The sequence below is a fragment of the Bombus pyrosoma genome, linkage group LG12, assembly GCF_014825855.1.
Source record: "Bombus pyrosoma isolate SC7728 linkage group LG12, ASM1482585v1, whole genome shotgun sequence".
NCBI lineage: Eukaryota > Metazoa > Arthropoda > Insecta > Hymenoptera > Apidae > Bombus > Bombus pyrosoma.
The window spans coordinates 7538516-7826873 of record NC_057781.1 but is presented as its reverse complement, the minus strand read 5'-3'; the positions used below and the strand labels follow the sequence as shown (position 1 = coordinate 7826873).

Genomic DNA, 288358 nt, shown 5'->3' with positions numbered 1-288358 from the left:
AGAAAATCGAACGAGTCCAGTGGCGAATAGAATTAATCGAGTTTCAATTTCTAAAAATAGCCGTACATCCATAATAATTCATACGGTTTGTCGTTTGTGTATTTTTCCCCTGCGATTTCCCCCGGGTAAACGGTTCGCGTAAGAGAAAACTAGGAGGAAGGGAGAGAAAAAACAACAACGAGGATCGTGATCGAAGCACGACGAAACAATTCGTGGGAATCCCGGCATGGGTTTCAATTGCAACACCTGTAACGCGTCACGGTGTTCTCGATGAAATAATATTTACAGCATTATCGCGAGCTTTATTCGATTAATTGTAAACAGATGCGAAGGATCGATCGCAGGTTGAAAAGTGTTAGCCGTTTGATTGGATTAAAAACGTCGCCTCGTTCGATTCTCTGTTGCAGCGAAATCCTATGGCGAGCCGATCGTTTCATCTTTTTCGTCGCCATAAATAATCACCGGGGAGACGCGCAGATTCACATCGATGTTATCCTTTCAATGGAAAATTATAGCGCGGTCGTTGGAAATGTTTACGCGGTAATTCCGGCGGAAAACGAATGGGTCGGTATGTGAGTGAAATAAGACGATTACGGTCAGACATCGAAACCAATAATCGCGTACGTATGTATGGTGACTAGTACGCAAAGGTGTTTACGAACGACATACACGTCGAATCTGTCAATTTTACGCGAATCGCTCGCTCCGCTATTCCTAGTTAATAAGTAGACGATAAGCCGCGATATCTGTCGTCAGATTTCATGGAACGCACGAACGTACGTTTACGTTGATAATTAAACGCGCAGATATTCCGCTTTTCCTTCGTGAAATTTTATCTTCCGTCGAGATGATGTTGCCCGCAATAATATAACGTTAACGAGCCAACGTAATCGCGCGTGAAAAAGGTTGTTCACGAATAAATTAAAAGCAATTAAATGCAAGTGCAATTAAAATGTAGAGAAGCACGATGCAATCGCAAAAATCGTTTTAAAATCTAAATACTCGGCATCTGATCCTCAATGTCCAACTGACTATAATCTTGATCCTTTGATTTCATACGCATCGTAATGTTACTCGCGTTGCGACAATATCCTGCGAGTACTCCGAGTTTGGAAAATAGGAAAATGACGACGGTAATCAACGAGAAGGTAGGTTATCGGAGCAAGACGTTCTCGCGACAATTGGTCCTCCTTTCGAGCTTCTTTTGGCGACGTGACGCGTCAACCATACTAAGCAGACAGACGTCGAGTCTCGGCAAGCGAAAAGGGAACACGGACGAGGCGTCCGTCAGCTTTGCCAGCCGAGAAAAATAGATAGAATCAAGCAAACTGCGTTTGCTCCGACCAATGGCGCGACTTGTCCCGACAACGTTCCCGACAGAATTTCGGATTTGCATGCTAACGAAGAAAAAGGACTGCCGCCTCTCGTCCAGCTCTTCATTTCCTGTAGTTCTCCACAGCTGTAGAATTTATAGAATTCAGCTGTGCTACTAAATGTTTTTCATAGACGGGAACGAGAGGAAATATTTGTAACGAAAACTCGCTCCGGTAAAACGGAATAACGTTTGCAATTGTTCGATGCTGTAAAAAAGGAAAATTCCAATAATTACGAGGTACGATCGTACGCGGGAATCTTGCTACGCTAATACATTAAAGTTTCAAGGGGAAAGAGGGGAAATTTGAAAAGTAATTCTAGCAATAACGAATGCAATAACGAGAAATCACATCGGTTTTTCCAATTTCCAGATACAAAAATACGAAACGCTAGAGAGACTTCCGATAATTATAAAATACGATCGACGCGCGCGATAACTTTTTAACGCTCGCAGGGAAAAAGAAGAAAGTCAAATAGCTCGAACGACCTCGAATGCCGATAATCTTTCGTTGTTCGATTTTCCTTTACCTATTTGCCGAAGGCCGAGGTACCAAACACAGCGTTAATGGTAACCTTGATATTTGGAAGAAAAGAGAAGAGCAGAAGTCGAGCAAATATCTTCGATTATCGCCAATCCCGCTACTCTCTGTTTTCCGTTTAACAATTTTCCCACGGCAAAGAATGGAAAACGATCAAAAGAATTCCAACAATTACGTCATTATCCGCAACACGCGCGAGGAAATCTCGTTCGTCTAATTCCTCGATCCTGCGAAGCAGAAAAAAGAGGACGGGAAAAACGAGAGGAAGGAAGGAAGGAAAATTCTATTTCCAAATAAAATCAACCGCGGAACGGCTGTGAAAGACGTCGTTGACGCGTCACGGGAACCGGAAGCTGGGTCGACAGCGGTCCGTGCGCAAAGCCATAAGAAAGCATAGCCAGGTCAGAGTCCATTAAGTGGGCGACTTGTGGCGAGCTGACTCGACTCTGCAACCCTCTATCCGGGCCAGGTAATTTTATATTCTCCCCTTGGCCTCGTAGCGGCGGCTCTTCCGCGATCTAACTTCACCTGTTGGTTGGCCCTCTGCGTCGTTCCTCGGGGCGTGATATTGATCGGCGTGTACGGCCGACGTGCGGCGCGGCAAAACCTTCGCAACCGTATAACGTGACATGGCCGCGTAATCCCGATCGCGATCACTCGAATTCATCTCGGGATTACGAGCCGGGGGATCTGTCGCATCCGGCACTTTGTTTATCTTTTGCCTTGAATTTTCCGACCAGATCGTCGCTCCTTTTTTTCGGACGTCATCCTATCTCTGTCTGTGGCATTTTTATTCTCGCGATCGAACCTCTCGATTTCACTGACTATCGTAGAATCGGAAGGTCGTAAGACGAAGACGGTAAGACGAATCGACGGTTCGATTTAAAGGTGGACGTTGAAAAGTTGCTATCTTTGGACCTGCTTGCGAACGAAAACTTTATGCGTTTCAGAGAATCTCTGTGAAGGAAGGAGAAAGGTAATTAGCATTTATGCGCAGATGCGATGGGAAAGTTGAAAAGAACTCGAAAGAAAGAAAGAAAGAAAGACAAACTTGTCCGTGCGTTGGGCTTACGAAAATAAAAAAAGATAGATTTTTAAGCAACGTGGATCGACAAGATCGAAGATATTTAGGACTCGATGCGTATGGATAATATTGTACGTATCTTTGCACGACGATGATGTTGTTTCGGTGAGATGATTGGATTGTTAGTTGTTGGTAATACGTGCGGTAGGTAAATTCTCCTCTATGGTGATAGTAAATACAGGAAGAGTTGTTTTTAATCGAAGTTGATTCAGTGCACGCTAATGGACATGTTTGTTTAACAACGAAATTGTTTCTGGGTTGTAATTATGATTGATCATCGACGTTACTGCGACTAAACGAACGTATATAAATGTAACAGAGTAATAACAACGCGATATATAAATACATCGACGTACATAAATATACAAATACATAAATAGATAAATATATAAATATATTAATATATGACAATATGATATAGATTGTAAGATATAGCGGAAATTGTTTTCAATTAATATTAATATACGAGGGGTTGTTGGATGAATTTATCCAACGATGAAGTTTATTTGCTCTTGCGAGTTAAATGGAATTGATGATGCACGATATCAAGTATATCGAGCACGAGCGTTACTTTTTCGACGAACTTACTTTTCAATTTGTCAACGGGATGACAGAGCTGTTTTTATCAGAATCGCTTCGGCCACGTATATTACCAAGACACACGATAATGGTTCTCGTCTCGTTTTACGATTAAATCGAATCATCGATCGACGTCGAGCGCATGACGAATACAGATAATTTAGATTCCCTTTCGAGGATAAATAATCTTTTGATTTGTTAACCGTGCGAACGATCTGCATTTTTCACACGGTCCTCGTTTGCAATGTGATTGAATCGTCGATCGACGTCGTGCATTTGATGTATGCACGCGTTGTCGATTACGGTGAATTATAACACACCTGTTCATTTTTATCTCTCTCCCTCTCTCTCTCTCTCTCCCCCTTTCTCGTGAAATAATTACGTTTCGAATTACACGCGCAGCGTGTATTATTTGCACCGAAAACAGCTTTCGTGAACGATCGATGTAACAAACCTTTTACTCTGTTTTTAACGTCGGCTTAATTAAAAATCACGGTTGATAAAGTTATTTACTTCTACGATCTAAGCCCATCGCGTAAAAAAAATTTATCGAATCAAGTTTCTCGCACAGATAAAACGTAGCACCAACGCGTAACAGTTTAATTAATACGAAATCCAATCCACGCTTTACCATTAATTCTATAATTACGGAACAAATGTATAATAATTCCTGCCTGAGGCTTCGAAAATTACAATTTTTCTCTCTCGCGAGGGCAAGCATTTTCAAGTCCTACAGAAAGAGTAATTCCTTTCGAAAGAGCTGCATCTTAAGAGAGTTAACTGCAATATTAATTTCTTATTTCAGTTTCTCATGCAGAGTTTCTCGTTCTCTTTTATCAGACTCGCGCAAATATCTCTCAAACTATACGTTGTTCGAAAGAGGAGACTTCTTACGACGACCAACCAGATTCCTCTAGGTTTCCGAGCGTTTCCCAGATCTCTGGGCGATTTTTTTTCCATTCAATGGTATTTATTTTTTTACACGTCATTCCATACAGTTTTCAATTCGCTAAATTATAAGTACTAAGGCATTTGTAAGACAATGTCGTTAATTTCGTCAAATTGAGTATAAGAAAGGCGAGGGAAACATATGTAGATAGAGCAGCACATCTTCCCTGTCATTTTTCCTTGTCTTTTATACGACGAGTTCTACAAGATTAAATTTAAAATATCCTTCGAACTAATCATTTTTCCACCCAAGCATCTTGATACGTTTTTCCAGAGAATCGAAAGATACATCGAATGGCGTATAAAAAATGTTCAGTTGCGTTAAGAAAAGCAAAGATAATCGTGAAATAAAAAAGGCGCGTCCATCCAGTTTCGTTCAAAACGATTTTTCCAACAACACAATATATAGTTTGCAAGATATATCGATTAAAACGAGACACCCCGTATATATAGAAGATTTTCAGATTTAAAAATGTATTCGAAAAATGTCTTACGTGGAGATGTTTTTATTTAAACTGGTTCCACAACTGTGAACAATATAACGTGGTAAACTGGACCGTTGTCTTTTCGGGTTGCGATGTTTGCCGATAGCGGACCATGTTCAACGACTGATCGATGATCAATCGCGATATGGGAACATAGCGAGTTCATTAACAGAAGCGCAGGTGTTCCTCGATACGCTCTCGTAAACGACCAACACCATTACAAATCACGTGTATCGCACAGCTTTCGAGGTGTCACGGAGGTTTAATTAGCACCACCACAGATACGATCATTCTCCGTGTAACCAGATTTTGAGGAACCGTGCTATCTGTAACCGGTCATCCGCATTGTTCCATCGCGGATCATCTCGATTATCGAAACGTTAAATCGAAACGCTAAAATCACGAGATACTAAGCGAACAAATGGTAATTTTACTTTCATTAATTCGTCGTTCGTTAGAGGCACAGACTGCGAACGTTTATGCATTTACAAGCGGATGATGGAAAGGTGGAAAGTTGTAGATTCATCTTCTTTTCTCCTTTTTGCTTGGTACATCGTTCAGGTAGCGTTAACAAGACTCGCTAGATTTCATGTTTCTCGAAAAGTTGGTGACAAAGTTCGATTTCGGTTTAAACGGGTAACGCGCCAGAGTTAAACAAATTTCTGTTTAGGTCTTAACTTTTATTCATTATCGCAGCATTCTTTAAAACGTATACGCGTGACATTCGCAATAAACGTAACTCGCATCGCGATACCAGCTTCTCTTTCGTTTCTAAAATTTATTATACACCTGTTTAGAAATGGCAAGATGTTTGCCCAGCCAGTTAACAGCGATATGTGCGTGACTGAAGGATCGCTTACTTTGTCCACGATGTTAAAACACGATGTTAAAAGAGGAGTGTTTGGAGTGCTCGACATTAGCCGGCGAGCGAAATGGTTGTGCAAATGGATGCAAACACGTGTAAAGATAAATGGTCGTGGAAGATACATGCGCGAGTACTTGAGAGGAAGAAATCGAGACAGAACAATGGAAGAGTTCAGAGTTCGAGACGAGAATTTGCCAATGGGTTTAATCGCGTAGAACCGGAGTCAGTGCAATTAGACTGTTATCTTCGTCGTATACTTAATAAATATAGTCGTTACTGTCTCGGCTAATATTTTACGACTCGAGGGCCAACAATTCGCGATCGAAGGTCTAACGATACTCGTGAAACGTCTGTTTTCCATTTATTCGTTTATTTATAGACAACTCAATTTCGCAGCAGCAAAGGTGTATCGGATGAAACGAAGATACGTAACACTAAACTATCCGCTGTGAAACGAGAGAAAAACAGAATGGATAGCGTTGGTTAACGCGAGTTCAATGGGTCCCCTTTGATCGACTGCTCTTTTTTTCCCTTCCATGCTTTCATTCCGTCAGGTGTGAAAACAGCTGAAAACTTGCCAGTACCTCTCGCGCGACGTGTTTTAACGTCATTCCACGACCATGTATCGACGCGTATTTTAACGCCGCGTATTACCTTCTACGTAAGTAGAACTGCAAAGAGAATCGTATAACGGTATAATCGTATAACAAGAACAAACTGGGTACTTTGCTCACGAAGCAACGCAACCAGGCTATTCTACGCGAAGCACAACTGCAAAGAAAATTACGTAACGGGACAAGTACAGGAACGAAACAAGTCTTTTGCTCGTGAAGCAACGTAATTACATTATAATTACTTGTTCCGATAAACTATGGTCCTGACGAATACGCTGAAACAACGAAATACTCGCAGACTCTTATCTTCGATTATTCTCCCAGTTCTTCGAACGTTTTATCCGCCAGGACACGAATTCACTGTAACTGCAGCCTTGGTAGATTCGGACGATGATCTCGGACAATGATAAGCTACAACGAAAAGAGTGTACGAGGTCGAAGCGGATCTAATTCATTAGAATCGATCGGATCCATATTCCTTCTACTAGTCTTCTCTCCATTTCTGTGTAGTATCTCTGCTATTTTATTCTGGCTGCTGGCAACAGAGAGGACTGGCGCAGCAACGAGGCAGCTCCACTTTCCGTTAATTCGAGCGAATCGACAAAGATGAAGTTGAACGTGCTAGAAATTCACAGCCGACCGATATCCGTACAAGCTTGTAATAATAAACGATCATCGTCAAATAATAGATACAATCGAGATATCGAAGTTGGCCGCTTATTGCTGCAAACGTCGACCGTTTTACTCTGCCCTCGTCGTTTCTTCGCCCGGTGCAATTTATGGAAAATCGGAAATAACAAGTAGATGGCTCACTCCTCAGCGATCGCTTTCCCAAAAACTTCGCTTTCCTTGCGCGGTTCCAACGTGTCGTTGAATTTTCATTGGCTGTACAACTTTGGCCACGGTTGCAACGTTCGCCCGTAATTATTTACACGGGGCGGGTCGGTTGCATAAAACGCGACGCAGGTTCCGCCGTGGCAGGGGATGGGAGGCAGAGAGATACGGTATAAGCGTTCGCGGGATTTATTCCAGTCATTATCTTACCTAATTCATTCAGCAATATGCATTTGCAGGCGCCCGTGGAAGTAAATTATAGCGAGGCTCGCGAGCGAAAATGAACGAGCCTTGTATTGTCCGACGCGACTCTCTCCGCTGCACCAGACCCTCGATTCAACTTAGACACGAATCCACTCGGTTTACAATAAACTGCAGCTAGGAGCTGCTGCTGTTGCTGCTGCGAGATAGAACGATACATGGAGTTCGCGTGGAAATTATGCGCGCCGCGTTGCCTCGTCTCGCGTGTGCAGCGGACTATGGCAAGAGTTTGGAAGAAAGCTCTAACTTTCTACATTTTGAGCTTCCACGATGATGCGATCACGTGTTTGCGAGTTGTCGGATTCGAACACGCCGGAATACCCGCGAGCTGTTGGAACAGATTTACGCGATGTATCGACGTAGGCTGAGCTTTTCGTTTTGTACACGTCACCTGTACGATAAAACCGCTGCGTATTTGTTTTGAGGTGGATAGGTCGTGGTATATATGAGTTTTGTCTTCATTCGGGTTGCCTTCTTCTCAGTTAGCAATCGCGGAGAAAAAATCGGACTGCGAGTGCCGGGTTTTGAACCTGGTCTGGAACGTTCGTAACCAACGGCGCTAACCACTGCTTTGCAGTCGCCCGGTCGGGGATAGGGTCTTTGTGTAGCAAGCCACGGGACAAACCGTTGGAAAGTTTTGCTGTGGAGTGCCGCTACAGTTTAAAAGGACCCACCCATTGGTCACGAAGCGACGCTTCATAGACGCGTGTCAGACACGTTGATGCTAACCACAGGGACACATAAAGCGCGAGCGAGTTGAAAAAACGACGTAGCAATGAAAAAAGATCGTTGCATGGAGACTCCTCGTGTCCTTATTTAGAAAACGCATGCACAATCGTACAGTGAATACAGGGTGTGCCCGAAATCATGGAACAAGCGGTCGAATGGTGGTTTTACACGCAAAGCGAACCGCGAAAGAAGAAGAACATTTTTCTCGTTTAAGACCTGATTTTCGAGAAAAGTCAGTTTGTAGATCGGTCAGGTACGCGTGTACTAACTGCAAGTGTCGACGCGGGTTTCACTTCCAGGAGAACTCTACATCTTCTCTAGTGTTTAGTTTTTGGCACAACGATTCCCTTTGCAGTGGCTTCTTTGGTCTCTATTAAAGTACCGCGGAAAGATCGCCGATATACAGACAATGTCGACGATAAAGCGCAAATGCCGACAAGCCGAAAGGGTCGGGAAACTTCAATAGACTTAACGGCCATCAATATATTTCGGCACCGCAGCCGTTGACGTTCAGTTAGCCACTACCGCATTAAGTTCGCGTTAAATAATCATCGTTTTCTGTTTAATCCACTGTAATAAATCCATCTATCAATGCAATATCGTGCAGACTAAAAACTTTTGAAAATCTCAATTTCTATTCCGAGATATATAAGATCTCAACAGTAAGATTTGCTATCATTATCGTTGTCTTATTTCCGCCAGTGTGCGCATTTGGAGTGGTTTCACAAATAACGGTAGCGGTACTACTTGGAAAAAAGATGATTTCATTAACGTAACAACGTGTTCCACATGTGGTCCACGTTGCTGCGTACATAGCTCTGCTCTAATTAAACGAAGTTATTTAAAATGTTTAATTAAATTATTATCAACGCGAGTGGAAAGAGAAGTCCGGATGCTCTGTCTATCTCGCTCACTCTATCTTTATATCTGTATGGTGCAAGCTTTCATTGCAAAGTAACGTGCGGCTGTCTACGAAACAGCAACGGCGAACCGTTTACGCGTTTTCGTCGTGACGTTTTTGACGTTAACCGGCAACCAAGGCGTACGTGGCTGATACAGACAAAGCGTTTTCCTCATCGCTCGACATTTTGATAATGAGACAAAATATACCTTACTGAACGCTTCGTACACCGAAAACCGGCGCAGACGTATCGTCACGTCTAATAGACGACGCTTACGCTTCCGCGAATTAAGTCGCTTCGCGGACAATGGGCTTTAGTAGTCTGTAGTCTATCGAGCGCGTGGGAACTGCGAAAGCAAGCGTAAATGTTGCATTGCATGGGAGATCCTCCTGTCCGAAAACCGTAGCTCAGAGGAACAAAACGCAACGTACCAATAATACGATTAAAACTCGAGGAGAAATTACAAGCGCGTTAATTCCGGCTTGATCGTGCACAGTTACGTATAAACGTGTGAACGTATGCGCGTGTGCGAGTGCGTACCCTCGAAACCGTTACCTAGAGATCGCGATCGTTGGTCCAAAATTAATACGAAATAATCGACGATTTGAGTCGCGGCTCCGTCACGCTGTGATAATTCACGCGTTCGCAAGGGAAGCAGATGACCGCGATACGACGTATCTTTCTTCTCTTTCTCGCGCGACTATAAAAGAAGCGAAGCCGAACGAGTGACAGAATCTTTCATGCTGAGTATACATTTTCAAATACGTGTTCCTCTCACGGTGCGGAAGGTGCGAAAAGTTGGAGTGTCCATTAAAACGAAATAGATCGTAATAGCAAAATCGAGCGACAATCGAGGGTCGAATTTCGACGAATATTCGCAGTATGGAACGTTAAAGCGGCGTAGACGATTTGCGAGACGTCATTTCCGAGGTCGATTCGCTTTTCGATCTTCGCCGTGATTCGGCGTTCAAGGAGAAAAACCAATGGAATTGTCCGCTTAATTTAATCTGCTCGCTGCACGGGAAGAGAGAACAGGGCTATCAGTAGCACGCTATCGAAGGAGAGGATGGATATCGCGGTCAAAATAGCTTCACGCTGACGAGTCTGGGTCGCGTACGATCAACCACTTTCGTGAAATATCGCTGCGAGGTTTGATATCGTTTACCACATCTCTCGCTATGCAAAATCCACCATTTTCTCTCATTGCCGAAATAAATTTGCGGGAATACGCGTTCTTGCTTGACATCTGAATTACTAATTACGAAAAAGCAACAAATCACGAATCTTGTTTCGATATCAAACATGGAAATTTATTCCGAATAAAATAATCGCACGCTCAAACAACCAAACGCCACGATTTGCTTCGAGCAAGAACATTTTCACAGAGGAAATCGCAGAGTTTGCTGTCGATAGATAGAAATTTTATTAAAGCCCTTCGAATTAGTTTCGAGAATTCTTTATTTCCTGCCAGTTCTTCGAGATTTCGCTCTCGGTGCCATTTTCATAAACCTCGAGAGATACGAAACACGGAAAAACGTGTTTCTTCCACGACGAAGGATTCTATTTTAAAACCTGTTCTCGCCGAGTGCTGGCAAAATGAAATTGTACGGCCTTGTTTTCGAGAATATGGCCATGTTCTCGGGTCGTTTCGACTCCTTTGCGACGAGATCATCGCGATCGTATCTTCCCTGTTGCTATCTTTCCGTCCGTATCGCGCCTTTACCATCGTCGTTCCGATCTTTTGTTCGAGCCAACTTTCGCGAAAATCCTCAACCGTGAAAAATGTTTCACCGATATCTTCTCGCGATACCTTTAAACAGGTTCTTCGTTTCTCGGAAGATGGTCTGCAGTCTGCGAAGAATATATCGTCACGTCGTTTCGAATCTTTGCCAGTTAAAAACTGGGAAAAGCTTAAACGCGTATTGGCGAACTTTTGAAAGCAGCGAACGCAAAGAACGAAACATAATCGTTCGTTAGATAGGAGCGACGAGTTAATCGATTTCCTGTCACCAAGTGTAATATCGGTGAAATATCGAGCCTCGTTCAATAGCATTTCAAGTTTCAAGTACAATTTCCACCCTTTGTACGAATACCAATTCAATCGTGGCGCTTTTCGTTCGCGCTTTTCTCCCTTTCAACGCGTTTCGATTGTCGAAACAAATTTCTATAAACGTGGCCCAAGTACCCTCTCTTTATAGGGAGAGAAAGAGAGAGAGAGAGTTTGCAAGAGAACCGTGGCTCGACGAACAGATATTAATTACTACATTTTCCTACGATCTACATACCGTTGCTACAAATCGGTCCGCGTATCGGAATATTTAACCCACATTTTGTATTCTTTAGTTGACGTTTGAATCTTGGAACGTGTTAAGAAATTAGCTCTTACGCGTCCTTTCCTTATCCGCTGAAACGCGACTGTTGCAATTAAAACGGGCATTTGGTTTATGCAAATGACACGGGAAAGAACGAAGGGAATTTTCAGATTACCAGCCGCGATATTTAACGATGGAGCTAAATTTCGCAGCGAATTCTTTCGCGTATTTTCTTTCCATTGTGCGAGTCCCCATAAAACCGTGTGAAAAAAGATTAATAATGGATAACAATGACAAAGGAACGAGAATGGAAGCACGGCGAAGAATAACTATGTCCTACAATACCATTCATCAACCTTGTTCCCTGGAATTCGCACATCGTTTTGTCAATCCGGTACTTTTTCCCAAATTCCATTCTGCATCCTCGACGAATCGTTGCGATCAAGCTAAAAAGCTTTTTATTCGATTATTCTCATAGAGCTGCGCAAAAGACGGGTTTCATTTCAAAAAATACCGCCGCGGTATCGAGAATCGGCGACTTACAGTCGGTCGAGATTCCATAATCGTATAGACAAGATTAATTCTCCGTTCGTCTGCCATTTAGGGTTGTCGACCTCAAAGGATCAACGTACGTAGGATGCCTGTTCCAGCGCGACCCTTGCAGCCTTCCCTCCTTAGAGGTTTGCGAATTACCATCAAGCTGTCTGATATCCCTGAACAGACCAAAAGATCGGCGTTTGTATAGCCCCGGAGTGAGAAGATCCTCTGAAAGGACTGACGTTTGAAAGCAGCGTACGGTGTCAAACGAGGCGCCAACGTGCACTCGATCCCGTCGTTAAGCGACAGAAACGCGATCGTTATGGATTCCGCAAACGACATCGGGCTAATGTTCTACGTTCCGGCTGTCTGCGTTCTTTTTTATTCGCTCGACGAGTCTTTTCACCTTATTCCGTTTTCTTCGTTCCAATTATTTTTCATTTTATTGCCATACGGGAGGAATCCACGCCGTGCTTTCGGTTCGAAAGGGATTAATTAACTCTCGATCGACGCTAGAGAATGCGGCGAGAAGATTCTAACAGTGATTCGGTAGAATTATTCCGGAATTTATTTCGAAATTTGATATGCACCAGAGCGCAAATATTTTTGGTAGCCAGCGTACATCGCACGCCGATCGATTCACTATGAAAATTGTACGAAGGTAACAAGGTACGTCGCTCGTCTCTCTCGAAGTGTAGCTTCTCTTTAAAAGAAAGGGGTAAAAGCGAAAGAGTGCGAGATAAGTCTGCGGCAGTTCCAGAACACTGTTCCAAAGGTTACGTAATGGCTGGCGAAGTGGAGCGTGTAGTTCACGATGTACATTCGCAGAGCCGGGAAACTTTTCGGACGGCGCAAGGTATACGCGGCAATTCGCGTGACAGATATTATCCACGTGGGTGAAGGAGAATTGAAATTGGTGGTGGATGCCGGTGCTGGAAGCCCATAAAATTTCTCTTACTCGCCGGGGTGGCTGAGAATTTCGCGTAATTTTCCGTGGCGTAATGAGAAAATTACCCAAGCGGGATAACTCGATGAATCCGGAACACCTTTTCGAGCTCGCCATCTTGCCACGGCTGTTCGACGAGTATTAGCATCGCACAGCCAGGAAATCGAACTTTCGATAAGCTATAACCGAACTCTACTCACTCGACCGCTCACGAAATCGAACCGTTACGCGAATCCTGGGATCGATTGATTGAAATCGATCGACCTGCTACACAAAACGACGCGGGCTAAAATTTTCATGCGAATCGAGTTACGCTAACTTTTGTTCTCGCCGGTAAACGATCTTTGATCGATTATTTAACGATATCATTTACGTTTCTTACTATTTCAAATTTTCATCGACTTAAGGCACTGTGCTTTTATACGTAAGACAAAAAAAAAAAAAAGAAAATTGCGAGTGTTTTCACGCGATGTCTTCTTTTTTCTAGTTTAGCTAGTAATATGGCGAATAAATGAAAAATTGAAATGGAATGTAGAGAAACGTAGGAAAACGGTAAGAATGACTTTTTTGAACGTTTTGCGCAAAAATTGACGGGAAAGTAACAACGAATTACGAAATCGTGAGCTTAACTAATACAATTTTGCTTCGCTTTGTTTGAATTTGGTATTCGGTAGTTTCGTTCGCAAGTTACGATAATGAAAAATATTCCTGGTGTTTTTCCTCTTTATATTTCTCGTTTCGTATCAAAATTACATGGAATTTAAAGCGTCAACGGGTTAGCTGTCGCGACCTCTTTGAAAACTTTGAACAGCGTGCACCTAAAATGTGCCGCAAAAAGTAAACGACGACGAGCAGACTCGTCAAACACAGAGTATGGCTGTTATAATATAGAATTAAGTCCCAACGAAATGACTGTTTTACTTTTTAATTTCATTACCGACAGGGCTCGTCGTAACGCGAAATATTGTCATTTCTTCGTGACGACTATACTCGTCAAAAACAGCTGACTGGTTAACGGACTAACGGTACGTCTATCGTTCAGAGAACCGTAGCGATTCGCGAAATCATCTACGTACATCTATCGTAGAAAATTTTTATGATAATATTATATGCGCTGTACGAGATCTTCTGAAATACTATTAGCGTTATAAGGAGGTACCATTATTCTGGCCGCTGATAAAGCTTCGAATAAATTTGACGACATACGTAATATCGAAATTTGCCAGACATTTATCGCGAACGTAGGTTTACTGGAGGTCGCAAAAATTTTTTTTATTAAACTATAAAAATTATCTGAAATCGCACGACGACTGATTCGTGCCGTACCTTGCATGCTCGTAAAAGGGTTTTATAGCAAATGGTCAACGTTAGGATCACCGACGAATAACAAGGAAGGAAAGTTATTCGAATTTTTAAAATTGCACCCTTGCACAACGTAAAATTATAAATTGGCTGTTTAATCTGTTCGGTGGTTTGAACGTTAAGCGTCTTCGTAAATTACTGCGCGCTATTCGTAAGAAATAACGATAGTCCGGGCAGCTGGTACAAGTAAACGATCGCGTCAGACAAAAGGTTTTTCGTTTGCGTTGTTGGCGACGATTTCAACCCTCTTTGCGGGCTTTCGTCGCTTTAATCCTTCCGTTCGAGACTCGACGACGAGGTCGCGTCGGATGGTTTAACAACGTCAAATTACAGAGACGTGGAAGGGCGTTCGAACGACAATTACAGGCCTCTGTGGCGCGAGGTGAAGCACGTCGACAATTTCGTGCTCTTTCGACGTAGCCGCGACATAAAACTCGTCGAATTGCGTGAAATTACAAGCGCGCTGCTCTATAGCCGGACGGGTCGAAGTTTGCCGTGTGTTTGCACCGTCGGCGCTCGTATATTCCGGCTTTTTGTTTATCCGCCATGTGAAATCCGTTTGCGATAAACTACGCAGCAAATACGTGGCACGGCCGAGTAGAAATAAAGGCTGGATAACAACGTTCGTACCAGGGCTATCGCGTGTTTGTTCCTTCGAGAAGTTTCGCAATTGAAAATAAGCGAACCGTCTACGCACACGCGTTTCGGAAATGTTCCGCGCAACTGAAGCAAGTTTGTCGATGTTGAGAATGTTGGATCTTAATCGCCGAAATAATAGTACAGGAACGCTGAATTTACACTTAGAGTTTATATTAGAATAGTTATATATTTATTTGATAAACGATTTCAAAGATATTCATCGATCCACACTTGCACGCGTCTCACCATGTTCTTCCATACCAGACTGTTAACCGAACAGTTTACATTCCTTTGTTTTCGAGACGCTGCGCACACACATACTTCCACATACTGATATTCACGTACAAGTATCACTACTATGCAGCTAACATAGTCAAGCACATAAAATTGTACATATGTCAATAGTCGAAAAAAGCGAAGAATTATTTACGGAACTGTTGTTTTTGTAATATTCGTATCTGTTATCTCTTCTCGAATTCTCTCTATACGTAATTTATCTTTCCCAAGACTCGTGGGATTAAGTTATTTTGGATTCTAACGGATGTATAGTGTTTCCACGCGAAGTACGCGTAGTGCTTCCATGTAACATCCGAGTACGGGATTGTTGTGACCAGAATTCTACAGTTAGCTTGCGACCTAGTTTGGTCAGAGCCACTCAATGATACCTTAGTATCGTGATAGTAGCCATCCAGACACGTAGCAATCTAGAACGTATAAAATACGTAATAGATAAGTCCGAGTCTGATGAAAAATTCATTTTTATTTAGAACGAAACACGGTTTGTGGCTTATAATTGGCGCAACAATTATTTTGCAGAAGCTACGAATTAAGCGAAATATCAAGGCACTGTTTCTGATGATTTATATCATAGATCGTCGAAAACGTAAGAACGAATAAATATACAAGATATATTGAAGAATATAGAAGAGTAAAAAAGAAAAAAAAAAAAAAGAAAAAATAGTACAAACGTATGAAATGAAAATCAACGTTTATGTTTAAAAAAGTTTTTCCTCGTTGAAATTTCTCATCGAAATCACGGGATGTTATTCCTATTCTTCACCGTCATGCGACCAATAATACATAGCTGGAAGATAATAGAACAGATCCGCCTGTAGGCAGACATGTAGAATAAGACGTAACCAGTGGAGCAAGTAGAATAGGTTCTCGCTTGGTCAGACAAGAGACGCGTCGGTTGTGGTTCGTCGAACAAGTAGAATAGCAATTCTAACTAGTCAGACGAGTGGAACAGTCGTCGTTTCCATCGAAGCAAGGAAAGTGGGCACATTTGAGAACAGGATAAGGATAAATTGCAACGTTCTTCGTGGTTAACAGAGTGAAAGTCTCTTGGAACATTTTTAACGCTCGTTTCTTAATAGCGAGGTATCGTGTTACAAGGAAAGTCTATCGATCGTTATAAAATTTTGCGACTATCGCAAGGAATTTTTATATTTGCAAATCATTTTTTACTTTACAAATCAGATTTCGGATATGTACACGTATGAACATCGAATATGTACAGTATCGTATATTTTTACGATGAATCGATGGAACGGCTTTTGTTTAATTTTGGCGATATGTCGGTTGTTTCAAAACACTGTACCGTTTGAAACGGAGCATCGAGCGCAACGATGCCTTTTAGTATATAACGCGATATGTTAATGGAATTTTATTTCCATTACGTTTCCCGTGACAACGTTCGTATGTTATTAAACGGGCAGTAGCGAAGGTTTTCGACAAAATCAAGAGGCCGTGAAAACTGTTATAAAACATTATGACACGGTATAGGAATTACGACACTGAAAGATATAAAGTTCTCATATATTTTCAAGTTGAGAAATAGAAAGAACGATAAATAGAAAGAAACGAACGAACAGAAGAACGAAATAGAAAGAACAGAAAGAAGGTTGTAAAAGTGCTATCTCAGGCAGGCATTGGTTCATTCTTATTTAAACCCTGGGACGAGCAGGCAGGTCTAATGGTTTTCCTTCCCTTCTCTCATTCCTCCCTTTCTCCATTCCTCCGTGCATCTTTCTCTGTCCTCTGTCCTCTTTTTCTCTTCTGCTTGCTTTCTTCCTTTCGCGCTGTATCTCTTAATCCCCCATCAGATCCAGCTTCATGTTGTGGCAGATAGCATTAACAGAAGTAACAAAAATAACGCAACTAATATAATTATCATGTTCTGTCGATTCTGTAAATCGCACAACGCTCGTCCCGCGTTATTGTACCAGCCACGCATCCACGAATCGACGCAAAGCAAACGTTATCAAAGCCATTATCGAAGAACTTGTTACGTTCATTTTATCGCACTCTTATTCCCTTTCCTTTGGTACTTGTTTGCTGCACAGGATCGTTCAAAGGCTGCGACAAAGCGGCTCTCGCGGATTATATTCACCAGAGATTGTATTCTGCAACGTCGTTCGACGTTTCTCGAATATAGCCACTTTTTCGATGCTGAATTTACTCGCAACATACTTCCGGGGGACATCCAGAGATCGTTTTGCATACGGAAACGACGAGTCTCTTTCGTCTGGTCGCGTCTTGACCCGCGTCCAACCGATGGAACGGTTTGAAGAATCGCGTGCAAAACGGTGGTCGACGGCCGCTAATTCCACTTCATTCAGTCCTTTCAACGTTTAATCGCAAATTCCCGAGTTCCGGCCGGCCAGCCGTCACATAACCAACTAAACTAGTTTTAATAGTTCGCAATTAAGAAATTGTTTTCCGGTGGCCGTGGTATTTCAGGTCACGTTCGTATAATCGCGACGACATTCATTGGTCCGCGAATTAACCAAAGCGCGGTGTTACGACGGCGATCGCGCGAGGAAAACCGGCAAGCTGGGTATGTCGGTACAATGCAGTTTCAAACAGACAGAGAACACGTAATATTTCGTAAGCGGTCGCATCGCATCTCTCGCATTCCAATTATTCAACTTGCGCGAGTTAACGTCGTTGGAGAAGACGTCGCCGAATTATCGCACGGAATAACGCTGGTCGTGTGACTCGAATCTCTGTACTCCGAGAGTCTCGTGCTTCTGCACTTGTTCTATCTCGACGTTCTTTTTTATATTTTTTTTTCTATTCACCAGGATTTCGCGATGAGAGACACGTTACTATCTTTTCATCGCTTTAACCGTTTAGCTATAGATAGATTTTCATAAACGGCTCTCTTCGAACTTAAAAACACGACAAAGCTAGATACGATATGACGTTATTGATGTAACACGTGTCGTTCGTTAACCACAGTCGCGTTTCCCGAAATCTACGAACTTTCGTATTTAAAGTTTTGGGAGTTTTATTGGAAATAAATAAAAACGAAACGATGTCGGTACCAGCATTGTAGGTTTGAACAATAAATAACGAAAGGAGTTTGTTTTATAGTTAAAGTTCGTTTTACGAGGCTCTGGAAAATTTCATTCGCCTCCTACACAGTTTAGGTAATGCGCGTAGCAAATTGCACCTGTAGGTTCTTGAGTATCGAGGAGCGTAGGCAGTGGCGCTTTTGAAACGGATGGTCCAAGGGGATGTGTAATTAAATTCAATGGTTTCGGTTTTGTAACTTTCGCTACTCCCACGTAACAGTTACGGTTCATTGCCGATCGAATTTCCGAGGCTAAAAGTAGTTTCTTGCGAGCGCGAAGCCCACATCTTCGGGCAGAGTTCATTGACGTTAACCGAAAGATCGAACGCGATTTATTAAATTCATAAGAGTTTATTCTCAAGCTATCGGGAACCAACATCGCGTTAATCCTTTGCATTGTTATGTCGAGTGTGACTCGACATCAGTTTTTATCTCAGGCACTCCTTTGTCGAGTCCCACTCGACGTTCTTTCAGTGACATCTTTTTTTGTGAAACGTGCGAAAGAAAACCAGGATTGCATCCTGGAAATTGTTTCAAGATATATCATACACTTAAAAACTACGAAATACAAGAGTAGTATGAATAAAAGTGGAATTTAAGTGAATTTGGTTCTTCCTTTATTTATTTCAATCGTCTTATTTTTTAGTTAAAGTAAAACTAAAACACTTAAAAACACTTTTTTAGTAAAGTAAAACACTTAAGAGCGTTGGCAGCTGCTGGTAACGAGATTGAAATGAAATTCCGAGTGCAAAGGGTTAACTTGACGTTTTTTTTACGTTAAATTAACGTTATCTTCTTTTGTTTTTCGATATCTCGATTCTGCTTAATTTTGTAAAGTTTGAAGAAGCTCGGGTACCTGTATCGCGATGACAAATATCACTTCTTCCGATCGTATCGTAACGCGAGCTTCTGTGAAATATTTGCCAATCTGCAAATGGAATGGATTTTCCGTACTTCGACAAAGGAACGTGTCAATTATTTTATTTACACGTTCGCGTAACTTCTACGCATTATCTGGCTGCATTGTTTCTCTGTCCGAGTTGCACAAATGGCGGAGATGCAGTTTAGTACTTTTGATATTCACAATGGGACGTACCAGCTGGCTCATAGAAAAAAGACTAAAAGGAAAACACCCCAATGACCTCACGAAAGAAATAAAATAGTCAAACTCGAAGATGGTAGCCATCCACACGTTATTTAGCAATTAAATTAGACAAACTTACCAAATGTCCAGCTGTACAAATTACAAAGTGCAAATTAAATAATAATAAAAAAAAACGATGTGGCGTGTGGATAAAATACGCGTTATTTACGATCGGAGAAAATTTAATAAACGCGTTGCTCTTGAACGACGATGTTTGTTTGAATATTTTCGTCATTTCTTTGGATTCGTCTTGAATATTAGGAAAGAGAGATGGCCAAGTTCAGAATGGAAATGTCAGACAACGAATCAAGGTAGATAGCGCGTGTGAAAATTGAAGTCTGTTAACGAGTTTCCTATTCGAGTACACAGCAGCGTGGCCTGTAGCTTTGGGTACTCCGATATTCCTGATTGTAATTCAAGCTAAGTTGAGGCTATCTCGATTTCCAGCCAGGCGTTAGAATTTAGTCCCTTATAATTAATTACAGAGATTTCGAGAGATCAAACAGTTCTCAAGATTGCGAATCAGAGTTCCACACTCTGGATCGACGTTAGGGATTTAGACGCTGTTACGATACGATCACGATTCTAACGCAAATTCACGGAGATTCCGTAACTTGAAGCTAGAAAAAGGACGAAGAAGAGCGCCTTCCTGTAACTTGATCGAATTTCCGATAAAAAGACAGAAAAGTAAGATTTATGTTTAATCGCGCAACTTGTATCCTCGTCCGTGTAAACTTAACTCGTTGTGGGAATCACATTCGCGATAAATCGATTCAAGCATTGACACACTCGTGGATGGAAAATATTTTCGCGAATAATATCCGGAGCGTAAATTCGAAATTTCTAAAAATTGATTTATTTTCTAGCGCGTACATCGAAAACAACGATATTTGATTAAATTTCGGGCGAATAAATTTTATTGGAAAATAATTCCCTGATACCATTGACCTCAATTACGAGATTGCAACGGTCAAAGTTTGTGAACGTAACAACGACACCTGTATCCCGTGAAATTTACGGTCAGATTATTCAAAATTCCGTATCTACGATTAATTACCGTTCACACAGTGTCGTAGTTTAAATACTGTCGCTTAAACACTGACACCGGGTACTCGCTCCAAAATTAATCCCACGTCAAACACGTTTTAAACGAGATATCCTAATTGCATTTTAAATAATTCCAACCTCTTGCCTAACTCGTCCGGTTTCGTGTCTCTATTAATTTCTCTCTCTCTCTCAAGATTGCCTGAGATTTCGTTTTCCACGAAACAGCTACGATTTAACAATTTCCATCTTCCCTCTAATCATCTGATTCGCATCTAATTCAACACGCCCGTTTCGACTTATGGTCGTTTGATCGTGGAGAAGCTAAGGGTAATATCGAACGAGTTGAATGATCCAAGAGTTCGCGAATCGAAGGGACCGATCATCGAAAACGTTGAAAAAATTTCCCAGAAAGTAGCTTTACGCGAGGCTACGTACAGCGAAATGTCTGATTCCAGCTGAATTCTTGTTGGTAAAGCTTTCCGACAAGCCGATAGGAAAATGCAATTAACCCGTTGAATTTAGGAATAAATGGAGAAACGCCGGTTGAATTATTAATCCTGTTTCCTTTTTATTTGCAAAAGCACTATCGTTAAAAGCGTACAGCAAATAGCAACGAAGTTGGGCGATCGAATTGACTTCGAGATGTAATCGTGATCGATGACCAAAGTATTTACGACTTTGTGTCTGTTTCCATTGTCGAGTATCCGTGGGGATAGCAGAGCCACGGACGTGTAGTATTCGATGAAAGTAGTAGGTCAGATCTCGGTAGAACGAGCGAAATATCGTGTCTCGTATCAAGATTCGATTAACATCGGGAAACAGAGAAATAACGAAATAGCATTTTAAGTATTTTGTAGATTAGAGACGGGATGGTCGACGACTAAACTAAATTATTCGATAAGTTCAATGTACGTTTTCTAGCTGTTCGATAATTTTGGATAATCGTAGAAGGTGTGCGTGGTAACGCGCAGAGATCTTCGTTGCTTCGTGGCTGCATCGAACGCGCCAAATGGAATGGACAAAATTCACGCAAATACGTAATTTTATTCGATTTTGTTGTCGACTTATCCGTATCTGGCCAAGTCTGTGCTGTAGCAACGCGCGGTTGCTTATCTCGTTGTAGAAACTATTCGAAACGACTATCGTTGTTCTAGACGCAAACTTATATTACGGTATAATTGGCAATCTCTTAAAAATTCCAGTCACATTACGCCGGTTTATCATTCTGAATTACTACGAGCGTAAAACTGACCAACATGGGAGCAACTTTGCTAAATATAAACCGTTTAAATTACCTGTGTTACGTATACTGGGCGCATGAATCGCGTGCCACGTGTTATAAAGTAGCTTGGCTTGATAAACTACCTCACCGATTAATGCAAACTGACGATACAAATTAATAGCAACTAATGCGATATCTATTTACCATCAGCTCGAATATTTCAAATGCTGCCACGCAGCTGGAAACGTTCGTAGGATGCATGCTCGATGCCAGATGTGGACGTTTAGACTAATTAATCTGTCGTTTCTCGTTCGAAATACCTGACGCGTTCGATGATCGGTGAAATCTCACGCAGATCGTCGACGATTCCAAAGTTTCTATCGACGTGAAAACTTTTGTACGCGGCTATACACACGGTGATACATAGACGCCGCGGTGATCCCGAATGAAAACGCTGAAAACGTTCGTTACTCGGTGGGATTCGCATGGAAGCTAGTTTACCCATCGGAAACGAATTCTAAGGGCAAACAGAAATTACTCCGTTTGTGGCTGATTGTATCGCAGCCCCCGGGGAGCGCCAGTAACCCCCCCCCCCTCCCCGGTCAATACCGCTGGTATTTTCATTTCCGTCGGATGTTCTTACAGGCTGGTTCGTTCGGTACCGATGAAAACAAGGGAACGCGAGAGCGGAAAACCAAGAAAGCGACGTATTCACCGGATTAAACGTCGGATTCGATAAACAGCCGATTCTTTTGCATTCGTTGAGTCGCGGCCGGGAGTCGATCGACTGGAAACGCGACGCATTTACGCTGCGTAATTTTTCGCGGTAACGCGAGTGGAAGATAGATTAGGCGTGATTAAAAAACGAAAGAAGCAAAAGTCCCGCTTAAACGAAGTTCCCTGTTATCCGAGGTTTATCGAATTTTATCCTAACTTTGTTCTTTTTCGAAATTTTAACGTAAATAGTCGGGTATTATTAAGACGATTGATCGAACTGACGATCAATTAAATAGACAATGAAACTCGAATACGCGTGCGATATCGCGTTATCAAAAATGTTTTTTAAGATTCTAGTGCACGACTTATCAACGTGCTATGGACATTTCCGTGTTATTCGACTTTCCCATTGTTCGTGGTAAGTTCTACGTTCCACGTCACGAGATCGCATAATCGACATTCTACTGTACCTGGAATATATGGATCATAGAAAGAGACGTGCCGGTAATTATGAAAGTGGTCTACGTTGTTCGAATAGTCGTAACCGAATTCCGTTTAACGACGCAAGTGCAAATTCCATCTAACTGTTCGATTTTCTACCACTTTGCAAAAAATGATTTCACAGTTCTTTTTTTTTTGTTTAATTTAAGCTACCAAATTTTGTATAGATTTATGCGTTGTATATGGTAAATACAAATAGAGTTCCAGAAGTTGTAAAACTAGTTTCGTTGCTCGAGTATCGAACAGAGGATATTGCCATACGGTGTGGTCGATGTTTCGACAGCTGTATGTGCGTGCGTGAACATTTCGGGTCGTTAATTATGCGAACTCGAACTCGAACTCGTCGAATTCACATTATCGTAGCGTGTGTGTGTGTGTGCGCGCGCGCGCCCGTGTGTGTGTGTGTAGACACGATACGAAAAAGCTAATAGATTCATTTCCCTTTTAGATCTTTTACTCGGTTAGAATCGTAGCAGTTAACGTTGTTAGTTGTCGATTTGAAGATAAAAATTTAGAACGTTTAGCAAAATAATAGGAACATAAAATATACGATATGGATGTATCAAGTATATGAAGAAAATCGGAAAGAACATGACCGTGTAATGGAAAGGAAATTAATTATTGACACGTTTATGTACATTACCTTGATAATTAACATTGCTATTAGAATTCAGCCATCAATTTTATTACAGAAAAATGGAAAATATTGAAAGTTTTGTGCGGCCCTAACCCGATAGACAGCAACTGCGGAGAGAACGGCGTTTACTTGAAACCGTCTCATAAATATTAATATCAAACAGGAACAACATACATATTTTGAATAAAAATTTCATAATTTTTTCCCTGTTCTTATTCGCTCTCTCTTCTAATATTTTTCATAAAAACCGAGAATCAAGATTCTCAGCACGTAACTAGTAACGAGAATAAACGAGAATGTAAACAGCCTGTTCTATAGATCGTTCGTAACTATTAAATGCGATTGGGTTACTAGACGTTAGCATAAGTTGGAAGAGACACGGTCGAACGAGATAAAAGGCACGTCTAAATGGGTGATATCGCGTTTAAAACGAATGTCGGACAGTCGGTCGGCGACTCTGCCTATATAGATAACTAGCGACGTAGGAAAAAATTAATGCGATCATTTGTATTCATTCGCTGTGTACGTGTTTGTCGTCCGAGCGGTGCATTTAATAAGAATGCAAATGTGGCTAAGATAATGTAAGACAAACATCGTTTCTATTTGAGCTAAATGAGTACATAAGCGTTTATCCAATTCAATTTGACGTGTATTCTGATGCTGATCTACGTTACAACCACGTTGTTATATCGTCCATATCGAGTTATTATATCGTCTAATATCGAATTATTATACTGATCTCACTGTTTCTTTTTTTTTCAAATTTTCAATTTCGTTAACGATTAATCCTATTACCATATCGACGAAAATTCGATTTTTGCTGTTTATCTATTCATATTGTATTTCGCTCGCGTGTCCATTTTACACAAGGACCACGCGAGAGAAACGAGACAAATCTATTTTTGTCGATATGCTAATTTCGGTATACTCGTCGTGCGAAATAAAAGAATTACCATTTACTATAAAAACTCAGGATTTTAGTAAAAGGTAATATAAATGACATTTGGCGATACGTTTCCTTTATACTTCCGGAGAACCTATTCTGTATTTTATAAAAAAAGTTTATTTGTTATTCTCTTTGCTGCGTATATCGGCTATTCCCCGAATTGTTCCGCGTTTTATACCAGCTACACCATCAAAAGCAAGTTCACTTGGAAGATCATGCTCAAAAAATGGAATTCGCAAGGAGTCAGGTTACCGGTGCTCGACATGCGAAGTACCACTTTGCGTGGTACTGTGCTTTGAAAAATACCACGCTGAAATCGACCGAATTTCTTAAATTTTGTTTCTTCAATTTCTCTTTTTTCTGAATTTTATTAGTTTCTTGGCAATTTTTAAGTCTTTGATAACGATTTTCCAACGACAAATTGTTAATTTTTTATCGAATAAGAATTGTAGTCCCTCCTCGTTCTATTTTACCATTTTCGTAAAATTTTTAATGGCAGCATTTGCTCTGCGTTCGATGTGTACATTCGTCACTGCTTGATTTTACTTGCGCATCCTGTAAGGAATCTTTGAGATTAAATTCCGCAGTTAACACGGTAGATCAAAAGAATAAACTTTTTAGAAACGGATAAATCTACGAATTTTCGTAACGAATCAACGCCATAGTGCTGTGACGATCAATATCTTTGAAGCAAAGTTAGCGAAAAAGTGGCAAAGATAGGTTTAACTATACTTGACAGGAAAATCAAATAATAACGAGAGAGATTGGTAATAATGAAACAAACAACGTTTAATTGAAAAATTCCGATCAAATCAAGCTAAAACGTTCGGTCTGTGCCTTTCGCTTGTCAAATATCTCTCGAGCCTGCGAGCTTATCAACAGGTTAGAAATTGATTCTCGTGTCGAACACGATCGACATCGGGTATTTTCTTTTATTATCCTTCTTACAGGGTAAGTCTGGAGAATCGGCAGAGCCAGCCAGGCGAGTGAATTTTCCGGCTCAGCCAGTCCGACCCGCTCTTTTCATTCGATATAATAAAATGATGGATGTTTTCAATTCTCTACGCAGGGATATCGGTTGATCGGAGTGAAACGTGGTTAAACGAGAACGAAGACAGAGTTTGAGGAGAAACTGGGCGTAGGAAACAGAGAAAGAGGTGAAATACGAACTAGACGGATGTCGGATAAGGATAAAGCGAACAAGACGCGATATCCACAGAAAATCTCGAACTAAATAAGAAAGAATGGAATGGAAAATGCGCCGGACTAAATCAATCGTTCCAACTGGTGTCGCCATTAACCGTCTCCAAAGACAAAGTAATCGGTTGTTCATTCGACAAGTTTCTCGATTTTACTACGCAGATACAGCATCTATGTGGAATTTTTAAGAACTTCGTCGTAAGAAGGTGATACGAGTAAACAGTTAATTGAAAAATAAATTTCAAACGACAACGTTTACGACGCGGTCGTGTTTTTCTGATTTTCTGAGCGGCTTCTCGAGTTTGACGATGCAGAGGTCATAGCGTTGAAGTTGGAATCGTAAAACTCGATATGAATCAGCCTGAATTCGTGAAACTTCAGAATCGTAATATTGCACGCGGTTGAATCGCATCAAAGTCGTAGGATGCCGGCAATCGTTGGATTCACTTCAAAGTTCTATGATTCCGAAAATTTGGAATTCCAGTTACATATGTAACGTCGAAATTGTGGATTCTGGGATGCCACGATTCGCGAGGTCGCAGATGAAATTCCAGTGCAATCGTCTCGAGATCCTGCCGCCTTTGTACGTGTGCGAGATCGCGCGAATCAGCGGTAGCTTCGTATCACGAAGCCGTACAATTAAAAAGATATTAAAGCGTCGACGAGGATACCGATCACGTCGAAAAAGCAATTAAGAGCGAAACAAAGATGCCGGAAGACAAAAGTGAAGAATACGTGGAGCGAAGGAAATGCTCGCGAATAGAGCGAAAGGGAAACGCAATAGAAACGGAAATAATCGGATAGTAGCGAGTGGAAAAAGGGAGGCCGGATGGAGCGTAGTAGAAGAAAGACGAGCCGATAGAGAAGACCGCGGCAAAGTCTGAATCATATCGTAACTCGCGTTAACTAGAAATCGATAACCTTCTCCCGTCCTGTTTTTTTCTCTCCACCCTTTTTACGGGGTTACGGTTGAGTCAGGGATAAAGAACACGTAGCCATAGTCGTTTGACGATATACGTGCCGCAGCTTTCTTACTCCGCCCCTCGACCGTCGTCGGCTAAAACCTAACGCTTTAACGGCGTTCGCTTTGAAAACGAATCACCCATTACGACGATTTTAAGGCTGCTACAGCCGTATACCTGGCGAAACACCTGTTTGTCCTGCACGATTAAAAGAACACGCGAGTTACGCTACAGATTTTTAGCAACTTACCCTGACGATTTCTTTTTTCTACTTCAGACAGACGACTAGAATAAATGGCGCTCGTCGCGCGTCATATAAACGCGTCACGGGTATAACCAGCGTGTAAAATAGAACACACGGAGACCAGTGAACGATGTTGTTATCTAAGATGATATAAAGAGCAGAGAAACTTTGTCTTCTTCCATTTTTCTGAATAATTAGCCGCTTAAGGGAGAAAAAAGCTGTGGCAACTAATAACGCGAACAGGCTGTATATCACAATTTTACAGAGCAAGCACGGTAATAGGTAAAAGGGTGAAATGGTGGAAATTTGCATCAGCGCGATCTAGATAAAATATCGTATTTAAGTGGACGCTGTAATCGCGATTTCTAGTTACCGTATGCGCCGCTGGTTCTCCCTATTTTTCTCCCTGTCGTGTACCGTCGATTCGTAGTCCGCTGTACAATTTGAACAACTTCTGTTTTCGCGCGGACAAAAAAAGAAAACAAAAAAAGTAACGCGTCGCAACGCGCACGAGATGGAAAATACGGTTTTCCAGGACAGTCGAACTGCATGCTACGAATAGTTTCCATTTTCTGACGGATCGACGCGGGAAAGTGATTAATAACGTGACGCGTACAAGCTTCTCGGCCACGTCCCATGCCGATGAATTTTTCCTTCCAATGATACTGTTTATATTGACTTGACAATTAAGTGATTGCGGATTTAGTCATTAGGATTTTGTCATTGACAAAATCTGCAATCACTTAGTTGTCAATCCAATATCAACAGGATGTCATTCGAAGGAAAAATTAGAAATAGAACTGCAACGAGTCTTTGAATATCAAGTGTTTTATCGTTGAGCGAGCGAGATGATTCTATTTTGGCGAATACGATTATATATTTTACGATAGAACGTGACAGGCGGCTTCGTAAAATGGTAGAAAATAGACGGGTAATTTTCGCTAAAATGAAGTTAAACAGTACAAAAGTTTAATTCGCTAACTACATTACTAATTAACTGGTCAAATTAAAAATTGAACGTAAGTTATAACATTAAATATATTACAGGAGAATTTCCCCTAGCGAGTTCAACGTATTAAATTTTTCAACGCGCTCCAACGTTGTTATATGACATTGTTATGAATTATTAATCTTTAGAGTTATCACAGAACCGTTTTATGAACGTTTAACCATTTAAGGATCTGTCACACCAGAGATCTAACGAATCTCATTGTTATTTTTTGACGAATCTTCGTGATATCACCCTGATGGTTTAAGTACACGGCTTGGTAGTGTTTCAAGTTCGTAAGTGTTACAATTAGCTTGGTTCTGCTCAAGTTACGGCGTTGTCTTGGCTCGGTGAAATCGTTACCAACACGTTGTCGTCACGGATGTACTTGTTGCGGTTCACTTTCCCGGGAAGCCACGTTCGAAGACACAAGACCGTGTAATCAGGTGAATTTACCTGTTTGATTCGGTAATACTGTCAGATGCACAACGTTGAACACGCATCAAAGCAAACTCTGCAAGCTGCTGCATGTTCTGTATGTTGCGTACGGCGAGAGTAGGTCGTTTAACAACTTGGAAAAACGGAATTTTTTATGCCGAGAGAGAGAGAGAGAGAGAGAGAGAGATGATCTATTATATTTTTGAAAAGCAACGAGATTTCTCTTTTCTTTCGAGTATTTTTTTCATAGAATATTTTTATGGTTTAAACAGTTACAACCACCGACACGAAATTACGACTCTCCTCAAGCTATAGTCGACCGTTGCCGACGTAAAATTAAGTCACGGCGTAATTTTATTGCTTGTCAGGATCCCGTGACAACGAAACTTTTAATTTGAGGAATTTTAATTCAGCGGGTACATAGGAAATAGTTAAAAAAATATAGCTGGTAAAACGATCGTTCTGATCGATGCGAAGTCGAAAGAATTTTTTAATTCTTTTACGCGACTCGTACCGTCCTTTTGAGATGGATTTGATCAAATTAAGAGACGACTGGGTCGTAAGATTTTCCGATAAGAAAAGTTTCACCATAAAAGAGACGAAACGAGGCATTCGGATAGATATAATTCAAGTAGAATCACGCGTTTGTAGTCAGACGCTGTGTATCCAATTACCCGTTTCACGGTAAATAGAGTTTTTCCAGATTAATTTACGTTTGTCTGGAATAAAGCACGAGTAAAAGAAGATGTTCGTTTTTTTTCATAAGCAGAAAACAACCGAGGGATTTTTTAAGCGGCGGGAAAATTAAACTACGCGCAGGCATAAATAAAATTCACGAAAAGATAAAAAAGAATTCACGAAGTAATCCGTATTCTGATACCTACGAGATTTACCGCAGTGTACACGGTTTAAAATATGCAACACTTCCGTCCTCAAGTTTCCGCGCCGCAAAGGCGAAAACGCGTTACACGTATACAGCTCGTGTACACCGCAATTAATAAATTCGTTTCTTGGGGAAGGAAATGTTGCGAATCTTGCGAATGGAACGCGTGGAGGATGAAAGGTGCGAGAGAAGCTAATTATAATATAAAATAATATTAATTAGCAGCGTAAAAGAATAAAGAACGTTACGCTCCTCTGTAAAAATATATGAAAAGTTCACGAATTTCAGCGAAAGCGAGAAATCGCCAGAACAGTCAGATCGTTTTACGTCGCTCGTATACCGCGGTTCTCGAGTTTATGCTCCATCGAACTCCCATCAAATTAAACTCCTATCGTCATTTCCGTTCCGGTAGATCGTCTACAATATCCGTATCGCTTTCGGTTCAAGGGCAATGCCCGACAAATAGAATTTCGCAGGATTTTAACTAACTAAATAATTTCACTTGCGCGTGAAAAGCTGCTTCAATGAATTTTTCCACAGGCCGGAGTATATGGAGAAACGAAGGATCGAAAATAGATAGGAAAACGTTCCTGGTCAACGTACAGCCGCACTTCCGGCCACGAACGACGTAACAAAACGAGACGCGATTACCCTATTCCGATATTTATGTTCGGTTACATTGACTTGTAGTAGTCACGTAGCTAAACCGCCCCGGACGAATTAAATTAACTGGCCGATTATATTCTCGGAGATAATTAATCCACTTATATCGCTGATACGTGACTGAAGCGTGGAACGTGGCTGCGACGTATATAAACGGGAACAGGCGCGTGTTCGTTAAGTTAGCATATAGCCATTGAAAACAGCGGAGGCCCATCTCGATAATTTATGACAATTTTTAATTGGCGATCTAACGAACGATCATATCGCGTCGTAATTCGATTATCATTGTCTTTATTTTATTTGTTTTTGCAATTTACTTTTAGTTCCGGGACTGAGAGTTTCAGAGATGCGCGCGGAGTATAGAAATTATCGGATGTGGAAGCAATATTTTTCTAGGGAAATTTGCAAACAGATACTAATTCCAATGTTTTCGAAAATAATTCTCTTCTGCCGACCTATGAGATTTTCCGAGTTTCAGAGCGGCGATAGGTAGCGTTCGAAGGTAACTGGTAGCTATCCACGTCAGAATTTTTCCAGGTGAGACTCGCGTTGAATTACGACGTCGCATCGACTTGAAAATTATTTCACAACAACGACGATGCACGTGAGTGAACTTCGTACAAAGGTCCGATCATCTTTCTTCTTCTCCTCCTCCTCGATTTCGCAATTTCGTGAATTTGACGGTTTACGTCGTACGACTCGAATACCAACGTTTAAACGTACCATTCGCCGCGAAGCGAAAGAAAAAGAAGAAAGAAAAAATATCTGTCATCGTTGTGACGTTAGATTTTTCCCGATTTTCGATCGTTCAGCCTTTGAACATCATCCGCTAAATCTGCTGCAAGCGATAGAAGGCTATCGTCGATCTATTTTTAAAATCGTCTAAAAAATTTTCGTTAACAACGATCAAACAACCAAACGATCGGGCGAAGAAACCCGTCAGATGATACAAAGATGACTGCTACGTGTAATTGATTCTGCTAGTTCTGCTCTTCTGTCCTTCCTACTGGTGATATCGTCGCCCTAGTTGTCAACTGTTTTATCTCCACTGGTTTGCAAATTGAGGAAACCGAGTTTCCAGGTTGCGAACTTTAACATTATTGTTATTAGAACTTAGAATCTAAAAGTACAGAATATTTGTTGCATCCTTATTAGAAGATTCTTCGTATTATTACGAATTTGTATTCTTTATATCAATGAGACACACACGTATGGATCGGTCAATTACATTCTTCTGAAAAATGGAGCTAGAACGACTAAGAACAAGGCCGACGATATTGTAAAATCTCTTACATACATCCACTAATTAATCGCTAATTAATCGCATACGAGGCTCGAAATAAATATTCTTCGACGTGCCTCAAATAAATATGCAATCGGAATAAACAATAGAGAAACACGTAAAACATCAATTTCCTATCATCTACGTATAAACCCTCCTTCTGTCTAGACGAATCAATTTACAAAATTCAGCTTCATCGCAGAACACGCCAGAGAAACGATATCAAAATCGAGTGATCGATATTCGAATCGTGGAAATTGCAATTTCTCTTCAATCTCAATTTCCTTTCGAGTTTCTAATTTAGCAGACGAGCAGACGACCGACCTTAGCAAGTAAACGAGTATTTGCCCGTTAAAATCAGACGGACAGTCGCGAGCAGGAACGTTATCGCGGTGAAAAACAAGGCTGCAGGCTTCTTGCGATCGTCCCGGTGTCTCGTACGCTTAGGCGTGCACCAAGAAACACCCGGAGCAATCTCGGGGCGAATCGGTTCCGTTACGAGGCCGACTAATGAAACCGCTAATTGCATCTACGCGACGGCTGGTTCCTTCCTAAGATAATAATAAGCTGAGAGAAGACGATAGTTGACTCGGCTAAACGTATATCCTCGAGACGAGGAGCCATCTTCGCGGCGCTCTCCAATCTTGCGGCAAGACGATACCCCCGGGGGCTCAATTTGCGTTGCCAGGCGAAAGCATCGCTACTTCTCTAGCGGCAGCGTCTGCTGAAATATTTAACAGCACCGTGGAATACGCCCAGTGCGTACACACCGGGCCGCCGGTGTTAAAAACACGACGGTGCAGTCGCTCGCTTCATCCTCGCGCGCACCCATTTGCCGCAAATTTTTCCTGTACTTTCCTTCCCTTTGTTTTTATTGGACTGTTCCTTCGTTCCGAAGACGATGCACAATTTTAACGACGATGTAAATTGGTATTCCAAGAAACAAAGTTTGAGTTCGTTTAGTACTTTGCGTTAAATCATTTCCTTTTACCTTTACAGGTTTTTACAGACGGTGATTTCGAGAGATTTGGGTATTTTTCTCGTTAAGTGTGCGGTTTCAGCATGGAAAGATCTTTGATAATAAGCGCAGGATATTTTGCAATAATTTAAAGCAGCTGTGAAATTGAATGGAAGAAGGAACGAAGGTTTAAACTGTACTTAAGATAGTTCAGGTCTGACTTCTTTCCCTTTAACTCCGTTGCCAGTATATTTGTCTGTGACAGTAATCTCGAACCAGGATACGCTGCAGGTTTATCTCGTCCGAGGAGGTAATAGTATTTGAAGTCTCGTGTCGTTTGATGGCCCGACGAATTTACGATCTCGTGTTTCTTTTGCCAACGTTGTATATCCTACTCCCAATTCGATATGTTTCTTTTGCCAATGGTATATCCAACTCCCAATTCAATATATACCTTTTCACGTTTTCTCTTTGACAAAGATGAAAGATAATTAAAATGGAGCAAGATCTGACGTTTTCTTATTCGTGCGATTTTCTTTTATCTTTTGGTATCGTCGCTGAAACCTAGCATATGAAAATGCAAATTTCATGAAAATTCACAGAGGAGTCGATGCGATCGATGTATCTGTCTCGCAGATGATAACCATTTCGTTATTTAGAAAGCTTCAAAAATAAGAAATATCGTTAAAATTCTCGTAGAACGTTTACGATCGATGAACTTCCGCGGATCATAGCCAACTCGCTATCGTTGCCTCCTAAAACGCTGAAAATATATTAAAAATACAAATGTTATTAAAATCCTCAGAGAACCAACCCTCGTAAACCTCTTCTTTAACAATCAGCTTTTATCATAATTTTTACTAGAAACCTTGGCATAAACTTCACCGTAATTAAAACATTTATTTTTCCGGTCTGCCAGCGGGAAAGACAGGAAAATCCGGTATCCGGTGCTTGGAAGCGCCAAGAAAAGCGTGGAAAATACCGAGAGGAGCGTTATACACGGGCGTCTCGGCGATCTTATCGGATTTCAGCGACGTGTGCAGGTTTCATCGGCGTCGATATCTGACCGTCGCTTTTTTACCGTCCCGCGAATATGACGCTTCAGATGAACGAGCTTTACGAGCTCGCTAAAGCGAAGATTATATCTGGCGTCGCGTCGATGTCCATTTTCGTTTCACATAACGCTTTGGAACTTTATGTTCCTGATACTCTCCACGTCGAGATCCTCCGACAGCCGTTAACATCGCCATATCCAGGTCGGAACGTCGCTTTAGGCTTTTGAGAATTTCAACAATTTTCGTAAGCTTTTCCCTCTTAGCCAGCAGGCGTACACACATTGCCAATGGATATTAATAGAACTTTTATATATTTGTACAGTGATATTGAAAATGTGTATCGCGTGAAACGAAGTTCAATAATCTGAAATTTATCGTAGCGAATTTTATTATCTTCTTGTAATTCGCAATTGGACTGGTTTAAAAGTATCTTGGTAACCATCGCGTAGTACGATGAAATCGGGCGAGTATCTCTTTCAAAGAAATAACGACGACATGGGAAGATCGTAAAAGTTTGTTTGCAGGGAGAAAAAAGCCGTGGAAATAACCGTACAATAAATACAGCTGAAACATGTTTCTCCATTGAAATGTAGATTGCATCGTTTAAACAAACAGAGCTATCTGTCATTAGAAACAAAGGACGTGTTTAGGTATTTGGCTTTTGGCGAGACAGCGTGTACGTTTCAAAATACCGAATTGTAAACTTCTGGGCACACAAAGCCGTGAAAGATATATGTATGTAGGTGTGTACGGGCGAGTACGCGTGGAAAATCCAGCCTGCGCGTTCGAAAAGCATCGTAATTCGGCGAACTGAAAAAGTTAGCCAACGATGACAATAGCTGTTGTTTAAATACACAGATGTTCATCCGGAATGCCGTGTTCGCTGTTACCGTGAAACAACACCGATCCGCGTAAACTCGTAAATTGAAAATCGTCGCACAAGCTTGAAAGTTAATAAATTCTCACAAAATCATCGAATGATCCGAGAAACAGTGACAAGTATCGTCCGTTGAACGCGAATGCGATCGACCAAACAGCTAATTACATAAACCGATAAAACATGCAACGATCGAATAACATTGATTTTTGACAAACTTTGATGTTTTATAATTTGGAAGTAATCGTTAACGAGCGTTCGACACTCGTTTAATTCCTCGCCAAGTTCGCACAGTCTCATTTTCTTTCCCATCTTCTGCAACGTCCGCATTTTGCCAACGGTTCACGTTTTTACCGCGCAAGCTGCATATTTGATATCCGTGAAAGCATGTTACGTCGAAGCATCTTGTAAACCGTATAGTCGATTTGAAACGCGGCTGCAAAAGGGCGGCGGACGAATAATCTTTAAAATATTCAGAGAGCCGAGAAACCAGAGCAGTAATAAACATACTCTGCGCCGCTGCTACGCCAGAAACTGGATATATTAAAAAACGAGACAACGGATACGCGAGTTTCCTAGCGAACATCTCCTTCCACTTTGTCCGACATTGTTTAATAAAAAACGCACTCGCGTAACAAACTGTCTGCTCTTAGGGTATCGAGAAACTCGACCATAAAACGTATTACCGCTATTAATAAATTTTCTAACTTTGTTCTTCGCTCCTCTGTCATCCAAACTTTCACAGAATCTACCTCTAAGGAGGTTGTATTCCGTACTATCGTTTCGTTAAAATACAGCAAACGCATGAGCAATAATAAAGAGAGAAAAAAAGAAAATAACAAAAAAAGAAAAAGTTGCGTCGGATTGCCAATCCAAAGGACGAAAATTCTTTCTCTTTTTATCATCGGTTTATATACATATATACCCGGTACAGCTTATAATTCGCTCGATAAATTAACGTGAAACGTAACGTCCGGGTACGTTTGAGCGACGCGTTTTAAGGATACTGACGGGTCGTTGAATATTCATCGGGTTTCGAAGAGCTTCGTTGAATGTGTACGTTTCAATCAAATATGTGCATAGTTGTCGGTTGAAATTAGATTTGACCTCGTGAAATTCCATCGCAATGCTTCCTCGTATTCCCTCCGCGTCACCGTGAAAGCTTAATTACGATATTAGTTATACACTAATCACGGTGAGATGTGTCGTGCTTTCGTAGCATGTTCCACGTTAAAATGCATTCTTCAGGCCATCGCACAGACAGCCCGATAATGTCTCCGTGGATCAGGCCGAGTCAGAATGCCGTTTACTTAATGTATCAGGTCGTCCGACAACTTTCTTTCGTTCTATAAGGAAATAACGGATGCACAACACATTCCGTTTTATATTACTTTATCGAATTACGTATGATCCATTTTGTTCTATCAAACTAAAGATCGCAACGTTCGACAGATTAGACCGACCCATAGCCGATTAATCGGTTTTTATCGCCGACGATCTTTCTCATTATTCGAGCAGTAATTTGTTATTTAGTACCAAGGTACCTTGCTCAGTTGCGTCAGTTGCGTTGCTTTGTAAACTCACACAGTTTTATCCCAATTCGAAAAACTTACGGTTCGCGATGAACGAAAAGGATGGCATTGAAGAGTTTAAAACGAAACAGAGCCGGCGCCAGGGGGAATTCGCCCCTGAGGTGCCGGTCGGACGTGCGTATGCTGTTGAACCGCTAACGATCGGTAAAGTGTTAAGGGTATTTTATTAAAAGCAATTAATAAGCGATTTCACTGAAATAATTCTGAATATCTTACGATTGCGTTACAAACTTTCGATAATCATTTCGATACGTTTAAAAGGTGTCAGGTTATTGCACGTCGGTTGAATTTTATATATTTTTGGAATATACGAAAAAGCGTGTACGATATCCGATCCAAAGGATTCTATTCGAGTGTTATGACAATTTATTGGAAATTCCAAAGTAGAACTTTTACCGTCACGCTATTTGTCGATTTTCTTAATAGTTTAGAACGATATCTTTTACGAATAACGGAAAAGAAGAAACGAAGGAAATAAATTCTGGCTCTGAAAGGAATACACACTCTCCATAGAGAATACTTTTCGTTGGTAAAAGTCACAGAACGTTATATATAACGTATCGATTTTAAACTATTAACTTGGAGTCTCCAGATACCTCCTCCAAGTTGATGAAATGAAAAATCGTTTAGATTAAAGCCCGTTGAACATTCTGTGCTTCTTTCATCGGTCGGCACAACGAAAGAAGCCGTACGGAGATTGTTTAATCAAAAGTTTCAGAGCGAATCTCGATTCGTAGGAAAAAGGCGGCGGTAACTTCCGATATCTACGCCGCGGCGCAAGTTGAAAACTCGACCTCGTGGAACGACGCCAACTTGGAAATAATCGTCGCGAGCAACTTTCCCGCGAAGTTGGCATAATTGCACGCAATCGAGCCCTTAACTTTTTCATTATCGCGGTGTTAACTCGTTTCTAATAATCGCCGCTTAACCAATTAACAACGCTAGCGACTTTATCTAGTCGTGAAATTAACACGCCGTGGCAAATGAAAATTTTAGTCTATCGTTTATGCTCGTTTATCGTGTGCTTGGTAAGGAGATCGAGTTTCAACTTCTCAACAACCAGAGGAAAACTCTTATTTCGAACGAATTAGAAAATCGAAAGAGTTCGAGGAATAGAACTTTATATCGTTGAATTTGAAACATCGCTTGATAGATCAGAGTTTTTAAACGTCGTGTTTATGAACGAATTGAGCGTGAATATCAATCGGTTTACGATCGATCGTGTTCCGCACGTTCGATGGAATTTTCATTTTCGCGATAATTCAATCTTCGTATCAAATCGCTCGGAGGAATTGCGTTAGTTCCGCGTTTTTCTCTCTTAGTTTCTATCGGCTATTTCGTTGCAAGCGAGATCCAACGATCGTTCGAACGTTCGTAAGACAATAGAAAAGGTCTTACGTCACGGTACTAGACGTTTAGATTTCCAGCAATAATATACGAACCGCACTGAAACGTGCTTTGCTCAATGACTAAAATTAATGACTACGGCCAGCAACAAGTGATCGCTATTACAGTCGACGTATCGTATCGTGAATCTGCATCATGTATTAAACAATTCGTGCGATGGATTCAACCATGTACCGATGGGCATGTAACAACGTATCATCGTTTGACATCGTTACGCTTCCTCTCCAGCTGAAAAGTGTTTGTTCCATTAAATCGCAATCAAGATTAATCCCTACATAGTTAAGAAATTAGATGATCGATAGGCTTATCGATTAAAAAGAATCGATCCATACGGCTGAAAAGATAGCTACGATAGAAAACTACCCAAGCAGAGAATTTGAAATTCCCTTTGCGTAACCGCAACGTCAGAACTCTCCTAACTTGATTATCATCCTTGGCAAATAAATAAATGAAATTAAGGAAGAACACAGAGAAGAAGAGAAGGGAAGAAAATCGTTCTAAGAACCTTGCTCCGCTTGTCTGCTTCTTAGCGAATAATCCGCTCCAATTACGCGATTATCTCCTACATCATAACCCTCTGCATTCCGATATCAAAACGCTTTAAATTGCCAAGTTCCAGCAAGTTCGCAACTATTCCAGGCTTCTAGCTGCTTTTCGAGAAACTCGAACGCGACTATTCGCGGCAACCTTCCGCAGAAGTCGGCACGTACGCTGCTCTGAGAACACAATGGGGTCACGTGACTCGGCCCGACCAGCCACTTTCCTCATAAACATTCACGAAGGTTTCTGCACTTTAAATATTTACAAAGGCCTTGGTGCTTGTGCGAGTACGTATGGACCGTGCAACGGCGACGTGGCGTATCTCCTCGTCGTTGTTCCATCCACGTTAGCGCGGCGTTACCTTCTATACGGCGCGAATCTTTTATGGTGGCCATAACGCGACCGACAACGGGTCGCAGTAAAACGGATACGCGTGGCTGATACGTTCCATCAGGACACGGCTTCTGGCCCGCATTGCGTTATAAAGTGGTTAGCCATCGACCCGCGAGACATTGTCACCTCGCCAAACGCTCGCTATTTGTCACTGTCAAACCGGATCGCTTCACCGTCGATAATTTCCTTCTTCCTCTGCCCTGTCGTTTCTACGTTATTTTCTATGGCGCCTGGAAACGCTGCTTTCGAAGATACGTGGTCGTCTTCGCGACATTTCGTTTCTGCTTCGGTGGTTTAAGAAAGGTTTCACGAGGTTTTGCCTACTTTTCCATCGCGTTCGTTTATGTTGGAAGAAAGGGAGCGAGCCGACGATGCTTCTAGAGTGTACGTATAATAGCTTTGTATAGGGGAGTTTCACTCCTGAATAATTCGCCTTATCAAGGATTTTCGTGCTTCGTTAAGACGCGCAAGTGGAGTTTGCGAAATATTAGGTCGAAAAGTTTCTTTCGTTTTATGAGGAAATAATAGACGCAATACATTTTCCGATTTATATTACTTCATCGAATTACGTATGATCCATTTTGTTTCGTGGCAGCACTCGAAGACGGCTTCGCGACACAAAGCGCTATACCATGAAAGCGTAAGGCCGACTTGCCTGATGCACCATCGATATCCCTACGATCTTTTCGCCGAATATTCGGAAGAATGCAAACGCGGCAACGGTCGCGGACGTCTAACAAACTCGTGCGCAGTGAGGATATCGAGGGATAACGAAGAAAAGAATCCGCTTGGTTTTGAACAAAATATTCATTCCGTTTCGAACAGCAAAGTGCGAAGGTTCTAGCGTAACAGCGAAGCAAACATATCCGAGAAGCGTGATTGTTGACTGTTAATTGTTAAATAAACTTTATTGTCGAACATCGATATTTCTTGGGCGCCTATCATCGCCTCAGTTCTATCGAGATAAAGATCGCAACGTCCAACGGATTAAGTCTCATGTTTGTATAAAAATGCGTCGTTGTAAAAGACGTGTCTGTAAAAGAAAGACACCTTCCGGACAACCCAATACCTGCGCCACGGTCCCCGTTTGCGTACTCGTTGGTATCCTTGTCGTTTCTATTTTAAACGCATCGACGGACGAAAACAACGATGTTGTCTCTGCGCGGGAAAGAAGAGCAGGTACTTGGAAACAGATTTTTGCAAGGAGTTAAAAAGTAAATTGGTCAGTGTATGAAAGATACAGATGGTCCTGCAAAAATTCTACTATGGCGAGAGGAAAAAGAGAAGACAGAGTAGCTAAGCTTAAAATGTTTAAAACGTTTCTACCTGCTGGAAAAAAATAGGACAAAACGCGTGATTTATCGTTTGGAATTTTCTCCGTCACGCGATCCTTTGCGGAAAACAACGAGACGAAATGTCTGCAATTTTTCGTCCATTTTTTTTAAACGTCCTTCAAAGGAAAATTAGCGCACCGCGATAATAGTTCCGCACGTAGTAAAAGAGAAATATGGAGCAGAAATTCATACGTACTAATACATGTACATACGTATAGCAAGAGTCGTTTGCGTCGTGTAAGCTTCGCATGACTGGCAGACATTCGAGCGTGAATCATAATTAAATTTCAATGGTCGCACCGCGCCACGGAACGTTCGAACTTCGCCTCGATAGCGTTACGCCTGCGAATTATCGTTCCATGCTCGAACTGACACGACGCGACGGTAAGCTTTAATAAGTATTGTTTTTCGTCATAATTACGCATTCCAATGCATTCCGATTGTACAAGGAAAATACGCACAACGTTGTTTCAAGAATAAATAAAAAGAGAATAAAAACATATCGCTCGCTCGCGCGGTCCGCTAATTATGAAATTTGTCGATTCGAAGGATTAAAGCGAAAGAACATTTCTACGGATGGTAATGAAGCAATTTTTTGGAAGAATATTTGTAAATTGATAACGAGTAACGTTTGATTAAATTGGAAAGAAAATATCGAATAAAGATAAAATTAAATTCATTTGCTTTTAATTACAGCTTTGTCTCGATTTTCATTACAGTTTTTTACAATAAATACCTTTTTGTCATAACCGTAATCATATCGTGATATATTGTAAATGTACGATTGCAACGGACTGTTCCGGTATAACAAAGTTACTGCGTTTAAGGATCCTCGTTAATATTGGCAGGTTCTCGTTGCTACGTAGAATTCTATAATTCTTAGACGAAACGTCGAAATGATCTCGCAACGAAACGTGCCACTCGAAAGAAATGTAAGTTGCATTTGATCAGAAGATGAACATATTTCGGGAAGGATGGCATTCCAGTTCTCCAACGAGCGCGGTGAACTTCTTTGTACAAGGAACACGGTTAAAGGTTAAAGATGTTACATGCGACCTCATCGTAATCTTTTTACGAGAGTTTGCCGCTAAGTATACAATTTTTGATAGAATTTTTAGTTTAATCAGTTAAGAATTCAATTGAATTGAAAATTCAGTCAAAATCAACGAATTAGTTTGTAAAAGATTAAAAATTCTGTTGCTTGAAATGTATGAAATTTTGAAATTCGGGACGCTAAATTTGTAATTTGAAATGGGCGTTTTAATTATGGACGGTGAATCGTAGATTAAAGTAATTAAAAATTAAAGCTTCGCTCGTCGTGCAATAGATTCATTCGTAAGTTATGTAAAATAGAAAGCGTTGTTCATTGATTTAACCGGCAATAAAGATACAAATTGACACGGATAATAAGAAAAAGTTGGACACTCGATTGCGTGCAATTATGCCAACTTCTCGGGAAAGAAGTTTCGCGTGGCAATTATTTCCAAGCTAGCGTCGTTTCACGAGGTCGAGTTTCCGAACAAGAAACTTCCAGAAGCACAGATATCGAAAGTTTCCGTCACCTTCTCGATGCGCGTCGAGTTTTGTTTTCAAAACTTTTAATTAAATAAACCACGTGCCATTTTCCACCACATATATCGTACAATTCATTTTTAACAGAAACGAAACGACATTTTAGAAGAGACAGGAAAATAGAAAAATGTCTACGTACAGAAACTACCAAGTCGAAAAATGTCTGTCACCCTTTTGACGAAAGCTTGTTACGTTTCTTACAACTTTCTCCGCTTCTAGTTATATATATATATATATATATATATATATATATATATATATAAAAAGAAGACACGACTTAAAATTAATATTCCACTTAAAAGATTTGCAGTTCGACTGACCAGTTAACTTTCGTCTTTCTTCGTCAACGAGTTAGATTTACGTCTCATCGTAGAATCGAAGTATAGCACGAACTTCGCCCCTCTTTGTACCTACATTTATCTTTCATTTTGTACATCGCCTTGAATTAACCAACCTCCCACATTGAAGAGGAACAACAGGCAAGAAATCGATAGAAGCTTTTCCCCGTGCTTGATACGATGCGCACCCTTTCCCTTTCTTTATCTTTTCTCTCAAAGGATCATGCCAATGGAGAGAGACACGAGTGCTTCGAGTTTTGTTCGAACTCGAATGGCTCTCGAGATGAGTCGAGGTCTTTGGGGAATTTCGCCTCTTCGGCAACGAAGCGGCAAACACAGTTTGCCATCGTTTTGTTTGCCGCGTTACATATCCTTACTGTTACAACGACGGGAAACATTTTTCTAGCAATTAAAGCGTAATATTTTTATCGCCATGGTGTTTTACACGTAAACGTTATAATCGCGACATGTATTGATGATGAAATAAAAATCAAATTTTCTGGCCATACACGAGTCGAGCGAGATCGCGTCGGTTCTATCAACTATGCACGGACGCGAGAAAAATAATTAAACTTTGGACAGCGTTATCGATGAAACTTTGTCGTATCTTTTCGAAACTTTGTCCATCGTGAAGGTGAAATTAAAGGAAACATATTGCACGACTTTAATTGAACTTTCCAGCATGTGATACGTTGATATATTAACGCGAGTCAATTACAAAACCAGCCTGTAAACGCTCGTGCCAAATTATTCGGAAATTACCTTGGGAAATTGTTTCGTAACGTAGTAGGAAATTGAATAAGGAATAAAATTGTACTTCACCGACGTTCGTTTAGATATTTCTTCCTTTTAGCATATTCTATGTTACTCTACCAGTAAAAATACCCTGTTTTGGCCAACACCTTATATTAGGTTGTCCGGAAAGTGTCTTTCTTTCGCAAACGTGCCTTTTACAACCATGCACCTTTGTACAAACGTGAAACCAAGTCTGTGAAATGTCGCGGTGTTCATCTCGACAGAACAAAATCGATCGTACGTAATTTGACAAAATAATTGTGTGTCTATTATTTCCTCATAAAACGAAAGAAACTTTTCGGACAACCTAATACGATAACTTCATTTAACCACATAGCTGACGATCTTGTGAATTCCCGCAGGCTCGGTAAACGTTGCGTTGTCCGTGAAACAACATCGAGCGTCGAACAGGGAATTCGTCAAGTTCCTGACATATCGCAGACCGAAAAGAGAAATATCGTGGCAGAAATTCTAAACGAAATACGATCTCAGCGAAGAAGATGCTATTGCGTTGCGAATATAAGCAAACTGTCTGCGCTTCGTATTTTCGACTCCTGCTCCACTTTCGTTATAGGTCAATGTTTCGCGCATCCAAACCATATTCGCGAAATGCTCCTTAAAATGGCGAAACTCGTCTAAAAATATGTAGCCAAATTTTATTTTATGCTATGTACAGACGATATAATTTCTAGAGAAGAGATATTCATTTGTTAAAAAGTCAAACTATTTTAAAACGCCAAAACTAGCTGGAAACTGGACGGTTTAATTCCACGATCGAGTACAATTATCGATGCTAGAAAATTTATCCAGTAAGAAATATCGCGAGATATAAATTTCTTCTAAGCGAAGAGTGGGTAATTGCATCGAGAAAAATTGTTCGTCGACTCGGAGAACGAGGCAATAAACGCCGAAAATAATCGGCGAAAAAATTGCATTTCGTTTCCTTAACTTCCTTATTTCTGCTAAAAATAACATGCCGGATAAGTATATTTCTAGAATAGAATTTCAGGGATCTAAGAGAATGAATTTAAGGAAAGCTAAGAATCCACTGCTTTTTTATTCAATTATTTTCGCGAACGTTGGAACATAAATTGAACTAGACTCGGCTAGAGCAACGTATTACCCGGTTCCCCTAACCTGTTTTCTTAGCCGGACGCTAATGTGGTTGGTTAATGGTCCAGTCCAAATCCATTATGCTCAAACATTATCCCAAGTTCTCCGGTCGCACATCATGACGTCGCTATTAATCAGAAATTCATCAACAGTTACGGCGGTTTCGAGCTAATAGAACGTCAATTAATTTTCCAAGCTGACCTCCGTGATCACGATCGCGTTTGGTCGTTTCAACTTCAGAGAACGCGTTCCTTTTTACTCATTTAGGCGACTAATTGCGTGACGAACCAGCGGTTTTCTTCCCACATGGACGGAGAAGAAATTTTGGGAACGTTCATTCGATCTAATTAATTCCCAATCAATTTCGTCTTTTACACCGAACTGATTAAACGAATGGAAAGAAGTTAACCCTTTGCAGCTTCAGCACCTTTCAACATTTCGTTGCGACTGGTTCTCATATTCGATAGATTCAATTCGAAGGCTGTGTTACGCTGCAAAGGTTTAATTAAAACACTTTTCGATAAGAAGTCTTGGATCGAAATATGTATTTTTTTCGCGAAACAAGTTTATCGTTTGTTGTTTATTCTCTGCTTTTATTACTTCGCATCATTGCGATAAATATGGAAATGAATTATATGATTACGGTCCTTAGCAGTTCCGCGGGACCATCTTTCGATGGAATAGACGTGCAAAGCACAGGAGAATAGAATTTCACAGCAACGTTACGAGTACGGTGTAACCTACAAACCGACTGATCTCGAAATACGCTAAACACGCTTCAGGCCTTTATTCCCGGTTGGTATTCAATTCACGTAACTAAGAAACTCTATCATTCTGTAATTCTACATTTAGAAACGTATCAAGTGTCTATCGTTATTTTCCCCTGATAAATCAGGTAATTCTTCTCAGCGCTGTATCAAGTTTTAAATTACACACACGGGAAAGAAGAAGAGGAAAAAAGAAAGGAACGATAAATTGCTGATAAAAAGGTATCGTAATGTCGAATGCAGCTCGACTTGGCACTGCGACGGGTTGATAAAACAGCGAAAGATGAAACGCAGATATTTCGGCTTTTACGAGACGCGAAAAACTATTACGGAGAACCGGGGAACGTTCCCTCAGTTTGTATTTTATTTATTCGAAATATACAGAGGCACTGTTTCGCAGTATCGCTCGAGATTGTGCTTTGGAATTATAATAACCTCTGCTCGGGGTAGGTTGCCGGGTTTATACACCCCTATTTTGAATAATACGCTGTAGAGCGAGAGAGAAAGAGAGGATATCACGTAGGTTTCTGAATATTGAGAAATTTCGAGCTGTTGCGGCCAATGAGATAACGCTTTGCCTTGGAACGCTTAGGAATGGTCTTAAGAGATTTGAGATTTTGGGTAACCGTAGGCGATAAGGTAGCCTCACAATACCAGAGATTCTAGATCGATCCTGAGGGCCTTGAAGTTTCGAGTTGTCGTAGGTGATAGTGATAGCGATATGCCGTAACAGACTTGAATAGTCCTGCAATATATCTATAGAAATCCACTGTCACACCGCGAAGGACTGCGAACATTTTCCTCCATATTTTACGTCAGTTTGATAGGCTGTAACGATCGCTGATTACGATACACGGATCGTGGATCGTTCATTAATATTTTCTAGATTTCGCAATTTTATGAAATTTCACGAATTTTGTGTGTACGCAATCGCGATACATCAATGTCCTTAATGGGTTAAAGAGCAAAAGCGAGTAAATTATTTTTACACGTATTTCAGTTTAAGAATCTGGCTGTTCAGAGGTTCTTTCCTATGCAAGAGGCGATTATCCTTCCCCTTTCTTGCTCAGATCCTTCACGAACTACGTTTCCGTTCCCCAAGGAAGCAACATCGATTCTCTTGCAATTCAAAAGATTCTCGCGCATCTTCAGCGAGCGATCAATCTTACAGTCACATACAGCTCCTATCTCGAATACTGTAAATCTACGATTGCCTTCGACTATTCTTAAAAGTACGTTGTATTAGCGTTACTCGGTCCAAGAGGCTAAAAAGTTGCAGGCAATGGAATGCAGGATAGTAAGAGCCGAATGCATTCGAAATGAGATTCCACGAGCTGTAAGATTCCTTGGAAGAGTATCTCACGGTGATGAATTGCCAGAAAGAGAATATGATAACGATGATACGACGGCCGTTTAATATTTATATCAAAGAGATTGATAATTCAGGAAATTGAATCGAGGATTTCGAGATAATTGATAGCTCCGTTTGCTGGCTTGCTGATCCCAGGAGTGGCAGGTCTTCGAAAATACTTGCTACCAACGTTTCATGTTATGCAATTATTTGAAAGATATTATTATTAAAAATTCAATGAAAATCAACGTCCCTTACTACGAGATATAAAGCGTAGCAGTGGACGGAAGTTATCATAAATACTACTACTATCGTATGCAGTTTAAAATCACGATTGCTCGTAATTAGCCTGTCCTGTGCCGTATTATTATCACTTGCTCCACATTTGTAATTCAAACGTTACAGCACTATGAGACGTAAAAATGCATAATTGAAATTCGAATTAAAATTGAAGTTGAAACGTACGTGCACGCTGTTCAACGTTTGTACTTTGTCGCGTAATGAACGATACCATGAAAGAACAATGCGGAAACTGGGATGGTCATCTACGCGGTAACAACGACGTGGCGAGCTCGTTGTAGCGAAGATTTTTATATTTCCTGCCGTGTCTGCCGAACCAGGGATAGTTTTATGGAATAGCGTCCGCTGTTCCGCGCGCTATTTAACGAACAGCAAAGTTTAGTTGGTCCGGCCGGCGAAGGAACGCGAGCTTTTTGTCCGTAACAAAACGGCATGTTAAAGTTAATTAAACTTTCGTCTGATAGCATCGTTACGGGAAATGGACTGCGAAAAACCTACTTGCTACTTCGTGCGCGATACGAATCTCTGATTTAACGCGGGTGCAAAGAGGATACCGAAGACAAGAGTAATAGCCACCAACAGCTCGTGGGATTAAACGCGCGAAAGTTTTCGATGAACGAGGAGAATTTCGCCGCCCTGCTTCCAGCCAAACAACGTGACAGTCATGCGACTTGGAAGATGAAGGAGGGTGAAAGTGTGACGCGTTGGCTGGAATGAAAAGCGAGGATCGTTAGAAGCGCGTAAGTGCGGGCCTTCGCGAAACGCTGAATGGCCGCTGAGGATACGCGCGTGTATGGCACGAGGCGTTTTAAGGGGGCCGAAGCCTCCAGCGGGTAAAGCTTTAAAGGGGAAATCTAGGAGAGTTTTAAGAGAACACCGCGAATGCAACGTCTATTTATGTAACGTTACCTGTTTCTGTGATTCATATAGTTGGCGAAAGTATTCGAACACTCGTAGAAATCCTTTACGAGCATTAGGTTGTCCGAAAAGTGTCTTTCTTTCGCAAACGTGCTTTTCACAATAGCGCACCTTCGTACAAACGTGAAACCAAGTCTGTGAAATGCCGCGGTGTCTATCTCAATAGAACAAAATCGATCGTATGTAATTCGACAAAATAATATAAAACAATAAACGTTGTGGGTCTATTGTTTCGTCATAAAACGAAAGAAACTTTTCGGACAACCTAATAGATTGCGCGTGCTAGACTTGTGTCGATAAAAAGTTCGTAGACAACGCGCGAAGAGCGATTTTAACAGCGGATTAACGATAGAAATGCTGTCCGCCATGAGATTTCACTTTCACGCTGGAGTTTGGGAACGTCGGTAAGACCGCGTAAGAATCGTCGATGTATTCGAACAAATATTAAACATGCCAATTTAAACAGCCGCGGAAAGGTAGCCGAAAACGTGACAATTAGATTTGTTGCCGGTCGAGTCGCGAAAAATTGCCTCCTCGTATTTTCTGTGCGCGTTAAATTGAAAATGTTTCCTTCGTTTCGCTTTTTTTTCTCCTGCACCTCCTGCAATTCGCTTCGCGATTCTATATTCGCGTTCCATACTGTTATAATTTTCACGAGACGCGTACCGTTGCCTGCAATTGGATAAACGTACCTGTGTATGTCGCCAGGAAAAGAGAGATAGAAAGGAAGAGAGCGTGCATCGACACATGGTAAAAGGTGGTAGATTTTCGCCAGGAAATGAAGGCCAGAATTCTACAGCATCCTCGGCAGCAAATTCCATTATTCTTCGTTAGAGAGAAGCAAACGGAAAATTGCGGTACAGTGTACACAGAGAACGCGCGCCGGATGAAACGCGAGCAACATTTGCCCTGGTCCCATCAACCACAGCCTCAGCGATGGTTAAATCCTGTTTACCAGTTTTAGAAATTCTAATCTTCTCTGGCAATCGTTTTCTCGTTCTCTTTGCCTGTTATTCTTTTTTATTGTTTCGTGGGACACCGCGTCAGCGTTTGTTTACATTGTATTTTAATGTTAGTGTTTTAATCTTCCTTTTGTCTAGAGGACTAATTGTCCAAGTTAATACAAAAGAATCTGGTTCATCTTATAGATCTTCCATATCTTTTATCCATTTACGCGATAATATAAAATAAAGTTCCCGGTAAGCGTCTGTATGTTGCGGCTCATTCGCCATGCGACAGTCGGTGTCGTCTCACCGACTACGGAACCTTCACCGAGCCTATAGAAATTCACGAGATCGTCAGCTATTTTGTCAAATAAAGTTGCCGTGTAACGTCAGTTAGTTTCTTGTAAGGTTCTACGATGAGCGCTTACGATCAACGTATATCCTTACTTAGGATACGATGAAATATAGTCATTTCTGTGACAAGTGCGAGATTGAAGCACCAAGCAGCGGATTGGCGCGGTGAAGCACGTTCTTCTTTTCCGTCTTTTAAATATAACAAACTAAGACCAAGTAAATCTCGTACTTGAGGTTTCAGTCAATTCGTTTGATCGATTCTCTGTTTATTCTTTCGTCCAAATGTCCTAAACGCGCAAGCGACTTCTCTATAAGGCGGGGGTCGTATGGAAGAGCATTAGACTTTTCCCATAGAAAAATATTTGAGGTTGCAGCGTCAACAGAGGGTGTGTAACACGCGTGCGAGTATCTTGCGGATTAGTTTCAATTACCGGGAAAGTTTGTCGAATAACAGGATAAAGGTCAAAGGAAACACATAACGTGGTTCAGCGAGCTTAAAATTTCATGCGAAATCCTCGTAAGAATTCTAAGATATCGCCAAGATCCAATTACATTAGTACGCAGCCTATAATGCATCGTTACGTACAATTGCAACTTGTATCGTTCTTCGTTCTTCCTCGTCAAAACGAGAAGCGTCTCCTCCAAATGACAAATTACGACCAAGTATAACGTCCTCCGGTTCTCTGTACGTCGTCCCAATACGGTCGGCCGTCGAAGTAACGAGTCCCCGTAGAATATAATTCTCGTTCCCTTCGCGTCCGATTTACTTCCTGTATCCCGCATTCTTTTAACACGGTTTTGCGTACACGCCAGCATGATTTATTAAGCCTGCATCGAGCTGTTTCGTGGATCAAGCCGGTCGTATCATTTTTCAAGGGTCGCGTTATTCTTCGCACAGACGTGTTATTCCCTTCCGCGTCTTTCTCGCTTGTTGTTTCTCTACCCATTGCGCAGCGCGTATTCATACTTGTCTCTGGGCGAAAAGCGAGAAACGAAATGGTTGCTGCTACCGGTGCAACTATGCCTGGATGTTGCCGGTGTAAATAATGGATTACGCCGAATGTAGGGAAATGGAAACTGAAACAACGCTTCGTGTTTTTCGGCTTCCGTTGTTACAGATTATCGCGGACACAGAATGGCTACGATAGTCGCATCGTTTCCAAGTTTTTCGTACTACGTTCGCACGTAGATGACTGTGAACGTACGCGTGCGTATGTACGTTAGGATGGATGAGCCGGCCGATGCAGTTGCGAATGGTACGCGATCGAAGATGAAGCGAATGTATGCGAGCGAGGCTATCGATTTACGTCTCGTAGAAATTGTGCTGCGAGGTAACGATCTGCGATCGAAGTATCAATCGACGTTGCTATACCGTAACGTTCCAATCAAGCTTTTACGAACCGCGATATGGCGCTGCTCATATACATACGTACATCGTATTCACATATACGATGTTTGCAGCGAAACTTACCGAGGTCCGAGAAAGGCATCGTACGATAGTCGTAAATCTCATCTGTGTCTGGTCGTGCCTCCGAGATTTTAAGGTAACCTTCTCTTAAATGGCGATATTTGTTTCCATTTAGACAGACGCGTGGCCCACACTCTCCGAGTAATTCGTTCGCTTGTAACTTTCAACGTTATTCCGTGCCATTTATTGCCGTTGAAATTGTAACTTCGTGGGACGTTCTCGAGATTCCTTTACCGTCTATGTACGCGCCCAGAACGTCTAAAAATGAGAATAAGGCTTTTCCGCTTTACGACTAAGGAAGAATATCACGTTTCTTGGTCTTAACGGTCATTCCATCATGCTATCTCTCTTCTAACCACGACAATCCCCATTACTCGTCACATAAAGCAGCAAAGTACGACGTACCTTACCACAGCTACGAACATTTCCTCTTCCAATAAGCCTCTTCTTCGCTCCAGAAATACCCCAAGCGATAAACTTCGGCTATAAATCATTTGGCAGAAACCAAACCACGGTATCCTCATGATGAAACTGCCCCAATCGTCCGATCGAATTATCTTACGATATTAGAATTCTCCCTATAGTCCACCTTTAATCCCATTAAGCGGGAAATCGAGAAAGCAGAATTCACCGAATGTGTTTACGGTAAATCGGGACGGAAGGCAGTGACGGAGAAACGGCGAATCCTATAGCAGGCAATTCTGTTGGAACTGTTCGAGGCAGAAACGGAAAAGGGAGCGTTCGATCCTGTTTCCGGAATGCGCGATGGCTCGCGTGTGCGAGTGCATGCGTACCGTGTAAGTAGTACTTACGTATTTCGTTCTCGTGCATTGTCCGGCTGGAAAATACGATTCGGCCGTCCCGTGGGGTATGGCGGAACTGCGACAGGAATTGCCGAAGGAGCCACGAAAGGGAAGGTAAAATAGAATCGCCACGAAAGGGAAGACAAAATAGAATCGCCACGAAAGAGAAGGCAAAATAGGATCGCTGCGAAAGGGAAGGCAAAATAGAATCGCCACGAAATTGTTTCGGACGTCATTCCGGGCATTTATTTCCTCGATTCCGTTCCTTATTTATGACGAAAGAAGCTCCTCGAATGGATACGAGCTCTTTTTTCTTTCCCTCTTTCCTCTCCTTTCCCGCCCTTATTTCTTATTTTTCGACGGTGAAGAAGCGGAAGTGCTTACGAGGTTCTCTCCTCCTGGTCCGTATATATCGGACGGTTCGATGGAAGGAACTCCCGACACGAACGTCGCTGAAAATGAAGAATCGCTTTTTTTTCCCCCCGGGGAGAAAGAGAAATATGGGAGACAAGAAACGCCGATGGGAGGAATTCGAGACTCCCCGCTAGCTTTTGCTCTCCCCATTGCCATTGGGAGTTGGTTGAGTTCGCTTTTTTTCTTCCCCTTTCTAGCTTGTTTGTTTTACATGCTCGTCGCGTTATATTCCTTCGTTAAAGCTTTGTTAGGTCGGTAAAGCCTGGATTACATGACAGATAGACGTAAGGAGATTTTTCTAAAACTTGAAAGGTGAAATGTTAGTGAAATTAGCAAGTCATCAATGTCGAATTTCATAAGGTAAGTTGCTTAACGGCGCCCACACGAGAGACATCGTTGCTACGAGGCATTACGAGCCGGTGTCGTTAGCATCGATTTTACAGTTTGGAAATCGTGTTTGCTGCATTCGAGAACGTAAAGTCGAAAAGATGCATGTTCGTGACTTGCAAACTCGGCCAATTGCATTGATTCGCGAAACATTTCGAAATTTCCTCCTTCTATCTCGCAGCACGATTCCTCTTACGGGCTTTAAATCGAGTAATTTTCGGCAGAGGAAGATATCAAGCGCTGCTTCTGCTAAATTCATAAACTTCCGACTGGTACATCCGCACGAGTTTATCCGCAGTACGAAAAAACATCTAAACGAGGATAGTTTGAAGCACGTTGACGCATAGCGACCGAGTTTTAATAAAAAATATTAAAAGGCGTGATTTTTTGATTTCAATGCCAATTTATGACTAAAGAACAGTATTTTATCACCACGTTGTAGAAAATTAAAGCAACGTGTTAGAATCGAATTATTAACGCAAATGGTATTTTAGTTTTATGACAAACGATATTTTTAACACCGCGAAGAGGAAGGAGGAATAATAAATAGCTTTTCGAAAGCAAGCAAAAAGACAATTTCATATACGTCGTTATCGTTATGCTATTTAACGTTCTTCCAATGAAAATCTATCTTCGGCCCAACATTTCTACGGCAATGTAAACTCGACGATTCAATTGAGATGTATAGTAATACGAATTTCACGATGAAACGTAGTTATTGCTGCAGCCAGGGTAGAATCGTAACTACGTAGATTGAAGATGTTAGCAGTTGTAGAGTGTTGAGAGAATGTAAGGATTATGGTCAATATCAGCTTGCTTCTATATGGTCATTAGCCATGGACTTAGAGTTTTAGGAGAACCGCACGCCATCGACGTTAATAACACTCAGAGTTTCTATCTAGTCTGAGCACTGTCCAGAAGTTGGCCAGTGCTACGGTTAGCACCAAGCACTAACCGTATTCAATGTAACTTAACTCCGGCGATCAAACGAGAGCCGGACGTTTCTGTGCTACAAAGCCCTCGACGATATTACGTTTGATTAATGCAAACTATTTTACTTGAACGCACGGAAACTAACTTTTCAACTTTCAGCAAATCTAACCTTCGGAGTAACCAAAGTTATTCTTAGTAATAAAATTTCAACGAATGTTCGACGGTAATTTAATCGTAATAAAATCGCAACGATAATTTAAATAATTTCAACTACTTTCTCGCATTTTCCCACACGATTAGTTTGCCATTTAAACGTATAAGAAGTTCGGCTTGGACACATAATGACAGTTGCGTGAAATACCAAAGGAAGTGTACACTGATCGAACGAGCAACTGCGACCCGTTGCTCGCACATTCCCAGCAGTTGCGTTCTTCTAAATTTGACGTACAGAAGTACGCGATCACGCGCCGATTACCGACGATCGACTCTGAATCTGATAGACGAAGGTTAATTTCGAAAAACCACTCCATCATCCAATTTTCTAACTCTTATCTACGAACAAATATCCAGCGAAATCTCTTGACTGAACGTTGCTTGTGTAATATCCGATACCCTGAAAATGTTATCGTTCCTCCTCTAAGGAAATGTTACGTTACATTCGGTTACACGATATCGTCGTTACCGAACGTGCATATTCGTTAACAAACGCGTTCACGAACGGTGCTTGCAGTTTCTACCTACGTCTTCAGATTTGTTTTAAATTTCACCGATATAACGTACAATAGAGTCTAGTCTCGCGATAATGCTAACGAAATTTCAAAACGTTTCGTACACAGTATACGCGTAATACACTCGGAAAAGAAACATGTTTGCGAGCAGATGACGAGCAAATGGAGAACCGATGGTAGCCTGTTCTCGAACACCAGTAAGAATGTACCGCTCTTCAACCGTAAAAATAAAATTCTCTCTCAGAAAGTCATACCACAAAAAAAAAAGAAAAAAGAAAGAAAAAATGATCAAAGGCAAACTCGACTAGGTGTGAATTTACCCGAAATCATATTTTGTGGTCGCCGACACGTTGACGATCGCGCTATAACCGCGACACGCACCAGGCAAACTTAATTTGGCTAAAGTCAAACGATATTGTTGCACGACTGTCGGCGGATAAGCAGTTACACAGCTTCATAAAGCTTCAAATTTACGGGGTGGTTACCTTTTGAAGTGGCTGGCCGTATATTTAAATCACAACCCCATACACGTCACTTAGGAAGGGGTACGCGCGTGCCCTGGATTCGTGTCGGACACCGGTTCGACGATATCACGGATCGCATGCTGGCTCTGACTGCATGAAAACGCATTCGCTGGCGAAATGCGCTCATAATGAGATTATAGTCGCGTGCGCATTATGCTGCGCGTTAATGATAATTAACTATCGTTAGGTGACACGTCCGCATACTGGCCGAGCGCTAGACAAAGCGCAGCACCCTGCACGGATCCGCTGGCGAAAATAGATTCGCCTGTTGCGGTACGACACGAAACCAACCCTGTCGACGACGCCAGGGTGCAAGGATTAAGGACCGACTAAACTAATAGAGAATCCACGTCGTCGCGTTCGTTTATTTATTTTTTCTTTGGTCCAGTTTATTCGATAAATCGACCGGTCGAACGGACCGCGAAATAATTCTAGTGTTCTGCATACGCACAGCGTTGGTCAAATTTCTTTAATCGATGTTTCGAACAACGGCACGATTTGAAAGCAAGAATTGCCCGTGAAGCTTGGAATTGTTGTTTCTGTAGTTGAACTCGGTTTATACGAAACTTTCGCGGGACTTGGAGTTGATATTCTTCAATTTTTTAAAATATAGTATTTTAACATGGCGATTGAACCGAGGCAGATTCCTTGAGTTTAGAGATATAAGATTTCTAAAATGAAGTTTTAAAAAACGTGTGTACGTTTGCGAAAGAGAAGCTCGGAAAGAGTATATCTGATGTTATGATGATCGATATATTCGACGTTATTCGATTGAATGTACTTTAAACGATCCCAGTATGATTATGACGATAATTGATATTGAATTAAAAGAACCGGCAAGAATATATATTTAGTCTGAAAATCATATTAAAAGACAGATCTGATGAAATGGGATTGATCGACGTTGTATCGAATGATAAAGTATTTTTCCCCCGTGGTATTTATACGAGATAATCAATTTTCCCGAATTATTCAACCAGTAGGAGTTCATTTGTTCGGGAAATAATTAAAATATCGTCCAAATAGACTTTATATAAATAGAGTTCTACGATATAACGTTGTACATATTTTAATGCGAGTGACGAATTAAAAATTCATTACACTCTTATCCTGATTTTATTACGGCTGTATTATACCAATTTCGTGAGCGGCTGTTTAACAATACACCCAGTATCAAACAAAACGGATTCGAAATAAACTAGTTTTAACAGCATAAACATTCAGCCATAGACGCTACAGTGAAACAGAGCTTATCTCTGATCGACTTTTTCGTCCTATCTTAGGTCGTGCTTTTCTTTTTCGCCAGTAACCTGTTAATCCCGCTTCGACTCTAGTTTTGCCTATCTATGTTGTTCCTTTGCCACGACTATTTGCGTCTACCTTACCGACTAACCAATCGCCAATGTTTACGTCTGGTTACGTTCTATCCATTGTATTGTGAATTCTCGATTTCCACCGATTCTACGGTGATCGTTACACATATGTAGACGTGGAGCAGGAAGTAACACGTGTCAGTACCTGTAGTACCGTATGCCAATACTATCGTTCAAGAAGAAAATACAATTCCTTCCGTTCCGTTGCACAAATCGAAGAGAAATCATTTAACCCATTAATCTGGGATCCTGAGTTCAACACGCTTGATCGATTTCAGATGCTACGTCGAAAGTCACGAGTAAAGAGCTTTCCCGTGTACGCTATCGTATTTCCGATGGTTTGGAAGTCGTGCGATTTCGAATACGCGGCAGTCGCGCCAAATAAGCTCCGTTAATTAGAATATTAAAACAAAATAATACTCGATACTGCTCCTCGTCCGGCAGACTTTTGTCCGAGCGAAATGAAATTCCCGGTGAAATTCACCGTGCATTCGCCAGGATACTCGAGGATAATTTGCTTCTGATAATTAATCGTCTTTTGTTACTCCACATTTTCGTGTTCTCTTCCTCTTCGATTATCGTACAATTTTTCGAATGTTGTTTCAATTTGTTTATAATCGATTGTTTGATCACCGGTAATTGTTTTCTGTAGAGGAAATGCCCATTCCGCAAGAAATTTTTCTATAAATAATCCGCGTTTGTCCGATCTTCGCTTCTCTCTTTATCTTCATTTTAGCTGTCTATCAGCGATAATAAACAACTATTGTACAAACAATTATTATCGTTGATAAAAGACACTCGAGCCTGTATAATCTCAACCTTATTTCTTCAAATTTGTCACGCTTATGACTAACTGTAAATGATCGCAGCGAGCATTTAATCTCGCTTGGTATCATTTAATAAAAGCGGCGATGTCAGAGCGAACGGAGAATCTCTGTTCCATCGCCCGTACGCATCCGCTAAACCCGAAAACAGACGAAATTCCGAGCAGAGGACAATGCGTCGAGATACAAGCAGTTTTGACTCTGGCCAATCTTTCGATTAAGACGGGAAGAGAGTTTTACCTTGTAGCAGTTCAAGAAAATTAATTCTTGAAATCGCTCAGTTACCGGCTACCTACGACATTACTTTATCTTTGCCTGGCAAATTTTCTACCAAGCATCTTCTTCCTTCTACGTCTATCCGCTATCCGAACTAAGCTCCGAGACTTTCAGAACTTTCCTCCTTATCGTGATACAGGAATGGCCGGTTAATACTGTAAAATTGGCGTTATACGCGCGAAAAGTACCGGCGAATATTCTACTTTGAAATTTTGTCGAGAAAGACAAAGCGGAATTAATTAGCTAGGTATCGACTTGTAAACAATGTCAGATACTTCCCTTTTTCTGGTTTTCTTCCTCATCTTTAATGGTACGATACTTCGACTTTGACGAAAGACGGGAGATTTTTAAAGAAATATTGGGCTGGCAACTAAGTTGTCAACCGAATATATCATTAAATTCAACGTATTTGCAGTAAGCTATTTGCAGTATAATTCCATTTTCAAAGAGCCTAGTGGTACAGAAATGCAGCCATTTATCTTCAACGTTGAAAGTTTGCCCGTATACGTAATGCTTATAGTAAACCGTTGGAAAAATGAGTTTTTGATTAATTAGGGAAAAACCGTTCTTGCAAAGTTGTTAGAAAGCCAATATGTCGTGTAAAATGGCTGGTAGAATGTCTTCTTTTTTTAAATTCAACTCCTACATCTCACCGTGCTCGAGCAAAGCTAATGTGAAATATTTAATATCGGTAATTTTGGTATGCAAAATGCCATAGAGATATTAATATAGCGTGAAGTTGTCGTTCTATCCATTCCTGAATTCTTTGTCAGCGTGAGCGTGTAGAGAGTGTGGAAACAGCGAAGGAATTTCTATCTGGAGAGGGAATAGACGTGCGCGAAGGACGTGGCTTTCGAGGCTCATCGTATTTTACTTTCGAGGGATATTGTCGCGCCACAAATACCTTGAAAGATTGGCAGGTTACTAACACGTTGGCTGCTACGCGAATTTTACATATTTTGTCTTGGGAGTCGCGACAGATCGAAATATACTACACCGTAATATTCAATTTTTCTAAAATATTTTCACACGTTTCTCCGACAACGTTATCCAAATCATTCGCATCCTTGGAAATATCTCGTTTGGCGAAATTTATCTTATCCCAATCGCTCTAAAAATTGTACAAACGTCAGGATAAATATAATAAATTTATAAATGGAACTCGGATAACCGATGACCACCGTGACAGTCAAAGTATTAATAACGCGACCTTTATTAATTTTGAAGTAAACCATAGACGCGATTAAAATTATTTTCTCGGTTTATATGAAATTCTGACAGTGAATAAATTCGAAGGAAATTGAATTGCGTTTTATGCCGAATGCGTAGGAAGTAACAGACATGTACTTTCAGATTGTGCGTGGGCTTTTTCTCTTTGCATGACAAACATAAATATATTTGCGTCGTAATTTTCTCGCGAATTCCTCACGATATTACACGGATATTAGATCGTTCGCACGCAAATAACTTCCTTTATGTGGGATCACGATTTCGTTGGAAGATACGTTGACTGTTACCACTGAACTGACCGTAAACTTCCACGTAAGCAAGTAAGCAAGTGGAGCACACGAGACGGAACGAAGAATTGCACTACGACTTTCTCCGTAAATACCGGGGCACGAAATGAAAGCAAAAACTTAAAGAAGAAGTTATTTCGCAAATTGCTCTTAGACAAGGAATTATGAAGTTGAGGGAACCTTGAGTCTAAATGTTTGCACGAATCTGCTCGAACCAACGTCTAATTACATCGTACATCTATCTAAATAGATTTTTATTGACTCTTTGTTTATTGTTAGAAGTGGGTCACGCATAAGTCGAATCGACAAATTAATCCTCGTTTTTCTCTTACGGAGTAAACAAAGCGAATCTTGACTTTACAAAGTTTAGAAACAAAATCTTCTTTTGAACCGCGATAAGTCACAGGTTCCGAATATTTTTCGTATTATACGCGTATCGATGAAAGAGAAACACGAAATTTACTTTTCACAGACGTACATTCTACTTTGCAGCGACGATCCATGCGTTTAGAAGCAACAAAGGATGTACAAACTCAAGCAGCCTGAAATCTCGAAGGGTTTCGTTTTAATTTGCGATTTATATCGCACGAGTAGGATCGTTAATAACGTTTACGACGTAACATACGTGGGTGTAGTTATCTATGATCCAACGATGCTACTCGGAGATTAAAAATTAACAAGAGGTAGAAAATATTCAAACGATATTTTCACGACCAACGATACATATGATACGCGCAGCGCGAATAACGTAACCATTTGATCGCTAAAAGAAACAGAGAGCGTATCGATTGCAATAATTCGCAGTGTAACGCGAGTTTGTTGAAAAATATTTATCTTGTAATCTACATCGCGCGGATGAAGAGTTATCGTCGTTCGACGTAAATAATCGCGAATCTGCTCCGACAGTACCATTTTCGAAATCACAGCGTTGTTTCGCTTTTGTTTTACGGGATGCAACGACACTTTCTCGAGTCGTTCAGGATATAAATGGTTATTTCATGTAGTCAGATCAACGCAACGAGGGCATGACTGCGTCGGATGATTTACGAGGCTCTTCGTTAATAGTAATTAATCGTTATTCGTTAACGCTCGACAGTGCAAAGCAACTACGTCAAATGCGATTATAACTGGATAATAAATCGTGTAGGGGGAAAAAGGTGGAAAGAGAGGAAAGAATGGAGTAATTATTACGTCGTGCAACATCGTTTCTGTCACGATACGTTTCTTCTCTAATCCCTGGGTCTTATAAATACAGAATGACGAACAACCGGGACGTTCGATCGTTCACATCCGATAAACTAGAGAATCTGTCGCCGGTTTCTTGCAACGCTTTCGAGCAGACGGAACGAAAAATTTGTGATCTGTTAGATGAAAGGAAATTTGTTGGTACATCAGATATCTAAAATCTTGAATATTCCAAAATCAACTGTTTATCGATATTGAAAGAAAAGGTAAAGAATGAAGGAATACTTTTAAGGTATTTATTTCTCTTTGCTTCTTTGTGTTTCTGTTTGTCGAACGATTTAATAATTCGCATGGCAAGTGTAGAAAAGTTGTAAGCCATGTTAATTGCCAGTTACGAGCACGGCAGCAATGTCGTGATGAAATAACCGAACGAAAGCACGTGAATATGAGAAGGAATGGCGAAAATCGAAAATTGGTAAACGCGGTGCACGAAGCAGAGTAGAACGCGACGGTAACATTTTATTACATTTGCGAAAGTTATTCGAACTATCGTGTCGAGCCTCTAATTGTCACGAAATAAGATTTACGACCAGACCGGAAGCTCCACCCACTGTCACGCCACATTTACCGATTTTTTTTTCTTTCTTTTTTTTTTTATTAGCTGGAATGCAACAGCCACCCGGAACTCGCATTAAATGGTTCGACCACCGTCGGTCGTCGTACTCTTCGACCTTGCTATAATATAAATACCCAAGTACATACTTTTTCTTGCTCTCCCGTATTGTTATCAAAGGACGGCCTTGAATATCGTGGTATCGAGCCATTTTTCATCCTGCTAGCGAGTGTTGTCCAGATAAAATGACACTGATAGGTAATACGCGCGATTCTAAAGAACGATTTGGAAGGATTAATCTATCCGAGATTATATTCTTACGATGTCGAGCTCTCATAAAAATTTACATAATTGGCTGCCGAGGAAGGAATATAGCGATTTTGCTTATAGCGAGAACGTTTCAATATGCTTCGTGTTAGGATATTCGAAAGAGGTAACAGCTGGGATCTATTAATTTCCTTAATCGGCCAGTTGTCTAAAACGTCATTTCCAAAGGGAACGAGATTCCTGAAAAATAAATAAATAAACCAGAACGACGATGACGTAAAGATTTCCCCAGGGGCAAACGATAGCTCACATGAATAAGAAGCTCGCCGAGAGATATCAAAGTTTTACGTTCGCAAGACGTCATACAACAAACGAAATATCTGACTACCGGCATAATCTGGACGTTTTTACCTATTTTCTACGTTGAGACAATTCGAATTTAATTCTATTTATTCGTTCAAGTATCAGCTTCGTTAATGTTCCGATCGTTGAAAAACCGAAGAACAGAGTTCTTCTCGATACATTCGATGTATCTGAAGAACGAACAATATCGATTTTACACGTGTAACAGAATTTCAATGACACTCGTTGGGAAACGATACGAGGCAGCATCGTTTCTTGCGTTCGTGGGACCAGCGAATTTTTGCCATCTTTCGAAATAATGTTTACTTACCGAACCGTGATCGGTTGTAGCCAATTAGCGGAATACCCTCGCGAACAGTTCAGTGACGCGCACGGTACGTACCTGAAAAAGAGAAACGAACACCGTGTGAGTGTATGGAATACTGTGCTGAATTTGATTTATGTCATCGACGATGAAAAGGAACGCCCATGAAAAAGCTCCTTCGTCGAGTGCCTGCTCGACGCGATGTATAATCCATACACAAACCGATACCAACGCCAACTCTATGATACTCGAATACTGCGCTGTTCTTCGATGCAATTCTACCTCCCTCCACCTCTATTTATCTATTTTCTCTCTTATCGTTGTGGAAACCAGCGATGATTAACGATCGGTCGAATCAATGGTACGTTATTAATTGTCGTAGATTTATCTACTTTTTGTTTCTTTCCGTTTCTTGAGTCTCACTTCGATGAGAATTACTTGCAGTTTGCGAATAGAAGGTACGTTTCGATGAAATTATTTGACGAAATGGAGCAGCTTTTTATGCTCGAAGAGGAAATAGATGTTCGATTAATTAAAAAAGAAAGGAACAAACGAGATTTTCGTACGTTAATAATTCAAAGATCAATCCGGAGAGTGAATGAAATATCGTGAATAAAGTATTGCTTGCTTAATGAAGAAATATTTCCATCGTTTACTTAATTTGTACAGACACACGATTCTTTTATCTAAACTTAAACAATTGTGTCTACGTTGTTCTATATTTGAGTCTAATTAAACGAATCGTGTATCCGTGCAAATTACATTATCGATAGAAATATTTCTCCATCACGCCGGTATTATACCATATTTATTTCTTGAAACAGTTAGGTGGCCATTTCAGAGAATGAATTAAATATCGCGAATAAAACTGGCGACTGGTCGATTTGCAGACATTTCATTAATTAGATTACCACGTAATTATTTTACAGCGAAATCTGTATATACGTGGATAAGTGGAATCTTGAAAGATTAAATCCATTGGTAAATAATTTTAAACAAATTCGAAAAAGCAAACTCCAACCATTCGGTAATAACGTTAACGTAAATCATAAATAAATTACTACGTACCACTCGATAAATGCATATTTTAGCAGTAATAACTAACGTGTCAATTTTACCTAAATCCAACTGGACAACTTCAATCATCCACTATAATAACATTGACATAGATTGCAAAATACGTATTATACATTAATGGAATTATATTTTAATGCAGCTAAATTTAATTGCAACTTATATAATAACTGGTTGGTGAAAAATAAATTCGACCTAATCTCTATATTCGTTAGTAGCCAGGCAATAGCTCGATCGTATTTTTGAAACGGGTTCGTCGTATTATCAAAACGGTCAACTTCGATTTTCTTAGCGACAAACGCGAAGAACAGCCGCGCGTTAATTGCAATCCCGTACCGGCTGGGTACATCCCTGGCATGTTAACGTTCGTGCCTTCCAACTGCTAGCAATTAATCCACCAGGATTTTCGTGAATCGGATTAACAATAGGATCGAAGCAATTAAGCCCGCGTTAATCGCGTTGAAAACGCAGTCACGCGGTCCTTCAACGATATACCGCCGGTTCGACTGTGAAACGCCATCCATATTTTCTTTCTTTCACCGTTCTGATCACTACATCGTTGAAAACAATCGTCTAGATTCAAAAGTGCAAAAATGTTCATACCTTGTGCAAGATATATGTACAGAAACACGTACGTATTCGGTAAAAGCGAAGAAAAGAGGAGATCGAGAAAAATGGATCAACAGCATACGCAACTATGTTGTGCCATCGAAGTTTAGTAAATTTTTGAATAAATTGCAGAATATTTCGCTGTTGTCTGCGACCAAAAGTTTGTAATTTACACGTTCGCTTCGATCCTTTCGTCTTTTTCCTCGTTTTTAGAATGCAAGCAAACCGATAGAATCTGGTAACTAGAATTTCGAGAAATTTCAATTTAACTGATCGTTATAGACGGCGACTATCATTTTCGGTTAGGTTAACCTTGATGGCAGTTCGCGTAACTGTGCCGTTATATTTACCTCGTCGGACAATGAAATTGCGGGGAATTACGAGCACGTATCGGAAGTAATACGATCGTAATTGCGACGTTACGTATGAAATGAACGTCATTAAAACAGGACTGTTATCGCTATTGAAGCGTATATCATCTTATCGAATGAATTCGTACAAAAATTATCGACATAATGTAACGTGAAACGGTCATAAGCTGGACTTTGGCACATGTGCGTAACGATAATTGCCAAATGAAAAATCGATCCGATATAATTCTATAATCGGACAAAAGCGTAATCCTTGACTCGTTTAATCGAACGCAACTCGTATAATTGTTCCAGCGAGAAAATTCAACGCCCACTAACGCATTAATTTATGCGTAATGCACGGAGACTACGAAAACAGGGAACGATTGTTCGCCAGCAAGCCTCCTCGAAATGCTCAGACCGCAGTTTAAATTTCATCGAATGGATTTAATTGCTTCATAAGCGATTCCATACATATGATTCGACCGATTTATCACAAACACTCCACTTACTACTCTCGTATTGCCGCTATCCAGTCTCACGAGCCAGAATCATCAACGCGATATTAAATATAGACGTAATTTCCACTTTTGATATGATCTATAAATATTAATAATCTAATAATTTTAATAATATGAAATAATCTCTCAATAATCTATCGAGTCTCTCCTTTCGGATATCGGAAATCCTTGAATCGCTTTCGAGTAGAATTACATAAAACTCTACGAAATCGATATACTTGTCGTTGGATTCGATATTTTTATTTAAGCGGTGACTCTTGATTTATCGAGTGTTTCGATCGTCCTCGAAAGGATTTACGTTTCTACTTTTAAACACGATTCGATCGTTTTCCGTATTTTCGTGAAATCGATAATATTCTTATTCAAACGATAGACGGTTCTGTATCTTCTAAATATTCTACCGGCATCGATGTAAACGCGTGTTTTTTTTTTTTTTTTAAATATGTAGACATTTGTAATTTAAATCGAATCAAAATGTTTGTTGGAAATACTACCTTAAAATAAAAGCTCCATACGATAAGCTCATATACGATAATCAACATTTCGATTTGAAATACAAGCGTATCGAGTATTTTCATTACAAAAATAGATTCTGTCATAGAAAACCGCACAGTCCCGAAGTACGTACGGTAAACGCTCCGTAGATCAGCGTATTTTAAATAACCGGTGACATCTTCTGGAACACCGGAGATGCAAATGCATTTTCCATAGAGTTGGCCTGTAAATGAAACGGTCTCGGATTTTGTCGTTTCTTTGAGCGACAATGGAGAAAAACGACCGCCTGATACACAGCAGGGGAAAATAACGCCGGAAAGCTTGGTGGCAGATGCGGTTTAACGTAAAAACAATCAGACAATACGTGTTATTTATAGAGCGTCGAAGAATTCACGGGTCTTTTCGCCGTCGAATTGGAAGACAACGATGGGAACATCGCCAAAGGGAGACGTCCAGAAGAGGAGAGATTCTCGTCGAGCGTCCGAACGTTCGTCGAAGGTCCGTGTAACATTATTTGAAAGAGCGTGATCGCGTTTCACGTACGAATGTGAGTTGATTTTTTTTTTCTCGTTAAATCTGCCCCTTCGCGGTTCACGGGGATTTTTTCAAAGGGTAGAAAATAATTTCACCCCCGTCGTCGGCAAGTTCTCGATATTTTTACGTACGTGACTAAATCGAGGTGCGCGCTTTTCCGATACTTCCTAAGCGGATTAAAGCTGTTCAATTTACAGCGGTCAGTCTCATTTATATTCCGCGCGGACAAAACGTTGCGTGAAGTTCGGTCGGAATTTTTACAGAACGCTCCTGGTATCTCTGATGGGATGCTTCTATTATATGTATGTTACACGGGTTTAACCTCGTCGTGTTAATTATGACAAATGTTGAACGCGCAACTCGCACTCGCGAATTTTTCAACTCTTTGTCATTATTATTATTCGTACGCATCCCGACCGGGTTTTAATAACTTAATAAAACGAATCGTGGCGCAAACGTTGCGGCAGAAAATTTCCAGGATATTCGTGAATCACGTCGTTCACACAGCATCGCGAAAGCTATTCGAATACTTGGCGCGGAATATTTTTACGAATATATTATCTACGTTGTAGGAAATTTGCTGAAATTGTATCGACACCGTGACGAGACTCTGTCGTAATCGTATCGTGCCAATTTGAAACCAATCCGACTGTAAGATCCACCACGAGCAAAGAAAGCAGAAAAGAAGAGAAATAATAAATGAAACAGAGATAACGGAAGGATTAGTAGAATCGAGTCCATGGCTGTAAATCACCAAGGACACAGGAAGTCGAGCAACTCCGTGCAAGAATCTCAGGATTCTCAAATACATCGTACAGCTATAGACTCGTGTCGTTTCTCGGGGCGATAAATAACCAATGACAAAGTCTTCCTAGCGTCAGCTCGACGCGCGTACTAAACGGCGAGAGACCAATATTTTCTTCGATCGCGACTTCGTCTTACGTCGATCGCCGTCGCGAATCGTTCGTCCAATTCGACGGCAACTTGCGCAAGCTGGTTGCCGTGTCGTTCGTGTACAACGACTCGTTCGCCGACGCATCATGCGGTAATTATGCCCGTTATCCAATTAGCCGTGACCTAGAAACAAAGAACTACCTTTGAAACCAAGTGTCCAAAGTAGTTCGGCTCGTTTCAGGGTAGCTTGAAGCCGAAATAGAAAGGAAGCGAATTCTTGCACATCTGACTCGATTATTCGCGACTTTTGAAACTAGCAAAGTCGATTGGCTTGAAATTCCTTTTTCGATTAGGTGACTTTTATCTGTAACAATACGACAGAGTTCGAAAATGCTAGCTTTAAGCCAGAGGGAAAGTTATTTTTAAATTTACGCGTGTATTACGGATAATAATTGGATTTAATCGGGGCGATTTTTGCGTACAGCGTTCGCTCTCTGAACTCATAATTAAAATTTATAAAAGTTATTCACTTCGTCGACTATTTTTCTCCTCGCAATTACATTTGTAAGTGTGCACTCCCCTGGTCCATTCGTTCCATAGTTTCATGCCATATTTGTTCATCGTTAATAATCGTTAACGTATGTTTCACTTCTACGCGAAGTTTATGTATATTGTACGGTTTACATGGACGTCATATAGACTTTGCTAATATACCAACCTCTCTCCTCTTATTTGATCGTATCTGTCCGACAACGATATGTTCCTTAATAACATTAATGAAACCTAGTTCGATACTAGCGCTAATTTGACTTTGTTAATCAAGCTGCCGGCGATGCACATAAAAGTCAACATGTATGTTCCAGTAAACTGTATTCTCATATGTATAAACTTTCGTATTAATTTTTAGAAATCACTAGATTTCCGCGCTTTGAAACTGGTATTTTTCGATTCTACTCGTCAATGAGTAGAGAAGCCTGAAATTAGGTGTGATGAAATCAACCGACGCAGATCAAAGATCCATCGAAACACGGAGATCAACCATCGACCGTACGATTACGACATTAAATATACAGGGTGTTGCCGAATAGCAAGTACAAGCACGAAGAAACAAATTTGTTGCATATTTTGTTTGTATTTTTTCATAAAGAATCGCCTCGTGCCCGCTTGCACGTGTTGTTCGGTCGCACCCAGTATATGCGATTACAACGAACCACCGTCTCGTAAAGCCAGCTGGAAATGAACTATAGCGAACATCTTAGCAGGCAGAAAAGCCAAAACGAGTGGGTCGTTTGGATGGAACGTGGCCTTCCTTCGATGAAATTCGAGCAAGTGTTCGAAGCTTGCCATGCTCCACGAGTTAATTCGTAACAATTGGATTACAGGGTTGCGAAGGAGGTCGAACAATTTGGAGGAGCGAAGGACGCCGTAAAGGAACCACCAAGGCTAGGAGCACACCTGTAGCACTATAACCCTCGCTGCGAACCGACCACGTTCGTTTCCGGATTTCCTTGGTCGCGTGCGCCACACCGAAAAACGTGCCACAGCTGAACCAGCAATCGGATACGAACGAGTCAGCGTTTAGACAAGGAGCATCCGTCCTCGAACGTGTTACGGTTTCGCGGGTAGCTTAACGTAGACGTACGACCTTCTGTCCAAATTAGCTCTTCGCTTACAATCACGTCAGGGCCTCGTGCAAACCAAGGAGATGTTCGATCAAGGAAGGTTTCGAGTATCGAGAGAGGATCTCTGTGGTTGCTTTAGCGTCCTTGAGCGGGAATGGAGCCTAACGGTACCCGTGGCAGTTCGATTCCACGTAGCGGTCAGGGTAGTCTGAATTATTCTTCGAGGCTGACGATGCTCGTACACCGGGACACCGAAGTGTCTTGCTGTTACATCCAATGGCGCGATTGATGAATATCTAAGTCTGTGAGAATGATATCTAACTCTGTCTGTGTCATGCTCACAGGATGCAAATTAAAATCAAAATTTCCACTTATCGTGACTCGCTTCAGGGAACTTCGGGAAACCTAAATCAACCAATCTCGGTCTACTCTCGCTTCCAAATTTCCACTTACGAAGTTCCTCGTTCAAACGACGAGAAACTTGATCGAAACCAATCGTTTCGCTCTATCCTTGCTTCCAAATTTCCATTTCCAAGTCCCTTATTCAAACAACGAGAACTCACCGTCACCAGACTGGAAAACAAACTTCCCCCGTCACTTTGTTTTTTCTTTCGAGGCAGCATAGTGTCGGAGATATTACTCGAGAACTTTCTGGCCCTGCGTTTCCTTCACGTGATCGCGAGTTCACGCAACGACCGTGCTGAATTACAGCTGAGATAAGGTCGGCGTGTTTCCATGGAGCGTGCCATCAAGGAAATGCCCTGTTTCGCTCCCAAAGGGAGCCATGCTCGTTAAACTAGCGGGATAGAGCTAGAAGAGTTAACGTTACGGTCGCATTGTACGCGACAATCGGTAGAGCGTTCCGAAGGAAAAGAACGTGTAAAAGTAACGCGATACCAAGGTATTCTTTGGTTTTCTTTGCTCCACGGCTTTTGCCCGTCACCAGAGTTACGCCTCTACATTAGGAAGTCTAGGTTATTAAACGAGATTCACGCGCTGCGAGCAATCGATTCGTTCGCGTTTCACGTTAATCTTGCGAACAGTTTATCTCCGAGGAAATTCGGTTTAATACTGCACGGGCTTTACGTAACCTCGTTACATCGGCGATCGTTTCGTTAAGCTACAAATAGCCGTGGCATTTTCGATCGAAAGTTTTACCGTACAGGATAGATACGTTCACCCGTTTACGCTCTTTAATGTTATATACGGCCCGGTATACGCTGTTTAACGTCGCTGAAGTCGCGATACGCATCGTATGCACGAAGCCTTCGACAGGGCGGTCGTGGAAAATTGACTTTTCTCTTATCGATTTACGATACACGCCGCTACCTGCATGGAAAAGCGTCCTTTTTCGGGGTTTATGACGAGTTTTATCCGACACGGAATTTTATGACTTGGGAGAGAGAATTCGTATTACCACGATTACCAAAAGTACTTGCATACTACCATTTGACTCGTATTTTGACAAAATTGTAGCTTTTTATTCGTGTTGCTAATAATGAAATACTTCGATGTGCTTCAGTAGCAGCGACCGGTGATTGGAATATCGGGTCGGGAAGAATAAATTCCGAGAGATACAGTCGCAGGTAGAAGTGTTTGGACAATGTGCTCGATTTCGGAATTTTAAAGTTCATCGACAAAATTACGATAATCCTGTTACAGCGCTAATGAAGTTTCAGAGAGCTTCGCGTTATAATATCTACAATACCTACGATGTATTTATAAATATTCGCCGTAAGTATCAAAATATTTTTGCCACTTGGTATCGTGGTGTTTGCGCATAGATTGATTATGAGGTTGTCCGAAAAGTCTCTTTCCTTTTATAAGGAAATAATAGGCGCACAATGTTTTTTGTTTTATATTAGTTCGTTAAATCATGTATGAACATAATAATAGAAATATAACGAAACGGATCATACCTAATTCGATAGAACAATATGAAACAGGAATTCTTGTTCATCTATTATCACCTTAAAAAACGAAGGAATCTTTTCGGACGACCTAATAGAAGAGCAAGGGGGCCGAAAATGCTATCGTTTCGCGAGCAACTTATGTTGTAAAATCTGATCTTAACGGTTAATGTAATATTAGAGGAAAGCCTAGAATTCCACGATCTTCTTGAAGGATTAGACAGAAGCGCAGGTGTGGGACTCATCAATGAGGTTTAGGTTTTCCTGAATATTACATGCGCTTTGCACAAATCTGCTCTGTGTGTGGTACGTGACTATGCAAATTGGGAATTTCGTATGCACCGTTGAATTGGGAATCGGCTCCTTCCAAAATCTGCAGCTCTCGTTGATTATTGATTCGTTGTTGAATAAAAAAACAGCTGAATTTTTCGAATCTCCATTGTGGCTTTGAAATATTCTCTGTTCTCTGTAACTACATGTTAAAACGAAATACACGAATCTCCAAGTGTTAGCGTGCAAGTAAATTTATATTTCAGAATAACGGTGGCTAATTACCCTTGCTAATTTCGTATTATAAATAAATCTAGCGATAAGAATTACGTCAAAATATAATACTCGTTACAACGTTTACTTTCGGTCACCAAAGTTTCTTCTTTACCTGGCCACATAGATGTTAGATACCAAAAAATAAGGCCAAGTCATCGTACGCTCGAGTCTTTAGTCGATACAAAAAAATCCAAATACCATGTAGCAAGTCTTAGAGACGTAATTTCCGTCTACGTTAAAAACATAGAGGATGGTGTAATTATTATACCTAAATAATTATATAATTAGCATACAACCAAAACAGCCAAATTTTTCCATATAATTCACGAGTAAATATCGCTAGGACATTCAACAACGAGATACTATCTCTGTAACACGATCGACAAGAAAATGAATTATGTTACTTCCATGATGTAAGCTTGAAAGATACGCTTTCATTGATAATCCGATATTCAGTAGCAAAACACACAAAGCAGGTAAAAACGCCAGGGGCAAAAAACGTAGAAATCTCTGGATCAGATTTAAAAATTCGCTCGTCAAGAAAAATCTGCACGTATCCATAAGTATCGCGAACAAGGTACTTTGAGGGTTACTTTAAAGAGAAATTCAAAGAGGAATAACAGTGTAACAATAGCGCACGAAAGACACGCGTGAACTAACGTTTATTTCGCGTCAATAAGGATCGCATAGAAGATGTAGAGTGAAACTCGTACACGAAGATCGTTCGTATTGCACACAGAGGCGGGGCGTATATAAACCAAACGGATGTTTCGTGTCAAGTTTGTCATACAGAATATTCCCTTTTACAAATGATGTCATTTCTGGGTTGGTTATCGCTGTCTATCTTTTACCTACGACGTACACTGTGCACGGTTAGCCGTACTTCCGTGTCTCGTCCGTATTTTGTAAATGATTTCAGTCAAGACACGTAACGTTATCGTAACGATGCAGTTTAAACGTATATAACAGGCCTTGACAAGAAGAATGCTGACGCTTTTCAAGACCATACATCACGCGATTCTACACGGAGGAAGGGAATTTTATGTTTTAATAATCTCCAGCAATTTTAGGCATGTCATTAACATATAATTAATATATACACACATACATACATATATATAAATATATATAAAATTCTACGTTAAGTTTACCAAAGGCACCCGCATTTTAAATGATTATATTTCAAGCAATTATAAAAGTTACAAATATATAATCCATTATTTTTTATAAATTTGGTAATTCTAGCGTTTAGTTAGTCAACAAACTATTTGAGTCAGGAGGTAGGAGGTATTAATAAATTTGTTCGTATCTTATTTTCTATAAAAATATTTGCCGACTAAAGAAATGCTGAAAAGAAATACTATTGAAATACATGTATCATGCGGTCATGGATTGTTACAGCTATTGTGGTTTTCAAGTGATTACGATCGTGGCGCATATGCAGTTCGACATATTCAATGACAAGCTCCTTATAAATCAGCCCTAACTAATGTTATCATGCCCATTGTGAAGTTAGCGAATGCGTAGGCATCGATGAATAATGTATCGCGAATTAAGCATGTATCCAGTCAACGGGATAACGAGACCAGTGTTCCATAGACGAACGCATTCGATCGAGTTTCAACTATCCCACGTTACAGGGAATAACCCTGTGCTACGTGCGTAAAATTTAATACATCGGTTGTATATAATTGACTCGGCATCATGCTTGGACAATCGTATTTCATGCGTCTAAAATTTCTCGTGAAATAACTCGTTGCATGGCTGTCTTTGAAAATTCATTTTTCAATAGAATGTCGGAAAATAAAATATCCCTTTATTTTCTATGTTCTATATGTTCGTGCTTATTTTCTTTCGTTTCTTTCGATAGGAGTAAGCGAAACTGGATTAAGCGATAGAGATGAACGGGACGCTTCAGTAGAAGAAGACACGGCGAGTCAGACATCTGCCGCGTGTATAATAAGATACAGTACGGAACTCCACGATTGAACGCTTCGTTCTCGTAATTTTCTTTCCGAGACTTTTTCACAGCGACGAAAAAGAAATACCCGAATTTGGAGATGTGGGACGAGAGATATCGAAACGTGAGTCCTATCGCACGGAGAACAACAACGACGACAAATTTCTACACGTTGTTCTTAAACGTTTTACGTCCGAGTGGTAGTGAAAAAATCCGTACAGCAGCAGGGCACAGCTAGCAATTTCGACGAAATCGAGATCGCGACCGCGTACGTGCACAGAAAGCTACCCGCGCAACCCACTGATTAGTCATTGATTAGTCGTAAAAAAAAAAAAGAAGAAGGAACGAGACGAAAAGAACGGCGGCAAGGTAATGTATGGTATTTATTTAATTTTTATTGAAGAATTGCGTGACCGTAGATTTTCGTGAGCACGTGACGTTACAGATGGAAAAGGGCTCCTAGATATATTTAACTGCGAATGATCGATGACAAGTCTAATGTAAATATAATAGTGGTCCCAGATAACAAACATTTAATTCCCTTTCTCTCTGTCGAGAAAAATGTTCCTTTCACTTCGAAATCTTTTTCGTTTTTCAACTTCTTCCTTGTTGCGCCTCGGCATTCATAAAGAAGCGCGTGAGTGTTGGTCGTCGACGAAGTTTATAATTCTGAAAGGAAGTTTTTGAATGGCATCAGAGACAGCCGACAAAAGTTTTCTTCGTGCTGAATAATCAAAAACGTATTATAAACTCGGCATTTCCGAGGGCTAATTAAAAGACAGCTTTTAACGGCATCTCGCTCGCGAGATTTTCCCCGGGAAAGGGAACACGTGACGGTACATCTGGCACACTTTTCGCACGGTGGATGCGTACCGTGTAAAAAAAAAAGCGGGGAAAAAATAGAAAAGGTCGCGAAACAATTGGTTCCCAACAAAGTATAAAACTTGTGCTAAACTAAAGCTAACAGTGGAAAAAGCAATTTAAAATATAGAATTGTATTCGATAACGACATTTTATACAATAAACACACGAACGGAAAGGTGACGTGTCAAGGAAAAGCAAAAAAAAATATTTTTTTTTTTCAGAAATCGACATTTTATTCGCTGTCGCTCTCTATTACGTTACAACGAATGCGTTTTCTTATTACTGGGAAAAATATCACCTTTGTCGCTCGATCGTTTTGTATCGATTGTGACGACATTTGACGATATTTTGTCTCTTCTTTCGACGATTCTTCAAAAGAAAACAAAAATTTGAAATCGCGTAAAACGTTCGAGATCGGTGTAAAACGATGTTCCACTTTGTCAGTTAGTTGTATTTCTTCTACGAGTAGTTTCCTTTTCTCGTTGTTATTCGTTCCTGCGAGGATCAGAGATACCTGAGGCTACTTCAACGCGTGTTAAAACGCAAGTAAAAAAAGTACCGTGTAAAAAGAATCTCAGGTGCTCTCACCGTTTCTTCTTCGCCAAAAAAGCGCGTCCAGGGTGCACGAAGGATCATGACTCTTGCAATTTCGTTCATCGGAAAATTACCATTTTCGTGCATCGTCCGATCGACGTGCAACCTGAACAAACCAAGCTCAGTCTGTCTCGAACGAGCTCGATCTACTTCAGATGCAACCGAGCACTGCAACACGGCAGAATCGTTGGAACGTAGACGATAAGACGCGCAGCGCTCGTAAAACGCGTTCCTCGAGTTCAGTAGTGTACGGTATAACAGATTAAGGCGAATCGTTGCACCGAAATTGACTGCGATCATCGTCGAACTAGCATTCGCCGAGACTCGAAAACAAACGAAAAATATTTAGTCAGAAGCTCGTGTCGAAATCAACGAACCTAGAGACGCGTCAGACGGTGCTCGTTTGAAAAAAAGCAGTCCAGACTATCCTCGTTTGAAAGGAGAATTACTCGAAGGTGAAGATTTCATTCGGTCGATCCACCTTTAATCTTTGATTAGTCTCGGAGGAAAAACCGGCAGATCAAAGCGTGGAATCACCTAAGATACCTCGGATCTTTTTCTGCGTCTCTTTTCGTCTTTCTATCGCGAAAGAATCGGACGAGCGCGTTAGATGAAATATTACCAACGTCTCCACGAGACGCTTCAAACCTTCTTCACCGAGATTCGTATTGATTCGACCGAGCCACTAGACGTCGAGCTAATTATAATTGCACCGAGTGAGAGGTACTAAGAGGCTTTTAACCGAAGTAATTGTAGCGTGAATTTTGTAGGAATGCCGGCTACTCGTTCAGCCTTCGGGCGAACGTTGCGCCACGTGACTCCGCTTCGACCACATTTCGAGGTGAACGCGTTTCCGTTTCCAGTTTCCGCTTCTAGCTGCCGGCTAAGGGGCATTTGATCGTGAAATATTTTGACAGCGCTGCCTTCGTAGACGTCAGAAGACACGAAAACATCGTTCTGTTCTCGAGTGAAGATATTCCCTGAAACTTCGTTTATCGTTTAAACAGAGGCTGAATCGATCGAAATCTTCGATCATCTTGGTTACTTGCAGAGAAACGGAAAAGTTTTCTTTTCAAAGATTATGCGATATCAGAAGCAGGCTATACCGCGTCGAGAGTAATTTTTTCGAGTCGCGTGCAGGATTTCGAGAGATCTTAGAATCGCATCTACTTTCGAAATGAAATATTATACTTTTCCCATTGTTTGTAGAACAGAAAATTCATACGTCGCAACATGTCGTATATTACCTACATATTCTACGTGAAATAAGACAATAAGACAATACTAAATAAACAACGATGTTCGCGTTATAAGAGAAGCGACGTTTATTCACGTCGACGTCATACTGCAGTACATCGTCGTTGAAATAGCCCATGAATTTTTTATCCATTATCGAGCTGTTAGTTTATACCGTGGGTAGATGCTCGATCTTTGTATACCGGTGATTCGATAATATTGTACGTGGAAGAGCAAGGAATGATAGAGTCTCGCTATGTCTGTTACATCGTTAATCGCAGTCCTATTTCGGTGGATGATCAAATCGACGATTCCGTCCGTTTTACGATTGTATCAGTACGCATGTAAGGATTTACAAACAGATAGCGAATAGTCGTTTATCAGATATATTTTCTTCGATAATATTGCCAGTCGCTATCACGGACATCGTCGACGAAAGGACATCGATACTTAAATCCGGTATCTTCACGGATATGTTTAGGATTGAAAGACGTAACGTCCGCTGCAACGTTAGCTTTTTTACGCGCGCTTTGGTTATACGATTACGATGATGTAAACTGAAACACATGTGCGTCTTACGTGCGCTGTTTTCCTTCGATTCTTCGATAATCGAAAGTATTTTCGAAATGCTAATTCTTGGGACACGATTGATCAAAAAATGTTGCCTCCAAGAACAAGATGAAATGTTCACCGATCTCGAATCTATCTCTTCTTTCGGCTGTTTAACTTTCATCGGTCTATATCTTAATGTCTTAATGTCTTAGTTTGCGGCGACGTGTTACAATTTATCTCGCGAGATCGAACTAGGTACTAGCCGTAACGCGCGTACGACATTTTCCTCTTTAGAAATTCTTTAAGCGAGATACGTCTGGATAATGTACGTTAAAATCTGATTCGTTGATAAATTAAAGTAACGTACGTGGCGTCACATACGTTAAGCAACATGGCACAGAAACCCGCGTCGTACCTGACAGACTGTATATCAGATTGAAGAGAAAAATAAAGCACGAGTCGGCACTATAGAGCGATTAAAGGCGATCGTTTTCAAAGATTCGAGAAAGGACTGCTTTCTCCATCAAGAAACCAATCGTAGAAACATTCTTTTAACGCGACGTACATAAGTAGTTTCTGCCGATTGAAATCGACCAGCGTAATTTCCTGACAAAGGTTCGACGATTTCCCAGCTTATTATCCATGGAGGCAGCCTTATCTAAGGAAGTCTAGTTATTATGCTCGAAGGAACCTCTCGGTATAACCATTTCCATTTCTTCGCGCGGTATTCCTCTCGAGTATTTCACGGAGAAATAGAATCATCGAAGCAATTTTCGAGGGTATTGCGCTCGACTAAAATCACAGCCCGACTCGAACTTGTTTAACTTCCGGTCCGCCATCGCTACCGCCTCCTGACTAACGTGGATTCGAACTTCTCGTCGACAGTCTGAGAATACGCAGGCGAAAATTTTCTAACGGCTGATAAAGTACGTGAGACGAAACTACGATGCCCGAATCTTTCGCTTAGACTTTAGATGGCCATGCGAATTAACTTTCGGAAACTTTGCCTCGTGTTCTTTCGTGATTTCAAGGGAATGGCACACGATACTTGAGAAAATGACAAGTTGATCTTTCTACTGCAACTTGCTGCGTGTTTAAATTTATGGCGCTATGGCGTGCCTTGTGTACACAGGAATACATTAAAAAACATTGCTATTCTACATATATTATGTTCTCTTTCATATTCTATCGCAGATTAAGTTGTACCTTACTCGAGCCATAATTATGCCGCGTTTGATCGAGAGTCAAACACTTTTTTAAAGAATTTCTCTAATATATTAACTTTATCATGTTTTTCGTTCAATTATACTTAAGCGAGCATGTCAATGTACACGATGCATTCTGTTATTCGTCACGCGACCAATAACGAGCTAAACGGTTTATTCTCGGACGTAAACCGTTTAAAAATCCTTCGTGAAAACCGACCTCGTGACTCGCCAAATTCGCTTATCCTATGATCAAGGATAACCGGAATTACACGTTTATATTTTTGCCGACTCTTTTAACACGATCTTTCTCGTTTTTCGCAGAATACTCGGGCGAATGTTCCTGCAAAGATGAGAAAGAAAATCGAAGATCGCTGCGTGGTCCCTTAACGCGCCTCTGAATTGAAAGACGGTCGGCGGAATTACAGACAAACGATCGTGCTTACGACTAAGCGTGGAGAAAGATTATTAGCATAGTTACCCCCGTCACGGAAATTGCTGGAGCAAAAACTGGTGTAGCACCCTTGAGCCGGCAAACGAGTAATTTCCGCGATAGCACATTCAAGTTGCGCGTTTGCCTTCCTTTAACGCCGGTGGCTGCGTTTCGGATTAACAAAGACGCCCCCGCCCCCTTTATAATCGCGTTTACGCTATTTAATACGGACGATTTACCTTGGCAACTCTTCCAAAACCGGAGTTACCGCCGCGTTAGAACGGCGCAAATTAAAACCATCGTTAGCGTTTCACCGTAAAAATCGTTGCGGCGTAAAGTACGCGAACGCATTGTAATTCAATTGCGATTAGGCGGTTCGCGCGGTTTCCACGGAAGCAACGGCAATCTACGCGACGAAGGAACTATCATTATAAACTCTAGTCGCGATAGTTAATGACGTTATTCGTCTGGATTACAGTGTGCTTGAAACAAGTATTATTCGGCTGCCGACGTGCTAGAATTCAATTGGAAGTTGCGTTATCCGAACGAGAGCGCAGTGTCGTTTCTGTTGTGCCTGGGAACAAGAAACTTTTCCAACGTTTAACTCCCGTCAAATGAGGAAAATGTTTGGGAAGAAACAGCGTAGCAAGAACGGTACGACCGCATTGCGAATGTTCGGGCAAACTTGTGTTCTTCAACGCGCGACTGAAGAAATCGCAGCCAAATAGAGCCTCGATTCGCGCAACGCTATTTTACCGATATTATACCTGGGATATTTTATACGCGTCTTTGTATTTTCGGGCTGAGAATTCGTATGGATCAATTAAGAGATAAAATCCAGCGAATATTTCTATTAAAATGTATCGGCGATTGACGAGAGAATGCACGTTGATATCTGCCACGCGCGTGGCAAGAAAACGCGCGTTGCTCGGATGAAATATTTAAAAGTAGCAGTAGAATTGAAGTAAATTAATAAAGAGTCGACGATGCCGCGCGAGAGTTGTTCTAGAGTCGATGAGAGAATTAAAAATTACTCGGTTGTTACGTTATCGTCGATTCTATCTTTTATCGTTGAACGTAGCTTCGAATATTTCTTCCTATATTTATTTGGTTTCGTTTTGTACATTTTGTGTTGGGTATCAGAGACTTCAAATTTCCCACAAATACGTAAACATCAGCGATCTAGTTAAAGCGTTGAGCGATATTAAATAAACGATATTAAAGAAAAATTCAGTACAAAAATCTGAAAGGAGATTCAACAGAACAGGTTTATATATTTTCCCTAGTACATGTGGGTTATTTGCTCTGTGTTCATTCTTCGCGAAATCAAACGGTTGACTTCGTTTAACCAGCGAAGTTTGCTTTGAGACGAACGATCTTCACAAGTGCTACAAGCAGCTTCGTCTTGTTACCTTCGTCTCAACTTGAACATTCTATCCCTTCCAGGCTTATACAGCATACAGACGTTCGATCTACAAAACAATTCTGCAAGTTTCCGGCTCTATCTTGTAGCAAGAAACTTGCTCTGGTTGTAGAACCTCATTGTCGGAGCGACTTGTAAGCCGCGGCGAATCTGCCAAACGCTAATTACAGAAGAAACCGGAAGTTTAGATCGTTCGAAGTGCAACGATCTCGTTCGTTTCCGCGGAACAGTGCGAACGAGAAAAGAAGTGATTTTAAATATTTGTATGAACAAATTGACTTAACAATAGCGAACGTCGATCGAAAGCAAAATCTTTCGTCTCTGTCGTGTAAATTTAGAAAATAAACGCGACAAATTTCGACCGATAGATTCAAATCCAAAATTATAGGGTTGTAGAATTTCAAAATAATGTTCAACGGAAGAGAAAAAGGATAGAGCGACAGGAAGATTTAGTACATGGAAACGGAAGATGGAATTCATACAGCCATTGATGATTGATGTCGTTTTATTCGTGCGAGTGCCCATTTGAATATTATTCAAATCGAGTCGCATCCCTTGCAAAACAATTTGTTCGGTCCAAGCAGGCATCTCCACAAATGATTCTGTTATTATATTGGGTCGTTTGGGAGGTTCATACCGTTTCTGAAAATCAATATTACACGCGGCCAGATATTTGCCGAAATCGAAAAGGAATAATTTACTTTTATCATCCGATCAAAAACGGATTGCTAAAACAAGCATATTCTGTTTTTTGTTAAATATTGAAATTTCGATAATTAAAATCGACTGATGTTAACTTTCGACGATGGGTTCTCGTTGAGGAGGCAAAAATATCCAATCCTCGTTTATCAGATATAACAGACGTTAAATATGATTCAACGGATTATTATATTTTATAAGTGGAACTCGTAAGAGCTGGTGGAAAAGGCTCGATATCGGGAAAGATGAAGAGTTTTTCGAAGTAGACGAAGAAATAGATAGGAAAAGTTAGCGTCAGAAAGCAATGATACATTATTCAACAAAATGCTATCTCTATGAAAATACATTGCCATCAAATTCTCCTTAAATTTCGCTACGTGTTTCTGAAACAATCGGATACGACATAAGATTCGCTGATATTAAAAATGCCATTAAAAAATTAACCCATTACTATGTTACTTTTTAACATTGTCTCCACGAGATGGAATTCCATAAAATAGCATTCGTACAGCATTTTTCTATCGCTATTTCTTCCACCAAAATTTTACAATTTTATGAAATTCGACGAGCTACTTATGATATTACGAGAAGCTATATCGCTCGATCCTCGATGAATTAAAGCGATACGGTGAAAATAAATATGTACGTTCTCGATTTTACGTCAATCGGTCAAACGTATTCGTATATTTTTAGCAATGACGTTTACTTCGATATTTGGTTTGGTAATTCCAATGTCGACTTCTAACGATATTACAAAAAATAACCTACCATCTAGCCTTAATATCCCTAATCGCCGTGGAGATGCAAAATTCTGCATTGGAAATCGATTGACGTCACGGTGGCCAGAGCATGATAGGTAGGACGACCCTTTGCAATCGAATCTAGATCGAACCACGATGAAAATGCTGTTGGCAGCGGAGGCGTAGCTTATCCCGCCTTTAACGGTCAATTCATTCGCACCAGGTACAAAGGAATCGCGAAACGATGCCGTCTTTCGCCTGATTTATTTGATCTGTGGCTTTCATGGAACGACGTGATGGAATCGCGCCGTAACGCAACCCATTTCGTATATCAAATACGCGGCGATGCATCCGGAATTCCGTACGCTTCTGTGGACGTCTTTGAACGGCGATATATTCGTATGTCAATGAGAAACGCGAGGCACGTCGTTAATGAAGCCAGTGGGGCACCATCGATTCATCCACGAATGCGTTCATCCCGATAATATCTAACGATAAACGCGACCCTGATACCTGCAGGAGACATATCACCGCAAACAGCACGAAACAAGTGTCAGCGGATAGGCGAAACCGAATAATTATAGCGTCGTGTCGATGTATTCGTTTTGGGAGTAAATCAACGGCGCGTGATATTTACCGCGAGAAGCTAGCAAAATCGCATAATAGTTGCGTATATGTACACCGTACTTGTTTCTTGTCTTTTGTAGGCGAAGAGTGGAGCGCTCTGGTAAATGTTCGTAAATAACGGTAAAGCAAATGCAATGCAGTGGTATCGTGCGTATGAGTTTCGAATTTATGATCGGTGAAACGTTCAGAAAATAGCGCGGTTCAGCGGAATAATGCTTCTTGCAATCAAAGGTAGACGGTGGGTTGCATTAACGTTTATGACTGCTTATGCGCTTTACTGCTTTGTGCATTCGGAGCCGCTTTTTATGATAACGGATAAAAGTATGGTTTTTTGGAAGATGGAAGATTAGAAAATGGTATTTATGAAACACAAATGGTTTCGCTCGGATGAACGCGATAAAAGTGTAACTATTTCGGATGCTAAATATTATTAATGTTAAGAAAATAATCGTTAAATATTGCTTTGATCGAACTGGCTGTGCGCTTGTTTTATATTAATAGAGGCAGCTTTCTTTTATTGAGATTTATATTGGAAGCTGGATATCGTAGTAAAGATTACAAGCTTTCGGATAATTTAGATGGATCGAAGTGGTTCTTATATTCTCGCCGCTGTATTTAGAGTTCTCCGCGCCTCTGTAACGTGTTACTACGCTAGCTGTGTAGTTGTTAAGCTCTGTAGCTCGCAACACGCTGGCTTAGTGTTCTTCGCTGGATATCTTCGAGTGTCCAGTTACGAGTCCTGTTATAATCGTCTTTTCCTTTTTGCACTTATACTAGGAGAACTTTATTCGACGAAAGTATATCGTTATGGTTTCAGTATATCGTGGATTTTCGTACTTTTGCTTGTAATTTCTATGACCTGTTCCATTCTATCTTCTGCAACTGTACATGCGACTTCAGCCAACGTTATAAACAATGAAAATAAAAGAGACAAACACCGAGTCGCAAAAGTTATAACAAAGAAAGTTACACGATTGTTGTGGGTGGCGTGACAAACGCGATCTTCGCCTCGGCTCTTTCGTATGAATGCGTAACACGTAGCAAGCAGTCTGCGTCGCGTCACCCTAAAGGCAATATCTCTTTCATCAAATATTACAATTTTATTAGACGTCTTTCGTATTATCGCAATGCGGGGATACGTTTGCTAGTACGTTCGCGAAATATTTTTAATTGAACGCGTACGCCTGTTACGTTCTTCCCTCTTTCCGTTACGTTAAAACGTAGGATCTAGAAAAACGCGCGACATCGGCGAGGCGAGCGGAGAACTTTACCCGATACGGTCGAACGAAATATATTTCCCTGGACAATATCGTGCCGTATCGCGCAAATAGAATATCACGGTTGTTCACGAACACTAGAATCGTTTGGTTCATAAATTTTTGTTTTATGTAATTCATAGGGCCATTTAGAGCTACGTTATTTTTCATTAGTCATAAAAATTCAATGCGCTGTTATTCTTTATTTCGAATGCAAGAAAAATATCACAACGATTTAGAATCGATGATTTGGCTTCAAGAGACACAAGCAAGCGATTAAATACTTCAGAATTTCGTAAAAATAATTCGAAGCGATTCATCGTTAAAGGGGACGAGAAATTTTTCAACAAAATTCGTTTCTTCTTTCTAACTTCATTTGCGAAGTTATAAATGACAAAAGATCTGAAACTGTTTCAATCTTCCTTAACTTTCGTTACGAATTTCCCATACAATCTAATATATATTTTTCCATTTTTATTCTACTTTCCCTCTTATTCCCTTCCATTCGCCTCTGTTGCTTTCTCCAGTTGCGAGAGGTGAACGCATAAAGATTTAACGTATCGTATAACAGATGCTCTCCATTTACCTTATTTACGACGTGTCTGCTTAAAAATATTTATTAGATTTCGGATATATCCGTCAGGTCAACCGAGAATGCTAAGAGGCACGTAAAAGAGTCGATCATAAAAGTAAAGAAAGAAGGATATTATCGTTGTCCAACTTAAGAAAGGATGCTTGGTATAGTCATAAGTTTTTATTAGCGCGGTAACCGTGAGTTAAATGAAAAATATTTATCAAACAACGAGGTAAAGCCGGAGAATCGGAGCATCTAACCGAAGCGTTCTACGGAAGCCAGCGTGCGAAATTCACTAGAGACCAGAGTCGAGGGATGTGTTATATCCACGAGGCGTCGCCCATATATCAACCGCTAAATGGAAGGGAAGCGTGTTGTCTTATTTTCCCTGGCTGCCTGATAATTCGAAATTTTCTTGGCATATATACTACTTCCTCGATCTATCTTCAGACGGGTAAAACTGTCGATATGGTGAAACAGAGACGTTGTACGATATCCGTATAAAATGATGAGAAAATTAAAGTAGACCGCCAATGGGCTACAAATATTATTTTCAAAGATGAATTTAATCATCGATCTGCAAACGAACAATCGCTTAGTCGAGTAAATACAGTCTATTTATTTTCGTATATTTTGCTGCGCGTTTTATGCACGTTTATTGCATCGATTAATCTTTACTACCAAACGACCAGATACGTGGCAAGATACGCGGGGTTTAAGCGGAATCCCTTTCGTAAACGCAAGAAACTTCGCCGCAAAGGCGGAATACCAGATCACCTCGAAACAATCCCATCTCGCCTGCCCACGTTCTTGTCTCATCGCACCCTCCAAACGGGATTAAGCGAGAATCTTAGCTTCGCTTTTATAACTCGAATCGCATACGACGCGACGATTTCCAACTTGGATCGGCTAGATATTCCATGGATCTGATATCGACGCGGGAACAAGAATCGCGGAAATTCAGAGAACTCGAACGACTTGAAACAGAGGAAATAATAAATGACGGGAAAATATTCTTCTTAAAAAATTAGAAAGTTGTCCGCACGGTTAATTAGAAAATGCATTGGAAGATATAAAAGTGGCAGAATCCTAACGTCCCTTGACGGATCGCGGTATCGGCATCGAATCGAGAGATAACAGCGTGAAAGGTATCAGCTTGCAACTACTTGATCTGGAAGCAGGTTCCGAACAATCATAAAGGCAACGCGACGTCGGGAACAAGATATAGTTGGGGAATTCATCCCCAAAGTCAGGGAGTCGAGAAGTTGATCGTAGAAGATGGAAAGGAAAAAGAAGTAGAAGTAGAAGCAGAGCAAGATCCTCGGATGGAGATGTCCCTTATAGTTTGGGGAGACTTTATAACGACGGCATCGCCACGGAAAAGTTGCTGGCCTCGTAACAGGATCAAGTGGCTGATCTTATCGTCGTTTTTACAGTCTGGAGTCGGCTCAAGCGCATTTTCTGATTTCGCCGGTGGATAAGCCTGTTCTGTAGGTTGGTAACAACGGTCGAAGACTGAACGTGGCCAGCGACGACCGCTACGAGCTGTCTGAACCTGATACAGGCGTGATTTTATAGCCAAAACTTTTGCGCCTTCATTTTCCAACGGCGCGTACGCGACCCTCGTTCTATCGATTTTCCCAGCCGTGTTCTTCGTCTCTCTAGCTAGTTGGTTCGCCCCTTTTCCCACTCGTCCTGCTCACCTCTCTCGCTCCGCCTGTTCTCTACGCTTCGATGCAACCTCCCTCTCTTACCCACTCTCTCTCTCTCTCTCTCTTTCTCATCGCTGCACCATCTCTGTCGCTCTCGTTCTGCCCTGTATCGGCTGAGGTCGGCTACTTGCGATCACTAACCCCGATAGTAACGTCGAGTCGGTATGAAAATGACGAGATCTTCTTGCTCGCGACAAATCATTCCTCTTCCCTTCTTTCTTGTTCCTTCTAGTCTTTTGTTCCTATTTTCGGCTCTGCGTAAACTCGGAGATGCGATCTACTCGGTTAATAGATCGATCGGTTTGCTTGAAAAAGATATTGTAGCGGTTGATGCGGTTAATGGTGAGATCTGGCAAACAGCGCAGAGATTTATAGATATTCTTTTTAACGGTAGAACCATCTACGACCAAAGCGTGAAACCTCTATCAAATCAAAATAGGGGGAAATACACGAGACAAACGTAGGTTAAACTTTATCCAGCTTGATGATTTACTTTCTAAGGAGTTGAACATTGGTCGTACGTTTCGATATTAAAATCAGACGATTTTTATTTCATACCTATTTGCTCTTTCTCTATTTTTAGCCACTCGTCAAAGTTATCTTAAAAATGCATCTAAAATATTGGATAGCCATGCATCCTTCGTTCATAGTATATTCTCAAGCACTGGCCAAACACTCTTCCTTCGTGCATCTAACATCCTAGACCAAGAACCATAATCTATCGTTCTATTTACAAACACTCTTGACTCGCTCGATAAAATCCTATCATCTTCACACTACCGACAAGCATCCTTTCAAAAGCAAGTATTCTTTTCTTGTGTCACTGGATCTCGTTACCGAAGGCTCGGCGCGACCCTTATTGACACCAGTTCCAACATTTTCTTTTCCATTTCCTTTTTCTCGATGCCAGTTCCCACGACTGGTCGAACCAGAAAAAAACCCACCGCTGAAACAATTTATCAAGACTCTCGTCGAGCATTTATTTGCATCCCGTTGACCCCGCGACTGGCAATTTTTGTCGCGGCAGGTAAGTTGCACGCTCGTTCCTCGATCGCGATAAGGGAGAGTATCACGCTGCGAATACGCTTTTTCCGGCGACCACTTTGTCAAACTGACGTCGGTGACGACGCGGTTAACCAACATCGATCGACACTGCAAACAGTACCCGCGATACCGATCCTCTCTGCTAACGAGCAATAGAAGAAATGTCGTTCTTTATCGGCCGGTAAGAGCTCGCTCCTACGTCCTATTAACCGTATTACTGGCAAACATCTTGATGCCTCTTGTTTTTCTTCTACAGCGTATGTACATTGCTGTTCGAAAGTCTTGCCACGGTACTTAGGTATGTTTATTTTAAATTTAGAAAAAGTTAGGTAATCGTTAGGTAAAGCGTTATATACTAACACGTTAGATTTTTAAATAGACGTAATTACTTTAAGTACATAACTTTATAATTTGTAATTTTTTTTTTAATTCTTTCGAAACTCTCGTTATCGCTGTATCTCTCGCTTTTAGCTAAAAAAGGAAAGAAGGAAAAAAAATTATGATTTAACCATCGTTATAATCTTCCTACCGCATCAAATATTTAAATTAGTCTTATCGTACTCCAGCATCTCCACATCCTTAAAACGCAAGAGATTTATTTTAAAATAATCCCTACTCTTTTATTTGTACTATCGAGAGAGATCTCGTGGTCTAGTTAGAGAAAATCGGAAGAATTTGTGTCTAAGTCGTGAGAAATGGTCGAACGGGACTCCTCGACGAGCTTGTTGGACGACGATTGAGGATCGATGCGAGTGAATGACCCAATTCGAACGTTGCAAGCCGAAAGGGAGCCGTGTATTTCCAGCCAGCAAAATGTCACGAAACGCGTACGGGATCCAGCCGTTTCGCTTCAACGACTTCGTTATTACGTGACATTTCTTCAAGAGGTGTTACGCTTGGTGCTCGGGTCAACTGGCTGGCCTAGAGTATTTCAGGAGTGCGATTTCGGGATCGCCACGTTATCGCCAGTTTTACCTTAACGATTCAACCTTCTAATGGGTTAGCGTAGGCGTGCTATGCTTACGCTAATACGAACCTGCATATATTACGAAATTTCTTATCTCGAGCCTATAACCTCTAATTACATTAAATTTTTGTAAACTAACAAAAATTATCGAATGTACACGGTGGCAGATCTTATCTTTTCACTGCGCGAACTTACTCTGTTGTTTTCAACAACTACACGAAGATAACTTTAAATGCGATCGTTTAATATCGAAGGCAGTCACGTCGTGATTGATACATCTTTTTTCTTTTTTTTGATATTATTAACATACACACACACACACATATATATATATGAGTTTGATGACGTAAATTTGTATGAGCTAAGGGTGACCTTGGATAAAATAAAAATAGGTAACTGTACGTATACTTTTTAACTATTTTAGGCTAACAATTTAATCTCTGGTTCTACTACGCGTATAATCAAGCGTATACTCGGTTTAATGCAACCTGATTTATTATTGAACGTTAGTACAATCGTGGATAATTGATGAGTGGTAATTATTGCAGGACGGGCGCGAAACGATTAAAATATAATAGGAAGAACTGATAGAATTTTTAAGTAGATATTCGTGGAACGCGTACGGTATTTTCATCAAATTTCCTGCAACTCTGTGCCCGAATTTAAAAGTGTCCTTTCTTGACAAACAAATAGGACCACGCGAGGGACGAAAAATATAAAAGGGCGAGGGAACTATAATACGTTTATGGGTGTAAAGGAGCAAAGTAAACGTGGAAAGAGGAGGGGTGATGGGGAGGGGACAGGGAAAAGGAAGAAAAATTTGCCGAGAAATCGCGGCGGCCACGAAACAGAATGCAAAATGAGACTTTTTAGAACTGGTCCGTTGAAAGAGCGAAAAGAAGGATAATAACTTTGGGTAAATTTCACCGCCACTCCAACCCCCGTGCTTCTTGTTACATCACGCTATAAAAAGTTCAAGCATAGTTACCCTCTTTAGCATGCGTCTCGCTCTGACCTTTGTTACCTTCGTTTCCCTACGATTATGTCCGTTCTGAAAATCGATGCGGTGCCAACTGAGAGCGATGGTTCACCAAAACACTCTATGCTTTTAGAAATCTTTTACGAATATATGGTATGTGTTCTACGAAACATTTTGTTGGTACAATTTCTTTGGTACTTGCCGAGTATTTTATTGATAAAACTTGAAACGAATTTGTTAATATATACATATATTTTCTTTTGCAAATATAACATACATAATATATTCATCAAAATTTTCTATGGCGAGTGTTCGAACACTTTTACGGGCCACTATGAGGCAAGTCGCAATAGGAAACCACGTTTCACGACTTTGGAATTTGTAGGACGTTTAGTCGACGATAGCAGGCGTGTTGTTTTATGAAAGAAAATGGCAAAAAACTCCATTGCAATTAAGCTTCCATTGTGGTTCCTCTGTGCCTTTTTTTGCATTTTTTTCCAGCGTTGTACTCAGCGATTAACCTCAAATATACATCGACCGATTCAACGAGCAGAGTAAAATTTAAATCCCACAGAGTGATATAAAAAGTGTTGTAGAATGGGAAAGTTCGGACACGTGTAGAGAATGTAGGTTATAGCAGGAAATTTTAGGGTGCATGATCCAGGTAGCAGGATCCTTTTAGCTTGGCTAGACGTCACACTTAGTTGTTGGACGTGTCACGGCATCTCTCAAAGGACAGATCCTTCGCGAGGGTGAGAAGGAAACGAGCGAGCGGACTCCCCCGGATTTTCAGTTAACGTATTCCTACATCGACATTGAAAACAACAACTGGTAAGAAATAGTTTGGCCCGCTCCACCGAGGAAAATGATCTCACCGTTTTTCGACCGTGAAGAAAACTTTGCTCGTCCTTACGGAAAACTGTTAACTGAAAGCACTCTCGTGTATAAAGTAATATTTACAAGAAAAACAGCGACGAGGAGAGACGAGATGGATCGATCGCCCAAACGGAAAGGAGAATACAAAGCGAACTCAGACACGAGACGAAAATCACGGGGAAACCGTTTTTCCGAGGGCAGAGAGATCTCGACTCGAGTAGAATTTCGTGGCCGATAATACGGAACAACGTTGTATAATATTATTCGTAACACGATAAATAATTCCCGTATATGTATGTATGAGATTGCCCGCGTATTTAGTAATAATTCGGACATCATCATTTGCATTTACATGCATTTTCCAATTTTCCAACGAAAATTTGCCAAACGTGTATAACATGTTGCAGTTAAAAAGTGAAATTTCTATATGACGCAACTACGGATGAAAATAATGGAATGGCACTTTCCGTAAATAACATACAGCGACACACGTACTCCGCGAATTTTCGAAATTTCGATTTATTTCGAGAGAAAAATGCCTGCTGGAAAAATAACCTCCTGCCATTTTTCACCATACCGCAACTCACATATCACTGTTATGTCCACCATATTTCATACGGTTCTATAGCAAATGGTTCGAAAGAAAGTATTCGAAAGTTCCTTACGAATAATAAATTTCGCTGCAAAATCTTTGGCTGTGCATTACACTATCTCATAGTTTGTACGTTCCATCGAAGTCGGTTAAAAATCTATTCGAGAATTCGCTAGCAAAAATAAATACTCGAGAATGCGATAGTCCGCGATCCAGTCAAAGATCGAGCTATGTATCGTAGTATCCACGGGCTCGTTTAAAAGCAACACACACCCGTACGATCTGGCTTTTACTCCGACAGCCATATATCTCCTGAATTCTGCTGGAAAAATAAAAGGAAAGGGAGGACGCGGCCGCACAAGAAAGGGTAATACATCAGGCTAAGTCCGAAAACAATTTCACCTACAAAACAAGTGTAAGCGGGGAAATACGGTCGAAGAATGTATCTTCACATGAACAATCTTTAAATTTGTTGCTTACAAAGCAGAAAACGTATATAGCTTGTAGACGATATCGTTAAATATCCCTTGGAATATCTTTGACCTTGTCTTATAAAAAGTCCAAATTTTTCTTTCGATTCTTATCAGATATTTATTACACCGCGTATCGTGTCCATCTTTGCTGGTAACATAAACATATACACAGATAAGATTGTAAATTGTTGTATAAACGAGATCAAAATGTATTCGAGCGACACCTAAATATTTTTAACGATTGCCGAATCTATAGCTCTATCTAATCTGTTAAAATCATCGCTTTAAAATAATAATCGACTTATTAAAACGATCGGGCGAATTATAGATTAGGAAGAAGCTATGGAAAGGCGAAGAGAAAATATTTGTGATACTTTTTTGCGGTCGGGTCAGTTATTTTTCGAAGGTAAATCATCGAAAATATTTTGGCTGACTGCGAACTAAAATCTGGCATGGTAATAAATGGTTAGGAACTCCGTGGAAGTGTGGTTTGTGGCACTAGTGGAGCAAACTATCTCGCGGACTCAAGACAAATCACACTCCTGGGAAATCTTGCGTGATTTAGCTTTGCATTCTTTAAGGGAGCACCTTTCCAAGTGTCGTGAGAAGAACTTAATCTTCTGTCTGAGTCTAAATATTTTTCAAATCATTCAACTCGGTTAACTGGATAAACTATAGCGTCGTTTCTCATTAAAATTAATACCGAGAAAAGTTCCACGTGGCACGCTCTTAACGACTTTGAAAGAAAAAAGAATATTGAAACTACCATACTCAAGACTTTAGTGATCCGTGACGCTTTGGTAATAATTCCCGGCAAAGAAGAAATTAGTGTAATTAATCGTAGAACTTTAACGTATAACTTTTTAAGAAAAAGATGATCGGATCTAACAATTTAATAACGATCTTCGAGCAGCAAAGATGGCAAAATTGATATGGAAAAAGAAAAAGAAGGGAGGCAGAATAGCAAAAGTAATATTTAGCAAATCTTCTCGCCGATTTTTAGCAAAGGAGAAACAAGTGGACTTGGCTTCGTCCAAAGATGTATTTTTCCAAATTACTTTACACGTAAGTACTTCTATGATTAACGAAGGAGAGTGGACGGAGGTAAAACAACAAGGTAGAAGTACCATGGACGTAATGTAAATATAAAGAAGAATGGTCTGCATAGCGCAAACGGAGCTCTGTGAGGCGCAGCTTGTTTCAGTTTCAGGTAAACCGACGAACGAGCATCTTTTCCTTCCTGAGACTAAGGAATACAGGTAAATAGATAGACGAGAAGTTAAAGAGGTAAGATGGGACTGTAAGAGAGGGTGAGGAGGGAGGGAGGCAGGGGGGAACTACCGACGAATAAAATGGGAATTTCTAAAAGACTTGTCTTCGAGAATGTTTTCAATTTCCTCGTTTGTTCCCAGCACGTTCTCTTACGCTGGTTTCTCTCTTCCTGTTCCGTTTATAAACGAGACTCCTCTTTCGAACCGTACTGAATTCGCGTCTTAATGAAATTATCGTATCTCGTCGACGTCGACGTTGAACGCAAACATCCGATGGAATAATTGTATCGCGTTAATCAAATCTTTGCTTTGAATAAAATCTAGAAGAACTCTAAATAAAATATTTGTAAATATATTACGCGTGTTATGGAAAATGCTTTGAAATTTCATTAGCAGCACAGCCATGCTGGGAAGAAATCTGGCAATGTATATGGAAGTTACGAGATATTTACTGCAAAGATATAATCTATTTAGTATACAACGCGAGAATAATGGTCTTCAACATATGCTTTAAAGATAGTTCAAATATTAACTCTTTAAATATGTTGATAATACTCGCGAAATGTACGTTTGCAATTACTATCTTACAACTTCTATATACATTTTCAGATTGGTTTGAAATTTTAACTAATATAATCATGCTAATCAGCTATCATTGCAGTGTTAATGAAATTTCAATGTGTTCCGTATAACGTACGTAATACATTCATAGATATATTTATAACTCTTTAAACACTTTGATGAACCACTCTATGTATATAGTATGTATGTGTATATATATATACACGTGGGAGTAACGATTTTAAAGCGTATAAACAGCGGATGAATTAATTATACAAAGACAAAGAGGAGACAGTAAAGAGGGACAAGTCAAAGAGCTTATAAGTATTAAGGTGCAAAAAGGAAGTTCGTTTCTGTGTAACTTAAATTAGTTTTAAACACGTTTATTGCATTACGAAGGGCTTCTTCTATTTAAGCTTTCTGTCTCCTGGACTTTTATGCATTCAAAGCGGCTCAGTAGCTAACCGAGTAACGGCACGAATGTAATTTTGCAATTCAATGGGAAAAAACGCGTAGATATCATTAAAAGTTATTTAATTTTTGCAACGTCGCTCCTACGGATATTCATTTCGTTACATTGCGATGCAAACACAAACTGGCGACTATTCGTTGTTCGAACGAAAGGGAACTTTAACCGAACGACGCTAGCAAAATCTTTTCAATTCGTTAGCCGGAGGAAATTTTGTTTTTGAGAAAAATCCCAGGGCCTGCGATCTCTCTTTCTATCAACGAGATAGAAAACAGGCTTTCAGTTGGAATATTTGATTTTAATAAAACTTTTAACCTATCTGTTTATATTTACAGTCATGTTGAGAAAAGTATCTCTAGGCTGTTTAAAGATTTTTATGTGTTTGAGCAAGGAAACAATGTCGCGAAACAGTACGTAGACTACTTTTCTCAATATTACATTATAATGTCGCGAAGGTGGTTCAGTGTCTCCTGGGTCATCATTATGAGACGAAACAATGTTGAGAGCATGGCATGAAGCAAGCACGCGCATCGTTTAATTTTTGCAACAATGTCACTAGGGACCCGTAATGTTCAGGCAACTAGCAAATTGTTATGAAGTATAAATTAAAACTGCGATAATGCGATGAAACGTTTCAAAGAATTTTAATACTTTTCGCAATAAATTGTCCCACGATATTTTCGAATCTCGAATAGGTTGCACCGTTTAACAGCATTTCTACGATGTTTCAACTCCCTCAGGTATTTTCAAATTCGTGATAATATCGGAAAGTGCCTCGAGATATATCTCATCCATATTCCATAGCATTTTTCTATAGCGCCTTCAGTCTTTCGACAATGTTGCAACAACACAGGGGATGTAACAGATCTATACAAATAACACACACACACACATACACACATATATATATATATATAGAACATATATATATAGAACATAGAAAGCAATTTCATTTTGGCTTATGACATTTGCTTCAATTTTCAACCGTTCCATCAATGTATGCCACCTTGAACGCGCGAGATACTTCGTATTGGCTGAACAACATTTAATCAGTCGGAGAGTTGGTAATATTTTCTTGTATCTGACGTATTCGATTGATTCACTGACAGACTGCGTGCACGCGGCGAGATGATGAAAGTTTTGCCGATGAAAGTCGGATGAAGGAATCTACTTGAAAAAGAAATCTTGTTTCGTTTGGTAAACGCATCGGGTAAAAGACCGCGTATTTCTCTTACGGAACATATGCCAATGCAGTTTACAGTCTGTTCGATGGAATTCTATCGCCGTGGCGCGTTCTATACGTGACGCTTCAAACGAAAGCTACTTACATACTTTTGCTCTCATTGATATTTCGTTTGAGGGCAGATTAAAATAAAGAAATAAATATTTGAAGACGTTGCTAGTTTTATAAATGACGACGCGAGCAAAATTAAAACTCGCAATCGCGTGAAAAGTATTGCACGAAGAAATATTCCCGATTTTATAACTTTCTTCTAGTCCAAAGAAAGCTATGTATTATCTCGGGTATTATCAACTTCGAGCTGGAATCCGCCTCTCTGCTAAAAACGTAATTTTAACCAACTTTTCTCGAGTTACAGGATAAATTCGTAGGACGAATCCGAGGATGGAGAGAATTGCGGGCAAGTTCACAAGGCTGAGCTTTTAAAACACAGAACACGTTGGTGGATACGTCAGCGCCAACAGTTTCATTGAAAGTTCGAAACTTTAGATTTCGAAAAAGATGAGTTTACGGTGAAAGTTCGACCGAACGTGGCTATACAATGGAGCTAGTAGTTGGAAATAGTCATTCTCAAGATGGGAATAGAGAATAGCGTGACGTGGATGCGTGGAAATAAGGCTCTGCCGACCGGTACACGGAAACCAGATAAAATTACACTTACAATTACAAACACGAAGTCAATCGGTACACGTTTAAACGTACCGAGCTCGAAGCGGGATCTTTATTCGTTTCGAAAAGCGTGGCTTTCATTTCGCACACTTGCTTTTAAATCGAAAACTTTTATCGACACGTGAGACGAAATTTCCTCTCGAATTTTTCATCTCCGCCCACACAAATATTTTCCTCTTATTTCATTTACCACGCTGAGAAGAACTTTGTGCACTCGCGTTGAAAATTAAATATGTTACCGCGAGCCGTAGACGAGGATACTTGAACATTTAAATTAGTCATACGACGCGTGCAAAACCGAATTTTCTACAGAGATCGGGGTATTAATAACACGGACAGGTGTATTTATACGAGTGAGATTCGTCGATCTAGACCTGGCCTAGATTCACTGGAAGAGAGAAGGACGAGACAGCCTTATACCTCGGAAATATTCACACGTGATTCGAAAGTCGAGTGTCTACCGCGCGCACAGAGATCCAAGAAATTTGCATTTTATGTCAAAATTTAGCATGCAAAAGGAAAATATTTCCGTTCCCTTTCCCCTCTTTCTATTCCTTCTCGTGACACCCGCTTCTGATTATCGTTATTCGAATGATAACGAATCTCAGCTTTGCGATAAGTTCGAATACATTTCCCGGCGTATACGACAGAAAAAATGGATTTTCATAAAAACGTGCTACGAGAACTGTTTGAGGTGTCCTAGAATTCTTAATTTAAATCCGCGCTATAGTTTAATATGTTTTTAATAGCGAGACGCTTTAAACGAATCTTAGATATTGCAGGTGTTTTCCAAATTTTCATAACGTTGATGGAAAGCGACGCAAATTTGTCTATTATCCGTAACGGGAAACGTTAAAAATTAAAGACCGGTGAAATAAAATGTAGGCGTTTAAAGGCGTTGCCTTTGTCCCTCGACGATAATCGTTAAAACCTTTTTACAAGAATCGTCGGTCTCGCGAACGTTCATTAAAATAACCGTATCGAGACTGCGGATGGAAAGAAGAGAAAAATAGATGAATGGAAAATGATTAAGCATTAAAGCTGTGTGAATGCGGTTCTAGCGAAAACACGAACACGGACTAGTACATTTTCCTCGGCGCGTGTTTGGATATTTCAAGATAATTGAACGCAGAACACGTTTCCTTACGGCGATTTGTAAAACACGGCTTTGCCATGAAAAGTCGTTACCATCTCTTTGTCATCTCCGAATCTCTGATATTTTTTTCCATCCGGTTAAAGGAAATTCGTGACCAGAAAAACGAGATACGCGGTCAGTAATACACCTATCAAATAACTATGTCGTAACGTGTTATCAAGAACCTTTCCACTATACCACCAAAACGTCGTTGGGAGTATGGTCACGAAGCAAAAAGTACCTACTGAAACATCAATAAACCACACATATCATCCATTAACGATACGATCACTCAGAGAATTAAACTCGTGTGGCACTCGTCCGCAAAACATATAAAAACTAATATCGTAAAAAAGAGAAAAGAAGCTGTGAGAAAAGGAAGATGAACTCTCCAAGGAAGACAGAGTTAGGTTATCTGTTCTCAGCGGAGGGTCGATAATTGGTCCATAAATCAGTTTGCCTAAATAGAAAAGTTGGAGTAACAGTGGTTTTCTAGACCCTGTTGGTCCAGTTTTGGGCTCAGCGGTCGAGGTGCAAAGTTATTCTGGTCGCGTGTGTTCTCTTCTTGGTGTTTCCCAACCCGTGCATACCTTCTTACTTGCATATATACGTTAAAAAGCCTGCTCGTGAATAAACTACCGGTAGTCGTACACACGCGATTGTCTCCAGGAAATATTGTGTTTCGTGGTAGTGTACGCCGATCCCGAGAATACCATAAATACGATCGTTAGAGGAAAACACGACGAGGAATAATCGTGCAGAGGTAATCGACAGGATTGGCCTTCGGATTTGAAGGGAATTCGAGGCGATAGGATCGAACTAGGAGATAAGAATACGATTCGCCGAGTAGCTGACGGGGTATCGACATATCGTAACGGTTACGTCAATGCTCGGGTATAGCCCGACCGAATGTTAACACGTTACCATCGAATGGGGTTGAAGAAGACAAAGCACGATATCGATTTTACCGTATGTCTATGATCAGGAGAAAGAGGAGGGGTTGAAACGTACGCCACAAAGCTTACTAATCCAGTTCTGAACTGTGTCGGTGGAAAGAATAGGCAAGAATGAAAAAGTGATGAAAGTGGAAGTTGCTGAGGAGTCAAGTATGTACATCGATTCGTTACGAAGAAAGAAAGAAGAAGCTGATTTATAAAATTAATATCGTGGAATAAATGTTGTAAATAATAATAATAATAATAATAATAATAATAATAATAATAATAATAATAATAATAATAATAATATTGCATATACAACGTGTATCTACATGTGTGTAGAAAATTTGCTGACAATACGATCGAACCAATTTGAGATTGAAAGGAACGTGTTCCTTCGTTATTCAATCCGGAGATGTATTTCCTGGAAGCTTGCCCGGATTAAATGAAAATGACATTTCGCGATATTTCGACGTCACGTGTGGTGGGTGAGGTTTATCTGCAACTCTCCAACACAGAGCCACAACTGTGGTAAGAATAAAACGGCGCAATTTCGTTTTACCTGGTTCCCTGCGGCTTATAACTCCTCTCTTTTTGCACATTTTTCTATCTTGCGAGATGCGGCCACTTACATACACAAGACATCCATTGCTGTTTCATAGCCGCTCGACGAGCGAGTGTGCTTGACGTCAAGAGTCTCGGCGAGAAAGACACCAACAGCATGACTCACGGCTTTTACTTAAAAGCGTAAATCGATATTTCGATTGCAGGATGTCCGAAGATAATTGCGCTCGTTGCAGGCACGAGAAATTTTATCGGTTCCTAGTCCCGTTCTCGGGACTAAACGTAATCGTCCATTCAGACCGTCTAATCACCGGTTCCGTGTTCACTGATCACTGATTAATGATTAACTCTGCTCACGAAACCGGGAAATAAAATAATTCTAGCCGGTGTAAAATACTCGGTGAACGAATTTATAACTTTCGAACCCTGTCTTTGATAAAAGTAAATTCTAGTAATCGAAAAACTAACAAATAGCATCGGCTTCGTACAATTTTTGATAAAATGAGATTTTTTGGGATCGTAATAGCACAGCTACGAAAAATGAATGTCCGAGACGTAAATATATACGAATGTGGAACTTCGATATCTGTCTCCTATTTTAACTGTGAAATATTATTTTTGACCGCGGAAAGGGCCAGAAATTATTAAACAATAATGCATGGGTCGATCGATAAACCGATAGTCTATCCATCATACGGAGCAAGCAGCTAGAAATAATGACCCCGAAATGGTCTGTGATGGTCGTGTTTTGGGGTATTTTATCCCTAGTCTCCTGAGCTTAGAATCTTCTTAGCTTTCATATCGAATCGATATCGTAAATGTTAAACTGCGTAAACGCGACGGATATTTCATTATAGAAGATCATTATGAGATACGCTGTTTTTATTATTAGCACGAAATTGGTAGTTTTTAAATGAAATTGTTAAATCCCGTTAATTGCATTGGATGCATTTGCCATTTTGCAACCAATAAAAGAATGTTAAGTATTGGTTATGTATATATATATATATAATTGTCACCTGAAACAAATTTTCATTTAGTTTCATGTTCGATCTAGCACAATCAGTTTCCTAACATATGAAACAAGGGCGTGATTATTCAACGAAATTATTGTGCGAATAATAACGATGAGAATAATAATGAGAGCATTAATATGCGAACGACTAATTTCATTGATACATATGTATATTCCTAAAATTGATTGGCCTTAGGGCCTCGTGTGAAAAAATTTTGTAATTAATTGTTTGAAGAATTTACTTAACAGTTGTAAAAAGAACAAAAATTCATACTGCTGATTACTGATTAGTTAATTGATTACTGTAATTGTTTCCTTCGAGCAAAGTATTTTAATATCGTATAATACTCTAAAATATCCTATGCTGTAATATTATGTATCTATGTACTTATTTTTGGAGCATGCTTTATTGTACAAACGTGTATTTTAACATATCTGATATTCCTCAGGCTTATTCCATGTTCATGTTACTAACGTTGAATATTCAAGAACACAAATATTTTCTTACTTATGTAGCATCATAATGTTAACATTTATCTCATTATTATAAATTCCCTATAATATTCCGCTGCAACTTTGCAATGTGTTTGATAAATTGTCAATTCGATCAGGTAACGCTAGTGTAACACCGTTAATTTAAAGCAAATCATGTTACGCTCGTATTAATTGAACGAATATATGCAAATTTTAAACCGATTTTCTCATTTAATTTTTGTCAACTGATAATTTCAGCATTTCCGTTAAATGATACACGCAACGATTATAATTCGTACATTTCCGTTACAACAATAAATATTGAAAATAGTTTGTTGACAGAAAGTATGGAATGCATGATGGTACTTACTGATGAAGACAGTGATGTGTAAAGTAACTTTGCGTATGATGTGTCGCATGAGAATATGAGATGTGCCCAGGAAAGCACTGCCTAGACGATTTGTCGCGGAACCAGTTTACTTCTCATCGAGTCAATGAAACACCTAAACATATGGAAGATTATAAATAAGAAATAGTGTTCATGATACATGCACGTAGGTATACTGGAAGACGGATGTTTTTGAAATTATATAAAAAAAAAGGTTATATTTCTTTTAATCTATCAATATTCATCCTCGTGTATGAAACTATCGATTTTGATAAAGTTGAAGTCTGAAAAGCAATTTACAAGAAATGGTAGCAAACAAGTATACGTAGTAGTATACACGTATAAATATTTGAAATTTTATGGCACTACTGACATATCGACGCCATGACAGTTACGATTAATCGCTGATTCACGACATGTAATCTTTGTGATCAATTTTTCAAAGTAACTAATTATAATTTAGTTCGATCTTCATAAAAATAGTTCCATTACGTTTCGTGCTACCTACCATGATATTTACAATAATTACAGGAGAATTAGAGTATGTTGCACTTGTTTCACATTTACATATATCGTGAACGACGTTCCCATAGTATGACGGATCACGTACTCACGCGTTTGAATATCAATCTTTGCGAACAAGTGGCGCTGATATCGGTTGACCCGCCAAGGGAATCATGGGAAAAATATTGCAAACGAATCAATACATTAGCCTTTTCGGTACCATTTTCTCATATTCGCTTTCCCCCCAACGTGATTTCCTTCAGTGTTTCATTCTTCGCACGCTCCGTTCCTTTTTAAAAGCATCCCTCTCTGAACGCAATCCAGTCGGCTATCTCTCTTTGTAAGTAGCTCACATTTTCCGAACGTTCCGGTGCGCAGAAGGCGTGTGTTTATTTACATTCATACATAGGTATTTAGACGAAAACAATATAACGACGCAGTCGTAAAACTAACAAAAAATCAAAGTTTGTACGTTTCACGTATTCAAGCATGTTTCAAAACATGTAATAACAGACATTTTTTGAGAGATAAACATTTCAAACCATGATGGTTGTCACTGAAGAATTTTATGAATAACCCGGCGTTTGTTATGATTCTTTTCTTCGTATTGTTTTGTTTTTACACTCAAAGAACGAATAGTGTTTGGAAAGTGAATAGAATTCATAATCTCTGTCGTTTGTACTACGTATTAGAAGACGCATATTGATTGTTTGTTTTTAACCTAACATTTCCATAAATGCTCGCGTTTTGAATCGCTATATGCCGATTGCATTGTATTCGAATAAATACATTAATTTATATGTGTGGAAAGCTAGAAAACTTATCTATTTTTTTAAACTTGACTCACTTAAGTGGTATATATGAAAGTACGATGAATTCAGCCCACTCCATTCCTGATGTCGTCGTTGTTTGACATTTCGAGCGGTATACACGTGTTATCACTTACTCGTTAAATCGTTTGTCTCTCGTTCGAACGGTAGCAAGGCACGATACAAATTGCGACTGATAAACACAAATCTATCGAGATGGAAACTGCGCAAGAAGCACGATGCGGTATGACGTATGACTGATCGCGTACTCGTGCGTTCCAATATCGACTTTTGCGAACAAGTGGCGCTGATATCGATCGATATGCCAAGGGAATCATGGGAAAGATATTGCTAAACGAACTAGTCATGTAAGGTGTAGTAAGTGCGTCGTGCATGGTTCACGAGTACGAATAATTTACGCATGTTCGGGTGATTTTTTGATGAAATTATTGTTAACGAGTATCGTGTACTCCTCGTCCATCGCATAAGGTAACCAGATTTTTATCAATCATTCTATGTTGTCCCGTGGTTTGTGGTTATATGTTTTGACGAATTACAATTTTGACAAATGAAACATTTGATCGGTTTGCTGTACTCGCCAGAATGACAGTTAGTAATTTTATTACAAAGATATATATGGATGCGTGCGTGTATTTTATATATAATTTTTCATCATTGATAGCTACGATAAATACGGTTGCTCGAAGAAGGTGCTTTCGTAAATACATTACGAAATCATTTATCTTGTAGCTTCTACGTATATTATATTTTCGAAATGGTTATAAATTTTATCGATATGATCACGACAGACATATTTCATTACTGTACCAATAAAATTTGGAAATGTTTTAGTAATACGTTTTCTATGATAACCGCTCAAATACCTTTACGAGTCATTCCATTTTGAAATATCGAATTTATCTTTGATCCCAACGTACCGTATATCCGCGTGAATATTTCAATGTGAAAAATTGTTCGATAATGAAATTAGGTGTTTAAACTCTTACGTCGAACAAACGCCGTTGTATATAAGGAAGTTTACAGGCGCGCAGACGGGAAGAAATGACGTTCAGAACTTCTGAAGTTTCGATCAAAGATACATAAAAGAAAATTTATAAAGTCGACGTTATCGGCAGCCATTTTGTGGGTAGAAAAGAAATAATTTATGTGGCTATTAAACGAGACCGTGACCAATTTTCTCCGAGAAATATTATCATATCCAGATTACTGTTTGATGGGCTTATTTTTCTTCATGATTCATACGTATACTCGACTTTACGTAATAGTTCGTTAACAACTAAAAACTTTATTAATGCTACAGGAACGTTCAGAAACGTTCTAATTGAGTAAAATCAAACAATGGTCGTGTGCAGTTGTCAAATTATACGCGTCCAATTGCGTTTTACAAACCTTCCAATTTTTCTTAACGAATTTTAAGAAAGATCAATCGCTTTCGAAATTTTGCTTTAAAGAATGGCTAATACTCTTTCTCAGTTCGTTAAATGGCGACAAAATTTCACAGAAAATGTGTCTGGTCAATGTAATAGAGTTATTGTCGTGGATGGCTTTGCACCTAAAGATCCTCATTTCTACTGGGTCATTATTTCGTCGTCCTAGAAGCAGATGGCCTCCTTTAAATTTATTGGTCTTTTAGCACCAATACGCGAGTGTTGTGTAGATACAACGCTGTCTGCTGCTTGGAAATCCAACAACCACCCCCGGGAATTTTGATTTCCCCCTGATCCATAATAATAGACTTGATCCTACTTTTCTGGCAATTGTAATTCTACAAAAGCATTGTATAAAATATAATTCTTTTCAACTGTTTGCTGGATCGCAGAAGAATTGCATTCTTGTCACCATCATTTGGTTTATATTTAATAAACTATTTTTGTATTTATTACAGGATATTGCCGAATGGATGCAGTCACAACGAGGCTATATTCTACAAAATGTGAGTGAACCAAACATACTTTTCATATATATGAACCTTTTAGAAACTAAACTTGTCAACTCCAGTTTTTATTCATTTCATTACATAAGTTCAAGATTAATATTTATTTCTCAAAGATTCTTATAAATTCATTGTCATAGATCATAAACAATGGTAAATCCTAAGGTAAATGTACAAATGGACAATGCCTGTAGCATCACCAGTCTTCTGTACTTTTCGAGTTATACTTTTCAACTTATGGAGCTGGTCAATATGGTTACTGAACGGTTCATATGTAGATTTATTTTCTCTCGCTCCAATAAATACTTTCAAACAAACGTATAACGTATATGTATAAAAAATGTAGCGGAATAATACAGCGGATAATGGTAAATTTACATAACGCGACAATACATAAGGCAAGCTAAGTAGAACATGAGAATATTTTCTTAATTAGCAAAATTTCTGTATAATTTCTTCAAACTTCTACTACGTTAATTTAACCGCTATATTCGAGTAAAACGTTATTATATCTCTCCTATATATCTAGAACCACTGAAATATTATACGATTACAAGCGTAACGGGTTATCTCTAAAAAAAAAAAAAAAATGATAACGTTCACGAGTATGCACGGTGTAACGACGATATCGGAGTACGTGTTTTACGGAATACAGCCACTTAGTCTCAATTTCAAACCCGGCCTCACCCCGTATACAGCTGTACACGTCCCACGGCATTATCGTTTCGTCGTGGCCCGCCCGTTATACGATAGCTTTATTTCACGTGTACGTAGAGCCGAGATTCGATAAAAATGTAAATGCGCCCGGGCATATTTATGTCGCGAGTCGATCGCGCGAAAAATTTCAATGCGGCCGCTTGCTTTATCGGTCCTTTACCCCCGTGGATACAGGTACACGTTTGTTCACGTGAGACGAAACATCAATTAGCCTCTTAGAGAGGCTATCGGGAATTATGTTGCTCCTTTGTACCTTGGAAAATTGTACATTCGCGATACATCATTCGGCTATGTAATGGCAAAGGGCTAAAGTTCCGTTCGTGATTAAAAAGGGAACAAAACATAGAGTAGACTCGCGGTTATCTGATGTCGCTTTAACCGAACACAATTTTATTGGGATACAAACAGTGGATCCCGAACTGAAAGCGAGATTTTGCTCGAACAAACTTAAATTAAAGAAGCGGAAGAAGACCGTTTTCTAAAAGTAAGTTCAGTGAAAATACCTTTCAGTATATGTATATAAATATTAAACGTTACAGATATATTTGTGCAGATTTTTCTATTAACAACCTATGAATATGATAATTAAAGGCGAGTAAACGAAAGTATACCGTAGAAATAAAAAGAAGCAAGGAAATTTTTGGATGGCGTAAACTTAAACGAGAGCTTTCTCGTATTATCGACGAAACGACGATAGGGGTGGTTTCGAGTGGCGGAAAAAGATTCGATTAAATGTAAAACAGTTCAGTTTCTGAACACAGCCTTCGGCAATTTCTTTGCTTCCCGCGTTGAAATTATAGGCTATAAATATTAAAGCGGGATTGCACTGTGCCGTGTGCTTCGAACATTCGTCGTATCAACGTTTCAGTTTCAGGCTTTTGGTGGCCCCTTTACAGTTATCGAATAGAAACGTGGTAATTTAAGGGAACAGTTGAATCTACGTTTTACGATTGTTTCGGTGGCAATCGCTTTTTATTTTTTATATATAGCTCTCTACGCTTATTCCTTTCCGCTCGTCCACGCTGCTGCAAGTTCGATGGAGTAAAATAACCCCAGGATACGAATGCAGTCTTTTATGATTGGCGAAATGAATAGGACCGTACATATCGGCCAGCAGGGATACGGTAAAACCATATGAAGTATCGACGCGTATCTTGGTAAAAAGTGAGCAAACTATCGGCTCCTGTTTCCCCGTTCCGGAGTGCATTTCAAGCGTTGAAGAATTACTATTCATCGATCGCCACCATAGCGTTCGTAGCGAAGATGTGCCGGTAAAATATAACGGAAAAGTATTCCTGCTTCGGCTATATTTTTCGTCTTCCGAGAGCTTGTTTGGAAAATCTTTCATGGCCAAACAATATACATCAGAACACAGTAAAGCGAGAATCATCTTCTTATTTGCATACAATCGGCATCGTTTGATAAATGACAGTGTAAATGATATATGAAGGCTATAGAGAAAGAATATGATAAATCGCGTTTCCTATCTTGTACAGGCAAGCTATTTTAAGATCCATCGCGTTGTCGATTAATTTTATATTATTAATTTAATATCGCAGCTGAGCATGCGTTTACCATCCCCCCCCCAGAATTTTTAAAATATTGCTCGCTTATTGTTTATACCTTTGATTATCGTGACGTATTATTAACTTACCAACTATTTTTTGAGTCTAACGTGTTATCGAATCAAAACCAAGAGAACGAGCGAAAACGTACTTATCGCGTTTTTCTCTTGCGATCTTCGTATTGTTTTAATAACGAGACGGGAGTAAAATTCGCGATAAGGATTTTTGGTAATTGATGTAATATAATTTGGAAATCGGGTTGATTCGATTGGCCTGGTTCTGTCGAGTTTGGCGTAAGTGCGGTATCTAGAAAGGGACATAAACCAGCACAGAGTTGTCTCGCCGTATGGTATCGATCCCATCCAATTCTGGAAGGTCAGAAGTGGGATACATCGTTATTAATTGCACATCAGATCGTGCAACTCGGTACTAATCTAGATAATTGCGTTGTATCCCATGGATCGAACGTTTGACTGCTTCAATAAATCGTAGCTAGTTTAATTGGTAAATCAAAACATCGAAGCGCCGAATGGAATTGTCTTGAATCAGGCCGATTAAGGCAGGTTGATGGATTTTAATAGGAATTTAATTATCGTTCTTTTCGCGGCATTTGTTAACCTCATTTAGATCGCTTCTCTACCCTTCGTTGAAAAAATATACTTTATGTTCCTAGAACCGTTAATTTCCAGTAATAACAACGAGTTCTCGTACGTAATTAGCTTATACATTAGCAGAGTCCCGACAGAACGAATCTATCCATTTTCATAGCAGTTCGCGAAACACGATTTACATTTTATAGCAAGCTGTTACATTTTGTAAAAGTATAATGAAATTTCATCATCCCGCGTGGTGACGTTAAAAAATAGAATACGAATCAATAGCGTAGAACCACTCTGGAAATTTTCGCATAAAGAAAATAATCGCTCGCGTTTTTTATTCAATGCTATCTGAAACTTAAAACGAATCGTGAAATGATGAACGAATGAAAAAAACAGATGTAATTAGCAGCAGTTAAGTGTCTTTTTCATATAAAGCCTTGCGAGGTATTAAAAAATGAAAAACGTTCTGCTATTAAGTGAGAGCGCAGCGCTCCGGAAAATAAACGAATTTCGCTGCGAGATTAACAGAGAGACAGAAATGGCGCGGCGAACGAACAGATCTTTTGCAGTGTAACGCGGGTCTCGGTGCTTTTCGTAGGAAAATATCGCGTTTCGTGGAAACACTTTAAGCGACTCGCATCGAGCAGGGCAAAAAGCAGACAAATGCAAACGTTGCGTGAAGGATCAAATGTGAAGCACGCGACACACATCACGCCACCGCGGCCGCAATAACTAAAATCTTATCTCGGTTTCATTTTCTCAAATTAACGTCGCCCCGTCCAAACGATAGTTTTATGCGTTTTTCGTACGATTACCGACGTACACCGCCAATTAAGCGTAATTTCGCCGCTGTCATTTAATCATTTCAGGATGCAAAATTACATAGTCGAGGCTTCTCTTGCCGCAAACATTTCCTCTTCTCTTCCATCACCTTATCGGAAGTGGGGATCGCAAAGAACGGTCTTTCTTTTCTCGAAATTCCGAGCTACTTTCTCCACCGTAAGAAATTTTCTACAATTTCTTTCATTTAAAAAAACTCAGGACAATCTATTTTAATTGAAGAGACCCTACTAGAACTCTCTGCAATTCTTTCTAATCTACGAGCTTTGGGTTCTTGTTTTGAAGAACGTTCCGTCGGTATTTCGCTTTGGTATATTTCTCGCTCAAATTGAAGAAACGTCGATCAAACTTTCGTTAAAAGTGTCAGAGTAACGTAAAAAGTACCGAGAAATGCATTTGTCATCGTCGTTAATAGAAGGTAATAATACTCGTGTAAAAACTTCCGTCTCGTAGAAACTACTCCGTCAACCTCGGTAATTGTTACGCGCGCGTGTATAACGTTGTACAACTGGTTCGATAGATAATTTCATGCAAATGTACGGTAGACAGAAGGGTAAATTACTTTCTCATTTGGAAGAGGTCAACCGTTGGAGCAGTCAGCATAGTCAAAATATGAACTCGCAGAGTTTTTTCTAGCGCTTGGCAAAATCAAGTGTCGAGTCGATGGATATTCTCTCTATTTCTCTTTACTTTTCTCTCTCCGCTATTGTTGACCGAACGTCTGTCGTGCAGCGCCGCGTTAACGTCGTTGGTACACAACGCGAAAGTTAACTTTACTCATTCATCAGTTGACCAAACATCTGGTGACCAAATTGAAGCGTTTTCATTGCACTTCAACTCTTCCTCTTCCTCTTTCTCGTAGCACAGTTCCGTTCCTCTCTGACACGAGCGCCGTTGCTTCTCGATAGTCGGTAGAACCATCGAAACGAGGAATGCAAATTCTGCTTGTCCGTGGGTGTCGAACGCGCAATTAAGTCTCATCAGAAGGAAAGCTCGAATAACGTTAGATCTCATGAGTGGTGCTACGGTATTCTCACCGTTGAGACACGGACGATGGAAAACGCAATTAGAGAGAAGAACGAGGCAAGTAGAGTGGTCGCTTACGTTTCGTTCTGTTGTTTACATTTCTCCTAACTCGGAATAATGAAAGCGACGACCGTTTTTGCCAGAAGGTTCATTAAAACGTAGTTGAATTCGATTAACGATCTTCGCGAACTATTTTTCCTGATGTATCGCAGTCGCAGGGTCACACGACGGTCACGAATACAATCTGTTCATTTCGATCTTACGAAACCAGTTCTGCCGGGGAACTTGCGCCCGAGAAAATGATTTATGTTCGTTTCTTTCTGCGACCGTTTTATCGAGCGCTCGAACATAACGTCACGGCACCGAATAAAGCAGACTTCGTTAATTGCGAGGTTTTTCTCCTTCGTTATCGACTAGTCAGGAAACTTTTAATTAATCAAATTACAAGATAACTTGGCACATTGAGCACGCTTGATTAATAATAACCTGTTCCAGCCTCTTTTATCACTAAACGGAGCAACGTTATTACACCAGATAAGGACAGGCTTAGATTTCGTGTACGCGGTTCGACTCTGTTTAGGTCAGATCTAGATTACGTCCGATCCAGGTTAAATTTCAGCTCGATGAAACCTTTCGTTTCTTTTCGTCCTTGGCTCGTACGAAGAAGTCGATCGCATTCGTACACCTAGAACCGCCACATCGTTCTTCGTATGGAAATTTCTTATGCATATATACGACAATTTCACGACGACACCCCTATGGATCTGAAATTGTGCGTGTCATATACGAGAGAGAGAGAGAGAGAGATAAATCTTCAGAAAAGTCCAAGTACGCTTGAGTTGTTCAAACAGGAGAGTACTAACGATACGCGAGTTCAAAATGACGTGAAATAGCAGACATGAAATTAGAAATCTTACGATAAACGTGAAACTTTCCCACAACTACCTAACAAATTGTAGTATCGTTCGCCCTAAACCATACGATGGTAAATAAAGTGTCCGCCTAAAAAGTATCGTTGGCGTTTCCGACCATCGCCTACCAAAATTTTCGGATGACACAATTCGTTATTATAACTTAAACAGGTTCTACGTATTGTAATTAATGTAACTGTTTAAAGTACATACACCGAAACGATTTTGTTTCTCATCGATAGCAATCACAGTAGTCGGAAACGCGCTCCACATTAACGTTATCGTTGGAATTCTCCCGGTGGTCGATTTAATTTCTGGTGACTGGATCGGCTCGTCGTAAGTGTAATTGTTCTGTCTCGGCTGTGCGATCCTCGAGGTTAATTCTTTCGTTACAACTGTCAGCCATGAAACCGTCGAGGGAGAGGATAATTGCTATCGTCGAAATGGGTCTATAACGTAACTGGGCCGATTCTACGTTAACTAAATGTTATTTCTACACGTTGCGTGCGTCACGTGTCACGATCGGAAGACCTCTCGTGACGAAGTCGATCTCGTTCAACGTATATGCTCGCCTGAATCATATTACGAGGATGGAAATGATTCGCCAACTTCCCACAGCCCGCACCCTTCTTCCCAACCATCCCGTTAGAAAAATTTTCATCGCTAATTGAACAGTCCGAATATCGAACCGCATTTGGATTTAAGCGCAAACGTTACTGCTATTTTCGTTGCTTGAATTCGTTCGTTGTTGCCGCTTTGCGTTAATTCGTTCGAAGAGAATATATCGTACTCGGATCGAAAATGGAATTTTTTCTTCTCGAGCGTGGAAGCAGCGCGGTAATTTCGCGTGTGTTTCCTTTTTCCGATTTTCATTTGAAGAAGATAACGGCCGACGTAAGTGGCGTTTAGAGGAACACGAAAGGGGATCGTAAGTTCGTTTTATTCCGCTTGCACGCGGAAGCGTGGCCTACTATTTTTCTTATTGAATTCTCTCGCCGGTGAACTGGGTTCACGATTTCAGATTAGTGAGAACTGCTTCGGTGCATTTACTTTGGCAACCTAGTTAGGTCCGCCGTTGTTAAGATAAGTCTTTTCGAGCATTAAGATTACAGATTACGTGTCACACGTTACACTTAAATACATATATTTACAATCCTGTTAGTACGATTTCAGATACAGTAGCGTAGCTCGATTATACGTAGATCGTTGTTCCAGATTTATCAACGGCATCGAAATAGAAAATTTCTAAGAACGTTCGCAAACACGGGCGAACGAATCTCAAACTGCTGCTAAATTCTATCGGAAAAATCTTACGATAGTAATAATATAACGTATAAAATAAATTAATGGCCCATATACCTTGTCGAGAATTGATTTGAAATTTTACGATTCTCTCTTCAAACCACCCCGATCGATACGAGATAGGTTTGCCATGCTTGCCCACCTTTGTTCGTGCTTTTAAGGACAGAAATTTTATGGTGAAATTTCACCGTAGGAAATTGATATAGCAGGTGAAAAAATTTCCAAATATTTTTCCTCCTTACCGAGTTATAACAGCTCTTGATCCACGGATGTAAACTGCAAGATATGCTATCGATATCTTCCAAAAAAAAAAAAGAAAAAAAAAATAGGCGGAAAATAACAGGAAATCTCGTCATTCCTTCGCATCCTCGGTGGATGCTAAGAAAGAGGAAAACGCAGGTTCGTAATTCTTGCAGGTTCAGCGAATCTCTGCTGTTGCAGAGAATCGAAGCATCCGAGGTGCGTCGTTGGATTTTCATCAAAGTACTGTGTTTCCAGGAGGCCGTACGTTACCTGTAACGCTTCTGCATTGCTAATGCGCCGTACCGTACATACTCGTAGATCGTGGCATATGCATGAGCCAATAGTGTAACAATGACGTGGATATCGACGACACACTACGGAACTGATATCAGCGCACAGTAAACTAATAGTTTCAGACTTTTCGTTTCTCTAATTGCAATGAAACTATGTCTATACGAACTTGTCGAGGGAGAAACGATTCGTATAATTTGATGAAGGCTCGATGGCAATTATTCGAAGAAAAAATGTAGCATCGTTTCTTGCCAGCGGCCTTGTTATCGCTCGTCCGTTATTAACTTCAATTACACTTTCGCATTTACGATAGTTGGTGACATTCTTTTCATAACCTGCTTTGGTTCGATGGGTTCTTACTTCTTGAATTGTTCATACGCTGGAATGATCAGATACGCGTGTCTAATGATACGTTCGTAGCGGGACTTTGCGTGACGGAAAGGTACTTACACCGTGTTTATTGGATCCTTTTTAATTCATGCCACAATTTATCCCCCTTGTCATTAACACGGTCAGAGTTATTTTTCTTCGTGTTTGTTTAAACATCCGAGGGACAGTGCTCTATTATTCTCTTATTAACGATTTATATTACGAGCAGGGGTTATTTGCTCGACTTTAACGACGTTGATGAGAAATATCGATCGATGAATTTCGGTTTGTCGAATGAATTCTTGTAAGGGGGATTCGTTATATTTGGGTCATCGATTTTCCCTTAATTTCGTGAATATTATATGTAACGATATTCTAGATGATTAGAACGATGATTAAAACCAGGTATTATACGAAAGTTTGTTCGATACCGTTAGAAAATGTCGAACAACAGCTACCTACGTGTTCTTTCGCTAAACGTTTACAGTCAAATATACTATGTTATTACGGTTGCATTTTGTACTTTGATACATATTCATTTGGAGTTTGTAATGTTAACGCGTTATTTACCTCATAGTATAGTTACGAAGCGTCTACCTACAGGCAAAATTGTATCTCCGTTTCAAACGGTGAATTTAGCCGATGACTTCGAGGCGTTAACATATGCACACACGTACACGCGTGACATACGTTCAGATCCGTTTCAACAAAGATTTGTTCACTGCGATCCTGTAACGTCGCTTACACGTAATCTTACTAAAAAGATGTCGCCAGGAAGATTGAAACGAGACGAAGCTAAAAGTAAAGAACAAAGAGAAATTATTCGATACAGAAGAATAGGAATTTAAGACTCGTCGGATATCTGTGAGGCTCTAATTTTCAGCAAAGGTTTCTACAAGCGTTGAAGTACTTTTTCGAGTTACTGTACGCGTCGGATACATTTTGCAATCAAGAATTCCTATGGTATATGTTTTTCTGAAAGCGCAATTGGTAGGAAATGGAGTTTCTTTTTCGCGGAGGTAATAATTTCTCCGCGAGAAGAGAATTTTCAGAGCGAAAGTTACGCGTGTAGTTTGGTCGAATAGCGCGCTGAAACTCTGTGCATAGCTCGAAAGGAGAAAGCAATATAACCTTTCATCTTGCGCGCTAAATTACGCAAACTCTTTCTCGGCTGGCAGACATTATGCGCGAAGTAGCGTCTGCTGATGCAAATTTTCTAGACGGATGCCTCCGCAAGATCTCTCAATTTAAGAACGGATATAAATAACCGACCTGGGACGTAGTGGAATTCTTGGTTTTTACAAGATATTCAGAAACCGAACATCAAACAGCTTAAAATAAGCGACTTGAAAATTACATATCCAAAGTTTTCGGCATTTTAACGATCTCTTATCTCTTCTCTGCTTTCTTTTTCTTTTTGCTCCCGTTCATTCATCGAATTCAACTTTCACGCGAACGATCGTTAAACGTTATGGCTTGGAATTTAACGGCCAGTCGTATACCTATCGCATAGAAAATACGATTTTCAAATTATAAAACTCATAATCGAAGGAAGTTAGCTTCCGTTTGAAAATTTCCCACCGACGTAATTTCCACACTCGGACAAAACTTCCATTCCAACTAGATCGCATCACGTATTACGGTTTCGTTGTAAAAGTTGGTCACGTAGTTTTACTCGTAGAAATGTAACTTAAACGATAGAACCACGAGTTTTCAAGCGTTGGTCCGTGAATTTTCCATAATTATAGCCTCTAGCTATGCGTGAACGACACTTTCATTTAAATTTCATATCGCCTATTATCGTTACGAATTTAACGCTTGATCGGCTAGTTTTCACGTGCAATATGACACTGGCGTACTAGAACGCAGGAAAATTGTCTTTCGAGTTTTCATTTCCCAGTTTTCAACGTGTAGTTACGTGCAAAGAGGATCGTGTAACTCGATGGGATTCTTGATTGTATTCGCGTACAGAACGGTGGAAGCTTTTTCGCGGTAGATATGGCAGAGTAATTCGAGGATTAATAAATGTTCGTTTGAATTCAGTTGGTGGATTAGTGGTGGCGGAAATGGTCGCCTTGAAAATTTTATTCCGAATAGGATGTTCCAGTTTACGACTGTAATCTCTGGAAACTATACGGCCAAAACTCGAACGAAGTTAGGTTAGTGCCACGGCCTCCCTCAAGAACCGAGTAAAGCTTGAATTTTGAATTATGCACTTTGCCAAGAAGCGACTTACGCTATCATAGTAAAACCCTGATAAAATGCGTTACAAAAGCTGTCCAACCACGATCTATGTAACTTGCGAAACTTTTAACTATCGAGTATAACAAAATTCTTATATCTCGCGACCTCGTAAATTCTGAAGCATGTAATTGAAGAAAATTATAGTTGCGAACAGCAACAACCTAGATAGATAGCAATTACTTTGTCTAAACCATTTAACATCGTCAACCAAGATACGCGTACCGCATTATGCGTATTAATTAGTCCGTCACGCAAGATTACATCAATAATTAAAACGTGGATAATTAATTCCTTGCGAGAGTGGCCGAAAAGAAACCAGGGGACTATGGCGGAGATAAGATAGAGAAATAATTTGATTTTAAGGAGGAACCGGCGAGTTGAACCTGTTTTTTTTTTTTTTTTTTTTTTTTGCGACGCTGCTGATACTTCTGACAACGAGCCGTAAGAATTACATTTTTTTTTTCGTAAACCAGAAATAGATACGAACTAATCGTATCGACGTTTTCTTCGTTGTTATCGTTTCGTTACAATTATATTATTGTAGCACATTGCGCAATTAAGAATCGTAATGTTTATCGATGTAGATATTATCGACTTCTATTTGAAAATTATTTCAATTAGAGAACTAAATAGCAATGCTTCGTTAAAATGCTAATTAACGTAACATGCTACTGAAATTTCACCATTTGCCTAAGCACGCGCGCTTCGATCAAGCTAGTATACCTGTTGTCACGGGCACGAGCGTATAGCAGCGAAGGTTGTCGCAGATTTGAAGTACGAATCGTTAAACTCTTATCGTGCAACTATTTTTCTTTGCGAATCGTTAAATCAACATCCAGCATCTTCGTACACTTAAACGATCCTTGAACTTCTTCTAGGGTAAACTTCTCACGCTATTAGAAATTTGTAGTTTATGCTTGCTATAAGCAAACTCGTGTAATTAAATCATCCGTTTCTGGAAAATTCAACCTTCATCGTATTATGTGGCATATAATAAAATTGGGCAATTTATTGAGAGCGAAGTTAGTCAACTTGGCTTCTAAGAAGCTGAAATATCAAACAGTCTTTTAATATCCATCGTTAAAATTCAAAATAAAGAAGAAAGGCAGCCACGCAAGGTCGTAAATGTCACGCGCTTTCGGTCGGTCGAAATCGAAAATTCTATTTTAATGTTCGGCTGGAATTGATGAAACGTTAACCGATCGAAGGTAATTCGAACCGGAACCTGCCCGTCGAATCACGACGTGTATCTGATAGAAACTGGCCGGAAATCCCCCCTCCTTGACAACTTGACCAAAAATTCGACGAGTTCGCTGCGTTAGTTTGCAGGTGCGATCGGTTCCTTTCGACGCGTCAGCGCAATTAACGTGTCCCCAAAGTTAAACGTAATTACGCGGCGTAACGAGTAATTGAATATTGATTTTTCAGTATCGTATCGGTACAGAAATTCGATTGGCGGCCAACCGATTGAATGCCAACCAAGTGCAGACGCGCGTCCATTCCGCCGAGAATCGACGTTCCGTGGTTAATTTTTATGATTTGAGGAATTTGACACTGAGAAACGGCTGTTTATCGATGGCTGGTTTCCAGTTTGTTTTATGGGCAATCCTTCTCATCTGTTCCTAAGAATATTTGAACTTCCCCTTGAATTATTGGTAGGCTTGAGATTGCTGTTATGCTGTTTCAAATTGGTGCGTGAAATTTGTTATTTCGCGCCAGCGTTTAAAGAACGTATATATTTTTTCATAGATGTTTAGAGCGTGTTTTTGTAAAAGAACGTGCTTTGGGATATTTTTTTTTAAAGCGGAGTGTTTTCCAGAGTGTATTTTTTCCCTTTGAGTAAAGCGACTTTTAAAGGGCTTGTCATAAAGCAGTGTACGTCTAAACGAAAACGCGAGCAGAATATACAACGATCGACTGTTTTCTTTCCTCCGTAAATTTATTAAAATTCGCTGCAGTACAAAGAGATAACTAAATTCGCGCGAAATGAAATTCCTCGTAATAATAATGCCCTTTAATTTAATACTATAAGGTTACGTAGCTCTGAATCATTCAACAATGAAATTCTAATGCAAAAGAATCGTGGGATATTCTAGATCCTTGAATTGTAAAATCCCAAGCCTATAAATTCTAGGAATAAAAGTTGTTAGGTATATTCATCTGCAGGATCCTGCAAGGTACATGATTCAGAAACTGTTTGATATTTTTCACGCATGCCTTTAGAACTCGCTGTTCTTTTAAAAATACATGCTAAGACGTTCTCAGCGTGTAACAGAAACGGATGTTGACCGCGTGAACCCGGACGTGAAGTAACTTTCGCCACGAGGGTATGAAAGATACATCGCGGTATTCATCTCGGCCGAGGAGGATCGATATTCACCGAAACAACGTCGTGGACGTAAGCGTTCAACGTAAAAACGTTCGTTCGATTTCTCTGCTTTCCTCCGATTCGCGCTTTCTGCCTCGATAATTCGGATCGGAATTGCACGTTTTCTAAGAAAATTCGCACGATTCTATCGGTGAAATGGGCACTTGTGGAATATTTTATGAACGTAGACGCGAACCACGTGATTGTCGTGCGAATGTACGCAGACGAACAGGTGTACGCAAGTAGATTGTGACGTTCATTTATCCTATTTGCGATCGACTCTGTACAACGTGTGACAACCTGTTATAGATATTTGTTACCTGCTACTTTGTATTTATTCTATGATTTATGATTCAAGTTGTGTTTATGATACTTAGCCCTGTTACAAATGACGTTGTCGTTCAGCTTAGGTCGAGGCTTTACGTCTCTACGTGCTATGTTACTCTGTCATTCTATGTTTTAGACATTTACAAACACGGTCCCATTACTTGTCTACGTTTGTCTCTTACCGGAAGAATATCCGAGCGTCTTGAATTTTTGTTTAGCACGGTTCAACGTGTTTTAACAAGATATTCATCGCGTTACTTGTATCATAGGAGAACCTTGTTCAATTAATTCGTAGAGCCTTGTTTTCGCAGAATCGGTTAATTTTTTGCCTATAAACCAGTACATAAATCGTTTTTCATAGCGACATTTCCATCATGTTATAATTACTAGAACGAAGTGTTATTTAAAAGATCGGGAAATTTGACAAATGTTGTATTTGAAACGTATACATTATTTATTTTCCATCTGATTAACATATTGGTACTTTGCCACCAAAGAATGTACAGAAGAGAGAGAGAGAGAGAGAGAGAGAGGTTTCTTTACCCGAGAAGAATGGTTCTAAACGAGTACATGCGCGCAGCATAAATTACAATATCCATCTTCACGCAAAAACGATCCATAAAAGGAAATGTTAACGTTGGAGAAGTTGAACGTTGAATCGCGCTTCTTCTTTTTTTCCGGCGTCTCCTCTGGCTTTGCAGCCGTCCCCACGACTCCCATTTACATTTGGGATTTGTCAGCGAACGAGAAAGAAAACTTAAACCGATAGAGCGAAAAGTTTCTCGAAACGAAGCAAGCATTCGCCTCTATTGGGAGCTGACCGATCTTTGCTCTAGTTGTAACGAGATCGCGTGCCACTACCAGAGATGAAGAAACTTCGTGTTGACGAGATGTTCAATTCATATGTTCAATTTCAACGTTGACGAGCGGAAAATATTATTTTAGCGAAAATGATGCCATGCAATGTTCAATTAATGCTCGTACAGTCGTCGTACTGATAATTCACTGCGAATTTGATCTTCGTTATTTACAATAACGTACGTTAACAAATAATTTTCATACAGAACCTGTTTTTATATCGTAAAATTGTACATGTACGTCCAGTACAACATTATATTTCATAATAATAATTACGAATTCTTGCGAGATTTTAAACATAATAATTATTTGAAATATTATTTCGTCGTTATTAATCCATCGACTTTATTTACCCAGCGCAGTCAAAGTTTGTTCGAGTAGCACTCCTGTCGGAATCGTTGTTCGAACACGAAGAAACGAAACGGGTAATTGCTGCCGGCTAAATAAAGAGACAATAAAGACGTTAAAACTCGCCCCTGTCTCGCCGCAGATTATTTCCATAACCAGGTTGCTTTCAGGCAGGTTTCCCTTTTGTCTTATCTCTCGAAGCAGAAATATTTAGCGTTTTTGTCCGGTCGGGTCTCGTGCAATTACGTCTGGACGCTAACGTTGTAACGAACCAGAGCCTGTCTGCTTCTCGAAACACTTAATTTCGCGTAATTTGGTGCGCTCTGTCTCTCGGCTAATTTCGTGTCTCTAACTGGGAAAAAGAAAAGAAAAAAAAAAAAAAAAAAAAAGAAAGAAAACGATTCTTCTACCAACGGGAAGAAAATTTTTCTGTTCTATATAAAAATCTCTGGCTTTTCCGATCGTTGATTCGTTTTCTTTTCTTATTTCACCTCGAAAGACGATTAATTAAGATTTCAATCAAACAGGGATCCGTACAAAGCGAGAAGAAAAGTATTTTTCAACTAGATTCGTAGATCACGGGAAAAAAGTTTGCGATTTAAATGTATACTTGTGGTTTCCAATGTTTAATTGACTCAAAAGTGTAACGGTTTCGTTAGCAAACTTTGATGGAAGTAGCCTTAAACCGAGCTAACGAAGTTTAATCCTGAACATGGTGAAGTGGAAATTGAAATCAATGTTTCGTGTAGACATTGGATGTGTTTGACGAGTCTTGTTCCTCATTGACCCTTTTTCCCAAGAAGCAAATACATTTCACGCCGTTTCTAATGACCTTCTTGTCACGAAAAATAATCTCGGACGTAAAGACGCAATTAAAGCGTAAGTAAGACGCGTAAAGTGCAATTTATTCAACGAGTAACGTTAATGTAAGAAACGCGTTCTAAAATTTGTTCTATATTTTTCAATGTTCTTTTATCGTGCTACTCTCTGCGATACACTCAGCTGTCTCTTTATTTTATCTTATGAAACCTCTTGTCCATATTTTACATCGTCCTTCGAGATTTAAACCAGTGACGGACGTTTTCTGTCTTTCCACGCAAATTTTATGCATTCGTCGACGAAAGCATAACGAAACACGAAGCGTGCATCATCAGAATCGCATTATCGCGCTGAATTTAAGCCGTCAGGCGTTTCTTCGTCTCAGCTCAAAGCTCATCCATTTTAATCACCAAACGCCACGACTCGATCTCCAAATTAATAATTGCCATAGATTCTCTCGGGTTGCATTATGTAAAACGCTTTAAAGTTGAACCCCGGCCCGGGACAAAGTTGGAGTACCGATCGCGTGGGACGATAGTTAAAAATCTCGAGGGGGACGTTCCCTCTTTCGTTAGGGAAATATTCAACGACGTCGGAAACTGCTCGCAGTAACGAACGTTGGTGTGTCAAGGCAGCGGCTTTTTAGAAAATCGCTTTGGCGAAGCACTCTTCGCCGATTAACCGGGAAAATACCTGTAGCATCGGTTTATTTTTCTTGTTTAAAACAGCCTTTTTTTTCCATCTCGCGAAGCAAGCGAACTAATTACTAAAATTCTGCGGTACACCAGCAAATGTATTTGACACAGTATTTATACCAGACGGCTGTCGTTACTTTTTTTATTTGGCAATCTAAGGAAAAAGGAGTCAGTGGCTCTGATTAAATATTAAATACGGGTAATTAAGTATCGTACGGTTCGAGAATTCTCGTGGCACACTGGTCGAATATTGTTGGCTTGGAGACACGTGCGGATCAGTTTAACGTAACATTTCTATACTGTTTGTCGTTTCGCTTGATTTTTCGTATTTGTTCTGTGAAATGTACATTCAATGTTGGCACCAATTTTCTTAGAAACCCGTAGAGAACAGACCAAACAGGTTTAACCTAACTTTCCTATCGCGTTTGTCGTTTCATTCTATTTTTGGTGCTTCTTTTATTAAAACATTTTGTCTTCTAACCGAAGCAAAGTTTAGAACGCGATTTAACGTTATAAACCTCCTTGGAGATCTGTAGGAGACACTGCATGGAAATTGGTTTAGCGTAACTTCTCTGCTGTATTTATCGTTCTGTTCAGTTTCTCATTGCTCTTGTGTTTTTTAACCGGAGTGAAGCTTGCAACGTAGAGTTGACGTAAATGCTACTCTTTGGTTTCTCTGGACGTGTGGCAAGCCGACAATGTGTAATATAAGGATATTGGAGCGAGTTCTTTGATCGATCTTTGTTGGATAGCAACTGTCCTTTAATTTCTTCCATGTGCAATCGCGCGAACGTTTCACAACACGAAAGTTCGTGGTTTATCGATTACGACGACTCTTTCGATCCATTGACTTGTTCACAGTCTTGTTATCGCTATTTTATATTTATTTTGTTCTTTAATTTTAAGTTTAGTTTTAATTTAGATCTTTCGAATCAAATACATTTTCGTCTAGACAACAGCTATACGATGATTTAATATTTCAAAAGCTATATTTCCAGCTTCGTCGTAACAGCTTTACCTCCCGTGTAATAAGAAGCTTTATTTCGGACGAAATGAAATATTATTTTATAGCCTTGGACGTTGATCGCGTTAACTCTCGCCGTACCTTAAAATGCTCCAACGTTAACTAGAAAAAGCTGGAGATATCGTCCGAGGATCAAGAAACGCGATAAGCAATTTTCAAATTCAATAAACGATCCCTCCTTACGAAGGTACCTAATGAAACTATTATATCCATCTAACTAAATACCGCTTCAATTGTTTACAAGTCCCGTACATTTATTACCTACTCGTCGAGCTTATACTTATGAACCCAACAGACCTAACGAAGAAATTAATAAAAACGCTCGCGCGTGTTGTTCGCTGATTTTACCCATTTCCTCGCGTTTATTCCATCAAGTATTGCACCAAAGTCTACGTTCGAATAAATCACGCGCGTGATTGTAACCTGCTCGTGCAAGCCCCGTGTCATCGTCGTTCTCTCCCGAAAAGTACGAAAAAAGAATGTTTCCTCTGCGCAACTTTCTCCTTTGCCTGATAAACTTTTAAGCCAGCCAAAAAATAAGGAGCACGTCGCTGAAGAAATCTTGTAACAGATCGCAGTCCACTTGGATTTCCTTTGAAAGCACGGACTCGCGGCATCATCGTCGTACACGCGTATAACTGTCCTCTTGCGAATAAGGTAAAAGGAATAGGTGGATTTTTACCGAAGAGGCGATCTTTCCGCTGCAAAAAGGTATAACAGGGGAAACAAAGCTGGCGAGCGAAAGAGACTCGATAGCAGGATAAAGGAAGATAAGGCAGGCGATTGCCATTGCCTCGGTTTACGCCGAAAAGGTTGGAGCGCCGCGACGCGACCTCGAGCAGAATGGGCCACGACGTCGCTATCTGATAACGCTCAATACCGACTCGTTGCGCCTCACGGATTCTCCTGTGTTTTCACGGTAACGAAAATCGGGAGTCGCGATTACGGACGCTGTTCCTGGTCATAAGCCGCCAGTGGAACCTACCCTTTGTGTTGGTAAAATACAGGTGGAAGTTGGTCGTGTGGGTTAAAGCATCGCGGTACGACGGCTAAATTATTAATCGAATCGATCGAATCTGTCTAGACGAACAGCGTGTAAAGTTTTAATAGCTTTCCTATAAACAGAACATTCGAAAATTAAGTAAATAAATCCCGCGAAGAATTTGTTGTTGGAGAAATGGCTTTGCTCTTGGCAATTTAGTTCTGGTCTGGTTATTAAAAATCGCTGTGCTGGCAGCCAGCGTTTCTCCGCAGCAGCAATTGAAAGGAACGCTTGAAAACTTACGAAATTACGATTTATTTCTCCGACTATATTACTTTCCAGCCGCATCGCGTATTTTTAAATGTCAGACAGAAGTCGTACGGATGGACGACATCGGAATACGAACGCGATCAAGTTAGTCGAGGTTCGGCAATTTTAATACGTCACCGAACTTAATTCGGGAAAACGTCACGGGGCGGTTGAAACTGGTCGCGTGAAAGCCAGTTAAGGTGACTGGAAGATAATAACGGTATCGATCCTGGCGCAAAGACAAGGATGCGTTTACAAAGGACCAAATATTCTATTGGAAAGCTAATGAACGCTGTAAACCACGCCCGATTTCATTCCTACGATATTAACGAACGAAAGACAAAAATAAATGAGAGGGAAAATAAGAAGAAAGGAAAGGCAGATTAAACGAGACGAGGAATTTTATGCCATTAAAAATGCTAGAAAGTACAGAATGGTTTTTAACGAAAGCAATATCTTAAATCGATTTCCCGGCTGCGAACTTTTTATTACTGTTGCAGGGAGGAAAGCCGCACGCTGGCTAGAGGCAACAAGTAAATTCACAACGTCGAGGAAGAAATTCATAGCAGCGAACAAGGCGAACTTAAAATGTTCGATTTTATTCCAGCCACGGGTGACCAGATTTACGAGCTTTCAAACACGCTCTTCTCTCGTATTTGATCGACAGTCTGTGCGAGACGATTCGTTGCTCGTCGAGGGTCGTGCTCGTATCTCGGTGCTCGTTTACCGTCGTCGATGAATTAATTATTAGCTCGACAAGAGGCTTCTAATAAGCTTTGGGACGCGGTGAATACAAATTATAAATTCTATTGATATTCGATAAGATCGTGACTCTGGAAAACTGAACATTTTGGAAAATCTTCAGAAGCAGAGCTAAAATTTTGAAACGGTGAATTGTAGAAAAAACGGTGAAACCTTTTTGCTATCGTTTGCTCTATATCTTCGTTCGTTGGAATTCCACGCTAACAAGAGTCTACCCTCGACTTTGGACTAGTCGTTGATTATCAACTGATCAGCCGGAAAAGGCGAGCCAAAACTCGTCGTTGAGATCCGCTATTTTTTAACGCGTTGAATCGTCTCTCTTCGAAATAAATTAAACCGTATTTATATTCGCAACGACTACGATCGCTCTGTTTGAAGTTAGTTGATCTCTGTTAACTTTTCATTCTATAATTATAAAAGTTTCTGGTTAAGAAATCTTCGAAGGTTTGGTCGTCCGTATTATTCCAATCTTCCAAAAAAAAGGGGGGGGGGGGAAGATACAAAATGAGTGTTCGACAGATATCATCAAACTTACAAAGCTAAATTAAAAATGTTGTATTTCCATCGGAAGCCGCGAAATTGCGAGACAAGATGAACAAGTTGAGCAACAAGCAGATGGACACCGTGTTGACACTGCATAGAGCGAAAGGGGGCAGGTTTTAGTTGGAAAGTGCGGTCGATGGGGAAGAGCCTTTGATAGAAGCGAAAACGGCAAGTGGCCATGTTGCAGATCCCTCGAGGGATTAAACAAACAACCGTGAGCGAACACGCACACTCGAATCGGACACACCCTATGCTTTTGCTTGGCCGTGTGGTACTGGCGGAAATTCGGGACATCGCTGATGACGAGGTACGCGCGAAACAGGATTGAACTCTCCGGAGAGGGCGTTGTTGAATTCCACACGGTCCCATAAATTCTTCGTGCCGGGGCTGACAACCAACGGTACGGAAAATTTCAACCAACGGAACGTTTCCATCTTCTAATACCGCACAGTCCAGCAACATACGCGTACGAGCAAATGGCTTGACTCGCGTTAGATCCCTCGATGTATATGTTTTATTACTAGACGTATACGTCGGTTTCTTTTTATGCAGTTGGAGATGCAGAACGAACGAACGAGGATGAATTGGTATTTACGAGTAGGTACGAGATGGTCGATTCGGATGACTCCTCTGTTTCAGACGATAAGATGATTTAAGAGAATGATAAGACGCATATGGAAAGACGAGGTTTGACAAGTTTGACAACCACGTTATGACGAGTTATTCGAATTGTACGAATTGGTATCTCGTTTGAAGCTTGAGAAAAGTATCGCTATAATTATGAATATATCATAGTAGAAAATTAAATCCATTCAGTCATGTTGATAATCGTATGATGTATTCAAATTTCTCGCAGAAAGATTCTTATCCAAATAATTGCTAATTTTTTGGACAGGATTTAAATGAAGGCGCACGGGAGGGAAGACGTGGTTGTTAATCTGTTCTTCTCCTACCTTCTATCGTTGTCTCGCACGAACGTAAAATTCTGAACGATTAATCATTTCCCTAATAATCTGAGTCGGTTATCGAGCTTTGTTGAAAAGCAGCAGGTGTCCTTACGCTTATGAACAGGGTCTGTACGAGGACGGAGGTTAGAGAAACGTTTTATTAAATTTCCAGTTGGAAGAAGATAACGCACAGTCGTGAAAGCAGTTGAAAAATGTAGGATCTTTGGAAAAGGAAACGACGTTTCGTTGTGTCGAAGGAAAACCTCGAGTACGCTTTGTCTCTTAATGGGAAAACAAAGTCTCAAGTAACACTGTGTATAAATTCAAAAGTCGTTAATCACGGTTTTCTAGAAAGCTTCCTTTCGGTCTTTGTGTCAATTACAAAAGACAACTCTACCAATAGAACATTTTTTTCATCATAATGCACCTCGAAACGTTCGTCTTCTCCATTCTAATGCCATCGTCGAACGTCTACATCGTCGGGACAAACTTCCAAAACATCGCAGCGCTGAATAGCAAGCAATCGAGCGAAGAAACGATCGAGAAATCCGAAAACCTGAACGAACGAAAAGGCACGCGGTAAGTCAACCGCACAATGGATGCTATTGTACAGAATGAAAACGTGTCTCTACACTGTGAACGTATTGCGCGATTCTGGAACACTGACCAGAGAGAATCAGCAAGATCGAACAATGGAAGCAACGGAGAAGAGAGAAAGAGAGCAGAAGCGGAAGAACGGAGCCACTTGTTACGCGCAACGCGCGTTCAAAGTTGTTTCTTCGGTTCGTCGTACGTTCGCTTCGGTGAATATTCTCGGCGCGATCGATATCGTGCTCATTCTGTCAGAGTCCCCTGGCCTGGTTCAATCGAAACGCGTCGCGTCGCGCCACCGAATGTTAAAACACACACGCGCATTGACATTTGACGCTCGCGGTTACCGTGAAACGCTAGTCGATGCCAGGAATATCGCGTTCGAGCTCCAACGAATCGCGTTAGTCTATGGTTACCGGTGGATGCGTGTTCTGACAAACTGTCATACCGACGAATATGTCAAACCGATCAATTATGCATATACACCGGCTCACCAAAGTATTTGAAGGCTTACCACAGCAAACTTGTACGTTCATACTGTACGTGTTACGTAAGACATCTTGAAATTTCATTCGTTGTCCCTACACTTGTTTCAAATATCGATGATAGTGGCGCCTCGTAACGATGCTGATAAAATTGCACAATGTGTACGTTTCGTATAACGCGTGTAATATTGGGTTGGCAACTAAGTGATTGCGGATTTTGTCAATACCACCTAATGACAAAATCCGCAATCACTTAGTTGCCAGTTCCATATATTCATAAAGAGGTTTGTTACTTTAGAATTGAACAACGAGGTTGAAAAATTAATAAAATTCGAGGAGTCGATCGGTTTGGAGTGCTGCATCGTTCTTCGGATGTTTCATCGGAACAGGTAATTGCTGTAATTCTAGCCCTATTGTCGCGCCCATGTACATATTTCGAGCTACAAACCACGACGCGTAATCGATCTTGTGGCGAAAACGGCAAGTGAACGGAACATGTAATTCGTTCCGCGATACTACAGGCTTCGCGTGGTTATTTTATCAGTAGATGATTGACGAAACAGGGTGGAGTTGGACGTTTGGATACGTTGCACGTATCCACGACTGAAGATTTTCTTTCATGACTGAAGTTTGTCAAACGAGAATATCATTTTTCCATCGTACAGTCAATATTTGTTAAGGCGAAACAAAGAGCATCGTGTTCCTAGCTTTTACCAGTCCCAGTTCCTCCTTCACTACGAGGATTCCCATTATCCGTCGTACGAATCAAGCAAAACGTACAAACCTTTTGGCAGGGCAACCAGCGTTTCCTTTTCCTAAAGAACTTGTCGGCATACGTCGATATTTCGGAGTTAAGATGCGACTCGTTAAAGGCAAGGACACGCCTTTAACGAGTTTAACCTACGCATTCGACGAGCTGACGTGCAAAGAGACGGCTCAGTCGGAAAAATCATCGAACGTTCAGGGTAGAAAATGCGTATCACGGCATGCGATAACTTTTGCATAATCCTCTTCAAGTCTATAGCTTTCTCAAAAAAGGAACACGATACCAAGCGTCTTGCTGTATTTATCGCAACATTACGCGATTGGTTTCGTTCGCTAACGCGCGACTCCTTCCGCTCCGTTTCAAACGATAGTGGAGGAAAAGAATCCGATACTCTCGCGTGCTTGATATTTCGATGCGATGCACGGAACCTTAAGGAGAGCGTCGCCGAATATTTTTTCACCGGGTATAGGCGTGTATCCGCGAGAGGCCGCGAAACGATCGATAACTCTTGTTTTAAGAAATTCAGAAGGGTCTTTCTGGAAAACGGCTCAGAAGCTCATTAAACTCGTGCATGCTAGGATTTCCAAGTCGCCACCAGGATCGTCGCCGACATCCTGGTTCTACGTTACTTCCGCGAGTCCGAGCTGCTATACGTGCGCTAACACGACGCTACCACGAAGTTCGCGCAGGCCGCGCATAACGCCGTCCTTTTTCCCTTAAAACTACGAGTTTCGACTTGCCAACTCTCGTACCTTTTCAAAGCTGTATTACGGCTACTATGTACATGAAGAGAAAGCATTCGGAGAGGAAGTGGATACGAGAGAGAGAGAGAGAGAGATTTCAGAGAAGAAAATGACGAAGAGAGGAAGGCACGAAATTACGAACGTACAGCCGAGTCTCTTTGAAACTTTCCGCGTAAAACGGGGGGAAGAAAAGAGAAATGGTTACTCACATCCGTTTCGACCTCGTGCAATTGACTGCAGCCTGGAGATACCAGCTTCTCTGAATAATTTTATGAACCATACACACAACTAAATTAAATAAAAATCTTCCGTGAGACGAAATTTCGTTAACCCCGTCACCAAGAACTTCAACGCTGTCGACGAGAAATTCTTGCTGAGCATAGTAACAGGTGTCTGATAGGTATTCGTCGGGCCCGTGAACAAATAGCCACCTTCTTCGATACTGCAGACTAATACCAGTCTTAGAAGCGTTCGATCAAGCATAGACAACGATACTTATGAAACGTTCTTCGTAAGACTCGTTCTTTTATTCAAACTCGTACGAACAAACAGAAGGATGGCACGAAGGATAGAACTATCAAAGTATCCTCGATTATCCACACTTCATATCCCGAAATATCATTTCATCCACAATCCAAACGAAGCACACGATCGTCACTTGTCCCGATTTTCCCGCGAGAATCTTTGGAAAGGTGCTCGCTTGTTCACGGGCGTTCGTCACTGATCATCACTGATCCTTGCCTAACGATCCGATCAAACACCTCTACTTATCCCTCGGCAATTGCTCGGTGCTTTTTCCACTACATACATATATGTGTGTATATCATTTTCAACTTTCTTCCTCTAATTTATATCGCATATACATAACGGTATAACGATATATAGATTCACTGATCGATAAGAAATAAACGAATGACAAGATCACTGATACGATAAGAATAGAAGCGTCGAAGCGGTTGGTGGTGGCGTTGAACGATTCGACTGGACGATCGCGATGATCGATGTATCACTGACCTTAGACCGGAAGTTGCTCCCCTAGCTGACGGACGCGCGGGAACCGAGGCTCATGTCAAGAGTCGTTTAGACGACAACGGGCTACCGGCGAGCGACTTTGCGTGATTGGACCTCGTGATCCTTTGGACTCCTGCCGCGCTCTGTACCGTAGCGGAGCGCGCGTACCTTAGCGGAGCATGCAACGACGCCGACGCCGACGCCGACGACAGGAGGCCACGGTGCACCTGCGCCTTGACTCCTCTCGTCCTCCTAGCCGAGTGGCCCAAGCCCGTTTCAAGCGGATCGAGCACCTCGGCTCGCCCTTTGCCCTTCGCCGCGCCGTGTTTCAACCATTCACGCCAAGGCAACTCGTCCTCTTCCTTTTACAATGAATTCTTCGCCGTGAAAGCATAACGTACGAGTCTGTGGCTCGCACACTATGCACGATGGGCAACGCGACCAAAATGTCCGTTCGCTATGTCTCGCAATTCCTCCCAGCGAGATTATTTATTCCGGTCTTTTAATTCCTGTAGCGCAAGTTCTTCTTTCTACGATTTAAGCTGCTTTCCGTTAGTTCTGACACCAGCTAAAGACAATCGAGTTAATCGCGTGTAAATGTGTATGCGCGCCTGGGAAATTTAAATGTAGAATAACGTACAAATTCGAGAGTACGCGAAGTTATACCTACAAAGTAATCAAATATATCTAGAAAGTAATATATTTAGAAAAGCAGCTTCTACTCACGTTATGTTCCTTTAATTTTATTCGTACAACAGATCAAAATATGTACCTACGAAACGAGTGGGAATTTTCTTGAATTTCAACGGTATGAACCTTTTGCTTCGTGGCAACTATTTCACCCGTTGATAGTTTTCACGAATTAGGTATAGATTCTGTAACAAGAATTCTTTTAATCCGATAAGAAGATCATCGCGATTAACTCCGACGGTAGATATACATACGTAATACATACGCATTTTAATAAACTGCATAGGCTGTCGTTTTAAATCGACTAGAATGACCGAACGACGTATGTATGTGACGTTACGAAGATAGAATGCATTTACAAAGTGTTCGTATTTGCTAAAAATTACTCGTTCTTTCTAATATATTTATTTATATATTATTTTGTTCGAAAAATCAAGAATTTAAAAGAAAGATCGAACCGATCTCGTTCGCCGGGTGCTGTAATTGGCAGAGTTGGCTAGAGATTGCTCATTAATGGCATCCCGTTGGGTGGCTGTGGTAAGGCAGCAGAATTTTGGTTTGCATTATAATGCTCGGAGTGGCTTTTGTTCGCCCCAGACATTGTGGATGGAAGAGCTGGTTTTGGTTGAGGCTGGGGAATGGGGACGGATAAGAGGCCTAAAAGATTAGTTCTAACTCATTCTGTCGGGTTTCTACGATACTTTAAACGACCAGGATCTCCTGATTCTTCGTACCTTTCGGCCATTATCATAAACATCCATTTTAAAAATGCCATTTATCGTTTCTGCTGTTCCCATCTATAAAACTGACAAACAAATCTTTTAATGCCACTTTTTATATTCCAACCTGGGAAACAAAAGCGGAAAATTTTAGAGCTTACAGTCTCAAAAGCCCGGAATAAATTGCCGCAACAAACGACGGTGCTTACAATTGCGCCGTTCTGCTCGAATTCCCAGAAAACTGACGTTATTATATGGGAACGTTTCCAGTCAAAGTAAATATACATCGAGAACTTGCTCCGTTCCTTGCATACGTTCTTGTCGCTTGTCCATTCACAAATGGGATCACCCATCTATACGACGTAAAAGCTATTCTATCGTTAGTTGTGAAACTAATCCCACGTCAGCCACGTCAATTACCTATACGAAGCAGCGCGAAGCAAGTATCATCGCTGTTTCCTTGATAATTTAGCCAAGTTAGTTATCTAACAAGAATTATAGTTGGCGAAATCAAAAGACGGTTAATCAATATAGAGATTCGTCGAATTCGATGAATATCGGATATCGAATATGAATATTCAGTATTATTTAACCTTAGAGCCTTGGAGCGTGAAACTCTCGTTTGTCGGATGTTTCGTGTTTGATTATCGACTATTAAGCAAATATGTACAATAATACGGTAAAATATTAACTACGGTGGAATGTGAAATATTTTATCATAGAGAGAAAAACTGAGTACGGCAGATTCTGCAAATATTTGTGTCGAAAGGATATCGAACAACGTTTGTGTTCTAAAGTTAACTTCCAACGTCGCTTCGAAACGTTGATTTCTTGATAACGGTTGCGCCATTGAGACACCCTGCAATCTTTTAAGCGCGTCCTTTTAGTATCGCAATTTGAATAACAAAGTTCTCTCACAATACAAGTTTCCTTACATTTTGCATAAGCCTGCAAGGAAGTATGATTTCCGGACAACTGATAATATTTTCCAACTCGCGATGTTTGCGTTACGTTTCCCCTGCTGATGGGGTGGTTTAAAAAAATGTCACGCAATGCTCCGAAAAAAACATTTATTCAAAGACACGTGACCTGCGACGAAACTTCGAAATTACGTTAGACGGCCGAGTGGAATGTTTAACGCGTGGCGGAAATATATATCCGAGTCGTTATCGAATCGTTATCGCGATCGACGCGCCGATTCGTCGAAGAGCGAGAAAATTTAATAAAAATGAACGAATGCGAAAGATGAAACGCGAGAGACAAAGGACCGACGCGGTAACGAGATATCGTGGGCGCGTGACTACGAATGTTTCAATGTCGATCGTAGAACGCATTACGATGAAAAGGAAAGGAAAATAAATACATCCTCGCTGCCAAATTATCGTTCGGTTTGCATTCGTTGAATGGTTTGCGGATCCTCTAGTCAAGGTCCATTCAATTCTCTCGGGTTGCCCGCTTCCCGTTGCGGGTTTTTCAATCGATGCGTTTCATCCACATCCCCCGAGCAAATTAGTTTAGATTTAACGATGACGTTGTCTGAAACGCGCTGCTGTTTGTTCCGAATAATTCAATACCGAAGCTTCATTAATCATGTCTACGTAGTTTCCAACCGCCGTAAATTCCATGTACGTGTGAAAAACGAATTCCATTGTTCAACGTTTCCAATCGTCTCGATGAAAATCGTCTTCGCTATGTGAAACTGTGTAGTTACGAAACTACTAGTCGACCACTTACATCGTAGAAACCTCTTATCCTATATCCTATATATTGTACAAAAATTTCTAAAATTTCATTAACGCTGAGTAATAAGATGTTTCAAAGTTTGAAGCAAATTTGCAAATAGATATGGACGTTGCATGATGTTTAATACGAGCATGTACCTCACAGAGAACGCAAAAGAATTTAAATAGTTGGTTATTTGTATTTCGACTTGTTATACGCTTAAAATGATATACTTTATGCTCATCGTGTGTACCAACGTTTTTACTACGTACAGCAAGTATTGTAATTTTTATACATATTTTTAGATTCACCTGAACCGTTACCAAAATGTAATATCGACAGTCGTGTCTCGTTACATCGATAATGAAATTTCAAAGTGTTTCATATAACGTTATTTATATAACGTTCGTAGAAAATTCCTATGGCCGGCGTTCGAATGAAACAAAAGAGAAAGATACGGAAACCTTACAATTTTTGTTGAATTTGCAATTGTTCTCCGATTCTAAAATTTCTGGAAAAGATATAAAATTATTACGCTCGGAAGAGATTAATTATTACGCTCGGTATATTTATTATTTAATTAACATAAAATGTTCTCTTCCGATCGACAGCAGCACGAATAGGATATTTCGATCGCTTAGTCGTCAATTCTCCGTTTCTTCGCGAACTAGTTCCCATAGCGGAAGTTACGCGTATCCGGTGCCATCTCCGCGAACCACTTAACAGTCAACGCTACCCAACGGCAAACCTCGTTCGTAAGTCTCGTGATCGTGTTTCCTTCTTAATTAACTGGATCGTCGGCATGCGTGAACTATGTCGCGACGTGTTATCACTAAAAACATCCTTGTTTCTGGATTTATCGATTTATTTGTTCGAAACGGTAGAACTATCGGCGAGTAAAGTATAAAACGTATAGCAAAAAAATCAAAATCAAACGTATATGAAAGGAAATACATGACGTGGGAGAAAAAAACAAGCTTTTGTCCATACCTGTACACGCTCTGTCTGGCTGAAAAATAACGAAATTTTTTTTTTTTTTTTTTCAATTGTACAAACGCCATCTACAGATCGTTCTTGCGCGTGGTTATGTTTACGTGTACAATTCCATTACAACAGACGTATTCAGATATAAGTTATAACGATCAAAGCGACGCTATCTTACGATGTACGTATATGTTTGCCATAGTACACAGCATCGGTTTCTGTCGATGCATCTATTTATTTTAGCGCGATTCTACGCGAACTTTTGAGACGAAATGAACAAGTTTTGTCTATACGATCGGTGTTTCGATCGTTATTCGCGTTAAAGGTCGTTCGATCGCTGAAACATGTGTCGTTGTATTGGATCAGTAGAAAGGAAAAACTACAAATTGGTCGTTTGGACAAATCTAACAGTTGTAGTATTAACCGTTGCCACGTTCCTTTTGTCTGTCATTTGTTATTTCTTCTTAACCGTCTCGGTTTTTATTTATCGACGCAATGCACTCGTCCGACCGGCGCTATATTCCATCCAACAGAATGAACTATGCCAACGAAGATAAATTATGCAACGAGCTTCTGAACGGTACTCTGTTATTCTATAATGTATCCACGTTCATCGTGTAATAATTTGCGGCACGTTACTTGCAACTTGCAACGGAAAGAAGTTTCCTCGTTAAAACTAACAAAGAACACCCAGACGGACAGCAATTATGTCGCGTCTATTAAATGACCGTTTAATTGTAATACAATTTTCACGGTGTCTTCGATGCTCCTCGCTTAATTGCCGGACACTGTGCCCTTTTTAATTTTGCCAGACTACGGACAATGTCCGATACGTTTTAAACTCTGCGAGCTCGTCCGGAGAACTTACAACGTTCGGATCTACTCGCGAAGAACTTCCTTTTCAAACCGTTGAATAGGATTCCCTTCACCGGCCGCGAACTCAGAACAAAGGCGCAACTTGCCATCGAGAAAATTTATTCTCTCTCTATACACGTGTTAACCGGAGAATATAATTTCTACGAATACAACGTACAGCCCGGTATTTTTTCAAAATATCCCGTGGGATAAAAAAAAATAGAGGAAAAAGTTGATTTCCCGAGCACGTTATGAGAAATCGATGCTTAACGAAGTCGGTTCGTTACAATAATTAACTTCATTGGAAAAGTCAATAATCGACGCACAAGGTACTCCAATTACGCACGCACTGTTAAAATCGAGGAAGCGATGTTCGATTAAATCACGAAGCAAAATTTATATCATATAAATACGTTTTAATAAGTTCCTTAGTTACTACGGTGTTGTATAGCGGTGATCGATTATTTACCATGTAATTTTCTAATACAAGCAGCGTTGATATTTAACGATCTCTATCTCGCTAATTAGTACCACTTATCAAGCTGCATTATCTATCTGTTCGTTGTATCTCCCTAATCAGCTCGCTCCAACGATACCAAAATATAACAAATTACTTTCGTAATATGATAAACTCGCGTAGCATACGCGCGCAGATTTTCTATGCCGGGTATTTAAAAATTTTCGCGAGCCACGGCACAGCGAAAGAGCGTGGACGCGGAGCACTACAAAGGCTAATTAAAACGCAGAATCGTTCGCGTTTAAACGTCGATCTGGTCGCTTTAACAGACCTGGTTCGCGCCCCTTTGTCACGGGTAGAAGTCCTTGAAAAGTTTCATCCCCTGGTTGGAGGGGCGCTCCTTTGAGGAAGTCGCGAGAATCACCGGGAACGCTGCGTGTAGCCTCGTTTAACCAATGTCTTTGTCTATGGAGGGGGTGAAGGGTTGCGTAACGTGACACTTTGCGCGGCTTTGCACACGCTGCGTGGCCACGCACGCACACAGACGTAGCTGGCGGGCTCTGTCGGTGTACCGCGTGAGCAGCCACCGTCGCCGGGGGTTTGCAGAGGGTGAAGCAACAGCGAGCGCCACCAACTGGGTCAATACTGACGTCCCTGTCCTTCGTTCGTTCCACTCCCTCCGCCTAACTCGCTTCACTTCCATGTTCTTGCCACCCTTGCACCACGTTCGCGTGGCTACGCCAAAGAAAACGGCCGTTCGTGCGTCGACTTCCGCGATGAGGAGAGAGAGGCGTACGTACGGTGAACCAAACGAACAGCTATACTACTCGTTAGTCGATCTGCTCGAGCTAATTTTCTGCTTGGAACGGTCGAACGAGAGTCGTCGTTGGGCAGCAGAAACTGGGTGCAATGGGATGCGTAGGCTAATTCGGTGTTAGGCAACGACAAGCTTCGAGTTTGACTTTTTCTTTTCTGACGCGTCGTAGGCACGTTCAATGTACACGATTGATCGATAAATCTTTGAAGATTCGCAGGAAGATGAAGAACGGAGATGCGATCGATGGAGGAACCGTGGAACGAGGTGTATAAGTAGATCGAGCTTTAAATAGTAGCGATCTTTGGGCGTAGCTTTTTTTTTCCTGAAGTTTCTTTCAACGTAACAGATAACGGAACCTCTTAAGATTTAATTAGAAGAAAGTAGGGAGACGTGGAACGAAGCGTGCGGAGTAAATCGAGTATTAAATAGCAGCAGGTTTCCTTCTAGGACTAAACATCTCGTTTCTTAAGGAAATTTGGAATCTGTCGTTCGCGGTATATCTCTGAAAATTAATACGCAAAATCGAGTCTTCGTTCACGAAAAATATTTTAAATCTACGATGGATCGTGAAAGTTGCGTGAATTACTATCCGAAATTCAATCTAGATTTTTCAAAGTCGAGAAGGATTTCGAGAAAGTCGAGGATGAATTGTGGATGCGCGGCTTGCATACTGTCGCATGGAATCCATTCTAGATTTCCAAAGCCTGGCAGGAACTTCAAGAAATTTGAGATCCAAGGTACATTGAATCGCAGCCGTACCGGTTCGCCGCAAGACGAACGAGATTGCGATCTTTCGAGGAAACTCGACGAGCTTACGCGACGCGCGGAATTATCGTAGATAATTTGAACAAACTTGATTTTACGGGGGAACATTGTACTCGTCTATCGTGAATTTTTGTTAAAACGAGGACACAATTGGTTCAGTTAGGATGGCGATTCGTCGTTATCCAAAGAAACTCGGCAGGAAGAAACGAGAGAGAAGGAACGTATTCCTCGCGAAGATCGAGCATCGTTTTTCTCTCTATTTGGCAATGCTAGAAAATACGAAAGAAACGAGAGAAATTAATCTACCGACGTTCTTTTGGCGAAATTGTTGTTTCTCTCGTTACACGGGGAACGAAATACGTCGGTTCAACGCGAGCGGCAACAAGATGTTACGCTCTATTTGTAACGTTCGCGTTTTGTTTTAATTAACGCGTTATTTCGAGACGCGTTGGCCAGACTGCGTTTTCACACGTCATTGCCCTCTTGTACTTACTAAACGCGAAGTAGCGCGATTCATTTTCCTAAACGTTTAACGCCAACTCCTTTTATTTCGTAACTTGTTTTTCCTAATTTGTCCAGCTTCCTATAACTGCTGCTATTTTCCTTTCTTTTTTCCTGTAAATGTCATTTTCTACTAACAAGCCGGCCGTTTCTCATCGCCCCTTTGTTTCGATTCGAAGAGAGAAATATCGGGGAATAAAAGAAGATCGTCGATGCGTCAGTTTTCCAAATTGGATACAACCCGAGGCCGAAGAGCAACAGGGAGCCAGGTAACGAAGAGAAGAGAATTGAATTTCCATTGGGCGAGCGTATAATGCATCGAAAAGCGTGAAAATGAAAGGAACGTATCGTAATGGATAGAAAGTGGTAGCTGAATAATTTACTTGCTTCGTCTTTGACTAAGCCAAGTATGTAGAAGCAAGAATGTACGTGCAAGAGCCAGACAGAAGGGTATAATTGAATATTCTGTTGGAATTGTATTCACCCCTTGACGACGGCTCTTTGTATCTCGTACGGGCCATGCGTTTTTCATCTCCCATAAGAAATATTAACGCGCTTAACAAGCTGACTTTATGCTATCGACTTATTCGTACAAAAGAATACCACGCTTTCAGCAATCGTATCTAATACAACGAAGAGGGAAATGGATCGTTTATTTCGGAAGCGGTGTAAGTTCAATTTTTGGAAAGAAAATTGAGAAAACGAAAAATTTTCACTTTACCGTAAACTTCTTGTTTATCAAGAATTTGCGAATTAATTTTTGAGATATTCGTGTCTTTTTTTTCTTTTTTTAATCAATTGAAATGTTAATAAATGGAATTGCATAATCGTTTATTTTTCGAAATTGACACGAGTCAATTTTCTGTGATCTGTGTCCTGATCAAAAAGTCGACGCATCAATAATAATTAAGAGCAAATCTATCATAGCGAGTGTAATTCTAACTTCGGTATTTCACTTGTACCTTGCATTTACGGACACGAACGAGTTTAAATACCTAAACTGTTCTGACACTTATCCGATTAAATTGTTCCAATTAAACGCAATAATAATTGCATTTGAAGTATTGTTAAGCGAACGATAGTTTTACATTTCTTATTGGGTTGTATCGAAGCACGAATCTAAGATCGTAGAGAGCATTATATTTATATCATTGCTATCTCGCTTTCTTTTCTCAATGGACAATCTCTGACATAATGATACAATAATTTTAATTCATTCACTTTTGTTTCATTTATAAATTCTGAATAATTCAAATGTAATGAATTGCACGATTCAGTAATTTTAAATGTGTAAGTCCATTCGTCACCCTGAGAATCTATATCGGCCTAATTGATTCTCAGAAAAACTATTTGCATAATGAATTTACATTTACATAAATACGTAGGGACACGAACAAACTACAAGGAGACCTTATCAGAACTTCAAACACTTTGGTGTTTCAAAATAAAGGAGAATGAACTTACGCCACTTTCAAAATAAACGAACTATTTATAAATCGTAGGGAACCTCAGATTGTTAGACTATTAAATACTAGAATAATGTTGGGGCATTATCGAAATAAACTTTTATTCCAATGGTTATTCAAATAAAATGTTTATTTCATTTGTTAATTATCCTGTTACTTTACATTAAATGATTTCGATTCAAGTAATCGTGTATTTGAAAAATAAATTATTTTCTTATTTGTTGCTTCATTTGGAATTTAGATATTTGATATTTACTAGACTTTTTGATATTTAATATTTGATATTTAATTTTCTCCGTTCCAAAATCACAGATTTCCGGTGATACGTATCGTCGGCGATGTTTACACCTGCCGTAATGTTCATATTCCGATGGCCTATTTTAATTATTAATTTTATTCGATTTGTGTTCGACAGATATATGTATAATAATGTACGTGCATAATGCCATTGGCATTCATATTGTACATTGTAAACATGGTTGATTTCGTTAACAAGTGCTCGTCTTCCATCATCAGGTCCAGTTGAACGACTGTTTTTTCCTTTCTCTACTATAATTAATGGTCATACAATTCTCATGAAACGTTTGAATTGCCAATTGTATCAATAACTTGCGAATATATTCCGAATAATTTGCAATAATTTGAATGTCTATCGTATGTGTATACATATATGAAAAGCTTTTTATTTTCCATTATTATTTGGAATTACCGGTTGAAAGTAATTTATTTCTCCAATAGGATATTCGGATTTATGTTTCTGCGATCATTCTTACCTTGGAATAAACTCTTTTCTTCTTTCATTTCAAGTAATTACTTATTTACTTATAATTCTCAATGAAATTCTCAATGTAAAATTCATCCAAATAAAAGAAAAAGTAATTACTTATTATTTTTACTCGTTATTTCTATTGCAAATAAGAGGTGCCCAATCTTGACGGGTGATTGAAGTAGTACGGGAGGCAGCACCGATTAATTGTAATCTAAACCGTGAGTTAAAAAGAAGAATCGTTTTGCAAACAATTTTGTATTATCAACGAAGAAAAGTTATTCCAAATGAAAGCAAAGGTAATCCATGGAAAAAAAGACGATAAGAGATACCTAAAAAAGTATGTACCATGTATCGAAGGAGGCGAGAGAAGAGACATTAGATATTTTTACAGTCTCGTTCGTTATTACTGTCAACGTTATTAAAAACATGTTTGCGAAAGGTATTTTTAATTTAACGAGGGAGGTCATTACGTGCATATTTCTGCGATTTTAATTATGGAATATATCATACGAATAATAATAACTACTGCAAGTTAAATTAGCAGGATGAGTTGCAGCGATTCTTTGTCTTAAAATTGCTCACGGCACTGCGTGTAGTTTCAGTCCCGCGACACCTGTAGTCAAGGGGTTAATGTCTTAATGCTTGTAGTCAAAGGGGGTTGAAGTACAGTTAATTGAGAAATTTAATTACCTTACGCCTAAGTACGATGACAAAAGTACAATCCATTCGACAGAGGACATTGTTTCATAGAATTTATGTGTCATACTTATCGTGAATTCCTGGCAATCTAATTTTTACCAAGGTTGCGAATTAATGACGAAAAGAAACATGTTTGATGAGAAACGAAAGCTGCGAATGTAAAACAAACCTAACACGAGATACTGGTGATTTTTGGTGATTGGAATATTTATTTCTCCGGTATTGTGCCAGCTGGATCGTGTGATAAATCGATAGTCACAATGATGCGAGTCGAGATTTTGAGAAAGAGGATCCGGTCGCGTATTTCGACTCTTCGAAATATCATTCCCTTGGTTTTATAATTAATTCATTTGTAATTTCGTTGTGACAGTTAGTCGTAGAAAGTTTGCCGCGATACGTTTTCATAACCCGAGGAAAATACCATGAAATTTGTATAACGGCGAACACAGAACGCTGTTTCATCAAAAATATCGATGGACCGATTTACGCCACTATGATTCACGACCACCGTCCACGTATAAGCGTGGTATTTAAAGCTCGCCGCAGCTTCGTGAAAACGATTAAAGAACCAATGGATATTTGTAGCGTCGATAACTGTGAACGTGAACCAAGGACACGGTATAATTGATTACCGCAGCATCCGGTTTTTTGAGGACGATCGTCCAAGTAAATGGAAATACGAACGATTCGAGGAGAGCGACAAATCTGGAAGGATTCGTGGCACGTTCGAGCCGCTCATTAACGCGTTTACAAATACAGAGGATTGCATTTACATGGAAACGGGATTGTTAATTACCAGCCTGCTTCTAATTCCGTTAAATCGTCGTAATTTACCTTTTCAGCTTTATTTTCTAGCTTATCAGAATGGCCTCTGAAAACCTACTTTTATCAGAATTCACGTTAAATTCAGGTCGCACACACAAACATACACATCACGTACGTAGATGCATCGCGTCGAACGAGGAGAACGCAGAAGCGAAATTTCATTTGAGAAAGAAACTGAAGATCGATGAATAAAATGGCGGGGGGGGGAGGAAGGGAGCTAGCGAAATATGCGATCCGAGGCAACGCGCGGCAATATCGCAATCAAATGCAAATAACGCGAGATACTGGAACGAGCTTCGGCAATTGTCTTGCCTCGTCGATTCAGAGAACGCGGAAAGCGCGAGGGCCGATCGATCTTTCGCGAATGTAAGTTCACGCGAAGGAAATATTCGCGAATGTACGAGGCATCGATCGAAGTCTAAACGCCGAGTCGAAAGCGTAACTTGCAGCTGGAACTCGCGGACGCCGCAGCCACTTCTCCGAGAAGGTCTTAATTATAACTTGGTGTCATTTTTATCGCAATTAATCTTGGTCCTAACATGCTTGCGTGTCTGCAACGCATCAAACACGCATCCACTACTCTTGGCACTTTAATTATAGCTGGCCAACTAGAAGTTCGTTAAACTACCTGCTATCACGGTAGTTTAATCTTTTTCTTGTCACTTATTCGCGCTCTATACCGCGTTCACGGATGCTACCAACAGCTATCGATCGGATATCATCAATTTGTAATTAGCTCGACACATGTAAAGCTTTTTCTTTGGAATTCGTGTTCGACGAATCAACGTCGACCGTTAAATTCCACAAACCGATCGTTATCTATGCTAAAAAAAAGAAGCCATCTTTCGTAGTACACGTATTACACGTTGAATGATAATAAGATACGCGATGAAGATATTAGAATCTTGTTAGTCGCGAATCGTATCTTTTTCTAAGCATCTACGATCGAAAAGACTGACGCAAAAGTTAATGAAAATATTAAAGAGAGTAACTTGTGAGATTAAAGATACACGATTTCTACGCCCATCTCGATAAAAATCACCATTAATTTAAACAAAAATTACGTACTTCTGATAACCGTGAAATCGACAAATCTAAATCCTAGGGATTTCCATAGGTGTTGCACTCTTGTCAAGTTGTAATTTAAAATAATTGTCAGTGAGCCTAGTTTGAGTCTAATTTTGATTTAATTGGAGTCTTTGGCGATCGCTATAGTTTATCCAACTTCGTATAATAATTAAGAAAAGCAGGTCGAGGAAAAGATTAAGAGGAAAATAAGGAGCGATGAGAGACCAGATGGCTATCAAATAACACGTAATTTTGGACGACGCGTTACACGGTATCAAACAGTTTATCCTGAGCAACACCTCCGACACAGGCTTCCACTTGCCGTAAAGTGGAGCGCGGCCACTTAACGAGTCGAAAGCTGTGCTTTCGCGGCTGCTTTGAATACCAACACGCTGTGTCAGCAGGCAAATCGATGCCTCCTACGATGAAAAATAAAGACGTGGAACGTGATGCACCCTGGTAAACCGTGATTTCTCGTAAAACGAAGCCGCACAATTCGCAACCGCCGCATTGATCTTTCTCCCTTGTCCAGTCGAGATTTATATCGCCGGTTCGAGCGTCACACCGCGCACCAAATCTCGTCCAAATTGAAGAAGAAAATACTTGTCGGACCAGTTGTTGCGCTTTGTTTTCAAACAGCCGACGTTCCTTTCTCTCATCTTTAAATCTGGCTAAATATTCAATTACTTCGTTCGTAGATGTCTACGGACGTTGTATTCGTATCGTCGAATTATCATAAAATGTCAAGAACACGAGAAAAATTGGAAACGCTTTACAGGTTTTTGGGGAACGATGAATTTTCTGGGCGAACTTTGCAAGGTTAAAATTTAAAAGGAGAAATTTCGATGAACGTGGAATTTTCTTGAAAAAGAGGCAGGAGGATTTTCGGAACGCAGGAGTTTTTGGAGAATTTTAAGCGCCGTGGACATATAAAGAGAAGTAATTGGAAAAATTAAACGTTGGAAACTAGTAACGACAAGTTTAGATCTTCTTGATACTAAAATTCGAAGTTTCTATATGTGGCGAAAGGTGATAACCTTTTAATAGCACGAGATAACGAGTTTCGAACAGTTAGTTTCTCGTAGATTTTGCAGATGAGGTAGCCTAAAGAAATGCTTAATGATTTTAAACGAATGACGATTAAGATCGGTAATTTGGTCAAAAATTTCGATGCTCCCGTACAATTGTTCGTGGATAGCGAACGCTCGATTAACCTGGAGATTGGTTGGCAAGGAGGAAGTAATTTTGCTGTCCATTTTCGCGCTGATAAATAGCAGCTGTTCGTACCGCATTAACGAAATGGCTGACATTTTCTTGCGTTCGACGCGTCCCATACGCTTTGCAAACTCCATTTTACACGCACGGATTTACTAGTATTCTGTTTTGCTTTATCCTGCGAGCACGAAATCCCATCAGACTCGTAGTTGGAAAGTTTCCATACACGTCCCATCGATGAAACTTACTTTAAAATTAGTAATTGGTTGTGAAAGCGTATGCGTATTTTCCTGAATAATTTGTTCCGCATTCTAGAATCATCGTCATCTGTATTCGTCTACCGTAAGTAACTTGTATCGATCAAACAAAGAATCTAGCAAAGAATATACAAATAGGTAAGAAGATGAAAAGAAAGAACTTATTCATCGAACTGGGAAAGTAGCATAGAAATATATTTTCTCGTGAGAACTTTTCTGCATCATATTTAAGAAATTCCAAACTCCAAGTTACCTCCTTCTCTTCATCCTTTTCCTCCTCCGTTGCCCACAAAACGCACACCCAGTGGCGCTTTATGAAGATATTCGAACATACGACCGTGCGTTCGAATCGGCAAAATTTTGTTAATCTTAAACGCGGGTAATCGAAGGAGGAAGCGGTAACAGAGGCGAAGAAAAATTTCCGTGTCGTAAATATTCTTTCTGAGCAATTACTCAGGCATCACTTGATACTCCGATTTCACACTTCCGCTGCGTGAACGTTCCAGCAAATACGATCCCTTTTGTTTTCCTATCCTGTGTTTCGAGTCGATGGAACCGACCTGTGTTTCCGTTATTAATATAGCTGGCGGCTGAAAACGATACGCACGCTCTGTTTAAAATCAATCTTACTTAATTACTGGCCGTTCCCACTCGACGGTTATAACTAGGCGAATGATATCAAACGATAAAGCACGAGCAAAGCTTTCCGCTTAATTAGCTGCAACGCAGTGACTGCAAAATATTCCATTAGATATTATTCACGATGAGAATCTTTAATTCTACGTTTCTGTCTTTTTTGCGGGGCTTCCACGCTAGTTCGTTTTGTTCGCAAAATTTCAACTCGCTGTAATTTTCCGCGTACGAAGTCGACGCCCGAGAATAATTACCACGTGGAAATTTCTCGTCGATCGGTCTCGGTTGATCGATCGTCGAATATTTTAAACGTAGTTCTGTGCCAATAACGTCCATCGGATGTCTCGTACGATGACGTATTACCAGCGACGATGCCAGTCACCGTATCTTCTCCTTTTCGTTGTCACAGTTACAGGCTCCGGTTGAACGTAGTCTGAAATGTAACAGGATTGCCAATATCCTATCTGTTAATTCGAACGTAGATCGCAGAAATGTTGAAATCGTTCATTTTATTGAAAATATGATCTTTCAACACCGACACAACATCGTTGGCAATGATCGACCAACGAACGTGTATCTAGCTATTTACTGTAATTTCATTCGTTTCGTACAAGGCTGGAAGTATTATTTTTCGCATTCTCCTCTCACTGATCGAATTCTACGTGTATCTCGATTTTCATTTTTCCCTCGATGCGTGCACATGTGTACATATTACTTTGACTGCCACGTCGAAATCTCGTGTTTCGCTCAGAATGCCACGGCAGTATTTTTATTGTTCAAAGCATATAATTGCAAAATAACAATAAATTGACGATGAAAGACAACATTCTTCTCCAATGGACCGTTTATCTTACGTGGCGTCTTGCTAAGAGTCGATAGCGACGTATTATAACAAGGCCTCGTTTATTTCGACGAACCATTCGCATTCGTTGTTTCGTCGTAAGGCAAAACGTGCAGAATATATCGTTGAAACGTGTAGAAGATATTAGTAAACGGTATTTGCTCGTTCTATGTATAATGGTAAGGTATGTGCACACTTCTAACTTCAATTATACGATTATAAAACAGCATTTACGATTATTTTCCAAGCTGTGTTTATAGTAATATTCGTAGATTACTCCTCAAAGATATGGATGCAAACACGGTGCACCGTTAGATGCAAGATTCGTTCTCATTTTTTATTTTATTAATGTTCCAATAAAAATGTGGAATTGTTCAATGGGGCACTTTTTGTTTCAAAGTATCTTCTATTTATCGGTTATTTTCAAAATGCCCAAACCGTCAAGTTTCGTACAATTTTTACAATTGTAAGAAGTTAAAGCGCTCCGGTCACCGATGACCAGAAACGGTGGAAAATTGGCCGACGAGAGAAAATTATCGTTGGACGGGACTGAACAAAGTTAAGACGATGCGTAATCATTCAACACCTTTAATTTTACACCGTTCTGTTTTTTTCCATCGAGAAAAGATCGTCCTATTTCAACCAACGCGAGAGTTTACGCGCGTGTATATCGCGATTCGATATTCGAACAGATTCTCTGCAACGTGAAGCGAAAATGGTTGAATTTTATGACACACAAATGCACGTCTATGCCTGTTTTTGCCACCCTCTCGAACATTTGTTCCACTGTTTATCCTGGCTTCGAACGACCAGTTTTCTATTTTCTATCGAACGAAACGACGCGACGCTATGGTTACACAGTTACCGATGGCGCTGCATAATTCAAGAAACGTACGGTGAAAGCACAATATCGAACGACGAATGTGCCGTTCTCTCTTTGACTTTCGTTTCACGTGGCCACGTTATGGAGCTGTAGCTTCTCCGCGATCCTACGCCACAAAGTAAGTTAACGGCTAAACGCGTAATCAAGTTACTAGAAATATACCGAAGAAACGTCTTCGTATATGTTTCAGTAACTTGTTCCTTTGATTTTCGGATAACTTTTATAGAGACTTGCTTTGCATGTCTGACGATATCGTTGAACATTCTACTTGAAAGGATAAAGCATTGATACACAGAGTAAAGTATCTGTATCTCTATTTTTATCGAATACTAGGATAATTAATAATTAAACGAACTCGTTTCAAAAAAAGGAAATTCTATTTGAACCTTGCATTTCAACCTTGTTTTCTGGCTTACAAGATTTCTTAATGGTAGAAATACAAAATTGGGTCGAAAGCGACTCGAAACAACCGCGTATCGTGTCAGAATATTACCAATCCTCTGATGACATCTATGACCTCTGGTAACCTATGAACCTGGTCGTTATTTTTACTTTAACGAACTGCAGTCTAATTCTCCGAGTAGTATCTATAGATTCTAAAAATTCATTCGCCTGATAACGAACACGTCGTCCTTTTCGAAAGAATTCGACGTAATCGAGTAGAATAGCTTACTGTTCTATTTTGAACGAGGAACCTAATCGGCGATTCAACCACCAATTAATCCACTCGATAATGCATTTCGTGAAGCTAGCAGGCTGGGAACATCAGGATCTCATTTAATTGGATTAATAATTTCATTTCTGTCCGGAGGAAGCGAGTTGAAGTATTTAAAAACTCGCGTCTCCTTTCCGAGTTTTTCGTCGTTCTTGTTCTCTAATCCGGCTCGTAGTGATCGAGCCAGCGAGGAAAATATCTCGTTTATAAGGAAGACGAACAGGAAAAGATATAATACCTAAATAAAGAAACGCGCGAAGCGAGAGAAAGAGGATAAAAGATCTGCTCGACTATGCGCATTATCTTTCGATCGTCGAAAGGGTTGAGACAGAGAGGGAAAGGGAGGCAGATCTTTTATTCGTCGATTTTCAGAGTTTCGGTCCACGACCGCGACGTCGTTCATAAATCTCCCCGAGCAATGCATACCAATGCACGGTGAGCTTTTTATAGAACGATTCACGAATCGCTAGAGACGAATGGCGCGCCGACTCGCGACGAAACCGATTCGTACGGACTCGTGGATCGAGGGAAGAAATCTCCTCTGTTCCCTGTCCTCCTCTTCCTTTTCCCATTTTCTCAATCCCTCTTGCTCTCCCTTTTTCTTCCGCTTTGCTCCTTCGCCTCCTTCCCTTCCTTTTTTTTTTACCTCGTTCTTCCTCCAACGCTGTCCCTCTCTTTATCCCCCTTTCGTTCATTTCGTTCCCCCTGTACCACCCACTTTTCCTTTATCGCCGTAGCACTCTCGCCCCCTGCCTCCTCTCTTGCTTTTCCATTTCTTCGGCCGCATCTCTGTGCGAGCAGTTCGCCCGACTCGGCTAGGGGAACTCGAAGACAATATAACACACAAAAGTCTCGCTTGGCTAGTCACTTACGTTTCCTCTTCCTCCCGGACTTGCAGCCGAGAAACTCGCCACCTATTTTCGCTCTTTTCACCCAGCCCCATCCTCCACTACCCGTTCTTCCGTTCTCCTTCGTCACGCCACCCGACTCGCACCCCGCCCAAGTATTACGCGCATCCTGTTCGTGATGTAAAGATCCCGACTTCCTCTTTCGCCAACCAGTTGCCTCTTTCTCCACCTGCTTGTCTTCTTCTTATTCTCTGGTATTATTTACCGAGATAAACAACCACCGTCTCGATTCGATCGATCATCTCCCAACTCCTTTTAGTTTCTCTTCTTTCGTTCCATAGAATCAAACATTAAACGTGTGCGATTGAAGAAAATGGAAAGGTGCGCTTCGTACAGTTGCCGATGCTACCTGATCGATATACAATGGCTCGCGAAAGTAGTCGAAGATTAATCGCAGAAAATTATCTATTGGGTCGGCACCCTAATTGCCACCTAATGACAAAACACCTAATGTCGTTAGGTGGTAATGACAAAATCCGCGATCACTTGGTTGCCAACCCAGTACATCACGCGGATTGTGCGAAATTTTCTGAAATCTCGTTAGCATCGTAACGGGACGCGACTGTCGCGATTGCGATAGTAAAATTGGGAAGCAATCTGCAAAACTGTAAAACTCGCTACCGAATAGTATTTGTTTCGACCACTCGCGGGGAGACGCGATCGTAAGAAAACACGTCAACGGGAGTCGTAAATTCCCGTTACGATTAAATAATCGACGCCACGAAATGATCGATCCCCTGATTTCTGTTACGATAATAGGGGTGGTTCAACTGAAATTACACTGAATTAACAGGTATAGAATAGTGTTTATTACAACAACTTTATATAAGAACAATGGTTACTCCGATGCGTATATCTGACTGATTTGAGGTATGAAACTCGTGTTGAATGAGTGAGAACTTGAGAGACTGAACTCGACTAAGACTGTTGACTGCGACTAAGACTGATTTTGGAGAGAGTGAGCAAAATGAACTCGACTAAAACTAAGACTGAACTAAGACTACGACTGCCGGGAGTATAACTGTTGATGACTGCTTGAGCACCCGCTCGAGAGTATAACTGTTGATGACGGCTTGAGCACCCGCTCGAGAGTATAACTGTTGATGACTGCTTGAGCACCCGCTCGAGAGTGTTGTACTGCCCTTAAGGTGTTTCGGAGGAAAGCTTGGTGTGGGTGTGCCCTTTGACTGATGAATGCGGATTCGTTGTTCACACTTTTCGTCCAGGAAGTGAGGGTAACGATCCGCGATGCTGATTGGTGATGACCCACTCTAATGAACAGAATATGCAGAAGATTCCTACCAACGTAGAGCGGGGATGGACTTTGCTCCTGAAGAAAGAAACAGTCTTTTCCGATGGACATGTGTTAGCTTTTCCCATCTGGTGACTGTCCGCTTACTCCGTGATTCTTAAGAGCGCCTAATAAACTCAAGGACTTTTCCAAGACCCAGCCGTAAACTGAAAATACTTCTAGAATTACAGAATTCTCTAGGCATGCAATTAGACTGGCAAACATGTGTGAAGACAATGAAGCTGAAAGTTGACGTCTTATGGTGGGTCCGTGGGTCTATTGAGAATCGGGAAGACTGTAGGTTGGCTGTTGGCTGCCAGGTAGCGAGGGCTGGCGTGCAGATGTCCCGCGCGACGTAACAGTATTCTTAAACGTACGATTACAATGCTGAATGCTGTCGCTACGTATCCTAACTCGTGTTCTCCGGTGGTCTTTGCCAGATGCGTGCCTCATATATAAATATCTTACAACTTGCGTGTACGTTTTTGAGTTCGTTTCAAATTTGTCCAGTGCAAACGCCGTAGTATCTCGTTGTAGCGCTAACGGGATTTCAAAATGTTTTATGGGACGTACACGTAAAAAGCGTTTGAAAGCGTTCGAACATTTTCACGAGCGATCGCGTGTATTTCACGCTTCACACCTGTATATTGTACACACGTCTGACTGGTTCGACGATCGAATAGGGGAGATTCGTTATAACTCCCAGGCGGTTATGGCACGACACATAACGACGATACGCTCGTGGCAACAACAGGTGTCGCAAATACATTTCGCGTCTATTATAACAATACGATCATTACCGAGCTAAATATTTACACGCGATCATCTTCGTTAACGATGATTATCGCCATTAACGCGCTGTCTAGCTCCCTGGGACAGACGCTGGCGTTTTGCCGATCAGCGTCCATGGCAAAAACTTCGATTCGACATAATGATCGTGGAACGAAGGCGAGGAAGAATCGCAGAAACATGCATTATTCGTGTTCGCGAAAGAGCGTGGATAGACGACGGCCGACCAACTTGGAAAATCTAAATATTTATATCGATCGTTCGTTGAGTAGAACTCGTGCATTTGAATATGCAAAATATTTGTTCTACGTGTTCGACGTTCTAGCAACGTCGCGAAAGCTGTTCCGCGAATGTGCAATTGAAAGCAACGTCAACGGTGTATTCTTCGAATGCGAATTCGCTGTGAAATACGTTAGATTGTTGCATAAGAACGCAGTTAACGCGCGTTTCATTAAGAAAACGTTCGAAACTCGATGAAAACGTTTGCACGGGTTTTCTATTGATGTACATAACTTTCTGAAACTGTCAATGGTGCCTGGTGTTCCAGGGCCAGTAATATTTTAATCGCCGTAAGACAGCTGGACAAATTTGCAGGTTTACGTTTCGAAATTATATTTACTAAGACATTAAGTAACATTTGTTATTGCTTGCGTAGTTTCTATGAACAAGGATCAACGACAAATGAAATATCATTAACATTAAGCGGAAGATCTCTTTTAACGCGATCGTACGTCGGGGGTTAAGTTACCTTAAACCAGTTGCAGAGAACGTTCAATTTTTCTGGCTTAAATTTTCCTACTTATTACGTTGTCCCGAAAGTGTCTTTCCTTTACAAACATGTCTTTTACAGCAATGCATCTTTATACGATGAAGCCTAATCTCTCAAACGTTGTGGTCTTTCGAACAAAGTGGATCGTACGTAATTCAGTAAAATTTATTTATTCTCTTTCCGATACGAACCGATGAAACTGAAATCCGTTTAATCGTAGTCAGAGTCGGTAGTTAGAGGCGTTGCTTCGAAAAACTGAAAATATGCAGCACGTACAAGAGTTTCAACCTTCGTTAGATAGTTCTGAAAGCGTCGTTCGTCGATCGTGGCACGGATTGATGAGACAAACGTGAACGGATTAAGTAGGACGAGCTGTTCCGATTCGTCTTTAGCACGAACGAATTTCTTTCGGCCGTTTCGTGTATAAAAGTTTTGCATAATCTTCGTGGAAGGTGAACAGATAAGATACTGGCAAGGATAAGGCGATAAAGATTACTCGCAGCTTTTAGGGTGAGATCCTCTCGGGGTGCATTAACGAAGCCCAGTAAAACTGCCCTGGCCGTTCCTTCCGAGTAACTTCGATACACGGGATGGAATATAAAACGCGTGAGAGAGCAGTGATTCATAAATAATCAGAGACAAATTGCACGGTGACTCGCGCCCAGACGGCTGGCACAGCGATATAAAAGAGGAATATTGGTCGTTTGGTCGTTCGGATTTACTTTGGACTACCTGGAAGCTCGCGGAAAGTCGTAAAAAAATTTCTTTCTTTCGACTATGCAAGTTCCCCTGGAATGGTAAAAAGATTTTTATGAGAATTCTCGATTCCTATTGCCGCATTATATTAGGAGAAAACCCAGATAGAGTATGATGCAATTATATCAGGGATAAGATTTTTCATCTCATTATCCACGATATTATGTTTGTATCTCTCGGATATATTTGTTTTATATTCTGAGAAATCTTTCCCCGCGAAACTTTGCAAAATATGATACGGATCTCGTTATCAAAATTAAGTATCCTTCGCTATTCTTCGCTAAGATTTCTGAATATCTAGTTGCGCGCTTTCTTATTAAAACTCCACTCTCTTGAGCAATTGTGCCAGCTTATGGGTATCGTAGGCTTATCGAAGTATTTTACAAGTGAATTTTACAGATCTACTGTTCCATTCGATGAATAGTTATATCGTACATTTGTGAAATCTTAAAAAGAAATCGATAACGAATGTCTTATAATTTGTCGATTTACCGATACTATTAGCTAATGAATGATTATACAATTTGTATAAAAGAATTGTATTCGGACCTTGTAAATCGCTTACGCGTTCAGAAGATAATGTTTTAATCTTAAGAAAGTCTGAACAACGGAGAAATGGAAATTAACGTGAAAATAATGGATCGTGTTGTACACTGTAACCTGATTTTCGCCTCTTAATCGACTCGCGGCCGAGATAGCCTTGCTACGAGCTTAACGTTACGTGGAAACTTGCTTTGATGTAATTAAAACCACGACGAGATACAGAAAACTTACCACGGTTAGGAAATTCACGTATGCTTGCACCGTATCGACTCGTTATTTGTGTTTCGTCCATTACGAGTTTCCATTACCAAGTTTTCATGCTTGCTTGGAAAACGCGTTTCCCTTTAACGGCTCGCCTTGAGGGCCTGTGCTCTACGATTCATTATAATAATTATCTTCGTAACGATACTACGCGAACGCCGCTCCGTGTCCTAACGTTAAAACGTAACGCGTTATCCGGTTAATTTTCTGCACAATCGTTTCAGTCATCTTGAACGGTTCGACAGTTTTAACGTTGAAGGTATCGGCTTGAAGTTTCGTTTACTTCGTTGAACAGAAGAGAAAATTGAATTACAGTGGCTGCCAAAATTTTGTCCACGTCGTTATATTTGTAACGGTATTCGCGCACCAATTAAGCGGATCGAATATAACAGGTGGTGCATTAAATTTTGCATCGTTTGGTAGTACCTTCCGTGAAACTATAGGAAATTTGATATTAATGGCAATGAAAAGAATCTGACGAGCAAAAGTGGAAAGTTTGTTGGTAAATATCCAAGCATACGTTTTGTGGTCACTGTATTTAGATTTTTCTTCGGTTTCCGTGAAACGTTGAGAGAAATACGGGGCAGACCCGACGAAAGAGGCAAGCAGAGAAAAATTGATTGGAAGCGTTTTAAGACAAATAACCGTAAAAACGAGCCGTGATTTCTGGATGCTGGACGTACACGACAATACACTCGAGCCGGCCGCGCCGCGTCTCCAAGTTTTAACGCAATAAAAGAAAAGTTACCAGTGGCTTTGAAGTTAGAAGGCTGGCTCCATAAAGCTTGGGTAAGAGCCCGCGGCGGAACGTTTGCTACCATTTTCTCGTTAACTTTCCGTTTTAATCACGCAGATAATTAGTATCAACGCACGCTGTTCCAATGCTGAGCCACCGAACCTATATTTTCATGTTAAACGAAAAGTTCCCACCGGGATTTATGCACGGACTTTGCAAAGTCTAATCAAAGTTCAGGTCGCGATATTTATTTCTTCTATCGAAAATTCCTATCGAATTAATATTCGTAAAATTATATTGAACACGAGGATTTTAGAGGCACGGATATCGATCGAGATGTTATCGCGAACCTAATGTACGAGATATTATAAGAAGTAAAAACATTGGAAATCGATTTCTGCGAGGTTAACGTATTGAATGACCGAAGAACTCGTTGCGGCTGCAATAAATCGCTAATCAGTTATCGAATGTTGAGTTCGGTCGAATCATTTAACCAACTTCCCACGTCAAAAAGTTTCCCCGATCGATTATCGTATCTGTCAAAATCTAGGTCTGCTTTTGAAGAACTTTTGCTATGTTTGTTACATTTTTATATAAAATTATCTCTTGTTTCTTCTCTCTTCAAGCTTCTAGATATTGAGAGTTCCGAGGTTTACATTTCTATCTACCGAATAGCAACGAAAGTTAAAAAGTGCAACTTCAAATCCGATCGTTGTACCTTACAGTGGAGGCGTTTCTCAACCAGAAAATTCTACGATGCGAGTAATTCATGCCAGTAATAACTGGGTGTTAGAAGTTAATAGAGACAAATGAATTAGTTGGGTGAACTTTAGTCGTCGCGTATCTGATGATATGATGCAATTTATTCGCGATATTTTGGATACCTTAAAAGTTAGAAGAAATTGTTGTATCAAAATATTAGCAAACCGAGGGACGAGTTAGCTCGGCTTTCTCCATCACGAGATTAACCAAAAAATCCTACGTTTCTAACCGCGCGAATAATCGCAATTCACCTAAGAAACCGTAGAAATTGGATCGGAGGAAGTTGCACGGAGAAGAGATCGAAGTCGTTTCGTTAATCGAACCTTTCTAAGGAGTTGCTTCTAATCAGAGCTACGCTTCGAGACGCTCCTTAATAGTGCATAAGAAGAGGATCGATAAAACGGTTGGTAAGAAACGAGAGACAAGCTAACCGACGTTAACTGCGACCGACTGTGCAGCAAGAGCCGTACGAATGAACATTTTCTCTGGAAAGGAAAGTAACAGCCAGACTCTGCTATGCTAAGTCAAGCCAAAGAAAAACACTGGAATGCCTGGCAATTACGTAACCACTTTTATTTTGCTGCGGTAATGGAAACAGCAAAAAGGCAACCGAACGAACAATAGGAGTTTAACTTGTCACGCAGACAGGAACTCTGTCCGTGAACACGTCCGCACCTGTTTGAATCTATAACGAGAAAAGCAGGGGGAAAAAGAAGAAAAGAGAGCCGTGATAAAATCGGAACTGGCTACATAGATTCTTGAACAGATTAGAAAATAGAAAGTTGTTCGACTATTTTCCGCGATAAGCGGAACAGGCTACATATTTGGCCGAATAACCGACTAACCGATTGATCGACTCCCAAGAAGCCAACTGACTGGTCGTCTCCGTCGATCGTTTTCAAACGCCGCTACAAGACGCGCCAAATTCGCGATCGAACAGCAATCTTTTTAACGTTCTTCGTTACGTGTAATAATTACGTTACGTATTAGGTTGTCCGAAAAGTTTCTTTCGTTTCATAAGGTGATAATAGACGAACGAGAATTTCTGTTTTATATTATTTTATTGAATTAGGTATCATCCATTTCGTTCTATTTCTATTGCTATATTCGCGCATAATTCGATAAACTAATATAAATTATTTCCTTATAAAACGAAAGAAACATTTCGCACAATCTAATACAAATATGTATCCATCAGTGTGGTACTACACGTCAAAGAATATTAAAATTCCGACGACAGAGAAAATAAAGAACGTTGCATTTTTATTAGTTATCGGTAATACTAAAAATCGAAGGTCCATCGATCGGCTGTTCTCGTCGCCGACTACAAAAGTGTCCGAATAGTCGGCTTAACCGACTAGTCAGCCACTAGTCGATACATCTCCAATAGGCGGTTTATGCAATGCAGCTACTTGCGTCGATAGTCTCTTTTGATCTATTCATCGTCTCACGCCTCTTCTCATCGACTGGTAGCTTTGCAGTTCGACTTTGATCCGCCTACGTTGCGTATGATCTCTTTTTCTCTTCCTAACGAGCTCTTTATAATAGAAACGAAGAAACGTACAGCCGGTTAAAGGTGACAAAATAAAAGACGAGATCGGTGACTCTGAAACAGAGCAACAAATCTTTCAACAAACAGAGAACAAATCTATATCTTTCGATAATCTGCAAAGAAACCCCGTAATAAAGTCCCCGGGAAACGTAAACTCTCCTACGAGCCGGAATTGAACGAAATTTGCGTGGTATTGCACTCGGTAAATACGCGACAACCCGTTCTAGGTATTTGGCGTGTATCTCTGTCGAATTGCGTGCTGCTACAATTTCTGCGCAAACAATTTAGTGATTCATTAGCGAAATGTCGGAGCTTACAACGCGAGTGTGTCAACTACGATCCCCAGTCGAATCCATCGTACGGTTTTATCGATACTAATTTATTATAAGAGAACACATCAATACCGAAGAGGAAGCGCAGAGAGATCGCGTTGTATTGATTTAATTACGATATATGCGGTGCGTATTATCTTATTGCTCGTTACGAAAACGATGAAACGTTGTTTTATTCATCATACGTTGATCCAGCAGGTTAGGTTTCGGTCGAGTCGATGAAATTCAGTTGGCGTAACAATTTTCTTTTTTTCCACCAGGCAAATCCGGTTATAGTTGTCGCTGTCGTTTTAACGATCATACGAGAACGGTCGGCAAACGGTGGCCCGGTGAACTGAAATAATTACAGGTCTAATGAATTATGCAGAAGCTGCCATGCGGTGGTAAATAAACCTTGGCCGATAAATATTCCACGTGGATAGATCGCGATAGGTGGCGGTGGCGTTATGACGGAGCCAGCGTCGAAGTGTTATTCGCGCCGAGAGATAAACGTACGCGAAACTGGATGATAACGAGACGTTAAATGTTCGAAGGATGGGTTTGGCGACGATTTATGGCGTCGTGATTAACGTACCGTGTGCGAACTGCTGATTCGATGGTGTAAGATAACGTGGAAAGCACGAGAGTAAACGTCACCGGGAGAACCACGAGAATAGATCTTTATCCGCTGTTCGAAAGGAATAAGAACGGATGGATGTTTCTGTAACTGCGGCACTGCTCATCTACAGGAAATTTAAAGATGCACAATCGCACAGAATGCTGATGACGTGACGAAGAGATACATAAAGTGTCCATGGTATGGTGCTTTGTGCGATACATGGTAAGAAAAACAATTTCCTATCGAGACTCTACTCTTTTCATCGTATTCTCAGAGATACGAATTTCCATAAAAATCTTCTGTCTATCTATAACTATTCTGTTTCTAATATATACGTATACATTGTGTATATACAGGGTGCGATCGAATAACATGTACAAGCAGGCACGAGATCATCCCTTGTGGAAAAAGTAATATATTTATGTATATTCTATGGATCTAAATAAAAAAGGAAATATTGTACAAACATAGAAGATCTTGCAGAAAAGTTATGACAAAAATACGAAATACGAAGGGAACGTTAAAGAACTTGCCGTTACTGTTACACAACGTAGGAACCGATATTTACGTTTAATCTACTTATGAGACCTGCGATTACTATTTTATGTCGTTAACGATCTTGAGGTTGGTATCTGCCAGCACCGTTAACGAGTTGTTTTCTGCCAAAATACCTCGATTACTTACGAATCGAGGGTATGTGCGGATATACTCTTTCTTGTAAATATCGTAAATAATTAGTTAATAAAAAATAATGAATAAAAATATTGTAAATTCTTTCGTTGTATCGCAGTAACAACAAGTTCTTTACCATCCCTTCGTGTTTCATTCCTCTTTTCTCGTTCTTTGTCGTAACTTTCTTATAAGGTCTTAAACGATCTACGTTCGTATAGCATTTTCTCCGTATTTAGAGCCGTGGAATAAAACGACAAAGGTTCGCCTTTAAAACCTGGGACATCCTGTATAAGTATAAATTCGTCCCGTTTTATGGACCGATTACGCTTAACTTAACAAACGTAAAAGCAAAAAGAATTTACGTTACGACCCGATACGTACTCGTACACGGTGGAATAGAAAGCGAAATTAATTAATTCGAGGCTAATTCCAAGAGGCTTCTGTACTTGTCTGTTTAGTAAAATAAATCAAATGGCACGTCTACGCGTTAACGTAATACGTATCGAAAGAAACGGATGAAATTTGTTATTTTCTCTGGTAACGCTTCGCATGACAATTAAACGGATAGGGAAATTGTTGAAGTTGCGAAGCTTTATCGTGAGAAATTGCCCGGAATGTCGCAGGTTAAGAAAGAAATATATGTATATTTGGCTAACGAGTTGAACTGTTTAAATCGTTTTGAAAGATTTCGCGAAGGATCTCAGTCCGCCAACTGGGTCGCGTCTTGCGCTACTATTTCTTACACGGAAATTACCTCGGGCTCGGAATTAGAAGTTTCCGGAAAGGATTAACCTTAGCTATATCGATTTTAATTCTAACGAATGTAGTGAAGAATAAAGGATCCGTGAATTCGAAATGTCGAGTTACTCGATGTGCTATTAATTCTAGTCAACCCTTCCTCACGCTCGTAGATATACAGTGGCTATAAAAAGTATTTACCATTCTACTTATTACAGCACTTACCATTTAGTAGTACTTTCGCGCGATTAAAAATTTGATGCTACGAGAATGGAATGCATAGAACTTGGCAGAAAGATGCTTCGTCACGAAGTATGATCACGCGTAAATACTTTTTGCAGTTACTATATCGTAGTATCGTGGACGAGGAGCCTGGGGGGTGGAATTATAAACAAGCTGTTGCGGGACGTGTGCGTGATGGGGCTAAGACGAAAGACACGAGGCTAAGACAAGAGACAAGGGGTTGCTAAGGGACGATAAACGAATTAACGGTTAGCGTTAGTTGAGTAGTCAGAGAGTGTAAATCGAGAAGTCAGGGAGTGCGAATTGCGTTGTCGAGAATGTGTTGCTAGTGTCACACGCTGAAGAAGGCCACCCGCTCAGAAACGGTAATAGGATAAGCTAGACACCCTGTATATCACAGCCATCGAAACGATAACGAAAATAGTAACGGAATAGGCGCCTCTGAGATACACCAGACGACAACCCCTCCAGAGGGACTAAAACTTCAGTATAAATACCTTCCAAAATAAGCGCTCGAATCAGTCTGTTCAATTATTTTGACTCAGTCTCTTCTAACACGTTGAATCATTCTGTAACACTTTGAACCGTCACTCGGTTGGATTTGCATAATAAATTCCATCATCATACCCAAAGTTCGATTTCTTCACCTCATTCGTGAAACGTTCGAACTGCGGCGCGAGGAGATCGCCGGCGATCTATCGAGAAAGAGCGTTGGATCCGTGGTGACGAGAGTTGCAAATTAACTATCTAGTTGTCTCAATTATAATACGTTATTGCGATTAGTTCACGTTAAACAACCATCGTTTCCTGTTTAATCAACATCTGTTTAATCCATTTATTGTAAATAAACTAATTGTAATAAAGATACGTTAGACACGTAATAAAGAATAATAAAGACACGTTATTTTACTATTACGCTATTGCATCGCTATTGAACAACCTGTTTGTAAGAGCGCGATAGCGTCTATTTCTTTCGTCGAAATCAGAAATGACAATTAGCCGTAATTTGTTTCCTTGCGAACAATGAAAAATCTATTTTGCGGAAGAGTTGCTGGGTTAATTTATCTTCCGCTGAAAGAAAACCACATAATAATTTATATCCGTTTCTGACAGACTCGTTCTATCTCCTTGGTGTAACACGTTTCTATCATTTTCCCTTTCCCCATTAAACGCAAAGATGAGAAAAGAAGAACGAGAGGTGAAATAACATCGAAACGTGGCTCTATTCGTCCGGACGACAACGGTTTAGCAATTCAGAAAAACGTGCACTGAAACTCGGCTGAAAGCGCCCTCGAGACGCGTTTCTTCGACATCGTAGAAAGAAGCGAAACGCTTGCGACGAACGAACGTGTTTATCGCGACGACGCGACGGCCTGATTATGTCTGCACAAGCTTTCTTAATGAAAGTCGAGAAATCTGAGAAATAGGAAACGTCGACACCTCGCAGGAATTAGAAAAGATTTGTATAGGACGCGTTTCCGGGATCGAGGATTCCATCTCAGGCATTCTTCCCATCGTAATTACAATCTCTCTCATTCTCTACCAGTGGATTCTTGTTTATCAGCCATCTTCCGATCCTTCCGTTTATTAGTTCGTCGGAGTAGGAGATTCTTCTCGCAGATTTAATAAAACTTTGAATAGCGTCCTTCATTTACAACAATTGTCACAAGGGAGAGAGGGCGCTAAGCTTATTTTCGCCAGCTTTTTATCATTTTCTCAATTTCGATATCGACGCGAAACGTCTGTTTACGAAATTTCGTAAAACGATCGGTCGTTTCCTTTGGTCACCGATCATCCGGTTAACGTTTTACGCTTTTCTCTTTACAAATTCGTAATCCTACAAATACATTTGTCGAAAATACATTGGTCGATTTATGAATATTTTATATAAATACTTTTTAATTATATAAACATTTGATACCTCTAGTTACGGATATTCAATAAGTTAACGTTCTTCATAGGCAGTAGATGTAATAAAGCACAGTTAGCATCGGTTCTCAAGAACCTTTAATTACCGCCAATATTAACACACTCTATTTTCACATGCATAAAGGTATCACTGTGCATACGGTAAATATTAGCACGTGAGAAAAACAATGACAACTTTGTACATCGATACGAAGGCATAAAACGTGGTAGTAACCGTTTTATTAAAAATGGCTAGCACGGACATCTATCTGTCTCTTTCAATCAATAAATTCTCTTCCATTTTGTCGTATTTATTCAATATCAATATTTGCAAAATCACATTTATCGTGCAATTTTTTAACAAATCTATAGCAAAGATCGCCCGTTGCGCAGTAACGTGCCAGTTAATAATATGGGTGAACTGGCAAGTTGCAAATCGTGAAATAAAATAACCACGAACGAAGCACGCACGATCGATGACTGGCGATGAGATCGTAAAGTTTGACTCGATCACATTCACGGTGTTGCACGACCATGCGTTAGTTGCTAACGTAGTTCGAAGTTCAAAGTCGATGTTAGAAATTCTAATTCGAAATTCCGAGCGTGCGGAAATGAAATACATTCCGGCAAATTTTGTGGAAGGAGCGCAGAGAGAATTTTGCGAGTATGTGGCCGTCTATCAGTAGCGGGAAAGGTTGCTGAATATTTGAAGGATCCGGCGGGACGGCCCCTTCTGTTGCTGCGTTCTGCAACAAATGCGACTCCGTGCACACGGCGAGCGTAAAATATCAGACGAATGCAAGAAGTGCATAACTAAAAGCCCTTTCGTCGCTGCAACTTCCGCGTGTCATAATCTTTGAGATTCATGTCGGCTGTTCCGCTGTCGCGAAACTGGAAACCTCATAAAATAGCGTGATCTAAAGCACGCGCAACCCTATTTTATCCGAACGTTGCGTCCCGCGTGTTTCTGCCGCCGGCGAGATATTTTTCCGGAGAAAACGTTCCCCGCGACAGATGATCGTTCTAACATCGAACAAGAATCCTGCAAGAATCCTGGAAAACGGTCGTTCTTTATATCGATTTGAAAGGAGAAATTCATGCAGGATACGGCAAACAAAAGATGATGTTACGAACGTTTGTAATCGAACGTTAAAATGTGATACTAATCGGAGTTTCCTACGCGTTACGTTCAATCCGATAGCAACGATGGATATACATCGCCGAATGAAAAACTTTGACGAAACACATCTGCAACGTCTCTCGTATTTTTAAAATCGTCATCCGGAATTCACTGACGAATTTTCCGCAAAGATAGAGTTAATTCCTAAACCGATGGTCGAAACCATTTTCTTTTTAAATTCGATTCGCGGAAAGTAAGAAACTTAATACAACTTCGTCCTGCAGCGAATCGCGAAAGAACGCGGCGTCTCTGGAAACAAAGTTCTACGATTGGTACAGCGTAACGTATCTGGCAGCGTAACGTTTCTGACAACCGTCAAGATGGTATTGTAATTTCGCAGCTTGCGACGTCCGATAAACCAAGCGCATCGTGGACGAGCGAATCTGTTCGATTTCAAATTGATCCACCGCGTGGCGATGCAAAGTAAGCGTCGACGGGACGTCTGACGAATATTTCGATGGTCCGGTCGAGGGACTTGGTCGATGAAAGATAAACCGAAGATGAACGACGCACAGTTTCGGTGATTTATGTGCCATCGGGTCAGTTCGCGTGGAAAATCGACGTTGAATCGAGTTTAAAGCGAATGCATTTATATCGGTTTATCGGAGTTTGCTGCACGAGGGGATTGCGGTTGTTAATGGACGCGAATCGATCGATTTTCCAGCGATAATCCAAAGATTCGGTGGCGCCGGTTCAACGGTCAAACCAGACCAGCTTTTCTAACTTTTTCAAATTGACTTCCTTCTCGGATAATCCTCCGACTTGCGACTTTCTAACGATCTCGAAAATTAGATTGGCGATCGTGGCGAAAGAAAGGCGTGGCCTACGGTTTATGTTTCGATCAGCGATCAGCTAGAAAATTTGTTCCTGGAAATTCCTTTTTCTCGTTCGTGTTATCCGATTTACGTTGCAAGATATTTACCTTCGGCTTGTTCTTCTCGCCAACGATACTTCGATATCGGGAAGCAACGTTAACCGAGTCCGAAATTATGCGTTTCTTGAAATTATCAGGTCGTTTAGTGACGTAGTTAAGTTATGCTTTTGCAAGATGCAATTTACGGAGGCAGAAAATTGAAACGCTACAGCGTATGAGGTTCCGTCGAGGTTACGTACGAACAAACGCTTCTCGACACGATCATCGAAGCGCTTCGAGCAATCTCGGAGTTAATTTACTCTAACGATTCCACGATTGCTCCAATGGTTCACAAACAGCGAAGACGCTGCAGATATCCAAAGCAAACGAAGCAGCTGGTGTTAAGGAGTGCTTTTCTTCCAGTTAAAACAGCCGAGCTTACCGTTTCATTTAAGAAGACGTTTACATTACCTTCCACTTCCTTTTCACCCTGAATAACACCGTTTCCGTGTTAAAGTCCCGTGACACGTGAACATGCACGCGCGAGTAACGCAAACGTTCGCGGCTTTAAACCAGACGGTTGTAAATCAAGTCACGTATCTTGGCTACGAAAACAAAAAACGCCGGCTCGACTTTTCGCCAGCTGGTCGACCATAACGCGCTAAAAAGTATAGGGCTACTTCGGATTTAAACTACATTTTTCCGTGCGAGTGGCTGCCATTTTTCACGGCTGTTTGACCACGCGGCTCACCCTCCGCTAACTTGCATGCAAACCGTCGCCAATCGATGGAACTGCTGGACGATTCGATCTCGAGAATCGTTGGAAAATTTGTCTGATCGTTGAAAATATGCCTGTTGATCTAAGTTTTCATTATCTGCTATAGATTATATATACACATAACAGGCACATAAGTTTATGAACAAAATATAATAATCATAAAAATGAACATGGTCGTAAATTACGTAAATTACGTGTTGCAAAGCTTTATGCACGTACTTGACGCGCGACTGATCACGAAAGTTCTTTCTCAACTTTTACGATTCTTCGCCTGCAGTTTTGCATTCGTACGCGACCAACGAGCCAGAAGAACCCGCTGCATCTTTGATTTTTTCGCGAAGCTATGTGTCCACGTCCTGAGTACGCACGCTGCTGGAAAATTAGTTTCTCTGCGATACGAAATTTATCAGTGCCGTAAATATACCGACGCAGAGAAATGTAGAGTAACGCTGTAATAAAAATGTACATAATTTTCGCAAAATATACATAAATACTTTATTTTCGTATATGAAAATTATCCGTGTAGCCAGTTGGCCTGGGGTGTGGAACCTAGGATTAATTAAAGAGACTCGTCCCGAGACTTTCTCATTCGTAACTTGATTGACAACGAGGGATGCCGTTTTACGGACGGAGGGCGAACGTCTTAACTGCATTCTTTGAGCAACGCGAACTACATTATTCGAAACGGAGGCGTGTACTGGGGTGTTGTCATGGCGACGACGGCGACGACGACGAACATTTGGGGGTCGCATCCCTAAAACTAAACGTCCTTCGGTCCCTAAGAACGCGCGGGAACATTTTCTTAACGAGGATCGATTTTCTGATTATTCGACTAACTCGCACGTGATTCAACCCTTGTGATTCTACGAGCCAATTTGATTCGTGCGCAGAAGAATAGTGGTATACGTTTTTAAGCCACCGAGAGATTTAACAAAAGAGGGAGGAACGAAAGGGAAAGGAAGCGAACGCGATCTAATATACGCTACTGGCTATACAGCGGGAGCCGAAAGAATTCGTACAGTTCCAATGTAAAAATAAAGGTGAAGTATTTTTTATATTGTTAAATATATTCGGATAATAAATGAATTTATATCGTTGCAGATACTTGTAGTAATAAGCGCAATTAACTTTTATTTCTACAAATTTATTATCGTAAATGTCTGTAGATACATTTTTAGGTTGTCCGAAAAGTTTCTTTCGTTTTGTAGGGAAATAATAGATGCACATTTTTCGTTTTATATTATTTTATCGAATTGCGTAGGATTCATTTCGTTTCAATAGAACAAACATAAATTCACATTTCCTCATAAAACGAAAGAAACCTTTGGTGCAACCTGGTATTAATGATACAGAAAACAGTGACTCTCCTTATTTCTAATCGTCATGTTTATGTCTCGAAGGACTCTATCAAATTCTATTCTTTTTTTTTTTTTAATATCTACTTTACATTACGGGGTATACACGTTTCAAATAATATAGCAATTACGGTAAAACAACCAGCACCTAAAATACTATAAGCAGCGAAAAGCGTTCAATTTGCAATATCAACCAATGCGTCTACTACGGCTGGATGAGAATTACGACGAAAGTTAACGCATCGTTATCTGTTATAAAATGACACTCTACATTTGTAACCGTTACAAACTCGTATCGCTCCAAGGCAATGAAAATCTATGAGACCATAACGAGACGATACTGGTAAGAATTAAAATGTTTCAATGGCTAAATCTAAGTTTTCCGGATCTTCATTTACGAAAGCGACATCTTTAACTCGTTGCACGATACTTACGGTCCACTGTGTAGCTTGGAATCCATCGACGACATATAGAAAGCGTTTGATTTTTTCAAAAACGTGACGCTACTAAAAAAATCTGAAAGGAAGCGAAGGTTCGGCTGTCGAATGGAAAAAAGGGCAACGAACTAATTGGACGGAAATTCCGTCGCACGGATGTCCCAATCCCTCCTCCTCGATCAACCATCGGGAATCAATTTGCCAGAACGACGGCTAGGTTTTTCAACGCCATCCAAGGAGGGCGTTGTATGATTTATACGCGTCGCTGGTTCGACAGAGAACCGTGCAACGCAACCTTGGCAACGCGTTTGCTTGCCGAAGGCACGGGTGCCAGCCTGATTTTGATACACGACGTATCCACAGGTGATTCGCAATTTATTCAGCGCGCGGACTCGAATCATCGATCGGGCTCGCTGACTGCCCGTCACTGCCCGTCCGCGTTATTCCTTCGGACGAACGACTACTTTATAGTTTCGATATTATGAAGATCTGAACGATACACAGAAACTAATTTGTCCGGAAGTTCGATCGAAACAGTTCCATTGGGTTGATTGGTGACTAAGTGATTGCGAATTTTGTCATTAGGTGGTAATGACCTCGAGACCAATATGAATATTTCAACGATGCGTCGAACAATTTTCTGCCTACAAGCGAGAGCAGTTTATGAATAAAAATATTTGCCAATTACTCGAAATAGAGATGAGCTCACCGGTTCCGATGATCTTGAAATATATCGTCACGGTCGATACATTGGACAACTTTTTCCTGTACGTTATCGCCGATACTCGGCTTTAGCTTTCGAGTTACAAAGCTAAATTCGAGTTATGTTCAATAACCATTTTTCTATTTTTCTATTGCTAATAATTACGAAATGTAATTTAGTAATTTAGTTAGTAACGAGGATCGTTCGAATAGTTGTCGTGCGGTTTCAGCCGCAGCAACTAAGTTTACAGCGTGGAAGTTGGCTACGAGTTCTGTATAATAATGATCGGTATGGGAGAGAATCGTTGATCGTACGGTAAAAGTCGACTTAAATCTCAGAAGAAAGCGGTAAGAAATTCACTACGACGAAAACCTGTCGTCCTCGACGTTCTTTAGGATCTTGATTTCAAGTTCGACAACGTTCTTCGAAGCTTGAAAGTTAACGTTCGAAAGCTACAAAGTTGGAAGATTCGAAGGCTCTGTAAAATCCAAGACTCGAGGAATTTTTATTTGAGAAATTGATAGGAGAATTACGAAAATAATTAGCCTTGGGAAAATCGAGCGATCGGAATAAGATATTTGCTCGGGTAATACGAAAAGGGTAAAAGTTCGACTCTCAGATGAAATTACTCGCGATCGAATAAAAAACAATACGATTTCTACAATTTTCGAATGGAAACTGCATGGAAATGGATCAACGATCGTGCGAAACTTACGAACGGGACGAATTGCCGATAAATTCGTATCGATCGACCGTTTTGCAAATGACCACTGCGACAGAACGTTTAATCGAGGCAAGAAGTACAAGTTATTAAATCGAAGAAATTTGCAGACTTTTCATTAAATCGCTCGACGATCATTTTAAAATCGTAACTTGCTCGCAATACAGCGAATGACCGATATTCTTACGAAAAAGGAACGATCCTCTGTAATATTAAAACGATTTCCGTATACGTTCGGATAAATCGCGTTTGAAAGTTAAGTAATACCTGGTTGGACATACGAATAATTGCGAATCGTTGAAACAGAATAAAAGATATGTAACGTCGCTAGTGAGCAATCGTTATTTATTCCGTTAATATGGTATTGCGGATGTACGATGATTCGATAAAAAGATAAATTGCAATAACGATGCAACATAAAACAAGATAATTCGTAATCGATGTTCGTTGGAAACGAAAACCGATGCAGTAACCGTTTTAACTCGCAATCTGTCGAAAAATATCTACCTTTAAAAAATGGAGAAACAGGTTTAGTAATTGAAAACGAATGTTGCAAGATTCCAATCATGGGATTCTAACTTCTGAAATATACGAATATTTGGACACTTTTAACGCCGGCGATTTACACTTTTAAGTTACTCCAAATCTCGCTTAAAATTCCTGAAACGAGTTTCCACAAATAAAGTTGGCAAATAGAGTACTTTGCCTGATTTTGATGTACACAGTATCCGGTACGTTCTCATCGATCTTTGTAACAACGTGATGAGAGTAATCCCATCGGCGGAAAGGGGAACGTTTCTCCATCGCCATACTCCATGGTTGGTAATAGTTTCTTTCTGGAAATTCCGTTTGTTTGCCACGCGTGCAAACAGCACGATGCAATTGCACGAGACAGCGGACTAAGTGGTCTGCCAAGTATGGATTACTGCATCGCAACGTAGGACTGGGCCAATACCTTTCCCATCATTGCATCAGACGTTTGTCAAACGTAGTTTCCTGTTTGGACGAGCTTCTAGTTTTGTCTGACATCCGAGTCGTGCTTCGATTCGCTTCTTCGATACTGTTCCACATTTCGATAAACTTTGAGCTTTAAGATATTGCTCGTCATCCGCCAAGTTCCTTCTTTCTGTACTATTTTCTCGCAATAATTTAATTTATCGCGATAAAGCAATCTAGGCAATTTCGATCGAGAGTGGAAGGATTCTGAGATCGTAAAGTGCAGATCCTTTCCCATTTTCAGCTCCAGACTTTCGCATCATTTCTCTATACCTTCAAAGAATTCTATATTTCGAATCTCGCAAGTTCAAAGAATGCTTCGAATCCAGTTTTCCAACAGCGTAAGCAGCAGATTTTTTTGTTTACGATGATATTACGATTATTTACCGATGTTAATTGCTCGCCAATATTTGCTGCATCGTCCCACGGATAATGGCGATTCTTCCGATAGTTAGCCGTATTAAATACAAATAAACAAGTATCTATCGATGTACGTACTTTCCACCGATATATTTTCTCGTATTTTCTACCATCGTTTGTCGTCTTTCCACTCGGCTCTCCATTCTTCCCTCTACGAGCCTCGTCATAACTTTCGCGGTTCTTGGAAAAATCATGTTACTTACTCGCTTCACCTAATCCACGTCTACAATTTATTCGATATACCGCACGAATCGAAATACCTGGGAATACTACACCGAGTTCTTCGTCCCCTTCGTCCAGACTGGCAAATGAAATTTCGGCAACCGACTCTAAAGCCAGTTCTTCGCCTTCAAAGTGTACGCAGAGCGATAAAATAATTCGAGAGTCAAGCTCCTATTTTGAAGAACGCTCTGAATATCCGAGATCCGGACTTTGAAAACCTGACAATAGACTTTCGGGGGAGACCGTAAGGAACGAGCTGGCGCAAGACGAAAGATGGAAGAGCGTGAGAGAGGGGAAATCGCGAAACCCTGTACAGAATTTCCGATTGAATTCGTCCGGTGACAAAGGCTCTATTCACTGTACAATCAACGCGTACCGCGTTCGTGCCGGTTTTCATTCTCCTTTCTGGAATATTCGACGGCGCGAGGTCGTTCTCTTTCGCGAAGCGCGCTTTGAATTTTTCACGGACACGCCGAGGATAAAGCGTGCGCCGGCTATGGTGGCGACAGACTGTATCAATTTTTCTAACGGCAAATAAATCCCAGTCATTCGTTCACGGGTCCTCCATTCGTGCTGATCCTGTTATCCGGTCACGCGTTCACTCGCAAGGTTCCCAAATTTTATGAAGCTTGTTTTTCGGTCCCGTCTGTGACGAAAATTTTCCGAGTAATAATTTAGCGAACTCGAGGAATATCGATTTCGTCGATAACAAATACGCGAAGGTTCGTCTGGTAACGACATGTTTGTTCGTCTCGAAAATGATATGTGAAAATTTTATAACAGAGAAGCACGGTAGGTATGATTCTGTTGGTTTTCCGATTTTTATGTTATTCGCCGTTTAAGGGGTTTGCTTTGGCAACTTGTATATTTGACCCCGTTAAAAATGTGCGTCTTCTATGCAGGGTGTCTCGTAATAAGCGGCTAACGTTTAAGAGACATCAGACTCACCGTGTAAAAAAACAATAAAAAAATATTCGTATCAACGTGCTTTTCCAAATAAACCGATCGCCAAAACGATTCGATAAAATCGACCCTTTCGTCCATTCAGTTCGCATACTCTTGAAGGATATTTTCGTCAAAAACATTGATTTATATACAGGCTGTTTCATAGTATGCGAGCAATAATTTCGACTCGGCTCGTAAATACGATGGAAAAGATCGTATCGACCTTATGTTAACTATCTGATCTTGTTTACGAGACGTAACGAGTTTCGTATTCTATCGTTTCCTATCCGACTTACCTTCGTACGAGATGCTCGAACTCACGTCCTTACATTTTAACGCATTCGTTGGATTTTTATTTGTACGAATACTCGAGATGCACTGTACGCTCAACGTGTACCGAAAGTGTCGAAACATCTGGCCATAAAATTGAACAAGGTTTTTTCAACAAATTCGAGCAACTTCTGTGGATATTGAACGAGTCACCACATCGATAGCAAGATTTCTCCTTGCACGCATTCAGACGCAAGCAAGTCGTTTTCAGCATCTGCTACGAAACTAATAATCGGATACGAGACGATAACACGCGAAACTCGCTGTATCTTGCAAACGAGATCAAATAGGACGTACGTTGATACGAACCTTTTCGTGCTTTTCAGGTGCTGAATCCGTCACTTAAATATTGATCGTTTGTTATGAAACATCCTGTACATAAATCAATATTTTTGACGCGAATGTTCTTCGGGAGAACCTCGGCTAAATCGACAAAAAGATGGTTTCGGTGATATACGACTGGTTCACGAGCTACTGAATTTTAAAATTGCTCTCATGTACGAAAGAGAAAAAAGAATATGGCTCGTCGCATGTTTTCCGTGTGGTTCTCAGATGGATAACGTTATACATATGTAAATTCGTAAAAAAGTATGTTCGTAGGAGGAAAACCTTAACATGTATCGATATCGTTCTGGTTTCGGGTAATTTTATTAATTCGTTGTGAGTATTTTGTTCTCGCAATGATTTCTCCCAATGATTTTGCAAATTAAACGTTCGACAGACAAATAAAACGAAAGAGAAATGAAATATAACAGAGGGAAAAATTTGTATGAGGATCACCGCCGGCAGCTTGTCAAAACAAATTAAAATAAATGAAACACGTGTCCATTGTAGATACATTTAATTTTCGCTTACAAAACAATACTGTTTCGAGACAGATTCCATTTCTTCGCACATATGTAAATAATTGAATTCTCCAATATATCCCATTCGAAGGTAAAACGGGAAATTTCGATTGAATTTCTTGTCGCAGTAATCAGAGTGGTTGCAAGGATAAGATGCGAAGAGGTGCAATTTGCAATGTTTTCATCGTAAGATGGCAACGATTATTTGAAGGAAATAAAAGATATCAAAAATTCTGAACGTTTGAAAAGATAGAAAGATGTCGAAAATACCGTATTATCAATTTATACTGACCTAATTACTGGAACGGTGAACACCGAATTCAGGCAACGATCTTTTCTAAACGCGATCTTGAAAAACCAACCGCTCGGCAAAAGACCGACACGTAAAAGATACGAAACATACGAATGTGAAAAAGACCGTTCAAAAAAGCACCGAAAGAAACGATACTCAAAACCATCGAAAGACAAATGTTTGCACGCGATGAAAGGATTTGAGAAAAATGGCAAACAAAGTCATCTTGTGCTAAGATGATATCTCCGCGTTGTTGTTCCCCTTCGCATTTAATCTGCTCGATGCTTAACCTATCCTTAGTGAAACGGCTAATTCGCATTGGCTAATTAACCGAGTTCGCACGCTGATACAAGCTTCCATGGCGTATTCTATCGTTCGCAGCGCGACGAGCCTATTATAAACGATTACGTACACTACCCACTGAAAGTTTGGAAGCAACTTGACTCTGCAAAGGTTAAACAACATGATAAACTAAACGCGTTCTTCGCGCTAACGACAAATGTAACTTATCGCTAATTTTATATGCTACGATAAATAGATAAAACGACGAAGTATGTAACATAGAAGGATACAATACGATCGATCAACGAGGCAATATTCGATAAAATGCTCATTTATATCTTTATAAACGAGTGGCTAATTCGCAACGTAGCGATAAATAAATACCACGTAAGCCGCAAGTTACGATCCTAAACCGGAAGGCAAGGATTACGATAAATATAAGTGACACAGGTAAGAGGAAATTCAATGTAAAAGGAGCGAAGAAAATAAAGAAGACCTGCTGCTGCTTTGAAACTTTTCGTCGATAGCATACAAACGCGCGCATATGGCATTTACCGTCCGAAACGTATTGGCACGAAACGGAACATCGACGTCGAGGCGATACGATTCTGCTCGTTTCGGTTCGGTTTGCGACGCATCCTGGATATATCTATGTCAGCTGTTGATTCGTGCATGGGAATACTTGTCACGCATCGCGTACAGCTTAATCCGCAGAGAAACGATCAAAAGTACATATATCGATTAACGCGACGGTAATTAGCGGTCATTCACTCGGTGAATTGCTCTATGCTCGGCTAATCGTTCGGTTGATCAATGAACGAGATTAGACGCACAAGGGCCGCTACTAAATTCCGATGAACCCGCGATACTCCATTGTTTTCGTTTAAGCTGATTTACGTTGTTTATGATCTACCGAGTCGGCCGATTCTACGCGTTGCGATTAATCTCTTGTAATTCCGTTCACCAGTTCCACCAAAATCTTCCTAATCCACGTATCGATCGATAATCTGAAACGTTTCTCTTCGAAATATTCTTTACGCGTTTCTGTTTATTTTTAATTTCGGACATACGCCAACGCTTTCGTCAGCGATATTATTATTTCGACAATTTGTGGAAAAAATATCCTCTTCCCGTTAAATTTCTGCGTCGTCTATATCGTTTCCCTTTTATATCTTTCAGATTGTAAATTTAATCGACCATTTATCCGTTATCGATTCATCGATATGTCATTTTATACTGGAAAACATCTACAAATGCGCGGTGTATCTTCGCATCCTGTTGCGTCTAATCCGTTCAGTTTACACAGGAATACACGCAGTCCACTAAACTATCGGAAAAATAAACGGCTTCGTAGCTTTCTGTACAAAAGTATAGATGTAACGAAACGATGACAACACGCGGTCATCGTGGAAAATATTGAACCACGTGGACTTGCAGCATCCTTAGCTCGCTATGAAAATGTCACTCGCGCCGTAACAATGCGACAATAAAATATACATAAACGAACGTCGTATAAAGCTTTCGGACGATCTCTCGATATCGTACAACATCAACAACTGTTAAAACTCGTTTAAATAGGGCGCAAAGCGATCGCGTGTAAACGATTTAAACGACAGAACTATTACTTAGGCCTGTTTTCAAACTTGTAACGTTCCGTTACGAGTATCTTTATTGCTCATGTTCGCCAACCAAATAAATCGTGAAACATCCAGTTTTGCTTCTTCTTATTCATATACAGCGTGAGTCAACGATCTAATCGTATCTTTGACGAATGCAACATTGGACTTGAAATGGCTAAAAAAATATTCAGGGACGCGCGATTTAGTTCGTTCGATGCTGTACGAGTTTCGTCGATTCGTTTCATTTGTCCTATTAAGCGAATATTATTCGCAGCTAATTCGGTAACAAATCGGACGAGTTAATTTTAGCATATTTAAATAATTATAACCGATACTGCATAACTGAAACCATAGAATCGAATATTCATTGCTGGCAATTATTAATTGGGAAGCAAGCATGCATAAATTGCACGGATAAACAACTCAAACATTTATTATTAAACGTTGACCTTTCCGATAACTTAGTTTCCGAAACGTTGTACGCGCTATTTAAATTGAACTTAATGATGCACCCATAAGTACAGATCGTGTAAAAAGTCTACGAATAGACCGATGCAGGATTAAAAAAAGAAAAAGAGTATACGTATGTATAATACGATCGACGTTTGGCCCACTCTGTATATGCAAATTTGTAAATCGATTTCGACAATATTTTCAAACTAGTCGTTCGTTCGAAACGACATTATACTGCCTCTCGTTTGTTTGAATACTACTAATTGGTCGTTCGAATTTCATTCGCAAAAAATATACTATTAATGCAAGTAACAGTGTCTCGAATAATCAATATTGAAATAGCTCTTATAGTAACTTTAGGATCATATACCGATAAATCCCTATATATATATATATATATATATATATCCTTCAATAAAACTAGTTTTATATATACTTTTATCTTACAATTATATCTTGGAATTACGAACCTTCGTATGAAACCACTGCGATCGAAACAAAGCTTTGATTTCTTCGTTAAAAGAATCAAGTAACAAGGAGTTTCTACCTAAATTCGAACATCTTCGTCGAACAAACAGTTATTAAATATTAATCTCGGTTTTCGATCTTCTACGAATTGATCGTGAAATCTGTAATTGTAATCGTTCGTTTCTAACTCGACGGCTTTTAGGGATTACGGTACCAACGGTTTCTGCGAGGCACGTTTCTGTCCTGTGATCGACTCGATCGGTTTTTAGTAGAAAAATCCTCTTTTCGTGGAATCTCCGTCGAAAAATTCTATCTGGTTTTTATGGTACGATATATCACAAACTTCCCTTTATCGACTCTAATCAGAACGTAGAAGGAAAACGTCTAGAAATAAATTTGTCAGAGATAGCTAACTTTTTATAATTAACATCGATTTGAATATGTAAAATTCGTAAGAAAGTTTCGGGTAAAAAAGGCGAAAGACGGCGGAATTTTTCCAATAGATCTAACGTGTCGTTAAAATTTTTTCCATTTAAAAAACTGGTCGCAACGGCGTCAGCGTTGAGGCACAAATTTTATTATCTGTAATTTAATCTTCGACTGTTCTAACGATCTGACTAACCGCGTTGTTCGCAAGAATTTCTTCGTGCGTTCCGAAAAACAAGCGTCCGTCGACTAATAAAAATGCTGGTAGAAATTTTGGTAGAAATCGGTTCGCGAAAATTCAATCTCGCAAAACTTCCGTTGAGCGAAACTCGCGTATTAAACAACATCTTAGAAAAAATAAACGAACGTTTTAAATCCGCAAATATCGATCGATCTAAATACAAGAAAAAAAAAAGAAAAAAAAACACGTATCTTTTTATGAGAGACACGTCGAACTATTTCTTTCGTAATCGTCGTTAGAATTCATCTTACGATCGAGACTTTCAAATCGATTTTCAAAGTTTCAAAACGTTCGTCCGCTGAATAAAAATACAATTGCTCCTCCAAAAATTATTTCACGTCTCGACGTTTCTTTTCGCACGTCGGTTTGATCAACCCTTTGCCTTGTGATTTCCTTTCGTAGCTATTTAAATCGGTGTTACGACTTACGATCTTCGTTTTTTTAAATTCAAATCGCTTACGTAATTTTCAGTCGAAAAAGTCAAAGTTAAAATTAACGTTTCGATTAAGCCTCGTTACAAAAAATAAAAAAGTAAAATCTGTTTTTGTTGGACTTCAGTTATGATCCGTAACCTGTCTCTAGTTTGATATTACAAGGCAAAGGTTCAAGCTTTATTTTTAATCTCTCGTTTGCTCGCTCGAAAAAAAAAAAAAAAAAAAAAAAAAGAAAAGAACCAGACTATCAACTAAATTACGTTTCTCGCGTTTAATAATCGTTTGTGGGAGCATCGCGATTAAAAATCGCGATAGAAAAATATACACACCTCTTCGACTTATCTTCGATAGCTATCCGAAAACTAACGATATCTGCTACTATCGTAATATACTTTAGATTTTATGTTCAACTCTTCTTCGCTCTCTCTCTCTCTCTCTCATTTTTCTAAATAACTCTTCTTTTTACGTGGTATCAGTTTCGTTTAAATATATCATGTAGAAGGAACGAGGCCAGTATTTTGATTGCAGCAGTCGCTCGAATTACGCTCGCTCTAATTACGCTCGCTCTACCATGCACTGTCATCGTAGTAATCTTCTTAACGTCGGTCGGTCTACGGACATCTTCCAACAGTTTCTCCGATTAAACCACGAGACTAAGTCGAGCTGCTCTGCGTGTTCGACACATACTTCGATTTTGAAATTCTGTTAAAAATACTACACTTACGGTAATTACAACCTATGACAGGGAATAAGAAAGCCGTTTACGGCGATCATGTTTGACTTAGGAAACTATTGTTCTTGGTGATTAATCCGGCGCTGCTCTCTGACATTGGTATCACCGCTGATTTCTCGCCCTTTGGTAATTTCGGATGCGTCTTTATGTTCGGCTTCAAACCTTTCAGGATATTCTGAAAATTATCACGTACATGTGTTGATACTCAAAAACAGATCTTCAAATTACTAGAAGTCGGATAAAAGAATCGCGAACGAAACCGATTACAACTTTTAACAACGATACCAATTACAGACTAAGTAACTTGATTGAAACGGTATAATGCCGAGATTTATAATGAATCTAAAGAAAGATTTTATTTTCTATGTTTCCGACTTATTTCAGTTTCGTTCAATGTTGAGAAAGATTCCATCGAATAAAAGAATTTTGTCTTCATTGACAAAGATCGATACGTTTGCTAAGAACGTATTAGGTCGTCCGAAAAGTTTCTTTCGTTTTATGAGGAAATAATAGACGCACAACGTTTTTCTGTCTTATATTATTTTGTCGAATTACGTAGGATCCATTTCCTTCCGTTCTTGGTTTCACGTTTGTACGAAGGTGCACTGTCGTAAAGTACACGTTTGCTAAAGAAAAACACTTTCCGGACAACCTAATACCAATGTTTCACCTCCTTGATGGATCCCGGAGTAACGATGACGTAGTAGAGAGCGTAACCAGGTATCCAGATCATCGATGACAAGCTGAGACAGACACCCACGATTTCTGCCCATGTTGGATACTCGTAACTATTTCCATATTTCAAGGGCTTGTACTGCACGCATTGGAACACGAAGATAAACTGGAAAAGAAGAAACGTTGACGAATCGAATGTCGCAGTTGGAATTTTCGAATTCGAGTTTACACTTGTATCTCGGCTTGAAAATCGATCAGTAGACGCAGCTTAGTTTCTTACAGGCCTCGCTCTTACAGTTATATAGATAGATAGCGAGAGACGAAGCTATTGATCTCGACTATTTGATTAATTTTCGCTCGCGAATCGATCTTATCGAGATACGTTTGCAATGTTGAAACGAGATCGTTAAGCGTAAAATCGATGGAGCATAGAAGTGCGCGATATTGCGCGAGGACGACGACGAGATAAATAGCCCTGTCATCCACCTTCGAGAAGATTACTATCTGATCGATTAGGCTGTTCTTCGTAGACAGAGCGCGAGAAATTAACGATCATTCGTCAAGCCTTTCGCAGATCGGTCTTTTCAAATCGTTCTACGTTTGTACGAGAAAATTCGATCTTCGCTTCGCGTTCGGTCGCTTTCTTCTACCTTCGAACGATCGAAGAAGAACCGTTCGAAAGAGGAGAATCTTTCATGTTGTTTCACAAATTTTTCTTCTTCGTACAAACACGATACTCACAGCCATAATCACTGGCGCGAACACCACCCAGCATATGTACCAAAATTTGTTCAATCGTACGCCCATCATCTGATGAATACAGTCGCAGAACTTCTTCGCGCCGAAGATCCACGATATCGCGATCGTTTGGAAGAAACAGACCCACAAAATCGACATTCCACTCGCCGAATAGAAGTCCATCAGTTGGAATATGTAGACTCCACCCTGAAATGATAAAGAATTTTCGAAATATTTGCTGCTTTCGAGGAGAAATTTGAGAAATGGTCGAGCGATGCTAACGTTGGTCACCATCGGAAGACCCAAGAGGAACATGAGACAGCAGATTGCGACGGTGAACTTCTTCCTATGGGGACGAAGAAGTTCCGGCCAGTTGTCAACCACTCCAGTGATGAAGGATTCCACGATACAGAATTCGCTATCGATGCCCAGTATCTGTCAGAGAAAATGAAAAACCATGTTGTTTTCGCCGTGTTCTCGGATAGGACCAGTTAACTACTTGATAAATCGCTGTTCTATGGTCCTCTGCTGGCCGAGCTCGTTGATCGAACGACGCAGCAACGATTGCCTCAAAACACGTGAAACACGCATCTTGCGATGTCCTGCGATTCGACCTAATTTCATCACCAGTTGGAAAATTATTCGTCCGAAAAAAGAGACACATAACAGATGATATTTATATTCGCGGAGAAACTTATCGTACAAGAAAAGTATGTCGCTTCAAAGATAGTGTGTGTATATATATATAAAAGAAATACGTATTCCATTTAAAAAGACGATGGAGTTAAATCAACTGCAACCATAGATCAACGTAAAACTATAATTATCGCGAAAGGAAAGAAAAGCAGGCTGGAACGATGAAACGAGTCGAACTCGAAGACCTAGATTCACGCTAAAGTAGTGCATAGAACGTAATCGATTCCGATAAACGGACATTGATCATAGAAGAAGCGGAGTGCGGTCGTTCGGCTAAGTCGAGTGTGCCTTACAAGTAGCATGACGAAGAAGATGATGGCCCACATCGAGGCACCGGGCAACTTCAAAACCACCTCTGGATAAGTGAGGAACACCAGTCCCGGCCCGCTTTTGACCACTTCTGACACTTGCGTGCCTTGCTCCAAAGCGATATGACCCAAGATAGAGAAAGTGACGCAACCAGCCAGTAAGCAGGTTAACGTGTTGACTATGCACGTGATCAGCGCGTCTCTGAAACGAAATCTCGCGTCATTCAGTACATCCAGCGATTTTTAGATTTGTTTCGTTAAATTAGATTTGTTTCGTAATTTGCGTTCTTTCTTTTTTTTTTTATTTATTTTTTTATTTTCGTTCGAACGACACGCTCGAATACAAATGGACCTACCTGAACGCGCTCGTTGTGACGATAAAATTCAGAAGGGAAAATTAAAAAGATTTTCCATAATGTCGCTACTATCGGTTTAAGTGTATTGCCTTTTGTAGCGAAACGTTCAATTTGGAAATATCGATTCACCGGCAATGAATTTAGTTGCGCGGAACGTAGAACTTTGCGCGATCGTGCGAGAAAACTGTTCTAAACTGGCCGTTAGTCGGCGAGACAATCGCCGAATCCGTGAGAAATAAATTACCCTGAGATAAATAGTGGCGACGCTTACTTGTAACAATTGTGATGGAACTTGTTGTACGATCCGAGAGCAGGCAGAGCCCCGGTGCCGATACTGTAGGCGAAGAAAATTTGCGTGGCGCCGTCGATCCACGGGCCAGGCGATAGCAATTCGTACCATCTCGGCGTGACGTAGTACAGCAAGCCGTCGTAGCTGCCGTCCAATGTCACCGCTCTTCCCAAAAGAATGAAAAGCACCACGTAGGGGAACAAGGCTGAAAACCAGATGATCTTACCGCTCTGATGCAGACCCCGTCGGATGATAAAGTAAACGAGCAGCCAGCCGACGATCAGAGAACCCAACAGCTCCCATTGCATGCCACCGATGTTCTCGATACCGGAAGTGATGCCAAGAACTCTTCGTCTAAAATCGTCGAACACGCCATAGTTTCATATATATCGTTTTTTTCACACCCTTCGACGATTATTACGCTACAATCTCACACTTTATTCCAATCGTTGCGGTCGAGTGATAGATTTTTCGAGAAAATGAAAAACTGTTATCATCATTAAGTAAGTAAATTTCGTGCCGTAAAAATGTTTTCGTGGATTTCTTTGATCTTCTCTAACGTTACAGACAATTATATCGAAGGTTTTACTCGAACAGATTAGTAGATTTAAATTTACGAAAGTTCGCTTACTCCCAGTACTCCTCTACCGGAGTAGTATGGTGAGGAACAGCTCGAGTATAGTTGTCGTACGTAGAATTCGTGGTATTCGAGCTATCGGACGATTCGTCGATCTTTCTCTGGCCGTCGGAACAATTTTCGGTGTTCCACCAATTTTCTGTAAAATATCGTTGGAATACGTAGAAATGTAAATAATAATTCTTTCGATAGAGTAAAAAATTCCAATGCTATTAATCGTTCAACCAACCACAACCCCTCCAGGGTACGCTGGGTATGTTGGCGAAGGTGCTTATGAGATAGAAAAGCGTCCAAGCGATGATTATGCAGTAATACACGTCCAGAAAGAACACGATAGTCATCGTAGCGTATCCGACTCCTAAACGAAAGTATCTTTCGAATGAAAATGAAAGATGGCTGTTGGAAAGAAGTGATTTTATTTTAGAATACCTTGCAGCAGAGGACACAGCTGTCCTACCAGAGTCATACCGCCTGCTCCGAGGTACTGGCCAATGGCCACCTCTTGGAAAAATATCGGAATCCCACAAAACAACATGGCAATTCCATACGTTATTAGGAAAGCACCTAGAATTTGCGTTTCGACTTAAAGCTTTGAATTTGAATTTGTAGTTGAAGTTGAATCGGCATTTGCTTGATCAATAGAGCAATGCGGAGTACGCGACCGTCGACGCGATATGTCATTGTTAAAGATGAATCGTCGTTGCTCGTTAGGAACGCGATGCGTTCACCGATACGCCCGATCGCGATTTGTCCTACTTCCAGGAAATCGCAGATGCTAGATAATTCATGGAATTTCATAAGATCGAATCTCGTAATTCCACATGGATAACCATATTTCGTAATCTTCTCGAATGTGAGTTCGATCGAGTCGTTTCCTCGACCTTGTCCTCTCGGCGCTCTCAACTATATCATTTGCATATCTATACGTTCGTTCGAATATTACGAAAATGACGAGCGTCGATTAAAAGTTGAAATTGCACGAAGCTACTAGCGATATCAGCGATAGATTCTACGAGTAAAAATTCTTCCCGATATAGGCGAACCCCTGCAAATACGGAAATGCAACGTGGACGCGACGTTACTATGACGAGACGCGGATGTGCAGCGGATTCAACGTTTTTCAGACCAGCGAGCTTTCGCGTTTGACATTTACGCAACGCTCTAACGCGATTCAAACAGCCGAGTTCTAAAAGCTATGGTAATTCTCACACTCACCTCCGCCATTTTTGTAACACAGATACGGAAACCTCCACACGTTTCCAAGTCCCACGGAAACGCTGATGCAGGAGAACAAGAAGTCCAGCTTGTTGTCCCAGCCTCCGCGTTCCGCGTCCTCCTCTCGGTCCTCCACTTCCGTCGCCCGGTTCTGCGGCGCGGAAACGATCGTCTTTGGCGCACCGTGACTCGAATCCCTTCGTCTACTCGAGCCAACCGATTTCGCCTTGAACTCTATGAACGTCTGCTCCGGATCGACCTGATCTTTCTGCTCTCCCCAATAATACATCTTCTCCGCCATAATTCCTGAAATCACGCGATACGTCTTTGTCGTTTTGCATGCTCGTGACCTTGAACGTGGTTCAGGAGACCGACAGCAGCAGACTAATTCCGCGTAATTGATCGTGATTGCGGCTAAGATTACATAAAAGTGTCCTGCACGTGCCGAGCCATCTTCGTCGAGAGTGACACGCGACAATAGTGAAACACGCGAGTTATGAGACATAATCGAGGTTAGTTTCGCCTGGAGATTACTTCGTGCCCGTTCTCCGGTAATTGCTGCTACACGTAATCGCTTTTTTAGTTACAGCTTCGAATTCCGTGGCTTCCGCGAGGGTAGGTTGCGCGTGGGTGGTATACGGTTTCACGACTCTTTGACGTTCTTTTTACTTTACGTCAAACGTCTTTCGCTGTCGCCAAGTTCTTGCAACGAGCGATCCTCCTTTGTAGCTAAAAATGGGACGATTTTCGCGCTTCGGCTGACTTTAATTCGTATTTCCCCGCTATTTCCTTTCGTTCGTTCTAACGCGTTATGATACAAATTTAAACCTGCAATTGGCGACTTGAACGCGTACTAAAATATCTTCTGAATAGTTAATTAAAAGCGAAATACGATGAAAGTAAATAAGCATACGTACAATTGCGATTCTGTTTCTGTGAAAATAAACATCGATATTACCAGAAACGCTTGTTCGTTCTTAACACGGTTCCCTTTAAATGAAACATAAAATTTGTTATATTTGCTTAAACGAATCTCGTCTAGTCCACCTTCCGCAAACAGACGCTAAAATTCAAACGTTTCAACATTTATCGTTTACAGGATGCAAACGTACGTAGTAGATCAATTTGCAACGCAAACATTGTAACGTTCTGCCAGTTTGGCCGCATAATCTATACAATATTCTCGTCAACGAGCGAAAGTCGATTTCCAGTCGATAAACAACGCAGCGTTATCTGGTTACTGCGTCGCGTCGTTTCCTAGAAATCGAAGCTAATGGGCACTCGTGTTCTTATGGTTTAACGCGGAATCGATGTTTATTATCCTATGAATAAATAAAGGAACCTTGCGAAACGACGCGTGATTTTCGAAGAATACGTGAGCAGCGTAAAAAGCTTGGTCAATTTTCTAGGACGCGTGCTTTCGCTCCTGCGAATTTACATTTACTTTCGCATCGAAATCGACATTAAGAGCTCTGATTCCAATCTACCTACGTCGTTGTACGTTTCAACAGCGGTCGCAAGCACGAGCAAATAAGTAAAGATTATTGCATCACCTTGTGTATCGCAACGTAGACACGCTGTACAGCTCGGTACGCTAGAGACTAAAACTCGCGTTTACAACGCGTTTCAGTTAGCGTTAAAAGGTAACGATATGTTAATAAGGTTTCGTTTAATCGATATCGTCTGTTTGCGTTGTACGAAACGCGTATAAATGTTGCAAGCTGAATTTCCTGTGCATCTATAGAAACGTAAATACAAGAATATCGGCTATACACGGAGAAATGCGATACGATACATCCTTCTAACCGACAAGGATTGACTAAGGGTTCAATAAGAACGAAAATTCGATTAAAAGATATCGTACATAACATAAACGTAAAAAGAAGATATAGAAAGGAAGATTCGATTCGGAACAACGTTTATTTCAGGCTTGTAAATGTCTGAAAAGAATTCATTAAGTTAATCGAACCGTATCGTCGACGAATCGTGTACACGGTTCAAGATATTCCACGTTGTTTGGCCGCGAGCAAAAGCAGGACGTAGGTACATACGTAAATAATAGATTTAATTACCATCCGTCTGGTTCAGCACACGCGACATCGAATTTTGTGTTTCGACGTTGCATGCAACGTTTATACACGGCTATTCCGATAAACCTCTCAATTTACGACTCTATCACTGTCACGCGTAACCTTTATTCTCATTAAATGGCATTTCATTCACATGTCCAGTCGATGGGAATGAAACTTATGCAGCCGGACGAACGTACCAAATTGGCAATGACGAAGCGCGAATTATAGCTCGGTTCAGCGATAAAATTGAAATCTCCGCGTTTCCACGTTCGTACACGAAATTATTTCCACTAACGAGATCGTACGTAGGTCGTTGATTCAGTTCCTCAAAATCCTTCAGAATAGTTTGCCGCTATAATTACAACGATATTCGATGAATGTAACTAAATTGGAATGTCGTGTGTCGTTAGAACGTTCGTAGGTAATTTTCAGTGAAGCCTGATCGAACAAAAAGTCCGGGATCTCGCGCTGGATCGATGGCGTCGTACATCGACGATGATGCTCTTGGCGTATGACGTTCAGCTAAGACAAATTTTGCGTACGAATCGTTCGTATTCCTATATACACAGTGATGAAAAATTATCTATAATGTCTCGATTAATATTTGCTTCGCTAATGACAACAGCTACTCCATCCCTTGATATCCAATTTTCGATATACTGCTCATCCCTTAGGGATCGATATCCAACCCTTCGATACGCATAAAATACGCTTCGCTGTGTCAAACACAGCGGTGTCATATGACACGAAAGTATCAATAAAAACACCCATGAAACGATTATGACGAAATGAAATAAAACCAACGAAACTGTAAATTCGACAAGTAGAACCTAACCCCGATCATTTGATTTCTCTCGTCAACTTCCCTTGCACCGTATATCGTCGACGAGGATTATTTCTAATGCGATCTGTGGCACGATAGTCGCGATAACCTGCTGCAGCTCAATGAAAACCCGCCCCCTTTCCTCGAAAGGGTTGATTCCTGCGTGACGCGCGTCCCGCTACCCCTATTACCACCCGGCCGATTCAGAATGAGCAAACAGGAACTGTATAGAGAAAATGTACACGTGTCCCGCATCCGTGTGTCCTGCAGGCGCAACTATTTGCATTCGTGTGGTCACGCGTGTTTCTACGCTGTACCATACGTATGGTGTAAGTGTGCGCGTGAGATTGACACACGTGTGCGTACACGCGCGGCCGAGTTTGCTTGTATACAAATACTCGTGCGCGCGCTACGGATGCTGAACGCAAAATCAATAACAGCTTCGTGTCACGTTACGCCGTACACGTGGATTTGTATATTCTTCTAACTGCTTGTTTCTTTGCAAAATTCTCTTCCGTTCTTTACAGTTGTTGCTATTCCTGTTTAGACCCTGTATTAGATCAGCGAGGGATGGTGTAATCTGCGACGTTGTAATCGTGGATTCGGTTGATTTTCATGGCAGAATAATTGGCACGGCCTTCGCGTCGTTATAGAAAAACGATGTTAGCGGGGAGGTGGATTAAAAAGAAAGACGTACGAACTTGGAGAGACAGATCTGTTCGCGAAGATGGTGAGAACGATACGAGGCTCGCGCGTTCCTTGACGAATCACGGTATTAGCAAATTAGATTGGGGTTAGACAAGATGCTTATCTTACCTGAAGGCTGCGAGATCTGAAGGTAACCACGAGATCCACGATTTTCGATTCGGCTGAAATTTCTTCGCAACGCACGCAACTTCCTTAACTCGTATATTCTTCGAATTATTCGCCTTCCAATCGATCGTTTACATTGCTCGATGCTCCGAAGCCCCGTTCAGCGGCGGAGTACGACGTCCCCAGAGAAAAACAATCCGTTCACGCCCGATCTCTCAGCGTCGTGGACCACAGTTTCTCCTCGGTCTTCCCGTCCACGAGAGTCGAGATACTCAAAATCTGGTTTATCCGATGTCGATGCCTCCGATCGAAATCGTTCGTACAGACGACAACCGACGCGAACGACGCACTTTCGTCTGGAAACTGGTTTTATTACGTATCAGATCGTGGAGAGTATGCCTCGTGTCGACCTACCCTGCGAGGGATGTCGTTACGGAATAATGCTTTGCCGCAAGACGGGGAGTGTTATCCCTTTGAAACGCATGCGCGGCCGCGAACACCCCCTCCAGAAGCCTGGAACAAAGCTGTCCCTGGGCTTTGAGCCCCCAGGACCCTTAGATTCGGTAAATAATCAAACTGGGTGGCGAGAACACATCATAGATGATACATGTTCGACGTGTACGTCGAAATTACGTAGGGGTGACTTTCGGCTTTATGCATTTACGCGCGGTCTGATCCTTTGTAGTTGAACGTCGGATGGAAAGAACATGGATCGGTAGACTGCGGATGTTCGTGCGTCGTTGAGAATCTGAAATACGCCAAAATGTACAGAATACTCGCGGTATGTAAAAACGTGGTTCTTTAATCGCGTTCAGTAGAATTTGAATTTGCAAAGTAAGATTCGTTGACTTTCTCATTTTGATAAGGAGCACGATATCGCACAGAGGTTTTTGATAGGCGAAGAAGAAGAAGAATTCGAGTAAGATGGGCTAGGTTTAATGCGCGTTCCGACGAACTACAGTTTTTGACAAATACATTAGAACGATTAAATGTATATGTTATCATATATACGTTGTTTCCGGATGTTCCATTTGCCAGAACGCACTGTATCGCAGCATTAGACTTCGTGCGTAGGCACCATCGAACAACACGAACTACGTGTATATCTTTCTTATAAGTATAAAACCATGGATTGTACATTGTACATTCATCGAAATTAGAAAAATACGTCTGTACATCTTAGAGACTTATCAGGGAAATAAAAAAGAGCATCAAGATTATGGAAAAATACGTAGGCGTATAATTTTTATGGTACAATACAATAGTTTCTATAATATTTTACACCTATATCGTTCTATCTAATCGTTCCTACCATAGATAGGAAAGATTAAACGAGCATTATTATGTATATATATATATATATATATATTATATAGTTTCTAAAAGCTTTAGAATTTTCCTGTGGCCTTTTAAAAAAAAATATAAAGATAAGAATGACATACGTCGTCGGTCAAGGATAGTTTATCGGTAAACACTGTGCTATCCTTCTGCGTCTGTATTAAAAAATATACGACCATCGGCGTCCTTGCAGCTGAACTTGTCCATTTCCTACCCCACAACCATGAACGTCTATCGAACTTCCCCTTTATTCATACCCTTGGAACCGGGTCGTTTGGCGTGTCATTGGAGAAACGCGCGTAGCGACCCAATTCGCACCACGTCTCCCGAACCTGTAGCCAGTCGAATCCATCCTGAGCACGCAATGCGCTCATAAACATTCCGATTTACTCGTCACAGGTACGTCGTTGTTAATCTTCGCGTATAAAAATTGATTTCTATATTCAGGCTCCCGTCCGATCAACAGCGACCCAGAGATTCGATCGGTCAAAATTTTCCATTGCCAGCCAGGATATCGGATCTCGTTTAACAACACCGTTTATCGTACAACAGCACCTTTAAGTCGGCCATTCAACGACGCGCAGCTTAGTCGTCTGTTCGTCAGCAGCCGCTCGACTGGTCGCTCGAGTTGTTAGGTATCACCGTGTGACAGCCGCGTTTGTAACGCAATTGTCGGGGCGATAAGTCGTCGGAGTCCTGGATGTCGTTCACCACGGCTACCGTGTGCAGAGACTTCATGGACGCTTTCCTCTGAGCGTCCTTGTAGCCGGAGAAACTCGGCTTTGGCATCCAGTTCGTGCCGTAGGATATCGGCAGGATTTCTCTTCGAGATTCGTTGATCAGGTCGCTCGAGATCTCGGATCGACACTCGTCGCAGATGCAACTGGCTTCGCTGTCGTTCATCGGCGCGTTCATCTTCTTCTCGATTAGCAGGGGCTCTTGTTGCGGCCAGTGTAGTTGCAGTACGGACGTTACGACACTGGATTCAAGTGGCAGATGGAATTCTTAGGGTTAGGATCCGAAGGTGGAAGGTGTTTAGGTTTGTATGATATCGAGTGGATGTCGTTTTTAATCAAACAAATACGATTCAACAACGAAGAGGAGCAACGTGAAATTATTGGGATTATTCGTATTTAATTTCACAAGCGTTTGTTTGAAAACGTGCGAGATGTAGAAATTGCAGTTTAAACGCGTCTACTAAAATTCGCGATCGCAGTTGAATTAATGGTTGTTTGAAGATGTTCGTTTAAACAGTTGGTTTCGTTGACGTTGTAGCGAAATACGCAAGATACTTTTGAATTAAGCGAATTATTGCGCAATTTATGTATGATACGCGATATTCAATTTGGAGCCTTCATATGTTTATGGCAGCTTGCTACGTTATACCAACCTCTTGAAGCATGACTTTGCATAACGTTTCACAATCACGAGCGCATCTTTTGCTCCAGCCATAGATTCCGTGACCAAGTTGCACACTCGATTCGCGGAAATCGCGCAGCCTAAGACAGTTGTGGCGATCGACATCGATATCAACCAGCTGATCAAACCAGCTGACATCGCCGGTGGTTGCGACGGCGGAGGATAATAGGATGACCAAACTTGCTGCCACCACTGATAAGAGACGTCTCGATATTCGGATTCCTGAACGAAACAAACCCTTTCTAGTTAGGAAACATATAGCAAACAGTCGATATACGAGAAATTCGTCAACGAAGAATTATACATCGCTTGTTTTCTGAACTCTCTTTAATACGACAGTCTTGATAAATATAACTGTTTGTATACGTTTTGATCTTAATACGCTGCTGTCTGAGCAAAGTATATAAAATTCGCGTGGCAGTCAATGCCTCTTAGATACCATAACATCTTCATTCGATGAATCCTTATCTTTTCACGCATTCTTTCGTATAAATATGTCGTATCAAATTTCACGTTAAATTACTCGACGAATTTCCCAAATAGCTCTAATTGCGTTGTACGGGAAACACCGTAAAATCGCGAGCAACGTCGTGGCCCTCGAAGGCCACGAACACAGCGATCGAATAGGTTACGCAAAGCTTTCGTAACTTACGTAACCCCAAGACGTCCAGACGCAGCAGTAGAGCAGCCTCTGCATCATCAGCCAGAGCCAGAAAACCGCGATAGCGACGACCCAGCTGACCAGCAGCTTCAATCAGAAACACGTCTAACGTTATCTTGGTTGGGCTATCCGAAACTACGCGATACGACGATACCTGAAGTCCTTTGTAGACCATCGTCGAGGCTACGCTTTCGGCTAACCCGTTGCAACACGGTGGATTCCTCCACAGAACGATCGCCATAGAGGTCAGAATTAAAAACGAGGGCAAGGTGTGGATGAAGTCCGGGCCAACGGCAATCTTGGCATACTCTCGAAATACCTTGTGCTGCAGGAAGAGGATCTCGTGCGGCACGGAGAGCAGAGAAACGATCTGCGAATCGAGAGCGGTCAAACAGGACATCGCTGCGGAGGCTGTGCACCAGCCTGGTCACTGGCTATTTATTCACGCCAGCATCCACCACGATGGTTAGAGTTTTCGACGATAGAAACGTGACGTTGCGGCCGAAATGAACCGCGTCGCCGATCTTCCTCTATTTCTCCCCTCTTCGCTCTTGATCGGCAGGATCCGTGATCGAGCGATCGAGGTTTCGACGAAAGCAATGATCGCGGACAACGATAATAGAGTTTTTTTCGGGGTGAGAAAATGGGGTTTCCGAGGATTAAGAGACAATATGATACGGAGTAACCCTCCACGTCATTAAAGGATCGAGTATAATTGTCGAATATCGAGTTCTTATTAGCTAAATATTAGGTGGTGCGAGAAGTTTCTTTCGTTTTATGAGGAAATAATAGATGCGCGATATTTCTTGCTTTATATTAATTCGTTGGATTACGTGTGATCCATTTTATTTTATTTCTATTATTATGATCATACGTAAAGTTTCCTATTCTTCTGTTTAATATCTTTGGCAGGCTAACCTTTATGGGCTACTTTTTCACGTGACGATGACATTACACCAGAGGGATTAACGCACGTAATACACAGAGGAGAGAAACGAGCAGTTTCTGTTCGAAGATGGCAATGTGACAGAGAAGGGATGTTTTTGTCGCCCAAGATGTATTCGTGAAACGATACAAGTATGCGACATTGAATGATACAAGTAATGCAAGATTGGCAAATACACGGGGAGACGAATATAACAGGTAATGGTACAAAATTCGAAATAATATTTATTGACTAATGTTTATGCAAAAGTACATGATACATAGAAAAGTTCTCCGATATTTATACAATGATAAAGCCACGTTCCTCTTAATTAACCTTTAACTTACAACGAAAGAAAAATGCGAATAATACAATACAAAATCCTTGCCAAGGTATGTAAGTTTCAGTCTGGCCGCCTTTATTTACAACTATGTACACGGCGTACGCGATTCCTAGGGCAACTAACAGTCTATATAAGGAAGTAATCCGGTCCAACGAAGGATCCACATTTAGGGAAATCTTCCGGAGCGGGTACCATATCACTCGTCTGTCCAACCTGAAGGATCACGTCCAACCCACGCGTCCATTCAGCTGCATGCTCGTCTCGTAATATCCAGTAGCCTGAAGATTTAATCGAACAATTGTTTAGAATTAATAAATTAATAATTATTCGACGTGAATAAAAATGATGAAATGATCGAAACCATCTTTCATTACGCGTCTAGTCATCTGGTATTGCAATTTTCTCGACTAGAATATTTTTTCCACGATCGTTTATAGGAAGAATTTTGAAATGAAAGAGACGAGACATTTTTCTGAAAGATCGAACCGAGGAAGGGCTAACGGAGTGAAAGAATATTTTCTTAGACGATAACAGACAAATGATGTATTACCTGGATTATCCGCTTTAAACCTGAGGGCAACTGCCCCGAATTTCGGAACAACTACGGTATCTTTCGCCACGGTGCAGTCGAGATTGCGAGAAAACAGTTGACCTCTGTCGTCCAAGCTTTTTAACTCGTGCAAAGACACGCTGCGACCGAACTTTCTTGCACCCACTACGTAGAAAGTGTATCCGTGCAAGTGGTAGACCAAGTCGTCGAGACCGCCTTATAAGAAGGAGAGGGAGATGTTAAAAAATATTAGGAAAAAAACTGATGTTTAGAAACAATTATGAGATATAATGCAAAAAATATCGAACTCATATGAAAATTCGAATCTCTCTCTCTCTCTCCTGGACATTTCTATTCTTCGAGGACTAAGAACGTACATCAATTTAAAGGAACAGAGACAAGTCACGTGCTTCTCATAGACTTTGAACCGCTTATCGAACTTAAGATACACACGAGCGTTGAAATAATTACTTTTCGAAATTTGCTGAGCGCTTTAAATCGAATTTTTATCATTTTCAAATGGAATTTCAAGCTCCAAGTGCGTTTTATCGTTTGAGAAATTTCTTCAGTTACACCTTTTCAGTTTACGGTTATTTCTTTTGAATTTGCGAAAACGTTACCAAAAACAAGCTCGAAAACTATAAACGAGAAAGTTGAAAGGTAATGCTCGTCAACAACGGGAATGGAATTATACGAAGAAATCGCGTTTCCGCTTATCGTGAGAAACAATCGTCCAGATGGAATAAAGTCGCGATCAATATACCCAGCCTCCGCGACGTAGAGAAATATGGATCAAGGTTCTTAACTCGAGGCAACGCTTCGGTGAGTTAATCCGGCTCGTCTCCTCGTCCGATCCTTCCAAAGCAGTTCTTGGGGCCTTCTACGTACCCTTATATATTCGATTTTATTACATAATTGTAATAAAATAATCGCGTAAAGGAACTAGACGCGAACTTTCCTATTTTTACGAAGGAAAATTAAATATCGAAGATTATTGCCTCGAGTTGCTTACTCTCCGTTTCTCTACTCAGTTTTCAGAAAAAAAAAAAGAAAAAAACGAAATAATATTCGTCCCAACGTAAGTAACTCGAAATTCGATTTTAAATTAAACCGGTTCTATCGACGGATAGAAATCGATGAAGGATATTTTGAATCGTGAAATCATCATGTTTGACAAGTTAGATAGTCGAGGAAGGCTAGAAATGTTTAATGCAGATGGACGCGCCAACGTTTGCCACGATGGTAACTGGAAACCTAATTTCTCGTTTCGTTTTGTGAAACGATGAAGCCTTAGGACGGTACACGTATGAGGTATCTTCCGTAAGACGTCGATGCGTGTTAATATAATCAGCGCGATACAGTCAAATGTTGGAACAAGAGGAAGCGTAATTTGTTTTTCTTTCCGCGATTTAGCCTATTTCCACGCTGACTCAACCAGTCGTTCAACTACGCGTTAGTCGTAGAGAATTTTTAATGACGCACATGAGCAGCGAAATGAGGAATCTTGTGTATTTTAAAATGTGCGATGGTAGATGCTAAGAAAACAGAGAAGCTATTCCGCTCGTCGTTTCTTAGCGGTTCGTTTAAACGAGCTAACATTAGCGAAGGATGAATAGTTTCCTTCTCATTTTCGAGATCGCCTCGCTATCCTATATCGTATGTTGCTCTATGAAATTGCAAGAAGCAAGGAAGAAAAAGAAAACGAGGATCTTTCTCTGAAATTTCGCTACGACGTTTCCGAGCAACGTGACTTCATCTCAAAGTAATCGAGTAATTACATTAGGAGGATTCGATCGGAGTCGTATTTAATAGAAAAAAATTGGATCATTCGATAAAAGCGACGAATTAAAGTTAGTTACCTTGATCGAGGAGAATGATCTCGACGGTCGCCCCGAGCGGTATATACCTCACATGAACACACTCGCAAACGTCTGAAGCGGTAGCGTCGCTACGGCGGCAGCGTCGCGACGACAACGACGCAGTTTCGTTGTTCTCGACACGAGCGTCGTCCTCGTCGGGGGTGGAAGAGCACATAGTCTCCTCGGAGACGTCGGCGCCCTGTGTCAACAGCGGTGACGACGGGTACGTGAACGTCGCGTTGTTCACGTTCAGAACTCTCATCTCCACGCCGCTGTTTCCTTCGATAACGTTAAATACAACGAATTAAAATTAATTTCACGTTATTTCTAAATATAAAACGCGTTCGGTTCGCGCGAGAACGTTGAGATACATCGCAGAAAAAATGCGAACGACACGAAAAATTGTTGCAGACAAAAATCGTGCGATATCGAGCCATCGGATGTCGAGGACACGCTACGTTTTCGTTTATTTGTCCCTGCAAACAACTCGAAAAAATCACGTCCTGCGATAACGTTTTTCATTATGTTCACGTATGATGGAATGTATAACGTTATATAGGGTGTGCAAAGTATATTGTACTTTCTCGCGTATACATTCGAAAATAGATAAGAACGTCGAGTGGACTGTCATTTTTTACTACGTTCGATCCGAATAAAGCTATGGAATAACGCCGACGCGGTATAAGTATAACGATGACGTCCGTAAAGAGGATGCTAGCGAGAAATGAAATTTACATTCCCGTTATTGCATCTCACATCGTACGAAGAAATCGCCTGGTTGAAATTTCTTAGAAACTACGAACCTTCGTGACACTCTCTTTCGTTACCTTGTCAGGCGCGTGTTCCTCGTAATTATTGCAAGTAAAATAAGATGGTTAAGGTCAGGCACACGAAGACCGCTCGTTAAGTAGTTTCAACGTCCGTGAACGTTGAAACGCAGACCGAAGTTACCGCGATATGCGATAAACCAGGGATTAATAGTATCCGTTTTCTCCGCGGCATTGGTTAAACGTAACCTGTCCTCGATTTTTCATCGTTTAGCGTATCGACCGCGTGCGTGTCAGTTTTCGCACTTTCCCCGCCTGTCATTAAATCGAGTTATAGAGAACTGCACAGAACCATGTAGATTAAATCACGCTGTAACTTGAAAGTTCATTGGGAAAAAGAGAAACGAGGCGCGTGAGAAGAACTAGAAAGAGGAAAGGAAGAAAAAGATCTGTTATGGTTGACAGTATTCATTTTGGTACGCCTTTGAAATATCCACGTTGATCTAATAGATTTGACAGAGCTTTTCTTTCAAAGGTAATTAAAGACGCGCGTAAACGAATCTAACGATAAATCAAAGTAGAAAATTCGCAATTTTAATTCACGAAGAGTATTCACGGAATGTGGTTGTGCGTTTCAAGGAAATTACTATCTATTTACTGGCTGTTCGTCGCTTACCAACGATGTCGTTCGTCTGCAGCTTGTAATTGATAGGCAAACGGATGGTGACGTCGGTTTTCGGTTTCCCTAGAGCAGCTGGTATCTTCCGCAATGCATGCAATTCCGTCACGCACAGACTCTCTGGATTTTCACACTTTGCCGCGGGGTTCGTCGTCATCGCCACTCGAACTTCCTCGACTTCCGACTGTTCAGTAGCTTCCGTCACGGGCAACGGATCCTTCGTTGAACTTCCCTTGTATTCTAAGATCGCGGCACCACTTATGGGACTGATCGCACATTCTTTCGACGTGTACACGTTCATCCAGTAGGAAGCAACTCGCTTGTTCGCCTTCAGGACAAAATCTGCTCTCTCACCTGCGATACATTTTGCAATTTTTCTATATGTATCATGGTCTGCCTGTGTAGTTACGAGAATAAAGCAGTAGCTGATTTATCGCTTACTGATAAAATCTCTGATCAATATCTTTCGGAAAGACAGAAAAGTGAAATTTCCATAATCTGAGAATCGCTCGCTTCGGCTCTTTGAAAGAAAGAAGCCCGAAGAAATAAAGTTGTAACTTTAATTCTTATACATTTGTGGCGATTTTAATTGCTGCATATTCGTTACGGCAATTATAAATGCGAACATTTATGAATTTATGCATTTATGCGCAAAGGTGAGCACCAGTGCAGAAATATGTAAAATAAATACACGCAATAGTTGGAAGATAAGGCACACTTTTGTTCGTGTTTCGCTTTTTAATGCGTCTTTCGGTAAGTATATGAATTTTCATATCGATAAGCAACGTTTCGATCTTTAATTTCCATTTATTTTGGAAATTAGTCTATTAGGACTTGGTACATCCTATATTGTACAAGGTGTCTCAGTATTGATGGTACAACCTGGAGGAGGTGATTGTACATGAGCGAACAAGTGGAATATATGGAATAATATAAATTACAATTGAATAATATTTCAAATATTCGTTCGAGGTTTCGTTTTCGATAAAATCGACTTTGAATTTCCTCCGAGTACGCGCGCGCTTCACTATGCCGTAATTAGACGAATCTCGATACAAAGCGTTATTTATTTCACCCATTTACGTAGAAACGTACATATTAAATCAAAAGTTTGCTCCGAGGACAACGCAAGTCTTGGACGATTAAGGAAGCGAATTGGAAATCGTGCACGAAGAATTAATTGAAAAATTCAACGAGAAAGATTTATTCCATATTTTCGACTTATTTTCTCATGTATTAGGTTGTCAGAAAAGCGTCTTACTTTTACAGACACGTCTTTTACAACGACGCGTCTTTATACAACGTCGAACATTGTGATCTTTATTTTGATAGAACAAAATGGATCATACGTAATTCGATAAAATAATATAAAACGAAAAATATTGTGCATCCATTATTTCCTTATAAAACGGAAGAAACTTTTTGGACCACCTGATACAATCACCGCCTTCAGTTTGTACCATCGATACCGAAGCAGCCTGTATTTTACATACAGAGAATCGAGGCACACGGTGCATGCGACAACACTCACCTTTCGCCAAAGTAATCGATGCAATTTGTCGTGGTTCCACTGGCTGGCCATCGAGAGCGATCAGGAGAAGGGGATGAGCATCGACGGAGATCGTTATTGGACAGGATCCAGCACCACCAGCGTTCGCAACGCGGAATCTGTGACGTCGTCCCGGGATAACTGTGAACCTGGTCAAAGGGACGTTCGGCCCATTTGGCTGCCGTCCCCTGCCATTCACCAAAAGGATCGCTGGTTTCGCGTGGCCGTCGGTGAACGTGATTTCGGTGGAATGTTGCCACTGGCTCACGAGAACCACGTGATCCGAATCGTCGATATCGTAAAGAGCGCGATGAGGATCTTTGATATCGGCTTGCTTCACGATCAACGCGCCAAATATGCCATTAGTAACGTCGGCACCTACAAATTAAACGAATTCCTTCTAATTCATTGTGACGTGGTTAATACAAAGAAGAAGAAACAATTCGTAGATTCGTTGCACTCGTATGGAAGTACCAATTTTTGCAAAGTATCGCTCACTGCAGTTTCGCCAGCAGGCTTCGTTGCTAATAAAAAAAACGATCCAAGTAATCGGAAATATGGTAATTTCGCTATCACGTTGCTACGATTGTCTGTAACTGGCGAACGAAAGTATTAATTACTTACCAGCGTGAGCATGCCATAGATGAGTTCCAGCGGAAGAAGCGCGAAATTTATATTGGAAGGTGGTGTAGCTCGGTATCGGGCACTGAGTGACCAGAGGCGCGCCGTCCATATGCGGCGTCTCAATCTGCGTTTGGCCACGCCAGTGCATCGCCGCAGTTTTACCCGGAATCCGATTAATCACGTCCACTACCAAGATATCGTTCTCGCAAACCTGACAACCAAAGAAACGGTCGGTATGCGTAAATTGGCTAGAGATAAATCTTGTTTCTTATCTGTAGCTAGTTTCCAAGAGTTTTTTACAAGACCGCTATCTAAATAACGTACGATACGACAAAAACAAAGTACGAATGCTTGTTCGAGCATTCGCGTGAAATCTCAGTCTTCTGGGATACAAGTTGCTCGAACAGATACGAGAAGATAGCAATTATCCGTAAGCACGTGATACGGCGCACGAGTGAAAATGGCAAATGTATTTGAGAAACCAACATAAATTGATTCGAAACGGTTGTCAGAGGAGAGAAAGTCAGAGTGATTCTGCATAGGCAACTCTAACGTCTCTGATCCTCTGGCAAAGGAATCCTTCGGTGTAGTTTCCAATTCTTCGGTTCTCGAATTCCGTCATCGAATTGTGAATTTTCCACTTCAATTTTTCGAACTGCGGTGTGTTTCACCATCTCCGTACGATCTCTATATTCGTCTTCTATAGCCTTGAAATCCTTCGCTTGGAATTCTATCGGACGGGACCCTCTATTTCAATTTCTATCGCTGCCGAGCTCTTTATTTTAATTCATACAACCCCCTTGGTCGCTCGCTTCGGTTTCTATAACCCCCGGGGTCCCCTATTTCTGCTCATACGACGCCGGAAATCCACTATTTCAATCTCTATAACCTTCAAGTTCTTTATTCCAACTTTTATGATCGCCGAGTCCTCTACTTCAACTTCTATAACCTCGAGCTTCTCTGTTTCTTATGATCTTTTACGGCTTCGGCATCCTCTAACTTCACGGTCACTCGGTATCGACTTTCTCCTTACAAACCACCTGTGAAACCTCGATTATCGGAATATTCCTGGAATATTTAAGGACTCTACCTTTTAATTTAAAAAATCCACACGCAAGGATAGAAATTGAAAAAGATCGTTAAATTTTTATTCGAAGGTCTGCCTTCCCATTTAATATCGATATTTACCAAACAGCTCGAAACGATCCCCTTTCATCAAAAAAAAAAAAAAAAAGAAAAACCGAATTTATTCTATTCTCTCCGAACAATTAGTTCGAAGGACCAAGATTCCGTGGCTCTTCTCTCTTCCTTTCCCTTTCAACTTCGTTTCGATATTCGTAACAAACTTTCGAGAAATACCTGAATAATGGGACCAGGCAGCTGACGATTCGCCGTGAGGATCCCGCGTCTCTGTCCATCCGCCGAGACGCAGTGATCGGACAAACATGCTGTTTCGTTCTGTGGACAATCGCCGCACGATCTATGGAGCAGAGATTGCAAACAATGAAGAAAAATAGGTAGCTGTGTAAATCATAGAGATTGCAGTCGGAGCGTGAACGATAGAACAGCGAGTAGCGGCGCGAAAGATTTCCGCGTTTCAGCGCTCGAGGAATTGTATAACGGTAGTTCGCGTTGGTAACTCGATCGGTGATTCTGATGAAAATGATCACTGGACGCGGGAATCGTTGCATCGCTGATATGACTAAACGTACCGCACTGTAACGCGTATTTATTTACCGCGAATTACGTACAAAATGTATACATAAATTTATCAAAACTTGAAACCTCGAAGTTGAAGAATAATTTTTGAAGTTGGACCAAACGATCGGAGTCTTTTTCGAGAAGTTAGGAGAATCGTTCCGGCAGACGAGGCGTAAAAGAAATTTGAAAAAATTGCAAGTGGTCGAAATCACGAAGGAACGAGCGAATGCCGCATTTTTCAATTTTTTTACCTGGCGTCGTAATGAGAATTCGAACATTTATGTCTGTTACATAGATGCATGCGTCTCCGATACTGATTTCCGTAAAATGTTCGCCATATATAAATGTTGCACACGTATTGTTTAAATTTTCATTACAATTCCGAATGAGAAAGGTTGCAAAACGCGACCTTTAATTTTTTTCTTCGCGATTCCGATCGATTGCAAGTTTCTGAAACAATTTTTTCGTACGTCACTTGGCAAACTAATCCTCTTAACTTCTCAAGAGAACCGAAGTCGTTTGATCCAATTTTCAAAAAGTTTCGAAAGATGTTGCCACCGGTTTGAAAGTCACCTGATTTACATTATGGAAACGATCGGGCAATATTTTCCCCCTTTTTCTTCGTCTTTTCCTTGCTTTTTGCATGATAAGGGAGATTTAGCCGAGTGTCGATAGAAATGTGCAATATACAGAGTGTCCAGGATTTAACAGTCAAACTTCATCGATGTCCCCTATGTATACGATTAATCGTATTTCTTGTGCTCCGATGTTTCCAAGAAGCATCGAGTGACCCACATTATACGTGACATTTCTTTCGCTTGATCCTCGCCATTGAATATACCGACACATCATGATCGCTAAAACCTGGGATACCCTGTACATTTAGCGGTTTTGTTATGGCTTTTTTAACACGTTCGCGGTCACCGATGCGTGCATCGCGACGAAATATTACGGTCAGTTGTAAATAATAAGATGGAGAAAGAGACAGATGATAATCTTACTTGCTAAGCGACTGGAACACTTCGAGAGTGAGCTTCAATCGACAAATCATTGGCCAATCCAAATGGTGGCATGGTCTATCGCAGGAGAGGAATATTTGTTCTATAACAAACATAAAGGCAAGAAAATAAATCATCGTGTAAAATCGATCGAGCAAGCACATCCGCCCATTGCTGTCGTTAATTTTAACACGATTTCACTGGAAATTTCTCTCGATCCATTAATTATCACTTTTCCACTTTGAGAACTACGACAGGAAAATTGCTACGTGGATTTCGGATGGACGGAATTACGTATTTTTCTCTATCGATAGAATTACGTCGGATGGAAAAGATCGGTTAAAATTCTGTCTCGCGTAGCTGTGCGAAGGAAAACACGCAAAACGAACACTTACTGGGCCTATAATTGTTCACGTGCAAAAAGGTGGCCGCAGCCGCGATCGTGAAGACGACGACGAGAAATCGTAGACCGTAGGTGGTCAGCATCATCGGCAAGTCCGCACTCGTTGACGCGCGCATCGTCTACCCGAATTGTTATGCAACGATAACAGCAGGTGACTGCATTCTTTGCAGGATCATTCGACTCAGAAAGTCTGAGAAGCAACCACCTAGTTGCTTAGACCTCTGATGTATCGCAGTCGTGTTTCGTTTTGACCATGCGCGTATGAAATTATAAAAATCAGGCAAAACGATTATTGGGAGTAGACGAAACAAAACGAATATCGAAGGATGATCGATCGAGAACGTCGGATGAAACGGGGATTAAGAAGAGGCGGAGGGCAGGATTGGTCGATTACGAGGATGAATTTTCAAGCGGCTGAGGATGACGGTGAATCGATAGCCAGCGACGAAATTCTGATGTCAGCACGGAGAAAGTGAACCTCGTGGAGAAAAAGAGCGAAAGGAATAATCGTTCGGCTGAGGATGAAAGTCGGAGCTGTTTGACTTTTGCTCGCGTGGCTAGCTAAGCAAATACGCTCGATCCCCGAATTTCTTTTTTTTTTTTTTTCTTTTCTTCGCCTGGAAAATGAGAAAGAAAATGAAATTTGGAAGATATGTACTTTGCAGATTATTACGTACGAAGGAGAAGCAATGTAAAAGATGATGTAACGTTTTTAACGATGTTGCCTCGATGTAGAGATTACGATTAGCGAGATGTTCCTTTAGCTAAGCAGAGTGAATGCGATTGGTTGCTTTAATAAAAGAGAATGTTACTACTTTTTACAAGTCGGTGTACCGAAAAACTTTCTATTAATTCTGTTAAGCAACTTTCACTCGATCACGATTAAAGAGATATTTTGATAACTCGTGAAACAGAAAGAAAACGTTATCCTTTCTTATTCGTGGACCGCGTAATTTCTCGTTGAAGAACGAACGATTCTGAGAAAATGAGCGAGCCATTGCCAAGGAAGAGGAGAAACGGATACTTCAAAATGACCGGTTTTACTGCCGGCAACGTAGATGATGTAATTTAATGAATTTTCTATGCGAGTATCGCGAGTAAGAAAGCAAGCAGGAAAGAAGGTTGAATAACGTCTGAGGCAGATGCACGAAGGCCATCTAATCGCGTTCCCCATTAAGTCCAGTCGTTATCATTACGTAAAAATTTGTATAATCTTCGCGTAATAGAGTCCCATCGTAACGTGATTGAACCGCGCGTCCAGCATAACTCAGCATTCCTATCCAGTTAGCTTCCAATTAAAGTTACTCCACTGTGTACTTATATAATTGCGTTAATTTCGATCAAACCAACAGGCAACGAGAACGCTTTTTCCCCAAAGCAAGAAAGAACGACGATGCAGTTTCAAACTGGCGTTGTTTCCAAGGAATAAAATAAAACTCGCGAGCACAGTCAATTCGCGAGTCTACTCACGAGAAGGACACGAAGCGAGATGGGATTAGTCGATCCTGATATTTAGATTTCAGCGAAGAGCGAAAATGACTCGTTTCGATTCGGTTTCACTGGAAAGTCGTTACGCTAAGGAAAAAGTAAAAAAAAACAAAAAAGAAAAATACAGTCGAGAGATTCCTATCGAACTTCACTGGATGTAAAAAGGGATTCCAATGAGAGGACGAAGAATTTTCGCTCGATCGAAGAGGGACATTTCGAAGAGATTATAACTTTGACACGTGGCAGGTAAATGCAACGGTTAAATCGATGGTACGGAAACCCATATCAAACCTGAACAAGGCACGTGCGAGCTCGTGAACACCGTTACGCTTTCTGATGTACAACTGAGCAGGCCGAATTTTCGTAGCCAGAACTAAACTCGGGTCCTCTCTCTTCCTCTCCCTTTCCCTTTCTCTTGTTGACTTTTTTCACAGACGACCACGTGCCACATCTAGATCGGTTATAAACAACTTTTTCTTTTTTTATTTATCAGGACCAATCCGTACACGAAGAAAACGAAAGCGATAAAATTGTTTGTTATTTTCACAGAACGTCGCGATAATAAACCGTACCGTCACTTTGCTTCGTTCGCAATCACGTCAAAGACTGTAACAACGAACGACTTCTGTTTTTTCTATTCGACTTTCTATTTGGATTAGACAACGATAGCTCGTACTGTTGTTGTCTGGTTTTTTTTTTTTTTAGTCAAAAAGTATCTATCCGCGTGAAATGAAGAATTATATCTACACGACATAAAAAGTCAATTTGGAATCAAAAACGATGTCTATAGGAATCTAAAAGAGTAAAACGTTAAAGGTGTTCGTATAAATTTACGCGAGTACTCGACCATTTCTTCACTTTCTTTCAACAACAACGATTAAATGGAACGGAGGAACGAAGTTAAAAGAGAAACGAACGATTTGTTTCCACTATTTTTCGTAAATCAAATATGCTAGTCGCGTGAATATATGGGCTAACCATTTCGTAATCGTACGTAATACATCGTAAGAAGTTTATCAAACGGGGCTATTACTATGATTTAATCGTCATAGCTGTCTGAAAGTCAGTTGTCAATTACGTAACAATTATAGCAATCGCGGTTGACCGATAGGAAAATTTGATTCGCGTGAGCCGTACCGATTAAAACTTGCGTAACGTCCGCTCCGAATAGTCGAACGAGGAGCAAAACTTGAAAAAGTTAGATCATTAGCGTAAACGTTCGATCTCTACACCGAACTGACATTTCCACTGCTAAGGTACTGCTAAGGACGGTAATGATGGGCATGATAAAAGTAATCGAAGAAGAGTAGAAAAAGTCTAGTCCGAGTGTCGGGGGAAGATACGAAAAATGAAAATGTCCAACTCGATCCAGATAGTGGGAGCAATGAAAAGTTCCAATTAAATACAGCGGACGATTAAAACGACGAATGGAGCAACAAATCGAATGAACGATAATACGAATGAAAATGAGAAAAAGAATAAAAAAAGTTGCAATGTAGAAACGATGAAGACGATGATGAAAAAACAAAGAGAAATTGACAGTTTCACTACACAGATACCAATTCAACACGATCAAGCCAGAACGAGAGAGGAGACAAGACACTGTCACGGTTCTCGTGAACGACTGACGAGCAGCCAGCAGTTTTGGCAGAAATTTCATTGCCAGAACTGGAAATAATCTTCACCCCTCTCTATCTGACCTTCCATTCCCCCCTCTGCCTCTGCGTGACTGCATTTCGTGTATTTCCATTTTCTTCTCCTCTTTTTTTTTCAACTCTACGCTCTCGTTTAGTCATCGTCGGGGCTCTTTCACGATAGCCAACGATTGGATAGAGATGATAATACGATGGTCGGTATCGTAGTTACCCCCTCTTGGCTCTTTGAAACCGTGCGACCATCTGTATGTCGAATATGTGTCAGAGACGGCGATATGGCGAGTGAAAGTTGGCCTGAAGGGAGCTGGTAGAGGAACCACTTCACGCCCCGTGTGTATCTTACCTCTTCTCTGATTACGTTTACTCACGCATATACATTTATTTATCATTTTTCATTCTGCATTTTTCCATCCACCTGCGAGATACGTTCCTGCCTTCTTCTAGATATTCACCTTTCCCCTTTCTATTTGTTTTATTCACTTTCGCTGTTTCTTTTATCGAATACCAGCATCGAAGAGTTTCATCGATTAGGTCGTCGCGTGTTCTACAAACTTCTTGGCATTTGGAAGCTGCAACCGTGATTTACGAGTTTGATACCTCCTAACGAGTTAATTAGCTGCTCCTTAAGTCCAACTTGCGAATGGATTAATCCCTCGCTTCTGAACTTTTGAACCACAGGATACGTAGTTCTTTCTCTTACTCTCTCTCTCTCTCTCTCTCTATCCATCAGCCTTCATCCCTGTCCGCATCCAACTCTCTGCAACTATATCTGTGTACGTTTCAGCTTGGATATCTCTACATCTATCTCTGCTTTATAGTTACAAACTGCTTTACGTATTTCTGCTTGCATATCGGCATCTGTCTCCGTCTTCGCGATTATACGCATATCCGTCTCTACTCGTATACCTATATTTATCATCAAGCCTGGTTAGTTTGTTAGATCGATTGCTACGAAACAACCGTGGCTGTTGGAGTCTGGGAAATACGAATCATTGCCCGTTAACTATGACTTTTCTTCTATCTTCTTTCGTTACGCCGATATCGACACTTAGACGGTATGTATCGTTTAACGGTAATCGACAAAAGTTTTATACAATTTTCCAAGCGCTGTGCAATTTATCGTCGCCTTTAATTTATATTTTTAATTTACCGGTTTCCTTCGTGATTTTCATCTCGGTATCCCTCCTCTTCTATCGCTGTGCAACTCTCTGTCCGCAGGATCGTGTCTATCTCCATCTCTGTCTCTTTCACTGAGCAGACCACGACGGGTCCAAGAGATTTCGATTTCGCTTTCGCTGATGCTGGCGAAGGGAATTCCAGGTTGTTTACTCTGCCCACTCATGAAGCGAGTACCGTTCTGCCAGCTGAATACCGGCCGTGACACTTTCTATTTGTTACACCGATTCGTTTAGCTAGTTAAAAAAGAAACCCGCTAATTATTATCGCTATTGCGATCTCATCGTGGTAATTCCCGATAAAACTGTCATAATTTGTCACTTATTCGAAAAATAACGGGGTCAGAACTAGAAGGATCGCACGTGGAGAATTTATGATCTCTCGATGAGATATATGGAGTCGTAACATACTTGTTAAACGTTTAAAAGAGCGCCGACTATCTAACGAAAGCTTCGAACTCACGAAAAAAAAGATCGTACGACTCTAATACCGGCTATTTGATACTTGTTAACGCGATTTCTAATTGCCAATTATAAAATATCGTCTCTCAGATGAAATAAAAAATCGTGTTCTATTCGAAAGAGATCGACCTTTGGATCTTTTACACGTCTATTAAGCAGAGATTTACACAGTCCGATTTACCACGTATCTCGTGTAAAGTTTCTAAAAAAAAGATGCTCTTAAGATCAGAAATTTCTAATTTTGAAACAAGTACGTGTAATCCAGACAACGTACGTAATGTCGCTGCAGCAAGCTTACTCCGCTTTGCGAGATAGAATCATCCCGATCATCGATTTCTCTCGGCGAACATTGATACTATTTTCTCGTCGCGACGAACGGATAGTCATTAACCATTGGTCGTGGTATGTTCCGAATTAATTCCAGTAATTTGCCGCGCATAGTTATATTCGTAGTAGAGCGACCTATATCGAAGGCGTTTGAAATGCCTGTATAAAGTTAGACGCGGAAATCCAGCGAGCTACGAACTCAAAGATGTCTTTTCCTTTTGTCGCCACGGTGTTTCGTTTCCAAGACGGTAGAGCCGTTAGAAAGCCGATCGATGAAATGGATACCAGCACGCGCGTTTTAAGTTTCACCAAGGATCGCTTAACGTCTTTTTAATTGACCTCTATCGCACGTAAAAGCGATTTCCTCGTTGATACAAGAAAACAGACTAACGGAGAAAAAGTTAGAAAAATCTATAAAGGAAAAGGTACAATAAAATACCACGAGGCGTTCATGCGTGAGTTGGGAACAATCGCCTTACGATGTTCGCTCGCTTTCACTTCACGCTGCAGGGATGTCAAAGCTGCGTTCTTCTTTCTATTAACGAGCTTCTGTCGTTTACGATCTTTGCTGGCGATCGTAACCGAGCAAAACCTTGAGCTTAGGATCAGTGACGCGTCTTTGTTGTAAAAAGAACGTGCAACGGAGAAAAACTTTCTTCCTCGTGGAATTATGCAACTTGTTGCGAATTGCTTTCCCCGAAAGCAGGTTTCGATCGATCGTCATCCTGGTTTTAATTATTCTCCAAAATGACTCCATCGTTCGCTTTCTTCCTCGAGGAAGAAAGTGATTTATATCGCAAGAACAGGAATCGATTAAACTTTCCTGTAACCTTTCTGGTGGCCACGAATAAAAGACTGGGTGTCGAGTAGATCGTGGAGCAAGTTTGCAGAAGCCCGTGTACCGTTTAGATCCTCGATATCGTTGCCCGAGGGTGAAAGTAAAGCGCTACACGATCGCAATTTCATGTACGAATAAAGGATGATGGTCCGTGTGTATAAGTAAGGAAAGAAATTGACTCGAGTGGTAACAACTAGTACGGGACAGGAGTTTAATGTCGTAGAGGAAGTGATATCAAAAGCGGAAGAAAGCGAAGATGCAACGTATTGGGATGAGAAGCGGATGGGAACGATACGACGCGCTTTCTCGCGCAACTTTCGACCATTTCGATCAACGTATGCGTATTTACAGCTTCACTCGTATTGAGATGTTGGTAGCCCTGACATATTTATTGGAAAAAAATGAAAGAGGAAAGTCGGTTTTCGGAAGCTTTAGTTCCAATTTATATCGACGAATTTAACTGTTCCTTTTCTCAAGTTTATGTTCGCTCATTTAATTCCTTGTCTGATAATGACAATGGAAAGATACCGACGATGCTTTTCGAAGATAAATGTAGTAAAAGGATATTAAGCGGTCCGGTATGTTCCGAAAATACAGGAAACTTGAAAATATATTGAAACGTTGCACGTGCAAAGATATTTTGATAGATGTCGGAGATAGTTTCAGTTTCATAACGAAACGAGTTACGATATCAAATGGTAGGATGAACTGACGTGATGCGACCAGTTGAATTGCATCTAGCATACATAACGGTTATTTCACTTTTTTTTTTTTTCTTAATAATATCCTACCTATAATTACTCGTTATGGATGGATATCCTTACGTAGCGATATCTGAGTTGCTGAATCTTGGCTCGGGGTCATTCGCCTCGGTGAATTCGACGCGAAATATTTGCCGCTTTATGTCGACGATTTCTTATGAACGCAACTCGGTTGCACGTTCGATAAGCATGAACTATCGGTATTCCTGAGTGTTTGCTTCTTTCGTTACGTATCTCATTTTCCTTCTCACCGTGATTTTCGAATTTTATGAAACTTTGATTAGAACGCTTTGCATAATTTGCTATTTTCCAAATAAGTGTCGTTTGCATCGGTACAATTCTAAAAAGCGACGAAGACGAACATAGCAGGAACGAGCGCCACGTTAATTACGAAATTATCACTTCGAAAATCTATCGTAAAGAAAGTACGATTACAATCCCTCGCACACTACGAATACATAGATCTCACACTAAAATTGGAAATTCGACTTGAACGAGATGAAGAATAAAATTATGAAAAGAATTGCCTGCAGTGATTCGAGTAAATCCATTTTCACCGTGTATTCGCAACAAAAGTAGCCATTCTCCTAATTCATTTCACGCATAATAAATACGACGAACGTTACTTTCCACTTTCATGTAGTCGATCTTCAACAACACGTGACACGCGTATTTTCATTAATTATCAATCTTCCGAGGAAGGAAAGAAAGAACGAAAATATGAAAAAAATACGCTAACCTGGTATAGGCGTCAAGTAGATGATGGTTGCGACGACGGAGCTCAGGCCGACGAATACAGCGAGCCTGAAGAACATCGTTGACGAACTCTGGCTCGGTTCAAAGATCCTGTATGTTCAACGATGACGTGCACTCGGCTCAGATACCAACGAAGGATCGAAACGATCAACAGGCCGAACTGGCCAGTTTCGTGGCCGCGGATACACTAGGCTACCACGATAGAGGCAAGTTCATTGCCAGAGAGAGAGTTGTATGCCGATTAAAAAGAAAGATCTTTCGACTGCGGAAACATACGTTTACCAGCTCGGTTGCGCGCGCTTTCCGACACTTTTTGCTCTTGCATAAAGAATTTATCTGTCGCGAAACACGTGAAGACTGTCCACGATCGTTCGATGCTTCGTACGCGGCTGAGTGCTCGCAACGACGATGATTCTCGAAAGAGAATGTTGCACTGAACTGCACGAACGAAAAAGGCCACGTGTACGAAAGGATGTTGATATGTAATAAGGAAATCGGTATTGCCTTCAGTTTCGTATCTTAGTTGTCGAATTACTTTACATGAAATTCCTCCCATGCTGTGACCGCATCGAAATTGATCGAAATAGATATATACGTGTAATTGATTTATTCGTTTAATGATTTTCAGTCGATTATTTCAAACGAACTGTTCGTTGATCGATTAGGTACGCTCGTTCTTTATTGTTTTGTTACTTAACGCTGACAAAGTTGTAGCTTTTTAACGTTCGTCCGATTTGGGAAGCTTTTGGGAAACAGATTGTCGAGTTGAGTTTGTCTCGTAACACGTCCAAATCCTTCCTCTCTTTGGCTACCTATTGAGTTTGAATTGGATGAAGTTGTTGCTGCTAATTAGGAAATTAATAAGCCGCTACTGTAAATTTACTCTCGTTAGAGAAAGTGGAATGTATTAATCACAAGCGTTGAGTAGGTGATTTCTGTTATGATCGATTGTTCGATTAATTATGCCCGTATTCAAAGTTTCAAGCACCTCAACTGAGACCGATCATGTATATTTTTAGTTTCTATAACTATAATTTTCATATATTATATATATATTGTATTATATTTTAATAAATTGCGGTAATTTATACAATGAACGAGTATTTTATATAAGCGATTAAATGTGTTAGACAATAATTAACGGTGCTGTTTGATGAACTAATAAAAACACAATAGACAAACGCGGTAAATTGGAGGATAAGAAACGTGGTCTGTAATGTATTGATTCCTAATTCATAATTGTATTGTTGATCCTGTTCAATTCCAGCGTCTATCATCTTGTCATTCTTTTGATTATTATTAATATATTTGAATCTTTAAGTATTTTTTAAACTGATCATATTTTCATAAATAAAATTTGGATCAGATAAAACTTTGTGATTTCGTTTGATCGCAATATTCATTTTTTGTAACCAAATATTACTGTGGATCAGTTAGGTTATATTCACGTGATTATTCGCTGAAAGTCAGTTACTGTGTACATAAACAAACAGAATTTAATATGAATGAAGTTTTGAATAGCAATTTTGATGCTGTATATCCACGGATAGAGAATGCTATAAACAATGCAGCTTTCATTGCGATAGATGCTGAAATGTCAGGTATACGTATGGAGAGAGATTTGAAAAATAGGTTAGGTTTACTCAGGATTGAAGGGTTATCGTAATATTAGTTGTACTTCTTTTCATACTAATCTTTTCTGTATTTCAGTTTATTTGATACTCTCAGTGATCGTTACATGGCATGGAAGAGAAACATTCAGCAATTCGTAATTGTACAATTTGGCATTACAACTTTTTATCGTGTTCCCTCTAAGAATGCCTATAAAGCGGACAGTTTTAGTTTTTACTTGTTCCCTAGATCTATACCATTAAAAAATAGACAATTGTCGTGGGAAGTGGAAGCGATAGATTTTCTTTATAAACATGGCTTCGACTTTAATAAAGTATGCTCGCAAAATACAATTGGAGTAAAATGTTTGTATGTTTGCTTAGGCAAATTTTGTAACTTAGCAGTATCAAATCTGTCATAGAAATATCGATATATTTTTTAGTTCTTAGTCGGAGGTATTTCGTACGTCGACGAAATAGATGAGAAATTACTGTGCGATCACATAGCACAAAGCGACGTAGAAAATTATTTGTCACTTTTATCCTACGACGAAGAAGAAAATTTCAAAGAATGCAAGAGCAAGGTTTGCGAATGGATTTCTAATGAGTTAGAAAATGCACCGTTAAAGTTGGAAGTTATCACTCCTATGGTACAATATGTATTACATAAAGACTTAAGGTATAATTACAACAATATTTGGACTACAGCAAACTATAAATCAGTACGTATGTAATATTATTTCTATTTGGATACTAATGAAACATTATATAAGATCGTCTGTTTTTCAGATAGATGTTATGAAAATATTGAGTAATGCGCAGGATGATTCGTTCAAGAAGGATAATTTGGAACAAGTACTGCTAGATACTTATGTAGGTTTTTCCAAAGTATTTAAACTTTTGTCCTCTAGTAAGAAAACGATAATAGGGCACAATATACTTTTGGATTTAATGTTCATGCATCAACAATTCTATAAGCCACTACCAGGTATTAAATGAATACATATTAACAATAATTGATAAATCATATAATTCGAATTTGTATGTGTTTTAGATTCATACAAAGAATTTAAAAGTAATATACATACATTATTTCCACAAATATATGACACAAAATTCTTAAGCTTTGAGTTGCGAAAATTATATAGCAGAGTTGAAGGTAAAGAACATTGATAAAGAAATGTAAATTGTAGACCAATAATGTATCTGTATAAACATGAGAACATGTTTTTTTTTTTAAGTAAACTGGAAAATAAATTCACTGAATATTTTGTACGAATATTTTACAACTAAAGGACGAATTACAACTTATAATTCACCAGAGATTATCTTTAATGAAGAATTTTCACGTAATTTAATTTTATGACTTGTTAAATCCTATTGTATTACATGGCACCTTTTTCTCATTTTAAATTATATTGTAGATAAAAAGAATTATCATAGCGCTGGGTGGGATTCTTACTTTTGTGGATATGTATTTGTGAAAATGGCACATATATTTTGTGTAAAGAAATTTGGGACGTATGCTTCATATTCATATAATATTTACATTGTAGCATATGATAATATGTATTAATCGATCACGAATAATGTTTATTATCTTTAGGGGTCTAGAAGAAAGGGCAGCGTCTCATTCTGAGTTAATGAGCAGCGTAAAAGGTTTTATAAATTCTATAAATATAACAAGAGGCAATGAAATGTATATGGTGAAAAAACTATATTTTTCCATAACTAGAAAACACATAGGATAATACTTTAATTGTGCTATAAACATTTCAGAGACTTGATGGAGAAGATCCAGTGTTATCGAGACCAGAATGGCTTCATGTCAAGTTGAAGTCACCATCTCTAGATATTAAACAGGTATTCTCAAACATGAAATTGTATTTGAAGGCTGTACTTTCAACATTGTTTCGATCAGTACCGACTTTTTTTCAGTTAGTGGAGAAATTCTCATCTTATGGTTCGGTGGATGTAATGCCTTTTGCTCGGAGACGCGTTTTAGTAGCTGTCTCAAGCCACAATACGTAAGTATAGTTTTTGAACTTATCAACAGTACGTCTTATCGTTACATAAGATAAAAACATTTCATAAAAAATTTTTAATCTCGATCCGTAATACAATAAAATGTCCTATTTCCGTCACTCTTTGGACTTAGTAACAAACGAAACAAGGCGACTGACAGTCCGCGAATGATAAAGTACGAATCTACGCAAGTACTTTTAGGTAATCAGCTTATTTAGCTTGAAACAAATTTAAACCTCGTTGTCGTCCAGCATAAATATCTTCACGGTTGGCCGTCAAACTGACACAAGACAAGCTCCCAGAAACTCGTATTTCACGTTTTACATATCACGGTATTCAGGTTAGCAAAACAATGAGGTGAGATTAAAGGAAAGGGGCAAATACGGTGAATCCGTGCAAAACTCGTGACATGCGCGATTTTCGTTGATATTTATTCTTTCGATCGTCTTTCATTTTTCCGTTATATTTTCCCTCACGCATTAAGCAAATATAATTAGGTATTAAGTACGCAGTTGGTATTTTAGTATGAAGCTGCTTCGAAGTAAGGTGCCGGAACTATTTTGGATCTTATCCAAGGGCAACCACGTATACTCATCATTGCACTTACAAAGTGTGATATCGATGCACGTGATTTTATATGACGTAACCGTATTTTCGTTTTGCCAAAATTTGTCCTAGTTAATTTATTCTTAATATTTTAGCCGCGTATTGTCTTGTGTGGTTTTAGATGCGTACATTATATATAGTTCTTCTCGAAGAAGCAACGATCGAAAGACGTTTGCTTCAAGGTTCGAATAAGTACATACCATCAAAAGCATAGAATATTGTCTTTCTTGCTACGCTGTTAAAACGTAACGAGACCGATATAGCATTACTCGGAAACGGATTAATTATAATCGTACGTCTTGTCAGCAGAGCATCAGCGGCAAAACTATAAATATCAGTGGGAAAGGTGAACGACCTAAGATCCCTTAAAGATAGTACGGATCTCATTGATGTTCTTATATCAAACTACAATTTGATATACATTACGCTCTTCTGAATACAAAGATATATTTTTAAAAATAATATTACACAAAATCTAATTTCGCTCGATTAATATACCGAATACCCTATATTTCATTGTATGTATAAAGCCAAAATTACAACATTTGCTGTTTCAGAACATCGCTTGATTTTCAACGTGAATATGGTATAACGTATATAACTTGTTGACAAGTAGTTAATACAACAACGTGATCGATGAATCTTATTTCATGCGAGTATCGAGTTGTTCTAACTCCCTCTTCCTTGCAGTTTATTTCTCCGGTCGGATCGATTGATCAATCGATCGTGTTTTCTTAATTCAGACAGCTTGAAATCACAAACCACCATCAGCATCGATATCAAATCCATTAGAAGCCCGTTTACTTTTCGTTCGCCAAGCTATCGGAACAACGAGCACTTATGCATATAAATGAGCATAGCTGTCGGAAAATCACTGCACCCTACCGTTTTAAACCCGATCTCGTCCTAACGTTTATTGTTCCACCTACCACTTGGTAGCGATTCCCTACGGAATTCATTAAGCGAACGTTGTAGTATTCCGATTGCTTTGGCAGAAAATAGTTTGCATAACTGTTTCCTAATTATACTATTAATAGGATAAATATATTCAAGTGTATAATATATATATACAGATAAACAAAAGATACGCGTCGTAAAATAAGGATAGATACAAATATTCTGTAATGTGAAATGTGGAATTTTTAAAATTTTGTATCTGCGATATCTATACACATAAAATGTATACGCGTAATCGGAAAATCGAAGGACATTTGAGAAACGATAAAAGCAAGTCGCTTGGAACCGTGAAACAATAACTTTGTACGCGAAATGAAATCATTCAACCCATAGAACTCGTCATCGGGGATGCACGCGAATCAGCTGGCTTCATCAAGCTCGAATTAGATCGAAATGAATTGTGTAGTGCTTCGCTATCAAGTATTGCATTTCACGAGCACGATGCATTTTCTTTCGAAGCGTTTTAAGCGTTCGGTACAATTCACCCGCGTTAGATTTTCCTTGCCGCTGGCATTTTTCCAAGCGTTCCCGCGTGTCTGTGTATCATTCCTACTGGACAACTTTTGTATCGGCGCGTGCATCGCATTATTACAGTTAAATGATTCAATGACCGTCGTTATTCAATAAGTTTGATCGCGTAATTCTTGATAATCGTACAAATCTTTTGGTCGATTTTCGCGGAAAAGAATTGCTTTAGCAAATTGTAAATCGTCTGAGTTTAACTTTACCATTTTCCATTGTACCACGAACGCCAAATAACATTCATGTATTTCGTTGTAAAACGAAGCTTCATCCCATAATACTGTTCGATATGATGAATTTCTACTTTTACATTTTTTATTATTCATTTTTAGTACGAGAGATTCTTTACAAGTTCCTTTATAAATCTTTTAACAGTAATCTACTAAAGCGTGTCTCGTTCAAGTAACGCAATGTATAAAAGGAATATCGATCAGATAGTGGAAAATTGAATTGCACAAGATTTAGCAAGCATTTATTTGTTGATTTTATTAATGTTATTAATAAAATAGTAACCCAAGCTTGCCTTGTAACGCGCGTCGATCAGGCCAGGTTGCTCAACGTAATCGATATGACATTATTTTTACCCATGTATTATTAATGTATTATAAATCGTGGTCGCTTGAAAAATTCTGTTGCAGCGCGTCGGAGATATTGCGGCGATTCAAGAGCAGCGAGGAATTACAGGTGACACGGTACAACCGCATAAAGCACGCGACATCCATGACCATTTTTTTGTGGTAAGTCTCTCCCATTTTCCCAAAATTTCCCATTTCTCGTGCTTCTTCATATTTTTATACTACATATACCTATATATTATTATTAGAACGTAGAATCTTGCAGACGAATTCAACGTAGATGTAAATGGGAAGCCTATAGAATTTAAAAAATTTATAACTTGTTGTTCGTGAATTATCAGAGTTATGAATTCAATTTACCCACGATTCTTTATATATGCGATGTCCCTTAATTAGAACGTAATTGTCGAAGGCCATTGGTTATTAATATCCTTGCTATACTAAACTGTACGAAACATCTCAGATTTCAATCATTTCGATTCTGAAATAATTTACAAATAATTGTACTCTTTAAACTCAAATTTATTACATTGTTATTTCATAAGAAAAAACTCTTCAAGTACGGTGGTTCATGCTATCGGAGGAAGACGGACAGGATTCACATATCGTTAAACGGTTGGCTGGATGTCACGCGTGACCATTTTGGGAATTGCACTAATTCGGCGAGGTTCTGCGCGAGCCCCTTGATGACACGATCACGATTGAAATTCGGTCTCGACACCGGCGAGCCCTAAATTCGATCGCCGTGTTTCAGCTTAAACGAGGCTGTCCGCGTTACGTCAAACAAATTAATGGCCCTTCCACAGGCCTGTGCGCCACCGCAGAATCTCTAATTAGCACGAAGATTGCCGTAGATGCATAAGTGGAGATCACGGTGCCAATTGTTGCGAAGCTGGGCCCTCACGACGCCCATCGCATCGTTACTCGATGTTGAAATTGTAAAATTGTCGAATTCAATGCGGCTCTCAATGTCTATCGAGATGATTTCGAAACGAGCGTTATATAACGATTCGTCGTGGATCGCGTATTAATCGTACGTATTTTACATTTGATTAAAAATTTATACAAGCTACCGATGAATTTCGAGCGAAACGATCGGCACCGCGTTGATCGTTCATGATGAGATGAAATCGTATGGGATGAGGACCATTTCTATCTTTGATACGTTTATATTTAGCCAGTCGATATTTCTCTAAAAATCAATGTCCAGTCTTTCTACATTCTCTCAGCTTTCGAGCTTTTAAAGATATTTTTACATTTCATAACTGTTTTTAGCTTTTTAGCTATGAGAAGTCGAACGAGATCGAGACGATTTTGACTAAAACTATTGATAAATGTAGCGTGTCTGTGCTACGGTATATAACTGTTAGCAACTAATTATTTTTAATTGCAGGAGCGGAGCTGTCCTGTCCGGAGGTATTCTCGCCTGGATGTTAAAAAATATTTCTAAAACGTACATCAATCAATAATAATAACGAGGAACAATCCTTTTCCATGTATAATTCCTTATGCATATTGATAACGGGGAACGTTACAAAAGCAAATCTCAGTAACGAAACGATTATTCCAATTGATTTTCGTATGGTAGGAGGTACAGAGTAAAAATTCAATTTTATTTTCCACGCGTTCCATCTGTATATCAAATAATTATATACACGTGTTCGAAGATAATATATCTTTAATATATCTTTTTATATTAAGAAACTGGCCGAATTGTTCAGTCATTTGGCACCGTTTTTTAGTTGTCCTTGTATTTAGACAACGAGCCTCTCTATACAAAGCGAACAGTGTGATGTTACAAATCGTACGCTATATAATTATCTGAAACTTACTTTACGAAACCATGTAACTATATAAGGAAAGCAAAGCGCATTAATGAAACGAGCATTACAGGTAAGAAAGAAAATCATAGATTTCCGTGCGGATGGGACTGCAGTTCATAGATCAAGTTCTACCAACGAGACATCATTTCGATACGTTCATTGATTACACCATGATTCTCTTGCATAAGAATCTATATAAGAGATCATGAAAGAAGAAATGAAAATAAGCATCGTAAAAGTGAGAAAGTAAAACAAGCTTCGATTGGATTTCCAACTGGCCGGCCAACCCAGAAAGAGTGCCTCCGTCTCTGTCTTCCTTTCTTACGCTCGTACGCGACCACCAACCGCAAAATCTATTTAAATGTTAGATCGAAATCGCGAGTGGAATCTTTGCGTGAGCTGTTATTATTATTTCTCGTTCTGGTTTGTCGACGTTCCGGGCCAGAGCTCGTTTTCGTCAAGGAACCTATTCACCGTTGTGCCAAACCTCCGTGCACTCGCGAAAAATCCAATTATCCCTGGCTTTGCTGCGAACCATTGCAATTTCGATCGGTCGTATTTTCTTCTTTTTTCTATTTCACACACGCGCACACATACACACACACACACACACACACACACACACACAGGCGCGCGCGTCGTTAGACATTTGGAAAGTTCTTCGATTATGCTTTCTCTCAGTGTGTTACACTTTTTCACCTTTTTTTACAAGTAGAACGTTGCTCGAATATAGTTGAGCATAATGTTTATCGTTACTACGCACGGACTGATTTAGGCTTTGAAGTTCTTAAAAGAATCGCATATTGCAAGGAAAATGAAGATGTTGTACGTATTGGCAATATTCGAGTGGTTATGTACGATTCTCGCACTATTAAACGAAAACAAGGGGCAAAGAGTAACACGTGACAGGTTGTATCGTAAATTTCGTTGCAGTCTTGGCAAATGGTCTGACATTCATACTCTAGAACAACGACTTGTTACTATCAAACGACGTTCAATCGTGTGTGTGGACTCCTCAAGCAAGCGGTAACGTAGATAACATTCAACAAAATCTTGCAGAGAATCGTTTTCAATTTTATTTATTATATTGTATTGTTCTTCGCAGAATGAAGATGGATAAGCAGAACGAATCAGGTGATATCGATCCTCCTAACGACAAGGTATCATAGTACGAAACGAGACGATGTTCTCGTTGCGAATTCGTTGCTGTTACTCGCGGACCACTTTGTGCTACTTTGTGCTTATCTTGAAATCCTGATGGCCAAGGAAGAGACCAAACGTTCCCCGATATTTCAAAAGTTTTCTCTGGCCGCCACCCAAGGCTAAATCACTCGAAATAACGCAGTAGCAATTTGTGTAGGCGTGCTGCCGGACGGTCAGCCTGGTCACACTGGTGTCCGGTGGCAGGTGGAGCAGCTTTCGAGATAGATCTCACGCTCTGTCTCTTTGGGTTCTACTTCGACCGGTTAAACGACGAACGTAAAGGTCGCGAGCGCCAGCAACGAGGTCTATGGAACTGGGTTAACCAAATTCGCTATTTTCTCGTCTCATCGGGTACAATTTGTATTCGGATCATCCTTAGACTACTTGGATGTTCCTTCGCATCCTCGTCTACGGGAATCTACGTTGATTACTAACCGTCGTTTTTCACCAAACGAATGGAAACTTAACCCATTGGTCGTTAAGGTAATTTCCTTCTTACCGTTGTTCTTCTTTTGATAGATGCGTTTGTCTAGTACATGGAAGAGGTGAAAGGTGAGGGCGTGTGATAGATAGAAGACGACTATTTGGCAACCTTGAGCGATCGGCCGATTCTACCGAAGCTATAGCACGTACGCTTCTCTCAGTGTAATTCCTAGTTTTCAATCTACGGATTTTTCTTAAAACGAGAAGTTAATCGTCAAGACGAATCGTAAATCTCACTAGCCACTAAATCTTTCGAGTATCTGATCTAAACCGACAGGGTAATCGTGGATCTCATCTAATCGTGGATAATCATAGAATCATAGAGTTCTCGAGAAACGGAGACCTTGCGATCCTGGTTTTACAGAAGAATCAACAAGAAAAAAAGAAAAAGAAAGAACAAAAAGAAGGCTTGAAAGAAAATCTCGATAGTCGGTGACGAGGACCTACTTCGTAAGTCGTGCACAAAGTGGAAAACGGTATCACGTGGCTGCCCAAAAATACGTTGAGAGGTGACTCGATTCGATCGCCTTCACCTATCGGTCCGGCCAGGACGAGAGGCGAGTCGGTCGGACCGTTGAACGCACTGCCAGCAAAAAGAAGAGACGATTGAAAATACCCACACGTCGGCGTTCTGGTCTCACGGTTTCGAAATCACTCGTGCAGCCGAGAATCGTAGCGTTTCACGGGAGCACGGTGTGCGCCAGGCTGCGCTTTTGCTTTGGCATGGACCGAGCACCTGTCGCGCGTCGCCGACGGTGGAAATAGCCGTTTTCGACGGGGAGAAACGCGCGCCTGCGCTGACACAGAATAACGCGATTATGTGGGTGCGCCGAGATTAATTGCTTCCACCGATTACCGAAATAATTGTAAATCGTCCGCGTCCCTACGATAACATCGATGTAATTAAACTCTGTTCTCGAAACGCAACGAACGAAGGTTCCGTCGATTCGGTTCTTTAAAGAACGTTGATCTTTATCCTATGCAAATTGCAGGGAAATTGCAGGGAAATGGATGTTCCTTTGTATAAGGAAATTGGTAGAAGATTGTTTTCTTTTGTCCAAGAAAATTGAAAATTTCATGCAGGAACGTTGGTCCCTAGTGTCGCTTTAATTGTTTAAAGTTTGTTTGCGAAATCTCTGATACTTTGCTTCTATCTGTATAATTGTAAAAGCTAGAGATTAAACTGTAAGAGAGGAAGCGAGATTAACGGATGGACGACTGGTGGGAATTATCGTATATAAAGAATATTGCTCTCGAAATGTCACAGATAAAGGAAATGGACGATGAGATGGGATTGAAGAGGTTCGATTGAAGTGGCGGAAGTACGAAAATCATCTTTCTCCGACGGAGGGGTACTAGAGGTCCCAGCAGCTTCTTGTTCGAAACCTCTCTAGGACTATTTTTGTCCATAAGCTGAATAGCGGAAATAGCCTAGCCTAGCCCCTGGCCTAGAGCGTAGGCTTGACCGGCCATAATAGCGCCTCTTTCAAGGATATATCGTGACGTCACGATTTCTTTAGAGACAAAAGTCAGACGTCAGTGATCACCTAAATGACGTTTCCCTTTCGATTATGAAATTTGGCGTGTTAATAAATTAGACGGAGCTATATTATTCTCTTCTGTAACGTAAATGAAAATGTCTTTAGAGTTATAATTATCTTATGGGTTAAACGCGATCGTATATGTTTCTCTTCAAATCCTGATGGTACGCGAATTTGTTACGTTCGTATGTATGTTTTACCCCTAGGATAAAGACAAGTATCGTATTAGACACCTTGGAGCGCGTTGTGGCAGACGTAACGTCTTCTCCGATCAAACCACACAAAAATAATCTAACGTTTTACAGAAGCATGGAATTATAAATACTTCTGAGCACATTCGTCTTGTTTAAATAGGCTTTGCTTCGTTCGGACCGTCAATGAACATTTTTAATCTTTACGCGTTTTAAGCAAAATCGTCAAACGTATAATGTCCATTCCTTCGTTCGTCCTCCATTTATTCCTTAAATAATCGCATTTTCTAATTTTCTAATCATCTTTGTGAAATATGTTACGTAATTATTTAAATGCAAATTAATCTCAATACTTTCAAAGATGGAATCTAATAAAGAGAAATTTCTTTTATTACAGAATACTAAGTGCTGTAGTAATTACACCTAGACATCCTGACGTCGTTCATCCTTCAAAAAATGAAATTGCCTATTTTCCTGCATACAATTGTCCACCTCCTAATATCATCTTCAATGATTGTTACACAGAATGAACGACGAAACTGGACGACTACACCTTCAAAGGTAAGCCGAACAAAAATATTGAGACAGAACTCGAGTTTCTGGCATTTTAATCTTTTTTCGAGTCGAGACAACAGTTGTTCCGTTTCACGACGCTCGTCAGAAGCTGCGTCGACACGGATCCACTCGCATAGTCACAATGAATATGTTTATATATCGCGTTTGTAATATTACTGGCTATTTATACAAACTTTCATAATTGTCTATGAATAGTTCCAGTGCCTTGATGAGAATAATAAAGCGCAACGCAGGTTGTAAAACTTACAGCTTGCTTTCTACAGAATTAACAGAAAATTAAGAACAAGATTCAACGAGACAGACATTTTTAATATTGGCGTGATTTCTTAATCGGATAATTATAACAGAATATCATAGATATTGTAATAAAATATAATAGAAGATGCAACAGCTCCGTTGATACGAATTGTTGGTTATCGATGTAGCGTATCTTAAAGCGGATATTCTTCGTAGAAAATCGCTGATGGTTTGCATTAATAACACAATCGTTATTTTATGTCTCGTAAAGTTCGCGAGCAAACAAAACAATTGACTAACGTATCATTCGACGAATTATATCGGACTTAAGTGCACATGCACCTAGCGTGCCATGGCCTTCTTGCTAACAAATTTTGTGCAACGTTTTCGGTTTGTCTTTGCACCAGCCATCGGCTTTATAGCACCGTTCTACGATACAGCGTCGTACGCAGTTTCAATTTTCAAAAGAATTTCATTAAATTCAACCGATTGTAACATTCAAAGTGTCCAATTTCTTGAACTTTCCAACGTTCAAACATCAGACCTTCGCATTTCCAAGCGCCAGACTGAAATTTTCGAGTCGTCAACCATTCGAACGTGAAAGTCTTTAAATATCTCGACTTCTGAGCTTTCGAGTTCAAATTTCCCGATTCACATTTCTAGATAAACATTTTTTTTTTTTTTTTTTATGAAATATCATGCCAAAGAAGCCGCGCGATCGAAAGCGGCCGGCGCGTTCGCAGTGAACGCGAGGATGGCGAGAGTGTCGCGGCAGCTGGTGCGTACGCTTGATAATCCACGCGCACCCTTGACGCCCGGCGTCCCGTCCACGCTCTCGCCAAGTCCGACCTCGGTGTATCCTTGCGACTATTTTCGCGCGTAACACGTTTCGACATGATAGATGAGAATTTTCTGCGTTTCCTCCACGTCGCCTTTGCTCGAAACCTGCCAAAGATTCTCGTTCGTACTAGTGGCAGGGAACGTCGAATAATTTAGGACCGCGGACAATACCTGTCGTTTTGCTACCGTTTCGCCCTCCGTCGTCTTGTACGCTTCGTCGGTTTATCCTCGCGCTGTGAACGCTTGCCAGCGCCGATTTTTGCGCCGTTCGAATTTTACTACTTTCGATTCTTCTATACGGCGAACGAGGTATTAAAAGAGTATTAAAACCCTTTAACAGGTCGATACTTTGAAAATACGCGTACGACTATTTACGACACGTTTCCCACACGTTGGATTAAACGTATCGTGTACTTTATATTCCGAATTACCGCATACCGAGAGAAGAGAAAATAATATTACGTTGTCCGAAAAGTTTCTTTCGTTTTATGAGGAAATAATAGACGCACGACGACAACACCGTGACATTTCACACACTTGGTTTCACGTTTGTACGAAGATGCACTGTTGTAAAAAGCACGTTTGCGAAAGAAAGACACTTTTCTTTTAGGACAACCTAATACTCGCGAATATGCAAAAGCTATAGGCAAACATTTATAAAAGCTGTTACTACTAATCGTATAAAATAATTAAACGTGAAATGCGTGGATATCTTTGATACTTTGTCTATCATAAAACGCTATTAAAGGTTAACGAGCGGTAAGATAAAAGGGTGAAATGATAGATGGGTGAATAGGATTAAGGACAGATACGGGTTTCTTCCAGGCGCCGCGTGTTTGATTGCAGACAGATTTCTTACCGGATGTAAAAATAGATACCCGGTGCTTTCGTTCAGCCGTAAACACGTGTAATGAAAGGCAGGCTTCGCCGTGACCCTTTTCCTTCCTTTCTCTTCTTTCTTTTTCGCTTCCTCTTCTTTTATATTTCCCTTTTTCCCTTAACCTTTACGCTCCTCCCCTTTCCCGCTTTTTTTATTGCACATGGAACAACTGTTTTTTCTACTTTCACCTTTCCGATAGAAAGATTAATCGTCGAGTAGAATGGAAATTGGCGAAAGGTGACGATCCGTAGAATTTATGAAAAATAAATCTCTGTAACAACGAGTTCGAGTACCTACGTAATGTCCTTCTATAAACGTAATCTCTGACTCCTCGCCAGCCGTAGTTACGTCGGTTTCGTCCGTTTCTACTTCCTTTTCTCTGTTTTGCTTTTCCTGTGCTTCGTGTGTCGGTCATATGGAATTCGTCACAATGCCAGAGACCCTCTGCTCGTTCGCTTTTTCCTTACTCCGTGACGAGAGACGATAGAAAGAAAGGTATCTCGTAACGTTACTTAAATAACAATGCGTGGAAGTGAAATGTTCGGAGACGCTTGGAATCAGATATCGAAACATCATTTTTTAAATTCTTTTTTATATTTTTCGGTAGAGAAAAAATCCCTACTTTTTTTTATTAACATCTTTTTAATACTCTCCTTTTCCCCGCTTTATCGTTATTTTTATCTTTTTCCTCCTCCTTTTTTTTCGATCCTCTCTTTTCTCCTATACATTCTTTCGAATATTTCTTTGAAGAAAAAAAATGACACTTCTCAACAGCATTTTTCCTAAAATATCGAAGGAACGATCGACCTCCGCGACACCTTTTTTCCTCGAACCGATCTCGCGTGGAAACCGCTGTCCTTCGAACTATCCGACCTCAGAGGAAAAAAGGAAAAAGGAGGGAACTCCTATCGCGGAACAGGGTTGCGTGCATAAATTTCATGCGTTATTTATACTGGATTTTCCTTGAGAGCGAGCGATATTTCCTTCCCCTTTGTCGCATCCCTCGCGCGATCCATCAACGTTTCGCGGCAACGAAACGGTTCCGCTTTTACAGCTCGCGTCGCGGATTTCCAATCAGACGTCCGATGCAAACGTCCACGACTACTTTCACGATGTCGTCAGTCGCTATCGACGTATAAACAATCGCGTGCTATTTATTTATAACCGTTGCACGTGTCGTCGTGAATCGAATTGAAGCAAACGTACGATAGTGTAGGTTTCCTGGCAACGATCTAGCGCGAGGATGCTCCGCTGCTCGCGAAAATCGCAAAATTAAGTTGCTGGCATCGGTACGTTCCGACGAGATCCCTCGAAAAATCTTCTTCTTAAGCCGACAGATTTCAACTTAAACGCAGAATTCGCATTTGATTCGAATTTTTTCGTTGAATTTAAACAGCTGAATTTCTATTTAATACATTTAATACATTCGATATTTAATCGAATATCGTTTTACCAGTCGAAGATCGTCTGCATTTAGATTTTTAAACGTGACAGGATCTTCGGCTCGTTGATTCATCTCATCTTGGATATAATCATTTACTTTCTCACCGATCATTTGCTTCTTACACAATGTATACATTTGATACGACGAATATCGATCAAAAGCAAAATCAGTTTTCTTCCACGATCTTTTCACTCCGCGTTTGCAACTCTGCAAAGTCTTTCTGCTTAAAAGAAACGACCCAGAGGAAGAAAGAGAAAAATCTTCTACACCGAACGATTCGCGTAGCTGAAAACTATTCCAAGGTTTTGACTTGCTACCAAAGCAAACGTAATACTTTGCCGCGAAACCAGCCCAAAGTACTTCAGCAACCTACTTCATCCGTACCATCGAAATAAGCCATCGCCATTGTCTGGGATCTCTCGGCCGCAAATCTTCGAACCTGTAAATTTCCCTCTCTCGATTTCAACGAAAACACACGATTCGTATACAGGGAGGAATTACACCAACGGAGCAAGTTTCGGGAGAATTTGAGGGGAAGACGAAATGCGGCGACCATCAAAATTGTCCTAGGGGTTCTCCTCTCTCAGCTGCAACGAAAACACGCGTCCATACACAGGACGAATTATGCCAACGGTTTGACAGAGTCTGCGACAATTTGAAGAATACGAACGCGTAGGAACAAAGAATGAGCGAGAGATGATCCAACGATAGGTATGTCATTAGGGAATCGTGATGACAGCCGCTATTATACTGTCGGTGATGCTTGCACGTTGCCGCGGATGCCAACTATCGGCACTCCGCGACTATATGTACAGATGTCGGACTATATTTTGGACGTTGAGCTACGGTTACTTCACTGGCCCAGTTGGCCGTTGATCGGACCCCGTACGTATTTTTAGTTTAGGTCGTAAGCACCTCTAACGCGGCGAGGATCTTCTCCGCGCAGCAAATTACTCTTTTGACTGCGACGTTGTACGCGGTCAGGTAGGCAATGAACGCGTTTCTACGTTGCCACGGGCCAGGCCTGACTGCCGTGTTTATTATTAGAATGCCAATGTTACTCGTACAAGATTTTACATAAGCGGCACCGATATTTCGCCGCGTTAACCCTGAAAGTAAACTAGTGGACGAAAGGCACGAGGATAGAGAGGAAGAAGAAAAGAGGATAGCGGACCATCGCGCTTTGATTCGCCGCTGTCACGGACCGCTTGACAGACACGACGACGACGACGACGACCACGACGACTACGCGTCCCAAACTTCCGACCGGAAAGAATGCGTCGCCGTGACGCAACGACACGAGCCAAAGACCCGTTGTTGTTCTTCGACTACGTGCGTATGTACCTTTGTACGCGGTGCGCTGGTACTTCACTTCGAACCGGTCAGCCGATAAACAATTTGTTATGCGTGTACAGGGAATCCACTGGTATCGGTGGTACAATGGTGGAGGAGTAGTCGATTTTACGTGAAAAAATAAGTAAAAAATATAGAAGAAATTCTGCTTATTCGAGGCCTTGTTATCGACAAAATCGAATTTGAAAATTTCTCTGATATATGTAAAGTTGAATACCTAGTTACCGATTGGATACGCGTGTTCAATACTTGGATACTTGTCTACTCCAGTCCAGAAAAATTCTTATTCTATATTTTCCATTTGTTCTTTCACGGAGAATTGCCCTTTGCCGATTGTACGATCGATAGAGAGACACCCTGTGTACTACTCGCGATAAAGTATCACGCGTGGAATCATGTTTGTCGGAACGAAATTGTAATTAGTTGCTACGTAAATGAATTACTCGCAATTGGACTTCCTTCGAGAACGTATCTCGACGTATCGCGGTTTGACAAGTAACGAAATTCGATATCGACGTATTTACATCTCTGAGGTCTCGTTGTTACTCCCATAAATGACGGTGACGAGATGTACTTCATACATCCAACGATTTCCTGCCCTTGCTCGGCTCCAATCACGCAAACCTGCAACGCGTATATCCATCAACGTGCACATCCTCCTCTGTTGCCATCAAACTCTAATAAAGAGGCCTAAATTACCAGCAAAGATGCTTACCGCCATTAAAATTCTTCAAACGAAATTCCAAATTCTTGCTGGAATCGTACGTCCAAAAATTTCTGAAAAGAAGGACTCGCAGGACTAAATCTACACCCGTTTCCTTTTCTTTACGACAAATTCGGTTCTTGTAAAATCAGAGAATTACCGATACATCGTTCGATCCGTTACAAAATACACAAACCAGCCGAACGTTAACCGATCTACAAATCAAGTAGACGTACAGTGGCTAGAGCAGGTATTGGCACATACCCTTATCTTCTAATGAAGTAGTACGATTCAGTTTCACAGTAGGGAAATTTTAGTAGCCGTTTAAAAGTACCGCTAGACGATACGTGATTTAATATACCTCGGCCGAGGTATATTAGAACGTAAACGCTACAACGACGTTGCGCCGATAGTGTTTATAGCCACCATAAATCGACAAACGTTCGCCTGTCTTTCCTTAACGATCGCGACAAAATTCGGAAGACAAGTTTCGCCGAAGAACGAACCATAGATCAATAATACGTTCGTCTTCCAGGAAGCTGCACGATTTATATCCTTCGATTATATACAGGATCGTAAATCATTCTCGGGAATGTTTGCAAGCAGAGTCCAGCTCGCCAACCTCCATCATCCGTCCGGTCGACAATTTCGCTCGATGTTATCGTCGAAGCATCCGTCAACCGGCAAAATTTCCCGCTTCCTTGTTAAAAAGTGAACGTACCCAGGCTTTTTGGTTTTGTATTTTTAGCAAGCGACGCGCAGGATAATACGAAATTAGACCAGGCGGCCTTTGTACGAACCGCGTTATTAGTTGTTCGCGGGAGCGTGTGTTACGGTTGGTCCACTCGGTCCGCTGTCCCTGGCGGGCATTATTGTTGCCAGAATCCAGAATAGACGTATCTCGCACGCCCTGCCCCTCCCGTAACCCCTATCTGTCATCCAAAGTCTCAACTTTGATCCTCCCGATGTCTCGCTTGTAAATCTTCAGGGACCGTGCGTCTCGCGTCCCACGTGATTTGTTGGCTGACCGAACCGAACGGTTCGGCTCCGTTGTTTCTCCTGCTACCCCTTGCGTCAGATCGTCACCTGTTGTACGAGTATTCTCGATGATTCAGATTATTTTCTTATTTCACGGTTCCTCGAGTGCATTTTTCGCTGCTGACCGCTTTAGGAAGATCGCAAGTGGCAGCTAGTAGCTTCGCTTGCACGTCCGAACTGACGTTATCGGTGAGATTTTAGCAGTTAGAAGCAAGTACGGGAATGATAAATTTGACAACGAACCATACGAAATTTGGTAGGAGCAAGTAAACTTCATCGTTCGCGAGTTATTTGATTATCGTAGACTTGATCGAACGTCCAGTAGACGTTGAAGAATATCATCGGTGAAGAGTAACGAAAAGACGATCGAATGCCTTCCGCGAAATTCAGAAACGAGAAGGTCTGGTCAGTCGACTGTTTAACCAAGCGATTGCCAAGTTATAAACCTGACAGTTCTCGTCGACAGCTCCAACGTCAGTCTCTTCTTGATAACAGTGAAATTTTTTCGATCGATTGGGAATTTGAGAACGGTCCCTCGGTGAGAAAGATCGGGTAGCAAAGACGGTGGCTGGGAGAAAAAATATCGCGGTCGAAATTCGTGATAATCGACAGACCTAAAATTTCAATGAACGAACGGAAGTATCGTTTGTTGTGCCATCCGACAAGGTAGATACGAGAGAATTTAGCACATAGTTTCGTTTAAATTTCTGGTTGCGCGGCACGTTTGTTTTTCTTTGGCCACGCAGATGTCAAATACACTCGAGATTTTATTGCAGGTTACGTCTCAACTTTTCGCTAATAGAAATAACGTGTTTCTCCTTATTGTTAGAAGATTCATTTCGGGGCAGATCCTATGGATCATTCGACGTCTGACATCCGATGTCATCGTAGATGTTTAGCACGTCATTTATAAGAACGTTCATAAATAAAATCGGACTTGTCGAGTTTCAGGCAACTAGCGCGTGTCCCACGCTATTTCCAGGGTCTGCTCGATGAGATTCACGCTAACGTAGACTATCAAAGCTTTTGGAACACGTGTTCCACTTAATAGAATCTCGTTAGGGGCAGAGCCCGATGGAGGCATTAAACCCGAATCGTAAACGCGAATACGTTGAATCCTCTAGAGATCGGAATTAGTAGGCGCTATTAGCTGGCGACTGAGTTAGGTTGTTTAATGTACATTAATAAACAGTGGTAAATCTAATTATAGAAGAGGAAGTTACAGAGAAAAGTAAGTTCGTTTATCTCGTTTCTCTGATCTTTCTATTATTTCGTGGTTAGATAGAAGTAATTTGGAAATTTAGAAATTTAGAAAAAGAACTTGAAAATAGCCAGAGAAGAGAATAACCTGCTAAATTCGAAGATATGAATTTTTTCAAAATACACGATAAATCTACAATGTTAATTAAGACAAATTAATATTAAACTGCGTACTTAATGTTATCGTTATTTGTTAAATTCGAGTGAAAAGATATGCAGTTTTAACGTGGGATTGGCAACGTGTAAAGACGCGTGTAAAACAGAATATGTGGATTTTTTCATTCAGATTCCAAATAAAGAAAACGCTATATCATTGTGAGAAGCGTCATTCCTACAGAAAAATTTAAATACGTCACAATTAGAAAGACACGGATCAATGATATTCGTGGAAAGTTTCGAACGGCGAAAGAGAAAAGGGAAAAGCGAAGATTCGCGCGAAAATGTCCCGAAACGTCTGTACGCTGTTCGACGTTTACGTAACGCTTTATGTTTTACCTAAAAATAAAGCCATGCTTTAAACCGCGGCTTCGTGTAAGCGACGAAATAACGATGTCTATTTTTGTTGGTTATAATGAGAGAATACCGACTGCTCGTGTACCTTTTACGAGACTCGACTGATTGGCGTATAGTTCTATCGATGATACGTACATCCAACGTCAAACTTCCGTTGTTTCGTAAAAGCCACGGATGTACATCGTGCTACGGAAGCGTAAATTGCTGGTGAAATGCAATTGACACGCGATATTCTGCACGCGATTGATTCATTAGTCGATAGTTTTATAATAAATCCTCTTCCACGCGAAATTTCCATTTTTACGCGAGAACGCGATTTCTTACGATTACGTCGCGATATTTCGCGTTTGCCTCGATACACGATACTTATATCTTCGTCAGTCGCTAGTAACTTATTACACATGATTCGTTCGACTTATAAATATTCAAATATATTTCTTAGAAATTATGTTTCGAGTAAGAGATTAAAGGGGATAAGTGGTTAACACAAAAGAAATAACATGTACATGATTCGCTTAAAGAAGACATTGGGATCATCTGGAAATCGTCTGGGAAATTCGTTAGAATATTATCGCATATTTTTATCTATGCAATAATAAAAAGTTCACAAAATAAATGATCGAATAGTACAGGAACTACATATATTCAAGGTCCATAGATTACCTTCTTTAATCCGCCAGAAGAAAGCGTCCGATTGAAAGTGGTTCCTGAAAGAGAAGCATTTTTAGATCATCCTGTATATCCAGAATTAACTATCGCTGATCTGCACGGCAAAGGGACGATCCGATCCGCAGGTTAATCACCTTCTTTGGTATCCTTTACACGGTGCTCGTTAGCCATATAGTATGTTGCAATCAACGAAGTAGATAGAAACACTCGAGGAACTGTGACCTTCCAGAACTCTTTCCGAAATCCCTGACCGTCCTCGCGGTCGACCTCGTCTCTTCGTTCACTCGGAGGACGCGACATTTCCCATCGATCACCGCTATCTCCCCGGAATCGAGTTTGCGTTCCGATCTGTTCTACGTTTAGCCCGGCACCGTGCGCAGTTTATTTCTGATCGGCCGGTAATATATTTATTTCCGATTTTCGGCGCGATGCGCGCGATCGAAGGCCCTCGCCTCGATCAGCTGGCCTGGATGGAACGGATTTAACGCGTACCAAGTTTTCATGGACGACGAACGCTACGCGAGTCGAGCACGACGCGCTCATATATTAAAATGTATTTAGAATCCGCGCAAGAAGCAGAACGTTGACCGTTGCGCGGCTCTTCTCTTCCTTCTTCTTCGCCTTCGGCCCCCATCCGTTGCTTCGCGCACTCTGGCCCTCCTCCTCTTAGGCCTCGTTCACATTAGTCAAGTTACTCGACTTTGGATTCAAGTCACCTGGCTGTCGATCTGTTTCATTTACTCGACGCTTCAGCGTCGTTCGGATTAATTAAACGATATTAGACTAACCTGACGTCGTCTGATACTATAAGCAACCCAATTTCGAGCGTCTAAAGCGGTGTCGAGGAAGGTGGCGTTTCCTAGAAATATGAAACGACAATAAAGGTTGTAGTAGCATAGAGTACGAAGAAGGATAATAGTACAGAGTATGAGCGTGTCAGGACGAAAGAAACTATGAGCGAATGGTTAAAAGTTGGGGAATACGGCTGAGGAATTGGCTGCCGCAGGGTTGGTATTTCCTTTAAATGGAAGATCGAAAAAGATGGAGATGGCGAATTGAAAGAAAACTCGTCTCTCCTTCGTGCGGGTGAAGCAACTTGAAATTTATTTTATTCGATTGGGGTTAAAGAGAAGTAACCTAAGTAATATGAACCAGACTTTATACTCGAAACGCCGTCGCGTGGGCGGCTAATGCTTCTTTTCTGCTCCTATCTATGAATAATGTTCCTGGTACGCGAACCTTACTGCATGGGAATGTAGGATCGAAGAAGCAGAATCTTGAACCGAGGGATTTGCGGGGTTACACGCAACACCGTCTTAGCTTCGTACCTCCTTCGGTCTTTTCGGTAGAAATTCAACTTGCGAAACTCCGCTTTTCCTCTTATAATTTGTCTTCCTATTGCGATATTTTTTAATATCATAGCAGAGTAATATACCGTTGTTGGATTTATATACGTTGGATGTTTGAAACGATAAGAAAGTTTCATTCGCCGATATAATATGGCAACGAGATCGCAACATTATTCTAGTCACGCAATTTAATTAGGAATTCAATGCTTCGACTAAGCACGAAAGACGTATTACCTACGCCGGGTAAATTTGGATCGGTATAGCTTATTTCTTACTAAGCTGACATAATCCTGCACGCGAAGATAAATGTGATGTATGTACAGGAACTCGGCAAACAACAACTATATTCGCAGACATATCGTTTCTACGAAAACTGAAGTCAATTAAAAATGACATGCCTCTAATCTACGTCAGCAAGCAAGTCGCTTCTTCGGGCTACATGTACGTCGTGGTCAAAGGGTGAATAAAGTCCATTTCAATTAAACCTTAAACGAACGGCCTATGATTGACAGCCGGGTCTACGTATTCTCTACTGTCCTTGAGGAGATTCAGAGTATTTATTTGACGATGCTCGTGGGTGAACGAAATGGACGATTCGGTGGATGGAAAATTTGGCGGAATGGCGACAAGGACGTTGAACGTTGGCGAGCGATTTCCGATTGGAAGAGATTCCGGAGCGGTAGAAGTCGGTCGGCTTGTCGAGACAACGAAATTAGTGTGGAACAATTACAGAAACGAAAATGGCACGATCTTATTTTAGGTTCGCCGCGTATTGGACCATAATTACATAACCAGCCGCGGTTCCTACGAGAGGGAACGGAGCAAGGTTCGCCAACCGTTGCTCGCGTCCCTTGCCCGTGGAACACGATCGATCCATCATCGCGTTCGGCGTTTGATTGGCTCGAACGTTGCTAATCACCGGCGAGATAATAAATGGCCCGCGACGTTACCCATCGGTTGGGGGTCGCAGTCGATGGATTGTCTTCGAGGCTCTAGCTGATATCGCATTTGGACATACGCCAACCACCTATTTTCGATCTTGAGAAAAACGCGTACCTTGAACGTTTCCAATAAGAGCATTGTGTATCGGGGAACTGGCTGATCGTTTGTTGAAACCTGGATCTTACGTGGGTCCTCCACTTAGCCGATAAGTGGAATCCGATGGATCCTGATCAGGATCACACGCGCAAATCGTGAATCGGAATTTTTAGAAACAGAAACCCTTGATTCGCGTTAATGTGGATGTTGCGGAGCAGAAATATGCGCAAAGTCGCTCGGAAATTAATTATTCTGCTTCGTACGCGACGAATATAATGAAATGGAAATGATGAAATTTCAGGGTTGTCCGAAAATACTGGCAGAACATGGTGACCTTAAAAAGTTCGAAACTGCCGCCTACGGGACCTTGAGTTGCTTCGACGTAATTCTATTTGAGGTCATTGAATTCTTCTGTCTTACATCATATTTAAAAAAGAGCCACACCGAACCTGACGTCGAAACCATCTCAAAAAAAAGGAAGGGACAGCAATACCATCGGCATTCCACCTTGAAGAAAACCAGTATCTTTATTATCGCTCCATGAAACAATTAACACGTACATACCATTTCAAGCTACGCTTATTCTCATATTTTCTACGCACAGATCGCAAGCAGAAGCACGAACGTAATTTACTCCAACGGGGAAATCTACACGAAGCAATCGCTCCTAAGTGGTAAAGCTCAACGCGAAGGATTTTCGCAATGGCGGCCGTGGTGTTCCGGTACCGGAAGTGGCTGGAGCGAACTACTACCTGGAGTAGTACCCTTTCGCGTAACTCTCGCTACACAAATTTAAGGCCGGTGAGTAGCAGGTACGGCGAGCTGGTTCCCGAATCCAAGCGCGTGCTGGTGAAATTCGAAGGTTAAATGGAAAAAACTGCGACGAGAAGCGAACCGGGAGGCTGTGCGGCGGCCGCCGGGACCACTGGCTTCCGGCCAGAGTTTTCCCTCGTTCGGTGTCTCGCCGCCAGGTAGCGACGCCTACGGACTATTTAAAGGAATTTCGGCGAGGTTCGTCGCTTCGTTTCGTTGAGCAGCGCAGGCGTTGCCCTTTGAATGTTTGTTTGTTTTCGCCCTCGACCACCCTTCATGTAAAGAGGAAAGCAGAGGAACCAGAGGAAAGCGCGCGTTCTCACGGTACGATGTTCAGGGAGGAGTAGCGAGTCTGTAATCGGGATCGTCGCATCAACGGGGAGAGACAGGCCTCGCAAAAGTTCGCCGAAGTGTGACACACTCGCCGCCTTCTCTTTCGCTTACTTTACCTGTCTTCACGGTACTCTTCTGCGCATTGTCCGTCGTACAACGCGAAAGAAACGCGCGGCCGATCGTAGAATCGCAAAGTGCGACCGGGACCCAGCCGCACCGGTGCCGATTTCCTTCGAGAAATCGATTCGGTGAGGAAACAACAGCCCGGAGCCAAGCACAAGAAGACGAAGCATTGGTAAGTCTGCTTGCCGCGCGAGTACAACCAACAGGTGAACACAGGAGGTTTCCCAGATACCCATAGTGTTTTTGTGACGACGATACATGTACACAGTGTGATACGAAAATCGATTGAATCGGTAGAAAAGAAAACGACGATCGGACGAGATCAGTGTTATGTCAGTGTGACCGAAAAAAGCCGAAAGAGACTTAGCCGAGGGAGGCCGTGAATCGTTCTATTGTGGATCTCTTAACGAACAGCGTGAAAGATCGTACGCTGTTTTTCGTCGATGTCCAATGCTTCTCGAAAGAGATATGTGTGTTTGGTCGAATCGACGTACTCGATATGCTCCGTTCGGTGTACAGTGACAAAGATCTCGAAAGGGTCTTCGACTTGAACTTGGAAATTCGAGGGGATTTCGTTCCGGTAAAATCTATTTCGAAATTGTGGAAAATTCGATGGAATACGTTCGAGGATTAGGACCGCGCGAAGAATTTGATAAGTCAGTACTCGTAGATAGGATCGTACGAGAGGGATAAATTTAGGAACAATTTCTGCGCGGGTGAAGATACCGAAAGTTTCGAAAGGCGATCGTTCATCACGTTATACGCTCGATTTCATGTTGTCATAGATATTTAGTGACGTATATCAAATCGGCGTCCAGCGAATGTTGCTTACTCGAAAGTGTATCACTAGCCTAAGTAGCCAGCCAAACTAACATAGCCTATGTTACTTCATCGAAGACGTGTCGATGCGGAGCTCACGTTACATACAAACACGACCTCTACTTGTTTGCCAACAAACGTACTACATTTCCTATCTTTATAGCTCGTCCACCGTGTTGCATCTCATCTTCAAATAGAAACTGTTCTACCACGCCGCCAACCATCCCCAATATTATATCATCGTCAATCTATTACCTAATTGCACAATTATGCTATTAACATATAAGCCTGTTTTAATTCAAATGATTCATCCTGTTTGCTCCGTCTTTACGTACATCTTCGTAACTGCCAGAGAATCAGAACAAATTCAACTAATAACAGTTTCGTTGATCCAAGGGCTAAGAAACTGCAATTAAGCCGGTCTCTTCGCAAAATCAAAATTATTTGAAAGTAGAGCAGTTAGCATATCGTAGAAAATTTGGCAAAAAAATGGTTATTGACAGAGGCGAGAAGAAAACGGAAGGAAACGGGAGAAAGAAAATAAGAACAGGGATAGAATTTGGTAGATAAGAAGAGGCATTCGGTGCGTAGAACAGGGACAGGGGTAGCTGGTGAGATAGAGACGAACGTAGCGGCTAAGGATGGGAGGGGTAGGGAAATCAGTGGCTGCTGGCCATCTCTGCCAAAATAATTAGGAAGTCGTCGTCAGAGACGTGCTAAAATGGTCCGCTGGGGCGCGCGCGATTTGGCCGGTTAGTCGCGTCCCGGGCGTTCGAGCGAGCTGATCGTCCGGACGGTGTTTCGGACCGGTTCCCAAGTGTTCCGCAGTCCTATTCGACCAATCGACCAACCGTCTGTCCTCTTCGTCCGTTCATTTTGGCGCGCGACTTTCTTTCAAGTTTCCAATCGCGACTTTTGATCATGATCGTTGCTTGTTCAGGTTTCTCGTAGCCACAGGACGATCGAACGCATCAGCGTCAAAAGGATCGGTTGACAGGATTCCTTGAATATCTTCGTACGTTCGAATTGTAGATTTTTTAATCGAAACAGTAAGAGAGGGAGAGAGAGAGAGGGAGAGAGAGAGAGGGAGAGAGAGAGAGAGAGAGAGAGAGAGAGAGAGAGAGAGAGAAAGGGAGAAAGGAGTTGAAATCCGACGTCGAGAACTCGTTGGAATTTTTTTTTCTTATCGTGTAAGATCAGGGATTTCGGTTGTGGAACTTGTTCGGGTGAATAGGATTACAGGTCGAGTTCCGGAGACGCGGAGTCTGCCCGGTGACTGATTCCAACGGCCGTAACCCCGATCGAGTCTCCCGGCTAGTCACCGCTCTTCCATTCACACTTAAGTTTAGCGCTAACCTTGGCTTCGGCGTTTGCTACACTGGCTGTGCGACCTTTGCACTCCATCCGAGTTTTAAGTCGTCGCGACGTTGACCTTGAGCGTGCGACGATCCAATGACTTTTGGAAACTCGTCGTCGATACTAGCTTCGCGTGTGTTTCTTCCTATTAACGCGTCGTTTTAATAATCATAAACAAACGGAATTGTTTCTTGAAATTGTTTTGCTTCTTCTTTTTGTTGGTATTCGAATCTACAGATGTATATATTATGTACGAATATATGTATTCAAACGCATATATAGTCGAGAAACGTGAAACAAAATCGTTGACTGGAAGTTTCGGAAGATTCGGATACAAGTTGAGCATATTGGTTGATATAAGTGTTTTCTCTTTTTTTCTTTCAAGTATTTATTTGAATTAGCAATAAAACCATACATTAGTAGTAGTTGCAGCTTCTGCGTCGTGAAAGCTTACTGGTTTATGATGTTTAAAATGATTCGATGTACTCGGTTCAGTTTAACGACTAACGCTGCTACGGTCCGATGAATTATTGTTACTGTAACGGTGAAAAGTTACAGGCCCAATTTTAGGCACGCGCGTGAACGTTGCATATTATACACTTCGATACTGATATATTATATAACATCATCTCATTTGGCAAGACGAACGACAAATTGAACAAAGTTGACACAGCGATCGATGAAATATCGATCTTTTATTCGTGATCGATTAAATGCAAGAAAGATTCGGATGCAAAACAAATCTATATTGTCGAGTTATCTTTCGTCAGGTTATGTAACGGATTTCAAAAATTTTATACAACCTACAGACACCCGGTTGCTTAGTTATATAACGAAACCACCTAACAATCATTTGGTGTCGATTAGATTACCTGGCCGCCGTATTTAATCGGACGAAAATTGTCGAATGGCGCGAAATTCAACGCTCCGTCGCGAATCATCGACCGAAGCGATCGAAATGAAATTATAAAAGCAATAGTTATATAACGAGAATATTAGCCATGTCCTTTGAATGTCTTAAAATACGCGCCAAGGAAATAGACTAGCAGAAGACTGAAAATAGCTGAGTGCGTCATACTTGACGAACGCTGTCCAGCCAATGGCGTCGCTCCACATGCTCGGTTCATTCGACTCGCACGCATTTTCATATTATACGGTGCGCCGCGCTGTGACGTGGATTTCGCGAAATACGAAAGTGAACGAACGACTCGTTTTCATAGAAATTCCATAGTTCGAGAAGTGAAGGGCTATTCATATGGAGTAATCGTAACGCGTTAATGAATCTCGATTAACTGGATATTTATGTTTATAATTACGTTTGCATTGTAGACGGCGCGCGGGCAACTACGCTGCAACTTGTTAATGGCGCATTCCGCGAGGTGGCGCACGTGTGCAATGATTTGCCGTTCGCTGTGTCAGTCTCACGGAAGAGGAGGTTTGCTTAGCATTTAGGGGAAATATATCGTGAAGAAAATGACGAGCGTCTTAAATTTCTGTGCCCGCGTATCGTGATACGTCGTTAATCGGCCGTAGAACTTTTCATTTTAGTGCCCGGCAAGTTTGTTCGTGCCAGTTCGTTTCATTTTTTTTCTCTTCTTCGTCTTTCTCTCTCACTCCTTCCTTCCCTCTCACTCTCTTTCTCTCTCTCGCTGTGTGCTTGAGTGCATCTTAGGGACCTGTAGCTAACCTAAATATTCGACAGCCGTAACGTAATTTCTCTGTGACACGTCGCCAACGAATACTTCGTACTGGTCCCCGGTGAGTTTACTTCTGTTCTGTTATCGAACTTCGTACGTTTCGTGTCGAACGATCAGGGGAAATCACGGTGCGTACACCTTGAAAAGTTTCGTTCCACGACGAAGGTTTAACCTGAAATGGTTTGGCTCGTAATTGCGAGCACGCGGTGATTTTTCCTCATCGCCTTTATCTAAGCTCCGCTTTCTGGGAATCTTTATTTCGATAAGTTTCTGCAAACTATATATTCTTACGGCCTTACGAAGTGTTTAGGATTTATTTGAAGGAGTATAGCTCTCCTTGGTTATATTTCAGCTTTGAAAACAACTGAAATTAAAGTGAATCGAAACGTCTGTTTTTGTAGAACCATTTTGTTGTCTGTCTGATTATTTAATAATTTCTGCTATTTTCAATAATTGATTACACTTGTTATTTGCAGTTTATATTTGTGCGATGAGCAGATCAGTTTATTTGTGCATGTTGCAAAGAAAATGAATATTTATTTGAAAAAGCAAATAATCTATAATTGATTGTCTGTTTGAATTACAGAAAATTGCAGTGTGAATGAACGTGGACAGTCACTGAACGGACAAAATTAGTGACTAATACAGAAGTAACCATGGAGGACGGTCATTGCAAAACAGTGGACGAGGTGGTAAATTTCTTTAATGTCGACTCTGACAAAGGATTATCTCTTGACCAAGTTAAGAGGAACCAGGAGAAATATGGTCTCAATGGTAAGTAACTTCTTGTTCCTTACAATTATTTTTATCTTAAGCTTCAATATTATTGGTTCGTACGTGCAATGGTCTTTGCTTTCATTACCTACAAACTTTACGTATGTTACAAATCGATCTTACGTTTCTAGGATCGTATTAAATACTGATTAAATATCGTTTATTGTCCAAATGTAACAGACACACAAAATGGTAGTAGTAGCATAGTACTTGGTGGTATCATAATATCCTATTTGTAGTGTCCAATATACAAGTTAGATAGAAGAAGATTTAAATCTCATATTTATTACAATATATGTCATATATAAAGAATTTGTAAAACGAAAAAAGTTTGAAGATACAAATTTGGAGGCCATGCTACACTGTAAAAGTTCAGTGCATCGCGAAGTTATTTACTGGACTTTGTCGAGCAGCGCGGTAAAAGCATAGTGACTAACTGGGTGCTAGCTGCTAGAGCATTGGTTCGTGCAGGACGTGCGATGCTTATCCCCACCATGCACGGTTCCACTGCCAGTCCAGTCTTTGGTACACGTGTTCGAAGTTTCCTCAATGGCCCGCATCGGTAAAATGCCCTGAATCATTCTGCCGCTTCTGAACGTCAGTATTATACCTTTATGAGGGTGTCTTTCATCCTATATAACGTAGTTATTCATCTAATCACTTTGAAGCTACCAAAAGCACAGACATTTCTGAATGCTATTTTGCATAAGAACACCAAATATTTCTGTGCTCTATATTATACAGATCCATGGCAAGTATATCTTAGATCATTCTTTTTACGAGGTAACACATTTGTAGAATATTAAAAATAGCACTATCGAAAGTAGGTTTCCCGTGTTCTAGAAAATATTTAAACCTTTTCATTTAGATGGCATTACTTTAAATTTCATTATTTCATGTATTCTCGATATATTGAAATCACGATTGTTGACAATGTATGCTTATATACGAAGAGAAAGAAGAATGGTCGACAATAGCATCGTACGATAACGTCGGAATTAAGTACCCGATAAAAATTCGATAAGCTATTGCTAATGTTCGTTTGCCTCATGAAACGATTCTCTATATGAATTTCCAATTCCAATTCCAATTTCAATTTCATTCTTTGTCGAGTTAGAAGATACGTTCTTTAGTTTACTCCTTTTTTTTTCTTTCTTTTTTTAGCTAACAATCGACGTTAAGATTGAAAGGAAACGAGAAGAACTAAGCAAGGTTGTTCGTAGCTCGACGTCGTATTTGAAAATAATAATAGGTTGTGGATTGTCAATAGTGGCCTTGAATCATTAGTATCGTGGCATTCACGGACGACCAGTCGGAAGATATGCGTTGCACCTTTTCTGAAGCAGCCGGGAATACCTGCGGGTTGACGTAAAATCGATCCGAGATGCGTTTAACGTACGATCACGCGCAATTTAACGCGGTTTTCATATTGAAAACGTCTCGTCTATGAAAATTACAATATTTATCGAAAGAGAGCACGACCTACTTCGCTAATATTTAATTTGTCGTCCATTTCAATCGACTGAATCGGTCGAATGTCTGTGATCTTTTATTAATTTTTCATTAGTGCGATGGTCTGTATTCTCCCCACGTGTTCTTTCATTTTTCTATTTGAAATCTCGTGAATTCGTTGAATTCGGAACGACGTGGAAAAGCGAATAGACTGATGTTACTGTTGGAAAATCGATTGCATGGATTGTTTAGTGCTTGCTTTTTATTACCTTGGACAACGTTCCTGTGCTCCAATTAGAGAAAGAACGTGGAAGTAACGTGAATCGTTCGGGGACAATAAGTATTGATTATGTAATTTCAGTTAAACATTTTTTCTCCGAACAACCGAGTTATCCTACGTTTTTAAAACTATGTTTAGATTTATATAATTACGCGTGCATTCAATTTTCACAGAAAATTCTCCAGCAAATCGAGTGTAAAAAATATATCGGAGAGAACATTTTAATGCTTTCAGTTTGAAATACTTTCTGCTACAAAGACCATTCTCCACGCTTTTTCACTTTCGATAGGCGTTCCATCTGTCGTATATTACTTCGATAATGTATCTAGCTAAACGTTATATTCAATGACACGGCACTGTCACGAACATCGAATGCATACAAGTGTCCTTAATCCATAGCCAGGATTTTCTCTGAATGGTCGTGAAAAGGTTAAGGGGTTCGCAACAACGTGACACGTACACCTGTTGTCTCCGTCACGAACACTTTCCAATTCGATATCGAAACCAGTTAACGCGCCATCGAGCCGATTCTACGATCATGAATGAGTTCACGGCCGGCGAAATACGCTTTGATCACGCTCGCGAGACACGCAAAGAAGAACCGTTACGAGGATGAAACAGCCTTTTCTCTTTTCGTTATCGCGGTGCCAAATTAATCGTGCCGAGCAATCGCACGTGGCATTCATCGTTTATTTTCACAGAACGCTCGTTTAGTTGGCTAAACATCGAGTACCAGATATTCTTCTCGAGCTCCTCGAGCGAGCTACGCTGATAAATATAATCACGGCGATTTACGTGATCTAAAAACGATCTCGATCGTACGAGGACTCGATAAAACGCAGATAACGATTTGCATTTTACACGCATCTTCGGTAGCTTTGAAAGTCCATCGGACGATCTGTCGTCGCCGTGACGAATGCGAGCTTTTGCAGCAAATCGTGGCCTGAAAATCCTATCGGTGTAAGTGAAGATGTAGAAAATTTGAATTCAGTCACGTATAATTCCGTCTATAAATATTACAGCATCTGGTTTTATATAAAACGCGATAAATGGCTCCAGTTGATTTAGGAAAGCGATTAATCAATTAGAACGCTGTGTTTTGTATAAGCAAACGCTACAGAAATTTTTCCAAATTATTTGCACGAGTCAGTACTATTCCACATGGGCAGAGATTAGTAGGTATAATAAAACGCACATGACGAATTAACGATCATACGCTGACCTTCGCGATCTTACTCTTATTAAAAAATCTGTTGAACAAGTCGAACGCAGAACCGAGAGAAGTTCATTTGTAATTTGTACTAAATAAAAGCGAATACGATAGATGAATTAATAATAAGAATGTGAAAATTAAATGCAATAATTGAGGAACGCAGTGGATATAAAAATGAGACTTTATTCTAACATTGAACATGCAAACTTTATTTATGTAGGATGGAGTTAGAACTTCTGTCTTAATTTCACATAGATAATGTTTGAACGTTCTATAAATATCTTGATGTTTATGAACGATGGCGTGTATCAATTCTTACGAATATCGCTCCTTTAGTTTCATAATTCAATTATAGCTTTAGCCTTTCACGTGATAAGTTTTTATGATTCAATACAAGTACAATGAATTTTTCTAATAATAAATGTAGAACGTTATTTATTACAGCGCTACGTACTTACAACGCTGTGGATATTTTTATGAAAATAACAGTGAACTATTTTACGCTACTATCTGATTGTCAATTGGCCATTGACGCGCTTGTACGATCGTATCTAACGCCTTTCGGAAAAGTCAGCGATTATCGCATTATCAGTCGTGTTGATTCGCGACCATGATCGTGCATTCTTAATGACGTACATATTTTCCAATTTGCATTTTACGAGTCAGAACTTTGCTGATTCCGATGGTCGTCGATTCGTGAGGTATAAGCTTGTCGGCTGTGAACGTGCAATATCGTGGAATTTGTTTATTTCGTATTACGGTTGCGCTGGCTTTAGTTCCGATCGGGAGTTCTTCGAAATTATCGTATTATCCGCGGCGATGGAATTTTTCTTAAAGTTTCGAAGAATTCGTGGCGGAGTGGAAGAAGCTTTTAAATATTTGATTCTGGGACGTGGAGCCAGGCGTTGCACAGTTTGTTCGTAAGAGTAAAAATAATCTGTAAAAATTCCATTCTCCGTATTTCTTGATTTAAATTCTACGGGCGAGCTACAATGGTTGCGTATCGTTTCTCGTTTCCCGCGGTTATACTTTAACAAATAAGGAATTCTCTCGCATAAAGAATATCGTAGTCGTTAACGCGCAACTATCTCGAAGATAGCAAGATCGTTACTTACATAATCATCCTTTATCGATCATCAAACAATTGACGAACCTCTGCTGGTTTCTCATTTTAAAGGAACATAATCTTCTTTGCACGTTTAAAACGACGGTAAATTATTCTTTCGTGATTGCGTTTAACGCGTAAACGTTATATCGAATCCTCGAATCCATTTTAAAGGAATATAAATATCCTGTCGTATTTAGAACTACAGCAAATTATTCTTTGATGATTGCACTTACCGCATGTAAAGGGTATATTTAACCCTCGTAAATCCTCGAATTTTTATGCTCCGATTTCGCTCTCGTTTCGACAGACGAAAAGGCCCTTAGTGTTTTACGCGATACTTTAGCACGGAATAATCCATTTCGCGACGTATCATCCGAATGATCGCGATCTGAAAGACGAAATGGAAACACCGAAACCAGCGTCTCGTTGCCGTTAGAATTTATAGTTTCGCGCTTACGAGCCCACGAATCACGGGGTAAATCCACGATTTTCGACCAGACGACCGCCAATTCGAGCGTTACGATCGTCGATTACGAAGCCTACGCAAAATAGACGATTTCACGCCGCCAAGTATCATCTTTCGTTTACGAAAATAAAGCACGTATCTACAGAGAGGGACAGGCTCGGCTGGTCGGAGGTCCATTTCTCTTGGATTTTGGTCGTTTAGAAGGCGGTTTCTATAATTGTTGAACGACGGCATTCTAATTCGTCCATCGTCCAAGAAACGTTAGGTTCCGGCGCATTAATCGAACAGACAAGGCTACACACGGTTTCGTTACGTTGCTTGCACAACGGTCCTTCATAGTTGCGAAGAACCCGCTGCGGCTGGAAAACGTTGAACGCTAAAATTGGATCTCGTGCATTCGAATTCCGGGATTAATTCGATTCGATTAGCCGGAATTCTTTCGTGGCTGATCTCATTTCCCTCGAATGCCACCACGTTGGTTATTTATACCAATTATGAAATGCATCGGAAATGATTGAACGCGAATCGCTTCAGGTACGCAGATTACCCGTTATCTGTTACAGGTTACCGAGATCTTTTCATTTTTCACATTACGATTATTTATTTTCATTTATTTGCTTATTCGCGTGTTTCGATATTCGAATATTGGTTCGTTCGTACGTGAACGAATTCTATTTATTTTATCTATTGGAAGATGAACACTTTGTGCAATAAGATCTCGCTGATTCTTATAATCCATGATGAATTTCTTGTCTGTAACATATTGTAGATAATTAATAGACGAATGAGACCAAACAATTAATTTCTTAGAGTCTATCCATCTTCGACAGTAGAGTTGAAAATAGGAAATTTCTTAGGTACAGGACACTCGACGTTCTCGTACGTTTCGTTTGAAAGGATCTGTTCGAAATCACGAGACTTTGCAGATCCTCTCGTTGCACGTGCGACCCACATCGATCATCGCGGAAACTCGATAAACGATATCGCAACTGGGGTTAATACACCGTGTTACGCTCGAACATTATCGACTATTGTCTCTGGATTCGCCTTTCCGATCGTTTAATTACGCCATTCCGACTTTGCGCGATCGTATAAGCAATCTTCTGTTCTCGCCAATGTTGCGATTGCAACGCGTGAAAACGATTCGTCTTCTCGCTTTTTCTCACTTCGAGCATACCTTACACGATCTGTGAGAATTATCCCTTTTCTCGCGATAATTCCTTGTCCTATCTAGCATCTTCTCATTTATCAAGACACGTTCAGATATATGTGGTCTTCCCTGCTTCTTATCTTCTAAGTGAACTTCTTATTCTTCTTAAGCTGTTACGAGATTTAAATTTAAATTTAAATTGATTTAAATTGAACTTCGTTTTTCTCGGGTGTTTCGCAGTGGAAATAAATTTTCATTACTAAGTTACGTTAAATCGCATCGGAGGGAAATTTTAACTAAGCGTGAACGACAGAGCACGTGGCGTTTCGTCGTCGTTTGGTAAAATCTGTTGCCTCTTTTTCCAACTTCATCGACGAAGTAACGTAAAACTAAGAAAGTCAATAGAAACGGATTTATTATGTAGCCCCGTGTGATCTTCGCTTATAAAGAACATACAACGCGCGTTACGTTTCGCAGTTCGTTTATTCCGTTCCAGAAATATTCGAAGGCGGACGTCGACACGGAGGTGCTCGCAAACGAGTCGTTTCTCGCATCGGTTGCCGCGTTACGAGCGGTTTTTAATTCGCGATTGAAAGCGCGCCAACGTGGCGACAGTAAACTCGCCAAGGTACGATGCAAATAAGTCTCAACCGTCTCTTCACGAAAGGATAAATTGCAGCCTGGATTTCGCGCAGGCCAGCGAAATAACGTGGGGCTAACAGGTCGCGATATTTGCTTCGTTCGATGGTAAATCGACCGTGTTAAGTGTCAGAGGCTCGTTCGTCAAAATCTGAAATCGCTGGGGTCGCTGTGTCGCGAAGCTTTTAATTAAAAGGACTTCGTTTCGCGTGCCTTTAAATCTGGGGCATATTTTTAGTTTAATTCGTGTAATTTTTAACACATACGTGTTAGTGTCGTATATGGTTGTGTCGCAGAACGAAACACGCATTATAGGCGAAGCAATCACCTTTCTATTTGCCCATTCAAATTATATTCTCCATTCAAGATCAATGCCACGAACATATGAATATTAATTTCTTTTATCTTTCGACAGATGTTGAAAAATATTCGATGATTACAACACTTTACTTTACACTTTACTGCCACGTTGGTCATATGATCGGCCATGGTTTCTCCTGTGACGCCACGGTGCTCATTGGTGACCGGAGCGCTTGTAAAAATTGAATGAAAATTAACAATTAGGCCATTTTGAATATAACCGACAAATAGAAGATACTTTGAAGCAAAGAGTGCCCCATCGAACAATTGAACAGTTTTATTAGAATATGAATAAAAAAAAAAAAATTGAGAACAAATGTTGCATCTAACGGTGCAGCGTGTTAAAACACTGTGGCGTCCTGAGCGAAACACGTGATTTCGGCGTGGCAGTCAAAGTGTTACGACATTAGCCGACCTGAATGTAACAGATGACTTTTTTTAAAAAAATTTATGGACGCATTATGATTCGAAGCTTTTAGACGATAAAACACGTTCCACTTGGAAGATATAATTCCTTTTCTATTATACATAGACTCATTTTCCGGATTATATTACAGTCTGCGTAATATACGATAAATATTTGTGATAAGAAGAAAAGAGGAGAAACCCAATAGGATTTTCTCTATTGGAGTGACGTCGATACGGAAATTATTAATTAAGAAATGTGATTAAAAAAGGATACCGAAAATGCAAAATTTATTTTTGATACTGAAACGGCTGAATGAATCTAGGAACGTAATTTAATGCTTCCTTTTATCGTACATCCTTGCGTGGCACGTGCGCATTCGCCAGATAACGAAATTACGCTTCAAATAGAACCAAACGGCCTTTAAATCTACGACCATGCTACGTGCCGCAGCGTAAATATTAATTAACTATGTTTTCTAATGGTGCAAAATCGTTAAACGTATCCGCGGTCGCGTTCTCGTTTAACGAATTCCGTCGTGTCGATCTTGTAACTCTACGTTTGGAATTCTATCCGCCTTTCGTCTAATTCTCGCACTGATACGTTTAAGTATGCTAACGATGCTAACGGTGTTGTTAATGGCAAAATTATTGATTTTATCGTACTTGAAATTGTTAAAATATTTCCACCGTGTATTCTGTAATTTTTTAATCTTTGGAACATAAACGTAATTTATGATGCTGTCATGTATAATCCTGACATAAATTTTACAAATTAATATCGTTATAATATTTCTTTAAGACAAACGTTCGTATAATTCACGAATCTCTCCAAAGCCGTATCTCTGTTCGGCTAATAGCGTGACGATCGATAAATAAAAATATGTTATTTTCGATAAGCGAGCATTTCTTCTAGATTATGATCACGGGTATGATTACGATCATTCGTGTCGTAAGGTTGAACGAGTTGCAAACATTTTAATTGATTAATTGATTTGATCGTGTCCGTTTCGTGACCTTTAAAGCCTGGATATTCTTTGTTCTATCACTGCTTATCTGTTAGCGTTTCAATTGCAATTTAAATATTCTTTGTCGTTCCATAGTCCATGTGGTTTTACGTAGGATGGATACGAAATAACGATAATTCGTATAGAAATAGAACAATAGGAAGATAACAAAGATTAAATCGGACAGTACTTTAGCACCTTCCGTATCTCGTAGGCGACGACTGGCGCGCAGTAATCGACGCAAATAGGGCTTCGTATCGAAGAACTTGGGATTTAAAACATTTCTTTTTCCTCCTTCTTATTGGAAAATAAAGATATTTTAAGCGTATCATTCTGTTTTCAATGAAACGTACGTAAAAATGGGCGGAAACGTTTGGAACACATTAGGATTGTTATTTTTCTTCAATTAAGTATACTCCGGTATATATTTCTCTTATTCTAATTTAAAATTTTACTTTTCCCAAACTGTTTACTGTTTCTGGAATCTATCAAGCGGATCGCAGTTTAGAACCGGGCTTATGGTATTTTTTTCTTACACCACGTGGATCGTAATCTTTCCCTTTGTTTAGAACAAAATGAAATATTTATCTCGCGTATTATTGCCATTCGCAACGATATTTATTCCACCTTTTTCGCTTTTTCTTTTTTCTTCTTACCAAGTGAATACCTTTCTATTTATTCGATTCGGTGTATATTTGCGTTGAATCCATCGGAAACCGCAACACGCTGCGATACTGTCGATTTTTGCGACCGCAGCGATTGCGTACGAAACGAACGCACAGCGTCGTCGGAATGAAAAATAAGTTCAAGGTCTATTAGCTCCGTACAAAGCCAGATGCAGACGTTGTGCAACTTTGCAAAGCAGGAAACAGCAATTATAACGTTTCGTGAAACACGCAGTTTTTCTTTGTTCGGTGAAAACGCTCAGGGAAACGCTCGATTGTTTAGAAAAGCGACGAGAGTTGTTCTCGAAGAACGACTCCGTTCACACTTTCGTAGACAACGGACGATAGAAAGCGAGAAATCATTGGTCGGTCGTCTTAAAATTTTCAAACTTTTCCGTCGAAATACTTACACGAGTTTTAAAAACGTTATGATCTCAAGCTTTTCATCGTTGTCCCATTAAAGACGAAAGTTGCGGAAAAGTAATATTCTACTCGCGATATTCTTCTAGGCAATTCCCTATCGAGTTTACTTTACGAAAGAAATTCCATCAATTTCCTCGATATTATAATTCTATAATATAATTTTATAATTCTATCGAATTTGAAGAATTCGAACCATGTTTTATAACATCGTGACAGAGTGTAATTTTTGAAATTGTGCAACTTCTGTTCGTCTGGAAACAAGACAACGTCGCGCTTGCCTTTTTAATGACGTTGACAGAATTTTTACACGTAATTTCGCTGCTTAGCATTTTTTAGTCGACTGCATAGAAATTGAACAATTTTTCTCCCAGAGAATTTTCTTTGAATATCGCTCGATGTGTCCGTTCGATGAAATCCTTTCTGGGCATCGTTGACGTCATCGAGATAGAGATTTCACTTGAAACTATAACAGATTTCTTTGAAATAAAGCGGGTCTTCTAAAATCCATGCCGAGAGTCGATGAATCATTCTCGTAGAATTTTCTTTCGCTATAACGAGAAGTCTGCCAGTCATTGGGTGCACAGTACATTGACTTGCAATTACGTTTGCCATTAATCGAAACTGATCGTTCGATCAATCACATTTTGGTATCTGTATCGTGCGATTAAGTTATTTTTCACGCGACAGATAAATAATATTTACGCGGAGGCTATTTGCTACTATAAAAGCTGGTCGCGATAAAAACAGATTACCTCGAAGCAATTTGATTAAAAATTGAACTACTTAGCTTGGCGAGAAGCGAGGAAATATGGACAAGAAAAAGAGCGAGAAGCTCGAAAGTTATAAAGAGGTCGTAGCAAAATAAAGGAGAGCGGCAGAAGCTATAAAAAAAAAAGAAAAGGAATTGTAAGACACAAGAAGAAGCAAGGCGCGCTGTAATAAAAGAATTGGGAGATGAGACAAATATAAACAACTATAAACACTGTAATAAACGTAGAGCTTAAAAGTAGCTATAAAAAATATTTTTAAAGAATTGTACATTTTTAAAAAATCGTAAAAAGTTTGTAAGAAATAGCGTTTAAGGCCATTGGGACATTTGACACTAACCTTACAAGGCCCGGTCGAGCGATCGGTTTCAAAGTTTAATTTAAAATTCTACATTATCTTCTTATTTCTTTCGTTCGTCTAACTTTATTGTAAATTCTCACACTATCTAATTAATTAGTTTCTCAATTTTCGTTAATATAAGAATGTACATAAAGTTAGACGAGGAAAAGAAATAACGATGAACGTACAATCTTAAATTAAATTTCGAAACCGGCCCGATCGTATTACCGTTAATATTCCCAAAAAGTATAGCGTTTCAAGGAAATACACGCTGATAAAGATAAAATTGATTATATTTCATCCACCAACTACTATGATTCTTCCTTGAGTTTTCTCGATGACTCGAACCGTCGATTTGTTAATTTCTCTCTTTCTCCACGACGAATGGAATTAATTCTCGTCAAACTCGCTTCACTTTAAAATAATTTACTCGTGTATCTGTATACATATCGTTAAAATGCTATTCCATTTACTGATCTCTATACTCTGATGTTCCGTTGCTAATATCGTTGTGTCCCGATATCGAGCGTTCGAATTGTTTCCATAACTCCTTTCTATTTTTCAAATGAAAAGCCAGATTGCGTTCGTTCGCATTATTTCCTTGTCAGAGGCGAAGGAAATTGCTATTATGGAGGGTTAACGTTCCAGGAATACACGTGGCGACACAGTTAATTACGGAATTGTTTCAATCAGCGGTGGATAGTCACGAGATCGGCGTGTAATTTCATCGTCCGATCGAGTTTATTATGCTTGAAAACACGCTCACAGAGAACGTTCCACGTTTTTCACGAGATTGCTGTTTGATTATACAGCGGTGGATGCAGCAACTTCTTTTTTCGTCGCTATCTTAATGCGTAGTAAAAGGCTTTGGAAACTCGCTAGCGCCATATCTTCAGTCTTATCTCGAACATTTCAATCTGTTTCTTTTTTTTTTTTTTTTAATTATTTAATTTGTACTTTACAATTTGTCTAGATATTTAATTTAAAGCCAGATATTTGGTAAATTTTTCTAACTTAATTGCTGAATAAAATACTCCTAGTGGGATACCATCTTCGAGAAGATTCCAATCTGACCAACGTTTTTTAATCAGTAGATATACGTACCGATACCATCGTAAATTATCTACAGCGAGTCGAACGTCGAACGAATTAGTTTCTTTTGTTTGAGAACGGTGGATTAAAGGTCGTATTTTTCCTTCGCTCTTTTTATTGCTCACTTGTCCTACCTTAGCTTTTCAGATCTACGATTCTCGCTAAATTGGCGTGATTGGGACAGAATATTGATTTTCGTTTAACGAGATTTAAATTGAACGTAATTTTTGCGATTGCCAGTTCTGCGGAATATTGGAAATTGAATATCGGCGGCGGAGAATCATCGCAGCGGAAGAAATTGTAGATTTTCTTCGTCGAAAATCGATAACGAATAATGAGAAGCTTCTACGCTTAAAATTTTATTACAGATTTATCGTATTTTATTTCACATTAGTAAATATGTTTCAAGATCTCGTGATAGTTCTAAAGATACCGATGAAATTGTGGAAAGAATTCTGTTCGCTTCTGAAAACCATACAACCAGGTTTTTCTTCGAAATTTCCACGTAGCGAGATGCTTGCTGGAAATTCATAAATAATTAAACGAGCAACACGAATGATTAAAAAGACGACGGTGGGACGATACGGCACGACGATGTAGTAAAAGTTGTTAACCTACGATTAGATGAGGTGGATAACAGGTGAGAAACACAATGTGAAAACCTGTTATCTACTACGGCGTTATCGCAAATGTTCATCGTTGTTACCATTCCGGATGTAAATTGTCTTGCGCGTGGAGTGTTGCTCGTTGCAAACGTTGTGTGTCCGTTTCGCTTTCATTTCTCTTTTCTTTAGCATTATCCGCTTTCCTTTTCTTCGCCTCTTGTAATTGGAATCAACGTTTTATCTTGAATTTTCAGGAATTTCTTATCAATAGAAAAGTACGACTGAGTATCAAATTAATCACATTGAAATTAAATGAGAAATTTAAGAGATAAAATTCTTTGCAAGTATTACTGTTAATTTCGTAGCTATATTGTTTCTGAAATTTTGTACGAAACAAAATTTTGTGAAAGTAGAAAGGAAGAAAGTTGGAAACGTATCGATCTGCATTCGATATTCAAAATTAAGAAATTTCGAAAGACAGCAGAGAGAACGTAGATTGTCGAAAGCAAACAGAAAATATAATAAACAGCTTTGAATCGCGATAAAATCGGAGGACGCGTATCTTAGCTTTTGTATGGCTGGGAATAAACGATAATATTAGCGCCGGTTGCACGTTGCCTAAATGCCAGGCTTATGTTGCCACGGAACACGACGAACTTCATGCTAAAAACCGCTTTTACGGCCCATCTACAAATTGGAATGGTAACAGCGGCAGAAACGCGAAACGCAACTGGCACAGTCAGCGGAAGAAAAGCGGTTTTCGACGTTACAATTTTGGCGAAAACAAATCGTAGCTCGAGACACAGCTGGTGGAAATATCCAGCAGAAGAAAATAAATCATAAATTTTCTACACTTGCCGTTGCAACGCGTTAAATACTCCTTTAATACGATGCAACGCTTCGGGTTCGTTTAAAACTCGACGGACCGAAAATGTAGCGAGTTACGACGAGGAACAATAGCGAGAAATGTCTCCCCTTGTGCTCGAGGTAAACGTTGCAGAAGAAACGTTCGACGATTCGCTCGTTTCTCATTATTTGAAAATAAACTACGAAGATGAAATATTGTCGATGATCGGCGAAAAATAGATTTACTTCGCAATATTTTTACACTTAAAATAAGAAAAATAATGGAAGAATATATGCGATAGACGTATAAATACGCAAATATTCCGCGATCAAATATTTCCAAATAAACCGTCGAAGCGAAATATTTCTGGCTATTGGCAGCGACACATAGCGGTCCATTTGAAATTCCCGGCTATTTTTCTTCTTCGTTCTTCCCGTAAAAGTAAATAAGAGAAAGGAAAAGCGCATTTTTAAAGTAGCCGAAAGTAGTTCGTTAAAAAAGTACAAATAAAGAAACGAATTATTGCCAGCGGATTCATGCTGGAAGAATGCAAGCCATCTTCCTGTTATTGGTTATTTATAAATGCTTTAGTCGGTGCAGACATACACCTGACGTGGACAACTTCGAGCATAAGCAACCACGTCAGGCCACCTCGCTGTCTGATTCATTATTAATAAGCTCCTCGGAAAGTTACACTCTCTATCACTTTATTCGTCCGCGTTACGCACAGACTTCCAATCAAACCACGCAAAACGATAAAATCATGCACGTATTCTATGAAACCTTCGTCAAACCTGAATTTTTTCAGATTTGCAATGCCTGAATTCGAAATTTCTAAAGTCTTCGTCTTCTTCCTCTGTTCCTTTCCTCTTATTTTAGATAGACTGTGAATGTTCACGGAAATTTATATTTCCATCGATATAAACATAAACAAATGGAGCGTAAATATAAAAGATTCGTTTCATCGATTATTACATCGTTACCATATATATAAAATACCATAATTAATACCGTAACGTGTACTTTCCGATATTCCGTATATTTTTACATATTACGCGAATTCCGCACATTTTTCTCTGTATAAATTTCTTTTGGAAGCGTGAACGTTCGCAATCCGCCAATTGAAATCCATTCACTGTTCGAAAGAATCTGTTTCTCATAATGTATACTGTCTTGGTCGTTTCTGTAGACGCGGAGGACATAAAAATCGGCCCGTGCTCGGTAAATCGCACATGTTACGGTGAAATTGCATTAGAAGTTATCGCGGCAAATGGGGTTAATTCGTTTTAAGGCCGCACTTCAAAGTTATGGCTCGTTGCGGCGTTTAGCCGGAGTCCCTCGCTCTGCTCGTATGTTTCATCGATGTCTGCTGCTCGAGTATACCACCAGCCTCCTCTCTTCTCTTCTCTTCTCTTCTCTTCTCTTCTCGTTTTACCGTCTTCATGTCACTCTTTTTTTAATAGTTGGCTGAACGTTGACTGGCCGTGAAACGTTTCAATTTCGAGCCAGTCGACAGGGTAATGAATGAAACGAAGATGATCGCCAGGGTAACTCGTTACGAGCTCGTCGTACAATGGATTCTTTTTCATAATAATGAGAATAAATGGTTCTTTTGTAATTGCTGTTGCTCTAGGAGAGCATCGTTGTCGTGGATGCTGACCAAGCATTCTTGAAATCGCCGAGTACTCTTTGCCGAATGTTCTTTTCCTATCGCGGTTTTTTTTTCTTTTTTGACGATTGCCATCTGAGCTACTCCTTTGAGACTGCTTTATCGTTAGAAAGTAGGCCAGGCTTCGCTTCTTCGCTTTTCCTTCATCTGTTTGAAGAAATTCTTCGCTACTTTTATCGAAAGCAATTTGTAAGAATAGATGGAGACATGTCTTATTTTTTCCAGTATTTTTCCCTTTTCTTCTTCTCTTTAAGGATTCCTTGTTATTTTGATTTAAAGCAATGTTTATGAACCGATTGGGAAGGACAAGTGACGAAATGAGAGGAATACTTGTTACACGGCGTCTAATGGAATTTCATTAACTCAACGAATACTCGGACTTGTCTTATTTTTCCCAACATTTTTCTCTTTTCTTCTTCTCTTTAAGGATTCCTTGTTATTTTTATTGAAACCAATTTTTAAGTACACATGGAGAAAAACAATCGAGGAAACGAAAGGAACATTCGTTACGTGTATCGGATGGAATTTCATTAGTACGTAATCAAAATTCAGAATACTTCTTATCTGAATATTCAAGTACGTTCATAATGTCGCCTAACGTGATAGGTTACTATAGATTGGCGAACTAGATATATAGATTAGTCGAATTAGTTAATCCATGCGTATGTAATAGATTAAAATAACCAAGTGGTATAGGTACAAGTATACGTACCCACGTGCAGCAACGAAAAGGTCAAAATGTTTGCCCATGCTGGCGCTATGTGGTGACAATTCAACGCTGGTTAAATTAACCTAATTGTTCCTTATTTTTATTCGCATGCTGCTTTATCGAACAAACTGGCAAAGCTTTCAAAGTGTCGCGATTTTTGACGCGACAATAGACGATCGGTGACAAACAGGTTGGGCGTGTATATAACTTTGCGTTTTAGCTTCAACAGGGACGAGTTGACGTAATTGAAACGAGTTAACGTTTTTCTAGCTTTTGCGCCAGGCTAGTCGTTATCGTTATCGTGTCGTCGTATCAACCGCGAGTTTACAGCAATCAGAATTGTCACCGTAATCCATTAAACACGGTTTGAAAAGCGTGTTTGGCTTTGGAATTTTTAAGTAAACGCGAGAATTTAATGCGAATTAACACGACACAGATAGCGCTTTCGAACGAACGTTCGGTGAAATAACAGGCGATTGGATGTCGTTAGCTAAAGAAATTGTTATTTTCCTAAGAAAGAGCCAGCTACGTATTTTCGAATAGTATTTCGATGCACTGTTTTAAAACAGAACGACGTATCGTTCTCGCCGCTTTAATGTGAAGTTGCTATTGCATGTATAAACGCTTTGTGTATGATGGTGTCAGAGAGGAAACGTATGATGATAATTATTCAGCACAATTATATAATTGCGAAACGAAGCAAGGAATATTTTAGAAGATAGAGAATATCGCAAAAATGTGCAACGTTTAAAGTGTTTCTTATATAAATAATATGTTGGAATAGCTGTTACATGAAAGTTCCTTCTCTCTTCTCCTCTAGCCCAAAAATTGTTCACTTTCTGAGAAATATTTTCATATTCTCATTAATATTCGCGCTAACGTTCGCAGATGAATTAATTAGCATATCGAAGATCTCGCTGCAGCAATAGACAGAAACTTGAATATCTGTTTGAAAGTAGAAAGCCTGCGATACGCAAAACATAAACGTGGAATTGCCAAAGAGAAACGCGTAGATGTTGACAAACTTTCACTCGTGGCGATCAAGAAAATTCTGGCATAATGAATTGACGTTAACGAGAATATTTTCAAGAAAACAGCTATTGAGATAGTAGAAAAAAGTAGGTAAATGATTGGTAAGAATTGGCTAGGAAAGATCGTAGAAAATTACTCGAAAATTGTCTACGTGAATCGCGGCTAACTACGGAGTAGGACAATTTTAGCGACAAATTTCATGCTCGCGTTGCTTCGATCGATCGAAACATCTTCGACTACGATTGCACAACGTTAGATATTTCCTCGCGAACGGTATAAACAGGAAACGAACGTCGACGATGCGATCGATCGAAAATGCGACAATGGTTTAATTGATTCTTAATTTAATTAATTATACAGTGATTGCAAATAGTATCTGTACATCATTATCAATCGACACTAAAGAAAGATTGTTACTTATACACGTGTCTACTCATACAATTTTGTAATATTGTCACCTCAGTTTTGTAATTGGCAAAAGCGTAACGCAAGAATAATAATAATAATAATTTAAAAGAAACAAAAGATTAAATTTATAAACAACAGCATTTTTTTATATTAGAAGGAAAATTGACAAAATCGTTTATATAATTTCATATATAATGTCATAAAATAAAATGGAAGATACAAGAAACAAAAATGTCCTTCTTTCGAAGCCTGGGAAAAATTAACTTTCCTCTTGAAATAGCGGTTTTGGCTGTGAAAAAAATATAAACTCGGTGTTAACTTTGTAACTTTTCATTCGATATTTAATGGCTTTCTTTTATGTTTTACTTCCATTAATCTATTACGTATACCATCCAACTAACTTATGCGAAGTTTCGTTTTGAATATCCGTTCGCGCGGATTTTATTCCACCTCTAAATTCAACCATATTTTCCGTAGGTGGCTTATCCGGATCGCAAACTTTTCTTGCTAGAATTCTCCACGGGTTCTAGATCGATTTCGCATCGGTACACAATGTCGTCCATGATAATAACTCTATTGCGAAATTCTGAAACCACTTTTTCATACTGGCAGCTGTACGAAAAGGAGCAGCGTCTTGTTGAAAAATCCTCCTCTCGTCTTCTATATTTCAATTATCGGAGGCAATAATTTCGATCTACCGATCTGCTCTTTACGTAAACAATTTCACTTAACATATCCAGGCACGACCAGTGGATTTCTTGGAAATGACGGAGAAATATCGCGGAAGATGCGTTTCAGTTTATAATTACACACATTGCTGGTAGAATCTGATAAGAAAACTGCTCGTTGGAAAATAAGAGTAAGCGTAGGATAGGATACGCGCGCGAGACGTGACACGTGGGAATTGGAATCGAAATAGAAACGTGTTCGTATCTATCCGAAGATGACAGTAATGGATAGTCACCCACGTTGAGCTACTCGAGCTCCATAGGTTTCTAGGTTTAAAGATAGCGATGCACGTCTATATTTTCGAACGTTTCGTTATCGTAATTCATGGCGCGCGTAATTGGCTCGGAAAAATGCACGCTGATGGTTTCCACGGTAGTGCCGTTTCCACGATGCACGGCTAGAGCCGATGTTTTCTCTCTTTTGAAACGCTGATAAATTGTGACACGTGCTGGCGTAATGTAACACACCAGAAATAAGCAACGTTATGCACACAGTGTACCCTGGCGTAAAATAACCTAGGGACTTGAGGAGCCTAGTCGTTTCATAGTCGCGATACTTGCTAAATAACCAGCTTCGGTTATCGTGAATAAAAAAATTGACGCAGACGCTTGGTCGACAGGTTGCTAGGAGGAATTTCGATTTAGGTTTATTTCGAGAATTTTACACGGCGCACAGATTTTTCTTGCTTATGCAATACTTGTTGAGTATATATCAAGTTGTTGGATTAATAGGTTGGGAGGTTAGCGAGATTAAGTTGTTTAGTGGATTAAGTAGATTGGGTAGTTTAGGAGATTAGGTAGCTAGATAGGTTTAGTGGATTGGGATAATTTATGTTTCATGCCTTATGTATTTATGATGTACGTATTACCTTTTTTTGCAAGGTATATGAAATTATGACAGTGACTTTTAACGTATTTTTTGTGATACACCTCTATATGTAATTGATACCTTGAACTTTCTTACTTTCATTAACGCAACAATTTCATTTTTAGTTTTTACGTTCTCGTTGGTTAATCCTTTGGATCTCGCGGCTGTGAAAAGTGATTTATTTTATTCTATAATTCTTATTAATCTCTACTTCTAGAATTATGATCTTCGTAATATTATTTCGTTCGGTATAGAAGTTCCCAGTTTTTATTAATTATAAGGAATTTCGATATCGGAAGGAAAACAGAAAGAGCTTACACGGTCAATTTCAAAATTTCCATTTGCAAACTGATCAAAGCGCTGAATTAGTGTACGGGATGCTAAACAATTTCAATTTCCACGATTCTTCGAAACATGTGCCGAGGCGACTTCGGGACACAAAAACGAGCGGAAGAGAAGTCTTTGGGTGCGTTAAATCCGATCGTTCCTCGCCTTCACACTCTGCAAATGTAATTACATTGAAGCAGATCCAATTAACATTTTGCCTAAGGGGAACGCGAGCACGCGAATCGATGGCCTTCTCTTGTACAACTCGTAACGAGCTAACTTAATGGTTTCGCGTGAAAGTGTGTCGTTATATCGGGCGACCTGCGTTCTCTAATTGTACCATTTCAATATCTTGACATTTTCCCAATTTCGACGTTATGTAGAATAAACGAAATGCAACGCAAAGTTACTCTTTCCCAGAAAATTTCTCGATTTTCACTACCGGTATAAGCGATCAACGTTTAACGTCCACTAATCATAGAATAACATTAAATTTTGAAAATTGAAATAGAAAATTATGTAACGATGCTACGGGCTTATGATCGAACGATTAATTCACGACATCAAAGTATTCTCTAATATCGCTGTAAATTAATTAAAATCGTCGTTATCTTCCTATTTCACCGTAGATAAGTTGGAAATATAAGCGTTACGACGAATCGCTCTAGGCACGTATCTAATTGTATTGCCATAAATTACGATTATTGCAGCGAATACGCGTTAATAAATAACAATACGCGCAAGGCTATGTTTTTACAACGCAAATAGACCACCACCTCGACGCACTTGCCAAAACTTACGTAACCTTTTATCAGATACTTGCATTCGCTGGCATTCCGTAACCTACATTTCAAAAATACACAATCAGATGGCGGAGAGTGGCGGGCGAGAGAAGCACGTGAAATGTTCGGTATTTATATCTGGGCCAAGTTTCGCTGTATTTTCGAAATTTCGAAGCGCGACCTGCGTAGGAAAGTTCTCACGTTTTAATTCGCGGAATTCGACCTCTCCGACGATGTTCTAAATTAATCGCGCTCGTCGAACTTCGTGGCTCGATGGAAAATCGCTTTAACGTGGAATAAAAATACGTAGATACTGGGCTGGTCCGTAACCGATGGTGCAATTGGTTCCGAGGCGATTCTACGACGAAAGATAAGGTGAAAATATAGAATAATATTTTTTCATGCGACGTCGCGTTTCCGAGAAAATCGAGCTTGAAAATTTGACGAGCATACTCAGACCTGGCTCGTTTCGGACTGAGCAATAGTAAGTATAATCGACAGGAGGTTAAACTATGTGTGAAAATATGTAAAAAAAAAACGTTGAATAACATTTTTTCACAAGATGCTTTCTTTTCGAGAAAAATAAATTTCACAATGTATCACGCGCGTGTACCAGATCAGTTCTTAACTGATCACGTTTGAACTTTCTTTTCTTGAAAACGAGAGCTTAAACGGAAACTGTGCTGACATATTTCTTGCTGGTAATTTATTTGATCGCGTGTATGATAATCTTTTGCTGATTGTTTACTTATACTTAGCCTGTGCTTAGCCGAGTTTAAGTAAACTTGATAAATCTTCAAACTCGATTTTCTCAGAAACGAAGCGTCGTATGAAACAATTTTATTCCACATTTTCGACTTATCTTTGTACGTAGAATCACTCTGTGGCCCAACTGAAGCATCCTTTTACATGGAAATAGTGAATTCTACTCGGATCGGTCGAGTACCAAGTTTCAGAGTGCTTCTACAGTAAAGTTTCCTTTCTTTCCGATAATTCGTCGATTAAAACTCTACTTCCCAGCGTTGAGCAATTCGAGGAACCAGAGAGCTTAAACAACATTTTTCTATTCTGTCCGTTTAAAGAGCGACGAGTCTGTTGGTATTTATTTTACAAGATAAAGAGAATAGCGCGCGCACGAACAACAGCACCGGCAATTATCCTTCCAAATTGGCTCTTATTTTGCGTTTGAAAATCTTCTTTGCGATCTCTAGGGCCGTATCGTTCACTATATTATACAACAAATCTACATCTCGTCACGAACAGCCGCTAAACCCTGTCTTCCATCGTAAATTCTGCTCCAACTACTCCAAACCTTGTAACGAGCGAATTAACGCGAAGTTCGTGCAGACTTATCAACTCTGCTTCGTCACAGCTGCTCCTAAACTATTTAAAACTTCCACGACCACGGAACTATCCTCTTTCCATGCAGATTCTTTCAAAATTCTCCGATTCTTCGAAAGATAAAAAAAGAAAAAAAAAAGAAAAAATGCCAATTTATCCTAAAATTTAAATCTGGATTCTGTCCAAAACTATTGCGTGGTTAAATCATTTTTCTAAATATCCAGCGCAAGAGCGAAACCGAGATCCGCCGACAATATCGCGTTTGTCGCATCTGCTAGCGAGATTCATCGATAGTAGTCTCGCCGTGTGCCGCTAGCTCAGCTTTGTGGCCCTGGCGTTGTCATCGTGTGACATCGGCTCAACGTCGCGTGATTAATCCGCAACCGTGACGCTCCAACAACGGGAAAACTGCATTTTTTTTAATTTTCTTTTCTTTTTTTCTTTGCGTCCTCGCGTGTCCCTCGTCCACCAGCTGTTTCTGATCGCGCTGAATACAGCGGAGATGCTGCATTGTTTCCGCGAGAACGTGTTTCGTCGTTGCGGATGTACGTACGTTGCGCGCGTTGGTCGATGTGCATGTAAATGAGTTCGTTGGAACAACGACGCGGGTATTAAAGGCCAATGGGTATAATGAGCGCGAAAAACTTCGTGACGTTCACGAGCAGGATTTGCATACCTATCGTGAGTCTTCTATGGTTGCGCGATGCTTATGACGACAATGAGTTACGCTTACGGACCTATTGTTGGTCATAGTCGTCGTTGTAGCTTGTTATGGTGGCTTAGCATCGTTTAGACAGACTTTTATTGGGCTACGCTTCTGTAACTGCAAATTTGGCGACAATTATTCTAATTTAATTGTTTCAGACACTTCGGTGACGTGGTAATAAAATTTCAATTCCTTTCGCGAATATTTGAGATTATGTTTTTAATTAAATTGTGGAAGAATATTTTCACAAACTTCGCGTTAATTTCATTGCCCAATTAAGAGACAAATAAGTGGGATAAAAGGAACGACATGGAACAGAAATTGTTAACGTGTAATTTTATAAAATATTTTGCGTCTGGTTTAGCAGGAAAAAACCCTGCGTAGCGTGCAATCAGGGAAAGTTTAGCGTAGAGGGTACGTAACCCACGAGGCAGGGAATGTGTTAATATCGTATTAACCTTCTTTTAACCAGACTTTTCCTTGCTCGTCGGGAAAAAAGTTGCAGTCGAATCTGGTTTTTCATTGCGACGTGAGAAGTAATAATTAGTAGTATAAATATATTGTTTAACGAAACATTATGGCTTCCAGGTACACGCTGTTACAATTTATCTTAAGGATAGGTACTCTAAACCGTACAGATGTCTCGAACAGTTGGTTAACGTCGAAATACCCTCGTCTATCGAGTAGCTAAAACTGGTTCGTCACAAATGAAAAGACACCCTTGTTAAATAGGGTCAACTCTCCCCCATATTATCATAAGAAATAAATGGAACAAACATATGGCGCTAGGGGCGGCTTAGGTCCCCGAGAGACTCCTATACTGTAGCACCTAAATAGTAAATTCATAATAACAAGCTTCTGCATCGTCTCGCGAGAAGAGTGCAAGATCTTGCGTTTTGTTTAGTTAGAAATTCCCAAGAAGATAGATTTTACCATTTTGTTAAAAAAAATACCTCTAATCTTATAGGAGCATAAACTGTTTTAAACTTGAGATATTTCTCAAGGTACACTTCACGGCTGAATTATTATTTTATTATTTTTATTGCCGTGGAGATTAGTATCCTATATATGGTGTGAGAGAAGCACGGACTACCGCGTAGAGTAGCATGTAAATAAAATTGAATTTCAGTTCGATCAAAGCTCGATCAAGGATAGTTGGTTGGTTCAGGAGGTAGAATTCAGGTTAATTGGTTTGTTTTTACAGCGAATATCGTACAATATTGCGTTGTGGTTGGTACATAGATACGTTAGTTCACCGCGGCGGAAACCGCGAGGCGTAATTCGCGCGTGTGAAAGCCGCTAAACGCTCGAATAATCCAATATCGAATCGACCGTGTTCGAATGCCAATTGGCGCGACGCGGAAGAGCCTGAAATTACGAAATCCTAGCGTACGATATCTACTCGTCTAATAGAAAATAAACTAGACAGAAAAAAAAAGAAGCGGAGAAGATACGCGGAATAAATTTTTGATGAAAATAAACGGTGGCGTTGTTGAAAAAAGACTATGATCTCTTTCCGATCCTCTTCGTCGTGTTCAATGCAACACTGAATGAGAATGATACTTTTATGTATTCTTCGTTGAAATATGAGACGTCGAAGAAAACAAGTTTCTGCTTTCAGAATTGTAAATTTCCTTCATACGGCATTTCTATACGCGTGTATGAGAGTACACGCACATGCGCTTACATTGAATTCTTACAACGATAATCTGGTTTGTTCCACTTGCGAGAACTGGCTGCGTTTGCACTGTATGTCAGCAGGTAAACGTTGAAAAATATACGAAGTTTATTTCATTGCATCCAACTTGGTGAGCCGAAGGAGATGTTACTATTCGCGTGTATGTTATTAGCCTCTACGATAGTTAAAGAAACAATGGGAAATGTAAGAAGATGTCTGAATTAATCATTGGCCGTGGAAATTGCTATTGGACCGTTGAAAACCACCAAACCGCTTATCTTCCCTGAAAACCCGGGCCAATTGCCACAAATTCAATCCCCTCGAGCCTGTCATCCGCAAAATCCAAACAACCCCGACCTCTCTTGGCTTCGCGCCATTTCCTCGTACGAAAATTCGTAACATGCACGTTCCACTTCTCGTGTTTCGGCTCTCGCTTTCACTCGACGCGAGAAACACCTCTGTTCCCATTCAACCTGCGATTTATTTTCCTTTCGACGAATTTTCAACATTTTACCAATGTAAACACGATAGTCGTGTCTCGTGTCGGTACCAGTGAAATCTCAAATATTTCCTACAAACTGCACCGCGTATTCGTAATAATTTCCTATGATAATTGTTGGAGTATCTTTGAACACAGTGGAACACTTTCGCGAGCCAAGCACACTACGCAAGTTGTAAATACGAGGAACGAGGACATTTTCTCGTTACATTTATTGAAGAACGTTTATTGGTAAATTCTACCCTAACACGTTCGACGAAAAGTCGACGCACGTGTCGAGCAGAAGGCAGTCCTTTCCTGACGACGTTTTCCCTTTTTTGTTGATATTTGTTCAACGACCTAACGCGTGTTTTAGCCACTTCCCGAAGAAGAGTTCTTAGAGGAAGGAAATATTCTTCTTTTAATTATTTTCCTCGCGGAAATATTCCCGCGTTATAAGATACGTGCGTGATGCGAACAAGATAGCACATTTTTAAAGTAAAAAAATTAGAAGATACAAGCGGCGAGGAGCATTCAATTTTTATCGAATATCATGTCGTGTCCTGATACTTGATACTTATGGCGGATAGTGTACGCGGATCTACATAATTCGTCTTGATGGTCGACTGTAGAGGCTCGATGATTCAGGGGCTCGGAAAGAACGTTTGCATAAACAATCCACGAGCGCGTAACTTGCGTAATCGGCTGATGCATCGAAACATTCGATCCATTAGCACCGCGAGCATCGAATTCTACGACAGCGATATTGTGTAGTGCGAATGCTTCGAAGGTTTTCGGGTTATTTTAAGTATCGTGTGTCGATCTCTCGAGAAATCATCGATCCTTATCGATAATGCATTAGCTGATGCGTCGTGATTAATACAAAAGTGCTTTTCTTTGCTTCGACGTATGATACTAGTTCTTTTAGTTCTTATCTGCTTCTTATTTTCATCCTTTGGAATTTTAAGATACGAACGAATTCCTTTCTCGTGACCCGTTTCTAGAACAATATTCTAAAAATTTTCCAGCTATTCAGGCAAACAGATAACGTTAAAAATAATCAGCGCTACCTGGGAAAGATTATAGAACAAGTAGGAACAGTCTTGCAACCTCTTGAAGACACAACAGGCATATTTAGACTAGCCAGGAGATATCAATCGCTCGTAGAGTTTTTAAGTGGCGAAGATTTAAAGAAGGAGGCGAATATAACGGAAGAATATAAGATCTCTTTTCTGTGTAGATTCTATGTAGATTTAAGTTCGCATCAACTGAGATTGCTTTATTATTAGCGAAAGACGCGAATATGCTGAAGGTATCACTTCGATTAGAGAATATACTGTTGTTCCCTGTAAGAAAGTAAGATTACCAAATTTACATAATCTTCCTTCCAGCTTCAGTGGTATCGTTGCGCTTCCAAAGCTCCCCCGTTAAAATGGAAAGCATCGAGTGTACGGTTCCCACATGAAGTATCCCGGAAGAACAGTTTTCTGCCCTTACAATCGATAGGAAACGAGAGGGTGTGCCTCTATCTACTGGCGCGTTTCCCGGGGAATCCAGCCGAAAAGCGATAGAATCTGAAATGCTTGGGGTCTGAAACCGAAATTGCACCGGATAATCGGGTTTTCCTTTGGTTTACTTTTCAAACTGGTTCCCTATCCTACAGTTTCATTTCATTTATCTTAACTTGCCCAAGCAGAAGTTAGTGAAAAGTGGACGCAAATGAAATTTACAAACTTTCTTCTTTCCTATAAAATTCATTACGAAATTAATTATTTAGAAAGCACGGAGCACGAGTTCCTTGTTTAAATAGGTCGTAGGAACGGAAAATTAGGAAGAAACTTATCGGATGGAGAGTAAATATTATCGAAGAGATACGTGATCATAATTTTGAAACTTTTCTGAACAATAAGATTGCTCGTAAATATCTTAGATTAATGCGTATGAGACGTTGCTGCTTAGAATAGTTTAGATTTAAAAGAAATGACATCAATGTTACCGCGTAAATATAAATCTGACGTTTCAGAAGATCAAAAGCATTCCGTATGTCCTGCCTGCACAATTTTCAATACGTAAATTATTTTAACAGAAGCTCCAAATTAAAAGTACCTGTCAGTTAAATTTATTCTTCTCTTTCAAACTATGAAAGAACTAATTCGTTAAAATTATCTTAATAACAAACTGTTGATTCAATTATTTTTACGATACACGAACAAGTTCCGAGAATTCTTCTAGAAACGTAAAATAATGGAACCAGTTAATCGTTGAGATGTTACTCTCGCGAACGTATGATATTTCGAGTGAACTGACGCTGTAAAACATTTATTTGGAGGAAACGATAGTCTCTCGATACGACAAATCAAATCTCACGAATGACGATTGATTCTAACGAGGTAAGGACGCTCAGCATCGCTGTATTTCGTGTGTAAATCTGTCAAACACACGATACGACGGGCACCTTGCCGGCTGCCGAATTATGTCAAATGCAGCGCGTGTCATATTAATGGCGTTGATCCGCAGGATTTCAACCGGTACTCGCCTGGTTCCTTCGTTTGAAAAGTCTCGTTTGGAAGAACGGACGAATGGTTTTGCATATTTCTGCCCTTGCGGCCAGCATTTTATCGGTTGTCACGGAGACACGCGTCGATGAGCCGTCACCGTGTAAGGGCGTTTATTATCGACCAGGAAAACGTTGTTTGCGATGCCGGTAACGCGAACGATGCTTCGGCAATTCGAAGTAGGCCACCTTAAAGGAGATGCTGCGAGCTACTGCGACTTAGGCCATTGAGAATGCACGTACCAATCGTCCATCCGGCTTTTTAACCAATTAACTTGGGGCAAACATGGGGTTAATTTGTCGCCTGCATTGTCTATATCTTCGACATGGTCATTTGTTTACGCACGAATCATTCCTTTCTGCGATTGATTCTTACTGATTGTAGATACGCTTCCAAGAAGTAAACGTGATTTATTTAGTCGTGAAAATTTATAGAAGATATTTACGGAACCTTTGAGGACGTAAAAGTTTATAGAACATGCGTGATGTTTAAAAAATGTCTTAAGTATCTAAAGTATAGTACTTGTAACACTTAATACGTCAAACAGACCTCTTCGCCTAGGTCTTACTGCTTTAGTTGTATTCGTATGAAAAAATGAATTTGCACGAGGGTATTTATAAATCTAAAAAATCTAATAAATGTAAAAATGAAACATATAAAAAGGTTTATAAAACTAGGGATCATCCAGTTTGAATTGGTTATTTATCTCTGTTGCATCTTGTCTGTTTCAGAATTGCCAGCCGAGGAGGGTAAGTTTTCCCCAGCGAAAGGTTTCTTCCCTCTGTGACGATCGATACGGTAAGCTGTTTGGATAACAAATTGGCATTGATGCTATCTGTAGAGTGTCTCGGTATAAACGTCGTATGTCCAGATAATGGTAGGGTACTTTGCGACAAGCTGGTAAAAAATGATATCGTAAAGAAATCAGATATGTATTTTAAATAAGTATTTTTATTCAAGAACTCAAGTACTTGTGCATTTCTTTACTTTATTTCTTTATCGTTTTTATAATCGCTGCCGGATTACTTTCATATTAACTGACGCAGACACATTCATACACACGAGCACATAAAATGTGCATATCGATACGCTGTGTTGTCCATCGAATCAAAGCTTTATTTTTCCTTTTCGCTTTTCCATTCAATTTATCCAATTTAATCGCCGAAATAACGCGTTAACGAAGGTATCGGAAAATAAAAGGAAATAATGCGCGATGAAAAATAGCGATCAAACTAATATTTAATCGATTTCGAGCATAAAATCACACGCTATTTACATAGCACTTTCATCTTATTATTATTTCTTATTTCTTATAGCTTTTGTATTTAATGACTAAGTTCAAACGTATTGATCTAATCTCAGTTTACTGCGTTAAGTTCAAAGCTCGATACCACTAGAACGAAACGTAGAACCAGATAAAAAGACGCTTCGTCGGAAAACAACGTTATGTGACGATATTCTTTTGTAGCGACTGTGTTTTGGCGTTCGTTTCTTGGACATCGCGTAAGACGAGGCTTATCTCAAGACACTCGATGACTCGCGTTCGACGTCATTGCCGATGTTCTTTTCGAGCGAGAAAATATTCCTTGCGTCGTTAGCGGACGCGCTACAGATCGCACGACGTGGAAACACAGTCGCGACTCGTCCAATGCCAAACCCCTGGCAGTCGTAGGTTCTCCCACAGGTTTCAGATCATGCAAAATCGAGGCTTCTTTCTCCGCTTTGTTTACGTATTTACCGCGTAACCCGTAGTACCTTTTGATCCTTTAAAAATAGACGCACTTGTACGTGGTCGCGCCTCAAATGCCATTCAGCGATCGACTTTCTTCTTATCGTTAGCCTTAGAGCCGCTAACTATTTTTAAAATGGCAAATTTCGTGAAATGCGCGGTTCATCCAATTGGTCCGGTTCCGCGGTTTTGTTCTTAAGCTGTCTTATTTTCGAATAATTTCGATGCAGCAAACGAGATATCGGTTTCGTTCCGAACGCGTTTCTCTTTGTCCTCGCTTCTTCTTGTGTAAGAGGCACCAGTTAAGCAGTTTAACTTAGAAAGCGCATCTGACGCGACTTTGAAGCGACGTTCCTTTAGATCGAACAAGAATGTCTCTTCGTGGTTGACTTTTCTATCAGAAATTTAGTAGTTGCCTGCTGGTTGCATAAACCAATCCTTTTGTTTCGCAAGTCGACTGAAATCAATTTTTATTTTATGGAACGAAGATCATAACTCCAGTAGAATAGAACGCGTTCTTGATACTTCTTACATGTTCGATATATATTTGGTTGCAGAGTTCGCTTGAATACAATGGAAATCCATTTACCTGAACCAAGCGAAAGTTCGCAAAGAGTTGTTCCAGGCTAGTTCACCGATTTCTTCATGCTACGAGCTTACTAAATATTTTCGTTATTCCCATAACGAGGAATCACGTTCGAAGTACGCATTTTAGATTTTCATTCGGATAAGCGCAAGTTCGATAAGCTCGCTTCGAATTAGATTCTAAGTTCTCGTTTTAACAACTCAAGTTCCAATAGACTGAGTTCTTACTGTATTTTACATTCGTCTTTATCATATGATCGATCCTGTTCCATATGAAATAATGGAGATTGTAAAATTTCGGTTTAATAACCGGAGTTCAGATAAATCAATTCCAATCATTTCGTATTCAATGTTTCTAGCATGATCGATCGTATTGCTCGTCGAAAGAAGTTCGAAATTCTCGTCGAAAATTCAGCAACCAGTGGAACGCTGCAATTTTCCCGTTATCATCGTACTCGATCCTCGTTATTACGGCGCTTAAATCGATCAAGAAGCTCACAGCTGTAAACGACGTCAAAGGAGTTGGTTGATCGGAGGTGTTCAAAGACGCGAGATGCCTTCGGAAATGCGGAACGCGGCAATATCGAGCACTTAGGCCAGCGAGCTGTGTCTGGATGCGAAGGCAGATGCCGTGGATGATAGTTGGCGTCATTATCAAAGCAGGCCAGGCCTGTCTACATTGCATTATCGTTTCACGCGTGCACGTGGTCGTGTACATAGCATAGAAAGAGGAGAAGCTGAAGGGAATAAACGCGAACGTCGGTTACGTCTGTAGCCATTTAATTGCGAGTCAACGTTACGCTGGATCATAAGGTGGTATCCCATCACCTTCTTTGAAGTCGATCTTTCACATCGTTAGGATCCACTCGTTTTCTTGCTTTCTAGTCGGAAGAATAGGACGATTGCCAACGATGGTTTGAATTACGGTTGGATTTACCAGGTGTGAGCCGGAGGAATCATGGAATGGCAAGTTGGATTGCTTTGAAATTAGCTGTGGAACTTGGCATGAGGATCGAACGCAGGATTTCTTTTTTTTTTTTTTTCATTTTTAGTATTTTTGGAACGTTCTTTTGTGTTATGGAACAGATAGGAAGTTGTTTTGAATGGAACAGTTGTTGGAATAAAGATGGAGAAGCGAGCAGACTTTTTTAATAGTCTTGCAACATCGGTTGAATATTGCTGTGGAATTGATCATGGAACTTACTGCTAGAACGAACATCGAGGGAACGCATCTCTTAGTATTTTCGACATATTTATTTGGCTTGTGGAATACAGCTATTATGTTGTTTCAGCTGGAGCTAGATTGACTGGATTGACTTAAAATTGGCTGTGGACTGTTACTCGAAACGAACGATCGCCGTTGAATCTTTTAGTACTTTGGAAACGTTAGTTTGAATTACGGCGCAGCTACGGAGTTATCTTAAATGGATTATTGGCTAGGATAAAAGTTGAGGAGTATTGAATTCTTTAGCCATTTTCCAGCGTATAGATCGAATCGACCATAAAGATATTCCGGATCGAAGGTGTTCGAGGGAAAAGTATAGTTTGTAATAAAGTTTCACTGTAATTGAATACAATATTCTAATTTCAAAGAAGTTTCCGCTTGAATTTTATACGATATTAAAATTTCGAATTTGGTATTTAAATAAATCCGAGACTCGTTCAACGTTTCTAAGACAAACAACATTTTCAAGCAGCAGGCGCTTTATATTTCCTTTGTGTCCATAGAATCGCGACACCAAGTATAGCTATTGGTAATTGAAGAGAGTAGCACGCGATCCGTGACCACGAGTCTCGTGTTCCTCCATGCAGTTTAACGTTTAGTCAGAGAGAACAACGAGGCATTATAAACTTTTCCCGCGAAACGATATACGTTTCTTCCTACCTCGATTCATTACGTTGCTTTTCTAACCAGATCCACTTCTGAACGTTGTATGGTCCACGTTACACGTTGACACGTCGACTGTCACGCGAATCCGATACATTTTGTTCTGGCAATAGATCAAAATGTACAGTACGCCATAGCGTTTAATTTCTGCCAACTGTTATACCTACATTGTATTTACGAGCTTCTTTTTTGCGGCGATATTATCAAAGCCATTCGCGTTGTTGAACATTTATTAGTCCATGACATTTATCTTACTTTGATCGTTCTAAAAAATTTAGTAGCGTGAGTCACACCGACGACCGTCGTCTCTGTCAAAGTGTTAAACCGATTTTTCCGCAAAGCAACGACATTCGTTCGAAGGATACTTCGTATCACCCGAGAGAGTATAACAGAAACGACGTAGAGAGATACTCGTAAAAGAGACCTCGTAACTCGATTTAACTTTAGAATTATCTGAAACTCGTCCCTTAACGCTTCAGTTTCTCCCGGTCCTTAAATGCGAATCCAGAAGTTGGAAATTGGAATTCTCGATTTCCAATCCCTGCATTTCCGCGCCAGCAAATTACCGGTAAATCGTTGCCTTTTCGGCGAGTCATTGGCTTTCTCGAACGAAGAATCGGCGATTGAAAATCGACGTGTCCGAGTTACGTCGAGCTCGTTACTCTCCGCTTCGCGTAATCACGCGCTTCCGGTGCCGTTAATTTCCCATCATCATAACATTTTTCACTAAAAAGTGTATTGACGTAGATTTGTCAATCGCGGCCGCGTTAATGCGATTTCTTTCACAATTTAACGACACCGGTCGCGATCTCGCTGTGGCCTGTCTCTCTTATCTCTTTCTGGTCTTCGTTCGTTGCTCGTTCTCTGTCCGAACGTCACCGATCGACTAACAATATCCGTATTGCGCGGACAAATACGGTGATGAAACTGATGCTTGCACAAGAGACGTCAAAAAGTACTCGGATGACATTATCGTCGTGGAATCGCGTTCGAAAGAGTCACCTTGATTGCCAACGCCATACGAACTTTTCAACTTTCAATCGCTTTCGTCCTATTTTTCTTCCTCTCGTGCTGAAAAATGAATTACGTATTTCAATCCTTTGAAGCTTTTTCCGTGTTATATCTAAAAATTGGATAGAAAATGTCGGTGCTCTGGTTCGTTTATTTTAAACGTGTCAAGCTGTTTCGCTTTTGGAAGCACGTACTACTTTGCATGCGTTTTCTTTTAAGTAAATTGGTAAAATTTACATATATAATTTGAAGATTGGTTTTATAGAATAATTTCGGCAATATCTTTTGCCTTTGAAACCTTCTCTGTTTAATATCGAAAAATTCGATCTGAAACTATAATTTGTCGTGCAAGATATAACTTTACAAAATATTTTATACTCAAAATTGTAACCGTAGAAGATTACCGAACATGATACAGACGTAAAGTGCATTACTCCAGCACGAAGCTATTTTATAAAAAAATTAAAAAAGAAAAGGGGAAAAATTCAAAAATTTTAACGAAATTAGAGCGCAAAAAGTGAACGTTAAAGTGCTTCTGGCGGAGGAAGAGGATCGAAAAGCGCGGGAGACACGGATGACGAGGTAGAAACGCGTTCCTATAATTGCTCGGCAATCTGATTTTCACTTGTCTTTGCTCGTAGATTACAATTAATGAAATCGTCGATCGTACAGCACGTTGAAGCGACATGACGTCAATCGTATGCTGGCAAAAGGCACTTGCTATCAAGGACACCATAGTCTGCTACCGATTACTCTCGGTTCTGCCATCTTTTTCCTCTCTCTCTCTCTCTCTTTCTCTTCTTTTTTCCCTTTTTTCACGTTTATCCATAGAAGTTAGATCACGAAGCCAGTAGATCGCGATATGTTCTCCCTTGACGATCGCAATTGTACTTATTGATGTTTCAATACATTTTGTAATTGAACTTTTTCTCCTCAATGACACATATACGAAGATTTTGATTTCCTTTTTGGGAATGACAATCGACGTAGAATTTTATTGACGATGGCATCGAAGCACTTAGCTTGAAAAGCTACCGTTTCTTTTCTTCGCGATTGACAATATCTTTTTCCTTTTTTACGTTAAATCGACATATTTAATATTATTGTTACCGCTGATTGTTTGCTATCGTTCGATAAAAACTATGTTACTCTTGGTCGTACGTTATATAGGAAAATTGGATGGATTTTTCTAGGATATCGCGATTCGATGATATCAACTCGGTGGTTGAGTATCTTCTTACGTACATCCATCGGTTCTCCAAAATGATACTGATATCATCTTTCTAACGAATAAACCATTTTTCTTCTAGAAATTAAACTACAACCAGTTTCGTTCAAGAAGAGAAAAAATGTTAAAAAAATATGCCAATTTGTTCCTTCCATCCAGAAGCTCCTTTTTTTTATAATAACCAATAGAATCATAAATATTGGATCTATTTACCGAGACGATCGTCCTGTGGGCGAAGGTGTTTTATCGGTAAGAATATGGAAGAACGATAAGAATTTAATATATTTTTGACAATTTCAGGAAAGTCTATATGGCAACTCGTCTTGGAGCAATTCGACGACCTTCTAGTTAAGATTCTTCTATTAGCCGCTATTATTTCTTTTGTACGTATACATTCTATCCATAAATTATGACATTTTTATTCCATGTCTATCTATCCCATCGATAGTTCATCGACGCGCGATAACAATTTTTCTTTCAAATCTCGCGGAAAAAATAGCTCCTATCGGTTTCAATTTCACAAAAAAAAAAAAAAAAAAGCGAAACGATAACATCGGTTACAGCGATTCTGACGTTCACATGGCCTAAGATTGTTTCAAGTACATCGATGACGATGATAGATAGCATCTGGATTGTGATAAAAGGGGTAAAAAATTTGTGAACAATTATCGTCAATTGCCAATCGAAATACGTTGAACCGTTTTTTGCTGTTTTCGAAGGTAAACTTTCGAATGAAAGCGGCCACCGTTTATTTTTAGACGTGACGCGAAACAACGGTAATTAATAAAATCGAAACGGTGTATTATGCTCGTCCGCGGGCCGCTTAGTAATTATTAGTTAGCAGCGAAGTCGTACTATGTTTACGAGCGGGTTCAAGGCTCACTCATTATAAATACATCTGGTCTCAAAGGTGAAAAAATAGCCTATCGATCTGTCGCCGAGCTACGCAGAGTATAGTTATCCTTACGCACGTGCAGAAGATTCGTAATAGATGTTGCGAACATATCGTCGAGTTTAAGACGTAGAAAGTTATCTGTTAAAACGCGGCAGATGCAAAGAATTTCATTCTCTGGATCTTTCGAGTATTTTAGTTAAGCTATTTTATAGTATAAAATAATAACAGCACTAATTTTTGTTAGTTTTTTTATTATTTCGATCAGTGCTCAAGTGTCATTAACAAAGGAATCGACCGATACACGCTGATCTGGTTAAGATTTTGCACAAGTGTTCGTTAGACTTATTTAAGAATTTAGACGTAATTCGTTCGTACCTATCTTTTTTTCTTTAATGTGTGCGGATATAAATCATAAACGCAACGAGATATCAAAAAATAGTTGAAATAGAAGTTATATCGTGTTTCGAGATCTATGAATGTGTGCGAAAATTGTTTGGAAAAAATCATCTTTCTACGGAAATTATATAAAAACGTGACTTCTTCTCAGAAACATTTTCGAACAGATTTATAGGTCTCAAGACACGGTATAACTTCTTCTTCAACTACTTTTTGATGTCTTTTGTCGCTCACGATTTATTAGCACACTTACATAAAAGAATCAGCTTGGTTAGAAAGCTCGATTTCTATTTTAAAATAAAAAACAGGCACGAACGAATTACGGCCAAATTTTTAAGTAAGTCTAATGGACACTTGTGCAAAATTTCATCAAAATCCGTGTGTACCAGTCACCAGGGTTCCCGTGTAAGTTTTATATTCTTAAAATCATTTTCTTTTCTTTTAACTATTATTCCACATATACGAGATCGGAACTATCGGGGAACATTCGAGCTGCAAAAATAAAACATACGTACACGGTGATTTAAAATTTCTCAGTCAAAAATCTTTCGCTTGTTATTAATAAAAATATTGAACGCGCGATAGGAGATTATACAACGCACCGATCGTTGCTGCCGCTAAAAAGAATTTCAATGATTTCGTATAATAAAAACATCTTATATAAGCAGATTAGAGAAATGTCGCCGACCTGTCGTTCTCCGTTTCGGGACAGTACGACAATAAATACATTCTTGCTTCCTTTGTTATACATTTTCCTTACCGCCTTTTAGTGATAACAATACTGTTCAGAAGCATTTTACATTTACACAATCATATATGTATATCATATATTTCGTCTATATCTATAACTGAGGCAGGTAAAATCGCATAATAGAAACCTGGACGAATGTGCATTTCTAACGAACGAATTCACGATTCTCCAGGTATTAGCTTTATTTGAGGAGCACGAGGATGCGTTCACGGCCTTCGTCGAGCCCTTCGTCATTTTGCTCATTCTTATTGCCAACGCCGTGGTCGGTGTGTGGCAAGAACGTAATGCCGAGTCTGCGATCGAAGCGTTGAAAGAGTACGAGCCTGAGATGGGCAAGGTCCTGCGAATGGACAAAGCCGGCGTCCAGAGGATTCGTGCCAAGGAGATCGTGCCCGGCGACATCGTAGAAGTGTCCGTCGGTGACAAGATCCCGGCCGATATCCGTCTAACCAAGATCTTCTCGACTACCCTCAGGATCGATCAGTCTATCCTGACCGGTGAATCTGTCTCGGTGATCAAGCATACGGATCCTGTGCCTGACCCACGTGCCGTCAATCAGGTTCGTCTAGTTGACATAATATTCCTATGGTTTTGAGAACGATAAGGCTAAAATTTTCTTCGAGGTAGAGTAATATTTAGAATAATCTTTGATAACGAATTTCAATAACGATATTGAGAAATTGACAAGACGCGAAGTCGGTCAGTTTGACATCTGAGGATCTGCTAACTGATCAGACTATAGAAAATTGATAAAACGTTCAGAATCTTATTTCCATCTTACGTCTTCCTTCCGTAATAATCTTATTTTCCTTTCGTCACACAGGACAAAAAGAACATCTTATTCTCTGGTACTAACGTAGCCGCGGGTAAGGCTCGTGGTGTCGTCATTGGAACTGGACTGAACACCGCCATTGGTAAGATCCGTACCGAGATGTCCGAAACCGAGGAGATCAAGACACCTCTGCAACAGAAATTGGACGAGTTTGGCGAACAATTATCGAAGGTTATCTCCGTAATCTGCGTGGCTGTCTGGGCCATCAACATTGGACACTTTAACGATCCCGCTCATGGTGGATCTTGGATCAAGGGAGCCATCTACTACTTCAAGATCGCCGTTGCCCTAGCCGTAGCCGCCATTCCCGAAGGTTTACCGGCTGTAATTACCACTTGCTTAGCTTTGGGTACCCGTCGTATGGCGAAGAAGAACGCCATCGTGCGATCCTTGCCATCCGTCGAGACCTTAGGTTGTACCTCTGTCATCTGTTCGGACAAGACTGGTACCTTGACCACCAATCAGATGTCTGTTAGCCGGTAAGTTATGTCGATGGACTATTAGCACGATGTTCGTAATTTTTATGCTGATTTAGGAATTTTCAAATTTTCATGGTACTAATGTGGCACTAGTCGAACGTTTATAATGATGATTTTGTGGCCAATAATTAATTCTTCTATATCTTTCTCTAAGAATTTATGAATTGTTACAGAATGTTCATCTTCGATAAGATCGAGGGCAACGACAGCAGCTTCCACGAATTCGAGATCACTGGTTCGACCTACGAACCAGTGGGTGAGATTTTCTTGAGAGGCAAGAAGATTCGTGGTCAGGACTACGAAACTCTTCACGAAGTTGGTACGATCTGTATCATGTGCAACGACTCCGCTATCGATTTCAATGAATTCAAACAAGCATTCGAGAAGGTCGGCGAGGCAACAGAGACTGCTCTTATTGTTCTTGCGGAGAAGATCAATCCGTACGGTGTCTCTAAGAGCGGACTGGATAGGCGTAACACGGCCATCGCTGCCAGACAAGACATGGAGACGAAATGGAAGAAAGAATTCACTCTGGAGTTCTCTCGCGATCGTAAATCTATGTCTTCTTACTGTACACCCTTGAAACCAACTAAATTGGGTACTGGACCGAAATTGTTCGTTAAGGGCGCCCCGGAAGGTGTCTTGGACAGGTGCACGCACGCTCGTGTTGGATCTACCAAGGTTCCTCTTACGTCTACTCTGAAAAATCGTATATTGGATCTGACTCGCCAATATGGTACTGGCCGAGATACTCTGCGTTGTCTTGCTCTTGCCACTGCTGATCACCCAATGAAACCTGACGATATGGATCTTGATGACTCCACGAAGTTCTACACGTACGAAAAGGACCTCACCTTCATCGGTGTCGTTGGTATGCTTGACCCACCTCGTAAGGAAGTATTTGACTCGATTGCCAGGTGTCGTGCCGCTGGTATTCGTGTTATTGTCATTACTGGTGACAACAAGGCTACCGCTGAAGCCATCTGTAGACGTATCGGTGTCTTTAGTGAAGATGAAGATACGACCGGAAAGTCATACTCTGGACGTGAATTCGATGATCTTCCTTCGTCGGAACAGAAGGCTGCCTGCGCCAGAGCTCGTCTCTTCTCTCGTGTAGAACCCGCTCACAAATCCAAGATCGTTGAGTTCTTACAAAGCATGAATGAAATTTCGGCTATGGCAAGTTATTTAATCGATGCTGTCTATATATCGTAAGAAATGTAAGCTGTGATATTTATTATTTTTCTTTTTTTTTTTCTCTCTCGATCATAGACTGGTGATGGTGTAAATGATGCGCCTGCTCTGAAAAAAGCCGAGATTGGTATTGCTATGGGATCTGGTACCGCTGTCGCGAAATCTGCCTCTGAGATGGTATTAGCTGACGATAACTTCTCTTCCATTGTCGCCGCTGTTGAGGAAGGTCGTGCCATCTATAACAACATGAAACAGTTCATTCGTTATCTGATTTCTTCCAATATTGGTGAAGTCGTAAGGTTTGTACGGATAAACCAATATGTGTATCAAATATCGATAAAAGAAACGGTAAACAACTTACTGCATACTTCTTGATAATTATAGTATATTCTTGACTGCCGCCCTCGGTCTTCCCGAAGCTCTGATCCCTGTACAACTTTTGTGGGTCAACTTGGTAACTGACGGTCTTCCAGCTACTGCTCTCGGTTTTAATCCACCTGACTTGGATATTATGAGCAAGGTAACGTTGTCAAGTAAATAAGTTGTATTTTATGAAAATGTAAAAGGAAATTATAATTATATTTATAATATTATAGCCTCCTCGTAAAGCCGACGAATCTCTCATCTCTGGTTGGTTGTTCTTCCGCTATATGGCTATTGGTGGATATGTAGGTGCTGCGACTGTTGGATCAGCTGCATGGTGGTTCATGTACAGTCCGCATGGACCACAGATGAGCTACTATCAACTGGTAATTATCATATTAATTGGTGCTCTTGATACATCGTCGTAACGATAATTGCTGTGATTTCCAGACTCATCATTTGGCGTGCTTGGGTGGTGGCGATGAATTCAAAGGCGTTAATTGCAAGATCTTCACAGATCCTCATCCCATGACGATGGCTCTGTCTGTACTCGTAACCATTGAAATGTTGAATGCTATGAACAGGTAATATCATACAAACGAATCTTCTCTTGTAAACGTTTGAACTTATATTAATTTCTACTTTACTTTCTTTTTATTTCCTTTCAGTTTATCTGAGAATCAGTCTCTCGTCACTATGCCGCCTTGGTCTAACATGTGGCTCATTGCCTCTATGGCTCTTTCTTTCACACTCCACTTTGTCATCCTTTACATCGACGTCCTTTCGGTATATAAAGATGCAACAAAAAGAACTGCTGCTCATTTTCTCACTGTTCTTATATGGGTGTAATGTAATAACGTCAATTATTATTTGTTTTAGTCTGTATTCCAAGTTACTCCTCTAACGGGCGAGGAGTGGGTTACCGTTATGAAGTTCTCCATTCCAGTGGTACTTCTCGACGAAACTCTTAAGTTCATTGCCAGAAAGTTCGCAGATGGTGAGAATCCAATTGACTCAGTGCTTTGGATCGTTCTAATGTGGGCTGTGTTCTTTGGACTCTTAAGTATTTGTCCCATATAGAACGTCCGTGAAAACAAACATTTAGTCTAACAGACAGTGTTTTTCCTATGGAAAACATTTTGCAACTGAGTTCTCGGACTTGCAATTGCATTTAAACAAAAACCGAAGTTCTTCCCCGTTGCCCGGGAAGCCTCGAAGATAAGTTATTAATTGAAGTGCGTTTAAGTGAGATTTTAACCAGTTTGACTGTTGTGCATGGTGTTAGTACAACCAATACAGATTTGCCACCAAGGCCCACCATGCCCGCATCACACCGTACCCTGAAGTCGCTCTACAATCATATTACGGGTTTCAGTGGCTTCGAGTGATAAAAAAGAGACCCCGCGCAATCAAAACTATTGTGATTGTTAAATTATTTTCTACGAGTGCCTTTTAAACATTAACTTTCCCTCCCCAACAAAAGAAAAGAAAGAAACAACACCCACCAATGTTTTTTCTAACCTTGATACATTAGTACACCCGTTTCCCTAACCCTGTTGTTAAAACGTATACACATTGCATGATATTTGAGCACAATGCACTTCTAAAACATTAATTTATTCATCAACAGTTTGTGGTATAGTACCTTCGATTCTGAGTAGCCTATATATTACTGTTTTATACGTACTGCACATCTGACGATGTCTTAGCTTAAAAAAAAGAAATTGCAATATTCCTTTATTCTACTTCTCTTTATCCATGAATTTCTTTTTAATAATTGAGACGTAAGCTATTGCAAGTAAAGTCGAATATAGAAATTCTCTTTAAATTAGTTAAAACATCGGCAGAATAGAGTCCTAGAGAGCATGTTGCACGATATTTTGCGGTAGTTCTATTTTTGGGCACTTAACTTTTCTAACGCACAGCAGCACACACATCATATAATTTCGTTCGTTTCATTTTTACTTGGAGAACATCCTTAGATGTTTTATATTTTCCTTGCCGTATTTATTTCTAATTTTAATTTTCTCTCACTGTTTATCTTTCTATCTAACTCTAGCCGCTTTTATTGTTGCTTGTTCTTAAAACACTTGTTGTTATTCGTTAATCCTTAGCACTTGGAGTGTCTCCTTCGATCAAGACGACAAAACTGGAACTGCCTAACCCGTTGCTGAAATATCAACGCAGAGATTGTGCATGAAGTTGAAAAATTAATGGATCTCACCTTTGAACCCGTCTGTTAATTATGTCTTCCTTCCCTCGTAGACGAGTAATTGCATGCACAACCGTGGTAATTTACCGATGGTAAATCCTAACCAAAACAAGAATATTCACCTCGTAGAACAATCACTATCAATGGTTTTCGAATCCTGCTGTGCTTTACCTATTTCCTCGATGATACTCAATTGTTATATCTGTTTAAGGCATTCTTTAATTACTCGATATTTAGCCTGGTACAAGTAAGAGTCAACTTCAACGGTGTACAGGTAAAAAACGAAATTTACGCATATTTTAATCTTTACCGTTGAATTACGTTAGCACGGCAGGATCATCCTAACATCTTTGCACTATCATTGCATCCACGCTGTTACCTTCACGTGTACTTTACTGGATGTGATTTGTGTCTAAACAATCGATGCCACGTAATAGATTTGTAATATCACTAACTCACCGGACACGGGCTGCAAAGGCACATTGCGTATAAGATACAAAAAAGAAATAATTCGACACTGATCTATGGCCTTTGACAGTCCGTGTCTCGTCATATTAATCTCCCTCAGGATGGTGGTCTGAACGCGAGAACGCTCGATCAGGAAGTATATCTTTGTTCCTATTAACAACAATTGCTGATAGTTCGAAGCATTGGAATCTCTTCACTTGACTCTTTCATTGTGGAATTATAGATAAATAGCGAAAGATAGTTTTAGCGTATTTGAATAATAAACCATTTCTACGAAAGTACACGTCATCAGATGAATAAATGAATGACTTTAATCAATAAGTCGACAAAGGTGGATCACCGCGATGAAAGAGTTGACACCATCACGAACGTTCACTGTCCGATAATCTATCTTTTCTCTCTTTCCTTTGTACAGAGACACGATATAGTTTTCACATATAAGAAATTTGTAAAAATGAATGTTACGAATGTTATTTACCCTGGACAGTATAAATGTGTTAGATCAGTTCTTGCCACGTTACAAACGTTGCTCAGTCGAACTGCATACATAGCTTTTCCTGTATAAATACCTTCATATCCTCATCATCATCGTCGTCGTTTTCTTCTTTCTCTTCTTCTAGTTGTTCTTGTTGTTACAACCAACGTAGATAAGAATGCTCGAGCATCGAACGGGATTTCGAGTTCAGATTCGCCATCAGATACCCATGCTATATAATATACACGCGCCACATGCGAAAGCGAAAGATTCGGTGTCGTCACGAGTATATGTGGGCCTTTTTAACGCATCTAACTGCTGTCTCTTAGTCATTTCTCTCATTCGGGGTTTTATAAATCGTACCACGTTAGAAAGATACGAAGAAAAAAATAGTGTCATTCGACCGAGTCGAGTGTCGTGTTTTCATTTTCCTCTTTTTTTTTTTTTCTTTTTTTTTTTTTTTTTTTTTTTTTTTTTTTTTTTTTTTTTACGAGCAAACGAAGGCGAAAAATATAAATCGGATAAGCCATTCCTCGACCATGTGCAAACGCAACAAGACTGACGATGTGGTCACGAGGATCGCTTGCGTACCTTTTGCGTTCAAAAAAAGACGAGACGATGAGAACGTTCTCTCTTTTTCTCTCCGTTCTTTTTTTTCTTTGTGTGTCCACCGTTCGTTCGACGCGACGAGTGCATATAATTAATTTAATTCTGCGTGAGACAGCGTCATTCGCAGTGTAACGACTAGTGTAATATATAAATATACATATATGTATATGTATATATATATTAATTACCGGTTAGGGCGCCATACTACTTTGGTATAGACATAATTAAACTTAATCAGACCCGTGAAGCAAGGATTCGTAAAGAAACATCGAAAAGACTTGTACGATCCGTTTGTCCACGTGCTTAAGGTGCAGCGCTAGAGCGTGCGCGCACTCTAAACCACGCTTTTATTTTATTTCATACTCTTCCCTCCTTTTTCGATTGTATTCAACTCACTAACTTGTATGTTTTATTCGAAATAACGGAATTTACTTTTTGTACAGCGAGATATGATGAAGTATCGGCACGATTTTCTCCGATAATCTCATGCGAGATACAGTCGATGAACAAAAAATGAAAGTGTAACGTTATAAATGTTTAACTTTTCCTCTTTTCTTCTTTCCCTGTCTTCGAATTTAATTATCGTATCAGCACGGAGATGTCAGCGAAGATCATGGTGCCGATACGGTCAGAAAAAGCAAAAAGAAATATTAAAAAGGTTATTGAAAGAAAAAAAAAGAAAGAAAAGTAGGAACGGTCTGACAGCACTTCATCAACGCTCAATAAACATTGACGAGAGAAATTCCGTGCTTTCTTTCGTTCACTCGACGTCTCGAACGTTTGTAAGTACTTGCATATTGTGTGGATTGTGTTCTCTTCATCTTTCACTTTTCCTTTTCTTTTGCTCTTCGTTTACTTCCTCCCTTCTAATTAACTCTCATTGACAAAAGATCCGTGACAAAGAAGCCGAGGAGCAGTAGAGAGTGCCATCGATGAAAGAGAAGGCCAATGCAGCGTTGGGCAATTGATCGCACGTTTGAATGGCGATCGGCGCGCGCCTTCGAGTATATCTCCTTCGATCGACGATCGAAAGAGAAATTATTTTGGAATTTGTCAGACAAAAAAAGAAAAAAAGATATATATATATATATAAGTATATATATTTTGACCTATCTACCTTCGTAGTATAAATCTTCTCATCCAAAGCTGAAGAAGATATAACTCGAAACGTAATGATTAACGATTGATTAATAATTGAAAGAAAGAAAACAAATAAAAAGCAAGAGAGGGAGAAATAAATAAATTATTTAAAACTCCACATTTTTTCTCAAGAAGCTTGCCCAACGCTTCAAGTAACCTAATCTAGTACGATATAGCTACGATGATGAAACCACGGTCGCATCGTTCGTGCAGGAAGTACCTATTTCTAATGATATAATGAGATAATAATAATATTAATATTAATAATAATAATAATGATTAATAACTTATAATAGAGAGTGCGACTATATTGAATGATTTTTTCTGATGCATACTATCATCGCCACGGATGCACGTTATGGCGAGCCACGGTGTGTGATGATCCTAATTAATTAGACCCGGGTATATTCATAGTTTAACGAGTAACCGGGACGAGGTTCGATCTTGTACACGGAAAGAAGAAGTTAATAGTAATATAAAGAATTATAAACGATCGCGAGTTACTCGCAGGATCGCTATGAAATAGAACAGTCTATATATATATACATATATAGATACATATATATGTGTATATATATATATATTATACGTGTATACCAATATTTCGATCGATGATTGTAAATTAACAAAAAGACAACGTCGATCGATTTATAGGCGACAGATATTTTCATCTGTCGTTAGTAAAAATCGAAAGGTTTATTTATCAGTTTATTTTTATTTATTCAAGTACACATACACACAAACACACACATATATACACACAGAAGTTCGAATCGAGACCGGAAGAACAATTATAAGTGAAAGTATAAATATCGCATCGCGGCTATCATTAATTTCAATACGATGATTAACCGCGGTCCGATCTAGTGCGTTACTTGTTGTAATAAAAGATAAGAAAAAAAAAAAAGGAAGAAAGAAAGAAAGAAAAAACAATGATGTGTTACTAATGCGTGTTCGAAGTTTCATTGATCGGCCTACCACGAGTTAGAAATTACTTGATAAGAATACGGTATATACTTGAGAAGTGGCATCTGCCGCGTGTACGAACATCGAACACTTAATACAATGTGAACTGTAATAAGTGTTTGTCTCCATTCACGCCTGCGACTATTTGTACCTTCTTCTCTCTCATTCATTCACTTCTCCTCCCATTCCCGTCATCTGTTTGTATCTTATCCTTCACTGTACTACGACGTCCCGTGCCGTGGTTAATATTGTTAGCGATTTCTGGGTGTACATGGTACTTTTTTCTTTAAAAAACATATTTTCTTTCCTCTTTCTAGTACTTTTCTTTTTTTGTTTATTTATTAGGTTTGGAGATGAAGGAAATAAAGGTTTTTGATCACCCGAAGTGACTTTCTTAAACTTCATTCCTATATTTTTTTTCACTCGGTTTCTTGTCTTTTCTTCTTCTTTTTCAATTTCTAAATCGAAGTACCGGCAAAACGTTTGTTCGCGGAACGTTTAATGGACACTTGGAGACCTCTACCATTCTTAACTACCGTAACCTCGATCAGAAATTGCTCCAGGATTCCGACTCGCTCCGTTTCCGACCGGACGTGCGAGGAATTGGTCGAAAGGATGTGAAACTCGCGAGAATTCGCTCGTGGAACCGGAAGCGGACCAGTTCGAAATCGTCATCCGCGACTCGAAGCTCGAACAGTCACAACCACCTCGCGTTATATTATACATCATCATCACCGGCCATTCTGTGTTCCCCTCGGAATTGTTGTTTGAATTTTTTGCATGCTTCCTCTGAACAGATAAAAACACAATTTGAAAATCAAAGATGAACAGAATACCAATTTATAACTGTCCTGTTGGCCTGAATGACTGAACAAAAAAAAAAAGCAATCTACTCCTAATCGAAGAAGTTGACCCCGACACACTTTTCTTTGCTAACTCCTGCCTGCTGATGTGTGAAAACTATTCAGTCACAGAGTAAAAACGTAATGTCCGAGGAGAGATCGCTGCTCCACGCGTGGATCCATCAGGTAACAGTTTTTATTATTTCCATTGTTTCTTCTACTAGTTTATGTATCTTATTATTCCCCGCACCCCTTGAGAAAACGCCACGATACACGACGCGACGTATACGACAATATCGGTTGAAAATGACAATTGAAGAAAAGGAAATAGCGTGAAACGATTCGAGTGATTATCCTCGCTTGAAAATGAAAGCGAACTTACGATTTGCTGACTGTAGGTTTCACCATTTCCTTTTCCTTGATTGATTCCTGTAGCGAGCCACCTTTTGCGGTAAATGATTTTTCGTTTAACGCACTGCGCGTGGATTGTAAACTCGAAGGAATATCTTCTACTTGGAATTCGAACGATTCGTATATTATTCGAGAAGCTTAGCTGGCAGCTTTTTCTTTCGAGAAGTTTAAATTCGACCGTAGGTTTTCAGTTAGCTACAATCAGTCTTTTGCTTCGGTGAATTATAAGCGTAAGGTTCGTGTTGCTCGACTTCTTCGTTAAACGAGAAAAAGAAGATACTGTCGGTAAGAAAGAAATGAATAAAATAGATGAAACGATGCTTAGAAAATCCTTCGTAGCGCGCCAACAAATTGTTCCACGGTTGTTAGAAAATCCCACGCAATGCGTTGATAGAAAAGCTTCCACGTAAAACTCGATCGTACATATTCCGATTAGACGATCTTAAAATTGTTCGAATCGAACTGAATGACGCACAGACCAAGACCGCGTACACAAGAGAGAAACAGAAGTAAAAAAAAAAAAAGAAAAGGGGACAAAAAGTAACATGGACGTTACGGGCCCGGCTGTTAGGATATCCGGTATCCGGTAACGGGGAACAATGTTCTGACGCGCGTGATTGTTCCCCGTTCACGGTTTCTTGATAATTAATCGGCACTACGTGTGATATGCTTGCAGTGGCACCGCCTGTGACGCCGCCGAAATAAAGCTCGGGAACCGCGATAGGACGAAAATCGCCAGCAGTCCGGACACAGAGAAAAAGATCGTCAGAATGGCACTTAAACAACACCCACCCAAGCAACAACAACCCGCAAGCTGACCGATGGGATCGAGCCGAAAACAGAGATCTTATGAGACACCATCGACACGTTATACACCGACACACGCATATGTACACACATACATACACCAACCACACACACAATGCTATACAGTCGTATACATATAGAACAAGAACAGACAAAACGGAAACTACGAAACGACGGGGCGCGTTCTTCGCTTTCGTTAAACAAAACGATTCTGTATCATTGGTAGAACGAGTATGGCGAGTTTCGAGGAAATTTCATAGCAAGCGTAGACGAGGTCCGAGTGCCTGGGTTTGGGTGTTAATTTCGTTGGCTGTTCTCTCGGTGCGTTGACACGTTTGCCATCGGTGGTTTTCTGTGTTGCTCGCCTTCCCCCGTTTTCAATGAAAAAGACGCTAATTAAATATGTAATAAAGGAAAAGACAAGATGTATATCGTTGAACGTGTCGATATTTCAACAGTCTAGCAGTCCGATAAGAAGTTTACAAATTGTATATTAATAAAATATGTTTGAGATATGTCTTCTATCTATAGACAGAAAAAAAACTGATCGAACACTTCGCTATACTCGTTCCACCGATTATGCTCAATATAGTGACCGCGCCCTAATAGAGGGGTGTTTAGAGACAGACGGACAGAGAGGGAGAAAGAAAGAGAGAGAGAGAGAGAGAGGAGAAGGAAAAATTCACATTCGAAGAGACAAAGGGGGTACTCGTCATCCACGGCGGTGCGAAAAATGATCGAGAAAGTTTGAGGCAAAGAAAGAACGAAAAAAAAAAAAAGAAAAGAAGGGATTCGATCGATCACAGCTTCAGGCTCAGACCTCGAGAATTCAGAAGGATTCGAGTTCTCGAGGCAGTTGCAAGCAAAGAGATACAAATGAACGTCTAATCGGAGCAGCTTACCAAGTTTGTCACGGTTGATCCGCATTACAGATCGAAGGATCGACGAGCAAGTTGAACAGTCTTCTCGACGCGGTGTAGGGAAAGAATCGAACTAATCGATGTGTGCCTGTGTTATTATGTTGCAGCAAACGAAGCGGTTGTCGACAAGTGGGCCTAGGCTTTGTCTCGTCGTGCTCCGTCGGCAACAGAATTCCTCTGCCAAGCACGAACCAAAAAACAATCCATACACGCGTGTACACACACACATATACCCAAAAAAAATCAATATTAATAACGATAATATAACACTGTAACGAAAAGCTAGGTGAAAAGGAGACACGGAAGAGAAGCAAGCACGGCCGAAAGCGAAGACACGAAATAGTGGAACCGGTGGAAGCGGAGAGGAACCAGACTGGAGCCGTGCGAGAAATTCCAAAATTTCAACACTTTCAGGGAAAGTCGAAAGAAATTCCAGAGAAATTCGCGCGATGTGACAATCACGAGTGAGAACGAAAGATAAACGAAAGGAGAAAGATTAAAAATTCGAATGATTTTTGGGTAGAGATACGATCTGCTGTAACGTTAGAGCGGCTGGACTGCGTCGGTAATGCAGGAAGGAGCTGAGATAGATCGCTCTCTATTATCGTTTTATACCTACTCCGATTTTCTGGCTGGCTACCGTGTCACGCACTGCCGCTGCTTTTCCGTTTCATCGTCTACTGGTCCTGGCAGGGATTTTGTTCGCGTGTTTCCTATTCTTTGTACAGGGAATGTATATGTACATAACATACCGTGTCGTATCGTGTCGTCGGTGAAGCCGAAATGCCGCGAAGAGTAAATGAAGAGATTGAAAATCGTGGTTTCTGATGAAGAGTAGATAAAAAAAATGGATGGAAAGGGAAAAAAATCTTTTTATGTTTTATCTAAAACAATACGCTGATTTAAATCTTTCGACCGACGGTATGGTTGTTTCTTTTTTTTAGAGTCGCGTGACGATCGAATGGTGGATGGTATTACCATCGACTTTTCGTTATCATTAATTCTATAACTTCTTTAACGTCGGCAGAATTTATTGTAGTGTTAGCTGGTAGAGTTTTTTTTTTTTTTATCTTTAAAGGAGCCATGTTTTCCTCAATTAATTAGCAAACTAACTGCAGAATTATTGATATCTTTCTTTTTTTAAATTGAGTAAGGAACTTATTACCGGATCCATTTATTTCACATTTCTAGCTCATTCTCCTTACGAACAACTTTCTTCTTTTCCTTTTCTTGTTCTTTCTCTCTTCTCCTGGCTTCTTTTTTTTCTTCTATCCATTCCTTCTTCTTTCTCGATCTTTTTTCCCTCTGTCTCTCTTTCTCTATCTCTCTTTCTCTGTCTCCCTCTCTTTCTCTCTCTCTCTTTCTCTCTCTCTCTCTCTCTCTCTCTCACACACACATAACTTCCACGCGTTTCTTTTCTCTAATCGTGTCTTCTTATCGCTATCCTCAAAGACACCCTATATTTTCTACTGTAAAGAGACACACCTGTGCATCATCCTGGAAAGACTTTTTCCCTTGAAATGTATTCAAGGTTCCTATCTGAAAAATACTCCAATAACCACGAAACGCTCCAACGGACACCGTCGAACGTCTAGCAGGACGCTTGAAACGCGATGAAACACGCGTTTCCGCGATGATGATCGTTACGATGATTCTAGTTCTCAGCCACCGAGGACGTCGTTGTCAACATCACCGAGTTTACAGTTCTTTCCGCTCCAATTGTCGCAGTTCGAGGAACATGCTCGAGACACAGCGATCGAGATGAAGAAAACCGGGACGTCGATCGTCGAACGTTACAGAAGGAACTTCGTCGTTGAAAATTCTGTCGAAGCTCGGCTCCAGGATGGAATTCGCAATGGCGCCGGAGGGTAACAAATAACGACGAAGGCGACAACCGGCAGCGGAAACGCGGTAGAAAAGCAGTGAGAATCGACGATGCGTTACCTCCCTTTTGTCGTTGGATCGTGTGGTACACGTTTTTAGGACGAGTGAAAGTAATAAAAATGGTATATCCTGATCGGTGACGTAACTTTCAACGGAGGCTTCCGGCGTAACGATCGTTGTTTCCATTAAAACGACGATGGATCGGTGCCACCCACTCGGAGGGTGTAACGATCGCGGAAGCCTCCTGACGCTCACGAAACTTACGCCACTAGAGAGATGAATTTATGAAGAATTGTTAATAATAACGATGTTAAAACATACACAAAACACACACAGAAAAAAAAAGAAGGAAAAAAATCGATGAAGCTCGCGAGATATAATTATTGTACATAAAAAGAGTAATGAAAGGATACGTTGTCACGCGCGATATTTAGAGAGAAATTGATTATTATTATATATATATATATTATGATTAAGAGACATTAAATATATATATACATATATTTTTCTTCGTAAAGAAAGCGCACAGACAGTCGCAGACCCGAGCGACCTCTCGGACAATCGGATGGACGCCTCTCGAGCGAGAAGGATTCGAATCGGCAGAAACGAAGAAATCCCGGATCCCCTGTGCTTTTTCTTTCTCAGCTTCGTTTCCTGATTTTCTTTTTCTTCTTTCGAGTTTATTTGGTTTAATATTAAGATGGAATTAACTGCCTGTGAATATTTCTGATTGTTAGGAGAGAAAAAAAAACAAAGAAATTATCTTTCTTTTACCTGGATTCCTTTTTTCTCTCCATCTGCTTCCTGTTTCTTATCATCGATATCGATGGAAGATGTTGCCACCCGACGAGTAGTTACTCTCGCTTCCTTTTGTCCGTTTTCTTTCTGTTCTTGTTTCTTCTTGCTTGAGACCCTTGCTCATAGCTAATATATCAGACGGTTCGATGAAACGATCAGTCGATTGCTACGAATCTTGGCGAGAACGCGAACGTAACGAGGAATTCGATTCGGTTACTTTCGCTGTCTGTGCCAGAAACGCAATGACTCGTGGCTTGTTGGCAAGATTTTTTACTCGACATCCTACAAAGAAGTAACAATCCCGCTGGCAAAGCTACATTCTGATAAAAAAATTCGTTATCTTTAGAATTAGAAATAGCGAACTTCGTTCTTGTAGCCATAAGATGAGTTTAAACGTCTGATTTTCGAATTAACAAGCAACAGGCATCGTGTATCGTTCGTCTAGAAATCGTCCAAATATTACACACTGTTAGCTGCTAATAAATTACGTAATAACGTGGCAATAATTAGATATCTTCGAAGATTGCCTTTTGACGCGTTAAACGCTCAACTAATTTCGCTTTGCCTTCCATTTAGCGCGTAAACGCGCAATACGCGCCAGTATACGAACAAAAGACGAAAGTTTACATACAGAACGTTTAGCGTGTTAAGGCTAAGTAGCTGCGCATTTTTGCCCGATAGCGTAATTTTCAAACGCGTGTTCGAATTGGGCGACGCACCGATCCACAGCCAACCGATGACCCAACCAACCACTGAGTCATCCGCAAACGAAAACGTTGGAACGCGCAACGATATCGTTTTCAGCAAACTGTGACACTTTTGATCTCAAGTTTTTCCATCGTCTAAGCTCGTTTCTAAGATGCTCTGCCGCGTTCTCCGCCTTTTAACGTCTATTTTCCACGTATCGTCACTTCTCCCAATTTTTCGAGCTATCTTCTAAACCACTGGTTGAACCTTTGCGCAAAGTTTTAGGAAATTTCTAATAAGAAACGATAGTTATCTTGCAAATTCAATAAGTTTAGAATATTATCACAGTAATTATCGAAAGACGAATATAACAAGAGGATTGACGATGGACTCTGCTTCAAAGAAGTACGGTCAATCTCAATTTCTTCAAAGAAGAAAGGAAAAGACAACGGTGGTATGCCAGCGAAACGGACGTCGTTTTGGTCCATTGTTACACGAAAGGACGTTGCCTAATCGTTCTCGCTCGAGGTCGCAGTACACGTCGAGAAATTTCGTTGTATTCTTCTGAAAACGGCGGCAAGCCTTGCGTTATTTTTAATGTTGTACGTGAACAGCTCTGTACGAATAAAGGTTTGGAAGTAACGGAGCGAATGGTCTACGCTGATCCCGTTTCTTTTCAGCAAATGGCGAAGAAATTGGATTTGCCGGGACAATCGGCAGTGTCTCGAACGAAGACGCTCTAAACCGACGCTAACCCTTCGGTAATTTTCCGAGATTCTTAGAGTACAATCTCTGTACAATCGTTTGCGTCCAAATATTGTGAAACTTCTTTATCTACAATTCTCAAGATTGGCGAGTTTATTTTCGAGATTTTGGTTTGGTCAGTACAATTGTTTAGTATAATCGTTTGAGATTGTTAAGATTGCACGGAAATAGAAAGAGAGAGGAAATCTTTGCTAGAAAAGAATCTTTATTCCTAATAATTCTATGGAAATATCACATTGCACATATTTGTCCTTTATCGACCTACATCATCGTCTCATTCTTCAACTTCAACCACTCGTTCGTTTCACGTACACTTCGAATAAAAATTACAAACTATACAATGGCCGTTCGCGTTGTTTCAACGGTTGCGTCGTAAATAAATAGAGGATAACGTTGGATAACACAGAGTTGCAGCAGGGATTCTTCACCATGGAATTATTCGCCGAACGACGAAGACGATTGTTAGCTTATGGGCGTCTCCTGTGCAATTTCTTTTAGCCGTTGTTTGAACATTTCTCGGATTTCGTTGATGGGCTTCACCAGGTAGATGGGTACGTCGTCGTCTCGTCTCTGTAATAAGTTGATGGCGATCGATCAAGATGAAAAATCGAGCGCAATATGTTTCGAGTACAAAGTCTTAATCTTGATTTACGAGGCCACTTTATCGGCCAAGCTTCGTCATTAATTTTAGTGCAATTTGTTAATCCGTTCGCAAGTTTCGTCACGCGTGATTCTAAGGTTTCGTGAATCACTTGTTTGCGAAAGATATTCTGATTTCTCAACACGAGGAACGTAGTTGCAAAACCATAAAAAATATTTTTAAAAAATAGAGAAATATACATCAAAAAAAAAAGAAAAGAAAAGAAAAGAAGCGGAGGAGCATTTTTAAAGAATGGAAAAATTTGAAAGACGTCGAGTTGCGTCTACTGGTAATTTAAAACGAATGTAGTTGCACTCTAATTTTCAAGGAGAATATAATTATTAATAACGTGATACCTGAAACAGTACTTCTCCTTCAAAGTCCACGAGCTTCTGTTTCCTGGCTCTCAACAGTAGTCCTACGCATTTGTCGCTGATGTGGGTGTAAATGTTGAATAGGTCGCCAAACGTGATTGCGATGATTTCTGGTCGGTCGCGACACGGCGTGCCCTCTTGATGAATAATCTCGCAAAGTTCGAGCACCTCTTTGAGGATGTGCGCCGTGGCTTTGCGACCACGAATGTCTGTCAAGGAGCCAGCTTCCGGTCTGAAGTTCGATCAACCATTTCGTTAAAAACTATACTTACGAAGATTAACGATCAGTCGCTTAAGCGCAGGAAGAATTTTCTTCTAAAGTGACGCCAACTCACCTGCCGTATTCTTCTTTCGAGAATTTCCTTTTCTCGATATTTGAGCCGGATGTGAACGGATTTTTGCTCTGCTTGTCTTTGTGCTTGTTCGCGTACTGGTCGAACATCGCTACTTTGTCGCTGAACGATTCCTGAAACGAAGGAACAGCCATTGAATTCTTAAGTTCTCACCCGTTTTACGTTATATGGCGCACGAGTGTATTCTTTGATTGTTCTCCAAAATTAATTCCACGTGTTCTCTCTATTTCGAACATTGTACGTCTCGAGCATCTGTACGCAGAACTGTGGCAATTAAAAATATTTCCACCTCAGATTTTCGTCATCTCACGAACAATTATCGTAGCTACGACGTTCGAATTCGTTGCATCAACGAGAAAAAGTTAGATCGCAGCGAATGTGACGGAGAAGAAAAATGAAAGTTGGTTTGACATATCGGTAAGGCATTGAACGAAATATTCGAAGCAAGAAAAGTACCTTTCCGATGAAAAAATTGTAGAACGCGCAACGTTCGAAGCGACAGGAATATTCGCAAGAAGACTACAGCATGGTCGAGCGAGAACTGACGCGGTGCTAGAAGCAACAACGGGGCTTCTAATGCTCGAGTAATCCAGCTGAGAAAGTATTCGCCTCGCGTAATCGTGAAAGCAGCTTGAAAATACATCGATCTAGCGCGTATTTACGACCATTCGCTGTAACAATTGAATTTCCAATATTTTTTTCTTCTTTAACGAAAGAAATCATCGAGATTAAGGCCACGCCGGAGATATTTTGTATCACTTTCACTTGGAAACGCTCTTTCGACAAGCAAACGAAAAATTATTCAGACAAATTTTCCAATCCAAAGATTCTCTCAATCTGAACCTGTCAACCAGATGATTTCTCACGCAGAAGTTGCGAATTATCGCGATTTGAATTATTAGGTTGTCCCGAAAGTTCCTTTCGTTTTATAAGCAAGTAGTGTTATTTTATTGAATTACGTTTGATCCATTTTATTCTATTACTAGAAAATAGATCGTACATGAATCCATAAAATAATATAAAATAAAAAATTAAATAAAATAAAAAATTAAATAAAATAAAATAATTAAAGTAAAATAATATAAAATAAAATATGTGCATCTATTATTTCACTTATGAGACGAAAGAAACTTTTCGGATGACCTAGTACATCGCTTTAGCTTCCTTCCGATGTAAATGTGGCATTCGATAATTAAAGAGAAGCATCGAAACAATTTTATTTCAAAACGCAGAAATAATCGATAAAAATCGGTCGTCTTGTTCTACCAGTTTCGTATCGCCAGTTTCGTTCGCGAACACTGTTAACAGGTGAGCATCACTTACTTCATCGGAGTCACTCATCGTGCAAAATTTGAACGTTCGTAAGAAGTTTGCAGTTTCGAATAAACTTTGAAGTTTCTATCGCTGATGCACGGAGGAGACTGAGAATTCGAGGCAACTTTTAGGAAGATGACAGTGCTACGGTACGTCTAATCAACGACGTTGGATGATGGCCAGTTTCGACCATTTAAAGAACGGTCCTGACCATATAAGACACCTGGCTGGCACCCCGACAAATTGTCGGCGATGTATACAGTCAACGGGCGAATTAATTTTCCGAATCGAAAGAAATGACCACAGTCTTGCGTGGAGCGAGGAGTCAGCATCGAATAAATATTAGGATTAATTGTCTCACGCGTGATTATGATCTCCTGCGGTTCATAATTTAGAAATATTAATTACGTTCGTTCTATATATTGCACATAATAATCGCGTATTTTATAATTTACTATAGGAGCTACTATTAGCAAAGATCCTTCGTTCCTACGAGACTTCGATCACCACTTTACAAGAATTTATTTTGTCGTAATTTGTACTAGGAGCTATTTATAACGTTACTGTGAAGATAGAAAACTTGTAGAATTTTGCTAATAATGTTCTTCCTTTACTGGAAAAAGATAGGGATTAATGGCGACGTTCGTTTTCAAGGAAACTTCCTTTGTGATATGTACGGAATGATAACAAAATTTGACTGCATGAAAATCGCCATCGTACGTCGATCGATCAAAAGACGAAAGAATAGAAGAAAATATATAGATACTTGCTAATCGTGTGCAAAGACAAACGTAAGAGAACTAGAAAGGGAACGTAGATTCGAATGATCGAAAAATCTAAATGCACGGAAGGTAAACACTATGCAGGCGCGATGGCGCGCTCGGTTCAGTAGAATAGGCCCACCCTGACCAGACGCAAGTTCACTGTCAAGGCTGGCCAAAACTACTAGGTCGCTCCACGAGTAATGTAGCTTCTGCGACGCTCGAGTTTCAAATTATGAGATTCATCGCGACAGGCATTTTACTTAATAGAACTTAATAGAAAAATAAAAAGCAATTATGGATAATGAGAAAAGACGTCAGTGTCATTTAATCCATTGCAGAATAGAGAAGAATTATTCGTTACTTATCAGAGCAGAATGGAGTTAATTATTAGAAAGAAACTAAGAAATATTAATGCAATATAATCGGACGAAGATATAATTGGTTAATTAACAACAGATAGCTATTTATTCTCATCTGACATACGGTAAAAAGGAAATATATTATATGCACCAAAGAATCTGCATTATCTATGGAGTGTAAACGAAGGAAACTATAACTGGTTAATTACCAACAGATAATTAGTTACCTTCAGATGCACCTGACACGAGTTACGCTACTGCATCGTGCATAATCAACTAGACCAATTAAAAGTACAATTTCTCCTATAAAAGATCCTATATTACATATACAAGTATCTAAGAAGAGTCACACTCTGTTTCATGCATAGCCAACCGAATCAATTAAAAAATACAATCTCTCGGAAGATACTCACTAGCATTACCGAAGACATCGTTTCGCCGTGAACTGTGAAATTCGATGAAACGAACTAGACGACGAAACGAAATAGAAAACTAGAAGAGGAATAAGGAACTGGACTATCCGTAATACTGTTTGGTGCTGATTCGTACGATTCGCGATGAAGATATTCTCGCGAGGTCTGCTAGTCTCTGGTCACTTGTGTGCGAATGCAGCGTCGCGACGCCTCGCGTCTTTTTATAAGATACCAGCTACGTCAAAAGGCTCCCACCAAGAAATTCCAACTGCCGAAATATTTGCCGCGTTTCCGAGCCAATTCCACGGGAATTCGCGCCGTGTCAGCCGACACCAACACCGGAAATGATAATTCTTCGGCATTGGGACGCGCGCCGCATCCACCCCTTTATCTTGGCTTGGTCCGTTCATCAAAACCACGGCTATTCCGATCAGAAGATCGTACATCTTTGTCGAGATTTACGTTTCTACTTTACCAAACATCCGTAACGCCATGCCACTTGCAGTTCATATTTTCGTCCTAACGCATCTATTCTATTCCAATACATTTCAAAAATGTCTTTTATGCCGCTATCGTGGTATTCGTGGCGCCATTGTATTCCGTCGACTTACGACACGGATTGATGGAATTTGCGGCAATAAGAAAGCAGCTGCGATATTAAAATTGTATTTATCGGAAGAGAAAGGAAGATACAAGTTTCATATCGAAGTTGCGCAAAAGTTTATTACTACGAAAACTAGTTGACGATGAATTTATCGAACGTTTCAAAAAGCCATTTGATTTGAAGTGATTTTCGGCGGACTCTTCGGTTGTGAGTTCGGTTGGAATGGTTTTCGAAGCGGATTTTCGACAAAAGAAAGCGACGTTTTCTCGATTCCACGTGTTTTCTACGTTTGCAAATTCTTCACGGACGAAGAGGACTCCGTGAAAATTTGATAAATCAAAAAGAAGCGAAGATGGACGATCGAAGATAAGGCAGCTTTGAAGAACATCTTGAACCTTAAATTAATTATCGGTATAAATCGCGACGAGATGATCGGGAATAAAATCGAGGACGTTCTAAACGCTTCGCCACGAATTAATTGCAATTTGAATATCGTCGCGCGTTTCGTACATTCGGCTCCGTGTTGTGATATTTCATTTGAAATTCCTGTCATGTATCCGACGTATTTTATTAATAGAAAATAGCGGATTCGCGGGGGATACGCGGTTTGATTCGAAGATACGTTGATTCCTGGAATACCGGCTTTCAAGGAAACGCGGCACACGTATAAAAGTGAAAATACGCGAACGTAGAATCGAACGCTCGTTTGGACCGATGCGTGCGAATGATACGCGTTCCGTGCTAATTTTAAATGCCGGCATTTTCCAATGAAATTCCAGTCCATACACATGGCCATCGTTTTCAGCATACGCCGACTAAATTAAACGTTGAATAGACAATTCGGTTAAGATAGAAATCTATGAATGAATTTATTCGTCACAGACTTTCTTCTTTCGTTTATTTATCGATTCTTTGTTACTACTAGTGAAGATTGCTCGCCTGTTTTTACGAGTAACGATATTAGTATTCATCATCTGGTATTGAAGTAGTAGTATCGTCTGGTATTGGGTTGTCCGAAAAGTTTCTTTCGTTTCATAAATTGACAATAGACGAATAACAATTTCTGTTTTACATTATTTTATTGAATTAGCTATCATCCATTTCGTTCTGTTTCTATTACTATATTCGCGCATAATTCAATAAATTAATATAAAACAAGAAACACTGTGCTTCTATTATTTCCTTATAAAACGAAAGAAACTTTTCCGACTATTGAATAGTACAATTAAATTGGTTTATGGTGTTTCGTTACTCTCTTTACCTTAGTCGTTGCTCGTTGTTTGTTATCTACCTCCTATTGCTATTTGTTGTTTATTGCCTTGTATTTTCACTTCGTTAATTGTTACTTATCGCTTATAATTTAATTCTTCATATTCAATAATACTGAAGTAATTGCTTCAAGAGAAACTCTACATCTTTATTTATGTATATCCGTGACCTGGAGACTGCTATTACGCAGAAATATTCTAAATAAGGAGCGGTGCATATTATTGTACCTTTGACTATACATTATGTTCTGGGTTGCAAGGTCTAGGAACAAAGGAACTAATAATCAGATTTCTATTTATGTTCCCTGCAGCCTCTAGCCAAAGCTATAAGCTTAACTTTTTTGGTAATGTCCTTTTGCTATAAATATATGAACGTGATCCCTATCATTCCATTGTCTAGTAACACTAAGAGAGTAAGAATCTGAATCAGTGTAAACTTATACATTATACTTATACCTTTAATTATTTCAATATAATTTTCTATTACAAATTCATACTACTCGTTCTTCAATCGGTCAACCTCAACCTCGACAAATAATTACTACGTATTATCGATTTATTTATTACTTAATTACCGTTTTCTATAGATTGCCATATATCTACTTATTATTATTAAATAACACCGTCACATTATTTGATCTACCACTCGTTATAATCATTGTTACTCGTTATTTCTATCCAATACCACGTACAGTACCTTTGTGGGCGAAAATTAACATCATCGACATCGTTGTCGAATAATAATTTGCTCGTTTCAACTACATTTTCCAGTCTCTCGTTAATCATCGACGTATCCAACCACGTAGAAATAAAACTCTCGAATCTGCATCAAAATTTCTTGCATGCGAATTTCTTGCATCGAACGAAACGCTTATCTCCTTCGCGTGTCATCGACGGATTCCAAGTTTCCCCTTGGCATGCACACGATGCTTCAGAAACATCGAGCCTCTCCACCAATTTCAAAATCGAGATATCGATAAAATTTCTAGCCGAGTTTCTGATTTATGATCAGCCATAGGGCGTTCGTCTGTCCGCTTAAGCTCGTATATCGCCATCTCGTCAGTGACAAACAGCTTCTGTCGCGTTAAGTTAATTTAAGACGTTCTAGCGACGACGCGAGATTCTGCTCGTTAAAAGAGACGAGTACCCATACTTGTTCCGGTTCTCGTTTTGGCACCGATTTCGTGTCCAACATTCGCTAGATTGTCACGCGAGCGTCACGTGGACAGACTCAATTTCGAGGACTTCCGTTCCGGAGTAATAATAATTGGAACGATGACGGCGTCGACAAGAGCTGTTCCTCTTAAGGGGGTTTTATGAATTAGAACGTTCTGAAACAGCGCTTTTTGCGATTTTATTTAGAAGGGAAAGAAAGAAGTGAAGTTATTGAATTTTGAGCTATGGTTTTATATATATTTAACGAATACAAAAAAATTTTTTTCGAGTAAAAACAAAAATTATAACAGGTTTCGAAGCCTGTTTCATGGGCTGCAGTCTTCAACCGGCGGGAAACATCCAGCTTGTAATTCTTGGCTGAAGCGAAAAACCATAAAAGGATTAAATTATTATATATTTTTCTTCTGGGTGAACTGAAAAAGTTCGTCAAAAAGTTTATTTCAATAATTGTTATAGCAACTTAAAGTTTATTTTTCTTTTAGAAAAGGAAACACATTTCTGTCTAAAGTAAGTGGTTTCGTTGTTGGTTTTACGCAAAAACGTTTTAATCGAATCAGGTTGCATTTTATTAGGCTCGTCGCAATTTTATTTCATATTATCTTACATTTTCTGGGAAATTAAGGTGACTGAATCTTTTCAACGGCATCGTACGTATTTTATAACGTTGGTCGATCCACCTGGGTATTCTCTACGATAGAATACATTTAAGAAAGTATTGTTACAATACTTGGTATTAAAAGTAGAAGAAGGTATTATTCTATTGATAGCGACGAACTATTGGTTCGACAGGTGTTTCAATTTGAACGACAAGGAAAGACGTGAAGCGGTATTTTTGAGTTCACGTTGTCTCTGTCTTTCGTACGTTAAATTTGACAGCTGAGTAATTGCAGTAGACGAACAGCGATAAAATGAAGAAAATAAAACAGTCATTTCGTTACAACTTAATTTTATGTTATAACTTATCTATGTTACACACTTTCCAAAGAGATCGCGACAGCTAACTGATTAACAGTTTGTACTTCGCAATTATCGCAACTCTTCATCAAAAAAAAAAAAAAAAAAAAAAAAACGCGTGGTTAATCTCCGACTATAAAACGAATCAGCGCGATTGTCGTCCCGAGAATAAATGACTCGGCTACAAAATGCTTGGTCGATGAGACGAGCTCTTTCGTCATCGTTTCGCTATACTTTCGTATTTACTTTCGTATTTTAATAGTTTAGCGCGATGTGTCCCCTTCGAACGTCTTCGAAGACTATAAATACACGGACAGGTAGGCGCGGCCAGAGTCAGTCGTTGATACAGAGAAGTATTTTCTCAGAAAATGTTCTGTCCACCGTAACCGAAGCAACCCCAACGCGAGGGTTCTTCACTGACCTACGCAACAGATCACGCCCGTTCATTCAACGTGAATCACAGGTTCGAATTCTAAATACGCGGCCCACGTTCGCAGATGTGATACTATTGAAAAACCGAGAATTCTGACGCATCGCAGGTAAATTTAGTGCAACGTCCTCGATCGAAGGCGGAGGGGGCGGTGCGAGCGTACGCGAGCGATCCGTGTCGTTGCTAGCCGACTCGTAGCTTGTGTTTGTAGCTCGTCGTTATAAACGTTACCGGTGACGTCGTCGTTCATTGATCACATCCAACCACGTACAAACGTATCTAATTCGTCGTCGTTGTTTCTTCGACGCCGGAGCTGATTCCTTTTACGGTTTCGCGGATCGGACGTCGGTCAGTTGGAGCTCGCGAGCGACGTTACGCTAAAAGAAGAATGAGCGGAACGTCGCTCGGAACCGTGCGACCTTCGACATTTGCGTACTGTCGGCGAATCTCACGCTGTGTGTTTGGAATATCGAGTCGTTCGACAGATTCGTAGGGAAGTTGGAATTGGGGGATCGCTAAATTTTCACTGAAAACTGGTCCATGTTTGAACTGCTGCAACTTGACGAGGAGAAAGAAGATGGTCTACTCGGGTTCCTTTCAAAGAGCAAAGAGTGTGCTTTCACAGTTTCGATACCGCGATGGTATAATTTTCGTCTAGAAACGGCGAGAAAATATCGTAACTCGATTGTTTAATGGCTTTGTCTTGTTGTCTTGATTGTTGATTGCCTTTGTAAGGGGAAGACTTTCCTTTACGAAAAAGAAATTCTTGTAGACTGCGTAGAATCGCCTGGATTTGTAAATTTTGAGAAGAAGAGCTACTTTAGTTTCGCACTTCTTTTCGCAACGAGAAGAGATCTTTGAAGAAATTAAGTTCGTGGACGCGACGGTGGAAACTTGGCCGTTTAAAACGAGTCCAAGTAGGCCGATTTTCTTCACGAGATTACGAGTTGAATATGGACGATCGTTCGGCGAATATTCAGCGGTCCTTCAATTTTGCTGTGGCGAAGCGTAGGATTGAAATTTTATCGAATGGTATGCGCAGAGATAATATTTATCGGGTAGCTTCAACGTAAAATTCTTAGAATTGGCATGGAAATAACGCGATTCGCTAGCATGCACACGCGATACCATTGCGTGGTTCTGATTATCAATGGCGATTCATCGAACAAATCACGATGTTTACGACGAAGTTTGCTGTTAAGAACTTGTTCTCGTCGACGCAGTAAAAATATTTGTTAGCCCGTCAGAAAGTATTTGGATCAAAAGTTACGAATAAATTTTGCTTTGCTTACACGCCGACCTCGATGTTGCAGGCAGATTCTCTTACTCGATGAATTAAAATGGCGTTTAATTCCCACATCTCGCATTTCCTCCTAATTCCTCTTCCAGATATTATATTCCGCATTAACATTCTACGATTAACATATCAAATCCAATATTCTCCAACCTGTACGTACCGCTGACACGTCGCTCACATTTCATATATCGCAATGTGCTAATAGGTGAAAGCATCGTGGACGAGGGGCCTAGGGGGTGTCGGGCGGAACATGAGGCTAAGACAAAAGACAAGGGGTTGCTAAGGGACATAAACGAATTAACATTCATGTAGTATCTTCAATGGAATATATTGTTATTATATCCTAGTATTTGTAATTTATTTACAATGAATGGATTGTACAAATATAGACAGAAAAACGATGGTATTTTAATATGAACTAATCGCAATAACACGCTACAGTCTAGACAACTCCCGACACAACGGATCCAACGTTCTCTCTCACGCGGACCACACTCTCTCGACGACGCTAACAGCACTATATCGACGACGCAACTCGCACTCTCTCTGACTTCTCGATTCACCGTTTTCGACTTTTCAACTCAAACTGCCCTGCTCTCGCATGTCTTTTGTCTTCCCGTAGACCCACCACACACGTGTTCTGCGACCGCTCGTGGCCAAAGCCACGTAGACCTTTTCTATGAAACTATTCATTTGAAGGACCGACGACACATTTACGGGCCCATCGGCGCCTCGGCTCTCGGGACATTGTTTATGGTTTAAAAACGCCTCGGCTCTCGCGACATTGTATGTGGTTTACCCGTTAACTCCTAGGCCTTATGTCCGCGATACTACATTCATTGTGAGCTGAGAAGTCGGACAGTGCGAATTGCTTTGTCGAGAGAGCGTTGGATCCGTGGTGACGAGAGTTGTTTAGCCGACCCGTCAACGGGAGTCGTAAATTCCCGTTACGATTAGATAATCGACGCCACGAAATGATCGATTCCCTGATTTCTGTTTCGACAATAGATTCAACACTGAATTAACAGGTATAAATTAATGTTTATTCCGACAACTTTATATAGAAGATAGTTACACTGATGCGTATGTAAAAGTTAAGTAAGTGATTGATCTAAGGGTAGAGACCCGGTAATGACATGTTGACTATTCTAACGGTGAAGAATAACTAAGTTAAAGTGGCGATGCTGTGTCGGAGGAAAGCTAATGGTGGGTGTGTCTAAAGCAAGGGACCATCGGATTTATTCATGACAATTTTGGTTAGGAAAGTGAGGGCAGTAGACTTGCTTCTGATTGGATGAAAGAAGGTTGATGGACTAGGAAGGGTCTTAGCCGCCCTCGATACATAGTTGCTAGTGTAAAGTATCGTACGTGAGAAAAACTAACTTTCC

At 40.3% G+C, this 288358-nt stretch overlaps 7 protein-coding genes and 1 long non-coding RNA gene across 24 annotated transcripts in view; 2 read left to right on the top strand and 6 right to left on the bottom strand.

The window, feature by feature from the left end:
* The window catches only part of LOC122573907 (chondroadherin-like protein), a 164695-nt gene extending 41715 nt beyond the window's left edge, over positions 1 to 122980 (bottom strand). The window contains exon 1 of the mRNA XM_043740866.1: positions 122870 to 122980. The gene's annotated coding sequence lies outside the window, so the exon portion shown is untranslated. The remainder of the gene's footprint in view (positions 1 to 122869) is intronic.
* A 39389-nt stretch (positions 122981 to 162369) lies between these two features.
* LOC122573900 (sodium- and chloride-dependent GABA transporter 1-like) lies at positions 162370 to 176384 on the bottom strand. The gene is made up of 11 exons (XM_043740848.1): positions 175964 to 176384; positions 172253 to 172558; positions 171467 to 171601; positions 171267 to 171395; positions 171032 to 171176; positions 170383 to 170754; positions 169741 to 169957; positions 169034 to 169186; positions 168755 to 168958; positions 168009 to 168179; positions 162370 to 167513 (listed from the first exon to the last, which is right to left on the bottom strand). Exons 2-11 carry the CDS (start codon positions 172551 to 172553, stop codon positions 167376 to 167378), a joined length of 1965 nt encoding a protein of 654 aa, XP_043596783.1. The 5' UTR covers positions 172554 to 172558; positions 175964 to 176384; the 3' UTR covers positions 162370 to 167375.
* Positions 176385 to 177433: 1049 nt separating this feature from the next.
* On the bottom strand, positions 177434 to 179784 carry LOC122573911. Its single transcript, XM_043740873.1, has 4 exons — positions 179533 to 179784; positions 179370 to 179465; positions 178689 to 178939; positions 177434 to 178277 (listed from the first exon to the last, which is right to left on the bottom strand). Exons 1-4 carry the CDS (start codon positions 179776 to 179778, stop codon positions 177899 to 177901), a joined length of 972 nt encoding a protein of 323 aa, XP_043596808.1. The 5' UTR covers positions 179779 to 179784; the 3' UTR covers positions 177434 to 177898.
* Positions 179785 to 180528: 744 nt separating this feature from the next.
* Positions 180529 to 221551, bottom strand: LOC122573901 (laccase-4-like). Of its 8 annotated transcripts, XM_043740850.1 has the most exons (12): positions 221009 to 221551; positions 218422 to 219146; positions 218282 to 218325; positions 189769 to 189997; positions 189377 to 189476; positions 188034 to 188154; positions 186675 to 186885; positions 186033 to 186428; positions 184499 to 184855; positions 183056 to 183334; positions 181197 to 181412; positions 180529 to 180924 (listed from the first exon to the last, which is right to left on the bottom strand). In XM_043740850.1, the coding sequence occupies exons 4-12, from the start codon at positions 189890 to 189892 to the stop codon at positions 180773 to 180775; spliced, it is 1956 nt and encodes a 651-aa protein (XP_043596785.1). In that variant the 5' UTR covers positions 189893 to 189997; positions 218282 to 218325; positions 218422 to 219146; positions 221009 to 221551; the 3' UTR covers positions 180529 to 180772. The 8 variants fall into 8 exon arrangements, with proteins under 8 accessions (XP_043596785.1, XP_043596789.1, XP_043596784.1 ...); XM_043740854.1 differs by lacking the exon at positions 189769 to 189997; XM_043740849.1 differs by lacking the exons at positions 218282 to 218325; positions 218422 to 219146; positions 221009 to 221551 and adding an exon at positions 192824 to 193421.
* LOC122573903 (pre-piRNA 3'-exonuclease trimmer-like) lies at positions 198462 to 209165 on the top strand. 5 transcript variants are annotated; one of them, XM_043740859.1, is made up of 14 exons: positions 198462 to 198870; positions 198949 to 199183; positions 199292 to 199570; positions 199638 to 199836; positions 199903 to 200007; positions 200090 to 200197; positions 200273 to 200369; positions 200455 to 200554; positions 200628 to 200711; positions 200787 to 200875; positions 203597 to 203695; positions 204079 to 204566; positions 204927 to 206382; positions 206462 to 209165. In XM_043740859.1, coding segments are annotated over exons 1-12 (1527 nt in total). In that variant the 5' UTR covers positions 198462 to 198739; the 3' UTR covers positions 204080 to 204566; positions 204927 to 206382; positions 206462 to 209165. The 5 variants fall into 5 exon arrangements, with proteins under 5 accessions (XP_043596794.1, XP_043596796.1, XP_043596795.1 ...); XM_043740858.1 differs by lacking the exon at positions 204079 to 204566 and having other exon boundaries at positions 198463 to 198870; XM_043740861.1 differs by lacking the exons at positions 204079 to 204566; positions 204927 to 206382; positions 206462 to 209165 and having other exon boundaries at positions 200455 to 200547.
* Positions 221552 to 221690: 139 nt separating the features above from the next.
* On the top strand, positions 221691 to 270025 carry LOC122573898 (calcium-transporting ATPase sarcoplasmic/endoplasmic reticulum type). Of its 4 annotated transcripts, none has more exons than XM_043740843.1 (14): positions 221691 to 222115; positions 226402 to 226589; positions 253421 to 253438; positions 259431 to 259513; positions 261345 to 261731; positions 261996 to 262483; positions 262657 to 263662; positions 263756 to 263976; positions 264062 to 264197; positions 264274 to 264426; positions 264491 to 264624; positions 264709 to 264826; positions 264920 to 265037; positions 266155 to 270025. In XM_043740843.1, the coding sequence occupies exons 2-14, from the start codon at positions 226472 to 226474 to the stop codon at positions 266238 to 266240; spliced, it is 3066 nt and encodes a 1021-aa protein (XP_043596778.1). In that variant the 5' UTR covers positions 221691 to 222115; positions 226402 to 226471; the 3' UTR covers positions 266241 to 270025. The 4 variants fall into 4 exon arrangements, with proteins under 4 accessions (XP_043596778.1, XP_043596774.1, XP_043596775.1 ...); XM_043740840.1 differs by lacking the exon at positions 221691 to 222115 and adding exons at positions 223525 to 223777; positions 225821 to 225876 and having other exon boundaries at positions 264920 to 270025; XM_043740839.1 differs by having other exon boundaries at positions 264920 to 270025.
* Positions 270026 to 277211: 7186 nt separating this feature from the next.
* Positions 277212 to 281443, bottom strand: LOC122573914 (actin-binding Rho-activating protein-like). Of its 3 annotated transcripts, none has more exons than XM_043740878.1 (4): positions 281242 to 281443; positions 278374 to 278504; positions 278021 to 278270; positions 277212 to 277594 (listed from the first exon to the last, which is right to left on the bottom strand). In XM_043740878.1, exons 1-4 carry the CDS (start codon positions 281257 to 281259, stop codon positions 277487 to 277489), a joined length of 507 nt encoding a protein of 168 aa, XP_043596813.1. In that variant the 5' UTR covers positions 281260 to 281443; the 3' UTR covers positions 277212 to 277486. The 3 variants fall into 3 exon arrangements, with proteins under 3 accessions (XP_043596813.1, XP_043596814.1, XP_043596815.1); XM_043740879.1 differs by lacking the exon at positions 281242 to 281443 and adding an exon at positions 279715 to 279867; XM_043740880.1 differs by lacking the exon at positions 281242 to 281443 and adding an exon at positions 278848 to 278989.
* Positions 281444 to 284509: 3066 nt separating this feature from the next.
* Positions 284510 to 287259, bottom strand: LOC122573965. Its single transcript, XR_006318847.1, has 3 exons — positions 285490 to 287259; positions 284894 to 284977; positions 284510 to 284646 (listed from the first exon to the last, which is right to left on the bottom strand). It is a non-coding gene; the product is annotated as an uncharacterized LOC122573965 (long non-coding RNA).
* Between the last annotated feature and the right edge of the window lie 1099 nt (positions 287260 to 288358).

Excerpts from the sequence above, each read along its gene's own strand:
- LOC122573900 (XM_043740848.1), bottom strand. The coding sequence starts at position 172,553 with ATGGCGGAGAAGATGTATTATTGGGGAGAGCAGAAAGATCAGGTCGAT. Across the intron at positions 171,177-171,266 it reads CGTACCCTGGAGGGGTTGTG|AAAATTGGTGGAACACCGAA; the intron begins GTTGGTTGAACG and ends GATATTTTACAG. Across the intron at positions 167,514-168,008 it reads CTCCGGGATCCATCAAGGAG|AATATCCTGAAAGGTTTGAA; the intron begins GTGAAACATTGG and ends GATAATTTTCAG.
- LOC122573911 (XM_043740873.1), bottom strand. The coding sequence starts at position 179,778 with ATGTCCTGTTTGACCGCTCTCGATTCGCAGATCGTTTCTCTGCTCTCC. Across the intron at positions 179,466-179,532 it reads TGGTCTACAAAGGACTTCAG|CTGCTGGTCAGCTGGGTCGT; the intron begins GTATCGTCGTAT and ends TTCTGATTGAAG. Across the intron at positions 178,278-178,688 it reads GCAAAGTCATGCTTCAAGAG|TGTCGTAACGTCCGTACTGC; the intron begins GTTGGTATAACG and ends ACTTGAATCCAG.
- LOC122573901 (XM_043740850.1), bottom strand. The coding sequence starts at position 189,892 with ATGCGCGCGTCAACGAGTGCGGACTTGCCGATGATGCTGACCACCTAC. Across the intron at positions 186,429-186,674 it reads TCTATGGCATGCTCACGCTG|GTGCCGACGTTACTAATGGC; the intron begins GTAAGTAATTAA and ends TTTAATTTGTAG. Across the intron at positions 180,925-181,196 it reads GTTTAAAGCGGATAATCCAG|GCTACTGGATATTACGAGAC; the intron begins GTAATACATCAT and ends TTAAATCTTCAG.
- LOC122573903 (XM_043740858.1), top strand. The coding sequence starts at position 198,740 with ATGAATGAAGTTTTGAATAGCAATTTTGATGCTGTATATCCACGGATA. Across the intron at positions 199,837-199,902 it reads ATTCTATAAGCCACTACCAG|ATTCATACAAAGAATTTAAA; the intron begins GTATTAAATGAA and ends TATGTGTTTTAG. Across the intron at positions 203,696-204,926 it reads TCCATGACCATTTTTTTGTG|GAGCGGAGCTGTCCTGTCCG; the intron begins GTAAGTCTCTCC and ends TTTTAATTGCAG.
- LOC122573898 (XM_043740843.1), top strand. The coding sequence starts at position 226,472 with ATGGAGGACGGTCATTGCAAAACAGTGGACGAGGTGGTAAATTTCTTT. Across the intron at positions 263,977-264,061 it reads AATATTGGTGAAGTCGTAAG|TATATTCTTGACTGCCGCCC; the intron begins GTTTGTACGGAT and ends TGATAATTATAG. Across the intron at positions 264,827-264,919 it reads TTTACATCGACGTCCTTTCG|TCTGTATTCCAAGTTACTCC; the intron begins GTATATAAAGAT and ends TATTTGTTTTAG.
- LOC122573914 (XM_043740878.1), bottom strand. Across the intron at positions 278,271-278,373 it reads TCGAAAGAAGAATACGGCAG|ACCGGAAGCTGGCTCCTTGA; the intron begins GTGAGTTGGCGT and ends ATCGAACTTCAG. Across the intron at positions 277,595-278,020 it reads AAGGAGAAGTACTGTTTCAG|AGACGAGACGACGACGTACC; the intron begins GTATCACGTTAT and ends AACTTATTACAG.